This window comes from Poeciliopsis prolifica, unplaced genomic scaffold (genome assembly GCF_027474105.1).
Source record: "Poeciliopsis prolifica strain line A6 unplaced genomic scaffold, Auburn_PproV2 SCAFFOLD043, whole genome shotgun sequence".
Lineage (NCBI taxonomy): Eukaryota > Metazoa > Chordata > Actinopteri > Cyprinodontiformes > Poeciliidae > Poeciliopsis > Poeciliopsis prolifica.
In genome coordinates, this window is record NW_026562418.1 from 4194572 (window position 1) to 4482929 (window position 288358).

The following is a 288358-nucleotide window of genomic DNA, read 5'->3' on the forward strand; positions in this document are numbered from 1 at the left end:
GCCTGTACATGTACTTGCTGTTACACTTAACTATTTTCTTCAAATGAAATTCTCACTTCAAAATGCACCATATGTTGCAGGTTACAGGCGGATCTTTTTTTTCTGTCATTTTTTTTGTGACATGCAGAGAACTAGAGAAATGTTCACGGGGGGGTCGACGCATAGGACTGAAAAGCAAACAGACGGAAACAGCAGCTCAGCAGCTCAGCATTCAGCACTCGCTGTCAATTCCATTAGAGGTAGATCGACCAAATTCACTTTCCCTGCAGTGCAGCAATGAAGGTTGCAGTGACCGACATGCTCTCACAACTTTCTTCCACCCCCAAAAGCTCCCACAGGCGGTGTCCTAATGCTAGCACGCAAACACACCTCCAACAACACCACACACACACACACACACACACACACCACACACCCACACGCACACACACCACTAATACTCTTCCATTTGGGGTCTGTTGAATCCGACCTCCTCCCTCTTCCACCTGCTCTTACTGTGAAATGGAGCCTCTCTCGGTCACACGGTGCTCTTTATTTTTGATTTCAGTCGTCTTTTTGCTCCCACGTCCTCTCTCTGGCTGGGAGCTTATCTGGGAGACTCAGCTGCTGCTGGACCGTCCACAGAGAAGCCCGAGCCACAACAAGCACTCAAAAAAGCTCCTCTCTGCTGTCGGCTTATTTGTGTTGTGAGTATTTAAGGTACTTCAACTGTTTGGCATAACAGAAAAATAAGAAAAAATTCCCCCTGAACCCCAGTTCATCTGGTACAACAAAATTTTAATTTGTCTTCTTAATACAGAGGGGAATCTTTATGGCCATGTAGTTGAGTATTGTTTTAATATTTTTGCTGTAATGGACTTCAGAGAAATGTCGAGTAACATTTTTTATTAGATCTTATTCATAGGTTGAACAGTGTGGTGTTTTGCAGAACTGTTGTGTCTGTGAGTTAATTGGTTAGATTGTCTTCAGGTAAGAGTGTGTGCACACATGACTGCATATTCTGTGTAGAGCTGCATGATATTAGATAATATTGCAGTGACGATATTTTCATTGGTTGATGGGGCTATGAAATGGGGGACTCTAATAGAATGTAAAGTCCACCACGGTTCATTGACGGGACTTTTTTTTATCTGGTCCAGGGCGGACTGCGCCCTCGGCCCAGTGACTGCTGCACACACACACACACACACACACACACACACCCCCACACACACACACCCCACACACCACACACCCCCCCCCCCACACACACACACACACACACACACACCCCAGCTGTTTGTTTCTGGCTTACGGATAAATGGGGTGGATTTTCTGCTGGAAGTTTGGCTTGAAGCCCCGTAAACCAAGTGGGCTGGAGATCAGCAACCCCGACACAGACGGCTCACTTGAAGGAGCAATAAAACACAAACAAGTGGCAAAACGTTGGCTTATTAAAATAAGCCATTTCTGATTGGATCGTCTGCCTTTTTGCCTTTTGGGGGATTAAATGCATCGTTCAGCAGCAGCTATTTTTAAACATGTGAACAATGGGCTGCATCTGAACACCTGGGTGAAGCTGGACATGAGCCACTCTGAGCAGAGCTGTGAAAAATGAATGAAGAATTGATGTGAACCTTTGGCCGACTCTCTTTATGACAGAGATGTGGCTTTTTAAAGTGAAGAGAGAGAAGGAAGTTAGAGACACTGAACAGGAAGTCTGCTTAATTGGCATTCAGGTAGTCCAGTAGCTGGAAGCAAAATGTTAAAGAACATTTAACAATATTATTGTTGCTCACTGATTTTTGCAGACTTATGTAATTGAGGTATATACTGTAAATATTGTGATCTCTAGTTTTAAAGATGTTACCAGGAGATGACAACTTTTTATGATTTTGGCGAGCGTGAAAAAATATCTTTTCACTAGTAGTTATTTTCCCAATTTATGTCACGTGTTAGTGTGACAAAGACTACGATCACACAGCAGGCCTTTATACTCACTTTCGAGTTTTTACTGACATCAGATTTTTTTTTTCTGCATGCTCATTCATGTTACTAAATACAGCTGCAGTCACACTTGTGTGTATGAAGTGTTGGCAACACAGCGACAAACTTTTCATGGAAGCTCTTTTGGACAGCTCTATCTAGGAGTGAATTTGAAAGTTTCTTCAGCAATGGACCTTACCACCGGGGCGGCGTTTCATTGGCTGATGCCCATTCTACGTCGCGGCCCGGGAGGCGTTTGAGGTCGGACCTGAGAGTCTGGTAGACTCGGTTCGTTTGGGGACTAAAGTGGCAACATTTTCTACCTCTCCAGCTGCTGTGGTTCTCTTTCACATTGAACTGTGTCAAACAAACCAATATATTAAAAATGTGTTACAAATTGACTGGTGTAATATTCAGGTTTTTAATGTTGTTCTGTATTGGCTGCAAGTGGAAAATCCTCATAACTAACAGAAGTAAAGACTAGAAAACATCAGTTTGGGTGGAATTAATACATAATGTGGTTCACTTAGTGGATTTATTGCTGAAATAAATGAACTTTTCAGCAACATTCTAATTTCTTGAATATGTATATGGACAAACAAAAGTTGTCACGAGAAAGTTAAAAAGTTGAGCGTTCTCCTCTTGGATCTGCTGACCAGAACGCTTCTCTCTATACGAATCCTGAATCAATGTTATTGATGATCTACTGAATGCCTGGGGAAGGGCTGGGAGTGGAGGGGGGTTTTATCAATACTGCTTTCCCAAGCAATCAGTGTGTCATCTGGACTAAAACTGTCCTGAAGGATCACCCAGGCAGAATGTGTGCAGGGATTTATAATCATAGCATTGCAGAACATTTATGAGTTAAATATAGTTTTGATTAATTTAGAAAAAAATAAAAAAGCAAAGACAAATCTGCAGTTTATTTTAACAAAAGTAAAAACCTCATTAGAGCAAATAAACATAAAATAAATAAATAAATAAATAAATAAATAAATCACAAACAAAGTAAAGGCTGAGTGTTTGTGCAGATATAGATTAAAAATGAGTATAAAGACGTTCGAGTGTGATGTCACAAGACCAAGAGTTTTGCTATTAATTGTCAACACTATGACAACAAGATAACAAGGTCCAAGGGTCATATCAACAGGTCAGTGAAAAGTTTTAATAAAAATAAAAAAAAAATCAAAGTAGCTCAGTTACGCTAGCTTGACTTTGACAACCATAACATGTAGATGTGCTGTGGAATTCTGTCTTTTTCTGTTCGGCTAAATAGAAAAAGGCGACCCTCACACCTGACAGATCATCAGGAGAGCAGCTGTTTAAATGAGCTAATCTAACATCGCTGATGTTCAGACAATCACTTTTTGATAAACATAAAGCCTAAGAACATAATACTGTAGCAGAATGAATCTTCTGTGTGAAATTGGAAATGTTTGTGGGTTTTTCAGTGTTGATGCCTGATACACTAGTGATTAGTCAGTTGTTATGACAATGGATCTACATGTAGCGCAGCCGACACAGATTAAGAAAAAAGAAGAATGCGAGTGACTTTAACAGGTTTTTTGCGTTTTTTAACAGGATTGCTCTACTGCAGTGCCGCAGCAACGGATGGCATGTAAAACAATCGTCCTTATGGCCCTCCAATGTTGTGCGCATGTGCAAAAACAACATGCAACGTGTCTGTATGAATGAAAAAAAGAAACAATCGACAGCTTGGTTAAATTACCTGTGTTTAACTTTAAAATACATCATCTTAAACTATGTAGTGAGATGATGAGGAGCATTACGTCTTTCTATGCTTCTGGAGAAAAATACAAAGTGTCCCTTCCTCAGTTGAAGATTCTTCTTTAAGCCTGTCACAAACAAGAGTTTCTCTTTGACCAAACTTTAAAGTGTTCATACACATCACTTGCCAGTAAGACTGAGAAAGTGGAACTTAATGTGTCCTCTCAGATGGAGGTTGCTGTGGTAATAACAGGCAGGTGGCTGAGCTCGCAGTGTGAACAGGAGAATCTACAAACACTGCTGAATGAATGTGCTCTTAAATTACACTTACTGCTCCATGCTGCTCTAAGTGTCCAAGCAGCAGTTAGGCACAGTACTTTACGCTGAAATGTTGTGACTTCTGTCTGCCATTCATTCCAAAAAACAAACTACTGGAGAAACACAAGTGTAGCTAACATCACCAGAACACACCTAACAGGTCCAGAAGCGGACCCGCCTAATGCCGTTGATCTGTGAAGCCGGTGAGCCCTGGTCACAGGCAGTTTATGTCACATGATGCAAGATAAGCCCTCCAATTTGCTTTCAGCTACTTTTTTTTACTTTGGATGAGTGAGCCAAAAATTTTCATCTGTCATATACCAGGTCCAGATTCTGATTCCAGTCAGTAACTGAGTTAGGCTTAATGTACATGGGACTTTTTACATCCTTCAGAGTGTTTTCCCTCAGATGCTATGTTAATGTGGTTGATATGTATTTTTTTTGTCTTGATTTTGTTTGTGTGGTTGAGTGAAGTTGGTCCCCCCACCTTCTTTAAATCAGACAAAATTGCTGTCAATCAACTCAACTGCATTTGTGCAGCAAGAATTTTTGTTTGTGCTGCAAACAATTTTGATTGAGTAAAGTCCGGGGGCAGCACAAACTATTTTTTTTTTCTGCACAAGCCAGCGCAAACATGGTCGAATTGACTGACACCAATTTTGTCTGATTTGTACAAAGGTGAGGCGGCTGGATGACTTTTTCTGATCTCTCGAAACATTTTTTAATGTTTTTAAACATTAATTTGAAGAATGCGGGTGGGGGCAACGTCACTCAGGTTATTCTGAGTTATTACATGAGATCTTGCTTTGTAATCTTATTGTAATTACAGACTAATGGGGATCCTTATATGAGCTGATCTAAGAAAGATGAAGAAATCTACCCAACAATGGGAACTGCATGGTTTGATTTTTAAAGGTTTTTCCACTTGAACCACTGATCAGACATCTGCAGTCTCCGGCCCCAAAGCAGCGCCACATTGACCCTGAATCTTTCTGATGAGGCGTAACGCCATTGGTTGCTTGCTGCACAATTGGCTCATCCATTATGTCTGGCTGCAGAGTTTGAAACTCAGTGAGTCTCCGGTTAGGCTGACATGAGATGGGAAGAGCTTTGATGGGATCCGGGAACATAAAACATACAGAGCCTTCTGCAGAGCCCCAAGCTACATTCAGTGGAGGTCACACTCTGAACTAACAGCCAGGTTTGGTCATTCATTTTCACCTTCTTCAGAAAAATAAACCTTAATCAGATGGAATATGCAGTGAGAGTGATTTAAAGATTTTTTAAAAAAATCTTATTTTGTCACATTATAACCACAAACATAAATTCATTTCATTGGAAATTAATATGGTGCAAAAGTATTTTACAAAGAAAAAGCTGAAAAGTGTGGTGTGCAAAAGTACTCTGCCTCCTCGAATCAGTACTTTGTCGTTACAGCTGCTAGTCTTTAGGGTCTAGTCTTTACCAGCTTTGCTAAAGAGGTTTTTCAATTAGTTTGGATTGTTTGACACAGTGCAGTGTGAAACCAAACAGCAGCAGCTGGAGATGGAACAAATGTTGCACTTTTGTTCTCCAATCCAACTGAGTCTACAGAAACATCAGGTGTGAAAACAGCCTTAATCTGGTTGCTGGATTGGAAACGGTAGTGCGTCAGGTTATTTGTTACTCAGAGCAGGGAGTTACTAAGTAACTCATTCATGACATCACTGGCAACGGATCGCTCAGAACCCAATACCAGTGCTGATAGAAACAAATCATAAAAGCATAAAAATCAAACCTCTTTTGCTGACCTATGAGTCATACATTACTCTTTGGGCTTTGTGGTGCCGAGAAATTTACTTGCCCTTTCTGTTGGAGTGGCAACAAAGAGGGCGACTCCAACAGAAAATTCAAAACACATTTGTTTGCTCTCTTCATGTCAGGTCAGGTAGAGCGCACAAGTTGCAGTTATATTTCTGCAACTCTGGTCGGTAGTTTGCCTGGGCACCTTTTCATGTCTATCTGCAAAGGAAAAAAGCCCATCGATGTACATAACGGTCCAACAGCGTTTAAGTCCACGTGTGTGAAAAGCTCCTTATGCAGACATAATGGGGTAATTGCTTTGATGAAAGAGGACAAGACAGTAACAGCCTTCTGATTCCTACGGCTCCCCATTGAGGCGTTTTATCCCACAAGCCTCTCACGTGGCGACCGTTAGAAATGTTGAAAAGCAAAAAAAGCAAATCCATTAGAGGGTTATTGAAGAAAACGCAGCAGTTATGCATCGTCTTAATTCTGCATGTTTACATCTGAATGATTAATCTGAATATTAATACATAATCACAGCGAGTTCTACTGCAATACTCATTCACAGTGAGATAAAAAAAATCCCTTTTAACTCAACGATGGGAAGATGAATGCAAATTGAGCAAATTCAACTTCCCATCTATAACATCGTGTCTGGTTCCAGGCCTGGGAAGCTCACCTCCTCATCCCTTTCATTAGCGGGCTTTTAGAGTGAGAGTGGTGCGGCAAACAGCCCCGCCAGCATGCACTCGCTGATTTAAATGCAAAGCCAAACAACTCCGCTTCTTGCCTGAGATAATTACGCCAGCGCAAGATCTCCTTTCTGTGAACGATTTCCTCATTTTCAGTTTTGTAGCCGTTCCTTCCTAGTTGTACGCTCGGCTGAAAAGGCAATGATGCTGCACTTTGGGAGCACATTGCATCACAAACTCTGAGGCTCTTGTCTTCACTTAAGCTGCTCTATTTATTTATTATTTAGTTGTTTTTTTAAAATATTTTTTCCCCATTTTTCAAAGCATGAAAAATATGTCATATCACTTGATAGCTGAAGAACGACCATCAACTTTTAATTAAAGAGACGTTGGAGGCTGTGATGTATATTTTAGACCTAATTAGCATGCCTGACTCAGGGGAGAGAAGTGATTAGTTGAGTAAAGCCTCCCTGTGGATGTTGCAGACAAAACACACTTGGAAATAAGTGTGCGTTCAGACACACACCCTGCACACTGACAGCCTTCGCGCTGAGACTGCGAGCCTCGCAGCAGTTAGAGTGATTATTCACTCTGGTGTGACATTTACAGTTTGCAACACGCACCTTAAAGCCTTGCTGTGTTTTCAAGTTATTTTACTTTTTTAAGAACGCTGACATGCAACATGAACGCAGCACTATTCAGGAGAACGTAAGAAAAGCAGTGAGTGCCTCTGTGGCGCCGTTGGTTCTCGTCACCAAAGTCTTTCTCAGCAAACAGAATAAAGAGGAGGTCATGAATTGTAAATAAGCTGGTGCTCTTAATGCGCTAACAAGTGTGATTCATCTGAACTGTTTAATGCGTTGATATTACATAACGCAGATGAATCGCATGACCTGTTTTGACCCAAAAGCCTTTCTCCCGCGGAGGGTTACCTAGCTGGCAGTAGCGCGTTACGTTCTACATTTCTGATGCTACGGTCAAAAATGTAGCATTGCAAACATGAGTGAAAAGTTAAATGAGTTGAGTCAGACTGGTGAACTCAGTATATATTTCACTTTGAAAACCACTGCGGTTAGATCCTGTCCTCAGTTCCTTTTTCCACATCTTTGCCGCCTTCTCTGTCACTTTTACGTTAATGTCACATGAAGTCCACAATGGACAGTGTGGTGTGTAAGTCTGCTTAGCAACGCTGAACTATCCTTCCACCAAAGTACAAGTTTACAGTTAACATTTCTAAAGAAAATATTCTTTTACACACTCCTGAATAGGAAAACATAGAAAACTGAGTTGTTTGGTTTGAGACAGTAAAACATTTTCAGGAAAAATTGTTACATTTCAAGCTTGCAATGTTAAGCATTGTCATGAATCATTGTTCATCAGTGCACTAGTGTGTGATTAATCTGATTAAAACGTTTCATCGAGTGACAGATAGCTAATATATTTAGACTTTGTGTTGCACTTTTCTAATCATACTGTTCACTCAAAGCACTAACAGGTTAAAGTTTACATAGACTGTGTCCAGCATGTGTGGGTTCTGTGTGGGGTGATAACTGTGATTAACAATGACTTGTTTGATAACCAGGACGTATCATGAGTTTTTGCCTTGAGATGGCATCTGCTATGAATTGGCCCTTTATAAATAAAACTTCTTGCCATTTATTGAAATAATAAATACTTTGTCACTTGTTTGAATATAGTAGAAGTTATTAGGTCTACTACTGACTGTTTAATAGAGTTGCTTGTTCTGATAGTTGTTCCCCAAATATAAGTTGTTTTCTGCCATTCACAATTTGAAAATTAGAATGAAATCCAACTAGAATAAAAAAAGAAAGAAAACAAAACAAGCAAAATTTGAAAGAAGCTTTCAAAACCTGCAGAGGTTTCTTCTGAGTAGCAGAAAGAGCTTTATAAAGTCTGAAGGGGTTTTGTTTAAGACCATTTCAAGTGCTAAGCAAGAGAACAGCTGAAGATTTTGGTTTCCTCAAAGTAAAATCTGACAGAGCCATGATGTAACACAAATGAGTTTTTAGGATCGTCAAGGTTGTGAATTTGCTGAGTTTTATTGGACAGCATGCACAGAGGTGAACACATTCATCAACAACTCTGTTACAGATGTGTAAAAAGCCTTAAGCCTTAATAAATTCATCCTTCATTTCGCTATTATAATCTCAAACTGAAATTGGCCCCCTGCTGTTCAGCTCCAGGCTGTTCAGAATCCGGGGTCCATTATTCTGCTCCCACAAAGGTTTAGAGGTGGGAAGTGAGCTGCCCATTGAGGAAAGCTGATTTAAAGTCTGTAGAATCATTTCTGTAATGGATGTATATGTCTTATGTTTGGGTCAAAACCAATTTTCAGCTTTGGAGGCCTCCAGGTTTTTATTTCAGGTGTTGTCGTATTTTGTAGTTCTCAATGGTGGCCAGTCCAGCAGGGGAACCAACATACACAGCATCGGATACTTTTCCAGGTATTCATATAGACCTTTATTGAAAGCTGAAGTGAAAGCTTCATGTTTGATACAGAAAACATCAATCTTGATGACCCTAAAATACTGCTCTTTGCTACAGTTGACTTTCAGCAATGGAGTGAAAGACTTTTTTTGTTGTTTTTTTCCACTTCCCACTCTGTGCTTTTCCCACTTTGCAAGGATGGAGGAAAAATACGAGTCCTCTTTCAGTCTAGTTGCCAGTGGCTATAAGAAATGGGTCCATGTGTCAGGTAATACTTACACCACTGAGAAAAAAATAGTCAAGTGTGGTTTTGTTTCTCCACTGAACAAACGCATTTAAATGAAAGGTTACATTTTTCTTTTCTTTTTTTTTTTCAATGGGAAGTTATGCTGCTCCAGTTCCATCCAGCTGTCTTGGGTGTGTTTGTGTGGCAAATGCTGAGCAGTATTTTCATGTTTCTGTATTGACACTTTCTACGTCACATCACGCTCTTCAGAAAGCGATCTGCTCCACCATGACGGACGTCAAAACAACCAAAACACAACTCTTGTAATGCTGGTCAAATGCTCGTCAAAACATAGAGTTAGTGGCTAATATCATTTAAGTAATATTAGTAAGATGCAATCAAATATTGCATTAGGGAGAAAGAACATGTCTGACCATCAGTAAGCATAGAGAGAATTATCCACCATGTAGCCTGGCATGTAAAAAAAAAAAAATGTTAGTATCTAGACTTTCGTACAGATTTAAGTCTTCTCTGTTGTCAGGGGGAAACGCTGTTTATGACATAGTGGAATACATTATGTGGCGTGAATTCAGGCAAATCAACAAACATTTCAGGAAGGAGAAGGTTTGGGTCGGTTTCTAAGCTAGCTATTTCAAACTTTTGTAAACACTGCTGCAAAACCTAGGTGTGCTAATTCCACTGGCTAATTAACAAAACAATTTGGGGAAACTGTTACAAGCTGTTTCCATTATAAATGTGCATGAAACGTTTTCAGTAATTTGGTAATGGAACAAAAAAAGCATTTTTCCATTTTCCATGTTTCCATAAAATATGAAGCACATGTGTGTAAACACACATGAATAAGTTTGTTCATGCTACAAGTCATTAAATAACATCATCCTGCTACCACTTCCTGTTGTATTTTCCGTCAGTAGCAACATGTTGATGATGCGACTTGTGATGCAAGAATAGTGTTTCCATCGCAGTTTCGCAAAATAAACAAACTCCAACATGGCAGCTAAAAAAAACACCTCATCCCAGTGCAATACCATTTTAGCGAAAAAGCGTGAGTTTTTCTGAATATTGAGTATTTCCATTCAGCAAATTTAGTTATGTCATTCCAATTTGTACATCCCGTTCCTCATTTCAAACATCCATCGTGGCGCCTCACGTGATCAAGCGGCATAGTTACCAAAAGTCACATGATGTTTTGGAATAGTATAGTTGCATCATAATAGATCAATACTGGACTGCATGGTGGAGCAAGTATGATTTGATCTGATGGATCAGGGTTTATCCCACCTCTCAGGTTTTATTAGGCCGCATGTGGTTCAACATGGTTTACCATGTTTAAAGAAAACAGTTCAAACAATTGCACGGTTCTTTTACAGAAAGAACATTTTTTACATGCATCGTCTGTAATCAAAGCAGTGCAGCGTTGCTCCTATATGTGCTGCTGGCCATGATGTAAACCCATGTGACGATGCATGGAAAACAGTTTCCCAAAATAAATGGGTAAAATTAAGCGATGAGGGATGCTTGTTTTTTTTTTTTTTTATCAGTCTTCCTGTTTAGAAAGGGGAAAAAAAATATTTGTGTGGCTTTAGGACAAAAACGAGGACACAGTCATGCCAACTTCCAGAAACAGTACTGGAGACAGGCCCATGCAAATGGCTGCAATCAGAGACAAAGTGTGATAAATGCGCTGTCAATAGAGATAGTGCTGCACCGCATCACAGCCGCCATCGCAGCCAAGCGAGGCCTTCTCTCTCTCAGCATATCATGTAAAGAGCGCTTTGTGATATTCTACACCATTTAAGTTTTGCCTGATGGCTTTTAATCTATTTCTTTCTTCCAGATTGTACTTTGTGTCTGTGCAGTCGCTCTGACTTGGCATCAACTTGTATAACTGCCCACTGAGCACAAAAGCCCATAGCAGACTCAGTAATTATCCTTGAAATAGTCTGTCACCTGTTCTGAATAGGCTCTGATGGTAGACAATAACATACCTGCCGCTTGAGTGCTGCAATGTGCTATTAATTTTCATGCCAAATCGATCCCACTTAAACCCGCATAATGTCCCATTCTCAGCCTGAGCCGGCGCGGTTCGGAGGGAAGGAGCAAGGCGCCTCGTTTGGAGTTCCTGCTTAATCCCGGCGGCGCTTTCCACCGTTTCCTCATCATGCTGCCTGAAGGATCAGTGAATGTTTCACACCTGCTGAGGCTTTTTTTTCTTTGCAACATGTATGCAAGATTTTTCACCCCACTGATGTGATTATTCATTTTGACCGGCTCAAGAAAATGAGTCAACGATTGCCTGCACTCTTTTGGATTGCGACACAAAAGACCTTAGAGGGGAAAGAAAAGAACCAGGACAAGGAATGCACATGTCCTGTTTAAAAAGGACAGCTTTTTATGTTTTGGTCTTTTTACACCTGACAGTCCAGTAGACTCTTTTCGATTTGTTACCAAATTCACAACACTACTCTTCCACACTGCAGTGTGGTTTTGTCCGGGTCGTGGAACACTGGACCAGCTCTACACCCTCAGCAGGGTCCTGGAGGATGCATGGGAGTTCGCCCAACTGGTCCACATGTGTTTTATAAGAGGACTTGGAGAAGGTGTTCGACCGTGTTCCTCAGGGAGCCCTGTTGGGGGTCCTGTGGGAGCATGAGGTACCGGGCCCTCTGATACGGCTGTCAGGTTCCTGTATGACCGGTGTCGGAGTCTGGTCCGCATTGCCGGCAATAAGTTGGGCTCGTTTCTGGCGAGAGTTGGACTCTGCCAGGACTGCCCTTTGTCACCGATTCTATTCATTACTTTCATGGACAGAATTTCTAGGCGCAGCCACGGTGTTGAGGGGATCCGTTTGGTGGCCTTAGGATTGCGTCTCTGCTTTTTGCAGATGATGTGATCCTATTGGCTTCGTCAGGAAAAGATCTGCAGCTCTCGCTGCAGATCTGAGACTGAACTTTTGGCTCAAACATGCTTCTCCAAACATGGAGAAGCAACATTCAGCTTCTATGCAGCACAAATCAGTGACCAAAACAGATTTGAAAGGTTCCCATGAATTCTTTCTTGATTTCCAGAGGATTTCAGAACAGATGAATCTGCATAAGAGTTGAACCTGACATGATTTCCCCACAGCTTCCTTTTCTGACTGCTGTGGCTCAACATGTTCTGATGTGGGGACAGTATTCTGATGAATGACATGATTGCTGCATTTCAAAGTGAAGTCCTGAGGGTCAGTTGGTGGGGGGGAAGGAGATTTCTTGATAAATTATTTAAATCAACCCGTAGCAAACAGTGAGGAAACATTATCTCAGGATGAGGATTGAAGAAGAGCAGCAATCTGAATCAGAGGAGGCGACTGTTATGACAGAACATGAACCCGCTGCCCTTCATGAGAGATGTTTCATTAGACAAACTGTTCCTTTTAGATTTAGATGTCACATGATGCGAACTCGTCCCCATTGTCTTCCACAAGTGGAGTTTTCACAAGATTGTTATCTAATGGCTTTTATGTCCCATTTGTCCACAGAGCTGTCATGAAGTATTCAGCATCTCCAAATCAGTGCACCTCTATTAAAGGAGGTCAGTGCAGCTAAATGGATGTAGTCACCCTTCCCAGAACAGAATAAAGTTCAGCAAAAAATAAAAAATAAAAACCTAAATGGGCCCCTGCCAACTAATGCAATGTTGTTACAGATGGACTGGCTGGAGCATTGGAGGACGAGAGCATCTGCTGGATTCATGCTGGGGTGTTTCTGTCACACATTCTGGTTTAAATTGACCAAAATGTGAACATTAGCAGGAGTCATGGTGGTTAGAAGAGTCATGAAGGAGAAAATGAAGATTTGACACAGGTAAGACCAGAGAACAGGATCACAAGACGGAGCAAAGGAGGCAGAAATTGTGAAAACTGCTGATCTGTGATTCGTCACATGGAAACCATCCATTCATTTCTCATCATAGCATCACATGTGGGGAACTCCAAGGTTCAATCCTAGGACCCCTCTTAAACAGTATTTATATGCTTCCATTAGCTCAGCTTATTACAGGAAATAAGATTAGCTACCATGACTATGCATGTAGAGCTATGTCATCATAATGACATAGCTCTACATTATGATGTCTATCATCAGGTACTCACTGAACAGATGCTTAGTCAAATCATGTGTGGAAGAGTCAGAAAGATTTTTTTCGTTTTTTTCAGATTTTTTTTTTATCTCTAACCAAAGATAAATTTATTATCAGTAAATTTTGTGCCAGTATCAGTACTGAACCAAAGAAAGCAAGGCTGTTGCAAGCCTTTAAAATTGTGACACTTTTGATACAAGAAATTGTAACAGCAACTGCTGTCGATTTTTAATTTTTTGTCATGGGGCCCAGGTTTACTGGCGTCCCTGCTCACATCCGTAGATCCGTCCAACTGCAGTGAGAAACACCAGCAACCTGCAACGTCTTTCCAAAGTTGCTGCGTCAAATGTTTCACTCATTTTTCAAACTTTTCTCAGTTTAGAAGAAAAACAGAGCTAGTTTTGCAGCACTTAGCTGTGTTGTTTGCACATGTGCGGTGACCAGAACAAGGCCCTTCTCCTTTGTTATGACAGCATTTAGCAAACAACTAAAGGAAACATTACTGCCACCTACTGGCAAAGAGTGTGGACTAGGTAGTCAAATGGTGTCTGACTGGCTGTCCCGTGTTTCAATTATGCGATAGGCTTGTGCCTTTTTTTTTTGTCACGTGTTCTATCCACAGTACCTTCACGATTGATAGGTAAATTAATCAATATATTTGATATGCCTGATTTTGATGATGGCATCTGACAAAATGTAATGTTAATTGCTGATTCATAACTGGTTACTGTTTTATGTCTTCATAGTGTAAACTGCCTACTTGCTGAAATGCCTTTGCCAAGTTTCTTTACATTAATATTAGCAGCCAACTGAATTGAGAAGAATTGACGAAGATGTTTTGTACTCCACTGAATGAATGCACCTGCCCCAAGCAGTGATACATAAAGCTCCATCATTAAGCAAACTCTTTCTGGAAAGGATGAGCTAAACCAGCCTGCTGCCGATTCCTCCATCCGTTTTTTTTTTTAGTATTTCTAAGAGAATATTGTGATCAACTTTTCAGCAGTGCTGTGAAGTGGAAGTTTCACTTCAACTCTTTAACTGGGTCAATGCTGAGTAAATACTCACGTAACTCATTGGCAACATTTTCTGAAAGGACCTTTATGTAAGTGACTGAAGGGCTTTAGTCGGGAGCAGGGTTCTTCTTTTCAGTGTCTCATGCAAATATTTTATAAAATGAAAGTCATTTGCTTCTGATATAAAACTAACTGTAATCGAATTCTGTTGGTGCCATTGTTGTTTCCGAAAAATGAATGCAGAAAGTCTTCAGGTTCAAATGAGTCAGATGGGTGGGCATCAGATGGGGTTATATATCACTGACCGGTCTCTAATTCCAAATGACCTGGAGCCATTTTACAGCAACTCCTCACGCTCGCTCGCACCTTTTTGACTCATTTCTGAGTCAAAAAGGCGAAATGCATCACCAGCCTTCTCCTCATTGCACATGCACCACGAGTGACGGCCAAGTGTGTCCACGGAGACGCCCCTCCATGGCTGCGAACGTAGCCTGACGCGCTCCCAGCAGAATCGGCTTAGCAGATAAGTCTGAATCCGTGCCTTCGGGTGAGCTCACATGCTCTCTGTCTAACTCTCTCCAGATGACTACCAGCTGCTCAGACTGAGAGCTGCTGCTTTGATAAAGCAATTCAGAGCTGAGGGATATCTTCAGATATGAGTTCCTTGATCTGATAAATAATAAAGGCGAGAGTGAAGCTTAGTTCAGTACCTATGGCGCTGGCTGACCATGAAGCAGTTTTGTTGGTGTTACATCTCCGCCCTCCGATTCCTCCAGGCCACAGGTGGAAAGTCTGAGAGATATTTAACATTCTACTAATCTGTATTGTGCACTCCTGCCTTATTATCAGATACAAACAGAAACATGTGCACTGTTCTTCATATTTATGTCTCGCTGGCTGTGTGAAATACGGTTTTCAAAAAGTTTACTATTTCATGCCTCAGTGAGGCAAGCCATGAATGTTTCAGAAAAATCTCAACCAGGTTATCCAAAGCCTTACTTCCACTAAGTGGTTGGGTTGGTCAGGTATTCAGTGGTTGAGCATACTCACCACTGGTTGGACTCTCAGTGGGCAGACGATGTTAAACCCAAACACCTACCACTGCGACACAGCAGAGCATTGACAAACGTGATGCACTAGTCTGTCCATGCTTGTTGCACACAAGTTGAGTTGTTGAGTGACACCAACAGCTCCACCCTAACCACACTATCATTCTATGAACTGACAGCTGAAGCTGACTAGAAATGGTGTGATACATGTCTCGTTATATGGGTCAAAATCACTATGGAAATGTCATATCTCATCCAATTGTAGACTTCAGCTTATGTTGTTCTTATTTCCAATAATTCCCCCAGCCCTACTCCACCCAGGGCCAGTTTATTCCTTAGTTTGTATGTTTGGGGTTTGCTTTGCACTCAGTTCCTTTTGCAATTTGCTCAGCCTTGTTCTGTCTTAGCTGTCCCATTTAGACCCTGTGTTTAGTTATTTGCTTGAGTTTCATTCTCCCTTGCCCCCTTGTGCCACACTCTCTCTCTCTCTCCTCAGTCTCATCTCTCAGCTGCAGCTCATCACTCCATCACCGGTTCTCCATCTAGTACTTAAGTTCCTCATTGTCAGTCAATCCCTCCTGGATTCTACTGTTGCATTCCTCATGGTCTGTCCTCTCTACCCAACAAGCAACCTTTGGTCATCCGCCTCCCACTCCAGCTAGCAGAGCCTGACATGAATGCTAAGGCTAGTTAGCATTAGTTCGCAAGTATAGCCTGATCATGTGACATTAGTCACAAGATAGTCTCTTGGTAACATGGTTTCAACTATGTTTCATACAAATGTTTATTTGTAATTAACATTCCCCAGCTGTCCAGCAACATCTGGGGAATGTTAAAGACACCTTCCTTCAGATCAGACTACCCAGAGCAGCCTTTGCTCCCACATCCTCCAGGCATGAATTTCAAAGCAAATAGCGAATCTTCAGCGTTTGCATCATTCCTCCAAGATTACTGCTAAATGAATACCTACCTTCTTAAAAACGGCCAGAAATACGAAGCTAAATCATTGTTCATTTGCCGCAATGTAAATTCTCAGTTCAATTTAGGCTAGCCTATATTTTAACTTCCACCTAGCCTCTGAAGCCTGTAGGATCTGAGGGCCCTTTCAAAGACACAGCTGCAGGCTGAAATATGCTTCTGACGTTGGGGAGCAGTGGGAGTAATTCCAAAGCCTGCAGCCATAAAAACCGTCTCTGTCTGACAGTCATTAATGGTGGTTTAAAATCCTCCTAACGCACTAAAAGCTAATCCTGGCGGAGGGTGTTTAGAGAAGTGTCTTCCATCACTTGTCACCCCGGAGAAAAGGCTTTTGTGTTCCTCCGGGTTTCTTAACAAGATACATTTTCTATAGGCTTCAGTTTACATCACATAAATCTATTTTTCATGTGGAGATGCCTATAATGTCTCATATGTGCTTCATTCTCAGGAATGACTGAAAAAGTGACGGTGTGAGTTGAATTCGTAGCGCAGGTACAGGGAAAACTTAGATTAGTGGGTCGAAAACAAGGTACATTCAGGTTGCAAACATAAGCCATCCAGCCACCTGTCATCTATACAGTCATTTATTTTACCGTCTACTAGAAAAAACTACACAAGAACAGACTAAAAATAAGAAATGATGTGGAAGGAGAAAATAATTAAGATTGCAATGAAAAGGTCAATTTGAATAGAATGCATTTTGATTTGAAAGTAATGATAGATGCTGCTGCTAACTGGATGGAAAGAGCTCCAGAATTGTGGAGCAGAGAGAGAAAAGACCCTGATCTCCATGGTGTGGAGGGCGACCTCACAAACGAGACACAACAGGAAGTGGAGGAGAGAGCAGGAGCAACAGAAAGGAAAGGAAGGGAGGAGTTATGGATGGCTTCAAAGCATAAATCAAAACTCTTGTGTTCAAGTCAGCCTTCTCGTTTATTATTAACGTTTATTAACATTTAACATTTATTATTATTTTGTGGTTTTTGTGTTTTTATAGCCACGTTTTTGTGGGGTTTTTTACTGTTTAATTTGTGTTTTTAGTGTCGTAAATTGTCCTTCTGTGTTTTGAAAGACATTGACGAATAAAATCCATTATTATTATTATTATTATTATTATTATTATTATTATTATTATTATTATTATTATTGTTGTTATTATTATTATGGGATACATGCTTAGAGCATCCAAACGGATCTCCAGCATACAGAACACAGATTTTATTTGCTCTTTCATCTAAATGGATAATAATAACATATGAAATTTATTCTCTTACTTTCATTGAATATGAATGTTCAACCAATTAATACTGTATCAAGAAAAATCAACAAGCTCCTGTTATACAGAGCTTTCCGATCCTTTTTGCATTTTCCTCAGAGTGGAGAGAACAATGCAGCGCAGTCTGTTGACAGCCTCAGGCTCTTCATGTAACCGGCCCAAACAGACTAATTGGAGAGGCTGGAGGCAGGTCCAAAGTGCTTGGCGTTCTTAATGAACCTGTGCTGCTCATGATTAGGAGCGTCTTAGAACATTACAGTTCTTCAGGGCTAGGAAGTGCTTTCCAAATGCACACATTTTTTCAAATAAAAAAATCAAAAGAAAATGAGTCTTAAGGTAACAGGAGGAGACACGTCTTCTACAGAACGATAACAACCATAGAAGAAAAAAAAATCAGATCAATGCATCAGCAGGAGAGGCAATTCAAATAATGATGGAGGTTGAAAATTTGTATTTTGAAACATGACCAGCAATAGTTTATAGAGTGGTGATGGTTTATGGTATTTCTTCTGCTTTCGTTTTTATTATCACACTGAAATACTTTTTTTTTTCAGATTTTCTAACAAATTTTAATTTCAGATAATGATGGCTTGAGTGAAATAAAAAATGTAGTTATCAGTGATCTCCAGTAGTCATTTTACATGCTAAAATGTAAAATCTATTTTGCACGGGGCAAATTTTAGTTTGCCCCGTGCAAATCTAAGCTGACTTCCTGTAAAAGAAAAAAAAAGGATTAAACTTTTTTGAATCAAGAATTGACTGATTAATCCATTTCGATTTCTCTGTCCTGGTCTTCAGGGACCACTGCACTGCATGTTCCAGGAGTTTCCCTTCTGCCACAGACCTGACTTGTATAAAGGGGTGATTAACAGGCTTCTGATGTCTGCAGAGGAAGTCTTACGATCATTTGAATCAGATGTTCTGGAACAGAGACACGTCTAACTTCCTTCTTTATCATATTGAAATAGACGTGGAGCGGCGTCAGATTTTAGCATTTCATTTTTGTCTTTATTAAAAGACCTTGAGCCATTTCTTTTGCTAGCGGTAGAATCTCACGTTTGTTTTGTTTGTATTTACCCAGAATGCCTTGCGCTGTAGTCTACTTCCTGCTTTTGGAAATCTATTTATTTTTTTAGAACTGCATCAGAGATTCACTTCAACAGAACCCAGATGCAGGTTTGTAGGCGGACCAGAGTTCACTCGTTTAATCCACATCAGAGTTTGGTTACACATTCACACCTCCCCAAACGAACAGGACTTTCTTAGCAAAAGAACCAGAAATGGATTAAAGCAGACCTAACAGGACTGGAAAAAAGCACCTCAAGTCAGCTTGCAGAATCTTTCATTGGACATTTTGGCTACTAAGCATGTTATCAGACTTTAGAAAAAGGCTAAGAACAACTAAACTGGCCTTAACAGCAACTATTGATGCCATGGAATCTTTGGACATCAAGCGGAGCTGGGCAGCACTGTCCATCAATCTATCCGAGGCTTTCTGAGGCTGTCTGAAAATGCAAACACTCTATTCTAAGACTGCATGAACACAGTGAGACTGTTTGGAAATGAACTAGCAGACAGACCTCAGTGAGCAGACACGCGTTACCTTGTGAAGCGAGAACAAAAACCTGTGGAATGCATGACCTTCCCACAGCACAGAGGTTTTCAATATTAGTTCAGCACATTTTATGGTGAATGGCAGTCTGGAGGAAGATGAAATGGGTGGAATGTTTTTAGACTGGAGAGCTGCCTTTCCCAGTGCTGTGAAAAAGTATTTTCCCCTTTTCTACTTTTTTATCCTTTGTGTCACTAAAATGTGACAAAAAGGGAAGTGCAATAGAGAGAGAGAAGATTAGAGACAGAGGAGAGAAAAGTTATTCAAACCAACCTGTCCTCATGTTAATAAAACAATTATCACATGCTTACCGTTTTAGTAATTGATTATTAGTCTGACGATTAATCTGCTTATTATTTTTCTCTCAAGTCTTTTTCATAATGTAATGAAGAAATCTTCAATACTGGAATTATTTTTACTTACGTCACCGGATAGCACTTTAAGAGCACTTCAATAACAAGCGTTTTATTAGCAGTCCACTCTAAGCATAGATTTGTACATCAATACCAATTTGCACCAAAAAGTTTTAAGCATTTTAATTAATAGCATGTAGCCTTTTGTTCTGCACAGTTGCTCCTCATTGAGAAGTGAGGCGGTTTCCTGTGAAGGGAGGATGATTGTAAGGAGCTACTGGTTTGTAAAACATGAGCAAAGGTTTGTGTGTAGTTTGTGTGTGGAGGTATTAAGATGGCACGACTCACCTGTCTTTTCTCCGTCCTCTCCTGGGTGTTTGGACAAATACTTTCCCGTGGGTCCAGTCACCATTCATAGGTTTCATAGAAAAGTGTGTGTGGGTTTGGTGGTGAATTGTTTGTGCGGTTTTTGTGGCGTTTCGCAATGGTGCTTATAATGTAAGAATAAAACATAAAATCTGTATTAAAAGTTAATAGAAATGTGTTTATTTTGGTAAAAGTTGTTGTATTTGCATAGGTGGAAATTGTAAATTGAATTAAAGGTAGCTTGGACTTTCACACCTGTGGTTTTGTTCTTGATGCTGAACTTGAAGAATGAACCGTTGCGGTTTCCACCTCACTCTGCCTCAGCCTTGTTCTCCATTGTACGTCCAACCGCGAAAGGCCGCCTTGTTACATGTACAGTATGAGAAATACAGTGAAAGATACAGATAAATAATCCCTTTCTTAAAAAAGCAAGACAAACTTTTCATAGTATAAAATGCAATAACTGAATTCCTTTAGTGGAACGAGGGAATCCAGAAAAGCTCAGATGGGACAACCAAACGAACCTGGGACAAAAACCACAAACTGGAAAACAACTTCAAGAGAAGCAAAACCTGTCAGGAAACTGCAAAACTGCAAAGTTCTTTGAGTTTTGCTGGTTTGCTGCCATGATTCAAACACACACTTGTGGAGCTCTGCACAGCAGCACAGGTGTAAACCCAGCACTCATGCTGCTTTCAAAGGCGGCTCGGAAAAGCAGGTCACGACGTATTTGCAACGGATTACACAGCTGAAAAAAAGTGACAGAAGGCACAGATATTTGAAGCGTGGAAGCCTGTACTGTATCAAATCGATATAGGAATAACAGGTAAAAACAACAAACAGCTTCCAGTCCAAGTGGGGGCACGGCTGACCCTGTGGGCGGGCAGTGCCGGCCCATGCTGCTGGGCCGGCTCAAAGGGTTTGAGTTGACCACAGAGGGGACCGTTCAGGCAGCCAGCTCTTCTTAAACTGCAGTTGATGGGCCTCAATGGAATGCTGACGGGCCTCACCCGCAGAGGTCTGCATCCGCACTCCCCCGAAGCCATCAAGTGGATACTGAAATGACCCACAAGGTCACAACAAAGCACCTTGCTCACAGGAGCCTTTGTCCACAGCGGAAGCGTTTTGTTGGTAACAATTAAGAAGGTTACAAACTTTGTTCGTCTCACAAATGACCACGGACAGATTGAGCTGTGCTAAACTTTCCAGGTTAATTAAAGATGGCTAAATATAATGAAAGAAAAGTAATAATGCCACATGAAAGGTGGGAACAGCTCATTTCTATTTGATGCACAGAGCAGTTGGAGAATGATAATTAGAGCCACTGCTTTGTTTCTTTATCGCTGCCATCATCTGAGCGCCGTCGGAAGGCCGGGCTCGCGGCTCCATCCTTTCAAACTGCTCGCTAAACAAAAGGAACTATTGATCATACAGTTCACAGAAACAGAGTGTTATTCACGGCCCGAGCCTCAGGTCCTTCACACTGGCAAAACAATTTAAAAGGATTTGTGCATGACTAAACAATGAGAAATTTCTGAAATATAAATTATATGAAAAGCGGCTTCTTAAGAAAATTAAGAAGACATTTTTCTTTTTCTTCTTCATGGAAATAGGAAATAGAGAACTTTCAAGGCTACAGGGTATTGATTTTCTATCAGAGCAGGCGATTAGGATGCGGTTTTCGCCCAATAGAGCCAGTTGCCATTTTATGTCTGCCAACGTTACCCAGGAAGAAGTCCTGAGCTGAAGACCATCGGCTGTCCTGTCATGTTCCCTGGTGACGGCGTTTCACTGCGTGGCGTCCAGCTCAATAACTGACGAACGGCTGTGACATGTAGCCGATTAGAACCGAGACACCCGTCGGATGTTTCTCCACCCTGTTGCTCAGAGTGACGTTATTTTCTAATTACGCCGCCACCTCTGCCAAGTCCATTCACTGGCAACAAACGTATGACCAAAAGTAACAATGCAGTTCCTGTAAAGTATGATGAATAGTAATGTGGTATTTGTATTCATGGAACAGACGGAGCCGGCTTATTTGCATGCCGTCCTCCGTTTCCGTTTGAATAGCAGCGAGAAATGAAACGAGTGATGGAGGCCTTTCATCTGCCACCGAGCAAAACTAACTGAAAGGAAAAGGGCAGAAAGTTATGCGCCGCAGCGCCGCGCTTCGTCTGAATTTTTATCCCTCGTCGCTCGGCTTGTCAGTCAAAGCAGCTCGATGATTTCTCCTCTGTCTTCTGGTGCTGTTTATCTAATGCTCTTTATTTACACAACAGCCGATTCTCTCGAGGCGAAGGATGTCAGTCTTAACTATTTCATGCAAATCATATAAACGCCAGAGTTATCTTTCAATGCGAAACAGGATGTTCTTAGTGAGAAATGTTTTAGAAAAGAAAAAAAAAGACACAACCTTTGAGAGATCAGAAAATGACATCTTTTTCATAACAAATGAGTTTGTCTGTTTCCTGGCTAATTTCCTTATTTTTCTTTCTTTTTTTACAGTCATGGGGGGGGGGGGAGAACATTTTCATAAAACTCCAAACAGCCAGAGGCAATGCAAACTTCTGGATCAACATCTGATGGGCCGACAGCCTGTTCATGGTACCACACCTCTCGCCCCGTGGCTGCCTGAGAATGACTCGATCACCAGCAACTCAGATGCCATTAGGGGGCTTAGACCGGGGGTCTTCAGACCCTGTCCTCTGGAGAACAGGTCTCCTTATTGAGTCAGGTCAGCTGGACCGGGGACCCGTCTAAAAGCAGCAGGACTGGAGTTGAAGACAGACCACGGATGGGAGGATGACCCAAACAACTTGTTGAGCCTCCTTCAGCAGTGGTGCCTTGTAATGGTCATTTGTTTCTGGCTTTTTAGTTCAGTTACATCATCAGTCTGTTGGGGTTCACATGCCGTTATCTACTTATAGATCTGCTACATGAGTCAAATATTTTGAAAACTTCCAGGACACTGTAACATTCTTATTCTTTAACTCGTTTTGCTCAGAGACCTGTCTTGATGAGACAAATGGCCTCATATTTAAATCTAGAATGTCTCTAGCAGAGGTCTGTAACTCCAGTCTTTGAGTGCCTCTGTTCTGCAGTCCTAAGAGTTCTCCCTGCTTCTTTATGGATAAATGAGGGTAGAGTGGCAAAACCTACCCTGTTGACACAGTTCTCATGTGTCAACAGGAGAACTTCCAGAGAAGCCATTCATGTGTCACGTGCAAAATCTCCAAAATTTCCAAAGTTTTGGAAGCTGGTTATCTGATACTGGAATGCAAAGTCTCTTTGGGAAGACAATTTTTCACGCCTTGTAGGTTTGAGAAATAGAAACTGAACGGACTTGTTAGTTTGTATCATTACAGCAAACCCATGTTGTTATTCTGCTGTGAAAATTACTTATAAGTGAAAAAAGGTCTCCTGCAACTTCAAAGGAAGTATCTGTATAATTTGCATTCACAGTGATGAACACTCATATTGCAACGGTTGGAGGGTTTTCACACCTTACTGGATAATTTAACATAATTTAATGTCTAAATGAAATTGAAATATCCGTGCTGTCTAAATGTTACACTTCTTGTAACATTGGTGGAGGACAGATTTGGGTTGCTCTTCTCTAACTAACATTAAGCAAAAAAGACTTCTGTAGCGCATTTATTCAACAGATAAATCAGAGAAGCTGCACAAACTTAATTAATTGCATTGACAGTCACTTATCTAAAAATTGTATTAACAGGTGCACATTAAATGTTTTACCTGCAATGATACCTTTGCGTATATTTTTATATTTTGTGTATTTTTAAAGCTATATGCCAAATCTCATTTGACAGTGATAACTAAAGAACTGTTTACATGCTGCTGCAGGCAAATATCAAGTAGAATCAGTTTGAAAACTTTTCTATGACTACCAGCGATGTTTTATGGTCTGCTGTGCAGCTAAACACTTTTGCCTTGGGTAAATTTAAAAGTTGATTTTTAATCATTCCTGAGACCAGATGAGTTTCTCCTTTCCTGTCAGCGTCTGTGGGGATAAAATGAAAAAAAAAAAAAATCATAAGTATTAATGTGCAAAGATCAGTGAGGATGTGCTATTATGCTAGCAAAACACGGGAGGGCTAGCCTTGTTCTGTCTATCCAATCAGAGAATGGAAAATGTGTGATGTCACTGACCCAGTGTGGCGAATCAGAAAGCTGATTGGTTGAAAGAAATAGATTGCCCCTGGCAGCACAAAGAGAATGAAGTCTGATTGGACAAAACAAGGAGAATCCACAGACATGGAAGGAAGCATCACTACTGGAAAGGAATCACTGCAATTTGATTGAACAAACATAATTCATGTTGTAGATATATAATAAGGATTGTGACAGTGTTCAGGTCAGGTCTGTCCTCTGCTGCTGTTTACTCAGTGTGATGGCAACGTACAAGAATTTCCTTCTAATTTCCTTTCTGCAATCCCAGTTGTAATATAGTAATTAAAGCGTGTTTTAGTTGTCCAATAATTTTAATTAGTTTTTACAATATTGTTTTTTTTTCTCTCTCTCTTTTTTTAAATGAGAACATGAATATGAATGTGCAGAAATCCTTTGAGGGGAATGTTTTGTTTTGTTTTGTTTTTTTCTAGTTTGCTGCTGATTTTAATTAAGTGGGAAAAATTGTTCTTCTGTAATGTGTGAAGAAAAAAAAAACCCAGGCTGCAGACTTAAGCCTCATGAGGGACAGGCAGGTGAAAGAAACTGACTTCATTTCAGCAAAATTAAAGATGATGCAAAGAATAAAAAAGAATAAAAACAAAACAAAAAAAAATAATAAAAAGCCGTGGAGATTTTCCTGTTGGTCGGGGAACATTTTCAATAGTTTTCCCAAAATAATACATTGGCCCCAAGTTGTTGTCATTCCTTCAACATATCCTGATACGATCAATGATGGCTCCAATACTGAATTAGACATTTTCTTACAAAATACAACCGGCTACTCTGGCCTGAAATACGTTTGAAGACCATTTGAAAATGATTAAATATTACCATCTAAAGTGATCAGAGGAGCTTCTTGTCCACATTCCCGCTGACAGCAATCTCATTTAATGTAGAATTGAGTCAGAGATCAAATTAATCCATCAGCAGTGAAGCATCTTTAACTCAACATCTGATTCTGTCCCAATATAAAGAAGATTTTAATTAACTCACAGTTTAATGTAGCAGGACTGGAGCTTAAATGTGAGACCATCAGGTGGGATGTGACTGACTTCCTGTTTGACTCACTGCTTCTCCATGAGCTCGTTGGGGTACTGTCCCTCATTTGTAACCTTAAGAAAGAAAATAAAACATCCTGACTCATCAGAGGTGGAAAAACAAAGTCTGGGAATTTTTCTTAACAGGGAAAGGCTGTTTTTGCTGAGCCGACTGGAGGCTTTCAAGGAGCAGCAGAACCCCAGAGCCAGAGGATCTGATATCCACTGGAGCTCTTCGTCAGAGTCCACACCGTCTGCTCACCAATATGGAGTTACAGCATCATAAAATATTCACAAAACCTTCTCCTTTCCCACCGTGTGTGGTTGAGAATCAAAATTTGCTTCAACGTTTGGATTTTATGATTGATAATTTTCTATGAAAGAAACAATCATTTATAGAATTATTGGAAAAGTTTGCGGTTTGTCTGGAATCACAAGTCTAAATGGTTAGCTCCTAGTGAAGGAAGGAATTCAGAACTGCTGGACAGAACAAGTCGCTTCTCATAACAAGGGCTGATCACAGACACGCTAATTTCCAATTAAGTCTAAGAATTTATTAACAAAACAGTCCAACTTCACAGCTGGATTATCCCGTTAATAATCTTTGTCTCTAACTACCGACATGCAGTGTAGCCACTGATAAAAAAGACCAGAGAGAGAGAGAGAGAGAGATGCTGGATTCAAACTGCAGGATGCAGAAAGTTTGTAACATCAGCACAGCAACAAGAATGCCAGCATCTGACCAGCAAACCATCATCAAACATAGAAAATCAAGACAACTAAATTGACATCCATGTTCAGACTTGTATAACTTTTATGTGGTCAACAACATGTGTCTCACTGTAAATTCTGGGACATGCAGTTTGCATAGTTATCTAGTGAAATGGAAGTTCATGGACACTTCCTGACCTCATTTGAATGCATTTTATTGCTATTTTATGGAAAAGGCCAAAACAATGCAGTACATAACCATAAGATGAAAGGAAAATGACACATTTTCTTTTATTAATTAAAAACTGAAAAGTGTGGCATGGGATTGCATTCAGCCCCATTAATTCATTCTTTTTAGGGTTTCAAATCATAAAATCAACTTTTACAGATATTGTTGGTATATCACCCTAAGCACAACATTTTTTTTATTGTGACAAAAACAACAGGCCTCAGATCTGAACCCTAACTCAGCTGCTAATCAAGTCATCTTTCTGTTTTTATTGATTGTCTGAAAATCATTAGCATACCGAGTGAAAACGTCCCACCATGAACGTTTTCTAAGCAGGCAGCCTCTGATACTCACATGTTCACCTCTTTTGCTCTCCGCTCAGTCGTCCCCTGAAGTCTCAGTTCCAGCACTTGAACACGAGCCTTTCAGAGGGAAACAATAGACTTGGGGTAATTACAGACAGCGCCGTTGGAACAATGAGCTCTGTGTTGTTCTCTGAATCGTTCGGATCGGCTTCAAAAAGAAAAAAAAATGAAGGAAACAGCAGCGGTGGAAAAAAAGTCTCCGAAGACCTTCGTTTTCTCTCCAGTAACATAAAAAACGGGGGAAAAAAAAAACAGGTTTGTGTAATCTGACATAAACAGATGCTGGGAGGAATCTGGCTTCCTACAATCCTTTTGTGCTCAACGCACAATAGCAAATTAGCTTTTCATCCGCTGGTGTTATGGGGCTTTTCATCATGTTGTAGCAGGAGAAAGAGCAGCTCTGTAACATACAGAGTGATGAGCGATAACAACGCAAACATCACAACACAACCCAACAGCACCTTTGACCTCAGCTTATTACATCTTGCTCTGAGTCTTTTGTAAAGTATTGCTGAGTGATATATACCAAAAAAATGGAAATATGGCATAATGTGCTCAGTGTCCTTTAAATAAGAAACCTTAAGAAAGAAAGAAGGAAAAAAGAAAGCAACAAAGAAAGAAAGAAGAAAAGAGAGTAAAAAAGAAAGAATACAACAAAGAAAGAATGAAGAAAAGAGGAAAAAGAAAGAATACAACAAAGAAAGAAAGAAGAAAAAAGAAAGAATACAACAAAGAGAGAAAGAAAGGAAGGCACTGAACCCCAAGTTACCTTGTGATGTATGGATCAGTGTATGACTACAATTAAATGAATGTGTCTCTAATGTGGCATGAATGATTAGGAAAGATTCATATACACCTGTTTGCTATTAATGAAAGAAAAATCCAGACCTGTAAAACCCCTGACATATGCTCCAAACCGAGCAGAAACCTTCAATCATTGGCCGACCTTCTCCACCTGGTTCAAATCGAGCCCAGGCAGCAGAGGGAGGACAGTAAGGTTTCCTGATAAGAGCCAGCGCTATGGGAGCTGGAAGGGGTCAAGCGGAGAATCAGCAGAGCTCATCAGCAGCTCATAAAACACATTAACAAGATGCGACACGCTTTGTAAAGCAGTATGTGCAGATTAACGGAGCTGCGGACTCAATCGATGGATCATCAAGACTCCATCCAATTAAAGGGCCGGCTGAGTACTAGAGCCTCTGTCTAGTGTAGGGGACGAGGGGGTGAGGGGGCTAAAAAACTGGAGTTCATTAAATTGGTAATTAAATGATAAGCATGAAAATTGAAACCCAAGTCAAAAGAGATAAGAAGGCCATCCATATATATATATATATATATATATATATATATATATATATATATATATATATAATATATATATATATATATATATAAATGGTAATGGCGAACCAACCAGACATTGTCGTAGTGGATAAACAACAGAGGAAAGCCGTTGTGGTAGATGTAGCAATACCAAGTGATTGCAACATCAGGAAAAAGGAGCACGAGAAACTGGAGAAATACCAGGGCCTCAGGGAGGAACTGGAGAGGGCCTGGAAGGTGAAGACCACAGTGGTGCCTGTGGTCATCGGGGCCCTCGGGGCAGTAACCCCCAAACTGGAGCAGTGGCTACAACAGATCCCAGGAACAACATCAGACATCTCAGTCCAGAAATGTGCAGTCCTTGGCACAGCCAAGATACTGCGCAGAACCCTCAAGCTCCCAGGCCTCTGGTAGAGGACCCGAGCTCAGAGGATAAGAACCACCCGCGGTGGGTGAGAAGGGAATTTTTTATATATATATATATAAACTTACCAAACTGCTACTCTGTGATTTATAATCTAATAACAGTTAGCTTTTCTTTGAAATACTTTTTGTTCATAAATCATTAATTGATTTAGCGCCATAGCACGTTAAAGATCTGCTGTTGTCATAGCAACCTTCCAAACCTCTCAGTCTTCTGGTTCTGCTCTGCATCAGAACCAAAAGAGAAGCAACATTCAGCTTCTATGCACCTCAAATCTGGAACAAACTTCCAGAAAACTGTAAAGCAGCTGAAACACTGAGTTCCTTTAAATCTAGACTGAAAATCCAGCTGGTTAGAGTTGATTTCCAACCATCAGAATGATGTCATTACACATCATTCTGATGTGTAATGACAAGATGTAATGTTTCCATTGCTGACTGTGTTCTATGATTTAGTATTTTTGTGTTTTTATGACGTAAAGCACTTTGAACTGCCTTGTTGCTGAAATGTGCCATAGAAATATACTTTGATTGATTGATTGGTTGATTGATTGATTGATTGATTGATTGATTGATTGATTGATTGATTGATTGATTGATTGATTGATTGATTGATTGATTGATTGATTGATTGATAACATCTTGGGACCACAGGATCCTCACCACACTGCTGCAGGCCATGCCTTCATGAGTCAGAGCTGTCTGGCAGCAAAAGGAGGGACAAACATGCAAAAGGCAACTTGGTCAAAATGTTTCCCATGTTTGATTCTTTCCATAAAATGAACCTAATCAACATGTTATACGTTTAAGCCGTCTGATTTCTTCCCACTTTTATCTTTCCAGTGGGTGCGAGACAAAAGCGATAATGAATCCATCAACTTGAAATTTCCGACGGTCCTCGGTTATGAAGTGTTTTGTTTTGTGAAGGTTTTTCCTTTTCAGTGCAACAGAAAAAATACTGATAATCTGCTGAAATTGCCTGGCTTTACCTGAGAGCTCTTCATTTAGGAGCAGAATGTAATACCCATGACGGTGTCATGTTTTTCATACCAATTATGCAATCTTTAACATCAGATGCACTCGCAGGATGACACTTAAGCCGATCTTCTGTCACCTTTGTCGTACTATGGATGATATTTAAACACCAGCTGCTATCTTCATACAGATATATGTTGGATAGACATGGATAGCTATTGACTTTTTTCTGTTCTGCTCTATTTACTGCTTCACTGTCTGTTAAAGGTGAGGTTGCTCCCTGTTGGTTAACTCACCAAATCTGTCCACTTAGGCATAAATTTGAGATAAAAGTAGATAAATCTTAATTAGCCATTTTTTAGTAAATACAATAAAGCAGTCATATTTCCATCAAGGTTTTTTTATACGTGCAGATTGAAGTATCACATTAGAAAACGTTGATGGAAGCAAAATTCCATAGAAATCGATAAAAGCTTGCGTTAAATGAATATTTTCAATCTTTGGCTGAATTTTTAAAAAACGGCGACAGGGCAATCTCAAGGCCATCCGTCATGTTAAAAGATTACAATTCACACACTTGACTACTCAGTGCAGACATTTGCAACTTTATGAGCACATCACAGAGGTAGCTCAATCAATCAATCAATGAAACATTCATTTGAAAATTCCCCATTTGAATATCATCTCTACCCTAGTGTCTGACTCATTTAGAGTCCTGTTGACTTCTTATCCACTCAATTTGAGAAATGTTCCCCTATTTAAAAACTCTGCATTAAGTGCTGCTTATAATTTCAGTTTCCAGCTTGGCTGCAGAGTGGATTGAGGTTTGAGGTTAATATATAAACCGTGAGACACTGAACTACGCACAAGTCAGGTCCATGATCATAGTTAGTCATGATATTTTAATTGTTTATATGTGTTTATCGATAGTTCTGGGCCACAGTCACTGTAGAGAAAAAGCTGCATGTATTAATCTGCTTGATGTGTGACTGCGTGATGTGGATTCTCTGTTCAGCTTGTAGAATATCAGTGAAAACAAATGAAAATGAAATATGCTTGAATGTTCAGAGTATAAGAACATCTGAAAAAGAAAAAAAAAAAGAGGCTAATGTTATTTAGCGTAATTTTTTTTTACCATGCTTTTATTGTGCGGGTTTGACTTTCAAGAGACGTCATGAAACAGAAAGTGAAATTAGAAAGAGGCTAAGATGATTGGTCAAAATTCAGACAAGTTGCAGTGATTGGTCAGAGAGAAGGAAATATAGAAAGTGTTAAGGTTATTGGTCAGATTCACCAAAAATTTGCGATAACTGGTGAAAATGGCAGGTCTGTGCAACAGTTGTGAATGATGAGAGAATTTGTTTCAATGGCTGCAGACACAACTTCCTGAGGTTGTAGAGTGTACGCTTAAATTAGGAGAAACTTCTTGAGGTCCATTGCGATTAGGAGCATATTTTATTTCTTCTCCTGCTTTTTTTTTTTACACTATTTAGAAAATCAAACACATTGAATAAATACAAACCTAAAAAGCGACAAATTCTTCTCTTACAGCAGACTTGGGCCACACATTGCAATGAGACAGTTAAAACCGGGCATGCAAATGCTGAACCCTAACCCAGTAACAGACAGAGAGAGAAAGAGAGAGAGAGAATGGCACAGTGATTAAGACATTGGACACATCTAGAAATAGCCGATGGAAGAAAAATAAAACATCGATATACACAAATAAATAAAGAGAAATTAGGCCAGAGACTGATCCACTGAACACAAACGTCCATCAGATTAAAAGTCGGCTTCCCTTTTCTCCGAATGTCTATCTCAGGTCGTCAGCTTCGTCCACATTGAAATTCAAATACAGTACAGAACGACATTGGATGTTCACCAACAGCAGATTGCACCATTTACAGTGTTACAAACACATAATATCACTCGGCGAATGGCGTCAACTGTTGTTCCTTTTTTCAGAGTTTTTCAGAGTAAGGCAGGATACAGAGGCGCTCTTTAGATCCTGTAAGGAGTAGAAGACGGAGTCAGCTCTCTAGTTAAAGTCCTCTGGTTTGGCAGATGTTATATGGCACGGAAGAGGCCGGCTTGGATCGGGGGAGAAAGGGAAAAGTTGTCTTGAGTGGTATGTTACAACTTGTGAGTTTTCTCTTAAGGTCTGTAAGGTTGATAATGTTTTCATCCAGGCAAGGGGAAGGATCCAACCAGATCAGTATGTTAGAGACTAATGACGCAAAGATCCAGGAAGTGGGATCCCAGATCCAGGCCTTTTCCTTGAGAAGGGACATGGTGGAAGCAGCTGGCGCTATCTGACCTCCAGACAGTCCAGGTATTCCTGGACCAGCTCGTAGCAGAAACGGTACTGCTCCTGGAAGCAGAACAAAGCGTCAGGATTTGCTCTGAACGGCCACAATGCAGCTGAAACCAGAAGTTCACATCTTATCTCCTCGGTCTGAAGTTAAATCAGACCAAACGTCTGTGGTTGTAGGTCAGTCAGAGTCATCAGAATGATTTCTGAAGTGGTATTTTGGTTTCAGCTGCATTATATTTGAGATCAGTTGGATTACACAACATAAATTCAAGCTTGTGAGCCCAATTCTTGTTTCTAAAGTTAGTTGAATTGCTAAGTTTTCTCATCAGTACACATTATAAAAGGAATATTTAAGAAGAAAAATTAAAGCCATAATCATTTTTACATTAATGAAGATGAGTGTATGAAAAGTTGGTGCATTATCACAATGTATAGCGTATATATGTATAGGTAGCGGTGGGGCTTTAACCCATTCATTTTAATGAATTAATTACAGTGATTTTTTGTTACATACAAATGTGCCAAGCCGGTTCCTTTGTTACGCGTTTCTGGTATGGCAATATATCTGACGCACAAGCCACATCTGCGAACAGAGATGGACGACAAAGACTCATGCTGGGTTACCATGGTCTCCACCATGTTGGGCTTGGAGTTGCGCAGCGTCTTAGCAGCGAAGAACACGTCCACCATGCTGTGATGTCGTATCATCTCCAGGATCATGGTGCATGCGCAGAAAGTGCCACTGCGACCGCCGCCGTTCCTGCTCCCAAACGATCAGACATAGACACAGCAGCAAAGAGCAATGAGTGACCTAAAAAAAAGGTGTCCTAAAAATCAGAAGGGAGTGTCATAGTTTGATGATGAGCATGGGTCATGGATGCTGTCAGAAAATAGGCCAGATGGCAGACTTTGAAGATGAATGAAAACCTTTCATTTAAATATCTGTGAGACGTCATGACCTGCAGAGTAAAGTACTCTGAGTTACGTTTTGCTGAAGAGATCAGGGACCAGAGTATGTGTTGGTGTGACCGGTCTTCATAACAGCAACATGTCTTGGGAGAAAATAACCGGCGATTCTGAGACCCGGTGGAACTCACAGGCAGTGGACGATGGTGCGTCCCTCGCCACATTCCCGCTGCCAGTTGTGGACCTGAGCCAGAAGGCTGAGGAATGCTTTCTTGGAGTCGGGAACGTCTCGATACGGGGACCAGCGCAGGAACTGGAAGTGGCGCACCACCAGCTGACCCTCCTGAAGCTACACAAGTCAGGGAAAGAAACAGGAATGAAAAAGATTATCGGGACTCTTACAATGTCTTCATGAAAAGCCACTAAGCAAGTACAAAAAAGAACCAGAAAACAGAGGATATCTGCAGTCTTGGTGAGATTTCCATTATCAAGCATAGCTCTATTATTTTAAGTGTGGATCACTTAAAATTTGATTTTGATTTGATTTGGTATCAAATCAAAATCAAATCAAATTGTATTTGTATAGCACATTCAGGAGCAAGGCATTCAAAGTGCTTTACATCATAAACACAAAGTCATGCATCATGGAATAAACAATACATTGTTACATATTACATTTCAAATACAATTCTAAACAGGTGTGTTTTTAGTTGAGATTTAAAGGATGTCAGGGTTTCCGCTGTTTTACAGTTTTCTGGAAGTTTGTTCCAAATTTTTGGTGCATAGATGCTGAAAGCTGCTTCTCCTCTCGGTTCTGGATCTGGGGATGTAGAGCAGACCAGAACCAGAAGACCTGAGAGATCTGGAAGGCTGATACAACAACAGCAGACAATGACATGGGGCCTGCCCACCAACAGTAGTTTTGTTATCAAGGAGGCATGTTTTTGTGTGTCCTCTACCAACTTTGGCCAGATCAACTGTTTTCCAAGGTACTCTCTCCATTATGGCGCCCCCTAGAGGTGGATAGTAGCCAAAGCCAATACACTGCTTCAGAATTTTAAACCTTGCAATAAAGACACCTTATTTCAAGGCTTCTTTAGGTTTCTGAATTATATTCAGTTTAAATTTGTGGCCAGCTCATGAACAATATTTAAATGTGGGTAATACTCAAATTCAGCAAAATTTCTAAAATCAGCTTCGATATGTTCATTCACAATCCTCTGTATGATGTGTTCTAACCTCGAGGCCGGTAGGTTTGAACCCAGTGGGTCAGACAGGGTTCGGCTTCAGAAGTTTTAAAGAACTATACTGAAATGAACCTTTTATTTGTGTAAGCAGGCATGCCTGTTCTGCTCCACTCTAATTACTACTGGTACAATGCATGTGAAAATTTGAACTGAAGTTATAAAGACAAAACGAGCCATACAAGCAAACAAATATCAGTTTGAAATATTCCATTCAGTAAAAATGTCATAACTTTAAGAGCTTGAAACCAAAAATGATATTCATTTCAAGTGAATGCTAAAAGAAAAGCGGTTCACAATTAATTGTAGGATTATTATGCTGGAAATAATTCCAGCAGCCAAGAGAAACAAATGCAAGATGGGACCCGGGTCACACGGCGGTTTATTTCACCATCAACAGGCGTCATTAGCTCTCTCAGAAAATAAATGAAATCCAATTAAATTCCTCCCACAGCAGCAAGGAGCTGGAGCAGTTGATTTCCAAAGGCAAAACCTGAAATTATCTTTTGACCGAAACCGTTATTGAGATTTTAACCAGCAGTTTTAGCGGTTGACATTGTCAGGCTGACATATCAAGTGATGCCTTTCATATATACTTCATATCTGCAATTTATTTCTTCCTGACTACAAAAAAATAAAACTTTCTGAAGTCACACATCATTACTAATTTTTGATACCTCTTAGCTTTGCTATAATGGTATGGGTCTACAGAAGCCAAACACTGGAGAAGTAGGCTAGCCAATAGCAAGTTCTACTGGCAGATCAACACAAATAGCCAGAGTTCTTATCGTGCTGTAGTGAAAATGAAGATATTTCAGAAACTTCACAGCTTGCTTTGAGGAAAGCTAGCTGTGAAGAAAGCTAGTTTTAAAATAAACTTGTTTTGAGGAAAGCTCGCCATGATGATGCCTCCATAGACAGTCCTAAGGATGCTAACACAGCTAATCTTGTTCTTATTGTTGCCAAAGCTGTGTGAATGCCATTTATGCGCTGAAGGCAGATATTTCATGTTCCAAATTGAAAGAATTTACTGGAATCCATCCATCCATCCATCCATCCATCCATCCATCCATCCATCCATCCATCCATCCATCCATCCATCCATCCATCCATCCATCCATCCATTTTCTGAGACCCTTGTCCCTCGTGGGGTCAGGAGGTGCTGGTGCCTATCTCAAGCTACCATTGTGGTGGAGAGGTGGGGTCGGTCGCCAGTCTGTCACAGGGAACTGGACCACAAAGTCCAATATTGTAACTGCTTTGAAAACATTATGATAGTTTCACAATGCATTCACACTTCTGATGGCATCTAGATTATTCAGTTGTAAAAATTGTAGTGCAAAATGTTTTGTTTTTTTTAATAAAAAAATATGTTTTAATCTCAACATTTATGTATATACTGTAAATGTCATATTACCCTTCTTGTCATAAGAACCGGAAGGCTGAGTAGGCCAGTCTTTAACCCCCCACTTTAAAACTACCATCATTTTATTCCCTGATCAGCATTATTAGCATATATCAGGTCACAGAGGAAATTACTGGCTTCTGTTAAAGTTAATTAACCAATGTAAAAAAAAAAAAAAGAAAGAAGGAAAGACACAGAAAGCCGTTCTAAGGAGTTTTCCAGAAACATACCCATGTGGCTCAAACACAGAGATGAAAATAATTTTAAAAAATGATATTTATGTCAGGATTCACCACTCTAAGGGACGGCTGACTGTTGGCACGAGATAAGAGACTAGATGAGAGATACCTGGAAACTGCAAAGACTGCTGAAATGTTTTTGACGAAACACAATGAACAATACTGACATGTCTCTATTTTCATTTCTTCTATTAGTAATCGAGTATGCTCAAAGATAACTGTGAGCATTAGAAAATATTTCCATCCAGTGTTGCATTTTTCATTTTTCATTTTATTTTGGTTTTAGGACACTAACTTTCCCAACACTCTTTGCACATGCGAGCATACCCTACATTTTGCTTTTACTGATATCCCAAATTAAATTAAATTGACAATGCACATTAATTTGACATTATTACAAATGTGCCTGAATTAGCCAATTGGCTGTTTTTTATCTGTTGTCCCGGTACAATAAGTTATTCTTCCAGCTAAAAACAAAGGTTACACAAACAGGGTTAAGATGAATTAACTGCATAAATTGTGTCAATAAATACAATAAATTCAGTCAGTATAAGCAGTCAGTAAGAAACAAAGGAAACCATGACAAAAAGAGTCTAAGAACGAAAACTCAATTGAATATCTGAATCCTAATTCAAGTTACCCGTGTGATATTCTGAATCCGGAAGAGTCGGATGATGACGTCATCATCTGCAGTCCTGGACAGGAGCTCCACGGTCATGGGGCCGAACTGCTGGATCCCAGGCTCCGGCCAGTACTGCAGGCAGGGCTGGCAGGACAAAGGAGGCGAGGCAGGGAGGGAAGGCAGCAGGTCATTAGCCCGCAAAACAAATCATTATGTCAGCGTCAAGTGATGGGGAAGCCACTTACAAGACACCTGAGTATTGACAACAGATACAATTAGCCTAAATGACAATGATTACCTGCAAACAGACGCTGTAAATTACACAAGCAAAAAAAAAAAGAAGCCCTCATGATGGGAACAATTCTTCACATCAGCATCAGCCTCCAGGTTTGAATTATTCATGAGTTCCGATCATTACCATTAGTACATTATAAATTAATGAAGTGGGAGACCTTGACTGTACCCAGGAGAAACGAGGACCCAGCTCAGAATCTGGATCGACTCCAAACGTGACTCCTCCATCGCCCCCCTGCTTCAAAAACACTTCCCACCTCGCAAAGGAACAACAACAACAACAGTGCCGCCGCCGAACCACTGTCATGTTCTGCATTGACTTCTGGGATGAGCTCAGGACCCCTGGAGTAGGAAGTGATAGCGGTGACGCGGTGACAGAAGGGTATTAGCAGGTGACATTGAGCAGAAAGAGAGATAAATATTTATACATTCAGGCAGGAGACAGACAGCCGTGTTTCCTCCACCCGCCAGCCTCCCACCAACTCAGGAGGGCAAACTGAGCCAGAGAGCGAATATTTGAGGGGCAAACTGGTAATCCACGGGCAGGCAGAGGGAAGGAGACGAGAAGGGAGTGACAGTGGAAGGAGGACAGGCTGCAGCTGACAGGCATGGTGGAAATGTTGAGCAACGATGAGACATGACACGCTGACAGGGCGGCGATAGGGAGACGCCTGAACAAACCTTCCCGAGAGCCAACATGGAGGAATGAGAGCGCGTTGATGGTGTGAAGGCAAATTAAACACAGGGGGCCTTAATGCAGAGTGGAGAACAACGAGAGGGCAGCGTTTGACTGAGCTGTGAGTCACCTAGGACTGCAGCTCTTTTGGTTAACCTAAACCAGGAGAATGTTTTCTTGATCCTTCCATGTCCGTCCTGACATACTAGAGCTGGTTTCACTTTGTATTCATGGAGTTTAAGGACAATAACCCACACAACTAGCTAAAATCTGTGAATGCCAGAGAAGCGCACTCTAAAAACTTTAAGAACTGCTCAAACACACCACCTTAAGATGCAGTAAGACGCACTATGGAACTCATCGTAGTTTGAACACAGAAGCTAATAGCTGCAGTTTTCCTTATCAACGTTCTTGACCTATCGGAAGCAAGAAGAAGAGATGCTGATCCTGGTTTGGCTGATTTACAAACAGGAGTCAATAGAGTGAATAGTGGGTAGGTATCTCAGTTTCCCAAACTGAATTTTTGCAAAAAATATTTTAAATAACCAGATTTAACACAAAATTTTAGAATTGATGTACTGTATGCTCAACCTCGGATAGCTGGAGGCAGTGGTGCTGGAGGAGATTCAACATCAGTAACTTCAACAGCTGGGTTTTCATTGAAAAATATAATTAAACAATTTGACATTGAAAAATTACAAAATTTTGAGTTCTACTTAATTTTCGACACTTCCAAAAACTCGTTTTTCAATAAAGCGTTTTGGTGTTAGCATGAGGTGCTTTTTTTGGCCACATAGAAATTGGTTTATTTCGCAGAACGACAATGAAAACACGTTGCACGCATCACATGATCAACAACAGGAAGTTGTCGCTGGCGAAAACCACAATGAAGAAGAAAACAGGAAGTAGTTGGAGGATGATGACGTAGTTGGAGGATTTAGTGACAAAATCATGTCAATAAATGACATGATTTTAGTCACTTATTGTAGGAACAAACTTATTCACATGATTTTAATTTCAATTTTTATTTAATGAAATTACATAAAAATGTAAGTGTCATGTGTAAGTTTTACTAATGCCTCAATTTAAATTTGCTTTTGAATTTTTAAAAGCAAACTTTTAAAGAAAACCTTTGTCATATTTCAAGCTGGAGACTAAACATGATGTCTGAATCAAATCGCAGTTTAAGCAATAAATAAAAATGAAACTGAGTTGTTTTGTTACTAGCATTTTTTTCTTTCATTATTTGTTTAACTAGTTTAAGCAGCCACTGCAGAACCGGGACATTTTTTATCTGATTACTCGACTAGTAATCATAATAATCGATGGATTACTTGGTAACTAAAATACCCGCTACTTTAAAAAGATACACACGCAGGTAAAACACTGAGTTAAGGTCAGTGGTTGGTCTTACCCAGGCAGAGTTGGACTGGTTGAGCTGGTTCAGCATCACCACCGAGGTGCAGCTGTAGTCGTATATGAGCCTCCAGAAGTCGGTGGTGGTGCCGGGCAGCGGGTGCGGCGTCACCACAAAGGCAGCGGGTCGGAGGAAGCTGTCGGCCAGCGCTGCGTTGATGTAGTTGCTGCTCTCGCCCTCGGTGGTGACGAGGAAGGCCAGGGAGCGGTCCGGCGGCAGAACGTCCATACTCCGGTTCTTCTCACGGTTCCTGGGCATCAGGGAGACGCTGCACTCCTCCACGTCCAGGTGAGGAGTCACCGAGTTCAGGGTCTGGAGACAAAAGAGCAGGAGAGGAAGAGGAGGAGGAGAGGTCATTAAAAAGGCCGCGTTTGTTTTCGGTGAACGACTGTATGAAATGATAAAGTTCCAGATTGAGGTTAAAAACGTGAATGACGCACTGTCTCTTTAAGACAGATGAGTCAAACTTTAATCACATAACCAGAAAAGCATTCGTTGTCATGAAATGGTGGTGGTGAGGTGGTGAGGCAGACGCTGGAGACCCAGGTAGGTGTATGGTGAGTAATTTAATGAAAATAAGTCCACAAAAACACAGAGTCAATAAACAATAGTCCGCGGCCAGGCAGCACGGCTGAGCAGAAGCCAGGGCTCACACCGGTAGCAACTGGTCTTAAGGGCGGCACAAAAAAACAACGACAATCTGACAAACAACGACAAGGACCCGACGAGGAACAAAGGACACAGGAGGGACTAAATACACTGAGGGTAATCAAGGGAATAAGACACACCTGGGAACAATCAAAGGGAAGACAGGACAATGAGGAGAACTCAGGACACAGAAACTCGGAATTAAAACACAGAAAAACACAGAACCTGACAGTACCCCCCCCCTTAAAAGGCGGCTACCAGACGCCCAAAAACAAAATCCAAAACCCAAAAACCAGGGTGGGCGGAGGGGCGACGGAGGAGGGCCAGAGTCCAGAAAACAAAAAAACTACCCACAAAAGGTGGGCGGAAACACAAGGAGGGGCCAAGAGTCCAAAACTAAACAGAAAGTGGGCAGAGGCGTCGAGGGGGATCCGGTGGGCGTCCTCGGCGCCCGCGGCAGACCCCACAGGGGAGGTCCGGAGGGCGTCCTCGGCGCCCGCGGCAGACCCCACAGGGGAGGTCCGGAGGGCGTCCATGGTGCCGAGGAACACTAGGGGGCACTGGAGGAACACTAGGGGGCTCGGGAGGAACACTGGGAGGCTCGGGAGGAGCACTGGGAGGCTCGGGAGGAGCACTGGGAGGCTCGGGAGGAGCACTGGGAGGCTCGGGAGGAGCACTAGGGATCTCGGAAGGAGCACTAGGGATCTCGGAAGGAGCACTAGGGATCTCGGAGGGAGCACTAGGGATAGAGGCTGCCGGAGCAGCGGCACGAGGAGCAGAGTCCACGGAGGCCGGAGCGGAATCCGGCGGAGCAGGAGCCGGAGCGGAATCCGGCGGAGCAGGAGCAGGAGCCGGAGCGGGGTCCGGCGGAGCAGGAGCCGAAGCCGGAGCGGGATCCGGCGGAGCAGGAGCCGAAGCCGGAGCGGGATCCGGCGGAGCAGGAGCCGAAGCCGGAGCGGGATCCGGCGGAGCAGGAGCCGAAGCCGGAGCGGGATCCGGCCGAGCAGGAGCCGAAGCCGGAGCGGAGTCCGGCCGAGCAGGAGCCGAAGCCGGAGCGGAGTCCGGCCGAGCAGGAGCCGAAGCCGGAGCGGAGTCCGGCCGAGCAGGAGCCGAAGCCGGAGCGGAGTCCGGCCGAGCAGGAGCCGAAGCCGGAGCGGAGTCCGGCCGAGCAGGAGCCGAAGCCGGAGCGGAGTCCGGCCGAGCAGGAACGGCAGCCGGAGCGGGGTCCGGCGGAGCAGGAGCGGCAGCCGGAGCGGAATCCGGCGGCGCAGGAACGGCAGCCGGAGCGAGGTCCGGCGGAGCAGGAACGGCAGCCGGAGCGGGGTCCGGCGGAGCAGGAACGGCAGCCGGAGCGGGGTCCGGCGGAGCAGGAACGGCAGCCGGAGCGGGGTCCGGCGGAGCAGGAACGACAGCCGGAGCGGGGTCCGGCGGAGCAGGAACGACAGCCGGAGCGGGGTCCGGCGGAGCAGGAACGGCAGCCGGAGCGGGGTCCGGCGGAGCAGGAACGGCAGCCGGAGCGGGGTCCGGCGGAGCAGGAACGGCAGCCGGAGCGGGGTCCGGCGGAGCGGCACGAGGAGCTGAGGATGGAGCTGGGGCTGGGCTGGCGGAGCGGATGTCTGGCCTGGGAGGCAGAGGTTTAGCATCCCAGGCCGCAAAGGCTGTCCGGCGTATCTCCTCTGCCTCCCGCTGCAGCTCCACCAGCGCGGGGTGCGGGAGACGAGGAACCCAATAGTCCAATAGCAGGCCCAGGCGTATCGCGAACCCTGGCCGTCTCAGGGCGAACGTGGACGTGCTCTTTGACTCCTCATACTCCTGGATAGTACGGAGTAGCTCCTCTAAACCCTCTGGGTCCATGCTGAATTCAGCGAGCCTCACCGTATTCTTGGTCGGGTCCTACTGTCATGTAATGGTGGTGGTGAGGTGGTGAGGCAGACGCTGGAGACCCAGGTAGGTGTATGGTGAGTAATTTAATGAAAATAAGTCCACAAAAACACAGAGTCAATAAACAATAGTCCGCGGCCAGGCAGCACGGCTGAGCAGAAGCCAGGGCTCACACCGGTAGCAACTGGTCTTAAGGGCGGCACAAAAAAACAACGACAATCTGACAAACAACGACAAGGACCCGACGAGGAACAAAGGACACAGGAGGGACTAAATACACTGAGGGTAATCAAGGGAATAAGACACACCTGGGAACAATCAAGGGGAAGACGGGACAACGAGGAGACTCAGGACACAGAAACTCGGAATTAAAACACAGAAAAACACAGAACCTGACATTCGTAATCACTGATGAGCAACAGAGAAACAGAGCAAATGTGTTAGAAATAGGATCAAGAATAACTCATGATAAATGTTATAAATATTGTTGATATTAATCTATTAGTAGAATGTAATGTGTATCATCCATGTTGCTGTCTGAAAAACATGACATTTTTTTCTGTTTTTTAAGTGGGAAATTGCTTAGTTGTATTAAAACATGTTTTTCTAGAACTTTTTCAAAGAAATAAAAAAAACTACTACTGTGCTGGACAATAGTAAATAATGAAAATTATGATTTCGATTTTCCATTCCTCTGATTTGGACAAGGTGTAAGTGTTAGTTCTCGCTAAAGCAGTTTCAGAGCAGCATAAAAGAAGAAACTAAGAAGAGAAAAAACCTGGAAAATCTTTGTTTGGTCTGAATATTATACACTTTCTTTCCTTTACAAAAATACAACTTTACCTTTACAACATGGCCTTCATGTTTGGATCGGCAATGGGGTCTCAACAGAATATTAAAATCAGAGGTCACTGTAGAGGTCACTAACATGAAGCTTATAAAGTTAGTGAATGGAAAAGTTCACTAAGAGGTTTTACGGTCATTTTATTCAAAATCTACAGAGATTTTTGGGTAATAAATGAAGCCATCTAAGAAAAATGTTTTTTATTGACAATGTATGCATGCATTTCTTTCAGCATTTATTTAAAAAAGTCATTTAACTCATAGCCTGCTCTACAAACGTTTGCTCGTGTGTATCCACCACCAGGTCAGTAGTTTAATTTACTCTTCAGTCTTTTTCTGTTCATTTTCAGAGTCCAAAATAAACAGAAACCTATTGCAAGTTTTCACAGTACAATTCAATTCAAACATCGGCTGTTCTGTTTTTAAAGATGGATCAATACGGATGGTTGATGCATAGCTGCTTATGGTGCTGTAAGACAGAAGATATATATACTATAAGAGATTTTTTTCTCTTCCACCAAATTCTTTTAATTCAAAACTTGTTTATATCAACATGTGACAATGTGTGTTCATTTTAAACTGAAATGAATGAATTAAATAAATAAATAAGTGAAAAGAAATCACTTATTTTTTCACTTAAGGTTTTATTTAATGAAATTCAAGTAAAAGAAATCAATAAGCTGTTATTTAAGCACATGCGTAAAAAATGAGTGTGATTAAATTTATTCTTAAAATCAGTACAAGAAGAGACTTAATAAAGGCTTTGTGTTAACTGGCAGTGAGACAAAGTGCAAATTCTATGGTTCCGAGACACCACTGCAGCACAGACTTTTGTTGCCAAGAATAATATTTTTAATTATCTTGCTTTCTAAATGCCATTAAAAGCAGCATATCCACATGTTCAGTGTGTAAAATGTAATACTTTAATCAGGAAATCTTGTTAAAAAGGCGGTATTATGTATTTTCCAGGCACACAGTGCCATTTTAAAACACAATCAATTATGTTAGTTTCTGTTGTTATTAAAATGCTGTATATATCAAATATAATTTAATAGAGATTTAACTTTGTAATATAATACCTTGAAATTGGGCCCATGTCTCTTTAAAAACACATGCTCTTCCTGAAACTCCACCTTCAGGAAATCATGACATGGCTCTTTTTTACCAGCGTTTCACTGAGCAGTAGTTTCTATAATGAGCTCTGAAAATACACAGTTCTGCCAGGTGTTGCTGATTGCTGCTGGCTAGTCTGAAGGAGCTGAGTGGAGGAGAACTGCTCTGTGAGAGGAGAACCTGCGTCTCAAAGGCGGAGCTATGTCCACCCACAGCGGAATGTTTGCCAGGGAGATTAAAACATTTCTCAAATATGCATGAAAGAATCAAAACAACCCTCCAGGTTTGTTTTTGATGAGAGAATAATATTGCAACATGACGGAAAGCTCAAAAAAGTCGATTTTACATAACACTGACCCTTTAATGTTATTTTACTTCCACTTAGAAAATGTTGCCATGATGAAGGATTATATAAGAGTTGCAACAAGTGAAATCTGGTAAAAACGTCCAGAAAACAGAAAATAAATCCACAGAGACAGGGAATGTCTGTGTCACCTGAAACTCCTCTCTGAGCTGCGAGGTGTTGCTCTGAGAATCCACTTTCAGCATTTCCTTGTAGGCAGGAGCAAACTCAGACACTGGGATGCCAGTTTCTCCACACAGGCAGGCCTCCAGGATGGCATCGTGGATGAAGACGTACTGCTCCTGACAGACAGACAGACAGACAGACAGAAGTTCAGCCTCTCCCTGGTCGCTGCAGCGAAGCCCACTCGCCGTGAACAATGGCCAATTTAATTACCGCCACCGAATGTTGACGAATAGTTGTCAACTGTCAGAAAACTCCTCACATTCCCCGTGCCTACGCTTTATTTCCAAGCACAGGACTCGCAATAAAAGAACTCCAGAAAACAAAAATATGCAGGACTCGTATCAGAAAAGCCACATGCTGCCTACAGGCGCCGTTTCAATAACATCAAGAGCCGGGCAATTAACCAGGAGGCTGGGACAAACAAAGGCAGGAAAACATTCACAGCACCGGACCTCGTTCACCGGATTTATCAGCTTTCCTGTGTCTGCACAAACATGGACAAAGCTGCAGCTGAAATACATGTTTAATAGAAAAATAACTGTAATGTTTTGGGTTTTATCATGCTGTTTTTTAGGCCCGTTAAAGCAGCAGTGTGTAACTTTTATAAACAATGTTTTAACATATTTGTTCAAACTGTCACCATGTATAATATGACACAAATAATCTGCGAAAAGATCAATTACCTTATGAAGAAATGCACCAAAAACAACCAATCAGAACCAGGAGGAGGAGCTCAGTGCTGTCAATGAACCTAATAGTGGAGAATCAAACATAGGCTAAAGATTTTCTATATACACACACACATGCACACACTGTGTTCCAAATTATTATGCAAATGATATTTTTTCAGATTTTCTTAAATGGTCAATGCGAATGATGGTCAGTATAATTTTCAAATCAACTATGACAGGTTAGATCAGAAACTCCAAAGGTTCTCAATAGAAATTTTGTTGAATCCTGTTCAATGACAATAAATGCTATTCTATTCTATTCTACTCTATTCTATTCTAAGGTTGAAGTCAGAGGAGGAGGTGTGTGCGCATGGGTGTGTGTGTGTGTGTAAAAACCATGAGTTTCTCCCCTTTTATGGCCATAGCAGCCAATGACACCGTGGTATTCCTTGCAGAATGAGTTGGTTCATTGTCATGCATGAAGATGATTTTGCTACAGAAGGTACAGCTCTTCTTTTTGAACCATGAAATAAAGTGATCAGTCAGGAAGTCCATATACTTTAATGAGGTCATTTTTACACCTTCGGGGCTCTGAAGGGGCCGACCAGATCTCTCTCTCCCTATGATTTCAGCCCCAAAAATGATTCCACCACCTCCTTGCTGACGTCACAGCCAAGTTTGGGACATGGTGATCATCCACCACCAATCCACTACTGCGTCCATCTGGACCATCCAGGGTTGCACAGCAGTCATAAGTGAACAAGTCTGTTTAAAAATTAATCTTCATGTACAGTTGGGTCCACTGCCATCTTCGCTGTTTGTGAGCTCTGGTTAGGGGTCCAATAGTCGGTTCATGCACTGCAAGCCTCTGGAGGCACCAGCAACTTCAAATAACTGTTTGCTGCTTTGTAAGGGCATTTTAACAGCTGCTCTCTTAATTCGATGAATTTGTCTAACAGAGAGCTTCCTCTTTATACCTTTATCTGTACAAACCATCTTTGTTCTAAATCAGCCACAAATCTCTTCACAGTACAATGACAAAGCTTCAGTTTTCATTAAAAATCTAATGTTTTCATATCTTGTCATACGGCTCTACACTATCTGATGAGTTTCCTTTCTCTTTCCCATATTGCTTGAAACCTGTGACCTGCTTAATAATGTGGAACATCCTTCTTAAGTAGATTTCCATTAATTGAGCCCTCCAGACAAACTAACCAACCAGCTCTCTGAAATTAATTACAATGATTCAAAGAGCCCTGACACACAATACCATCTATAAATGTAATAGCACAACAAAAAAATGTAATCTTTATGAAACTTAAATCCAATTTGCATAATTGGATTTAATTTAATTCAAATTATTATTTGCGTAATAATTTGGAACACATTGTTATATGTATGTATGTATGTATGTATGTATGTATGTATGTATGTATGTATGTATGTATGTATGTATGTATGTATGTATGTATGTATGTATGTATGAGTGTGTAAGTGTGTGTGCGCGTGGGTGTGTGTGTAAAATGAAGAGCCCACTGAACTCCATTCAAAGCTTAACGGTTATTTCACCAAATATTGATTTCTGAATCTTTCTGAATTAAACTGTAGAAAGCAAGTTATGCTCTGGTGACATGATTAAATGTGTTTCATTACAAACCCAAACCATCATTGCCAGAAAATCCAAACACATGAATGGCTAACTTTGAGCAAACATTGTAAAAAATCTTTTCTTTATAATCTTTACTCAGTTTATAAAATATTTTATGCCTCTGCTCTATTTCTATCAAGCTACTTCTTCCTGTTTTGCTTTCCATAGTTGGAATAAATTGTTGGAGTAACATGAGGGTACCTTTCACTTCTCATATCATTAAAGAAATATCTTAGAAACTGGCTCTGGGAAAGCCAAGCATGTAAAGATCGATTATATGCAAATATGTATTGATGTTAAAGTTGTTTTATCTATTTTCGCGTTGTTGTTATTGTGTTTTTATATGGTTTTTATTCCCGTATTTATTATTGTCCTTAACATCAACCTACCAAATGGCTCTATGGACAAAAATTATTGAAATTTTGGCTATTTTCTAAAAAGATCAACTTCAGCCTTTCCATACACAGCTGAACGCAGTTTCCAAAGCGTTTCATGAGCATCAAGATCATTGAAGTGGAAGCATGAGAAATTCCCCAGCGTGTTTCTGCAGTTGCTTCATATTTTCAGGATCAAACCTGTCAGCGGGGCTCGTCCTAAAGCGTCCCCTCTGTCCCACTCACTTCAGTCTGGATCATGTTGATCCGACGGGAGCACAGCGTCTTCACGCAGTTGTAGATGTCCACCACTCCTTCGCATTCGGCCATATCCAGCATGACGTCCAGCACGATGTAGCAGCCAGTCCGGCCGGCGCCCATGCTGCCACCGGGCAGAACAGAGCAGAGCAGAGGAGAGGAGAGGACGGACATGAGCCGCTGCACACTGTTCAAACTGAGAAAATCTTTAATCCATCTTACAAAACTAAATAGTTATAAAAAAAATAAAATAAAAATCTAAGACATCATCTAACATTATAATTTTTTTTAAAATATGAAAATAAAAAAAAATCCATCAATATTTGTATCAACTTTAACAGAAATAAACCTTAAGTTATATTTTTAATACTTTCATAAGTTGCACAATAGATAAAGAAATGAATCATCAAAGATTTTTCCTTTTTTTTTCAAAAAATAGGAGATGTTTTTGTCTTTATGGTTCAAATTTGTTTTTTTTAATTCTACATACAGTTGAAACCAAATATTTACATGCACTGAAGAAAAATTTTAATCACTGTATGAAGATGAATTAGACCAAACTGTTCTCGTCTCAGTTTATGTAGAATTACATTCTACATATTCTACATATGACCATTATTTGGTCATATGTAGAATGACCAAATAATTTATTTTACTAAATTCCAGAAAACTTGCTGAGAATATTTTTTAGAGATTTTTTTTGTCACTTTCCTCCAGTTTAAAAGTTTACATACATTTTCAGCACCACAAATAATTATCTTTTAAACTGAATGATTGTGTCAAAGCTTTTGTGTTTCCTTCCTCAGATTTTGTACATATTAACAGAGACGTGAGTTAACAGGAGGCCAACCAATATAGAATGTATGAAAATGTTTAATTTCAAGGAAAGTTACAAAAAAAATCTAAAAAAAAAAATGCAAAGAAAATGTTCAAAGTTTTCTGGCATTTTGAAAATAAAAATAAATTTTGGTAATTCCAACCAGGTTAAAACTAGAAGTTTTATCAGATTTAACTTCATACAGAGAGAGAAAATGTGTGTCGTTTTAGTCAGTGTATGTAAATATCTGGTTCCAGCAACGGATATTTTCATTTTTAACTTATTAGTTTCTTCGGGAGCGCACTTTGTGGTTTTTAAATATTCACATAAACAACAAATAAATACATTAATCAAAATCAAAGAAATAAAATTCGGATGTTGGTGTTTTTAAATCAAGACAAAAATGCACTAATAATTTAAATAAGTACAATGCACATTTCATGTTTTCTGCAAGCTAATTTTTTCGCCTTTTACTGCAGGTGATGTGTAACATGGGCAGGTGGACCATCAATTTTAGGTCATAAACACAGAGAAACGCGGTTTAGTTTCAGTTGGACTCAAAAGGGAAACACCAGGCTGCTGCTGTTCCTTTGAGCCGGACAAGCTGAAGGGAACAGAACCCGGCAGCCTGCCAGCCTCCAGCAGCTCTCAGCTGACGTGATGAAGATTACGTCTCCACCTAAAGCCACTTACTGATGATGATGATGATGAGAGGCTGCTGCCTCCGACCGTTTCCAGGTTCTCGTGCGTCAGATCATCCACCCGATGCTGAACTCTTCATCACACTCTCTGCTTGCTATGCAGACCGTCAAATCCATGTCTGACTGTCATGTCTGACTGTCATGTCTGACTGTCATGCTGCATCATTAGTGGTGCATGGATGTAAAATTCAGACAGCAGGTCATGGCCCTGTGTTTGTGTAAGAGGTGGAGAAAACGGGCCTGTTGTTCTGCAGAGGAGTACAACTGCAGAACCGCTAAGTCCTACTCTTTTTGTTGTTGTTGCAGACTTAATGAACTGTCGGCTTCTGTGTGAGAAAATGATTTGCATGAACGTTGAGTATATTACTCATGCAGATGGCTTATTACGAGATGGCTCCCCTGAACAACTCACAATTGGCAGGGGGAGTTTATAGCAGCTTAGCTTTCACTTTTTCTCAGTTTTTTTTTTTATTATTATTTGCAGGCATCATGTTACAACTAGCAGCTTAAGTGTATTATTTGTACTGTGATAGACTAAGACAAAAGAAGGTATAAAAGACAAGTGGAAAGTCTGAAAAAAGTATTTGAAAATATAGGAAGAGTTTAAGCTCCACGCAGTTAAATATAGTACTTTATTTATCCCAAGGGGGAAATTTAATGTAACTTCATATAGTCAGTATGTATGGAGATGCTTTGGGCAGGAAGGATCTCCAGTAGCAGTCAGTCTCACAATGTATCTAAAAAGGTCTCTGACTGACGACTGTTACTGTATGACAGACTCATCAACATGCTAATGGCTTAAAATCAGAGGTGTGGGCACAAGTCATTGCTATTATAAGTCACTACTATTATTATTCATTAATATTAAGTGTCATTACTGTTACTATTAATTATGATTTTGGACTTGACTTGAAAAGATCTTCAGTTATGACTTGACTTGGACTTAAACTTGATGAATTGAAAAGACTTGATATTTGATGTAAAATCTAAAGTCTAGAACAATGATTTAAAACGTGCACACCGTTAATTAATTTTCCTCATCCTATATTAAACTCAAACAGTCTCTTTTCTTCCGCACTCTAAGATTTTTATTTGTCATTATGTTTGCAGAACATAATGAAATCACAGTAGTACCCTCAGTGAAAAACAATAAATGAATGAAGTCTTAATCAGTTTCGACTGTTCGTTTTAATGCATATTAAGGTGTGTTTGCTGTTTTCAAGGGTCCACTGTGAAACCCACATCAATGACACCAGCAGGTGAAAACTGCATCGTTTATTGACTGAAGTTATTTCGACTATATTTTTTCAGATGAACCGGAATTGATCCATGAAGGTAAATATACCTGCAGTGGACGACCACAGGTCCAGCGTCGGGGGGTGTGGAGGCCTTAACCCGGCGCAGGAAGGCCAGCAGGCCCGTGGCGTGGTACGGCACGCCGTGCTCAGGCCAGGAGGTCAAGTGGAACTGGCACACCTCGTGTTTAGCAGGGTAGCCTCTCTGGAAACCAGTCATGCAACGTAGCAGGTAAAGAAATGTCCGCCAGTGGTGTTCTAACATAGAAACCAGTTAGTCTGGCATTATATTAGAATGGCAATCGGACTCATCAGACATGACGAGAGTTTCTATTAAGAATAATGACTCACCCGCTCCATGGCGAAGGTACGGACTGTGTACTCTGCCAGGGTTTCCGTCTTCAGTAACGTTATCTTAATGTCGCCGTACAACTCAGTGTCTTCAGGCCAATACTTAAAACACCTCATCTAGACAATTCAAAATTATTTCAATACATTTGGGAAACAATAGTAGAATCTTGTAGACTCGTTACAATATCTAATGACAGAGTATATGGAGATTTGACTAGGACTTTTTAATATCCTTTGAATGTCACTTTGGCAGAAAAAAATAATAATAAAAGTAGGTAATGTTTGGAGGATCCTGCTGTTTTATGGCGCTCCCATCATGCCAAGACCAAATTTCACTGCTTTCACTGAATTTGAAAAAGTTTTAAGGTCCTAATTTTAGATAAATGAACGTAAGACATTTTAAGGCTGTGCAGACACCCTGATCAAGGTCAGAGGTCAAGGACACGTACCCGGCCCACTTCCACCAGCTTGGTGAGCATGACGATACTGAAGCAATTCTCCTGCCAAACCATCCGCCAGAAATCATAGATCATCTCCTGCTTGGGGCCTGCAGAGGTGAGGCGGCGGGGAGGTGGAAATGCAGGTGGCAGAGGCGTAGCGGGAGGGAGAAAAACACGACAAAGAGAGGAAGTGATGGAGCAGGATGAGGGAGGTGGAGAGATGAGACATAAGTCAGAGGAAATAGCAGCAATAACCATCAGCGCAGAGGCAGAGAGTGTAATCCACGCCAGCCAGCGGAGCAACAATGTATCATTCATGAACTATCGGTGGCTCTCTGCTCGTCTTCCGCTGTGGGGAGGGATGCCATTTTAATGCAGCCACAAATCCACAGGCGGCGTACAAACAGCCTCGCGTGTCGGCATCTCCGGCTGCCTGCCGCTCGCCACAAATCACACCCACCCAGGGAAGACCACACTTCCATTGATTTCATTACACCACGGCTTCTGTAATATTTCAGGCTACTTCGTCATGTTGACGTTTCTGCCAAACATAACACACACACACATAGCCCACACTGTATCCATTCATTTCTACAAACAGGTTGTGTTTTCCAGAGACTTGTCCTCTCAGGACCACCAGAACAAAACTCCACCGTTCTGTTCTGGAAGCCCCGCTGTGGGAGTCGCTTTGTTCAGGCTGAAATTCTTCTGGTGTTGTGATCGACAACTATTGTGTATCTGGTCAGAAACTTGACGTAGGCAATGAGACACGTTGCAGTGGCTGGAGAATAAGACGACTTCAGATCTTCACCGGAGTTCCTCACTATCTATGAAACAGATTCGTCAGAAAGCACCGCCTTCTTCTTCTAACCAAGCCAAAGAAAACAAGAAGCTTCTCCTTTCCCTGAACTGCATATACAAACCTCAACAACGGTATTCACACCCCCATATGGTAATGCCATAAATATTACTGGATCTTCTCATGAGAAATGAACAGTAGTGTACAGCTCTGAAGAGTTCAGCATGATGATATAAGTAAATATAAACCAGACTGACTCTCCTTAGAACTTATTTTGGGACATTGTTTTTATACACCACAAATTTAATAAAGAAAAACTCTTAACTATGCAACCAAAACTACTTCTTAGTGATAAACTGGTCATATTAAGCTATTATTTAAGCTATTAAATGCAACCACACATTGATTCACATCCTCTAATCTGAATTAATCAGATGACATCGCAGAAGAGTTGTATGAAACGGTGGTAAAAACGATGAGAGATCAGGCTAATAAAGATGGTTCATATTTTTAAAAATGATTATTGTATGCTCATGAAAGCTATTAATCAGCGTATCAGATGTTAAAAAACTAATTAAGAAATTGTTAGACATTTTAGTATTATCGTTAGTCCATGCGGAAGCACAAACTGCTTCACATGGGGAATTCCCAAAACCATCTGAATCAGTGGGATTTACAAAAAAATCACAAAGCCAATGGAAAACATGCAGAAAAACAGATTAATGAACCAAGTGGAAATATTTTCTCTGATGTTTTATGGCCATAATTAGTGTCACTGAATTCATGTTTTTGCCTTGATGAAATGAGCTTCATCCTCGGCTGCTGGGTCAGTGAATTTTAGAACAGAGAAGCTGATATTGTTGGACAGAGCTGAGTTTGAACCTTAAATTAAAGATCTGCTTGTGTGGCTAAGCCAGTGTTGTATGACGCTCTGTGTTGTTCTGGTTATGCAAGTTAATGTCTACTTTTTTTTTAAACTTTTATTATTTAGCTGCCTTCTGTTAAAACTGGTTATTGGATATATTTTTGGCATTGCGACTTATGTTTCCTAAATCTGCTTTAGTTTTCGGTTAAGATCAACCTAATGTCACGTCTAATGAACTATGATGACACCGATGTTCCCATTTGGTCCAGCTGTTTCAAACTTCATCCCTAACCTGCCTGCTGTGCTCTTTGTTTTTTTACGATGCTGATGTTCTCCTACAAACAGAATACCTGAATTTAATCAGAATTTATACTACTGTTAGATTTGTTAATCAGTTTTAAAGGAATATATTATTTTGCTCAAACTCAGAAAATCTCAATAAAATGCCCTTGATTGGTTCTGATCTAATGAGAATAAATAGTTCTGCATGGCCCTGTATGAGGACAACAAGAGGGCGTGAAATGGCATTCACAAAGCAAAGGACATTAATCTGTCTTTATGAACCAATCAGGGCTCAGGCTGCATTGGCTGAAAGCGACCAGGGACAGGCCAGCGCAGTGATCTGGCTGCTGTTTCTCCAGCCGCCGTTCTGAATGCAGCAGAGTCCATGTGTATTAGCGTATGGTTTGTTAATTTTTTAACAGGGGGAGGAAAGCACAAATGCACTTGCCAGAGGGACGGCGAAGCGAGCTGGAAGACGGATGGCAAAGTGCGACCCTGGCATGCAGCTGGGTGAATCAGTATGCAGGGCACAGGCCGGCTTCTCTCCTCCCTCGGAGACTGAGCCGCTCTCATTCACACCTCTTCTGCCTCATCTCTGGACATAATAGTGGGTCAGCCCAGAGCACCTGCTGCCCAAAGCTGGCCGAGGGCTCATCCATGATGCAACAAATCAAGCTGAACCCGCCACCAATGCCGACCACCTGGAGCTCAGCGTACCCGTATGCAAAGAATTCTGAATCATATCGAGGATGAAAAGAGAGAGAGCGAAAAAGAGAGAGAGAGAGCGGGGCTGGCGACAGCTTTATGATGCTGTGCAGGTAGTGTGTGCTTTCGTGGTACATGGGAGAAAAAGAGAGGGAAGAAAGTGTGAAGACGTTTGGCAAACACAGCGGCGTGAAAAGGTGCTTCCAGATTTCTTGTTTTCGACTTTTTATGTCATGTGAGCTAAAAACAAAACAGGGTGAGAAACATAACCTGGCCAAATACAAACAACATTCACAAGCTGTGAGTTTATTTACGAAGGAAAAATAAATTATCTAAACTTAGACTTTATTGTCCTTGCACAAAGGAAGTGCTGTTGCTGGCCTACTGGAGTACACAGATAAAATACTGAAATACTATAAGTGAGATTATAAGTACACACACACACACACACACACACGCATACATACATATTCATGTGTTTCTAGTCAAGACATCAATATGAAACCTTTGTATCGACTAATGGAACTTTTCATTATTGCCTACTGAGCACAGTTCGACTCATCTCTATGTGGTTCTATAGGTTTTAAACTAGTAGCTATCAAATGTTCAACATTTATCACCTATTCACATTTGTCTTTTAAGTCCACAGAATATTTGGTAAATATTCTCTGACAAATGTGAAATCTTTCAGAAGGTGTGGCTGCGGTTGCACATGGTGTAATTAGCAGCGTATTCACAGCTGTTTTCACACCTGGTACTGTAGTAGACTCTTTTCCACTGGAGACCAAAGTTGCAACATTTGTTCCATTTTCAGCTACTGCAATTCTCTGTCAAGTGAACTGAAACCTTTTTAGCAATCTGTTCCCCTCCTCACCTGTGGGGGCGCTGCACAACAAACCACCAAATCAAATGACAGAGAAACCTTCGAGGTTTGTGGTTTCTTTTGATCCAAATCAGAGTTTGACGACACATTCACACCTCTCCGAACGAATCAGACTTCATAGAAAAGCGAACTAGAGTTGGATTAAACAGGGCTGAGGTGAATTTGCTTTAAGAAAAAAGAACATTGTACTGATAGTCAGTCATAAACGTTTTTTTTTTTTAGCAAAAGCAGTTTTCAGATTTTAAAAATGGGGACAGTTCCCCCCTAATAAATAAAATCAAAGCTTGGAAACTACAGAGTATATTCACTCAGGTTGTATATGTATTGAAGGAAACTTGGTTTGAGCATCTCAAACATTGAAGTGGAGTCACACACAGCCTCACATCTCTTTTTTTAACTGGCAGGACTGGATGACTCCTCTTATAAATGTTGAGGAAACCAGCTGCTTGCTTAGCAGAGCTTCCAGCCTCTCAGTGATCCGTCTTTGCATTTTGCATGAAACCTTTCTCATATTGCTAAGTGTTGCAAAGCCACTCTGACATCAAATGAGTTCACCAGCAGCCATTTTCTTGCTTTGTTTAGGTAAATCCTGTCAACGCGGCCTCAGCTTAGGACCCGGCGTTATTAAAGTTCTCGGCTCACAACCGGTCCAATAAACCTGCGGGCATGTCTGCATGGAGAGGGAGAGAGGTGCAGGCAGGGCTGAATTAAACGATGAAAAACTCCCAGAAAATCAAGACATGTGAAAGGCATGGGGATGCATGCCCTGTGTGAATGAGAGCAGGAGGGAAAAAAAAAAAAAAAAAAATTCTGTAACCTTATCTCTGCTGGACAGACACTTTTAATAATATCCCTGAGCACAACGCATCTCCTTTCTCTGTTCCCTCTCTGACAGAAATCAGTTCTGTTTCTCTGTTCTGGTTTTACAACTTGTCAGGATTAGAAAAGTCTTGGCTAAGCTCCCCCTTAATAACACTCTTGTGTTTAGCTGCGTGTTGCAGCGCCACACAAACACCAAAGGCTCCGAGGCCAAAGACGTACGGCTTTGTTCAGAGACGCTTGTTACATTACGATGCAGATCTGATCACTGCTGGTTCCTGTCAGACACCAGAATGCTGGCGCCGTTCCGGAATCCTTCAGGATAAAATGATCAGGGTTCTGGATGACTCTGTTTAAACTGTTAGAAATTGAGCTAATATTTAAACACACCTCTAATTGTGGACTGCGGCTCAATTTAACAATGTTAAACAAAGTTTGCAGAGAGAACGGTGGCTGAGAAGAACCAAACTTTTGCCCACAATCTAGATGAGAAAAGAATCCATCTAGATTCGACAGACTGCCATCTCATTTGGGTCTAGCTGTTTACCATTCTAGTTATTAGCATTAAGTTTTTTATTTTTTAATTGGAAATATATTGAAAAGGTCAAGAAATGGATCAGCAGATTCCATTCATTTCACTTAAGTAGAGATTTTTCAGTGGCAGAAAAAAAGTGGAACTGTAATTTGTTGTCTCTGTAATTCTTTATCTATGTTGTTTAAAGTGGCTAGAGGTTAGAGGTGAGAGGTGCATTAGAAGTTAATACTGTACCCACTAAAAGAAATACATGCACATCTGGATCATGTCAAAGCGATGGTTGACGTGTTTTAAACGGTCTTGCCTGAGACACTTCCAAGCTTAGGGGGAGTCAGGCTGGTTCACACAAACTATTTCAGTTTTTCTTGTTAAACGTAATAAAACTAAATTTATCAAGATTTCAGAGGTGAAACTCATGTACTCAGGCTGAGTACATGAGTCCATCGGTTGGAGCTGCTTCAAGCTTTACACATGATGAAAGCAGAGAATCTTCATGAACGCAGACAGAGAGTATTCTCAGTGAAACATGAGAAGAAGAAACGTTTCAACATTTTAACATGATGTCTCAGATTTATAAGGCTTAAAATTTACATGAATCAAAAGCCTTTTTAGAGACCAAGCTGTGTTTCTGACACTGTGAAATCCACAGACAGATGACAGAGCACCATTTACTAAATGCTGAGCACATGCCAAGGAAAACAGCAGATGCACAATCTGTAATCTGGGTTTGACGACACCGACCATTTTATGAAGCGTTCAAGTGTTTTCTCGGATTGTGAAATCCCTATGGTGATTTTAGTGACAGGAACGTTTAAAATTCTCCTCCTGGTTTCAGACGGTCAATTTCAGAGCTGCTGGATTCTGGTTGTTACATCAGCATCCTGTCTTTATTTTTAAACACTGCATCTTTATTAAAAAAAAAACAACCATGAAGACCGAGAGTTTCATGGTTGGAATTTATCATGACGGCAAATATGTATTCCTAACATTTGCTGTTTTTTTCTACTCAGTATGACTGCAAGGTGTGTTGCTGCTGATATGATATGAGGTCTGTAGGATTGACTTGTGCTTCCGCTGCGTTTTAAACGTTCTCCTGATTGCCCCAAAAGGATTATCGGACATTGCACCACTGATCACTCCACCGGGCTTGTCCTGTCCCACATTAGAATCTTTCTGCTGTCCAGTAATTGCGTTGGTTTCCTCTGTGAGAAAGCTAACGGGTTCTGCACCTCGTTCCAATGCGCCGTTAGAGTAAAGATGCGGAACGAGGCGCGTCGTTTTGCTGAGGTTACTTTTGGGAAGTGACAGAACTGAGACCAAAGTGAAAGACGGGAAGAAATCAGAGGGAAGATTACAGAGCAGGAGGAAGAAAAAAATCCCATGCTCCCCGAGTAAACACGATCAGAGCTAGCAGAGAATATAGAGCGCGTCTTGCTGTCTTTCCTGTCTCTGCGCAGCTCGGGGGAATTGGACCGGTGCGTCGTATCAGCCTGACATCAGAAAGTCTTCATGCAGATGGAAGGGAGGAGAGAGGTGAAAGCGGAGCTTCACAGACGGCGACAGCTGACGCCCGTACAGTCTCTGACAGATTCTTGGGGGAGTTCTCGTAGTCGTGGGAAATTGATTGTTTACAGTTGAAACCCGGATGTTTTGTGTGATGCAACAAAAGTCAGTGTGTCGCTCATGACTTAATTATTCCACAAACTCATTTTCCCAAATCAGAAAACAACAGCTCTTGAGCCGAGTACTCACCTTGAGTGGCTATGAAGTGGTTGGATCGCTGGTAACCCTGTGTGGGGAAAAAAAAGGTAATAATTACTACAGACACAGTACACAATGAGGCTTTGGTCACTGGTTGATAATCTCATGGAAGAACTTGATTTTGCTGATCTGTTCAATTTCATGTTCTGCCTCTCAGCGGCAGGCTGTCTGTTGGAACTAATCTACTCTATCAACTGCACCAGGACGTCTGACCCACCAGAATTACTCTGGACGACCTTTAAAGCTGCGGCTCTGGATGAGCAATCGCACTTGAATTGTAATGCACAGAGAAATGTCATTAATTCAAGTAGACACCCGATCAAAATCTCAAGACTGGGGACAAAAAAAAGTAGAAAGATTTTCAATGTCAAGCTGGTGGTTTGAAACCGGATGATAAGAAGAGCTTAAAAATGCCAAATGAAGAAACAGGAGCAACAGGAGTTCATGAATACAGATGATGATATTTCCTGACTATTCACTGATCAATAAAGACCACTAGAGCCTCACCCTAACATTAACCCTTTACCTGGGTTTTCTCTGGTCAGTTTTTAACAGGCCAATCAGTGAACAGAAGGAGAAGTTATGAATTTCTGCAATGTTTTAAAATTATAGTCTCCCTGCAGTTAAACAATGGCAGCAGAGGAAGTGAATGAAGCCGTTCAGTCAGTGTTGGTTCCAAACATTGACTTAACATTAACAGTCGTGTTGTTTGGACCAGGACTTCTCTCTTCAGAGGAGGGTGCAGTGCAGGCCATTTCTGGTAAGCTTCACCGTGTGGATCTCACACATTACGTACACTGTGTACAAAATGTTAGCGATTAGGTAAAATGTAAAACTTTCACAGAGGCCACGCCTCCAGGAAGTAATCGTTTCTCCCCAGCCAGTGGCCCAGATCCTCTGGACAAAATGAACTGTAGGATAAAGTGGTTTTCACCAGTCTTGACTTTTTAAGGATATTGTCCCAACTTTCTGTTGAGATAATGGACAGTCCAGAGTTTAAAAGCGGCTCTGAATCATTTGACTGCTGTGTCTGTTTTGTCTCTCCCTTTCGTTTCTTCTTTACCCATTTTGAAAATCAAATCCACAGCCTGGTTATAAACCACCAGCATGAAATGCAAGTACTTGTAATTCCATCTTCGCTTTTCAGATTTCAACAAACAGTGCATCGTTCTCTGCCTCGGATCATAACGTATGCAGAGGGCGAGATGCATCTCTAAAGTGTGCCAAGTCTCGCCGGAGCCGCTGATTAGAGCGCCGCTGACAAGTGAGGGATCTTCAGCCTGGGGACCAGCTCCACCTGAATGGCACTGACTGATTGGGCTGTCTCCTCCCTGCTCCACTTCACATTACTGAAATCATGATACAGTATGCAAGAAAAACAGCAGGTAAGGTCCGTGTGGCGAATGCAGAGCTGGATCCCCCATGTCCAGATAGCGGCACCGTCTCGTTATTAATAATTAAAAGGCACTCGCAGAAACCCGTGTGCACATCTTCACCACGCCGCATCACAAATGACATTCCATCAGCGCCATGCCGGGGAACGAAGAGCGGACTGATCGGCATCTTTGTGAAGGAGGGCAGCTATCTCTATTCCCACAGGGCATCTCTCACCTCGGTGTTTCTCAGAGGTGATCGGTTTCCCGCCTGTCACCGTGGCAACCATATTTTCCAAAAGCATGCAAGTTAATGAAGCAAAAATGAAGAATTTGTAACAGATTGATGAGGATAAGAGGTAAAGCATGGTGTATGTGACGCAAACAAGAAAAAAAAAGAAAGAGAAACTAAATAAAAATGAAAATCTTTCTTTGCTTGCTGATCAGGTGGTATGGCTGCAGCAGCTTGATAGGCTCTCATTACCGCAGAACAACTCGGGTACCTGGAGAAATTTGAGTCGTTTTCAGTGAGAGCACAGGAGGCCTTCAGGCCGAGTTCTAACGTCTCGTATTCTGAGCAGAAATAAATGGGAGAAAACCGGCAGGGTCCAACGCAGCGCTCCGAGTTTAAACAGATTCACAAAAAAGCGACAGCGGACATGAGGGACCGCCGGAGCTGAAGGACATGCTACAAGAAAATCTCCCCAAAAATACATACACCTATAATATCCAAGCTTATTGATACTTGTTTTCAGTTTCCAACACATCTAAGTTATTCATTGTTGTTATTAAACGAAAAGGGCCTCCATCCACCAACTATTTGTGTGGATGGAGAGGATTACAAACTCATCAAGAATTCTGTTAGAAAATTCACCGAAAAAAAAATCTGTTGTCGTTTTAATGTGTACACAGCTTTAAATATCATACAGAATCTGTTCACAAAGACAGAATATGACAATACTTCAGGTTTCCTTAGAGATTTCATGCCGCAAGTAACAAGAAATGTCTTTCATCAAGTGAAACTAGCTTTTAACAGTTTGTAGCAGAGATCGTGCTCAACCTTTATGTGGTCCATCATTTGGACTAACGGTGTCAAACAAAATTCTATCATCTATTCTTACACATTTGTTTTTAAAATTCCATTTAATTGTATTTCATTTTCATCCTGTTTGCTTAAACATCAAGAAGCTGAACAGATAATCCACACTGTGTCATCATCAAGCTCAGTATGCTTAACATTTTTTTCTGCAGTGACAAAATTTTCCAACATTTCAAGCAAGAGTTGGAAAGACTGTTTGATCGTAACCTGATTGTGTGAACTCTGCCCTCAGCGGGAGGATCGTCCACCATGTTCTGTATACGTTCAGTTAAAACTGTCTGAACCGATTCTTCAGGTGTGTGTAATCTGTCAAACTGACGGATGGCGGTTAAATTTTTCTGTCACTATTTACAAACCCCATCAAAGACGGAAAATATTTGGTTAATGTAACTCCTGGTTTGGATACACTGTGGTACACTAACTATACCTAACAAGACAGAAACTAACGTCCTGTCTTGTGATACGTTTCTGCACTCAAACCTATCATGTTTTAATCATATTATTGATACAACTAGCTTTTGTAGCAATGCCTCCTAATTTAAAAGTGCCAAAAAGTTTAATTGCAGACTGGTATTACTAGAATCCTTCAGTGGCAAAAACAGAAGGTAGAAACAGGGAGAGTAGCTGCATCAAGCATAAAAGTGCGCAAATTGAAATTCTGAAAATAAATTTGTTTAAATAAAACATGTCCAATTCAAAAATCTCAAGTTTTCAATCAAATAGTTTTTGTGCTTGGTGAGGCAGCTTGTTTTTTTTTTCAGTCGTCTTGAAATAATGTATTTTTGCAAAACTGTAATGGAAGCACTTTTTCCACATCGCACGAGTCACATGATCAACAGCCGGATGTCACTACTGATAGAAACCATGAAGAAGACAATGGGAAGTAGTAGGAGGAAGATGGGTTTTTTTTTTTGGGAAAATGTACACCTGGCTCCTTCAGAGCTCTCACAGCATCACAGTTCAGAAAAAGTTGTGTCATTCCAACATATTGAATCCATAACTCTTCTGGAAATTTTTCCCAAAACGCTGCATACGTAGCCACTCCCAAGTAGACGGGGCTTGTTCCTCCAACGCCTGAATGAAATGGCAACGTCTCCTCTGATCGGCTGAAAGATGATGAAATAACCCGCACTAAGCATGCACTATCTTGCTAAACTAACGAAGCATGATTTTTCCTTCAGACAAACTGTAAAAACAGAGGGCTCAGATTGGAGGCCCCATTTACATGTAGAACATTTAGTGCAGCCCATAATCAAACTGAAAAAGAGCGATATTAGAAGCGATATTAGAAGCAATAATATTAGCAATATTAGAAGATATGTATAGATTTCAGAATATTCCCATCTTACATAAAAAGAGGTCGGATTTTGGTTGACAATCAAATTCTTTGTTCCTATTTTGTCGTCACATGAAATCTACATTCAGATATCGAGGAAATAGTCCTAATCACTATGTGGCCCAAAACATGCATATTTTGTAAAAGTCTGAGCAATGTTTCTATGTTTAAAGAAAATGAAACGGCTTTCAAGAAAGAACCACAACAATAATATGATTATGATCCAACAGATTATTTTCTGTGTCATTAATGAGGTGCTTTTTACAAATTATTTATCATCATTTTTTCAATCAATGAAAAATGATAAAGTGGTGGCGTCTCATTTTAAATCTCATCTAAACCAACCAGAGATGAGATGGAACCAATGAGCCGAGTTCGTATCCCAGCAGCTTTATAGTTTGGAAAGAGCCCAAAGTAGAACGATATTAACACTGCTTAGATAAGTATTTGTTTTCAGAAATCATGTTATTACAATATGGAGGATCTGTGGATCCTAAGGGTTGCAGTTTGTCTGAGACATGCATGCAAACTGATGAAAACTGTTTTTCAGTTAACTGATATTATATTTTCACATTTTTATTAGCTAAAATGCTCAGACTGGTGAGTCATTGTTGCTGATTTTGAAAATGTCAATTAAACCCCGGTTACCTAAATAGGCGGGGGTGATGATCCCGTGAATGACTGACTTTTATTAAATGGTCTCCATTTACACAGATAACAGATGGGTAGTCAGAACTCCAGTTCTAATTTCTCATGATGACATTTGACAGTTCTGGACCCTAAACCTGACTAAATTCTTCATTTTCTGTTTTTCCATCATCCAGCATCACTGAAGATATTTATGGTGCCTTGTGACTCAGTGCATGTCTGAACACAAGCTTTGACTTGACCTAAGATTTTCTCCTCTTTTGCAGCACTTTCTGCAATCTTAAAAGACCTCTGGGTGAGCACGTCTCCATCAGCAGAAGATGATAGAGACAGAGACAGCTGCAGTCACAGACGTGCTAAAAAGTGAGTGTCATAGGTGAAAAGGTTAGGAGCACAAGCCAAACAAGGACAAGAAAATCTGCTGCTGCCAGGAAGAAGCAGTGGAGAGGGATGGAGGGATGAGGAAAGAGAAGAGAAGAGAAGCAAGGTACTTACTTCCCTGTTTATCCGAATCTAAGATGGCAAGAAGATTGAGAGTCAGAGGAGCAGGAAACACAGAAAGAGAGAGAAGAGAGTTAGGGAAAAGACCAGAGCTCGTTATTATGATTACAGATCAGGAAACGTGATGAGACGGCCACAGAGGAACTGTGAATAGGATGTTGTTCAACTTTGGTGTTTGAAGAAAACCTTTTCTTAAAATGTCTTAGAGTTACTGCTAAAAAAGCAACAGACAGAAAGAAGAAGGTGGTTTAATATTTTACGGGAAGAGTCAATGTTTACAGCATCGAACGTTCCACCGTTTGTGTTAGCATGTCCCAAGCCAGCCATTTTTTAAAATCCACAAATCAAATTGTTGGAAGAAGTTGTCTTTCATAAATGTTTTGATCTTGTTGCTTATCCATATTGGTGTTCTTAGTAAACCCACTCCACTCAGAAACAATCCAACAACAGAATTCAGTCGGAAGGGTTCTTTGTCGAAACAGAAAGAAGTCTAGTCAAAGGAAATTCCACAGTATTTAAACAATTAAAAGGTAGATTTATCAGCAGTCTTTCAGTCAATACTTTGTGTAGAATTGGCTCTGTATTAGTAGCATCGTGATTCTGCATATGACTATACTGGGACGGGTGACCCTGGAGCTTATTGAACTATTTTGGATAGCAAACATTTTTTGTTGCCTCTAAATGTCAGTAAATGTAAAGCTGTGAATTACCCAGAAAGCTATTCTTTGAGGTGTGAGTTTACAGGCAAAATCAAATTTCTACGTAGTGATAGAAGATGCAAAGCTGTAATGATGGCATGCTTTTGTTTGCTGGGGACTGAATGAGTCAGTAGCTGCATTTCCACTACAAACAAATGTAAATCTTTATCTGTATTCTGCAAGTGTAAAAAGAAAAACACATATACATGGTGTTTCCATGAATTAAGAAGCTTTAGGTTGTTTGGTGTTATGTGTCCATTTAAAGAATTTAGAGAACAGATAAAACACAGACATTGGAATCGATCAGTCTGGAAAAGGCTCCAAAACCATTTCAAAGTCTTTGAGACTCGAGTGAATAACAGTGAGAGCCATTAGGCCCAAATGAAGAAAACATGGAGGTGAAGTTCTCAAAAACACTCCCTTGGCCAAAACATCCAAAAGCACTGTAGGCCTCACATGTGTCACCTATAGGTCAAGGGTCATCAATTATCAGTATATCTCCATCAATATTAGAGCTTCATGTCCAAAACTACTGGTGACCAAAGAAACCACACTGGGTCATTTCACATTTACAAAAAAAAAAAAAAAAAAAGCATAGCAATGTAAAAACCCATCCTGTCACAACCACCAAACTGGATCCACATGGTGTTAGGTTTAGGGCCAATCATCTGTCTATGTTTTAGCTTACACTGTCACCAATACATTACTGTTCTGTGAAATTCTTCAGCAGCAGCATCTGTTTCATATCTGCTATCCATAGCTTGTTTAGAGTTACAGCTGGCATTGTTTTGGAAAGATTAACAGTCTCAAAAACGTTGCCGAGGAAGATGAGGGAGATGAGAATACACTGAAGATGAGTATGTTAAGGATTTCCAACTGACAGAGCTGAAGAGCCAAAGGAAGTGTGTGTGCTCCAAACACCCCGTTTCAGTGTGCTGTTAGCTTGAGTCAGGTTATAATTCATGCAAATTCATGCTAAATACATTTCTCTCACCACTGGAGCATTTGGCCATGACTGTACATAAATTCCAGTTAGAGTAAATTTTAAATCATGTTTATCATTTACAGGAGCCTCAGCTGGCTGTTGTCTAAACGTGGTGCTGCAGATGACCGGGCGCCACGTCGATGGTACAGTTTGTAGTTTGGGAAAACTGGCATTAACCAAACTTGTTACACTGAATTCTCTTCATATTGGTATAAATACCATAAGTACAGAACGGTAGGCTGTTCCAGACGTTTTTTTAAGTCTCAACTAGTCTGCGACTGATGAAACTTGGCAGTGGCTGTGGTTCATAAGTCAAAAAAATGTCTCACTAAAATGTCCGTTTTCTGATGAGCGAGAGGGGAAAGCAGCAGACCGGCGCATTTCAGCCTCGGTGTTTTCTCTACATAATTTAGAACTATTGATGTTGATGGCCAATTAATTACACAAAGGTCCTTAGAGCCTTCACTCTAATGGAGCACTTACAGACCACTCAAGGGGAATAGGAGGCCAAGTGCAACACCATTTTCTCTCCCTTGGCTCTGCCACCTACTTTCCCTGTATTTTTTTCCCTTGTTTGACAATAAGAGAAAAGGCATTCAAAGATAACAAGAAGCTGCTAATACTTCAGCCCCCTGAAGCTTTAGGTTATCGTTATGGATAACCAGAGAACAAAACTGAATTGTTTTCATGTTCCTGTTGTGAAGGAACCTGAAAACTGATGCTTTTAACTGTCATAACGTCAAGGTTTCAGACTGGATCACATGAGGGGGCAAACAAGGGTTAGAATAGTTTTGGTTTTTCATTATTGCTTAGTTTTATTTTGTTGTGACTTTTTATTTGTCTAATTCAGCTAAGGTACGATCACACCCAATGCATTGGGCACCTCAAAGATGCCTCCGTCGCTTCAAGTTTGAAGTGTTTGCGCTTTGAATGCAGATGCTTGACATTTAGCTCTACGCATACTGCTTCACGCATCAGGCACATCTGGTTTTAGCTCTAGCTGTTGTTTGCCATTGCGGGCCTATTTGTTATTTTGAGTTTGCAAGTTTTTATTATTTATTATGAGTTAAATATTGTTTAGTTTTAGCTTGGTTTAGTTTTTACAATAGCAGTAGTTCTAGTTTTTCTAACTTTGGTTCATTTTCAGGAACAGAAAATCAAAGTATTGCATTATGTATACATCAGTTGGGTAATGATTACTCAACAGAATGAATCATTTTTAAAAAATGTACTTGTTGAACAACAACAACCTGGAGTTTTCATTTAACTTTTGCTGTCACCATTTCGTGGACCAAACATCACCATCAGCAGAATGGAGAGCCGACAGCTGACATAAACTGCTTGTGTGGGGGAAAAAAAGCATTTCACAGTAATTTGAAATCTAATGAATAGATTCACAAACACAAAAATGAAGGAGCTTCAGTATGTTTTAGTTTTTCAAACCAATCACTGATAGTTTTTCTCCCATTAATTACTGTTTTTTTATTGATTTTATTTAAAGACAATGTTTTCTCAATTTCAGTTTTGTTTTTTTTTAGTTAACTTTAATAGCAGTCTAGAAGCAGAGCACGCTCTGGCCACTGTTGCTTCACTACAGCCTCGGCGGCAAGTCACGAGGCAGCGCTGCTCTGAACTTTCGGGCTCCCGTAGGATGTTTGGACTCTGCGTGATAACATCTGAGCAAAGAGCCCACATACGCTGGAGCAAAAATACACCGTCGTGCCGTGGGTGCAGCCATTACAAGACGGCTGAGACCAGCAGCGTGCGGAGGAGTGGGGTGACTGGTAAAGCAGTGGGGTCAACCCTCACAAAAAGAGAAGAAATTAGGAATTCAACTTACGTCTATGTAGTTGGCATTGACATAATCTGAGCTGGGGTCTGCCAGCAGAGAGTGGAGCTTGACTCGATGCCGATCAGCTGGAATGAAGGAAATCGAGGGTTAGTTTGTGTTTCTGTCTGCTTTTCCATGGATGCCTTGTTATTCACTCTGGTTTCCTGTTAGCATCCAGTTATATTGAAACATGTGGAAACACCGTTAGCAGTCTGAGATATTGAACGTTCCAGTCGTTATGGATAAATGGGCAATATATAGTTAGTCACCAAACATTTAAAGAACCGCGTAAAATTAAACTAAGGAAAAATATTCAGGAGGAGATTTGAAATTTTGGACAAAAAGGGTTAAAAATCAAAGGATGGAAACAGTAACAGGAGATATATTCAGAATTCAACCCTGGCTCTAGTGCTCATTATCTATCAGCCAATCAGAAGAGACGTAAGCGTCTCATTCAGGCATTGGAGCAACAAGTCCCGCCTACTTGGAAGTGGCTACATATGCAGCGTTTTAAGAATAGTCCAGTCGGCCTTTTTATAGGATTCGACACATTGATTTGATATTAACTAATTGCCAATTTTATTTTAAATTGACAATACAAAGCATTGTCAATTATGGCAGAGTAGCTCTACTTTAAAAGCTGAATAACATCACAGCCGCCGGGGCCAGGCCTCTTCCTGCCGAGCTTTACTCACGGCTGAGCAGGCTGTCGTGTCGTCCTTTGGTCTTGTCTTTCTTCTTGGTGGCATCCCAGCCATCAAAGAAACTCTGCAAAGTCAGAAATCACAATTAAGATTACAGTGTTACGGCTGATAAACCGCTACTCACACAAAAAACAAACAGTCTACTTATATCTTCTAATAATGACTTTGGTTTTAAAGGAAAAAAAAAGATAAAAGTAACAACAACCAACCCAACATGATGTGTCTTTGAAACACCTTGAAAGTCGCAATTAGACAGAGTTTGGTAATGCATTCTGGAGCGCTACCCCAAGGTCTGATTAGCTCCTGAATTAAAGCCTCTTGCCAAGCCATCAGCAGACATCTGCCACAACACATCACAGAGAGGCTGAGGCTGCGCTCGCCCTCATTCCGCATGCAGAGACAGGCATGCTGCTTAAACAAGCCGCTGTTCTGGAATACCTTGGAGGTCCACTGCTGTTTACAGTATACGGCTTTCATCAACAGAATGTGCCGCCGCCGCAAAATGAGCCACGGGATCTGCGCCAATGGTAAAAAGCCGAGGATGAACGGCACCAGATGAAAACCGCGGGTATTAAAGCTTTGCACCTGGATGAGAGTGATTTAAGACCCGCGTCGTTTTCTTTTGCATTTAAGCTTGTTGCTTAATCTCTCTGCTTTATGGATAACAGTAAACTGGACCAAGAGATCAGAGAAAGCTGGATAACACAAGCTGATGTGAGAACTACACCAGCCACTAACAGATGCAGGTCACACCTCCAAAGATTAACTGATTTGCAACTTTCTTTTTGTAGAGAATATCTAAAATATTCAATAGGAAATGCAAATAAATGGAAAAGATGTGAAACTCGCTTGTAAAACAAGATGGTGGCCTGGATGTGTAGCCTCTATCGATGTTAGGAAAATTATTATCTTAGTTCATTTACTTTTATATTGGATGGTTATGTTTTCATATTATGCCTTGTGTTGTTTTCTTTCCCTTTCTTTTATTGTATATTCTCAACTGTCTTTTACAGTGTTCTCTTGAAGGTTGGAAATGCCTCACACATTCCTGTGTTAAGGAGCCACAATGATCTTTGTCTGTATCCTGAGAGTGGTCATCATTGTGTCCCAATGATGGGACATCAACGGAAGACTTCCAGTATATCCTGTAGGATAGTGTATTGATCAATTGTTTGCATGTCTGAGTGAGAAAGCCAACCTCTTTATGTATTCACATGATAATAAAAGACAGTTGGGGACTGAGAACCGAAGGAGTTGATCTCAGACAGCGTTTGGCAGCGGTTCTCTCCGCGTTGAGCTCTTCTCCCCTTTTCTGCGGAAAAGTAATTTGTGTCTTTGGTTGATTCTTGCAGGTTGGGGAACAAAATAAACCCAACAGTCGAAGACTTATATTTTACCCAATCACTAATGTCAGCCTGTGATGTGCTGTAAACAACAGTCCTTAACTGCACAGAGAGAAGTGCTAACCCAAACAAGGCAGCTGTTAACATTAATTCAATATTTAGAAGCGTGACCAACACAAACTGAACAGCTTCGCTCACTTCCTCTGCTGCCATCGCTAAATTCTGCTTCGTTGTAGGCTGTAATTCTACAACGAAGCAGAAAATCAGGACCATCACTCACAACTTGTTCATCTGTTCGCTGATTGACTGAGTGGAAACTCTACCAAAGAAATCCAAGTGACTGGGAGGAAACCCTCCCCCCTTACTGCCCCCAGAAAACTGAAGGGAGATGAGAATCAAGTGGAAATGTGTGGGAAGACGATGGCCATTCTGCTCTGAACTTAGACAGCCAAGTGGCACATTCGTGAAAAAAAATTCAATTTGTTACTGGTCATTATCTTATGCCTCATTGGTGTATACTGTCTTCAGTGTTGCTCAATGAAAAGTAAAACCTAAGGTTTTCTACAGGTGACAACTTTTAAGTGTCAGTTAAAAGATGCATTGTGAAACAATTATAAAAATATGTTTTTTTACATATTGGTTAAGATTATCCTGTTGTGACAGTACAATCTGTAAAAAGAAAAATCAAGCTAATCTGTCTTTTCCCAGCACTCCCAGTACTGGGAGTACTACAGCACTGAGTCAGAAATGACCAATCGGAGCCAGGGGGAGGGTCTTACCGTGGTTGATCCCTCTCATGCTCATTGTTGGTTACGCTTCTAGCTTTAGCATTTGTGGCTTATCACTGTAACCTTAAGCTGTTTCTCCACTATTAGCACATTGAGCAATAGTAGCTCAGGGAGGAGGAGATGGATCTTTTCATCTCATGTTATACTACACACAATATCTGTTACAAAGATATTTTTGTAAAAGTTACACATTGCAGCTTTAACCATTTCCAACCTTTTGGTTGGAAATGGTTAATGGTTGTAATTTCTGGCTTCGTTGTGGTACATACTTGATATTATATTTTATCTAAATACTTCCTGTTTAGAAGGAATCCAGGGATTGTTATAAATACTGTAACACTCCCCCTCCTGCCACTGCCCCACACAGGCCCCTGAGGGCCCTCGCCAGACGTCTGCTGATCAATGGTCAATGGCAGAGCCAGCCGGCCCAGTGGGGAATAAGGGTTATGAAGTCTGACAGCAGAGTGCTCGCTGATCTCCTTCATCTTGTTTATTTCTCCAGGCGATGGGAAGCTAGAGTGCCGAGTTGAAAAAGCGACCCATATATTGATTTTGTTAGCGGGAAATTTGCCGGGCCTGCGAGGGACGACTTAATGAATCGAAAAAGTGCATCTCGCTCTCCGGCAGGTGGAGGTGTGAAAAAGACTCATCACAACTGTTTGATCTGGAGGACTGCAGATAATAGCAGGGAGAGAGAGAAGCAGCAGGTTTGACTTTGTAAGGCGCAATTAGTCCGCACAGGGTCAGACCACGCAGGAAACCCAACACTAATGAGGGAAACTTCATTTTCCTGATTGCTCATGAATGAATAAAGAGACGCCGTGTGATTGTTTCTGCTTGTTTTTCTCGCTGCAGTTGCCGGAGAGCAGTGAAGGATCGTCCTGCACGCGTGCTTGAGCTGCTTGGCCATGGAAATCCGAGTGCTCTTGAGCAATCGGAGCTTACACAATGGCCTGCAGGGCTCAGTGCAAGGTCTTCGCCGGCAAACTGGCGACCTCAGCTGTTCAAGGACCCAGCTTTGTGGAGTTTGTCTAAAAAATGCTCACAAACAAAAGAAACAAACTGTGGTGGCGCTCGAGGCCGTGCGTATTTCTCTCGTCCCGAAAGAGAGTCAGTCAAGACTGGAGGTGCCGTTCAGAGCAGATACGATCCACAGGAAAATTATTCCCTTGAAAATGTTCAACATTTTGTGAGCTTACAGCCACGGAAAGTTGGTAGAGATTTACATGTTTGGCCATCTCAGATAGAAGTTCATGCGTCTGGTAAATTTGGTGTGTGGTGTCCCAATTCGAAAAGATTCTCTGGGAAAAAAAACAAATCCTCCCACCTCCACGCTAAGCTTCTATTACTGTCTGAAGAAATGCACCAGAGAAAAGAGGTGTACTCGTTGCTCAATGTGCTAATGTCGAAGAAACAACTTATTGTTACAGGAAAACTGTTTATCCACTGCCATCAGTGGCTAAGCTGACTAGCTACTTTGCACAGCCAAATCCCAGGATGACTGAAGATTTTCTTGGTGTGATTTGGGGCAAAATGTGAGTGAAATTCACCTTTTGTTTTACTGTAATTTGTACTTGAGGTTGAGAAATAATTTGCTTACTAAAATACCAGGTATATTTTAATTTTAACTGATGAGAACAAAATGTGTTATTTAACTATTTTGTGTTTGATTTTGCACGGTTTATTTTGAAGGCCTTGATGCCTTAAAAGGGGAACACTTTTTGTTCAAAGAATATTTATGTCTGTCTTGTGAGCCTATATGGATGGGGCACCTGTAAAAGGGTGAATGACACATATGAAAATAAAGTCCATCTGTCCGTCCATCGAACACTCCAGTGGGATGAACCAGCTGTAGCGCATACACGAGAGTGGTTATCAGCGCTAAGACCCTCCTCCTGCCTTCAATTGGCTGTTTCTGACTGAGCGGTGTGTTTCTGCAGTTAGAACTGACAGCTCTGGGAAAAAACAGAGAAGCTTGATTTTTTGTTTTCCAGATCATCTGCCTTTCCTTGCCTTCCGCCTCACCTCGTACTCCTGCTTGAAGCCGTATCCCTCGGCCGTCTTCATCTGGTTGATGTGCTGAAGCAGGTCAGCGACCCTCACTGCTGGGTGGAGCTGACCCGTGTGGTACGGCGAACTCTTCCTCCGACAGTGGCGCTGCGGCGAGCCTCCCAGCAAGCTGCTGGACTCATTGACCGAACTACGCTGCTCATCTGGCAACACAGAAATCACACTGCAATGCAATCTTTTATTTTATTTACATCCATGCAAATAAGCGAAGGTGGCAGCAGAGGGAGAGGGAAGTCAACGTTTCTGAAAGGAGGGCTGAGTGGAATATTCAAACAGACAAGAGACTTCTCTGCTGAGAGCACCATGTGTCTTGGCAGAGCAGATTGCATGCATGCTTGGAAGTAAACAAAGCTGAAGGTCAGGAAGGAGGGAGCTGCTTTGTCTCCAGACAGTTTTTTTCTCGAGAGCGCCCCATATGCTCCTCGCTGACGCCTTACTTCGAGCGTTGCAGCCGTGGGCGTCCATGAAGGAGTGAGCCATCCTCTCGTCCTGCTGGAGGGTGCTTTGCTCCGTCAGGCTGCAGTCCAGCGGGCTCAGCTTCCGGCTCTTCTCCTGCCTGTAGGACATGGCCGCCTTGTTTATGGCCACCTTCTTCCTACTGCAGAGACCCACGCAGAGCGGTGGGAGGACAGAAAGACGTAACAAAGGAGGCCAGCAAAGAAGGGAAAGAAGATTGAGTGTAAGACAGGGGAAACGAGATAAGGGAGGACAGGAGGGGTGGGCTGGTGGGGAGATGACAAATTATAGAGAGAGGGGTGGATAAGGGGAGAAAAGATTGAAATTGCATGAAAGGGGAGGAAAGGGGTGAGATCAGATAGCAAGAAATGGTCTGTGGGTCTGGACGAAGGTAGAGGTGGTGTGTACAATAGCATAGGGCGAAGGTGGAGGGAATGGGGGGGGGGCAGCAATGCTTATTTCCTCTCTAGTACTCCGGGGGCTACGAGGTACAGGGGAGGGTGGAAAGCAAAGGGACAAAGGGGTAACTTACGGGTAGTAAGGGTAAGAATAGAAGTCCCTTCTGATTAGCGTGAAGGAGAGACAGAGAGTGAGGAGAGAACAACAGGAAGAGAGGTGATTATGGTTCATCCAGATGGGCATCAACAAAAGAAATGAAGAGTTTGTCTGAATGCTGCTGAACGCTGTGTTCCCAGTGAGTCTAGGTATTAAAGGGAAGCCTCTGATATGTGGAGCAGCTCTGAACCTCCCACAGAGGAGTCCAGACAATCGGCTACTCAAAAAGTCATCAATTTCAGGTATCAAAAACACAAATAGAAACTGTGACCGCCCCCCAAATGTAGACAGTCATGTTCGGCGGAAAAGGATGCAAAAGGTACGACTGCGTACTGGTCTGGTACAGCGAACTACTTGGCTGGAAACGATGTTCGCTGTTTTGTATGCGATAGTAATCAGTCACAAGGACTGACAGCAGCCAGACTGACACTTTGTGACAATCTGACAGGTTACTGGCTTAATGGAGAAAAACGGGGCTACATGTCCAACTAGCTCATCAAACAAACTAGCATCCATTCGGAATGTGGGAATTATTTGTGAGAACTGTAGGCAATCGGTTCGTTCAGCAATAAAACCTCAACTTACAGCACATGGGAGTATGTTGGAACCTCTGACTGTAAGTTTTGGACTTGAGAATACGGGACCGTTGCTGTCGAAAACTAGTATAAGAGGTTAGAGTGGCTGTGGGGGAGATGTATGGGGAGCGTACTGACTGCAGAGTCTGACACAAGCATTGGAAGTTGGTGGTAAACCAAATTAAAACCAGCCAGTCAGACCAGATTCTTTTCAAAAACACATGAATGTGTTTTAGTCGTGGCTTAAAGTGTTCTGTGAAACAGGCTTTGTTTAAACCTGAGAGCGTCGTTTCAACTCAGTCTTTAAAATAATGGGAGTTTTAAAAACTAATCAGATATGGTGTCGATTCGTGTCATTTATTAAATCGTAAGATGGAGAACTCGCTGTATGACTTTTGAATTTTTTGGCGTCTGATTTTATATGTCTGAAAGATCACAGATCACAGAAATAAAAAAAAAATGTTTTTTTGTACTTATTTTCTTTTAAGGGAAGCCTCACGAGCCTCATGTTTCCAATTTTATGGAATATAAAATGAAGCTTTCAAATATTTTACAAGAGTCTAGGGCGACCTTAAACTCTGTGCATTGCCCTAAATAAATGCATCAGTATCAAAAATATGCTTGGCGTAAAGTCTGTTCCCCTGTGTTTGTGAATGTGTGTATATTGGGCAGTGATGGAGGTGGAGAGGGGAAAGGGCTTTTCTGGTTTTTCACCCAATTATAGCAAATGCAGTGACTGTACATGCAGAAAGGCATAATCTTTTGGCTAAATATAAACATGGCTGCTGAATCTTATCAGTCGCTGCCTCCTTATAAACACTCCCTATTCATTCTCTGCTGTTCAGAGAGAGAGAGAGAAAGAGAGAGAGCTCTGAATCTCCCAGCCCCTTCCTGGAAAATAGAAAACAACCTTCCTAACCAATTACCAGGCCGTCCACTGGCACCTCACAGCTGCCCGCCTCATGTAATTGAGTGGGCAATGGAATAACATGCCCCTTGATGACATTTTTCACACTCAAGACGAGCGTTCCACTGTCGCCCGGCAAGCGAAGGAAGAAGCACAGTGCAGGTGCGAGCGACTGCAGAGGTGATTTGCAAGTGGAGCACAGCCGGAGCCGCCCAGCAAGAGTGAAGGCGACGGTCCGGCACCAAGACTTCGCAGTGAACACAACCCCCCCGGCGAGGCAGAGGGTTAGCGCTCCACCAACTCTGGCTGGGATTTACTCTCGTTGGCTGCCAAGTGGGACGGTGATGGATCACCTACTGCACAGGTGGACAGAGAGCCGGCAGCAGAACCGTCTACGGGGTTCTGAACCGGTCCCGGTCTGGCAGCCGAAAGCCACTCACCCCTTCTTCACGATGATGACGATGGCACCCAGGAAGAGAACCAGAACCGCCAGGCCACCGGCGCAGGCGCCCAGGATCAGACCCATGTCCTCGGCATGCTGGGATACCTCTAAAGCTCGCTTGGAGTCTTTGCAGGCAGCTGCAGGTTAAGCGGAGCAGAATATTACTAAAATGTTTCATTACTGAAGGAAGTGAAACAAACTCTGCACTGTAAAAACAACAAATCTTACCAGGTATTTTTGGTCCAGTTTCTATTGCAAATATCTTACTACACTTAATGTAAGAGAAAACTAACTTACAACTTCACAGCAAGAAATAGGAGCTTGTTTTAAATGAATAACTCCTTAATATTGGTGGATTATTTCACTAGAAATATGGAAAAAATATCTTGGTATATGTAAAATATTCTGCCAATTGAACAAGTACTTTTTCATCAATATTGAGAAATTATTGACTTAAAACAAGTTTTTATCCCTTGCTGAAAAGTCACATGCAAGTTAGTTTTGTCATTTCTTTCTGAACTAAGATATTTGCACTAAAAACTAAAACCAAAAACCAAATATACTCTGAGTTTGTGTTTTTGCAGCGTAAAAATTCATTTCTCACAGGCTGATATTTTAAAGCCCTTTTTTCTGTTATTTATTGCGGCGAATAAAAACATGTCGTTATATTAATAGAATAACCATATTTGAGTTATTGTGTGTAAATTTGGGGCAACACATCCAAATCAAACTTACAGCTGCTGAAAAAAAATATAATAATCTATCTGAATTCTGCATAAAGTAGGAAATTGGGAGCAAACAAAACCTGTATTTTTGAATTATAATGTACTGCAATTCTGGGACCCTGTAAAATTGAAAAACTACACCGTTTATGTGCAAAGAAACCATCAACCTCCACAAAACATTTTAAAAAACAACTAAAAATAGTGTATTAGTTGGATTCAATTATCAATTGAATCCAACTAATCCAACTAATTAAATGATCAATCAATTTAGGAAGAATTGATTGATAATCAATCAATTCTTCCTAAATTGATTGATTGATTTGTACAGTGTACTCATTTTTATGTATACTGTACAAAAAAAATGAGTGTGGTGTAAAATATCTTGTACAGGATAAATGCTACTGTTGACAAGGATAATGTGTAAAGAATTGTACATTCAATGTTGAGAATGTTGAGGTTTCAGTGTCATTAATCAATACTTTATGAGTTCATCTGGTGAAGGATGATCAAGATGATCATGTGTTGATGAGACAGGAAATGATAAGATCTTTTATCTTCTTCTTTCAGAACAAACTGTGCAAAATTGCATGTCAGCATAATTACTCGCCTTATTTTTTCCCCCTGTTTTTATTTTTTATTCTGTGTTCAAAATGAATAAATAATTATGCGCAAAAACCCAATGTGATGTTGGACATCATGTTGAAATCAGAAAGATGGTGCAGGCTTCCACTTTGCAAACACAACTGATATAACTCATTCATCCCCCAGTTTATCAACATTATTAATGATTGAAGGCGGTGAGATGAGCTGGAAGACAGGAAGCCTCTGAGAATTGGATTTTATCTCCTGAAGAATTCATTTTATTGAAATCAGTATTGATGTTTGAGATTTGATGAACAGACGGGTTGTGACTCAGTAGAATGTGTGGGAAGACTGATAAATGCTTTACAATATTCTTTTTTATTCATTTATTTTTATAATTTCCTATTTTGTAGGCTGAGTGATGTAATTGTGGAAGCAGCGTCCCTCTGTTCAGAAAGAATTTCTCCCAGTAAAGATTCTTGGCTTTCCAGACAAATAAGAAACATATTTTAAACACAAAAATGTGGGCCTAATAAAAGTGTATGTTTAATAGCTTCTTTTTAAACAGTCTCTTCTGGATGATGCAATGTTTTTTTGTGTTTTTTTTGTGATCGTTGCAGTCTAAAATTACAGATTTTGCAGCACCTTTTTCAAAACGTTCGGGTCAAAGATGCAGTTTTTCTCACAAAAAAATGTAATTGCTTCAGATAACCTTCCCAAAAATATTTTAGTAGTCAATATTTAAATTTCAAATAATATTTTCAAGCACCTCATTGAAATAGCATCTTAATACAAATCAAATCATGTCCTGAGGAGAGGTCAAAGTGCAACAGAAGAATTCCATGTTGGTCATTCAAGTTAACATGAACCGTTTACAACATAGAAGCAAATCACACAGTATTGTTTTTTGAAAGAAGTTAAATTAGGAGTGAGCTAAGAATGTTGGTCAATATTCAGCGGAGTTGCAGAGGTTGGTCAGAAAGAGAAGGAAATACAGAAAACATGAAGCTGATTGATCAGATTTGCATAAAAGTTGTAATAACTGATCAGAAGCATGCAGAACATTTGATCCTGCATGGTTCAGGATCAAATGTCGGAAGCATGCAGTTTGTACAGCACATGCGTTTTGAGATGAAGGGTGTAAAATTATGGCAAGGACGTCATCAGGAACATGGAGTACATTATTATTGCCACTTATTATTCCTTTTTTAATGCTTAATGGTCTGATAATAAATGTCCAGTGTCAATTAGTTGTCAATAAGTAGCTCAGAATATCAGAAAGTAGGTCAGTCTGCTTTAGTTGGGGCCATTCCAAGCATTCAGCATGCTGAGGTGAGTAACTATTCACCAGTGCAGAAAGATACAGACACATGGTTTATAAAGTAACATTATAATCCAATTAGTTCTGGAATAATTAAATCCTATTTATGAAAATTTGATGGCAGTGGTGTATTCATGTTGTGTACTCCAAGTCTTACAGTCGCAGCGCTCATCAGCAGTCTTTTTTCAACATGGCTAAAACACTTGGCAGTCTGGCTTTACTGGTGATCAAATTAGATATGCCGTGGTATTAAATGCAAATAAAGCCACTGATGTAGCATCATTTACCTAAAGCTTCTCCACATGATGCTTCTTGTCTATACTTAACCTCTTGTGGCTGCGCTACAACAGAAAACCTCTGATATCAGCAGCAGCAGCAGCAGCTTCTGGAAAGTCACGCCAAGCGTTTCTGGCTTGGGAGAGACGAAACTCCGGGAATCAGATTAAACCGATGCCCCAGTTCTATTAAAGGCTGTGTTCTGTCTTCTCGTCTGTCACCTTACAGTCTGAAGAGTTGCTTACAAGGCTGACGTTAGAAAACCTCCCAAATAAAAATTCGGAAAAATTGGCTTTTGTCGTTAATCGTTAGGTTTGATAAAACAATATTTTGCATCTGGTTGTTGACATAGGACACATTCACACAGGCAATATTTAAGATAAAAACACAAAAAAAGGATGCAAGGAAAGCGTTGTCATTGCTCATCTGCCCACATAGTTAGTTTGAAATTCATTTATAGCATACAGTTATTGTAGACTAAGCTGTTTGGTTCTGACGACAATGTGTTACTTTTACACTGCAGGTCTCGAAGCTCTGTTATAAATAGGATTTATTTATTTATTTATTTGCATGGTAATTCAGACTACTTATTAAATACGACCGCAATGAGAGTCCTGTGTGAACAGTTTGAAACTCCAAAGCGGACTAATATGCACAGAAGAAGAGTGCAGAGCTCACACTGCAGCGCAGTAATAATAATAAATTAATCAGAGTGAACACGGTGGGGTTGATGCGTTCAGGTCGATGTACAGTGAGAAGAGTTCGCCTATAAGAGACCAAATGTGTTCCTATGGCGATAGCCCGCTTGTTCTGACCCCTACATGACTTTTTGAAAGCAGGGATTCTTATCCTCAACAGTAGATCACTTTCTGCCATTCCTCTATTAGGATTGTCATGTTGACTGATTGTCCCAATGAGCTGTGGAGCTCTTGGCTGTTTCGATGATTAACACTCTCCTTGCCTGCTCTGCCGTTTTGAGTGGACAGTTGTGTTTTGGGAGGTTTTCAGTCATGCTTTTTCTATTTTCAGATGATGGATTAAACCGGAAAAAAAATATGAAAAAAGATCCATCCTCCACCTTTCACACTATGTGCTGGCCTTTCAGGTCATGAATGACATCACTGTTTGTTGCTATGTGACAGAAAGTGTCTGAATAAGCATTATGAGCAGCAAAATGCTGCATCTGGCTTATGAAGCTGTGGAGACTTTTAGCTCAGAGCAAAAGATCTAGGCTGGCAGTCTTTGAGCAATCCCACTAATCCTGCAGGGTGAGTCATTCTGCCTTTGGGTCACATTATGAAACTGGCTATTGCAGAAAATTTAATTGGAGCACCAACAACAAAAAGACCCAGCTGTAGTCGTCCTCAGCATGTCCACTGGGTTTAATAGACGCAAACTAAAACAGACAACAGTGGCGTATTTCACAGTGATGTTTAATATCAGCTCACTGGCTTGAAATTGATCAGAAAGGACACATTTCATTATTCTGGTAGGATAGGAAAGGAGCGAATAAACCTCCTGGTGGAGGAGAGTCGTCCATTAGTCACGTCGTCGTCCATTAGTCAGTGCTGCTTCACTACATAACCCAAACACAAGTCATTAGCTCTGAGATATACATAAATAATTCCACTGCACTAAAAGTGACTAAAATCCTACTTTGTACAGCAAAAAAACAAAAAACAAAAATTGAATCAATAAGCTCCAAACACCTGTGTGTTAATAATGTGCAGCCACTAAGAAACGATCTGAATGTCATCATTTCCTGTAACTTTGCTGTGAATCAGTCAGGCAATAAGACATAAAAAGTGATATATTCATATTTCCTGAATATGACAGCATGTTGGATGTTCTCAAGTTATTTTATGTGTGAACCACGATTCATTTAAAGATAAATCATGTTTCTCCTCTTATTTTATTTGCCTCCTGGCTATCATTCTGTTCTGATGAGGAATTTCAGAGTCTGGAGTTCATTATTGCCAAATTATGTCAATAAAAATAAACAACCTCAATTTCATTTTCCCATTAAGAACAAATTTCTGTCTTCTGCAGCTAAATAATTTAGTCAATGTGAAAAACAAACTTTGACTGTTTCACTGCAAAAAACTGACAATTATTTGTTGTCACTATGTAATATATTGAAATTTTCCCTCTTCTTGTTTTTATATGTTTAAATTGTTGTTTTAATATGTATCTAATGTCAAATGAATACTGTAGCCATTATGTTTCTCCAGCAACACATTCAGATCTCTGTGGCTGAAGATTCACTGGGTTTTAAGGCTAAAACACACAACATGAAACATGAACAATGTGCTTTTTACAAAGCTTTTTGTTTCAAAGGTAGTGTTTATGCAATTTTTTTGAACTTTGGGTCACATTATGACCAATGTGACCCAAAGTATGTAGCTAAATCTACATAATGCAGCTTTAGCAAATGTCATTCTGATAATATTTTAAGAGAAGTCGCCATTTTTTTTGTTTTGTTGCTTTCTTTTAAAGAAGAGGAGTATTTTCTCTCTTTTTGCATAAAAGATACAAACTATTAAACTTTGTATCTTACATATTTCAATGTATATTGCTCTTCTGATTTAATGCTTCACAGTAGCACTTATGAATGTAATATTGCCTTGAAACTCATACCACTGTTCAGGAAAAATTGTATATTCTCACATCCATAATATAGATAAAGGGATTTTTGGTCTTTTCAGTACCATATGCATTTTATCCTACAGTGCAGTGAGCTTGTAATCCTCATATATTTGAATTATATGTATTTTTTTCAGTTATGGACAACTTCCTGTCTTTCTGCACTATTTGCTGCTAAGTACAAATAATGAACCCAAATCATGCTAGCTTTAAAATGGCAGCTGCAGAAGGTTGAGTTCAGTTTTTAATGGAAAAATAAGATTATACACAAAATTAGTTCATTTATTCCTGGTGGCGTAATCTGGCAATAATGAACAACACAAACCAATACAGACTCTCTAGAGATTATGACGAATTCTGCAAATGAACAACTGAATTGCTTATGGATTCATTTATCTGTCTCAAATTATCAAACTATCAGGACATGAAGATCATTTTAAGACAAATGTAAAAAAGAAAAACAAATTGTTTATAAAATCTACATACTGCAGCTTTAGCTAATGGCATGCTTCTGCTACATTAACATTTGTATATTGTTAAGGTCTGGCCTATTATATCTATGGGAAAGCATGAATAAACAGAGACATCTTGTGAATTTATGCTATGCTGCGATTGCATTGAGTTGTCAAGTGAATTTGAAGCAAAAACATCAAATGTTCTGAATGAACTAGAATGTAATTTTGACGCTTTTTAAGTGGTTAAGCCGACATGAATAGACAGCCTGTCTTGTGGGGGGGATGGAAAAGCTTTCAGCAAAATTTAATATCTAATAGACATATTGTCAGCAAATGCCGGCTGGATTCTGCATTAAGAAAAAGGCAAAGAAAAGACGAGCTGCGGTGAGGGAATGAGGAAAAAGCCGGGATGAGATTCAGAGGCACCTTTGAGACAAATGTGATTTCAGCGTGTCCTCTGCTCCCTCCCACTGCTGTCTTCTGTATGCAGATGCAGGTTAAACGGCTGCAGAACTCCAGGTGGAATTGTTTTTTTTGGAAATCTTTCTCTAGAGTTCTTCAAACCTTTTTCAGTTGTAATCATAGATGAAAAAAATCCCTCTGCTGTCTTTCCTCCTCCTTTCTATCTGAACTGCCGTCCTAAAGGACCCCGTCTCTCAGGCAAACAGTTGTGGTTCTTCCTGTCTCTCAGGACAGACAAGAAGGGAAACATACTGGGTCTGTGAATCTCAAGGCCCTCTGAGACCTCATGGCGTCAGTTAGAAAAATGAGACCTGAGCTTCAGTGTTAGATTTCCAGAGTCCTGCTCTCCATGTCTCTGACCTCTGCAGGGTCCAAAGATATCCAACATCTGTCTCGTTTCCCCTAAAACAGTCGTGATGGAAGTAGTTTCAGGAGAGATTAACAGGAATGTGATGTGATAGACCAACCCAAAGGAGCTGGGCAGGTTGTTCTATTTGCAGTTAGTCACATGTCATGTTAGAGACACAGTCCATAAAGAAGAAGGTGCTAGAGATCAAAACTTCACTTTTGGGGCCGTTATTCAGACCACGTTGTGTGGATGGAATGTAATACCACTTATCACATGGGACCATGATGTCTTTGAATGTAACATGACAATAAATTAAAAGTAAATTCATAAATAATGACGATATTAAATAAGTTCATGTTTCCTGAAGTCATTGCTTTAAAAATAAAGCGTTTGTCAGTAAAGGCCCCCCATATGCTGAGGCAGACCTAACTTAGCTGAGGTTTGTGCGTACTTCAAGTGGAATCAATGCAGACCAAATAATCGATTAAGACCTTGTAAGTAAATTTGGAAACTGCTTGGTGAAAAGCAGCTTTCATATCAAGTTGTTTTGTATGATGCTGCGAGTCAGTGCAAACAGTCCACAAACGCGCTGCAGCAAGACAGGTGTGTGATAGCTGCTGTAGTGGAGAAAATTTGGGGCTGGATGCTAAACTAGCTCATCAAGCTAGCTAGCATCCATTTGGATTGTGGAAAATGAAGGAATCTGTCAAGAAATGTAGGCTATCGCTTGACAACAAAATCACCACCGCCCGATAACAGAATGCATAGAGCAGGGGTCCTCGAGGGCCGGCATCCTGCACGTTTTAGTTCTCTCCCCGGTAGTACCAACAACCTTTCATTTGATCCAGATGCGTTAAACCAGGGAGAGAACTGAAACATGCAAGATGCCGGCCCTCCAAGACCAACTTTAGGCACCCCTGGCGTAGATCTGCATGGTTCGCAAAATATTACGTCTGAGTATGTTTGAGCCTGAAGTTGATACATTTTTTTTCCTATGGCAGCCACCAAAAAGAAATTGTATTCTTTAACCTTGAGGAAGTTGAATTCATAATGGCTGTTACCAACAACTATGACAAAAAAGCATTTTCAATAAGCTGCTGAGCAAGCAAGTATGTATGCGTGCACACACACACACACACACACACACACACACACCCACACACACACAAACACAAACCTTCTTTATTACCCTGAGTAGACCACTACTCTTTCATGTGCCTTACACAAGCTCATTTCATACACTCAGTCCTCTGTTTGTAATGTCCATAGAAATGAAAGCAGGTGATAATTACATTTTGCTGTTAACAGAAAAACCTCAGAACTGATAGATGAGACTTACCTTTGCGAGCAATTCGAATACAATTTATCCTGGTCTCCTTTTGGGGAAAATAAGAAAAGAGTCAGTTTGTTCATTTCTGGCTGATTCCATGAAGAAAACAAAAGAAAGGAAAAAGGCATTACACAGGCAAAAAAGGTCACAATTTACTATTATTTTTTAAACATTTGGTGAATGAGCTCAGATTTTGTCCAAATCTACAGAAAATAAGCTGTAAGGTCAGCGCTTTACACCTACCAGTTGGAGTAAAGCTTTAGTGTTTAACCGTTTAACAAGACTCACTAGTATACTTACTATTTTTAGGTTTATTTACATTAGAATCCAAATGGCATCAGCTTGGACAGCTTGACATTGAATATTTAGAAATCCAGATTATTTTACTGTCACGGCCTCAAACAGTGCTGGATGGAAATAACAGAAAAATCCAAACGGCGTTTGGCTTCGTTTGACGGAGCTTGGAAAAAAAGCTCTGGTATAAAGAAAGGATATTTATATCTGAAATAAAGGTTAATTAGCCAGAGCTAAAGCGAGCTGCTATTTTAATGATGTTTGTAAGATCAAAGGGCCAATGAGACATTTTAGCTCCTGTTGCTTTGTGAAGACCCCGTAAAGAAGCAAATAACGACAATTCGCCAATCTAGAGCAGGATAAAAAAAAAATTAAGTGTTTATGTGACATACAAAGACCATAACATACAAATGTAATTATTTATTTTATAAGGTGCAGCGTGGGGCGGCTGTTATCCTTGAACTAATGGATATTTCGGTTCAATCGGAAATACTCCAGCAGGAATGAGACAAAGAGGGAGGTTACAGTTTCTGTGTTTTGTACAAGAACTTGATTCACCAATCACCCATCTTTCAGGCCCCACTGATGGAATATTAGCTGGAAGCAATTACTGTTTTCAGGAGGAGGCTCGCCGTCCACGCTAAGTCTGAAACATCTCATTTAGCCAAGGTAATTGTTAGAATAATTAGTTTTCTCTCCACACTCTTACTCAAAATCTAATCTCCCCCAAAATACAAATATATTTTAGGAAATATACGGGAGATGGAAATATGTGCAGGTAAAACAAATGATGCTTCGCTATGGGAGAATTGATGATCACATTCAAAGAGGAAAGATTTTAATCAGACACTATGAGACCCGACAGTGTGTGAGGAAAATACAAAGTGGCGCCTAATTATGAAGTATGTCTGTGTGTGCGTGCTGGCGTGTGCGTGCATGTATGTATGTATGTATGTATGTATGTATGTATGTATGTATGTATGTATGTATGTATGTATGTATGTATGTATGTATGTATGTATGTATGTATGTATGTATGTATGTATGTATGTATGTATGTATGTATGTATGTGTATGTGTATGTATGTATGTATGTGTGGATTATGTATAATGTTAAATATTTAAAGCCTTTAATAATGAAGTTGTTTCAGGGGCCAGATAAATCTGTTTCCTTTAAGATCGTCATCTACCAGAAAATGTGGTCTTCCTGCCCATTCATAACCAACTGGCCCAGTAAAGTCAGGCTTGCTGAAACAAACCATTGGAGTGGACCAAAAGGCTTGTGGGTAATGGTTCCTACCCCTTTGAAGTTGCTGGTAGCCTGGAAGTAGATGAGGTAGTTCTTGGTAGGGTCTAAAGGACTGTTCCAGTAGCCGTTGTAGGTGTGGTTGTCCCCCACAGTGAAAGGCGTGGCCTCGGGCAGACTGCTGGGGGCCAGTTCAGCTGTGTAGTAATGCGATGCCCCTTTGGCCTGCGCCTCGCTGTGGGAGTTGGCCGTAGGGAAGCAGTCGACGGTGCCTAGCTCTCTCCTCCTCACCCGGCGGGAGCCGTCCTCCTCCACCACCACCACCTGGTAGGCACTGAGAGAGACAGATCAGATCTCTACAGTTATTATCTTGACTTACAGGGGCCAGAGCTGAGGGCCCCAAAGTTTTATTTACTTTTTGAACTTTTAAGACTGTCTTTGACAAGCTTCCAACATGATATCATAGCCACATGTGTGAGCAAACCAGAGACAGCTTTCAGCAGGTGCCTCTGTTGAAAGAGACACCTTGTTACAGTTTTATAATGTAACATATAATTGCAACGGCAAATTTAAAATCTTTGATATTTATAGAAACTGATTGTGCTGAAAGATGAACAACAACAACATAAAAAGAACAGAATACCTTTACTATTTACTGTATCACAATATCTGGATTTATTTTATACTAACTACATGATACTGGCCCAGTAAGCAGAGGCTTTAACGCTTGGTCACCCTGACAGAACCATGCTGTCCTATGTGACAGAACCTCAGCACACTTTAGATTGAATCAGCTCCCATTCTTCCTTATTTCCTGGAGAAATGCTGTTTCATTAAGATGCGGTGGATCAGATTTGTCTAAATCCGACATTTAGGCTAAAATTGGATTCGGATGCCAGTTACAGGGAAACAGCAACCAGCAGCTGTCAGCATATGATTAGTAGTTTGCTGTCAGTTCAGAGCAGTGTGAGGCAGGGACTGAAGGAGCCAAGTTACAAGATTTATTCACTTTTTTCAGTATTGGAATGATAAACCCTGGAACCATTTACTTTTCACCAACACCATTTCCAGCCCGTTGCAAAAGTACTTTTTCACATTTGCATGACTTTATGTCAAAAGATTTCAGTGTATTTTGTTGGGAGTTTGATTTGTGAAGTTTCACCACAAATAAAAATGCTAAAAAATGTGATGTGCACCTATATACATTCCTCTTTTCTTTTTAGTTATTTGCCTTTACGAATCAACTACATAGTTGCTAGTTTCCTGCCATTCCAGTTACTGTGTGAACAAACAGGTTTGTTTATAAAACAACATCCCATCATCTGAGCTGCCAAGATCCAAAGTTAAGGTGAGGAAATAGACCCTCTGTTCCCATGTCTGCTCTTTATGGAATTTCATGTACCTTCGAAAAACATGTGGGTCAGATGTGAATTAAAATAACCAAAAAGATGTAAAACTAACATAGATCCAAACACGGATCCAAACACTTTGTCTCTCATGTCACCTCGCTTCCTGGTTGCCTACTTGTTTCATTCAACACACAACACACAGCAGGAATATCACTTAAGATTCTTTTTCCAGCCATGACAACAACCAGAGCATCTTTAAGACACAGAGAAGGAGCGTTCAGCTTCTTTTAACCACAGATCTGGAACAAACTGCCAGAAAACTGCTAAACAGCTGAAACACTGAGTTTCTTTAAATCAAGACTAAAAAGTCATAATAAATGAAACGATCACCATATTTCTCAGTTGTTGACTATATGGTGTGTTTTATGACTGTATTTGGTGTTTTTATGATATAAGGCATTTTCAACTGCTTCGTTGCTGAAATGGCCCCATGTTTTGGTTTTCTTAGTCTCTTCAGTTTTCTTCAGGTTTTTAGCTGCAGTCCATGTTTTATTCTAGTTGTCTTGTATTTACATTTAATCATAGTTAAGTCTGTCTTTCAGTATTCTCCAGCTCAGCCTTTTTGTTCCTGTAAATCCAGCTCATGTTTTTCCACCTGTGTTCCCTCATTAGTTGTCCTGCTCACCTGTCTCCTATGTGATTTAAGTTCCTGTTTGGCTTTTGTTCCTTGCAGGGTTCTTGTTTGTTATTTGTTGTGTTTGGTTAGTTCCTGTTCATGCTAGTTGCTCATGACCAGATTGTTATTTTGTGTGGAAATAAACGCTGACCACTTTGCCACGGCTGCCTGCGCTTTGTCCCTTCCATGTCTCTGCCTTCATCGTCCATGTCAGCCATAAATCATCATCTGGGCTTTCCCTCGCTGGTTTAAGAAACCACAATCATTTTGTATGTAAACTTCTGATTTAGAAGACATGAATAAATAAATCTGGCATTCTTTCTCTTACTATTGCAGAATTTATCAAATAGAAATAATTGTAACTGTCCAAAAACAAGAAAAGTTTAGTATGATTTAACTTCATTAAGAATGTATGTAGACTTCTGAGTTCAACTGTATTTAACGACTGTTCTAATTAAATTCATATTTATAAAAGGGGTATAAAAGATATGTCTGTCCTCCTTAAACCTTTTAACCAAAGAAATGGAAGCTGGGTTGGCTAGACGAGAAAGGTTACCATAACATGGCACCATTTGCTTTTGAAGTGCGTCTGCTGCATTCAGAGCCTAACGAACCATTTCCCGATGCCCCACAGAGCTCTTTGTGACTGCAGCTATAAATACCCTTGCAGCGCAGCAGTGATTGAGCGCTGGCGTAGCTGAGGAGCATTTATTAGCCGTACCTGACAGGCGCCCCCCTCCCCAGGGCAGGGCGTAGCAGCACGGTGATGGTACTCTCTGACTCGCTCAGCGGAGACGGGATGTCTTCATAGTCGAACACAGGGGCTGCAGAAAAACACACACACTCACACACTTTAGAAAGACACACCAAAGACATGCACACTACAGAAATACATTCCACATGAAGCCCCAAAACCTTGTCGATTTTAATGTTTTTAAGATTTTTGCCGAGATATTTTAGTCTTTTTTTTTCCAGCTGCATATGAAAGGAGCTGGAGCACGATCTCTTTTCATTACTCAAACGGATCCCTTGTGTACCAGTAGACCTCCCACAAGCTGCCATTGTCTGCTGACGGGAAGCAGCAGCCGGCTACACAGAAAACAAGAGGCTTTTAAACATAATTAGGATTTATGTCAAAGTTGCACAACCTCAGCAAAACTCTGGGAGCTCTGAGGTGGAATTTTCCTCGCTTTATTACAGATTGTAAATTAATTGGAAGTGTGTAGTGAAGTAAGGAGCTGTAGCCATGAGAACAATGTACAAGCTCAGGGTGAAATGGAAGAGGTGAATGTTTTTGTTATTTTGCCACCAATAGACACATAAACAGTTGAGATCCACAGGACCAGTGTGTGTGTGTGTGTTCTGTTCACTATTATAATTATAATATTCCAGCTATGTATTTCTCGTCCTTGCTGCCAAAGTGGAGCGGATCTGATTTCCTTTTAGTTACTTTTAGTTCTTTATGGACCTGCTAGGTAAGCTTAAATTAAAACTGAAAAACTGAACTAATTCTTAAAATTCTAACAGTTCATACACAATGTTACTAATTTGCAAAACATGGAAGATCCACTTGAGGTTCACGTCATTTTTACGTGAATGATGTGAGTCACATGTAAGACAAAAACATGTTTCATGGTAAAAACCCCACGTGAGTCTCATCAGAGCTGTGATTTTAAAAAGTGGTAATTAACAACTGCCGAGCTGAAACCACAGAGCGGCTCTAAAAAAGTGGGAACGATTCTCATTGCTCAGACTAACACAAGCAATTCTCTGCAGCCTCCACATGATTTAGTGCAAATACATCCCAGTAAAGTCTCAGCCTAAGCACATTTAATGGACAGAAATCACCAACTCACATTAAGAGGTGGAATGTTTTCACAGCCATTCCATAGCTGCAGTCTTAGCCTCTAATTTCTGTTCTGTTGTGTGGGGCCTTTCAATGGGAGAACAGAAAACAAAGCAGTTTTTCCCTCAAACTACCCATTCTGAACATTTGTAGTTAGCTATAATTTGTTTTCTGTTCAATAAAGCAAGTGTGCATCTGAAAGCCGTTTCGTCTGTGCATGAATGAGGACAATTTGTATCATTTAAAAGTATATGAGGAAATCAATTTTGTTCTTTTTGAAGAAGAAGAAAAAAAACAAGTTCTCACTCAGTCATCTTTGCTGGTGAGAAATGTTGAATACGGTAGGTTTTGGGGGGGGGAGGGTTCTTGGATGCTGTTTACTACAGGGTCTTGTTTCATTATTGATGAGAATCATCTTTTGGGGTTACACACAGGACATCTATCAGCCTCACTGCAGGCTCACCAGATATGTTGGTAGTGATCTCTGTGAGAGCGGTCTGGCCGAAGCCTTTAGCCGTGCGAGCGCGAACAAAGACCAGGTAGGTGGTTCCGGGGTGCAGGCCCGAGAACATGTGGTAGGTTTCATTCCTCAGCTTGGAGACAGTGCGGCGAGGACCGGGAACGTTGATGCCCGGGTCAGAGGATTCAATGCTCTGGTAGCTGATCTGCAAACAATAAACAGACGGGAAAAGAGAACAGGAACAAACAAAACTGATTAAAGAATAATCACGCTATAAATAACATGATGCCTCATTTATTTTTCCAAGCTGATTCTGAAAGAAAATTTCAATGTTCATAAAATATTCATCAGACTATTTTTCAAATAAAAAAAAGCATGTGCTTGGTTAGCCATTAAATGTACTGGAGAGATCATTTCAGCTTAGCCATGTGAAAAAACGTGACAAAATATTTCAATACTTGCGTGAGTCCAAATATGTGACCAACTTCTTTTACAATCATGGAAAAATTTGAAAATTCTTTTTAGAACTTCCTAAGTTCTTGATGATGACCCTATTGAGATGTTGTTTTTTCAGCCACAGAAACTAGAGACATGCACATTTTTGGTTGATGCAAAGTAAATACAGGGCGTGTATCGCTGATATTGATATTGATACAGATACAAATATCAATATCAACATTAATACTTACTTTTCATTTAAGTTTGACATACCAACATTTTTTTTTTGTAGTTTTTTCTTAGAATTAATTTTGTTCAAACATAAGATGAAATTTGGACAAAATTTGTAGCCGTCTACAAAACACTTTATTAATAAAATGATTTGTGTAAATTTTTCCTAAATAAAGCGCCAAATGAGAATAAATCAAAGGAGAATCTTTTTTTAGGTGCAGCTGAGAGCCTACAACACAAAAATAAAATACAATTTCAGGAAGAGAATCTGAGACTAAAATATCAATCTCACCACAGTAGTATTGATCCCATATTGACACTGACTCTGCATCAATATTATTGAGCTGCCCACCTATATAACAGATACTGCAAACCTTTTTGTCACTCCCTGCCAGCTGCATCACAACTGGCGAGCCTTTCAGACCTGCTTCTTCAGTTAGATGGCTTCCATCCGTCATTAAAACAGGCACCAATTACCTTCTAGACACATTTTCGGGACAGTATGGTCTAATAGTCTCCTCTATCTTATGCTTAAAGTAGCCGTAACAAATGACTGCAAAGAGCTCCAGAGGGAATAAGGGAATATTGGTTCCAGTCGAAGCAGTGATCTCCATGGCAGACGGGATGAAATTTTAAAACCTGTGAAACATGTAGGAAATTAACATGGCCAGCAGTTTCCTATTAGTAATTTTGTATCTGACTTTTGTGGGGTATGAAGAGAAATAATTTTCCACAGAACATTTTGTACACTCATAGTACATAGTCATATTGACTATACACGTTCTGTACCCACTATCACCCAAAATCTACTCTGTCTTCTGTAAGGAAATGTGGCTGTGTGATGCAGATAACCAAATTAATTTATATTTGTGAATTTTTCTTCTAATTATTTTTCAAAATTTATAATAAAAATGTACAGTTGGACTCCCAAACTGTGGTATGCCTACAAATCCAGGTCTGGGTCAGACTGAAATGAACTCTCTGGTGTGAACGCCAAATGCACTGGAGACTGCTCCAGAAACAGGAAGCAGACTACAGTGAAGGGCATTCACTTTATATATTATTTTTTCATTCTTTTTTTTTCTTTTAGTTTTTTTAAATTTTAATGAGAGACACATCCAATTTGAAAAAATAAGGACTAGGACCTGGTTGAATTTTATGGTTCTGGCCACCTCTCAGCATTTGAGAAGTGGCTAGCTCACTAGCTCCAAAAAACAATATATTTGTATATTTATATACAAATATACAAAAAACCTGACAACAATTCTTTTTCCTCTATTTCTAATAGCTGGTAACTCACAGTAGTTAGATATTTCACAGCTTTAAAGACTGGGTTGTCATCAACAACTTCCAAGCTTTAGGGATTTCTGTATGTTTAAAATATTTATTCAATGTAGGGAGAATGAGCTGAACTATGAGTGTGTGACAGTCCATAGCAGTTTTTCTAAAAACTGTTTTGGTTGGGTCCAATTAGCTGCACCCAAGAGGGGAACACCAGAGCTTCTTCATGACCAGGCACTAACAAGCAGCCTTTCAAACACTATTAAATGAATTATCAGTATTTATTGAGTTCATTCTGGCATGCAGTGAGGATTCACTGCTGGATCGAAACATGACAATGTACAGGACTTTTCTATTTAGACTGTCAGTAATTTCTTTTTGTGCACAGAAAAAAATATTTTTACACACTACATTGACATCAAGAATATTTATAAAACACTGCTGATGGATCCCACTGAGAAGATTTTTTTGTACTCTGAGTCAAGCCTAGTCAGCTTGTCAAGTCTTTCAATCACAACTTTCAATCACGTTCCACTGCCGTCTTTTATTCTGTCAACTCTTTGTGTTATTTGTTCAGTCTGAACCTTCCAAGCAAGTGCAGCTCATCTGTTTGTGAACCAGTCACACCATCACTCAGTGTGTGTTTCTGGAACTAATTTCTCTCTCGAATGCCTCTGAGACTGTCATCAATAGTGAGGCTTCATAGCTGGAAGCCCAAACTACATTGGTCTCTGGTAGGTCAGAGACCACCAGATTAAAAAAAAAAAAAAATCTGACTTATCTGCCAAGACGATGGCACAGACAATTAGACTTTTTTTTTTCAGGCGCTCACAGCAGCAAGACATTAATTGTTAATCAGGAATGGATTTTGTATCCTCTTGTTTTTGGTAGGCCCAGAAATCTGACGCACAAGCGACATCTGCAAACAACATAAAGACGCTTCTCTCGGCCCACTGGGGGGTACAGCTTGTTTCAAGAACCGATCTGATTGGATGCAGGAAAAGGCTATCGTTGTGTTAAAGTTGTGCTAAAAGGAGTTAGCCTGTCAGTGAAGCCTAAAATAGGATTTCAATGCTAAACAAGTAGCAGCAGCACAGACGCTAATGCTAATCTTCACATTTCTACAGAAGGGCTGTGAATGATCAGAAATTCCTGAAACACTGAAAAGCTGAATGGATAGAAGAACATTTTGCACCAATGTGACGGCTGAAGAACCTGAATAATCATAAATTAGAAACAAATGTACTTTTTCTTGAGTTCCCATGCCTATTTATTGAAAAACAAACAGTAAAAGGGATTTTTGAATTAAAATGTAGCTTATTTTGTCTATACACAGTTTTATTAAAATGCAATTAATCATAATTAATTCATTACAGATTAACGAGTCTCGCCACTAGTATAAATATAACACAATATATATTTATACTACAATATAAATCGATAAACTATAAGGGAAGTAAAATAAGGATGAAGGAACAATATGTAAATATATTTGTAGCCTTTCTTATTATAAAGAAAGGAAAAAGAATTATGACAAAATCAAAAACTCCTATTTTTGATTTTTTTTTATTAAAACAAAAAAATCAAAAATCACCAAACAGCCTGGCTACTCAGGCGGTTAGGTGTTTGTTCATCAGATGCAGCCTCAGGACAGGAACAGTCTCTGTTATACAGACTTCAGGACACAGTTTCTGTCCAGCAAGATGTTAGCTTCCTATCCTGAAGGCTGAATGGTCAGCCCTGATTGTCGGTAATGACATTTAACATTGGCCTCTTGTGGAAGCATCCATCTCAATCAATAAATCAATCAGTTAACTTTATTTCTATACACATCTCAGCAACAAGGCAGTTCAAAGTGCTTTACATCATAAAAACTCAAAAAGACCATGTCATAGAACATCAAATTTTGCCAGATGTCATCATAACACATCAAAATGTTTGTCGGTGTTTCGTTCCTTATCGTTCCAAAGGAAAACAGGTGGGTTTTTAGTTTAGATTTGAAGAAACTCAGTCTTTTTGGCTGTTTTTCAATTTTCTGGAAGTTTGTTTTCCTACATATTTACAGCCTCTGCTTTATTAGTAAATGGAAATGTACTGTAAATTTAATGATGTGTAAAAGTGGGTTCTGCAACAGGTCAAAGCGAAAACAAACCTCATATCTTACCTCATACTGTGTGATGAGACCATTGGGCTCTACAGGCTCCTCCCACTTGAGGAAGATCATGTCGTCGAGTGGAGTGGAGGTTAAAGACTCTGGAGCGATTCCCCCAGGAACTAAAGCGAGACAAAATAAACAGCCTTGGCTGAAACAAACAGTCTCGAGTAAATGGAGTGTTGCGTGGGCATGCTAGTGGGTGCAAACGCTTTTGACAGAGAAAAATAAAGGAGAAAGAGAAAGAAGATACAAGGGCGAGAAAGGATAGAGGAGAGGGAGGGGGCAGAGGAAAACTGGCCCGGCTGAGCCCCATTCATCAGGATGTATTGAGATCCTGACTCCTGATGTTGCGTGACGCCTATATCATGGCAGCATAATCATCTTTTGTGAAATAATACTGAATGAATACAGTGAATTAATTTACCATGGAGCCTGACAAATAAGATCATTTACTCTTCAAATACATTAATAACTATACTACTCCAGGACTTGGTAATTTTCTAGCTGGCTTACCTTTTCCTATTTGGTTACATTAGAAAAACAACCTTCCATCTATGTTATTTATTTCTGTGACTGACTTTACAGAGTGGCTCCTAAATGTGGCATAGTATTGAAACACCTTTCCCTGCAGACTCAGCAACATGTTTTCTGTTTTGGGCAAAATCTTCACCAGCTTCAAACATCTAGATATGCAAAATTTTGCCTTTTCGTTCATGCGGAATAGTTCAACCTCAATGAGACTGGACTGTGAGTGTTGGTTAAAATCAACATTTTCAAATACAACTTTGCTTCTTGCTTCAGCTCTTTCTTTACAAGGCAAGGCTCTGGCAGCATCCCCATTACTGCAGCCAAGTTCCAAATCAGTCCATCCATCTCATCCCTCCCAGACAAGACAGTAATGTACTTAAACTCCTTCCCATAGAGAGACCTCTGGCCAGAGGCAGCAGTATTCCTTTTCCTGGTTGTTAACTGAGTCTCATTCCAGTCTCTTAACGAATGACTGGAAACACCCATGTTAGTGTCCAGTGCAAGTCTAGGAAAGAGCTGGACTTTGTGCCAAAAATGCAAAGGAACAAGATCCTGGATGCAAACAGCCAAACTGTGTTTCCTCTGTTATGTGGGTGGACTCAGCTTTAGACATAGGGTGACGAGCTCTGTAATTCAGGGGAGCCTAAGATAAAGACACTGCTTCTCGGCATTGAAAGTTTGGTTGGTTCAAAGAATTGATCAAGATGGATCCTGGGTGTCTCCTTTTGGATGTTTTCAAGGAGACACTGGGGAAGACCCAGAACTCACTGGATGGATAGTGTCTCCTGTTTGGCCTAGCTATACTTTGGGTCCCCCAGAACGCAGGATCTCGTTGGAGAGATCAATGTCTCGGTGTTATTCCTGAACCTGTTGCCCTGTGACCTAAACTCAGACAAGTGGAAGACCATTTTTAACAAGGGTTCTTGTTAGACTTTTTTTTTTTTTTTTGCTGTGTTTTGCACAAGGTGAAAAAAAACTTTAGGGGCATTTGATAGTTGAGCCCAATAGGCAATATATTGAAGAAATGATCTGTAAAGTGTTCAGTTTCAAGAAATCAATTTCTCTTAGTTATTAAGACATACAGTGTATAGGAAAGAACAATTAGAGTGAGATTGGACAGTGACTGTCTTCCTTTTATGCTTTGATGTTCAAATGCATGTAAATAAGAAGGGATGATGAAATGCTACAAGTCCTGAGGATCAATTTCTCCAACTTTCTTGACAATACTACAAATATTCCAAAGTCATATTCAGTTACATGGGAATGTCTCACCAATTTTACATAACAACAAGACTTTGACCTTCTGGGTCCTCATCCATGGAAAATTTGCATTAGACTGCACATAATCTGCTGAAGTCCACAGGAAAATATTAGAAAGGTAAGCAAAATCATTATAGCATTTTGCTCTTGGCAATACACTGAGCTTATGAATGCTTCACTAGTCTCCATTTAAAGGGCTGATCTTCAGTTTAGTTATGCTGATCCAGCTTTTCTTTTTAGTCAATATTTGTGTTTGTTTGTTTTGTTTTTTTGCTTGCGCTACACAACTAAAGGCCCGGATTTTTGTAAGCACTGCATAATAATCATCCGAGCATAAAGGAACAACTACAACTGTAAGAAGTTGTGAAGCTAAGTCTCCCTGACACCAAGCCTCACTGCACACACAAAACATGTGCCTTCTATACAATTGGGTAGCATTTGTTAGCATACAGTGAGAACAATTAAACTCCCACTCACTGTCCTCCTCTGTCTGAAATGTGACCTCCCGGCTCTCTTTCTTGCCCTCTGGGTTGGCCAGCGCCAGCCTCACATGAACCGCCCGGAAGGGTGGCAGGTCCCTGAGGGTGAAGTGGGAGGTGTTGCGGTCCACCGACAGGCACTCCCTTACAGTGGCGTTGTTGCCCCCACTGCTCCCCGTCGGCATGGAGTAGCGGTAGCAGAGGTACAGCGTGTACGTGTGGCAGCGTGTCAGGTTGTAGCCCAGCGGCTCCCACTGAAGGGCCAAAAGACGCGGCTGGATCTCTGTTGCTGTGAGGCCCCGCAAGGCACGCATGGGCTCTGGCAGTGACAGGAAGCAGAGACATTATTAATCATGTATTACATGAAAATGCATTGAGCTCAGGCGATACGGTTGTACATGGCCTTGTAAAAGTGGTTACAGGAAATCAAAAGTTTCAGATTTCATCATGTAGGAAGTGCAAACTGCAGCACATTTCAATGGGATTTTATAGGATAGAGTCCACTGACACGTGAGGTGGGAGAAATATTCTTAATGGTTTTACAAAACATTCTTTATAAATACAATGAAGCACCTTTGACTTGATCTTTAAATATATTATATATGTCAACCCATTGTCAACTTAAATCTCCTACTTGATAAAGAGTCTTTGTCACTTAGTCGCAGTAAAAGAGCTGTTCTATAGAGCTATTCTATAAAGTCCTGTGAGGTTTATGGGGGAAATCAGTGAACAAACAGCTTAATGAAAATCACTCAACCCAGCAGAAATGAACATATGGAGAAGTTATAGACAGGATTAGGTTATAAATAGGGCCAGAAATTTTTATACTTTTTATTTATTTTTTTACATTCAAGGATCCAAAACATGTTTCTGGTAGGGTTAGAGTTAGGGTTAACTACAACAACAGTCAACAAAATTAATTCTCTTGCCACTGTTTGCTTCAAAAACCAATCTGACTGGACGCTAGAAAGGACTTTTATTGTGTTTAAGTTGTGCTAAAAGGAGCTAGGTTTGTATAGCTTTGCTGATAGGCTAAAACAGCATCTCAATGCTAAACACGTTGCAGCGGCACAGACGTCCCCAACGCTAATGTCAGCATCAACACATTTCCAAAGCTTTTATCATCTCATTTTACAAATGTTTCCTGTTTAATTCAAAGTCTTTACCAAATAATGAGCAATTAAATAAATTTATGCATCAGACTTCAGCATTTTTAATGACCATTTTTTGACACAATTCACTGAGTCTGGGAAAGGAAAATGCTAATTTTCATCCCAGAGGGAAGTTTTACAAGCACAGTAAAATCTAAAAGTATGTTTCTACCTTCTCTTGTGTTTGATCACATTGGAAAAAATAACAAGCAAAAGGAGGCAGAAACCTACAGCAGACGTTATGAACTCAGATTTTGTGCCTACAGATGGGTAAAAATGTGTCACAGAGTAACAGAACGGCAGATTCCCATCTTGTTAAATGAATATAGTTTGACAGGAGAAGGTTGTTTGGCACGTCTAAACGGACAAAGCCTAATTACAGCTGTCAAGTGTGAACATTACAATTACACATGTGCATGTCGAGCTAAATGTCCACTTTCAAACATTAATGAGGGGATTTCTGTCCAGCAGCCTGGCCTGAATGTCCATGAGTACTTCAGCGGTACCAATAGAGAAATTTGAACGAAATGCCCTTGGAATGGCAGGGCAGCACAGGGATGTGGATGACTCTTGGGCAGCACTGGAGAGGCAATAGCTGCAGCCCTGCTGCGTCGCCAGACATGGATCACAAGCTAATAACACACATGAAAGAGGCAATGTCAAAAAGGAGAAATCACTTTTGAGAGGACAGACACATCCCTCAAGTGTTTGCTGACTTTAAGGAGTTCTGCTCTTTCCAAGAGCACAAAACATGCCAAAGAGTTTGACGCCCTGACAGCCGATACGGCCAGAAGCATCGCCCTTCAAAATAAAAAACACATTAAAATTAAAGGCAAAAATGTAGGTGCAGAAAAAAAAACTAACAATTGTTACAATCCAGTTAAAATCAGATCTGTCACAAGCAGAGAGTTCACTTTCTGCTTCAGACGCCATTACTCATCATTAGAGCCGCGCCCCGGCAGGCTCTGTCCTGTCCCCGGCCGATCCGGCCCCGCGCCGACATTCTGCATGATTAGTCTAATCAGAAGGATTACCCAGAGGCAGAGGGAGCCAGGCAACCAGAAAAGAGACGAGGAATGGAAGAACGGTGGACTGGGTGGGACGATCCCTGTGAATCTGCTCTTTTTATCTCCAAGGTTTGTCCTCATTGCCTGGAGTGTTTCTTTCTTTTTTTTTTTTTTTAGAAAATGTGAAAGACTGTCAGTGCACAAACTCATACTTAACAAGAGCAGATCATGTGGGTTTTGAACTGGAGACACTTGTTTGGACGACTTTCTTCATGCTGCGATTTAATCATCAAAAACTGACTCAAAGTCTGTTGATATTTTGGTTGCATGTCGCACCCTGGCCTGATTAAAATATTAGAACAAGCCTATTGAGGAAAAGAATGTAATTGGCGAAGAATCCAAGTAAATGGGAGAAAAGCCAGGCTGAGCTGTGACGCGAGATTTTAACTGAGCAGAATGGTACAGGATAGCTATATTACTGTTTTTGCCTAACTCATGTTTGCCAATAAGTAAGAAAATTCTTATTTTCACATAGATTTTAACATTGGAAACTGGACTTTGAATAATTACAGAAGTGTTTGTCAAGGTTATTACAGCTTTGGCGACAAATTCTGAAGTACTGGCTGAATGTTTCATAGTGATCAGATTGAACATTTTTAGTCACACTAAAGAATACATTTGACTTTTAGCTCTGAGAATGGCCATCAGTTATTGACAAAAACTGGATGGGACTGAGGACCATCTGAAACGTCAAGCTCATCGAGAGTCCGAGAAGAAAACCAATCCATGCCGCGGTGGTGTCAGAGCCTCCGCTGTCTTCTGCTTTCACTCGGGGCAGAAAGCATCAGACGTGAGGGATGGGAGCTGACAGGATGTGGCTGAGTGGAGGCGCCGACGTGACCGGATCAAACACGGTGGCAGGTGACAAGTCTGATTGAAAGAGCGTCTGGCCGGCCTTTTTACCAAAAATGAGCAGCAATGTGGTTGAAAGACAGATGAGCTATCGTTAGGCGGCTCTGCTGGCGTGACATGAAGCAAAAAGGTAGAAAACATTTTGACCTTGGTGGTCTGCTTTTTGAAAGACCGGGAGAAAGATGGAAGACTTTGACTGTTCCATGTCCTTTGTCTAAATGATTAATTGTTAGGACGACTTAGACACCTTAGCAACACAACGGCAGCAAACACAAACTAGCTGTCCGTTGTTAAAGGTACAGTAAGATTTTTTGAACTTTAAATCACATTATAATGTTGTTCCCACATTAAAAAAACCCTATAAAAGTAGATGATGGATGAATAGTTGGATGGTTTTATTTTAAGTCATATTTGATATATAGCATTTTTATAACAACTAAAGGTAAGGAAAATACATAATTCTTCCCCTTTATAGTTTTAATACCTTTGAAACTTTTTCACATTTGGTCATCAACTTCACTGTTTCCTGCTGATAAAAGTTTCAATACAGCATGATGCAACCACCACTGTGCCTTATTACTGTCAGACATGATTAACCGGTGCCAACAGATTCTCTCATTGCAGTCCTTCAGAGAACAGAACTCTTTTGTTAGGCAACAACTAGAAGGTGAGCTCCAGATTTTTAAATAGGTGCAACAGAGAAAAGGGGGTTGAAGACAACCACCGTCACACTGTTCATATTTTTATTTGTGAAAAACATCCACTGTGATTGCACGTACCTGCACACTTGGTCCGGCTGACCAGCGGTGGTCCCGGCGCTCCGGTGCCTCCCTCCCCGGGTCGGGTCAGCAGAACGCTGATGTAGTATTCTGTGTCTGGCTCCAGGTGCCAGACCTTGTAGGTGAGCGAGCCCACCACGTGGGTCTCCTTCCAAGTGGACTGGCTGGCCCGGTACTGGATCTCCCGCCGGATGACAGGTCCGTCTCCAACAATGGAGTTGGTGTTGAGCTGGATGATCAGGTAGGTGGGGCCCGCTCGCAGGAGCTGAGGCGGGGCAATAGGCGTGGGCGGGACTGCAACAGAGAAGGTCATCTGGCGTGAGCTCTTTAAATCTACTTCCTGTTACCTGGGAAGAGTGGAGGAAGAGTGGCCCTCCATTATTGTAGACTTTGTGGTGTAAAGCACTTTGAACTGCTTTGTTCCTGAAATGTTCTGTACAAATAAAATTGATTGACTGACATTACTAAAACATGACCAAATTTTTGAATATTGTGTAAATATACAATATTTCTTGGCAGTCATCTTAAAAAGAGATTCATCACTTTATATATATTTGCAATTTGAATGATTACTGCATATAAGTAAAGAAAAACCAAAATTCTTTGTCTAAGACAGATTATCACAAGCTCAATCAAATACAGACGTCTTAAACACAAATCGAGGACTTCTAAGAAAGATTTATTAATCTCCAGTAAATTAATGACATCAATGCTATCAATCTCGATATAATGTAAAGATAAAATTCTCTCATTTAAACGAGAGGAATTTATTTCCAAGCTCTGTCAGGTTAATGTTTCCATAGCGATGTTTAAAGCAAACAATCGTTATCATCAAGGGTTCAATTTCTCTGCCCTTAGATGTACTTACTCCAACACACAGTGAGCTTTAACGGTGCTTCAGATAATCATCACTGTGGCCTTTTAAACAGCAATTGTGCTGCTTAAATCCAAAGTGTCTTTCCCAGGCGACCCCTGTGCGACCCTTAACCCAGAACAATTCAGATCAGATCACAATGCTGATTATTTCAAAGACTCTTGTTGGAAGTGTAGGGATGAAGGCAGGTTCAGCAGAAAAGTGAGTCAACCAAGTAATAAAGAAACACGAGAAAAGCAGAAAATAAACACGAGGGAGCTAAACCCCGAGAAAAAAAAAACTGAAAATATTTTTGCGAAATCCCTTTCAGCATTATTGAAGAAGGCGATGCGCTTTGTTGTGAAATGCCTCCAACAACAGAAGCAGCAATGAAAAGACTGGTTTTGTTCCTGAAAGAAGAAATGACGTCAGATGAAATGGAGAGAAACAAAACAACACAAAGCAACATGGAGTGAATGTGTAGAATGATTCTGTAGACTTGGTCCTGGCCCATTTATGACCCCAGTACTGAAGAGATAATACTAAATCAATTTTTTATGATGGTATGCGCTGGCACAGGAAGTATAACTAATTGGTCCCTTGGATCAATTTCATTCTCAGACCTTCACAGTTTTACTTTAATATTAAAATAAAATGAAGGTTTTGCATGTTGAACTTCAGCCACATTCAGACAGAACCACAGCCTTCATCTTCTACACCAGAGGTCTGAGACTTGCAGCTGCCACAAGTGTCTCTGTGGCTCACTTAATATAGAAAGTGATTAAATAATTAAATATTACCACTTCCCTTTGCTCTGTGTCCCATCCTCATGAATGGGAAATATGCAGTGTTAAAAAAGTACAAAAAAACTCCAAAAACAAAAAAAAAACAACACAAAAACACTTTATTTCCAAGTTGACTGGCTATCCTGTAAATACAATAAATTAATAGTTTAAAAAGTAGATGGAAAAAAAAGGATAAACATTTTCATTAAAATCAGTGACTCACAGTGATTTCCTATGATGGCTCCAATTGTTCTGTTTATCATAGAGAACACAATGTAATGACAGCAGACTGTGATAAAGCTGCCGTGATCGTTCTATGACGTACATCTACTCAACTTGACAAGCTGTGTGTTTTCAGTTTTCTATGTATAAAACCAATAGAGTTAATTAAAAACTAAGACATTTTGTCCCCTGTCGGTTACAATAGCTGTGCTTTAATTAGAATCAGCCGCTGATGCATCTCTAACTCAATCAGACAAGAACCTACTGTGTCGCTATGAAAGATCCAAGAGGTTTATTTATTTGAAGTTAAAGTTTGACACTACAATACTTTGCAAAACTACTTCATCAGTCAATCGAGCTCATTTGTGCAGCACATTTCAGCAACACAGCAGATCAAAGCGCTTTATATCATGAAAACATTAAAAAAGCTTATGTTTTTACAAACATGTCATACACGGAATTGTGAAAACCAGGAAAATTGAAAAAAGTTCAAATGTTTCCTCCCTTCACAGAGAATCAAGTTCAGATCTAAGGATGGCATACATAGTCATCTTCTTGAATAAAGACATGGATTTAAAACCCAGTAAAAAAAAGTCAATCAATTTAAAAATTAGAATATAAATAAATTCACTGTGTCTCTTTTATGCCAAAAAGTCTGTTGCTGTCTTTGGATAAGACAAAGTGTTATATATTGGATTATACAAATGATATCAGCTTTCCCTCTCAATAGAATAAGATCCATACAGAAAGGGAAGCCAGAGAAATCTGAGCCGGCTTGGACTTCATTTATGTATTTGTTAAAGATGCAAAACTCACAGGTGAAGAAAATTAAACCCTGATCAGTATGATCCGAGGCAACAGATGGAAATGTTATTAGGCTTTTTTTCTTTTCTTTTTACGTTGTTGTAGTTTGTTGGTGTAACTATTCAGTCATTTGATTCTGACCCAAATGTTTGGATCATATATTCATCTGAGACGAATACGTATGTGTGATCTAGGTAACTAGAATCCTCTCAAACTAAGTGTTTTTTTTTTGTTTTGTTTTTTTGTTGCACCCCACTGATATTTCCCCTGGCCGTGTCTCCCATCCCTGTGTAAGTTTTGTCGTCTCCTTCCTTTTGTTTCCATCTTTCTCAGGTTCTTTTTTTTCTGTTTGTGCGTCCACATCTCTTTTTTGTTCTTCTTCCCGCCGTGCATCTCCCCCGTTGAAATCCTCCACTTTGTCCCGCAGATATTCTGCACCATTGCAGGATTTGCTCACCTCTGACGATGAGTTCTCCAAAGTTGGAAACGGCGGCGCCCCTGGGGGACAGGGTGATGCAGCGGTAGAGGTCCTGCTCGCCGCGCTGCGCCTCCACCTGAAACGTCGCCATCAGCCGCTTGTGGCTCAGCCGCGACAGCCAGGAAGTGTTGAGCACGGCGCTGTTTCTCCGCTGACAGCCCGACAAAGAGCACACAGAGGGAAATGGACATGTTTACTTAAGGCCCATCACTATGATTAAAACTGGGAACACAGCAGATTGAAGAGACACACAAAAACAAAAGGTGGTTAGAGTCTGCTATGTGGCAGGGCGAGATAATGAATATGTGATAAATGTCAGCGGTGACCACGCTGGCTTCTCCTCCAGCCTCGTGGCTCGTCGTCGTTTCCAGCTGACATCTCCTCAGCTGCCTCCATGCTGATGTGTCAGCGCCGCAGGCGGACCAGCGACCGGCTCAACCCGTCAGGACCAAATCAGAGCCGGCTGCTGCTCAGAAAGCCTCCTGCCAGGACATGCAATATATGCGGCTCGATCAAACAATAAGCAGATTAGAACTTAAAATGTCCGCTCTGATTTTCACTAGGAAATCGACTTGACAACCAGAGGTTTGAGCTGGGAATGACTCAGGAGAAAATCAGATGCAGTTTGGAGAATGTTTATGTTGTGTGCATGATGTAACAGTTGCTCACAAATATTCATTTCTTGTAAAGTGACTGACCTAATTCAACAAAGGTCCAGCCAACTGGTGCCAGTAATTTACAAATCAGTCATGATCAGCAAAATTATGATTTTTTTTTTTTTTTTTTTTGCCAAAAACAAATTACTAAACAACCTTTGATTTCAACTGATTTCTACAGTATAATGACAATTAAAAATATTTAACATAAAATAAGTGGTTGCACAACAGCAAAAGTATCAGTCAGGAGATGGATGCATAAAAAATAAATCATTAAGAATTAATATGTCCTTTGAGTTCAGTTAAATCATCATCAAGACATGAAGTAATATGATCCATGTGTCGGTCTGCTTGGATCCGGTCTCTTCCACAAGCTGACAGAAGAAGAAGACTGGAGAGAGGACACTAGGTTGCCATGACTACGCTGACAAAGGAGAGTAGACAGAGATATCTGGAATAGTTTTGAAGAAAGAATGGAGGAAAACTGAACAACATGATTGAGAGTGAGCTAGAGAAGCTGTTTCCACTGACCATATGATTTTCTTATTTGATATGAAAATTAATTTGCTTATTTGAAACGTGGCAATCAAAAAAACTCCCTTGGATATGGTTTGCTGCATTAACATGAGTGTGTTTCGCGCAACAGCAATGGAAACAATTTTGTCACATGGCACAAGTCACATGATCAACAGCAGGATGTCACTACTGGCAGAAAAGACGAAGAAGACGACAGGAAGTGGTTGGAGGATGAAGGCTCAGTTTGTTTTTTAAATATCTAGTGAAAGAAACTGATTTGCGTGTGATTTTAACTGCGTTGATTATTTAATGGAAACACTGCAATTGCAAAATAGTGTTTTTTCAACATTAGCAGAATATCAATAAGATTTAGTGCTCAATTGGAAACAAAATTTCTTATTTTATGATAGATATTTTTATTTCATAGAGGTTTATTTTTGTAAAAATCTTTGACATCAAAAATTTTTGGTCAAAGAAGCAAAATTTAGCTGATCATGATTAAGTTGTTACACAACAAAAATCTAAAACATCCAAGGGAAATAATAGTTTTCATTGGCATAACACACGGTCTGCTGTTTCACTTTCATTTTTTTCGCTTATACACACGCATGTACGCACGCACGCAAACACACACACACACAGACACGCCCACATACAATTTACCATCAAGGTGAAAAGCTCTCAGTTGTTTGCAATTCCCACATGTTATTCGTTGCTCCAGCCACAATATTTTATATAATATTTTTAGATGATTTGTTTTTCATGTATCAATGACACTCGAACACAGTGAGAAAAGAGTTTGTAGAAAAAAAAAATCTCAAGAAAGAAACACAAAGGCTGGAACTGGGAGGATAGTGCGATGAAATTTGCGAGGCCTCTTCTCCCTGCAGCCGTCATTTCAAAAGCACTCAGATGTTGAGGCTTCAAAGGCCAGAGGAGGATTGAGGCATTCAGAGAAGGGTTTTTGAAGACTAATATTAGCTCATATTCAGACGAGGGAAATTGAAACTATTTTCAGTTGGTGAACGAGAGAAATGGCTTTCGGCTTTAGTAAGCCAAAAACCCGTCCCAGTCAGAGAACTAAAGCAAAAGACGCTAATTTAATAACCTCTCATATCTGCAACTGGATCTTTTCCCAGCAGCACTGAAATGATCAAAACACAGTATCATGTTCTCAAACTTAGCATTTATCTGAACCATACCGCAGGATTATTAGTGATGCTATACTCAATTACAGGAGAATGGATCCAGAGTTTTAAGCAGCTCCACTGATTAATAAACCTAGAAATAATTCAGCTCTAAAGGATTTATGTTCTTCAATATCCAGAGATTATGCCTATCTTTACAGACTTGCATTATTGTCTCACTTCATCTTCCCTTTGTGTCTGGAGATTTCCCCTTTCTGTTCCAACATGGCTGAATGAGTTTGGTGTGGAAGAACATAAACATGAACCCTGACCTAAACCTGATGGAACACATTTGGGATAAGTTAGAGTGGCGACTGAGAGCCTGGCCTTCTCATCCCACGTTAGTGTCTGACCTCACAGATACAGATGGCATATCAGGCTGTTTTCACACCTGATAGATTTGGGACCAAAATTGTGACATTTGTTACGTTTTCAGCTGGTGCAGCCTGTAGGGGCGCTGCACCAAGAACAACTGAAGAAAGGGACATAAAAACCTCTGAAGAAGACATGAGCACAACTTCCTGCTTCACAAAATGCAAACCAAAATGGAGAGCCATCAGATTTGATCAGTTACTAGATTTCTTCTTTGTCTCCAGTAAAAGGCAATGTGCCATATATTTGACTTGTGCATTTGTTTAGGTTGTATTAACCCAGAATGCCCTGCAATGTAATCCACTTTCTGCTTTTGGAGCAGTCTCCAGAATTTTAGGGCAAACAAACTAGATTTGGATTAAAGCGGACTAAACAAGGCTCCTGTGAATTAACGCTCAAAGATTTTAAAGTTCCAGCTGCAGCATGCTCCACTCTCATGTCTTCTGAATTTGGAGAAAGTCAGAAAAGTGAAATAACTGTAAATAACTTTGGTTATTTGCCGCTCAGAATAATCAAAGATGCTTCTGAGGTAGTTTATCCTCTTGTCAAACAAAAAAGCAATTCCAGCCTCATCACTGGTTCTATTCCATCTTATTTCCAGCATGCAGCCATCCAAGCCCTCCTAAAAAAGGCCAAACTTGATAGTAGGGTACATAGGAAAACTCTAAATTGCTTTTTCTGTCCAAAATCCCAAAAGTTATTATGCTAAAAATGCTTCCATTTTCACTCTTCTGCATGGTATTGTAATCTCTTCAGGGAGGTTAGAATTCCTTCTAACTCTGAAAAGGTTACATAACCATGGAGACTCAGGAATAATAAGTTATATATATATATATATATATATATATATATCAGAAGTTGAAACCAGAAGTTTATATACAGTGAATAAAAGAACGACACAGATACACATGTTAAATCAGATCTAACTTCTCTGGTTTTAGTTCAGATTGAAACACTTAAATTATTTCCATTTGCTAAATGATTAGAGACTGGACGTGTCAGAGATTTATTCATTACAGAATCAGAAGCTTACGTACATGCCCTCAGTATTTGGTGTTGTTGTATCTGAACTGCTTGATTTTTCCATTAGCTTCTCCTTGTTGCTGGAGTTCTGGCCCGTTTCTGCCTGGAACAGTCTTTTGGGTTTAGTGTTGCAGTCGTTCACCAGGTTGCCTCTGCTACAAAACCCGACATTTACCATATCCATAAAACCTGCCGTCATTATTTTTCTACTGCATATGCTGCCACTCTGAGACATCACCAGAAAGTATGACTTTGCTTCACATTGATGACATGCAGTTCTAACTCCATCCAGATTTCCTTCAGCATCTCCAACAAAACAACATCATGGATGCAAAATAACCGTTTGGTCACAGTCATCCCATGAAGAGCATCACTAACAGACCTGCTGACCTTGCGTTTGTTCTGCAAGGTCAGCAGAACAAATGCTGACCTTGCAGAACAAGGTCAGGATTCAAATCCTTATTTTTGGTTCTAACACAGAAAGAATTTGTCTTCTAAAAATAATCAGAGCAGAAGTAGTCTGGTGAAGATCAGCTTTTTGAGCTACGTCTTGCTTCGTCCATGGAGTCTGAACCCTCCACTATTGAGAAACGACTGCTTCCTGGAGGCGTGGCCTCTGTTGAAGATTTAAAGTTCACCCAATCTCTAATGTTTGGCCGTGACGTATGCAACGCGTCAGTTCCATGTTACAATGCTTACTGCTTACCTTCTGCGCTGTCAACAACCATCTGCGAAGAGAGAACACCGATCCGAATGACACAGCTGTTAATGATAATTTAATATGTGGAAGCGTAACCAACATGGACTGAACAGCTTTATTCACCATTGATAAAACTACGGGAAATTTAGGAAAATGGCATCATTAACAGTTTCTTCTGTTCTGAAATTATATTCGAGGAATCCAAGTGAACAGGAGAAAACCCAGACTGACTGTCTGTAAAGCAATATTTTAATTGAGGGGAATTGCACAGGAAGACATGCTGGAGCAGAATAGTTTGGGATTCAACATTTGAAGGGATGTTGTTGAATGTTGTGTTTTTAAACTAAATGGAAACCTAGAAATTTTCATCTGCACCATTTATTTTCTCCTAGGATTGTTCAAGATCAAAATTTTAACCAAAAATAAAGATAAGAAATCTCTCAGTCATCCATGTCTTCTTACCTCGAGCACAAACGGCTCCGTCTCAGAGACTTTGCCCGTGGCGACACACTGAAACGAGGCGTTCTGCCCGGCGTTCACCTCCACGTCTCCCAGCCGAGAGAAATGGGCCACCTTGTCTGTTGGAGTGCAGACAGAGAGGAAAGATACGGATCAACGCGGCACTTCTGGAGTTCAGTGACGCTGTCTAAGCAGAAATCAAAGATGGAGGAAAGCTTACTCAGAAGCTCTGCTACAACGACGAACAAGTTCTTCTGCATCCATTTTTATTTATAGGTAAATACTGGAATTGTTTTTGATTATTTTTTTCTCTCACTGGCAAAACAAAAAAGAAAAAAAGAAGAAAATCACAAGGTGGCACCAACCTTGTTGTGATTTTTGAAGCACTGTCCCTCAGCTCAGGAAACTGAGTCACTGTGCAACAGCATCTCGCTCCAAAGAGGGAAAGAGTGCAGGAGAGGCTGAGTTTAGATTGAAAACTAAAAATAAATCGGTAAGTGTGTCGATTTTGAAAGTTTCAGGTCCCTCCATTTTTTTTTTTTTTATCTAGCAAAGATTCAGTGATTTATACTTCACCGTCAGTCTTGCTTTTCATGAGCGCCAGAAAACGGATATTTGAATTTCATGAGGTCATAAATATGCCACATTATCATTCATTAACATTTTTCTACATTTCTGCTGCAAAAACTAAAAAAGCGCCAGTTCTCACTAAAAGTCAGAATGGATCTTGGCAGCCGTCACAACCAGCCACAGTTCAAAACCCTGGTATTTTTAGCAGAAGAGCTTTGGTTATGCCACATTTCTAAAAATGCAACAAGACAAAGGGGAAAAAAATCTGTGATCATCATTATATTGTATTTAATTAAGATTAAAGGTCTATCTATTCATCTATCTACGAGGAATTTTGAACATTATCAGTCCTTCAAAGGTCAGGCCAAATTGCTCAATTGGATTTAAGTCTTGCCTGACTGGGCTTCTCAAAAAGTTCCATTTCTTTTATTGTTTGACTTGCTGGTGAGCTTTGGATCATTGTCCTGTCTCATAACCCAAATCTGTTTAAGCTTAAGGTCACAAATTGACATCCAGACATCCTGCAATTGACAAAAAACATTCAATGTGGGCAGTGGTGAATCTAGAAAAAATATCTACAGGTTGAGAAGAGGGAGACAAGGATTTATCAGGTTGGCAGGATATAAAAGAAATGTATATGTAGATGTATATTCAGGAGCCCCTAAAGAGACACTGAATGAAAAAATAAAAAAGAAACATTCTGTTGTGCGAGAGATCTGGTACGCACGAGAAAGTAACTAGTGCGCACCAGAAATTGGTTTTTGTGGGATAAGTTTTACAACCTTTAGCTTTTAGAACACTATTATGATGCATAGCATGCAGATCTGGGCCACCCTGTAATGACTGATGTATGGTGACAGGTGAGCATTGCTGTCCACCGCGCTGACTAACTGCGTCTTGTTTATGTGACTCTTTCCAATGTCATCTGCAGTAACATGGGAACTGTAGTCATGCGGTAACATAGACATGCAGAGTTGAGTATCATCCATATAAGCACCGTGGTTTATTACTGTACAATCTGGAATCAGGGGATGATGGGGGAAAAGTGGACCAAGAAAGGAGCTTTGTGAGATTTGGACCACTTTGGAACCTAAGCATGAAATTCCTACCAACCTTCCCAGAGATCCATTCTGCATGTCTGGATCAGCGGCACAAACATAACTGATTATGATAAGGACAGTGAAAAGATAATTTCCCTAACAATGAAGGAGACACAGCAAAAGACTGAGTGTAATGTTCAACCAAATTCCAGCTATGCAGCTCCTAGCTGTCCTTCGCCTGCAGCATCGCAGTAGTTTTACAAGTTCCCATCTGGGAGCTTGAAGACCGGATGAAAAGGTCAGGCATTCAGCAGGACAAAAGAGACGGCACCCTGCTGCGAAGCTGCACCTCCATTAGCCTGACAGCGACAGGCTGTATGCGCTTATGTATTCTCCTCCATCGGCAGAATGCATTGTGATCTGTAGTCACTTCTGGGACGATGTGGAGTTTTCTGGACAGATCAGCTGGATGCCTTCAGAGGGGTCAGTGAGGGTCAGCAGGTAGGCTGTGAACACGGTGGAATCTGCTACTTACAACAGGGATAGTTGAGCAGCACGGTGTCATCCAAGGCGATGTAACCCTGCCGCTCTTCGGAAACAGTCGCTTCAAAGATGACCTGCGGAGACGATGGAGAAATGAAATGATTGCACTTTGACAAGCACATTTGAAAGAGAAGGAGTAACTACTGTACTGCTGCTAAATACAGTTGTAGATGCTTTATAAAAGCCTGGCTGAATTCAAACAATCTTTAATACAAGAATCCAGTCTAGAGGCAGTTAGATGATGGGTAACTGTTTCATCAATAATCCTCTGATCATATAAGATGATCACACGACTGCACTGACACAATTCTGTAGTTTTGGGAAACCAGAGGTGAGAAATTAGTAACACTTAAAATCTGTCTTGATTTTTGAATCAAACATAAACACATTATTTATTGTTTAATAAGTTTTGCTGTGTGAAAACTATTAGGTAATAGGGCTGTGTAATTTTATTGATTCTACAATATTTATAGATTTTTTTCCTCAGAAAGTATTGATTCTTTTATTCGCAAGTATCAATACATTAAATCTTACTTTGGGTCTTATGTCAAATCCACATAAATTAAATGACAGCTAAATGACACATGACATTTTTTACCCAGTTGCCCATCTTCATTAAAAATGACAGGAAATGAAACAACCAGTTACGATTCAATAATGAAATGAAATAGATAAATTACATTATCTAATATAAGTGAATAGGACAAAAAAGGTTCCTTTTCTGCATAACCAAATACATAACGACATTTAAACATAGCAAATATATAACAAAAACAACATTCATTACACCAGTATTACACTCTCAGTTCAATTAATTCAATCTATGAAACTGTGACAGAATGTCACCAAAATCACTCTCTCCCTCTAAAATCTTTCAGAAAATCTTAAAAAAGTATTGAATCAAAACAAATTGTAGTTTGTTGAAAATCATAATATATATCATATTGTGAGCAGAATATCGTGTATTATATTGAATGGAGACATTAGTGTATCGCTGCAGCTATATTAGGTAGACAATTATGTTCAACATAATGATGTTCATCTATTTGGAGGGTTTTATGTATTAGCATTTTTGTTTTCAATTTGAATTGATATATTCATCAAAACCTGGTTATCAAACGTAATTGTTAGTAATTCTTTCTTTTGACACCAGGAAAAGACTAAGATGGTGCGTCAACATTTTCATTCATTTTTCAAAACTTATCTGAATTTGCTGGATCTCTTAACTATCATTCTTATTTGTCGCGTAAAAGCTCCAGAGGACACTCTGGTTGCTGGTTACATCGTGTTCTTTAAATGAATACAATGTGGGAACCATTTCTTATATTCAGATTTAGAAATAAATACTACAGGTTTCATTAGACGAGCTTTTCCAGCTGGTACTTTCATTAGACCCAGAGGAACACAGCAGGAATCCTTTAACACAGCCTAAATATGAACTTACTCATCTAAGTGGGCGCACACAGACACTCACAGTGACTTCACAGTGACTTCCCAGCATGCACCACAGTCATTCTACGATCCCCAAGATTAATTGCAAACCATCCCCTGTGAAAGCCTTCACGTTTTACTGAGCCGCTCTGTCTGAGCTAGCAGGTGCTAATATGACAGCGGTATATGCCTCTGACATGAGGTGTGCACATTACCGCTGCCGGTCATCTGTCCGCAGCCCATCGCCTGTGAGCGTGCGCTCAGATGGCCAGGAGATTTGCAGTGCTGGCCATGCTTCAGGCTCTGAGTGCCAGGGGGCAATCAATACCGCCGAAGGCTTTGGTGGATGGATACAGACTAAGCTTTTCTTTCCACTAATTTATTTTTATTTTTCATTCATATGTTGGGTCATTAGGGACGTCTAACCGATTAACTCCTCAATTCATCACGCGTCAATGCACCCACCAGCATCGATTTGCTCAGCTTTGTATTGAGACACTAAGCTCCTCTGCATTTGCACTCTCTCACAGAGAAAGTGGGTGTGTGTGTGTGTGTGCGCACGTGTGTGTGTTTGTAACATGCACAGCCAAAAAACAAGCATCAGTGTCCAATACCTGTGCATATGCAAACACTAAGCTATTATGCAAATTGCTAAAACTCAATCCCAGCATGGCTTGCACAACTGCAGATTGGACAGTTTGCTTGACGAAGAGAAACAATGGCCGCCCGTAAAATCTCTGCCCAATAAAACACAAGATAAATACAGAACTATGAATAAACAAGGCAATGTTATGGCACAAAATTTCCCAGTATATTACAGGGGACAGATGTAGAATCCACTTTTTAAGCCCTTAAATACATTTTGTTATTTACATTGATTTTCTAGGATTGCAGAGAAGTTTAATTTAGAGTGGCTTGGTGATATTTTTATATTCTGGTTGGGTCATTTTTCAATTTCAATTATGTTTTTTGAACCTGCTAAGCAAGGTCACAGATTACAGGTTAATACATTTTGTCATTTTTATTTCTCACTGAAATTTTACAGTCAGATTTCCAGGATACTGAAGCTACCTGGGTAGGACAAACGGTTCGGTTCTATGTGCTCATATTCAAAAGATGTGTGTTTTTTTGCAAACATATAGAAGATGCTAGCCTGATTAAAAAACAAAAAAAAAAAAAAAACAGTCCTTTGTTCTACAGTTTACTTCATCCAGAGAGTCTGGACCCTCAGCTCCAGAGAAACAATTTCTTCCTGGAGGCGTGGCCTCTGCTGAGGTTTTAAATTCTAAACAGTCGCTAATGTTTGGCTGTGACATTTGTAAGACACTTACTGGAAATTTCCGGCGTTGTAAGCTACTGTCCTCCACTTCGAAGAAAGAAGAACTGATCTGAACGAAGTGGCTGATGTTAATTCGGTATTTAGAAGTGTGGCCAACACGGGACTGAATGGCTTCCTCTGCCGTCATTGATAAAACTAAAGACAGACTACAATTCTAAAACAGTGCAAAAAATCTGTGCCATTGTCTACAACTTGTAAAGCACCTTGCGATGATATCTGCTACCAATTGATGCTAAATAAACTGAATTCAACTGAATTGTCCTTTTATTCGCTGATTGGCGTGAAATTCTAGCGGTGGAATTCATTTCACTGGGAGAAATCCCAGAAGGAGAGATGAGAATTGCATCATAAGGCAATAACCAGAATGAAAAGATCCAGAAGGAGAAAAAATAAAGCAAGGGAAGAAAGATGGGAGGAAAAAGTCACACTATTAATATTTCCCACCACATGGGTGATGGCATCTTAAATATTTTACAGCAAAGTTTCGCCCACCTCTGCACAACAGTGTCCTTAAAGAAACTTTTTTCTGCAAACAGAAAAGATGGATTTGTCCAAGCGAACATATCCAGCTGAAGGTGATTTCATTCTACAGTTATCTCTCTCAGCTTCTTCTTTTGTTGTTAACAAAAATGGGCACAAGGAAAAATAAGGGGGGGAAGGGAGGTGAGCATGTGACACGGCAAAGAAACAATCTGTGAGGGGAGAAGTGAGTTTTCATTCGAGGGGAGCAGCAGGGGGGCCTGCTCGCAAGAAGAGGGCTCTGTGCCATCAGCGGTAACCAAAGGAAATGACACGAGAAACAAATCCACCTCAGAGAAGCAGCTCTGCTCTCAGCGTAGATGGTTAGGAGGATTGATGGAGTCGCACATGAAAAAGAGAAAGGAAAAAAAAAACATGTAAGGATTGTAATGTCCACCTCCTGCTGCTTCCTGCTTGACTCATGAAATGCAGCGCTGCAGAAGCAACTGGCCTGTAGGGGAAAACATTTACTCAACCTAACCAACACACCGGAAATCCAAAAGTATTCACACCTCCTCAACTCCTTCACATGTCCTCACATTGGAGCAACAGATGATGGTGTGCGTCTATGTCCAAAGAATGCATAGCGAAAACTATGTTTAAACTTTGTCTCGTGCCAATCAAGAGACACACAAACGCGACAAAGATGGTTGTTAACTGAGACCAAACTGGAACTCTGACCAACATCCAAAAACCTGTTTGTGGTGGGAAATGAACAGTACTTTAAGTCAGCACTTATTAAAAACCAGGAGCAAGAAGCAGCCAAACTTTATTATTGTATTTATTCTTGCTTGTCTGATAAACAGTCCTCCGGTCATTAGGTGGGAGCAGTGTTCAAATTAGATGACAGGCTGTTTGTTAAAGCTAGGAGAACCAGAACAGAGCTGAGGAGGAAAGGATGTTTCTGAAACATGCCAGTATGCACCTCCATAGAGGACAAATGGAGACGTTTCTGACCGTGTCAGCAGAGATTAGAAGAGATTGTTTTCTAAAAAATACAAGAATAAAGTCATAAAACAGTAGCTATTCGCAGAATTAAGATGCTGTTGCTCGAATAAAGTTTTTTGTAAAAGGTCATAACGACAAAAAGCTTTTATGGTTACCAAGATCTAATATGAATGGCTCAATAAGTCTGTGGTTCTTCCTCTGATGGACATTCGCTTAAACAATCGTTTTAAAGTTTCGCAGCTGATAATAACTTCATGTTCATGTGTTAAAAGATGAACAGTTTTTCTTCAGTCGTAAAACTAATACCAGGTATAATTTCACAAGATGCTCAGATTTCCTCATTTTACCACAGTTTGATGTGGAGTTATCATAAAATTATAAAAAAATTAAACAAAACCTGTTAGTCTAGCCTCAATAATCCACTGTAAGTGTCTGTGGTTCTCATAAAAACGTCAGGACACAGACAGCCTAAATGACTCTTTGGTTTGCTGTGAATGCGAAATGTTAGGAACGTTTCATGTCTTCTGAAAAGCTAAAATAAACAATATTGGTGCAAATTATGCACAAAAATATTAAAACGCGACATACCTTTTGAAAAAGAATAAGTCTGTGAAGCTGACAAGTAAGCATTATTTACAGGTTTAAAAAGTTTTATTGTTACATTCCAATGAATCATTTGCACTTTTTCTCTTTGAGTATCACACAGCCTGAGCAGTCTGTAGTTTAGTTCATGGCATGTGTTAGAATGGCCTAGTAAAAGTCTACATGAAACAAGGACACTTATGAGATAAAAAGAGAAAGTTGAGCAGATGATAATTAAACATAAGAAGTAAAACTGTAGACTAAAAACAGAAGCTGCCACTTAGCAGAAACAAGGCTATAAACCGATTACTCTGGATATAAATGACTAAATGTTGGTTTTTATTTGTCATTTAGCCATTTTTTTCAACTGCCTCTCTCCCAATTCGATTGGACATTAAGTGAGGGCAATCACCAATCCCAGAAGTCAGAGACTGATGGGACATTTGCTTTGCTTTGCTGCAGTGGCACTTTGCTTTTACTGCCACTCAACAGATCAATATATGTGAGAGGTATTTCATCCCCTCTACGGTTAAACGCTTGGATAGACTTGGAAATATTCTAATTAATATCTAAAACGGCTCCTGTAGTTTTAACAACAGTGATGAAGAAGCTTGAAGTATTGACTAGAAGTTTGACAATCTCAGAAGAAATGCTCCAGGCCAAGAACACCTCTGATCACAGTCCATCATATCTGTGCAGCCTGTGCCCCTCCTGAGGCGCTCCATGATTACTGGCAGACTTTTTTTTTTCTTTTTTATCTCATCCACTTTAAGCACATTCTCCCTCTCTCTCACACACACACACACACTCACACACACACACATTTTCTCCTCCTGCCCCTTTGAAGCGTCCTTTGCCTGGGAGGGGCTGCAGATCTTGGGCCGATGTGTCGGCTGGCAGCACCTGACACAGATCTTTATCGGCTGCGCGGCTTGGAGAGAGGAGTGGAGCTGGCCCTGCGGGGCGTTTGCCGAGCTCTGAGCTCGGTGTCGGTGGGGACAAGAGAGGAGAATGCTGGGACTGAATTTATACGCCACTATTTTCCCCAGTTATACTGACCACTCAAAGTGCTTCACACTACAGGCACAATTTTACACCAATACTCTGATTGGTATGCAAGTTGGGATTAGGCGCCTTTCCCAGGACACATCGACGTGACAGGAAGTAGCTGGAATTAAACCTACAACCTTCTGATCGCAGCGCTACTACCACCGAGCCATAGAAAGGAAGATGATGTTAAACAGGCTGTTTATTGGATTGGTGTAACTTTATTAGAATCTGGTCACAGATTCCAGAGCATTTTAATGGAACATTGAGAGCAAAAGTTTGGTCCGGAAAGGTACACCAGCAATATTGATAACTGCAACCTTGGGAGGATGGCAACGTAAATCAATCAATCAATCAAGTTTTTTTTGTATGGCTCTTTTCAGTAATGAGACAGTTCAAAATGCTTCACATCATAAAACACAATAATAATAAAAATAAAATAAAATCATAGAAACAGCATAAAGTCACCAATTGAGGAACCAGTAATAAACATACATTCCATCAAGTGCCATCATCAATACACATCAAATATGTTGGTCAGTATAGGTTTGGTCATTTGTTACGGTTCAACAGCAGCTCTAACCAGATGGGTTTTAGTCTAGATTTAAAGTTGTTTTACAGATTCCTGGAAGTTTGCAAAAACTGAATGTTGCTTTCTGGACACAAATTGAACCAGAAAGATGGGAAAGATTCACAGGCTGTTGAATGTAGTTGGAGTCCTTTTTCTTAACCCACTCCTAAACCAGACACAACCTTAAGTTATAGTCTCACTTTTGAAAGCTTGTGTTGAGGTAGTCACCTCCTCTGAGTCTCCTTGGAGATCTTAAGGTTATCGTCAACAGAGAGACGCCGAGACAGTTTGGCTGAAGGCTTTTGAAGCAACATCTCATCAAATCCACATTGTTATCCCCTCATGTTAGGTGTACATGTACGTAATGTTTGGAATGTTGTGGGAGACTGAAATGTCTTGAAAATAACCTTTCATTGGCCTGATATGATTATGCAATTTTCTTTGTTGTAGGTATGTTGATTATTCCTTCATTTAAAAAATCATTTAATCTAGTTCCAGTCTGTGTTTTATTCACCGTTATGAAGGTGTTCCTGAATTGACCTTTTTGTTGTAAGGTGCCTTTAGATGACATGCCATGAATAGGTGCGGTATAAACTCCTTCAAGCTCAGCCAAAATTTGCAGCTTCTCCAACAAGTCAACAAGTCCCATTAGGGGGGAAAATAAAGTTTTAGGTTCAGATTACATAAAGATTGAACTCTTTTGCTACAATGTCAAGAAGTGTGTTTGGAAATTTCAAACTTGAGAATATTGCACTGAGTGTCCAACATGGTGGTAGTAGCTGCATCTTCAGAGTCCGTGTCATTTTACTGGTTTTTACAAGTTGCTCTAAGTTGGTGCAATGATGAGAAAATCCTCCGATGTCTTAATCTACAACTTCTGGGTGAAACTTTGGTGGAATTGGCTGTTCCAACAGGAGAAAGATCCCAAACTAGGTCTGGATCTGAAACATGTTTCAGGTGACGTCACAATCACAACAAAACTTCATCAACCATCCAGAAAAGCAGTGCCTGCAATAAGAAACTCATTCCTGTCTCTTTTGATGAAGCAGACAAACTTTATTCCTGGTCAGTGTGTGTTCCTGCTTCAATGTCTGATGCAGATGATTCAGCTTCAGTCTGTCTCTTTGCCTGCTGGAGAGAACTTCCATTGACACAACACAGTAGACCCGACTCTAAACCAGACTGTATGCATCAACTCCCTCCACTGAGATCGCCTGTCCTCCAGCTTCCCCAAACTTTCCAACATCCACACTAAAGGGAGGATAAATCATTACTTTAATTATCAGCTTGGCTGTTGGTGCCAGCGAAGAGAAGAGCTGAGGATGGTGTGGGCAGGCTGTCCTCATTGATCTCTTCAGGCCTCTAATCCATTAACTAGCTCTTGATTTATTGAGGTGGGCCTCAGAGTGCACCAAGGTTATGGAAGCAAACACCCACCACCACTCAATCCCCACCTTGAACACACTGGGTCAAATGGAATTGAGGTCAATTGACTCTTGGGCGAAACTCACGCTCCTACAGCCACTGCCTCCTCATTACCAACAGTTTCAGGGAGAGGCCAGGGGGCTGGAACAAGAGGGGGGTGGGGGGAATCACTAAGAAGACGGACCGCATTAAAAAATAAACTATCAACTGTAATGAGGTGAGGAAAGGCTGCATGCAGCCGTGAGAATCTTACAAGCTCCACAATACCACTAATTATGCATCAGCACCGATGGAGGCATCAAACTGAGCTATTGATCACAGTGCAGCTCTCAGGTAAATGGAGCAGTAAATAACGGCACAAGCTAAACATACAATCCAGAAATTACACTGCGATTGAAATGGCTTGTTGTACAACTCAGCAGCAAATCTGCCCTATTAAAACATGCATGTTGAGTGGGAGAATAGAAACCAAACCACACCGTAAACCACCATGAAGAATTGGACTGAGTCTCCAGTAGCTTGGTAAACATGTGGCAGTGCTACTGAAAACACATGGAAATCATCAGACCAACGCTTCTCCTCTTGCCCTGGAGATGTATTGAAAACCATAAAATGGGGATGATTTGCAAAGGCATTTTTTTCAATGAAATATAAACGGTTTTCACTGATTTGGCTGGATGCCGTTACACATTCTTGCAAGCATTTTGATTGGTCAAGGCATGCTACCTGGTTACTTAAAACGCAAAGTAAATGACTGTCTGCATTTGGGAATCACTTCAGACGTTTTCTTATGTTTCTTACATTTTCAGTGTTTCATAATGATTCCTAATAATTGTAAAGCAATCATTTTATGCCCGATTCTGTTGATAGATTTGATTTTTATCCTAAAGACATAAAGAAGAAAACTGAAGGATTTAAAGGAACTCAATAAAAGAAAGAAGGGAAGAAGGGAAAAGAAAAAAGAAGAAATGCAGGAAGAAAGAAACAGTAAATGACAAAAAAGAAAAGACAGATGGAAAGACTTTTTTCCTTCCATTTTTTGTAATTATCAAATAAATATTTTTACTTCTCGGCCATGTGTAGAGGACCACCTTACAAATCAACCTGACTGACAAGAAATCAGAAAAGAACCAACAACACCAAATGTACTGCAGGCTTTAGAGAAGGAGGAAAATGTTTCTGCTGATCAAAAACGGTACAAACAGGCATAATTGTTAAAAAGCACGTTGGTAAGAGTGTAAGAAAATCATTTTATGAGCTGTTGAGAGAGGAGTGGAACTTTTTAAAACATGTTCATCCATAAATTCATGATGAAGAATTATTCAATGGACAGGAGCAAGTCGACCTCTGAGTGGCTCCAGGATAAAAAACAAAGAGGTAATTATAATTTCCTATGGGGCGGGGGTGATTCGGATAGCTTTTCCCTAATTTGATTTGTATGTACTAATATTATTTTTGTTGAATGTTAAAATTAGTTTTATGATCTGAAATACTTAAATGTGACAAGGCAGGCAAATACTTTTTCACGGTTTTTCTAAATGTAATAATATAATTAGAGGCTTTTGCTACTTTTTTGAGCATCACACTGAAGCTTTTTTTTGTTTTGTTTTTTTATCTGTGGACAAAATATGGTCCATATCTGCTGGCAAGCGGGCTGTTTGCTAGGATTTGAGAGAAAAATCTATAATTACCAGCAGGTTTTGCTGGCAGAGTTGCATAAATGCATTGGCAGAAAAGAGGCAAATACTGGGAGCTGTGTGAAAGAAAATGGCACGATGGCCTCAGTACCCACACAATTTGAAGACCTGAATCCATACACTACATAAGGACTAGTAAGGATGAAAACATGCCAAAACGACAGGTGTGTTTTACTGAAATTTCTCGGCAGACGGGTGTTTATGGTTTAGTTGTGGTTGAGCTTAGAGAGTGACTGAGCAGAGCTGGTATTCCATCCATCAGCCTATTCAATTTTTCCAAAGTCTGGCTGCAGGTGTGGCAGGTCCAGCAGGGATAAGCAGACATTATTTCCAAGAGAACATTGTACAACTCGTCTGGGGTGGAGAGATGTGAGTGAGAGGGGGAGGAGGAGAGAGACTAAGATGTATCCAGTCCAGGTACATGGTCTGTCACTGCCACTGGTTATCTGCCAGGTAAACCTGAAAAACCTCCAAACAGAATCATCCAGAGAACATTTTGATCTGATGCTCAAACCACCTCAATCTGCTACAGGCAAAACCCAGACAGCCTACAGAGGGAGTTCATTTCCAACTGAGGGTTCACAGTCATAACCCAGACTGAACCTTTGACTACAGACACATTACAACATGTCTACTCATTGATTTTAGCTGTCAAGTTGTCAACATAACGCGCTAAATCTTAAATGGATACGTGAAAAATTAGAGAAAATAGAGATCCAGTATTTTGCTACTAAACTGTCAACATTATGACAATTAAAAAAAAACTTTTTCCTAAAACATATTAGCTGCTGACATGTTAGTGGCGCTGTTGTCAGTCAGTTGGTGGGTCTGTGCGTAGCCAACACAGAGCAAGAAATTAAGAATATGAGTGGTTCTGAGTTATTCTTCAACTGGTTTTTCCTTTGCTGTGGCACACCTCACTAATTTAATGATACCCGCATCTTCAGGTTTCATTTTGTTAATGGAATATCACGACTTCTACTGCAGCAGCACAGCTACGGATGGCAAGTAAAAGAGGAGTCTATATGCTGTCCAGCAAAATGACTCTTCTGCACAAAATTTCAGAATGGAAACAATAATTTGCAACCCATCTGTCTGTTAGGACTGTTGTCCTGTTAGAAGGTTAAGTCTAAGTCTTTTTAAGCCTCAATGTGTTTTCTTCTAACATTGACCCATATTTAGCTCCATCCATCTTCACTTTAGCTCTGCCCCCTTTCCCTGTTCCTGTTGAAAACAAGCATCTTCCCAACATGATGCTGCTACCGTCGAGTTTTATGGAAGGTGATTTGCAAGTTTAGCTTTCCCCACTCAGTGTTTTTGCTTGTTGGTTTGCAGCAAACTGGAAGCAGAACATCTTCTTGCTCTATTTCCGGAATGACTTTCTTCTTGCGACTTTTGATTTACAGCATATTTTGTGTGGAGCATGTCTAATAGTTGTGCTTATCAACAGATTCACCCACCTGAGCTTTGGATCTCTGTCGCTATTTCATATGAACAACGAGCCTCTTGGCTGTTTCTGTGGTGAATGCTCTCTTAGCCTGGCATGTTAGTCTAGGACGACAACTGTGTCTTGGTAGGTTTGAAGTTGTGCCAAGCTCTTTTATTTGTCTGGATTACATATTGAACAGACTTCAACAACTTTGATGAGAAACACTGTGTCATTTGAATATCCATGCAGAACATTGACATACCAAAATATAACCTTGTAGAAAACAACGTAATCTAGCGTCTAAAGACATTTTAGACGCTAGATTACTTTTACTTCCAGGCAACCTTTCAACACAGTATAAAAGAATCCTGACTCAATCTTCAGACATTAACAAAGCCCAATCCAGTTTACCTGTGGGTTGGGTTTTCCATGTATTTGTCTAACCTGGTAATCGCTGGGCCAGAAGGTGCTGACGGCCAGCTCCACCTGGTGCCACTGTTGCCCCTGGGAGCCGGAGATATTCCACACAGCGCTGCCCTTGGGGCCGCCATTGACCCGGATGTAGACCTGCAGGGCCCCTGGGCTGTGGCCGTCGCGGCTGTAAAGGAAGTAGCTGAACTGTATGCAGTGGGTGTCGTTTTCACTCAGGGGGAGTAGGTACAGCTGCGCTCGCTGGCCCCCTAAATGCTGAGAGGAATTGACCATCATGAAGGAGCCTGGAAGGAAAAACAGGAGATTACCACTGACATCTTCAACTCACTGCAGGGTGAGCCTTTAAAAGGAGATTTGAAAGTTTACAACACTAATAAAAAAATAAAAAAGAGAGATGACCTTGGCAAGCAGCTTTAGCTATGCATATTTCACATATAGCAGATATCAGAGCATTTTCACCTGTGAGACGGAGCTAAACAAGCCAAAATACAGAAAGTAACAGGATCTAACTGGTTGGGCTTCAACTGGAACACTCCTAGGATAGAAATGTCATGTTAGTTTTCAGCCGCCGAAGATTGCCTGCCATCTTCCTATTTTTAAACCCCCGGAACAGAGCCCAAGTGCCAGAGCTGACAGGTTCAAGGATGCTTCTCAGAATATCTGTTAGTTCCTGTCAGGCTATTTGTTTGAATTTGGTGTGTCTGCACTGCTACCTGCTCTGCCTTTGCCTCTATCACCTTCTGTCCTCAGAACTGCACTGGGTGTCAGATTGGACTTTCATCTCAGAATGAGGTTTGCAGATGTATCAGCGGCTTTCCTATTTCTGCAGCACAGCAGACTCGCCTTGGACAAGAAGGGCACCTGGCCTTAGAAACAGGAGAAATAAGTTGGTGCTTTCAAACTAATACTAAGCTGAAGCTGAGTTGGGAAATGTTTATCTGATAAAGTGTTGCTTATGTAAAAACTCAAACCTCCAAAGAGTTGCCTTTTTACATGAGAAAGTGCCAGATGTGGGAGTTCAAATGATCTCCAATACTGAAGGAAAGAAATTATATTTTACAGAATCTGTCTGTATTCAACAACTAGCATCAGGAGAGTCTAAAGACAACGTGTTGGTCTAACACAACTCAAATTTTAGTCTTGTTAATAATAATAACTTCAAAAGTCTATTAAACACTTACCAATAAATATTCCCTTTCTCTGTTTATAATAAATCCAGTGTATGTGTGCAAAATGAAGCACCGCAGGTGGGTGTGCCAGTTTCTCATGTAAAATATTTTTGATGATATATTTTGTTTATGAAATGAATCTAGAATAAATTTGGTGTTTGCCTGCAATCAGTTTAATTTCCTGGGATTATTAAGTTATGTTGACGCATATAAACACAGTTAATATGTGACAGAATATTCTTTGGAGTACGACTGACTGTGGCTCTTATCAGAAGAGCCACAGTCAGTTAAAGTGAACTTTAACTGATAGTTCACTTTAACTTCTTAAAGTGAACTCAATAGTTCACTTTAAGAGCTCCTCAAATGTTGCACCACTGGATGTGCTTAGATTACAGATGTGCACAAATCTTTGTCTATAATTCGCTAATGTTGAAAAAGCCCAATTTAGCAATTCTGGTGTTTCCATTAAATAAGAAATGAGGTTAAAATCACAGATGAATGAGCTTGTTCATGAGGTAAGTCATTAAAGTCATGGCACTGACAGATGTCAGTGCTAGTTCATCATGCTGCTAGCGCTCATCACCTGTCAGCCAATCAAAGGAGACGTTGGCATTTTACTCAGGCGTTGACACAACAAGCCCCGCCTACTTGGACAGCCTGCTGAGTATGCAGTGTTTTGGGGAAATTGTAGTTGGTGATTTTACAGAAGAATTATAAATTCAACACAACTATTTATGAACTGTGATGCTGTGTAGCTCTGGTGGAGCCAGGTGGACGCTGTTCAACCCCCTGCATCCCCAAAAAAACACACATCAGCAACCATCATCCACTGCCTGCCTTCATCATGTTTTTTACAAGTAGGATTCATTTTCATAATTTCATTTTGAGTGATTTTATGGTCAATAGAAATGCAGCTCGTGAGCCATGCTACTCCATGCTGACACTCCATCCACACTGATTAAGAGATCAAGATTCTCTCATTGACACGTTAAAGCGACTCCAACTGAGGAGCGACCCACCTGCTCCCAGAACTTCCAGCTAATCTGACCTCTTCAAGGAACTCTTAGATTGTGTTCAGATCATCCAATTTTCACGCTAACCGCAAATAAAGCCTTACACCAGCCGGTGTTGGCCCGCTGAGAGACACAGCCGGGCCAGACAGCAGGTATCGTGGGTAGTGTAGTTGCCTGAGGACCCCAGTTGAGGGAGAGTGCAATCACAGTCTGGTCTCCTACCATTAATCATCCTGACACAGTTATTAGGGCCTAATGGCAGCCGAGGGAATGCTTAAACCAGAGAGATGGCGATAATGCTTACATTCTGACATGCAGGACGAATATCGGCACACACCCCCCCCGCCTCATAAACACACAAACACTGAGGTCCCAGACTAGCAGCCTTCCCTGCACCACTGTAAGAGGTCTGTGAGCTCGCCTCCTTCCCCTTATCCTTTCTCACCTTCCTCTGTTTTTTTGACTTTCATCACTTCTTTCTGATAAGTTGGCTTGTTTTAACACATAATATGTGTTTGCTGTTTTCTAGTCAAAGCAAGAGTTAAAAAATATCTCCAAAAAACAGCAATCTATTAGAAGGTGATGTGTCGAATCATTTCTCTCAAGGAAATGACTCAACACTCCTGAGTGTTTGGATCTCTGTTTGTATGATTTTCATTTTCTCTTGTGGTTTATAAAGGTTCGAAAAAAGTATGAAAATATTCTGTTCATTTCTCTGTGTTTATTGTTTTTTGGGTGTTGCCAGATCAGTTTATTCCTTTGAGTTCAGTGCCTTAGATTCACTCTTGTGTTCTTCTTTTTGTTTATTTGAATTTTATTTCTTGGACCACTGACTCTTTTGGTTTATTTCTCCAATGCCAATTCAGTTCCTTCTCTGTTAAATGGTCTGCGTCCCTGTCATCCAGCCCCCCTGAGGGGTCATCACATTCACGCCACTCACTTGATTCTCCTGCTTTTGTAAGTTTCTGGTTCTTCTCCAGAAAGTAGCAGATTCTACTGTTCTATGACTGTTTCCTCGTACTTTGTCAATCTCCACTCCTTTGTTGGTTTTTGTCAATGTTCAACAGTTTGTTCAAATTCTGTAAATGTCTCCTCTTCATGACCGTTTTTATGACACAAAGCAGAGGTGGCTGTCGGTGCTGTGGATTCACTAAACCTGTCGTGTCGTTTCCTGGACTAAAAGTAATGATTTTATGTTGTTGATCAGAGGATGGGGTGTTAAAAGCAAACCATAATCTTTTCACATTTTAAGGTTTGAGAGCAGCTGTTAATGACTAAGTTGGAAAGAAACTCAATCATGCCATTGCAAGTGTATCTTTGTCAATGGGTTTTTATAAGAAAGGGCAGACATGCTGGTGAGTTGATGGAAAGATGGATGGTGCAAAATAACAGACTAAAACTTCAGTCTGCTTTACACCAGCTCCAGTTCATTTGTCTGGAAAGACCGAGTGTTGGAGGATGTTTAAATGGAACTCTGATGTGGACCAAGAAAGTGAACTCCAGTCCACCTAAAGAACTCGGGCTGGGTTTGAGGGACGTGAACTCTGATGTGGTTCAAATTAATATTAGAATGCCAAAAGCCAAAAACAGTACCCACATGCGCTGGCAAGGCATTCTGGGGAAATACAACCAAAGCAAATATACTCGCACTCGTGGAAGAAATGCCTTGTGATCTTTTGCCAAAGTCAAAATAGAAATCCTCCAACCGCTAAAATCTGACACTACTCCATCTTTGTTTATATTTGCAAAGAAGGAAGTTGCGCTCAGTGTCTTCTTGTGAAGATACTGAGAAAACCTTCACCAAGTAAACCTTCACAGGTTTGAAGGGGGTCATGGGTAGAGCTGACAGGTTTTTCAAATGGTTTGTTTTGGTTTGTGTAAAAGAGAACCGCGGCAGCTGAGAATGAAAATCTTGCAATTTTGGTCTCCAGCCGAACCAAGTCTAAAACTTGGTTCAACCAAGTTCGGCGTGTTTCGAACAGATGATTAGATTATGAGATGTGTAAACACCAGAAAAATTAAGAGAGAAGCTGAGGTTCACCTTTCAGAAAATCCAGTAAATCTTCAACCTGTAGTATGGTGGCATAGTTTAGAAGCACAACTATGTTTGAAATCTGAGTATTTGTGGCATGACTTGAAAATTTGACTTCACAGTTTTGCAGTACATTGTTGCTAACACATTAAAAATCACTTCATGTGAATCCTTATGGAAGGGTCTGTAATACAACAAAAGTGATAGTGGATATTAGGACTTGAGTGTCCTAATACCTTTAGGGAAATAGAAAAAAAATCAAGTTGGTCAAAAGTAAAGTGATAAAGTGAAGTTCATGGACATTTTGGATATGAAGAGAAATAAAATGCATTTCACCCAGCCTCTGACCACAGTGTGCTACCTCCCTCAGCTGAGCCATCCCTGCATCCCAAAGCGCAGATGTGATGTCAACCTGCCTGAAATATCCTGTGATAACAAGCAGCTACTGTCCTTTGAGATTTTTCTGTACTCTTGGACAACACTGACATTTTTTTCTCTGCCTCACAAGCTTTGCAGGAGTAAAAGCGGAGCAGTCTATTGGCTTACAGGCCTCTGCAGCTGCTTTGATGTGCCAGGGCTCCTGGGGGGGCGGTGTGCTTAAATTACTTTTTCTTCAGCTGCGAGAGCAGAAGCGACTTAGTCTTGGAGGGCAAGTCTCCAACTGTCCCTGTGAAAAACACTGCATGGAGATGAGTAGGAGGCATTCACAATACATTCACAATGCACCACTACTCTTATCCTATGCAAACATCTTTAATGTACTGCCTGTTAAACTGATGAAAATGACGAACTGTGTGTGGGGCCACCCAGTGGTCGAGCAAGTGAACAACATCTCCCACCTTCCTGACTTAATCGTCACAATCCGATGAGCCAGATAAACACCTCCTGACTTCCTCACCAGTGGCTGGGGCCATTTTCGCAAACAGCATTGACATTGCGGCTAGACAAATTATTCATCCAATCATATTGGGATTTGGAGCCAGAAGACAGACCATATCCTATCCTGTCATCTTAAAGGGGCAGTATTACATGTTTTCCTGCCACGTAGTGCCATTTTATAGCACAATCAAGAGTGCTATAAAATTGATACCATTGCAATAAAAATGCTATATATGTATATCAAATACAACTTAAGAGAAATTTGCCTTCATGACTTACATCTTAAAATGCACCTCTGTCTTTTTCTGACATTTCAGGAAGTCATTATAACATGGCTCCTTTATTAACCCTTTAGTAAAATTTTTAACAGTGTGGCACTGAGAAGCAGCTCCTACAATGAGTTCAGCTGTTAAGTTCTACCAGGTGTTTGCTAATTGCTGCTGGCTAGTCTGAAGGAGCCGAGTGACAGACTCATAAAGGAGACCTGCTCTCTGAGGCAGAAGATGCAAGAAGGTCTAAGAAGGAGCTGCATTTCAAGGTTGGTGCTGCGCCCACCCAGGCGTTTTGCATAGCTGAATGGTTGCCATACAGATTTAAGGACTCAAGAAATAAGGCAACACTCCAGGTATGTTTTTGATGAGCAAATAATATTATACTGTGATGTAAAGCTCAAAGAAGTGGATTTCACATACCTCCACTTTAAAAAAGACATCTTGGATGTAAACGATGGGACTTATATGTGTAAAAGGGTTAGAAAAGCAAAACTGGATTCATATTAAAAATGTATGATTATGACTGATGCTGGTATATAAAAAAAGCAGAAAATTAAAATATGTAAAGGTCATCTATTTTACAAGGACATTTTTGTGTGCTCCATGTAAATTCATGGCTAATAGTTCTAGGTCATCCTAAAGTCAATTGACAATACACCAAAGCAGCAAAGTTTGGATATTCTGTGTAAAAAAAAAAGTCACAACATCTGTCCTCAGTGCATGGAAAAATGTCTGCCCATTTTTCCAAGAAAAATTTAACTTTCAATATTTGGTATTGGTTCTTCATGTTGAGATGGCTTAAAAGGTTAAAGAGAAAATAAACAATCTGCTCCTATCTGGCTGACATGTTGGTAACATCTTGTTAAAACTGACCATAACTACAGATGTCTCACTAATAACTCTTTTTCAGACGTAATTTATTTTGTGATAACAACTATTAATTAACATCTATGAATTAAACATCTCTTGTTTTGGGGGGATTTTCAAGCCCTAGCTGGAGAAATAGCTTGTGGCCTTTTCCAAAGACGAAACAGAAGTCCACAAAATAGATGCCACTTCATTTTCTTGAACATATTTCGTGAAGAAGGACGTTGCAGTCAATGTCTTTTTCAGAGAAGGAATCTGTGTGTCAATAGATCATCTGTATGAAGTTAAGTGTACAACAAGGGGTTGGTTGTTCCTCCTACAGCCTACAGAATTGGGCTTATCTCTTTTGTCTTCATGATGGAAAAGATAGCAACATGTTCCTTTCTGGTGTTTATAAAACCTGATACAACACGAATGAAAAAACAAACTCTCACATCGAGATTTACAGCAGCTGAAGCGGAGAAGGACGGATAAGATAATTCCTCAAGGTTAAAGAAAACAAAACTAAAAAAAATATATGTTCCCAGCTTGAGATCAAAAAGATTGATATAGCAATTAGAGAATGACTTGAACCCATAAAGATATCGCCATCTCTGATAACCTTACTCAACACCCTTGAGGATAAACACATGAACAAAAGTGAATATTGTATTAGTAGATACACACTGGTATGAAAACCAAAAAGAAAAAAGAAAGCGTGCATTCCCAGAGACATTCTCCATAAATCTATAACAGCAGATAAGGCTCCATCTATTTCTCCCACGACCCTGCCAAGGTTGAGGGAACATGCATTAAGAGATTAGGGGATGGCCTGGGCACCCTGAATTCATATTAGAGCGTAGGGTTGAAGCCTGAGTTACAGGTCTGGCTGCTTTTATCGCACTTACACTGGAGATGGTGGTGGTGGGGGTAATGAAGAGCAGCTCAAAGAGCGAAAAGAAGTGTGGGAAAGCAGAGAGAGGAAGAAAAAAAATTGGAGAGATAGCGGGTGGCTTTTATGTTTGTGGTAGAGGCTGTCAGTTTTCCTTAGAACCCGCCGCTGCCATCGGTAACGCTTTGTAGGACTTTGGCTCCATATTCCACACAGTGACAACACCATCGCTCCTTTGAAAAGGCCAGGCAAAAAAACCTGCTGCATTTTAATCACATTTTTTTTATCTGATATTTTCCATGTCCCGTTGCCTTTGACGCCGTGAAAAGTCTGCTGTCGGTTGGCTCTGATGGGGACGCCATGAGAGTGACCTCCGCTCCCTTCCCTCTGCTCCCCTCGCCTGCCCCCCCTCCATTCCCCTCCACTCTGGGGCATCTCTAGAATTTGTTCCACATTTTCAATTTGGGCTCTGAATCCCACAGTCACCAACAGTAATTTCTTCTTTTTTTTTCTCCATCTGATACTGTAACTCTGAGCAGGAACCGCCTTGCCTTGATATCGCACAGATACAAAGTGGTGGCAGTGATTGGGGAGTAGAGGGCTTTAGTGTAATCCTCCTGTTTGTTCCTTTTGTTATCTGGCTGTGAGGAGAGATTGGTTCGCCTGGAGCTCGGCCTCGTTTAGCTTGTCGGAGACGTAACTCCGATCTTTGCCATTAACAAAGCGACAGATTTCCCACAAAATCTAAACGGGAAGTCTGGAAAGCAGCCGCAGCAGCTGGTCGTCAATGAGACGCTGATGGACACTAAACGTCCCGCGGAGAACACGAGCCAACAGTGAGAGCTAATGAACTCCCCTGATGACGTTCTGGAATCTGGAGACTAACGGGAACAACGCTATCATTTGCTGTTTCTACACCATCGCCTCCAAGATGCGGCAACATACTGGGTAAAATATGCTAGCCATATGGGCCGCACAAATATTCCATGCTTCTGTTCTGATCACTTAAGTCCTTAAACTACTCACCAGCAAATGCTATTTTCTGTCTTTTATTCTCTTCAGCAGAGACTTTTCTGCCTTCAGAAACTATTTAACTATTTTGAAGTTATTATTCATTTGGTTGGTTTACTCATTTGTCTATTAGAAAATATTTATATCATACATCATTCAAAAATATATTCTTACCTTTAATTGTGCTTATACTGGGCTTAAAAATGTCGATAATTGTCAAAATCAATAATTATTAATCAGTTTTTTTAACTATGTGAAATACTGCCAAACTGGCGACATGACCTTTCCTGTTTTATCCACAGTTTTCTTTTTTTCAGCAGTTATGAGCCACAGTGCAGTAACCTAAAACTGCTGCTGTGCAACTTAACAGCAGGTATGGAGGAATTGTTCTGCCATAATTCAAGAGCATCCTGTAAAAACAGGATTTTATGTCTTTTTATTCTCAAAACTTTTAATACTTTTTCTGTGTCAGTCGCTCCATCATTCTCTCGTCATCTGACTGGCTCAGCACTAATCAGCTCACACAAGTCGCCCCATCATAGTGTCATCTGATGCTGTCTCAGGGGTTCTGCCATGTCTCATTAGTTGGTTAAGAAAAACACGTTCTGCAAAAAAGACCTTTAATATTCTGTAGTTAAAGGTCTCTTATTAAGACCTTTAATTTGGCTCAGACACCTGCACCACAAAACGATGGCAACGCATTTACTCTAAAGTTCCAGTATGTGACTTTAATACACAACATGTTTTTGTTTACATATTTATTGAAATGCATCTGATTAGCTTTCTAACTTCAATCAAGGTGAAAATGATACAATAGCTTTTTAATAGGAGAAATATTACCAATAACTTTAAGAAATACTTACAAAAATGTGAACCCCTTTAATGTTCTATTATTTTTCTTTTTGACTGCAGTAATATTCATATGACATTTTCATGGGCTTACTAGCAAATCTTTGCATAATTTGTCAATTTGTTTTACTTTTTGAGAAATAAAAACTGTTCTCCACATATTTACCTTTTTTGTATTAACTGCTTGGTCTGTCAAACCGGGCCCTCCACACAACCTAACTTCTGTTTTCCCCGTTTATGTCTGAGCGGAATATCGGGTTGCCAGGTGTTTACCAGCTAATCACAGGTTGTCTGACTGCTGGCTATTAGGAGCTCAACAGGTAGTGAGTGGTGAGATTTCAAAGGTTTTCCAGTGAGAACAGCTCCCTGCTGAGGCTGGAAACAATGATATGATCAGAGCAAACCAAAGCAGTCGCAATATGAGTCAGATGACTGATCAGCAAGGAGTGAAGAGGTGAGATGATGGTTTACACAGCATGATGAAGACGATGTTTAAATTCAAGAAACAGTATGCCTTTATTCATGGAAATATCCAGGATCCTTTTCAATGTGCACCACTTTAACATTTTTAATTTTATGCAGTAAAATATTTAGTAGATGTTTGCATTCACCTTAAAAGTTGGTTGTTTGGTAAGCAGAGTTGAGAAAAAATGTTTTTAGTGAGAAAAATACCACCTTGTCAAAAATGGGACACCTGTTTTAGACATTAAATAAAATACATTGATTGAAGTGGATTTTCTTAGTGAGAAGAATAGCCACTGTTACACCCTGAGTTTAAAATAAATGTGGTGAGATACATTCTGTAGTGCTCTACCAATGTTTTCACACCTGTTAGACTTGATATTTTCAGGGGACCAAAGTGGAACATTTGTTCCATTTCCTGCGGTTCTCTTTCACACCGCACTGAGGCAGTTTCTGCCCTCGCCTGTGGGGGCCCTGCACCAAGACCCTCTGAAGAAAATACTGAGCACAACTTCCTTCTTCTCAAAATGTAAACAAGTATGTAGCGGTTGGAGGATTTCTTTTTGTTTTTGGTAAAAAGTCCCTCTAGTACTAGATTCATGTGTTTGTTTGGGTTGTATTTACCGAGAATGCCCTGTGCTATTGTCCACCTCCTACTTTTGGAGCTGCCTCTGGTATGCTTAGCATTCACATTCGCATTCAAACTGCACCAGAGTTCACTTCACGTGAACCCAAGCAAGGTTTGTAGGCGTACCAGAGTTTGCATTATAATTCTGTTACCCGTTCACACCTCCCAAAACCAATCGGACCTACTCGGCAAACGGACTGGAGTTCAACTAAAGCAGACCAAACAGGGCTGGTGTGAATGAATAAATTTAAAAGTCTTTTTTAACCTCACAAAACTACCTGCAAGCCAGCAAAGATCTAATCACACACAGACAGCAAGTAAGAGCTCACCATGATAAAAGGTAAAAAAAACAACAACATATCATATCATTAGAGAAAATCTGGATCAGCCAAATTATTCACAAGGTATATGATAGAGTGGAAAGCTGTGAACAAACAAAATAAACTGTGAACTTGAAAAAAATAAAATAAAACTGCTCACGCAAATGGTGGCTGTATTCTGCCTTGATTAGTGTACCTGATCTAAAAAATATAATCCTGCTCTGATATTTTATTTTTTTCGCTGCCCTCTCCTGATTCCAGGTCCAGACAAAACTTAGAATCTGGGTTGGGTTCAGCCTAAAGATCAGAGTGTCTCTACAGGTCCGTTTGAATACAGAAATATGTATCCACTATACCAATCCTGTTGACAACAGCTACATGTACATTTTGAATATCCAGTGAATTCTCAAGGATTTGCACAAAAGCGAAACAACTAAAGAAATTCAATTTTTTCTTAAACATTCAGTTTCTACTGCCTACAAATGGCCCACTGAGCCTCTAAATAGATAAGAAGAGAGATTTGTAAAGTCCTCAATCAGCATTCAACTTTCTTTCCCGCTGAGACTCTTTCATGACTCAATCCTCAATACTGGTCCCGCTCCTACGTTGGACCACCATTGTTCCCGCTGCTCTGAAAAAAAGAATGATAGAAATATGGAATGAATATGGAGCTAAGGAATCAACAAAAGGAGAGGCTCAATGAGCTTTGACAAGGTAAATGTTGCCAGGTACTCCCAACTATCACAGTCATTTTGTCATTTAGCCAGAACAAATGATCTTTCTCTGGGAGATGTCTTGTGAAGCTGCTACTCCTGCAGCCTGAACAGAAAAAAAAATCAGTACTAAAGGAGGAAAAACTAAAAGGAAATTGGGGTTATTTCGTGTTCTCAAACCTCAAACAACAGTCTTCATGAACGAAAGAAAGGAAATAGGTTTCTGATGCAGGAAACAGGACTTTTCTACCAATGGCCAAAAAAATACAGAAAGTTTAGTTCATCAGGCACAAAAAAAACTGCAGTTTGAGATCAAAGTCATAATAGTTTGGGGTTTTCTGTTGTAGTTTATTTGTGTTTTGATGTGACTTTTAATTGGTCTAATTCAGTTAGTTTTAGTCAGTCTTTGGTAGTTTTTAGTCTAGCGGTAATTTGCTGGCCGCTTATGTAACCTACTTGTGTGTGGGGAACCCATTTTACATCAGTTTGAAAGGCTAATAAATTGCTTCATAAACACAAAAACAAAGAATATTATATCCATAACTTCAGCATAATTTAGTTAGTTTCATAAAGATGTAATATAATGCCAAATAATTATACATTTCATCCCTTTAATTACTGTTATTTTATTTCAGCTAACAAAAATGTTCTCTCCTTTTCGGTTTGTGTTATTTCGTTAGTTTTAGCTAACTATATATAGATCATGACCTCACTTGCGATACCCCGTTCCCACTACGCTCTTTAGCCCGACCATGGTTGGTTGGGGGTCTCAGTCCCCAGAAACTCTCTGAATTTGACTCTCCAGCCTTGCAGCTCAGCTGGAGCTCCAGCCAGCTGACATAAGAGGATGAAAGCAGACTCAGTATGAAAGCTAATCTTCTCAGTGTCAGAAATCAATAGTGAATTAGCTGCCACCAAAGGACAATGTGTGGGCTGGGTATGCTTGCTTTGTGTGGCGCTGCCCCTGTGGGGCGTGGTGGTGCATCCCTCCTGACCCCCGCCCGGCGCTCCGGCCGCTCCGGCCGCTCCGGCTAGCTCCTGTCATCTGCTGCTTGTTCTGCTCTGTGGAAGAATTCCTCTCTCTCCCCTTTTTCCACAATGATTCTCTGGTCTTCTCATGAACTGCGTGCCATTTTCCCGAGCCCCAGTCCTTTGTTTTCTTCTTTAATGCTCCTGCAGTAAATCAGAGCTCACAGCGGGGGCCCGATGGACCCCCAGATAAAGCCAGCGGATGCTCTGAGATGGGGACAAACCGCTAATAGAGGTGATGTTCATACAATGCATAAGCATTTGAAATTTAATGATTTAAAAAATAGTCAGCACTGAATTTGTTGGAAATTCAAATGTATCAAATTATGGAGGACCAAAACTGACATAATAAATATATATTTAGTTTTTCCTTCTCCTAACACATGAGTTTCCATCAAGATATGTGTATATTTTCTTTTTCATTATCCCTAAACATGTGTTTTTGTCAAGAAAAGTAGATATATTGTTTTGTCTTTTTCTTATACAAGCCCTTCTTTTGTCATTGCCTCCTACCCTTTTCCTACTTGTCCTTCTTCGACTTGTCCTTTTTCTAGTCGTCCTTGTACTGACTGGTAGAACAGTTTCACACAGATTTTGACTCAATAGGTCACATGACCTCAAAGCTATTGAAGAGAAATACAAAATTTAAACTAAGAAAATAGGTAACATAAATAAAAAATGAGTTAAAGTGGAATAAAAATGTGTGTGCCTCATTTATACGCTTTAATACAACAATTACACGCTAATTTCTAGTCAGTGTGACACACGATATGGAAGCCATTGAAGAAAACATATTATTTAATATTAAAGCTATTTAAAATATTGGATATGACTTGACATTTTAGTAGAAAAAGCACAAATTACCACATTTTTGTATCATATGGTCACTAGGCAAGGCATTTATTGACATTTGTTTGACAGGAGTGTTTGGTTTGGAAATTTGTTGACAGTCCCTAAGTGAACCTCAGAGTGCTTGAAAGATGATGTTATGGCAAAAATATAGCTTTAAAAAGGTGCAGCTTTGATAGTAACTTTTGGAAAACGATGCTGCAACATTAGTCATTTTAGACTGCGACAATCATAAAAATCCATTGCAACATCATGTAAAGCTGGAAGATATAGTGGAAAATCATCACGATCAACCACATAATCTCTGAGATGTGGTTGAAAAAAATAATAAAAAATTGTAGAGATCAGTGATTTTTGTCAAGGTTTAGTGAAATCAAAGGCAAGAAAAAAACAACAACAGTGGAACCAAAGGCTAAGGTTAACAGACAAGGGAAGAGCTCAACAGCTGTGTAGCCATAAGAAAACCATTCATCCGCGAGGCTATCTGGACAAAACGCCTCCACTTTGAAGGCCACCTGAATGTTGGACTCAGCAGTGAAGAAAGTCAGGTGGTCTGATGAGCCTCTTCTAGAATGATGGGCGCTTCAGGGTAAGAAGAGAGGCAGATGGAGTTTTACCCTCCATCATCACTTTCGTCACAAAATAACCCAGAACATTTAAGCCACAGCTGGCTCAACACGCCTCAATCAATGTTCATGACTCAGCAAAAAGACAGTGGGTATAAACAGCAGCCCTGAGGAGGATTAAAGTCAAGGTTAAGACCAGCTGAGAACAATAAATGAAATGAATGGCCCATCTCATATTTCCCAAAAACATATCAACAATACCCAAAACATTCTGTGGAATAAAGGGAAAAAAGTGAATCCTTCCATTTTTAACACCTGTTGTTCAGCTCAGCACTGCAGAATACAAACTTCTCCAGTTCAATAAGTTTGGACTGTATTAATAAATAATAGTGGTGAAAATATTGCAGGAGAATGTCCGGCTACCAGCTCATGACCTTATTCTTGAGGTTACTTGAATTAGGCAGCAGGACACTGAACCTGAAGCCCAGCAGCAGTATCTACATTACATCATGCCACATAAGAACATGGATCCACACTGCATGACTTGATGAGCCCTGATTATATAAAAACAGGTCAGGGTCTGAGTCATCAGTTTCTGTGTTGCCTGGCAAAAAAAAAAAAAAAAATCAAGCTCTCCAGTTCCTGAAGCGATCCCCACCAAAGACAAGGCCAAGTCTGATCTTCATTGGCTGGTGCTGTGCAGTGATACAACATCTGTGTGGAAGAGGAGGAAGCAGTAGGAGGATGCTGATCTGCCAGGCTGGATCAAAGCCCACTGCAGGTGCTCTAACCACAGAGCGCCAGTGATGAGGTCCTATCAGCCCCGGTCCTGCAGTGTGCCAGCAGCACGGAGGGAAAGGTGAAGTGCATCTGGAGGACAGAGGATGCCATCTGGTCCAGACCACCTCAAACTGCAGAAAACAACGCCTGTCCTTTCCCTGACCCGGCCTCGGAGTTAGTCTGAACTCAGCACAAACGAAGGACTCTGCTAAAGTTGAGAAGAAAAAACTTGTCTGTCTAACAGTGTAGCTACAAAAGTTTTCACATCCATCAAAGCTTCCTATAATTTGTCATGTAACAGCCACAAAAATGGGATTTTTTTGTCATAGATCAACACAAACCGCTGTAAATAAATGAACTGAAATGAAAGAATAAATACATTTTTACAGAAGTCACCTAATTAGGTAACATAGTCCATCTGTGTGATTAAGAGCTTTTCCACGCTGAGAATCCGTTCGACTGGGGACAAAAATTCAAACAAACCAAATTCTTTGAAAGTCCCGTTCCCTTCCTCACCTGTGGTGGTGCTGTACCAAGAACTACAGAAGTAAACAAGATAAAAACCTCTGAAGAAGACACTGAGCGCAACTTCACAAAATGTAAAAAAAAAAGAAAAAAGAAAAGAAAGTCTGATTTTAGCAGAAAGAACATTTCTCCTTTGTCATTGGTGAAAGACATTTCTCCTGCTGACGCTAGACTAGCAGGTTTTTTTTATTGCATTTACCCAGAATGCCCTGCGCCACAATGAGTAGGTTATGAAACAATTTCCCAAAGTTTTAACAGCCTGATTCTTCATCTTGAATAAAAAGACTTTGGTACAACAAGCCTACCGAGACAAGGCCGTTCACCATATTGTGACAAGCTAAATATGGATAACATTTTCATTACTTTATAAAGCATAATAAATCTCATTATGCTTTATAACCAACCAATTGTGTCCATCAGCCACAATATCTTGTGGCTTATGGACCAGTACCAGTCATTGATGCCTATAGGTGCCAAGTTCATATTTTATACAAGTCCAGACAACATGAGTATGTCCAGTTATTGTTCAGGGAGGAGACGTATTTATAAAAATGTTCATGTTATAAATACATGCAGAGACCAAGAAACTTCATTTTGGTCTTTTTGTTCTGATACAATAGAATTCAATTGGATGATTTTGTCATTCATCCGAAGTTCATCTTTTGAATGAATAAGGAAGAAGCTTGTAAGTTTAAGAAAACACAATGTGGGAATTGTGATGTAGAAAGTAACTGGTGCACTTTACCACATAGATGGAAGATCATCATGTGGAAATACTAAAGCTGCATTTCAAGACATGCGGCAGGACATCAACTCTGGATCACAACTCAGTCGTCCACATGGACGAACTCCTGATGGCCTTTCTACCAAATAGTAGGAAGGTGAATGTAAAGGTCAGAGTTTGAAGAAGATTTGAAAGAAAAATCTCCATAAATTCTCTCACTCATTAATTTTGGCATTAAGTGAATAGAAATCATTTTAGCAACCCTCATTAAGTGAGAAAATATTTTTTTAAAAAGTGCTTTAAAGTCAGACATTAAGAATATAATATTTTAATATTTTCCTGTAAAAATGTGGTTTTAACTGTAGTCTTTTTCCAGTTTTGAGCTTTGCAAGGGTGGGGAGGAGGTGTTAATGACGAACTATGACTAAATATTTGTCTTTAATCTTAAGCCAAAGCACAGCAGGCTGTTGGACTGAAAACACAATGGTAGCTTTAAATTTAGAATGTGCCAATGAAATGCCGTTAGCTGAAAGGAAGCCCTTTGACACCCGTTGGGGGTCCAACCAACGGACAGACGGCTTAACGCTCCACACATTATGCTGTGACTGGGAGTTATTCAACATCAGTCAGGCTTTGAGCCAATTGGTTGCAGGCAAACTCAGTATCAACCAATGGGCCTCTCTGCTGGATTCAAATGGGCCAAAGGGAAAGCGCTCAGCACTCATCGGCTTTCACAGAGGCGCTCCCTCTAAATCCACCGCGCTGCCAGACACAAATGAAAGGCGTTAGTAATCCCAGGATCTTAATTCACGTCCTGCATGGCTGCAGTTTTAATGGTGCCGCTTGCAGCAAATAAACCCTAGAAAATTGAAATCAACGATAATAAATCAGCATAATAAGAATCTCAGCTGACGTCTGAGGAGGGAAAATATGCACACTATTTAACATTTATGAGGGATAACTTTTAATCCTCAGATCTGCAACAGAGGCGCAGTCCAACTGACTGCAACCTACAGCTCAAAAAGTGGGGTCTCCACCTGCAGGGGCCTGTTGCCAATAGTTACACAGTCGTGGATGTTGAAAGGGTTAAATCCATGCAAAAGGTAAATCATGTTCATTGTTCTTCTGTACAAGTAAAACCAGAATGGAACATCTTGATTTCAAATTTACAATATCTAGAGCTGATTTTTTTGAAAAAGGATCTTTTTACAACAGAGCAAAAAAAAAAAAAAACACCCCAAAAAACTATGGAGGCGTTCTGACTCAACTGTGTCATTAGTGTTATTACAGTGAGCAGCAGAAGCCATAAATAAAAGTTGGGATACATGCAGTTAGGTTAATAGCTCCTCTCCTCTCCTTCACTGGTCCACATCACATGAACCTAACCCAACGCCCCCCACTGGGTCCAAACTGCTAAGACAACAATAGCAGTTCCAGCTGCAGCAGTTGTGACAAGCAGCAAGTGATTGGAACTGAGAATGAAGGCAACAAAGGACAAGTGTGTGCGTGTGTGTGTGCGTGTAAGTTGGGAGAGGCTGGGAGTTCAGCTTAGTTCAGTGTCTGCTGGCCTGTCACGGAGAGACGGACACGATGGGGGTGGCAGGAGGACAAAAGGTTCCCAACAGACTAGAAATGAGGTAACACATTAAATCCTACACACACACACACATTGGATCGCACCCCCAACCACATGCACACCCTCACCATTATAAACACAGACTCCATTTGTCATTGCTCAAGGGGAAAACAAAGACAAGGAGGGGAACAAACTGGAACTGGGTCAAAAATCTAATTAATCTTAGACAAGAAACACTCAGAGAGACGGAGAAAGATCCGTTACTGACCTTTGACCCGTGTCTGTGGGGGTAAATGGATTCATTTTACATTAATGCCAGGTTGGGTTTGTTACGCCAGGCCAAACTGAACGGTAAAATGGGAGTTCATGTATGCTATAGGCTACTTAAACGTTTTTATAGGACCAATGTGCTCTTAACTTCTGTAAAGTTTGTCAAAAAATGGACAGTTGGTGGCCTAATATATAATAATATATATTAGGCCAAACTTGTAACTTTATAGTCAAAATTTTATTGAGGAAAGAAAACAGCGGTGAAGGACTAACAGTCCTCGGTGGAATCACTGATTTGTAGGAAACACTTTTTACAAGGTCAGAAGATCAACATTCATTTACTTTATAAGTCATAAGATTGGTAAGATGCAATCAAATATTTCAATATTGAGAAGGTATGTTTCTACCTTCTCAATATTGAAGGTAGAAACATACCTTCAATGTTTTCAGTCCAACAGCCTGCTGTGCTTTGGCTTAAGATCAAAGACACGGAGAAATGACCACAACGTCATGTATCCTTGCATGTACGACAAAAACTGGTTACCACCTAAACATTTTTATGTTTTTAAGTCTCTCTGTTGTCAGGGGAAACACTGTTTATGACATAGTGCACAGGTGTCAAACTACAGTCCTCAAGAGCTGGTGTCCTGCAGTTCTCAGATGTGCCACAGGAACAAAACACTGGAATGAAATGGCTTAATTACCTCCTCCTGGGGTAGATCAGTTCTCCAGAGCCTTAATGACCTAATTATTCTTTCAGGTGTGGTGCAGCAGAGGCACATCTAAACGATGGAGGACACCGGCCCCTGGGGACTGGAGTTCGAGACCCCTGACATAGTGGAATAAATCATTTGTCGTGAATTCAAGCAATGTTCATAAGTTGAACAATTCTATAAACACTTCAGGAGGGAAAAGATGCGGGTCGGTTTCTAAGCCAGCTATTTCCAACTTTTCTCTTATGAGCCCCAGCTAGGTGCTACTTAGCTCAATTTGAATAAGGAGAAATCATGGCTATGCTAGAAAAAACAACTTGGTGAAATCAATTTTAGCTGCTCTGTTCAATATTCCCATCCTTCACTTCCAAAATCCATCATGGTGACTCTCGTGAATAAGTGGCAGCGTTGTAAAGGGTCAAAACTGAATTAAAATCTTCAGCCTAATTTGTAAATAGTCATGTGTATAAAACATTCTCAGGATAAATTCAGCAATATTCAAGCATGAAGCATGATGGTGGTAGCATGATGCTTTTCTGGTCCCATACTTGAGATTGGGGACTAATCCTAATGTTCACCTATGTCCAGATACAAGTTATAGGTGAACATTACCCTAAGCATTGCAGAAAGAACCACAATAAAATGGTTCTAGTCAAAACAAATTCATGACCAGCCCAGTCAAAGAAAAACAAATCACTATTAGTCTTTATCCTAACACTTTATCCAGGACTTAATGTAATGGAACAACAGATGGTTCTATAAAGGGGGTTTAATTTGTGAAATTTAGAAAATCATTTAGCATTTTAATCCCACATCACAATCATACATTAGTTGTGCCCATTCCAGAAGGCAACTATCCTACAACTTTTAGATGCATCTTTTTTCCAACACACCTGAATTACATGAGCTGAAGGACCTGCTGGTGATGGAGCTCAGGTGTGTTGGAGAAGGGATTCATGACAGTTGCAGGAGAGTAACTCTCTTGGATGTGTTGGTCTGCCACGTAAAATCCTAATAAAACACACTAGTTGTCCTTTTGTATGCCTCTGTATATGCCTGGAGTTCTGGCTGTTGAGCAGCTCTTCCTTTTGATTCTTCTCTACGGATAAATGGATAAGTGGGAACTAACGGTTCAGGGGAGTCATTATTCCCACCCTGGTCACACTTTCTAACTGTCGTTTCTAATCCATTCAGAGACTTGCGCCGGCCCCTCCTCCTTTTAGGCGGGAGGCGGAGAGGCTGGTGGCAGGGAAATTTGAAAGCAATGACTGAAAGTAGTGAAAGTATCTCTTTTCCTCTTTGGGCCCCTGGGATCCTCACGTGATAATGTGGGGTGAAAGAGCTCGAGCATAGCGCTGACAGCAGATACGTCAACAGAGCTGCAGAGCCGTCACTATGGGCGATGGGCGTCAGCTGGGGACATAAATAATGTAACACCTATAGAATGTATCAGCAGCTGCATGATTGGAGTTTGTGGCACTCCGAGGGAAAGCTGCATTGTAATTCAAGACAAATTCTCAGTCGTCAACTGCTGCATCCAGAGTCACTGGGAAGAACAAGAGAAAGGAGGGTAGAGACTCAAAGAGACTCCAACATTTAGCGGATTATTGGGTAAAGACAGTTGAGTCTTGAGAAAGTAAACTGTCACCAGTTTGAAAGGGAAATGTTGTTGGAAAATGTTTCGGCATGTCGGATGGCTGGTCAGTCCGCAATCAATGCTGCCACAGCAGGTGTCGTCCATCAGCTGTGGGAGTCGAAAGGACCCGCAGTCATCCGGGATTCAGTATGGATTGACTCTAAAACCCATGACCTCCCCAGTTTGAAACACGATGACATCAGCAACCCTTCACTGGCGTTATTTTGACAGCTGTCACACTGGAATTTGCTCCTATTACCCAACAGCAGCTGACAGAGGCAGCCAGCATGCAGGAATGTTTCTATTTTAGAACCAGCTTTTTTTTTTGTATTTTTGATAAGATACCTTCTTATTAAGGAAGCACTGATGTGAAAATGTGGGTCAATATCAATATCCGATACCGATGTAACATCAATACTGATGTTAGTGCTGATATAATGTGCATCCCAACTTCTGAAATGTATTACCAATTTATAAAAACAACAACAACAAAAATATATATTGTTTCTAAATATATATACCTAAGACAGGATTGCGTTCTTACGTGTTTAATGTGACGTTTATTGAAACTTTCTATTTATTCTACACATTTTTATAGCATTGGAAACTGATAAGAATGTTTGTATCCTACAAAAACAATATAAAAGCAAACAAATATATTTCACACCTCCATCTTTTTTCATTTTCAAACATTTTAGAAAAAGCTCCTGGGAGCCACTGGGGCAGCGCTAAAAAGAGCCGTGGGTTGCTGATCTCTGAACTAGAGTCACATGTTAAAAAGTGTCTGTTGAGGTTCTGATCATAAAAGCTTCAACTTCCAGATCCATCTGAAGCTGTTTCTTATTCTGTTGGATCCACCCTCTCATTGATGATACAAGACTTCTTCAAACACACTGAAGGAAAGTAACTCCTCACATCAAACCTCTTTGGTCTTTATGTCTTCGTTTAAACAGAGCAGCTTTATGTGCAGCACCATGCCACATATTTTGCCAGTCATTCCAGGGAAGTTGCCTTTTACCAGGCCTTTGCTCCAGTGTTTACTGTTGTCAGGCTCTTCAGTGTTTTTTTTTTGTTTGTTTGTTTTAATGGAACATTGAAAGAAACAAACGTGAAATGTTGGATATTACGAGACCCACATAAACTATGGATATATAACAGGCAGTAAAGCAGATTTTTATGGCGAGCATATGCTTTAAGTTTTGTCTTGAGAGACTTGCTCACAATGCAAAAACACAGTTGATGACATAAAAGGCTTTGCCTGAGTGCATTCATACTCAGGCATACATGCATACTCCAGCCCGAGTTCTCCAACTACCAAATCAAAGTTTAATGCTTCTTTTACATGTGTAGTTAGTTCTCTGTCTCACACATACTAAGGCTTCCTGGCACAGTGTTCAATGCTTATGAGTATTAAAAAACATCAGAACTAAAGATAACTGATGGAAATGTGAATTCTGTTCACACCTGAAGACTAACAGAAGAGATAATTGAATGTGTTTTTTTTTTAACAAAAGCAACATAATAACTGCTAAGGTGCTGTTTAATCTATCAGCCTCACAGAGCTGTCCTTCCCCCACCACTCAGCTCCTCCAGACTAGCGGCAGCAGCAATGTCCATACTCCTGATGGAACTGAGCATCTGCTGGGATTATCATGGAAAACACTTAAAAATGCTTTTAATGGCTTAATGGAGGAGCGATGTTACGAAGACGTATTGAAGGCGGAGTGTTGGAAAGAGCGAGAGCTTCTTAAAGAGACGTACAAATTCAAGGCATCAAATTGTGAAGTCAAATATTATATTTAATATATGCAGCATTTTTATAACAATTGAATGTAGTGTAGTGACTTTATTATACGATAAAATGTTACTAAGTACTTAGAAAGTGTATAATACTGCCCCATAACACGTTACAAAAGACACAGTTTGTCCTTGAACAGTTGCATCTTTATTAAACCACTCACTGATAATTAAGCTAACTACCTTGACTTGTTTCTAGTTTTGTCACAGTCAGTCACAATTACAGTGAAAATGTATCTTTTATGATAAGCTAACCTCATATTGCTAGCGAACAGCATCTGCATCCGATCAACCTCTATGCGTCAGGCGGCAGTAATCTGCAGTCAGTAGGTGGTTTGAGTAGCAAGCATAATGTTGGCCTTCATTGTGCCTGTTTCTGTTGAGCTGGGAGAAATTTACAAGGACAATCACTCTGCAGAACATCTTTATAATGAAATCTGTCTGTTTATTGATGGACTCGACAAATAAAAGTTAAATCTCACTCGAGAAAGCAGAAGTAAAACAATTCCTATCTATGTGAATTCTTCATTGCCTATAGCTGCAGTGCTTTTTTTCAGTATCACAATCAGCCATGATTCTGACACATCTGTAGGGCGTCAGATGTTGATTTTCCACATGGGTCATTAATGTGATGTTGAAGGGAAAGTTTGGCTTTCATGTTTTCTCCAGTTATGAATGATAACTCACTGTGGCTCACTGAAGTCTCAAAACTGACTTTGTGACCCTTTTTAGGATGATGGATGCAAATGACATGGCTACACATCCAACACTAGCTCTCTCTGCACTCCACTATATGAAACGTTTTGGAGTTTTTTTTTAAACTTCGCTGTTCTTTATATCACTGTGGAATCACAACAGCTTGAGAAAATAACAAGATCATGTCATGGTAGCATCCTTCTCAAGTCTGTTGACTCTGAAGGAGATGTGCAGCTCGACAGCAGAACCAGCTGTGGGAGGGGGGGAGTTAAAGGGCAAAATGAGAGCAAATCTGAGACGTATTTAAGAAAACAGTAGTTTCTGCAGAGGTTGTCCCAAAAGTGGAACAGAGTCTGCAGTGAGAAAAACACTTGTTATCTGAAGCAGCATTGGCTGACTGGTACATGAAGAACAGTGTTAGATATATTCAGTTAGATATTTTTGTACTGACAACATATTCTATGAAGGTAGTGCTTGTCTGGTACTGGGAACAATTCGAAGTTACCAAAGCTCTGAGGCTGACTGTGTGATAACACAGGTGCAGGTAAGCTCAGTAAGTCTGAGGTTGTTGTGCTTCTTCTTGTGTGAAGCTGTCACAGGGTGAGTCCACAATCCCAACAGATTATCGGAAATCACCTGCAAACAGTCGTCCTCCACAGCGAAGGGAGAAGAGCCGAGCTGAATGAGGCGACTGTTACAGTTACTTCAATATTTAGAAGAGTTTGCGTCCTCTGCTGCCATCGCTAAAACTAGGCAGACTATAATTTTCAAACACCATCATCGTTCACAACTTCTCCTGTTCGCTGATTGACCCGGTTGAAATTCCTCTGTAGCAATCCAGCTCAGTGGGTAGGAAAGCAGTGACCAGACTAAAAGAGAACTGTTTGGAGTGCAATAATTCAGGCTAACATATTCAGAGCGCAATGAACTTTCTTTTAACATGCTAATGTCATATTAAGCCAGTTAGACGGTGTCCCACAGCAGCAGATGCTCATACCAGACACATATGGTGTTCCCTAACATGCTAAAGGTCACAGACGGTACGAAGCAGGGAAGAGAAAGAGATGAAAGGTGAATACCGCCAATGATACTGCCAGCGCAGGTTTCACAAATATTAGCATTATCACCAGATTCTGCAACATTGTGCAGCACCCATCAACACATTATCAAATAGGCCGACTAAATACAGAGCAAACTGAGGATATCGACTAGGACAACAAAAAATAACTAAAGTCGGCAACCAGGACGCAACAAAACCCACAGGTGAGACACGATAATTTAAAATAACATTAAGCATAAACATTTAAAACTATGCTACAGTGACTCAATAAGGGTTCCCTAAAACTAAATAGATATCTTCCTAAACCGACTTTAGAGTCCTAACTTTTTGCAAACACCATTACGGTGCATGATTTACTTCTTCCAGCCTATCAGTAGGCACAAGAAAAAAAACACCAGAAGAAATAATGACATTCCATGCGGTTTTTAAAACGCTCGTTGTGTTCTTGTTCTTCACATTATGACCCGGTTAGAGTTTTAACCATCAAAACAGCAGCAGCTCTGAGTTGTCTCCTTGCAGACATAATGGTGCTTTGAACTAAACATTGTCAAAGTAAAGCCTCTTCAAACTTTCCAGCTTTAATTCCTTTTTTTTTCACATCCCTGTACTGAACCAAGCCAAGGTATGGGGGAGACTGATATGGACTTCCAGCTCCTTGTTCCCCCTGAGAATCTGTCAGGAGGAACTCAGTTCTTATGCCAAACAGTGGCATAGTATTCTGACTGCTGCATGATCCGGATTTCTTAACCCTGTATCAGTTTTTCTTGATGCTTATAGGCACCATACTGTTTGATATTACAAAATTCGATAAAGATTTAGCCCACAAAAACACCTGAAGGTCAGAAGTTTGATGATACGTCAAACCTTAATAATAAAACGTATCTGTAAAGCGTATTTACTTGGTATCATATTGATGCCAAAATATCTAGTATTGTGCACCTCTATATACCAGGATACATTTATATTTTAAGCACATTGTAGTCTGGTAAACATAATCAAATTAAATCTCAAACCTTGTCACCGTGGTTAAAAAAAAAGAAAAGAGTGTGGAATAGTATCACTCACTCAGGGATATCATATGATGATATCTAATGTGTTAAAATGTCTTTAAATAAACAACAATAATAATAAAACTCATTATGCTGTGCGAAGCCGAAATTTTTCTGAGACCAAATCACCTAATTGCACACATTTTCTTCATCACTACAGTAAAAAGAGGAGAAAAGAAGCAAAAGGCAGGCGGAGGGGGAGAGAAGGGTGAAGTGGAGGGATTGCTGTCTCTCTGTCACTGTCAGGTCTTTAAGGAGGGACTTAGAAGTGCCCATTTTCCAGAACAAGGGTGGTTAAGAACCATGGAAAACAAGATTAGTCAACCCGCTTTCATCCAATTAATTACTGGATTGCTGGAGGGAAATAAACTCTCCTTATCTCCTAACGCCATCACTGCGCAACTCTTCACCTCTTCACCAGAGAATATCGGGGGATCTGAATGAAAATCAGCAGCTAAGACGTGGTCTCTATAAGGAACGATCGCTACACACCCAATTAAAACTGTCCAAAATAAATTGGCCTTCTAAGATTAATCTAAGCCCGCATTAGAAATAAAGACATAGAGAGTTAATTAGTTTTATGAAAATTTCTCGAGAGGATTTCTTGGTTTATCTTTTCAACATAGTGAAGTGCTGCAAGTCTGTGGAAAATTAAGGCTTTCTTCTCTTTTGCCTCAACATTTCTTTGGCGACGCGAAAGGGCCGTAAAATAAAACCCTCCAGATTTAAGCTGAAAACAGTCTTGAAGGTTGTAACCTATTTGCTTTTCACTCGGGCACGAAGTTAAAAACAGTCAACAACTCTGATACAATAAAAGCCTGAAGCTCTGCCCAAAAACAAATCTGTAGGAGTGCAGGCTGCCCAATCGCAGGCCTGCATCCGACTCTGTGGGAGTTAAAGGCCGGAGATCTCGATAGCTGCCTGGAACAACAAATCCTGCAATGCGGATGGAGTCTGCCAAGTGAGGATTTGCGTATCATCTCTCTTTTCTTTTACTTCTTTCTGATAAACGCCGCAGGAGAACGCGTTAGTTCGTCTCTACATAAGGATTTGCGAGCAGAATTCCTCCTGTGATCCCCCCGCCCAATCCAATCATCTGCAGCGAGTCGGAGTTCCCCATCAGCACACCTTCCGGCACAACGCTTTCAGCTGCTGCAGCTTAACACAGCGAGGAAAATAAATGTGGAGAAGAAACATTATACATGTTTACAATGGCACAGTAAATACATTCGACAAAACCTAAATGTTTGAGTTCAAAATGAACAATAAAAAAAAATAAAAAATTTGGAAGGGGTGCTATGGTGGCGCAGGGACAAAGCACGACCTACATACGGAGGCCTTAGTCCTCATGGTGGTAGTCACAGGTTCGATTCCCGGACATTTGCCGCATGTCTTCCCCCTCTCTCATAACCCTCTTTCCTGTCACACTACTTTCAAATAAAGACATCAAGAGCCAACAAAACCTTTTTAAAAAATTGGGAAAAGAGACCAAAGTAGACGAATGGAAACAGGTCAGGGAGGGACACTGTGGCACAGGAGAATATTTCTACTTTGTATTTTAAATGTGATTGGTTTCTTTATGTCTGGACTAACAAACAGGATTGCAAGTCAGAAGCCTTTTCTGGTGAAAATGAGTGATATCTCTAAAAGTTAATGGGAGAAAGTGTGACAGTCTGAAGAAACCAGAGCAGAAGCTTTGGCTACAAGTCAAAATAGTCAGTTTGACATTAAGGATGTTTTCACAGCTCATAGTTCACTAGACTGAGTTTGATTGGGGATCAGAGTCGCAACATTTGTTCCATTTTCACCTGCTGTAGTTTTATTTCTCACTGCACTGAGTCAAATGAACCAAACCGTTTGAGCAACCTGTTCCCTCCTGGCCTGTGGAGGCGCTACATCAAAAACCTCTGAAGAATACATGAGCAAAACTTCCTTCTTTATGAAGAAAACGAGTGCTGCCTCGTTTTCTTTTGCCAAAGACAAAAGAAAATGAGACATTTGTCCCGCTAATGTGAGACTCGTGTTTCTTTCGGTTGTATTTACCCAGAATGCTCTGGCCTGTAGTTCACTTCCGCTTTTATTTTTTATTTTTTTATGCTGGTTGTATTACAGATTCTGTTTCGAGTCGCACTAAATTAAATTTCAGGTGATGTTCAACACATTGACAATAAATGATTGACTCGACTTAATATAGTTGACTTAATGTCAAGAAGTGAAGCCATGTCCTTCAGCCATCATAATCTTGGGCAGGCTTTAACTGAAATTTCTCCAACAGCCTGCGTAGCTGCGGGTTATGTTCAGTCCCACCGTTTTCAAATTTCAGACTCGCAAACTTAAAATTTCCACAGGGCAAAGAGTGACTCGTGAAAGAAAATTATAATGCACTCATCAGTGGAGAACGAAGAGAAGAAGGAGCAGAAGCGGAAGCCAATTACCCACATGGGAGGTCGACTGTGGTGAAAAGTGGCCGGCTGTTTTCTGTTCGATAACTACAGCGTGTCATCCCTTTGTGTCAACCAGAATTTTATCAGCCGCCCAGGGCTCGGCAGGAGAAGGCAGCCCCTTGCATGAGCAACAACAACAACCTGCAGCCAGACAGAGCCGCAGGCCCCAGATGGAAATGGGAATTAAGGGAGTCGGGCCACCACAGGGGCAAATGATATGCAGCAGATGAGCTGAAAAGAAACCTTGGACTGGGAGATACTTTCACACACGGAGGGATTCATTGCACTCGGCATGCTACCAGCAGGGAGGAGTATGGAAAAGGAAAATGTTACAGACATTAAAGAGGTAGGATTAGTCTTTTTTTCTTTTTTTTTTTTACCTCCCCTTCACAGTATTCCTTTCAAGCCTGTAAAGTAACAAAGCTCCAACTACACAGCAAAAGGAGTTGTGTTTCTTTAAGAAAGCGCCACTGTAGACTGTTATGAATACCTTACCCACATGTGAAGGAGGAATCCTGATAACGCAGACAAGAATAGTGTTTCTGTTAGATCACTCCATTTCTGTCAATTTAAATAATCTGTCACCAATTAGCTGGCTGTTCAGTCACATTTCTTGTAGAATTCACAGCAAAGACTGAAAATGATCAATTGTTTCAAATGCAAACACAGCTTTCAATCATTTTCTGTGTGTGTTTTCAAAGAGCATGAAGCTCTTAAAGAATATCTGTTCAGCGCAAAACTTAACAGTAAAAATTTTTTTATCAGCCAAAGTATTTCAGTTTTAATCTTGAGCCCACCAAATCTTATTCTACATGTTATCCTACATGAAGAACATGCTACAGTGTTGCTAGCAGCTGAAATAGTTAGCTGGGCTAACAGTGAGCCAGCTTACATTAAGTCCCCAGAGGAAGTGACACGTACCCAGCAACTGGACAGATTCCTTTGTAAGAGAAATATTGGGATTTTTACAGATTACCTGGCGAAAAAATATTTTTTGTTGACCTGTTTTCTCCAAAGTACTCATTTAGCAATTGAGTACTCAGTAATAAGTCTGGTATATTCAGGAAATGGCTGGTCTGTTATGTGCCAAGATAACAAAAAAAAAAAAAAAAAAACTTTACAAGTTTTAATTATAAAAACCTCTTTAGGAAAAAACCAAAGTCAATATTATAAATCTTTGCCAGTTTGAGATTCTTTAAGCACTACTTTGGTTTAGTTTTTTAGCCAACAAATATTATATTTTCTCTTTTTCATTTTGTTTATGCACTCAATCTGTGTAATGGAATACACAATGTGGAAACGCTGCCAGTACTGTGACATTTAAAAATATCAGCCAATGTCACTCATTAGCATATCTAACATTATCAGCGACTGAAACAACACGGCACACAACATCAGTTCCTAGTGTATTATTGGACAAGATAGTTAGTTTTGTATTTACTTACTAAAGGGCAACAGTAGAATGGAAAACAATCCAACAATTCAAGAAAACAATATTGGGTCCCCAAATAATTCAAACAATGACAAACCAGGTGTTAACATGAAATTATTCATTTTCACAATTTTGTGTCATAGTAAATAAAAGCTTTGGAAGTGAAACAAAGTAGCAATGCGCAGAAGCCTTTACAATCGCAACTACGACTAAAAGTCTGCACCCCTGGTCCCTTAATAAAACACATTCTTTGATATTCTGCAAAATGTAATGGTGACAATGAATGTGGCAGTTCAGCAACTCTAGAATGCACACTGTTTAGTTTTTCTTCTGGAAAGCTAACGTTTGAAGGGTTCTCTCCCTTCTTACCCTTTTTTTCCCCACAAAGCTTTTAAAGAAATGTCTTGTCAGTCTCTATATTCCCCCTGGACATCAATGCTTATAACACTTACGAGAGACGTTAACTTGGACCACACACGCACTACAAAGTCGGCTCGTGCTTTCTGTGGATGTTGGTTTAGAGGAGTTTGGGGTAACAAAGTGGGACAACAAAGTGGGTCACTTAGTGAGATTATAGGGCTTCAACCACTGGAGGAAATACCCCAGGTTAGTGTTGGAAGAAATTTGGTGCTTAGCTGACGTGTAATAGCAAAAAGGCTCTGAGGCGGCTGATTCAGAGAGCAGCTGAGTCAACTGAGTAACGGTTAAGGAGAGAAACTGTTTAGCTGAGCCGACTTGTCTCTCTAATTACCAGACGGAGTGTCAGCACCAACATCACACTAACTCACAGACTTCCGAGAAAGAGTAGCGGCATCAGCCTCTTCAGTGCATCAGGACAGACATCATTCAAAAAGGGCAAAAACATTGTTGCTAATTGTCAGAGTGCCTCGCCCCGTTCTCTTTGTTCTGGTTTGCTTTGAGAATAGACTGGTGAGTCCAAAAAAAAAAAGAAAAAACAGGTTTTTAGAGACAAGACAATAGCAAACCCTGCAGATAAGACTTTAAACATTATCATTTGGCTAAGCTTATGAGCTAGAGTCAATATGTTTATTGTGTGTTGCAACATTTGATGGAAAAGAGCAAACCGAAGGTGGCCGGGAATTCTTTTCTGCCAGAGGACGATGGTCCCAGATTTACAGATGCTAATCATCATATCACATGAGCACACATGACTGATGTCTCCTGGAGGTTCATGCTTGATGAGGCAAATGAGCTCGCATCACTACTTAAAACCAGAGATGAATCATGGAGCCACCAAAACTCCAGACACTTTGCCTCGGAGCTGAGAAATTGTGTCCCGGCAAAGTAAGACACTCACCAGGAATTAGTCGGATTAATTACCTGAGTGAATCTTCTCTCTAAATCTGGTTTGAACTTGGCCTGGCTTCTTATGAAACGACACATTAGTGTGTCGTTCCAATGCGTGTTCATCATGCAGATGAACACGCACCTGCATTTCTTTTGCACTTCCTTTTTTTTTTTTTTTTTTTTATTAATGAGACTGCTTTCTTCAAGTGTAGATTCATGAAATAGTTAGGTAATTTCCATTAGTGCCGGAATTCTTCCTGGGTCCATTTCATATTAAAATTAGCTGACAGTTGGGTGGTTTCAGAATGTTTTAAGGCCTTCAGTGGCTCAGATAAGGGACATTGTGGTCCCTGTGGGTGCTGCTTAAGAGAGGTAATTCATCAACGCAGTTCAAAAGATTACTATGATGGCAACACATTTGCATTAAGTGAATGTGTCCTTGAGATGGCCTACCAAATCCTGAATTATGAGGAGAGAGGATGGAGGAAGTAAAATGAGATTAAGAAAGAAAATAGAAAGAGAATAAGGGGGTAAGAAAAGAGCTGTTAGAAAACAACGACAAAATAAACAAAAAAGAAAGGTTAAGAGGCAAATTAGATAACTTTAAAAACAAAACAGCTATGTGTTTAGGAACAATGAATTGACAGAAATGAAACCTTTCAGGATGGCACATGGTGTTGCTGCTAAATGAAACTGGGCTAGTCTTAAGAACCGATATTTAAGAAAGTCAGTGTGGTTGTCTATTTAATGTTGAAATGGTAATGAAATACACATCTAATATATCAATATCAATACCAGTTATTAGCCATTACAGCAATGTTATTATTGGATATCGAGACCAGCTCAGATTTTCATATCAGTGCATCCCTTCATTGGACAGAGTGCTGCTTGCAGTTAGCCATGCTAACAGCTAATTTTAGATGCTGAAGAGAGCTCAAAATCTCAACTCTATAATCATATGGTCTTTATTTAGATGCTTTAGTGAAACGTGACGTCATTCTGTGTATCTTCATTTCCGGGCCCATCCAAGCTCCAGTAAGCAATCAGTTTCTTCAGCCTGCTTATTGCTCGGCTGCCTCTCATTCTGCTCCGTCTAAAACCCCTCCAGCTACAAACACCTCGCCAGATAATTGATTGCACTCGAGTGTGCATATTGCTAATAAAAAATAAATAAATAAATACTTGCCCACCTTGGATACTTTACCCTTTCTATTGCTTTTACAAACCAATCATGATCAACAAAAATTTGGTGATGTTGTATTGCCAGCCGAAGCGCTGTATTTCAGCTCACGTTTCAAAGTTTAGATTTATACATCCACTGGTGAATAGGGTATAAAAAGTGTGTGCAAGAAAGCAGCTTTAATCACGGTACTAGCCACAGGCCTCAGCACTGGGCAGTAAACTTAATCCTATCCACACCAAAGTTACAAAATAATGCAGCAGGAATACACTCGCCATAAATTTTTCTTACCTTAACAGAGCTGTTCAAGTTACCAATTTTTACCAACAAGCAAAGATTATACAACTTTCCTAAATTTTCATCCCCTGTAAACAAAAAATCAGAGTTCTCCTGAATGTCTTTTCTACCGACTTGCTGAAAAAGTATCAAGACCGCTGGCATCTGAGGCAACATGCATCTAATGGGAACATCTAATGGGAACATCTAGTGGGAACGTGATGGGAACATGTGCGACCAAGTGTGAATCGCTGTTTACCAGAGCAATGCAACGGGAAGCAGAACCAGCCTTTAATTATCAGAGGGGGTATCAGAGAGCGGCGGCTGAGTTGTAGTGTTTGGACCTGAAAGTTGCTGACAGTGCAACACTTTGTTAATGCCAGGTATTAAAAGAGGTCAGGAAAGCACTAAGGAACAGAGGCAAAACTAATAAATAATGCAAATCCACTTTCAGCAGAGAGCTCACAGGGGCTCAAAGAGACTCTCATGTTAAGACTCATAAGCTGAGAGCGATACACTGAGTTTTCAAGAAAAATCAGAGTTTTCCAAACTGATCTGGATCACATTTTCAAACTCCACTGAGCGACATCTTATTCATCTTTAGTTCCAGGGAATGTTCTTTTCTGAAAAAAATTTAAAAATAAATAAAATAATGGCATGTTTGTTTCTAGAATGAGCATAGAGTTGATCCACATATTAGGGACTACAACAGCCCCGAATAAAAACACTTAAATAAATGCCTATTTAAGAATAAAAATAAAAAAAAAAATACCAAAATATCACTATATGCATTGTGCTGTAACGTTGCACACAGTGGAAGCTGTGTTAGCATTACCACACAAGCTAACATCCTTGATTTGTGCATATCCAAACACCAGCTGATACTGGGTCAAGCAGCTTTGCATGAGTTACATGCCACAAAAGAAACAAACAGCAGAAGGTAAAAATGGTAAATGGCTTGTGCTTGTATAGCACTTAATTAAATCCATAGACAAGGCTGTAGCAATTCGCAAACACCGAATTGAACAGCTGAGCTCCTTATAGGAGCTATTTCTCAGAGCAACGCTGGTAAAAACCTTGTTAAAGGGTTAATAGAGGAGCCATGTTGGAGCCATGTTGGGATGACTTCCTCAAAGTTGAATTTCAGAAAGAGCAGAAGTTTTTAAAGAGACAGAGGTCTAATTTTGAGGTATTAAATTACATAGTAAAATTTTACACATCATATTTGATATGTATATAGTGTTTTTCTAACAACTGGAGTTAACATTTACTGGATTGTGCTGTAAAATGTTCCTGGAAATGACATAATACTGCCCCTTTGATACAAAGGTAGTGTACATTTTTTTTTTACCTTTACTATGAGTCAGCTGCACTCTTGCTGCTGACTGTTAAAAGTGTACAATTCTCCCTCCTGCAGTACACAATGTGAGGTGCTCACAGCCAGGCGTGGGAGGTGACGCGTTTGGATGATGGCTTTTTTATCTTCAGATTTTTCGGTACCAAGTTTTGCTATTTCACTTCTTTTCTTGAGCTGTTATCATTCGGTGGAGAGGATAAGTCAGCACTGCTGATGGAAAAGTTCCACATGGATAATTTTTATTTTTTTGATCAAATAAAAAAAAAAGAAAAAGAAAGAAAAGAAAAACCTTGATCTCTCTACCTTAAGCCACCAATCATTTCCAGAACACATCACCTTTGACACACCAGCCACCATTTCCCAGTTGTGATGTTCATCATGTTTGGTTTCTTGAAGTTTAGATTATCTGCTTAATCATCCAGGCTGGTCCTTTTTAAGAAGTTCATAAACAGCAACAGGCCTATTTAACATTGATTTATGATTATGGTCATACTGTGTCAGTTAGAAAGATGCCTTCCCGAACAGAAAGCCGTGATAAACGTACCTGGCATTAGAAATCGACAGGTCTTTCATTTGCTAGATTAAACAGTGGTAAAATGGTGCATTATGAAAACAAATTAGAAATTTTACACAGAAAATGTATAAAACTAAGCAAATGAGATAAATAACCTTTCAGTGGCAGAACAGACTATTTTGTGAAAAGAGAACGACATATATATTTTAAAAAGGACGAGGGCTGCATTAATGAGCACTTGTATCTGGGCAGAAGGAAGTATGACTGCATCACCATTACTCACTTACTTAGTGCAAAAATGATTTTTGTGTAATTGACATTAAACTTGATCGAACGTTGACCGTCTCTATCAAATTTTAGTGCATTTCCCCCCAATCTTTCGGTTGCTGGAGGAAACCAAAACAATTCGATCAAGCAACCTAAATGAGCTTCCTAATGGACAGTGTGACATGATTCTCCCAGTGAGATCATCGTCTTCAGAGTGGACTGTAGAGACGGCCAGGATGTCCACACTTCTTCTGATACAAAAGCCGCTCACACATAAGCTAACTTGTTTCAGCTTTGCTTCTCTTTTTAAAAGTATTCTTAACATACACTCACCAGATATGTAGGCACCACATCCACTCGACTGCATGTCAACACAAACAGCAATTGGCCAATGAAATGAAAATCATTCAGTATCAAGAGAGTTTTGGTTTTGGTTCAAGTCAAAGAATCAGAATGAGAATAAAGGGGGAATTCCCTTCGTCCAGAGAGATACTTTATGTAAATCTGATTTCCACTAGAATTGTGCAATATTGGAAAGACTGAAGGATAGCTGTAGCTAACCTTCCATCAGGATATCACCGTTATCAATATTTATTGTTTAGGTTTGATATATAATCAAACTTCTGACCAAGTGTTTTGTTGTGTTTTTTTTTTCTTTTGAATTATTTGGTTTAAACCTAGGACAGAATTTGAATAAAGTTTTTGGTGTCTATAAAATACTCTAATATTTTAACATCATTAAAAAGGAATGACAATAGAAAAAAATTGAAACAAATTTGCTTGTATTTCTGCTTTTAAAAAATGCAAAAAATTATTTGAGAACAAATAAAAACAAAATCATCTTTAGGCAGATTTGAGAAACATACAGCAATACAAAAATAAGATAAAATTTCAAAAGGAAAATGGAACTAAAGTATCGATCTTGGTATCGGTTTGATGCCAACTTGGTATCAGTATTATCGGTATTTTGGATAAGGACATTTTTGTTGAAATTATTCTCAATGTTGTGAGGAGATAGCTTAAAGCTGTAGTATGTAACTTTTATAGATAATTTATAATATTTGTTCAATGTCAAAAAATTTCAAATTTCATACTGTCACAACATAGTGATAGTTTTAAGAAATATGCAAATATATATATATATTTTTTTTTTCTTTAAGTTGTATACTGCAGCTTTAACCAGCACATAAAAGAGAAATCTCCTTGACCTTGTTCTAAAGTCAAATAAAATCGAGGTCATCTGTTTCACAGTCTGTCGCTCTCTGGTGATTCTAGACAAATCCAGCAAAACTAAAACCATCGATCTAAAAAAGGTCAGCTGAAAAAAAGCTTTCAATTACGGCAAAGTAATGAGAAAAAGTATTATTGTCTGCATTTCCCAGACCTACAGTGAAGTGCCTTAATGCATTAAACCTATTGTAAATGTAAAAGTCAAACCTTCGTGTTTCCAGCTGCGCACTTCTTTCAGCTTCAGTGTTTCTGCACTCACTATTCCGTTTTGATCACTTTCAGGGATCGTGCTCAAAGCATCATGGGTATCCCAAGAGTTTATTGTGATAAAAGGATTTCTCACAGCTGCACTGAGCTTTCTTTTTTTTTTTTTTTTTTATCTGGCAGCATCTGAGAGAAACAAACCAGCCATCCAAGCATGTGTTCAATCCCATTTGAAAAAAAGAAAAGAAAAAAAAGAAATCTTTCTGGGGACTGTGGGCCCCTGAAGAACACCAGGAAGTGTAATCAGCGATGACCCATGTAAAGCCCAACTGGTCTCAGGGTGTTTGTTAACATACCCAGAAATCCTCAAGGGATCTGTGCTTGGAGGAGTGGAACAAGCAGTGGATATTATGGAATGAGTGATGGAGACGTCTGCCAGCCGTGATTTAGCACAGCCAGTGGCCGGCTACCATCAGCGCTCACACCTGAACGTCAGTGTGTGTGTAAAGTATTGGTCCACGCCTACATTAACATAGAAAATGTCAGAGCAGATTGCATGGGGGCAACGTTTGTTTGTATATATGACAAAGTTACACAGTGAAGCAGCCAGGCGCCTGCAGTGAGGAAACAACCTTTCAGTACGAGGACTATTGGAAAGGGGGCCGTGGTGACCTCAGGGGAAATCTGGTAAAGTAAGCAGATCATGGCGGTAACGCCACGGCAACATTTCCTTCGAATTTCAGCCAGGACTAAAGTAAAGCTCACTACTCCCAGGACACATGAGAGAGGGATAGTGGGATTTCAAGAATATTAACCAGCCTGATTTCTTTCATGTGTTTTTTATGTTTTGTTTTTTTTTCTTTTCTGATCAGCATGTTAGAAAGAACTTAGTAGAGATCAGCCACTACCCACAGGATGGTAGTTCAGCGTCTTCTTTCTTTTGTGGCTTCTTTTTTGTGTGCTAACTAGCTGCTGCCTGCTAAAGAGCACTTTTATAAATCCTAACATGGTGTGGGACAGAAACCTGACGCTGGTGCATTCATAAAATGTATACACACTCACAACTCATATAGAGAGATGCAGTTGTCTAAATTACCAGAATTCGTTTGAAATGAAACATTTAGGTGGACTGAACATGAGAACTGCATAGACATAAAGAATTAATCAGTGAAATATTATTATTATAATTGAAGAGACTGAAAAGGAATATAAATTTAAAATGTTAACCAACGAGAACTTGAAAAGTCTCCATGCACTCCTGGAGTCAGGATATGGAATAATTCAAGTGAGGATCTAAAATAGAGTCCAAATATCAGACAGTTTAAGAAAATGTATAAATATGTGTTGTTAGGAGCACATAATGGCTCAGCCTGCTCATCACAATTTGAGATGGCGATGATGAGAAAAGTGCATATTTGTAGAGATATAAATATATGTCAGTTTATTGTGGCTCCTTTAATTTTTATTTGCTATTACGAGATGTATTAAAGGTGGGAAGCTAAGTATTGTTTGCATATTCAAAACAAATAAAAAAAAATAAACAACTGAATACATGAAATAAGTAAAAGTCTTGAAGTCACAGCTCCTTCATAAGACTCTTCCAGGCAGCAGCAGTTTTCAGTTGCTGTTTTTTTGCTTACTGGACTTTCTGTGTCAACTTTAATCTCCACCAAAAAATGCTCAACTGGATTCAGATCAGAATGTTCCACTGTAACAATCTCCCCAAGTCGCTTTGGCTGAGTGCTTTGGGTCTATCTGAAATAACATAAATACACCAGTAGCCCAAAAATAACATTATTCTTTTAATGCTCTGTTAGGTTGTGTAAAGAAGATCACTTACCTTGACAAAAAAGCAACAGATCACGCTTGACCTCAATACACACACCAATGACACATTTCCAGTATTTCATTGACTTGACACACTTTCCTCATGCAGCATTCAGTGTCCCAATATTCACAATAGCGATGTATCGGGAACATTTAACATGTAAATAAAAAAGACATAAAAAAACATTTTGTATATGGAAAAATATAAAAATGGTACAATGACGTTAAGCTTTGTGTCTTAAGTCCACATGGCGACATGGAACAGCGGTTTGTTAAATCACAGGTTGATGGCTGCCAGTTGGAAATACCGACTTGCTCTTCTATGGAATTTTGTTGCCACACACGGGTTTTGTTTGGCTGTTCTGGTGTCATGCTGTAGGTCCAAAGCCCCTGCATGCTGGAACTAATGGCCGCTTCAGTTTAAGTGTGCGTGTGTGAGCAGCCTGGCTCCCTGCCCAGGGTGTACTCCAGCCCTCGCCTGTTGACTGCTGGGACCGACTCCAGCCACCCGCAACCCTCAACTAGATTAAGCAAGTGTAGAAAATGAATGAGTGGTGTTTCATTTGCAGTGTAAGGCTTGCGGTCGGCTCACACACACATCTGAGCATATTTACATCTCACCACCAAAACCTTTGACTTCCACAATAGAAGGCAAGTCAGTGTAGGGAAAACCACCATCTTAATTTGAAATGCCGTCTGAAGGGAATCAGCAGCTAAATGCACTCCTGTCTGTAAAAGTGACAACAAAGCTAACATTGTGTTGTCCATAGAGACAGCTAATCCCATAAGGCACAGTTTATTTCCCTGAACAACTCATAAAAGGTGAGGAAGATCAAAGTCTCCCTTGAATCACCTCCAGCAGACACAACTCTTTCCTTGCTGCTCGATCCAGCACAATATTTTATTTCCGTTTCTTTTTTTCTCTTTTCAGCTCACATTTGTAAATTTACCAAGATGAGCTGGGAAGCAGAGTACAACCAGGATAAAAATAAGATGCATTATGATGCTTTCAGAAGGAGCAACAGAGAGTTAGGACATTATTCACAAAAGATTCTGTTTCTAAGTTCCATAAACAATCAGAAGCATCTTTTAAGACTAAAACACCACTCTGGTAATATTCTTCAGCTGCTGTCTTGTAAATTCAGATTTTCCTGATTAATACAGTCAATATGTTTAAATTCACTTGACACTTAAAGTAACCTTTGCTAGTTGCTTTATGTGGTTACAGGTGCCTCATATATCAGCCTGACCCTGACTTAAGATTCAAAACAAGTTGGACATTTTCAAGAAAAACCATAACAAGTTGGATCCCAACCAGAGGTTACACTAGACTTATTTTATTTTCCGACATTTTTGACAGATGTGGTCAAAAGAAATCTTGGCTTAGTTATGATCTGTCAAAGTGATGGATGGGCTTCAGATTTTTTCATCACCGTTAAGAAAAATGAGCCAGCTTAAACAATTTGCTTTCTTATATTAAGCAGGTAGAAGGTGTCCCAATAAAAATAAATATATTTGCACATGTTGAAAATGTTTTTGGATTTTATTAGCTACCTATACAACCACTATCAGAGGACAGGAACTGGGGGAGTAGAAATGGGTTCATAGTGTAACAGACTAGACTTCACAATAAAAAAAAGTTCATATTAGTTGATATTGCTGTATATGACAGTATAGAACAAATCACAATTTATGTCAAATTGGTACTACAAAGATTTGAAAGCATCAGAATGTCAGTTTTGCAGGAAGCAAACTATCGTGCAGGGCATTCTGGGTAAATATAATCAAAGAGATGTCACGATCTGGTGCTTTGTCTGTTGTTTTATCAAAACAAAAGACAAATCCTACAATTGCTAAAATCTAATGCCACTCCGTTTTTTGCTTACATTTTGTGAAAAAGGACGTTGTGTTTTTTATGTTTCCTTCAGTGGTCACAGTGGGGTCGCACTCCACTGTGCGAGGAGAGGGAAGGTTTTTCAAAATGGTTGGTTTGATTCAGTGCAGTGTGAAAGAGAACCACAGCAACTGAAACAAATGTAACTTTGGTCTCCCGTCTACCAGACTATCAGATGTGAAAACAATCTTAATGTGACAATCATACATTGGACCTCATCAAACTTGACTCAACGCTTAAGTAACATTGTTCATGCAAATTTGTGATTGTGACTTGCTAAATGTAAAAATGCTAAAAGGAATAACTTGCTTACATTAGTGTGCATTTTTGCAAGTATGGCTACGCCTAAATTGTATTGACAATAGACACATAAAACACACAAGACGTAGGGATAGGGCCCCAAACAAAGGAGGTGAAGTTTGACCATGATGTCCACAAAGGACTCTCTTGAAATGTGAATTAACCCTTGACCTGTGAGCCTTGTTAAAATCTACCTGGCAGGAGGTCTGCTGTCGGGTTTGGCCAGTTGAAGGTCTTGATCAACTGCCAGTCGAAGTCGTCCTCTTGACCCTGGCGGTATTCACATAACCCGGAGTCTGAGTCCTCGTTGAAGGTGCAGCCAGCTGCAGAGGGAAGAAAACATATTTAATTCAGTTCAAAATGAAAAAGCAGAAAAAGGGCTATAATAATAATTTCTCTGTGGCGCTGGGTGGCTTCATGCACTTAGGCTATGGTCCTGGCTTTGGGTCTCGGGCCATTTGCTTCATGGCCTTCTCTCTCCTCCCTACAATCCTTCAAGGTACTGTTCAATAAAGACCATTAAGGCCTGACATAACTTATAAAAGAAGAAGAAATGTCTTATTTGCTTGTCACTGTCAAGAGAAAACTGAAGAATTTTTACATCACCACAATTACACCTTAACACATCAGTTCCCAGAGAACCTTCCCCATCCTAAGCTACATTAAAGTTAAAAGTTAGTGCCAGGTGGTCAGGACGCACTGCCTCTACTCATCTCTTTCTTTAAAAATCTACTGCCATTTAGTACAGCACACCCTGTGGTGGGAAAAATGACACAGCAGCCACGGAACATGACTCTAATAACCAGAAATAATGGGCTGCAGCGAAAGAGAGTTTCCAGCTGATGGAGGACAACAGCCGGCTGCCTCTCAATCCATTATCGCACAAACCACAAGGTTTTAAAGCCAATCGCCATCAGGTGGAGGAGTAAAACTCTATTTTCTTCTTTAATTAGTCAAAGTACAGTTGTACTCTTGAGAAAATATCACGAGAGCCAGTCTGTGACTGTTTGCAGGTAAGACTGGTGTGGCTTCATTTTGTTCCACTGAATGCTCCTCTGAGCCTGGGTTTGAAAAGGTTTTCTTCTTCTGTAGTTTTTGGCTTACTTGAATCTTTCATTGTTCAAATCTTAAGAAACAATTCAATCATGACTTCAGGATTTTGCTCAACTAATGCACATAACTGCACAAGAACTAGAAATTTGCTGAAAAGGCTGCAAACGAATCACTCAATTTCTAGGCTATCAAGATAGAGTCCAAATTTTAAGAAAAAGTTTGACTTCTGATTATAGTTAATGGCAACCCAAATTGGAGAAATTTCACATATTTCAGATACTGTTAGTAAAAGCTAATGCTACATAACTAATAGCAAATGCAAGATGAGATTAAATAGTCATCCCATGTCAAAATTTCAGACCTGACATTAACATATTTATAGGACCAAATATTTTTTTTATGATTTTAAGACATTTTAAGGAGTTAATTTTAGAAACATGAATTTCGAACTTTTTCAAAACACTCAGTGTTCTAACGCCTGGACTCTGGATTCTGTACTGAGCTGCATTGTCAAAGTTATGCATACACAGAATCTCTGGTTTCCATGGTAGTTTGAGACAGTCTCAAGAATACATACAATAGCTGGTGGAGTTTTTTTAGTCAATAAATGACACAGCAATGTGCAGCATTATTTAGCAACAATCGTAAATGTTGTTGCTTTTACATTTTTAGATTTATTTATTCTTTTTTTTTTTTTTACATTAATTCACCTGTGGTATTTTCACTCAAGGTCATCATATCTTCAGAAACTCTAACCAGACAACAGCAACGTCCAGTGGTGAGATAGAGCAGTTATCACCACTAGATGTGAGTGAATTCAAAACTTTTAATGAGCAGCTTTACATTATACTACAGCGTCTATATTCTGCAGCAGAATATAGAAGCTGTAATTTAAAATCCATTAGCTTTGAAAGCCTTCTAAAATTAGAAACCAACAACAACATTCCTGACTCCAGGTAGACGGTGTGTTTGGCCAGTTCTGTGAGCAGGACTGATAAATGAGGGATTTAGATTGAAGGGAATTGCTCATTTATAAAACATCCCCAGTTCAGCCTGTCACTGAGGCGGTCGGCAGACCGCTGCTCAATCTGAACCTGGCTTGCAGCGCGGCCCTAGTGGTCAGTCTGCCTGCAGTCCCAGGACCCTCTTCAGCAGTGTGTTCTAATAGAACCTGACAGCAGTTACAGAGCAAGCAGATTTCAGGCCAGTTTCTGCTTAATATTCTAACATGTGGTCTGGCTCCCCCTGTGCGGCGCTTTGGTTTCTGTCTGTGTTAGACTTCTTCTTCTTCTGTTTCCTCGACTAATAATCCATGCAGTCAGAACGCCGCAATATGATACTCGGACTTCTCACGACCACTTTTGACACAGACACCGACCCCGGCCCCTCTCCCGTTTGCCTGCAGCCAAAGCAAGTGTTTCCGACTGTAAGCAGATCAGAGTTCTAATTGCCCCCCTGCGTGACAGTGGCTTGTTGGGATGTGTAGCAGCATGTCTGAGGAGGAAAGGGTCGAGTGGCAGAGCGCGGCCCGCGGTGAAGGCCTGCTTTTCATCACCAGCCCTCCAGCAGCTCCGTGATGAAATGTCTCCATCAGACACGTTCCACTGATTCCCTCATTAAGGTTCATCCTTCCAAGCCTTCTTTGCTCTTAGCACAACAGTTCCTCTCGGCGCACAAATGAGCTTCCCTGGCAGCAAAAGGCGCAAACCCATGTAATTAGAAAAGCCGCGTAGATCCGGCTGAATTTGAATTGGTGTATGCGTGTGTGTAGTAATGGAGTGGGATGTTTAAATTTGCCTGTGTGCTGTTGTGATGTTTACTTAAAGCTGACTGAACCTGGTATGAACCTGTCCATGTCTCACAGGCTTAAGCTCAAGGTTTTCAAACAGCACTTTTGCATTCAGTGGTTTGTTTGTCAAGAAAGTCTGGTTTGTTTGGGAACGTGTCAACGTGTAAACTATCTGATGGTAAAAGGTGATCTCTGGTCCGCCTGCAAACCAACATCTGGGTTCAGGTGAAGTGAACTCTGGTGAAGTTCGAATGCAGTGTGAATGTCACGCAGATCAGAAACCACTTCAAAAGTAAGAATTGGACTATACCACAGGGCATTCTGGGTAAAAGCAACCAAAAACAAGCGTGTGAGTTTAGAGCTTGTGCTAGAGAAATTAAACAACCGCTAAAATTTGACGTTGCTCCACTGTTGTTTACATTTAGTGAAGAAGGAAGTTGTGCTTAATGTCCTCTTCAGGTGCTTTGAAGCAATGCAGTGTGTAACCAAGCGGCAGCTGAAAATAGAACATGCTGCAAACTTTTGCCCCTGATGGAACCACTGCCGAACTACCAGGTGAGAAAAGCCGACTCCAAATCATTTTTTCCTCTCTGCTCAGCTCTCACACTCAGTGGCTCCGGCCTGCTCATGTCAGACCTTTGCTCTGATTGGCAGCATGGCCTTCTGTCTTCTTTAAAACAAGACAAATTCTAACTAAAAGGAGGAATCGCATCAGCCCATCTGAACTGAGACATTGTTCAGTTACTGGCTTTGGTTCTCTGTTAATGGTTCTGTTTTTTACAGTGTTTTATTAATTTGCTTTTGTGTCAAATAAAAATTAAAAGTTTGATCAAAATAATAAAAGTAGCAATGCCTGCTTTGATAACAGAAAAAAACCATAAACTTAGGCAAGTGTAGAGTTTCTCATAAGAACACTAAAAGCAAAAATTATTTATTAATGTACAAGACGTGCCAGTTAAGCAAAAATATGAAGCTACAGATAATAATGAATGAAGAGTCTTTTAGAGGCTGAGAGGGCCAGCTGTTCCTTGGGAGCTGGTGGGCAATTATTCAGTTAGAAAAGGTAGATTCACTGAGCCATGGATTAATACACATTGATTTGTCTATTGTCGTGTTTTTAAGAATGAGTCGAGGAATAACGTCTGTTTTTATGGGTAGGAAGTAATTCCACATTGAGGTGTTTCTGAAGAAATCTCTGGCCCTCATCTACTTTCATTCTACATTCTTAAATGATTCCTCCTTCTTATTTTATGGAAATCAGAATTCTGCATCCTGCTTCACAATAATCCATCCTTCAAAGTATTCAAGTACAGGCTGAGTTTGCCAGGAGAGGCCCTGGAAGGAGAACGATGATAAACGTACTAACTGGCATCAAGCTCTTTGGAGGTGATCCGAGTTGGAGTCCAACTCGGATCACCTCCACGCCGCACATGCCAGTAACCCACACAGGCAGTCGCATCGTAAATACGCAGTGATGAAGTGGGCAGAGAACACAAGCCTCTTATATGGCATTTATCTTGGAGAGGGTGAAATAAATTAGAGGGGCGGACTAGGAGCTGTGGGCTGGCTGAAGAGCCCTTAAACACAAGAAGCAGAGGCGAGAGCCGAGCCAAAGAGGGCGTGGATAATGAGGACAAATCACACGTAGTGCAGAGCTTGTAAGACAAAAGGGATTTCTCACAGAACAAGATTTTTTTTCTTCTTCCCTCTGGAGCTTCACTGTATGAAAACACTGAGGGCTGATCAAAGGAGACCAGACTGTAGATGGGCTGTGATTGATCAGACCGCTGTAGTATCATTCTCAGAGGTCTTAAATCCTCCACGCATAAAAAAGGGACTCTCACTGACGATTATTCTTTTGAGGATGACGGCGATTACACGGCTTCTCGCAAAGGCAGACAGTCGGCTGGCGCGGGGCGGATGCCAGTCTCAAGGACAAACTTCCTCTGCTTATTTGGAGAGAACCAAGTGGGAAAGCTCCTGCTTCCTCTCATGACCCACTGTCTCATTGCTCATCCAGGAAAACCATCCATTTACTCCTTTAGCTCTCCTCCAAAGTGCAGAGATGAGGCAGAGTGTAGATGTTAGCTCCCGTGGTGGTGACAAAATAGCGTTCACTGTGCGAATGAATGCATGGTGAATTTGGTGTTTGAGTTCTTTAAAATAGCCAGTTTCAGGTGATTTTAGAGGGGAGTCTCCACTATTCCCAGACTTAAGCTGAGAATGACTCCTACAAATACCAGAACTTTCTCGTAAACAAAACATACATCATATTTTCAACAGGTCTCTCATCTCCACCAGAAGCTATAAAACATTGGCTAAACACACTTTATGAGAGTAGGATTTACAAATGGCAGCTGTAGATATTCAAAGGCTAACAACAGGAAAGAGAATGACGCTTCTAAGCAACATGGAAAAGTGATATTCTGGATCATCAGCGGCTTTTCAGGCCACAGTTTGTCTTGGTTGGAACACAAAGAACTGGTACTACATGTAGTTAATGTGTTGAAGTGGGAAAGGCTCCTAAAGAGTTGGCAGAGACACTCCAAACACACGAAGTTGTGCCTGCAGTGACAGATGATTCTACAAAGTATAGCTCGTTCCCCCATGACGTCACACTTCTTACATCCAGTGACTCTGCCGCCATCTTGGTAGTACAGAAGCATGTTTCCACCTCATGGATCACAGGTAAGAGAACCACAGCGGTTGGATTCAATCAGGATGTAAAAACAAAAGTGCTAAGACAGGAAAGAGAAGTTTTCATAACATCGGGTAAACAAACTGTGCTTTAACCATTTTAAAGTGGTTAATAGCACCACTTAAAATGGTGCCAACGCACATGGCTGGTTAATATCCAGAGGAAACGCAAGTCATCTGATATGGCATGGATGTGATCACTTGATTAGAGGTATAGATGTTTTTGGATGTTTCTAAAAATTCGCCTTGTAGGCAAATCTGTCGACTCATAGCAGATCCATTTTCGCAAACTACAAAATGTACAAATGCGAAGATTAATTTCTTCTTGCTGGCACTTGAACAAAGAATAAAACAGGCTGCTGTACCTCAGCATATACTATCACTGCTTATCAAAACAAAACAGCATTTGTTTAAATTTACATTCCAGTTTACTATTATGCGTCACATAGCAGAAAGCAGAAAAAGAGGAAGTATATTTTCTCATTGATACTCAGGATTTCATCTTGTTATTAATAATGTTTTTAGTCATTTCTAGCATTTTATTTCAAATGTGCACAATAGAAAGAGCCTTTTGGGACATGAATCGACTTGATGGACTTAAAATGTAGCCACACAATGTTGTCACTTATCAACACAACAATCCCAACATCGTCCTCAATGTGTGGCTGTTAGCAAACACGAATGATTTGATTATTTTCATAGGATGTGCCATTGAACTGGTTCTCCAAAATAATGCTGATCACTGCTCCCATGCAACAATGTTTGTCGCTAGCCTATCAAGATGCCGCTTTTCCCACTTAACATACTTCCGGTCCAGGGCTGGAGGAACGATCTGCAGGATCGGTGGGATTTCAAGTGCATCATTTTCCTTCCACTTTAAAACCATGTGATACACTTATCCAAAAATTGAAGTAACACATTGAACTTTATGGAAGGAACTTAACAAAATGTGAACGTGTTCAAGAGATTTTAAGCAGTATGCATTTGAAAACTCAAACGTGAACAAAATGGATTCTCTTGTCGTATTGATAAAGCAGCCATTTCTGTTAAGCCGCCTTCCCCGTCGCAGTGAAGCAGAGTTCCTCAGGCGAAGCAGCCCGCATTGAGTAACGAGCGGCGCTCCTTTAATCTCCTCCCGGCCCTCAGATAAAGCTGCTCTGTTGGGACAGAGGAGCCTGGATGTTCTGCCGCTTCTCTTGTTTGGCCTGAGATAAAGCTCTGACGCTGTGTGATTTGCATGAAAGTACAAGGAAGCAATGCATCAGACCTGACAGGTTTACCTACAGAGGTGGGGAACGGAGGGGGGAGAGTGGGGAGCGCACGGAGAGGGAGGGCCGGAGGTGGGAAAAGAGCGACACAGTCCAGCAGCTCATCAATACCGAGCCAGCAGGGGAGTCTTCTCCAACACCACTTCTTCATGGACCATTAAAAACAGCCGCTGCACTTTCAGAGGGCTTAGGACTGAGGAAAGCAGCAAATGGAATTTGATACTTTAGTAAGCAAAAGCAAGAATCTGTTTTTCTTTTCTTTTTTTGTTTTCACCAACCCAACACAAACAATGCACACGCTAATGTCTCCAGACACAATCTTTTACTTTCTGATTCTTTTCTAAGAATGTCATACAGCTCAGGCACAATGTTTCTAAAGGTTGTGAATAATTTATGAGCAAAAAGAAAAAAAAAACAACGTTCGGTACATTAAGGGTTTGCTGTTGACTTTAATTATGAACAAATAAAACTATGTAGACTGCATTTCCAATTCCCACAGACCCCCAGCGAGCACAATATCTTCATCTTTAAAGCAGTCCTGGCCTTTCTTAATCATAAATTATTTATCTAATTTCTCTTTATGTCGGGTTTTTTCTCCCTTTGCACCAAACCACCAGCAAGTTTTCATCAGCTTCACAAAGGCAACAAGCAAAACAAAGAACGCTCTCATTAACCCCATGTCCACAATGTTACATTTAGCCAAAAAACACCAGGTTTCCTTCTTAATAAATATATGATTGCTGTATGGATGATATCACATGAAAAGTCCTAAAATGATTTTCTTCTTTCACTGCAGCAGCATAATGTCACAGAGAGAAAGCAGAAAAATCCAACCGTTCAATTAAATACCCCGAACTAAAACTTTTAAGTGAATAAATTATTGTTTTAAACAAAATAACCAGTACCACAATTATCTGCACTGTAACAATTTATATAACATAACAATGCAATTTTAATGTAAAAAAAATCTACACTTGAGAAAAACAAAAATAATAATAAAAAGAAAGTCTCCCAGATAACTGAAATCAGGGAGCCTGTTACATCATCATAACATTTGAATTTTGGTGAATTTTTTTGTTTTGATGGAGTAAGCTTTCTGGCACCCCAGACGGGTTTATTAATATTAATTTTCTAAAAGTTCCTCCTGCCCACGCCGTCTGGCTGCAGCCTCCTGGCTGCAGACCCACAGTGTTACCCAGAAGTCACTGAGGACTCAGAGAAGCAAATGGGATTGAAAAGAAATAAATAAATAAATTCCGTCTAACTGCATGCTGCACTTTTCCCGCCTGCCTTTGGGAGCAGGCAGAGAGATTGGCACTGCAGGGCATACACTGCAGTGTGAAATTGTTTCATGACCGGTTCCCAATAGTTTCTGCGGCCCTGTGGTTCAGGCCTACCAAGGCCCCTAATTTCCAATACAGTAACACTGGGCGGTCTCTCCCTATCAGCCAGATGCTAATTGATGACTTGCTGGCCTTTGGGAAGGAAACACCAGATATTCAGTTGTGTTGCTCCTGGTATTGCAGGAGAACTGATGGGAAACACAACTCTAAGTCTAACTAAGAACTCTGAAATTAGATTTTTTTGTTTAACTGAAGAAGAAACTGTTACACTTCCACAAAAAACAGCTCTTGTTTTTGCTAAGTAAACACTTCACAAAAAATACATTTATTTCTCTCTTTATTTTTCTCATTTAAACTCCTAAAATAGACAGTTATAAGTACAGACACACAATCTATTTTTTTCACTTCCGTTACCAGACCTGAGATCTAATATCATCTAATATCAATCTGATACAGAAAAACAGCTAAACTGACTTAAAATATTTCCTTTTTAAACACAAGAGAGAAATGTACTGAATTACTAACTGATTTGATAACTTTGCACCAGTTCAGAACATTTAAATTCACCAATAGCTTTGCAAGCTTGTTCAAAGATGTAAAAACAATAACTTTAATTTGTTCAGTTAGTGAATTTAGGGATGAAACAGTCGATGTAAAATGATAATAAAGAAACTGAAATTGACTAAAACAATAGGTTGACCACTTTGGTCAAACATGTGAAAATAAACTAACAAACCTTCTGTCAAATGATTCAGAAAGTGCAATTAGGAATTCTAAATATAGTGCAAAATAAATAATAAAGCATGATGGTCCATAGAATTAGGCTGAATCGATTGACACAATGTTGCCGATAACCGGACCGATACAGACATTAATATCGGATAAGTGTATCTCTTGTTTTAAGTGTTTTTAGGGTTTCCAGTATTAATGGATTTCAGCTATTTGTGGGTGGTTGTGGTTCCTAACCCTAACACTAGGGGTCCTCTCACTGGATAGTTGAAAACTCGCACATGCATTCTCGTTCACATTTTTACTATTTTTGACTTTAGAAAGAACTACAGACGTTTATCTCCGCCCTTCAAACAGAAGCCGTGTAGAAATTCTCCGACCTGAATTTATTTATGAGTCACAAAGCAGACGCCTCTGACCGCTTTGGTTTACTGCCGATTCTCATTCCTCATTTGATCTCTCCGTTTCCTCGGATGCTCCAGGGACTCCTGTGTTACAGACCTCAATCTCCAGATATATGAGGCTTCGCCCTCGAACCTATCAGAACCACTTAGTCTGCTTACGCCATTGTTCAACATGTCACAAGGAGAGAGGCTCAGTTCGACGAGTCTCAAATTGCACTAATTAAGAAGACAATAGGCTTTCAAGTACACCTACAGTACATTATAGTCCACAGGCTCCTCATTCACATTCACACAGAAACACATTTTCACATGCAGCTACGGTTACCTATGAAAGTTTCATTTGAGATGCTGGAGGGAACATTTTCCCCTTCATGTAAAAAGTTTCTTTCAGTGATTCTGTCAGGCCTTTCTATTCACCAGATAACAGGAGTGACCTAAATGCTTCATTTCAAAGCTGCATGTTCCTTTGTGTCGGTTATGCTACACATTAATGTCGAAATGACTGCCATCTATATGCCCAGACCTGTCCATTAGGGGCAACATTTGTGTGAACGGGTTATAAAAAACTGTGGTAATTTCCGTGGCAGCGCCTCCACCAGCAGTCGAGCAAACTTAATGACAGACACTCCAAAAATAGCTTCCAAACAGCCACTGCATGCTGCTGATGTGCTTATGCTAATGGCACACGCAGATTTATGCATGATTGCATGATGTTGCAAAAATAAAAAAATAAAGAATACTCGACTGCTTTGATGTTGATTTCCATACAATCATATTGTGGCAATAAATGCCTCGGTCCCCACCGCCCACAGCCACGTGGAATGACAGATGCAGAATACATGAGAGATATTATTCAGTGGACTGTTTCTTTTGTGATTTGTTTCTACGTACTGTACGCAAAAACGAACGAACCAGAGAGGGAAAGCTTGTTCAGAGCGATGGAATGCAGAGAATCAAAGGGACGGTTTGGAGTTCCCTCTGCTCTCCTCAGAGACGCGGCGTCCTCCCCACATGAGGCAGCCGCATCGCAGAGGCAGGGCTGACACTGAACGCTTCTTCTGCCGTTACACTGCAGAGAGGCTCACAGTCAGACAGTAGAGTTCAGATCCTCCACACAACAAGCTACCTGCCACATCAGATACCAACATAGAAGGAAACTGAACATGTTGCTACTTTTTGCTTTGGCCAAGACTTTTACCATTTGTTTTCTGACTTTTGAAGTTCCTCTTCCTCTGGGATAAGTTCAGCAAAATAAAAACTCCTATGTAATTCAGGCTATGTTCAGACATCAGGTCTTCATGCTTAACTCCTTTCTTTTGCTGAAATCTGATCCTTTTTTTGTTTTTTGTTTTTTGTGTGCGGTCGGTCATATTACTAATTAAATGCGTCTGCAAACACAATTCTGTGTGAACGGTTTCTGACCCCAGAGAAGAAGAATGAAGGCGTCGCGCTGCAGCGCAGAGTCACAAAACCACAGCAAGTTTTGGAAAATGTCTTGATAAAAGTTCTCAGAGCAGATGGGGATGAAATGACGAACTGCAAAAGCACAAAGTAGCAAAGGAGTCAAATGTAAAGTCTTGGATATTATATTGTCATTTATTTAAAAAAAATACTTTTCTCTACAATTTGTGTGACTCAGAGACCTTTGTTTGGGGCAGAACGGAGATGCCTGGGGAAAAAAGATTTAGATTTTGGTTCAAACAGGTTCGAACTTAGAACATTGGAAGATGAGGAAGTCTCAGGAGAACATGGAGCTGTACTCTTACTGTCCACTTTCATTACCAATCAATGCATGATGACCTTTCAAAGTGGGGACAGGTTAAGCCACAGCTGCAACTAATTTGCACTGATTCCATTATTTCATGCATTACCATGGAATAATAATACAAATACTTTGCTCCGCACAGTTCATTAGCAGAAAAACTTCTTATTTAAGAAACTCTTTGCATTAATAATTCTGGCCAGGCGCAACTAGTGTTTATAACAGTAACAAGTTTTACAACCGCTGGCAGCTACCACTGAACCAGCTGCACTTTCAGAGCTGCTTGATGAATTTGCCACTTTTAGCCCTGATGGTCAATGAAACCTTCCACTCAATGAATACAGGAATGAGGGCCAGGCTCACCTATTTCCACTTTATTAAGAGCTACAAAGCATTCGGTCTCAACGCACATCACCATAACCCATACAAAACGTGTCAATGAGCAGACATAATATTTCTGATGTCTAACGTATCAAACTGATTATTCAACCAGTGGCAAAAAGCATCTGTTGTCACTTCCTGGACCTCTCCAGGAGAATCGGCCATTTTGTGTCTTAGAGGTTTAACAACGGCTGGTCGACTTCAACGCCTCGTGCTGCTTTGCTCCTTTTCAAAAGACATACTGAGAGAGAAAGAGGAAGGATTTTTTTTTGTTAGTTCTCAGTTTGAAGAGGCTAATGACAGTGCTGGTCAAAGGCACCTCCACGCTTTGACAAGTGAACTGGGAAAGTCAGGGATCAAAGTATATTTTTCTGATAAATCAAGTCAGAGCTGAAGTGGACAACATTAAAAAAGTTCTTCACATGCTGGCCAAACAATTCGTTTTTACAAGCAAATAGATGATAAAACTTTATTTAGCTATTAGGAGTCATTTTAAAGGTTATTAGGGGTTTCCGTAGAAACCCCCACTGGTTTATAAATCACAGCCGACTTATTGTTAAACATGGGGTTATATTTTTTTTGTTAGTTTTAATTTGTCATGCAATTAATTGGTTAATTGCAACAGGCTTCCGCAGCGGCTTTATCCCGCTACATTTAATGTATGGAGCACCTATAGAGTCAAAAAGTTAAGAAGAAAACAAAAACATGTTACTACGGTAATGTGAAGAAAAAAATAAATGAATAAAACCAGCAAGCACTCCTTTGCACTCCAACAAAATACTAAAGTCGCATAAGCGGGGCCATGGCAATGAGAGGCCCTTTCTGAGACAGATAAGTCCTCTTTAGAGACGTTCCCCAGTCTTCGGCTGTGACTTAATTAGAACACACAGCTCCACTCTCACTCCAACACGGAGAGAAGAGACGGCTTTGATTTGGAAACCCTGTGGAACGCTCCATCCTCTCCTTCCGGTGGAATCATTTACGCCCGACTCTAAGCAGTTTTGTCATCTTCCGCTCTAGCTTTTGACTCCTTTTTGTTCTCCTGCTTCCTTACCAGAACTCCCGCCCCCCCCCAAAAAAACCCAAAGTGTTTGGCTGAGGATCCGCTGAGTGTCTGTCTGAATAGAGAAAGGTTATAATATTGAGCTGCACATTTCAGAACCAAAGAAACGTAAAGAAGAAAACGGTCTTCAGTAACAGGATTAAACACAACATTATGAGGGGCTCTCCTTCTACAAGCTTGTACATTTCAATGAGCTCTTGAATTAAGAAGCTTAGTCATGAACGTGCCCTCTATTATTATTATGATTACAAAGTAACAACTGAAGCATCAGTAAAATATCCAGATGTCCAAAATGTACTTAGTTGCTTTCCAGAGTTTTCGGTAAGCATTTTTGACTTACTTAACTGGGCCAAATTTACATATTGTGTTTAGTTATAAGACTAAAAAGTAAAAAAAAAAAAAAAAAAAAAAAAGAACACATTACTACCACCCTATTATCTTTACTGATAATTTTCATATTTCTGCTTTTTATCAATACTCGGTGCATAATCATAAAAGCTGTTGAGCTGAGATGGAACAAATGTTTATTCAAGATAATATTGGAGAAGATGGAGGGTTTGCTCAAAGATATATATATATATATAATCAGATTCATGGAATGGTTTAAGAAGGAAGACCTATTTACTTTTTGTTAGCTAAAATTAGCAGATAAAAACTAGAAGTCACATCAAACAAAAAAAGTCATATCAAAGAAAAGAGCATCACAAATTCTTCATATGACTGTAAATTTTTTTAAAAAGTGGCCATGTAGGAGCAAATTCTACCAACAGAACTGAATTTATATATCAATTTCACATATTTTCAAGAATAAACTCTTCTTGATGTTGACAAGTCATAAATTTTAAAGAAAATAAATGTAAAACAAAAATATACAGCGTTAAAACTGAGAAACAAAAAAGATGATAATGTCCTTATATTATGAAGTCAGACATTTGTTACAAAAAAAATGCCAGAAGTCCTCTAATACTGAAGTGGTGAATTTATTAGATGCACATCTGGATGTGATTCAAAGCGTAAAGACGTACCTTGCAGCTGTTGTTTCAGAACAACAGCTACCGCTAATGGTCCGCTTACAACATGTTGGAAAACAAAACAAAAAAAAGTCGGTTTTAAATAATACTGGCCCTTTAAAGTTTTTTCAGACTTTCATAGTTTTTATCAGAAAAAGCAACACAGCATGTTATGTGGTTGTGTTTGCTATGTTTGTTTATTTTTTCTGAATAATCAACCACTATCCAGGCTGCCGGGTGGAGAATGTCTCCCGGAGGCTCTGCTTTACCGCTCAGGTCAGTTTTACAACCTGAGGCCAGCAGGACTTGCCTCCTCCGTGGATTATAACCTCCTTCATAAGGCAGTATAAGCTGATTATTAGGTGCTTAGACGTGATTACACCGATGTACAGATCTGATATCCAGACCTTTCAGGTCACCGGGGAAGACTTTCAAGACTTCTGAGCAAAGGTGAAGAATTACAAGCGCTGGGAATTGACATTAATCGCAGTGAATGTGCTGACCGCCAACATGGCCATCTGGGCTGAGTTAGAAGGCAACTGGGACTCTGGAAAAGGTTAACAACAGCCTCAGTGAGAGTTTGCACATATCTCTGTGTGTGAACAAAAACACTGGCTTGTACAGAAGCTTATGTGTTCATCTACTGACCACTGAGCAAGGAATGAAGGTTCATGATGTAATAATATCAATTTAAAGGGACAGTATTGTTTTTTTTTAGCTTTACATTATGTTACATTGTTATTTCCTCAACAAAAACAGATGTGGAGTCTTCCTTTCATTTTTTTATGTATGTTTGAGAAATCCTTTAATCTCCATGGCAACCATTCAGCTGAGCAAAACACCTAGGTAGAATTAGCTCTGCCTTCGAGACACAGCTCCTTCTCTGAGCTTTCACCTCAGCCCTCCTCCACTCAGCTCCTTCAGACTAGCCAGCAGCAATTAGCAAACACCTGGTGGGACTGTACACCTGTTGAGCTCATTATACTTCTCAAAGCAATGCTGGTAAAAACTCTTGTTAAGAGTTGATAGAGAAGCCATGTTGTGCGGAGTTTCAGAAAGAGCAGGAGTTTTTAAAGAGACAGAGGACCAATTTCAAGACATACATTAAATTGTGATGTATAATTCCGTCATATAATAAGTCATATTTGATATATAAAGCATTTTTACGACAACTAAAGGTAACACAGTTACTTGGTCGTGCTATAAACTGTGTTTGGAAAACACATAATACCAGGCCATTTACGCCCCATTGGGATAATATTCCAAAGCTCCTAATCCATCACTCAGACCAGAACCCTAAACTGACCTGACAGCACAACATCATTTAATATTCACACTCTCAAAAAGCTGACGTTATTTTACAGGAGGCAGCATCCTGGCCTGGTCGCAGCACAAGTGCATCAATTTGTTCGTCAGTTAGAACCGCTTGGCATTTGAAACAGAGAAGAGATCCATATAGCAAGACCCCAGAGGAGAGCAAATCACAGAGAAAGTGAGTGGAAGCCAGAGGTACTCTTCAATCCGGACACGTTCACAGTCAAAGTGTGGCCGGTACTATTTGGGAAACAATGGAGCGGCTTGGGTGTAAGACGGACAACACGCAAAGTTCAAAGTTTCAGTAAAAAAGTTCTGACGGTGGTAAGACCCAAAAGAGCTATTTATTTTTCCTGATGCTGCTGTGCTGCTGTGTCCACTGCAAGGTGCTGTGTCCTCTCAAGGTGAGGAATCAGGCATGTGGCCAGCAGCCGACCCACTGCAGGCGTTTCAAGAAAATATATCCACCGCCTTACCCGAGTGTATAAGGGGGGGGGCAGAGTCTGACCTGCCATTACACATCCTCCACCTTAAGGTCAAGGTGGGTTTGGAGTTGTTTGTGTGACCCAGAGGAGAAAATCACACAAAGCACATACAGAGCTGTTGATGTATAAGAACTCTGCATTGTATAAAGACAGGAAATGTGCAGAGGACAGACCGTCCAAGCAGAACTGAGGGTTTCAGCTTGACCGACTGTATTTATGGACTATGTCTTCATTTTTCTAAGTAAGCACAGAAAAAAGATTATTGGAAAAAAATTCCTTTTTAAGGTTTTACTGACTCTGGTGGCATCTATTTGATAGAGGGAGGAAGGCCGGGACTCAAACCTGTGATGTCTGTGTTGAGGACTAAGGCCTCCATACATGGGTTGTGCTTAATCCCTGCTCTTCCACAGCAACCTAAAATTACCGTATTTTGATATTATTTTTAAAATAACTCAATGTCACATCTGTCTTATAGTCTGTTGCCAACACCTTACAGCTGTTGATGTTAAGGACATACCAACACTTATGTTATACTAATTCTTCATGTTTCATCTGTATATATATACTCACCAAACTATTCATTGTAAAAAAAAAAAAAAAAAAAAAAAAAAAAAAATCCTTTTCTGTGAGTTTTCAAGAGAAAAGTTTGCATGGCTAGATCACCTAACAGCTGTATTTATTATTGCAGTTTTTATTTAATGAATTACATCACTGTTTTTACAAATACTCAAACAAGTTAGTGATTAAATCTACATATTATATTATATTGCTAAGTTTGAATCTCAAATTGAGTTTGCTGACTCCACCTGTTGAAGTTCATGTTGATATTAGCAAAATTGAATATGTTATTCTTTGCACTAGTTGCAGTTCGATAAAGAGCTCCACGGAATTTATACAAAAATAAAACTAATTGGATCAGATTACTGTTCACATTTCTGTGAGTGAGATCAAATAGGGTTTAATAGAATTTTAAAGTAAATTAAGCTTTGATACAGATACTGTTGATTAATTATTCATTGTTATTAGCTGGGCTTCACACCCAGCCACCATCATTAAAACACACATCATTCACGAGGAATCATTCAAATATGACAGATGGCAGATCTAACACAGTATAAAATTGAATTACTGTTCAAAACCAATATTGACAAATTCATAAAATATTCAAAAATGTACCATAAACATGTTAGACCTCAAAAGCTTTTCAGCTTCTTTTTTACAAACATTTAATCTTTATTAGACTTGATGGTAGAGTTTTATTCTTTTATTGCTCTGTAAGAAAGTAAAAAGTGAAGAATTTGAAAATGTGACGTATCAACATGAATTTAAAAAGATTTTTTAGTAACCCTTTTAATGCAAAGTTGACACTTTTAGGGTGCTTTTAATACAGGTTTCAATGAAACTTTGCGTTAAAAGTGTAATTATTTACCAAATGACAACAGTCATAAACATTCATCCTTCACTGACATGACACTGACAGTGTTATGTCAGTGTTATTCAAACCCTGTCAAAGTGTTACCATTTTTTTAACTACCGGTAAACAAACAAACAAACAAACAAAAGAAACATGAACTATGGAATTTTAAAATGTTCCATGTTGAGAATAGAAGTGAAGCTCATCACCTGTCATGGACTTTTAGCCACTCAAGATATACAGCTATGCTAGTCATTTAGTGCTAACTGGTCAGAGAGCTTTCTGCTGCATCAACTGAATTGTATCCAAGTCTTTCCTGCTTTTTGCATTTGCCCACATTATGTGACAATCCTCCAACAGAGAGCAGTTGTCATTTACAGTTTGCTCTAAACGCAGCATCAGTCTTTCAAGTATCTGTTAAGTATTTTCCCTGGAGCGCACGCCGCCCCTAGTGGAGGAGATGAATCCCCTCAATCCGTTTCTCTACCACATTCTTCCATCACACAAGTAATAAACGGTCATTTGTGAAGTGGAAGACAGAAAAACAACAGCAGCTGCAGGAGGATGGAGGTGTTTACCTCTCAGATGTTTGGACTGCTGTCGTTTAGGTTTTGGATATCCACGGCAGACGTGGCATTACGTCATCCCGGTGAAGAACCGGAGGAACGAGGGAACGCAGGAGAATCAGACCTGACCCTCACCAAATCAAACAAAGTCTAGACCGACCCTAAAGTTTCATCACCCTACAGCTCATCAGAACAGAAGCAGAAAGTGGAGGAGAAAAAAAGCCAGAGCAAAGAAGAAGGATGAGTGATGAAACTGTAGATGTTTGTCATGCAATGCGCTGCCACATCTTTGTGTGCTAAAGATAATTTACTCTAAAATGGAGCAGCAGGTGTTGAGATTTAGAGGCTACACAATTTGAGCATGTCGGGCCATGAAGGGAGGCAACAGGGATTTTTTTGATGTCCTTCACTCTGATGTTTGTGGGGAGCCTGCATTTAGAAAAAAACACAGTGTGACAGATGGTATACCACACACACACACACACACACACACACACACACACACACACACACACACACACACTCCCTCCCACATACGTGCCAATAAAGGGAGAAGTAACACCGCTCAGTGACAGAAGGTACACACTTCCGACTAAGAGACGGGTTTGTTGCGGCGAATCCTAAAATAGAAATACTGGCAAATAAATAGTCAATAATTACAGTATTTTTCAAGAGAACATCTGTTTACTTGCAAAGAAAAAAAAATGAGACTAGCGTGGCAAAAAAAGGAGAGAATTTTCAAGTTATGCATCAACTGGAGTGAGGTTCTAACGCTATCAAACACATGTTCAGTTCTATCAGTGAAACACACACACGCATTCACGCACACACAAGTATATATATAGATATATGTATATATGGAAACCCGTTAGATCGGATTTAAGTGAAGATTACTGGTGAGAGAAACTGAAAGTATAAATCAGTCAACATCCCATGTTCTCAACCAAAAAAAACATTTTGCATGAGAGGAAAAACCTTTTCAAGAATCATTAGCAGAACTTCACTTCCCTTCTGCTGAAGCACTGAGGATTAAAACTACTAATTCTTCTCGACCTTGAACTGGAAGTTGTGTTATTTTTTTAAATCAGCAGTTTATCTCGTATCTGACAGGTGGCCCCACATCCTCGAGTTATTGTAAAGTCAAGGATAGAGACAGCCACTGTAACCCTGGCAACAAATCATAGCCTTGATGAATCTGCTGGCACTTGTACTTGACCTAATGTGAGAGTGTTTAATGGGGCCGAGTGGATTCTACACTCAATTTATGGATATACTATAGAGGCTTAGTCTGAAGGCGGGGCGGGGTGCCCATTCTGCCTCCTAAATACAGACATTACATCGGCCGTTCACAGCGACGGTTTAAAAGACCAACATCCTGCTGCTGCCGCCGCCGTTTGACAGGTGAAATAAAGATTGAGGTCATTTTCTAAGCCCGAGCTTCTTTTTGGCTTCAGATCCCTGCGTCTCAAATCGAGCAGAAAAGCATCTGAGACATTAGCGTGAGCTGCTGTGTTGCGTCCTCTGTCATTGGTAAGACTAGTAAACAAGAAGACTGAAAACAAAGAGGTCAAATTTGCCCATTCGTCAAATTTTGTGCACACACTTTGTTGTATTCCTTTCTTCTTTCACTTCATACCAATAAAACTATTTGTGTCCATAACTTACCATTTTGCTTTCCTTTGTGGTTGCGTATTTTAATACATTTAAGAGATAAATAGTTATAGTAAGGCTTAAATGTTGTATTTTTTGAAGACCCACTGTGGGCCTGTTGATTTCTCATCAGTGAACACACTCCTGCCATAAAGACAATGTTAAATCCTGATTCAAGCCATTCAAGTCAAACCAGAACAAAGGTTTAGGTTGGGATCATTGAAGATTTTCAAAGTGACAAAGGTTCTGTTTCGAGATTAAGAGCTGTTACTGTCTATTCTAGATCAAGTACTTCCTTTAATAAATCCTCTTTAGTTCATCACTGAAGCTAAAAACTAAACATTAGCAGAAGAGGAACCGACCCTAAAGCACACACAAAATGTCGTTTTCCAGGCTGATAGACTTTCTAATAGATGGGTAAGGAAGTAAAAATATACTAAATAGCATTCAGTTGAATCACTGTGTAGTTTTCACACGGCTTCACTGTTAGCCTCACCAGCGTGACTGACTTGACGCATACTAAATCAGCATCCTTTGCAATTTTTATTAATGTAATAATGGTTTAAAATGTGAATTCAAATTAAAAAACACTTTATTGATCCTAAAGGGAAATTAAATGTTGTTGTAACTCATTCATTCAAATTCTTCAGACTTATTAAGGATGGTGATGGTTGTTGGCTGGAAAGATCTCCAGTAGCAGTATGTATTACAGTGAATCAGAAGAAGTCTCTGACTGAAGATACTCTGTTTTTGTAAGACAGTCTAATGAAGAGGATGGTCAGGTCTGTCTATAATTTTCTTGATTTTATGAAGAATCCTTCTTTGCATTGTCATCAGAAATAGAACCAGAACCAGAACCGATCCAGAACCAGATTCTGAACCAGCCTTCTTTATCAGGTTGTTTTCAGATCCCTGGTTCTGATGCTGCTGGCCCAACAGGTAACAATGTCAGAGATAGAAGAGAAGAAACATTTTAACGGTTAGTTAAGATTCTTGAAGAATCTTAGCTATGTCCCTTTGCTTTGTCCCATTCTGCTGGTCCCTTTTATCATGAAAACAATAAATCTGAATTATTTTCATAGTAAGAAATCTATCACCATAAACGACAAACAATCCAATAAATGCCCACTCTAAAGGTAGAATATATTTTTAACAAAGCCACAATGGCTTAGACAGCTCTTTAAATGCAATCATAACTTGATTTTTGTTTTTTTGTTTTTGGTCATTTCTGATTTTAGAATGGTCAGATAACTTGCTTGTGGAGTTAACTGTCAGGTTTGAATGTGACTCTCTCTCTACAGTCCATCCACAGCAGTGATTAAGATGGTAAAACCAGCTGGGCGTCTTGGAGCCGCCGTCCAGGAGGAGCGGACGGATCTGATCTCCGGTAATCCCGGATCATCCGGGCCCCGATTTAGGAAAAGCGTCGGCTGCGTCTTTCTGCGCTGTCCGCCCTGCTTTGTTTCCGGGACGCATTAATGCCAGCCATGCATAGGAACAATGGAGGCCCACAGACATAAACCGCACAGAAGCTCTGCAAACAAAAACCCACAGCCACGGAGCAGGAGCTCTGATGCCAAGGTCACATGAACATGAGGACAGACACACACACACTTCGGATCGGTGTGATGATGATTCCAAGCTTGTTGGGAATCTCTCAGCAGGAAAAGCCTTCTGAAATGATCCATTTCTAATCCAAAAAGCTCTGAAGGCTGTATTTATGCAATGTTAGGAAGCTGCATGTACTTTTTCCCCACTCTGTCAGCACTCTGGCTTGACAGAGAGCTGGAAGTGAAAGGACAGGGCAATATTACTGACTGTTTGTTTGGCACATTTGGCCCTGTCTATCCGTCAGCCGGGCTCAGCATCAGGACGGCTAAATGAGATGCTCTGATGGCTCCTCTGTCACATCAGCAGCGCAGCAGGAAGACTGACTGATGGGCTGGACAGCACAGATTTATGGGCTGGTAAACAGTGAGCTGTAAGCCACAGGAACAGGAGGACCTGCCTGTTCTGTGTGTGTGCATGCATGTGTGCGTGAGTTAGTGTGTGTGTGCGCATGCATTAAGGCAACAGGAGGAAGAGAGACGCGAGTCTGTGTGGAGGGCTGGATATCGTGGAAGGCAGGAAGAAAGAGCTGCCTTCAGCCGTTCCTGTTTATCTGACGATGCAGATTGTAGCTCAGAGATTGTAGCTCAGAGATTCATCGCCGTTTGGAGTGTGCAGGAGCTCCGCCACGTTGTCTCCTAGAAACAAACGCAGATGCAACACTTCTCTGTTGAACTGGTTTGAGGTGGTGGCTGGTCATCTGGCAGGCAGCTGAGAGGCCATGAAGACCGTCACATTTGATTGTCATTGACCCAACATACAATTGATAAGGTCTGGAACTGTCCTACCAGAAAACAAAACATGGAAAATAAAAATGAAAACTGATGCACATACTTTATTCTTTGTCTAAACAATTGCAACAAAAAAACAGCTCACCAGGGATGCACCAATATGAAGGTTTGGGCCAATATCTGATATTGATACTGTAGTTATGAAAAATAACCACTATTTATCAATATTGGAGATCACTAAATATCCAATCTTATAAGTAACATATTATAAATAGTTTAATTTAATGTCTGATTGGAGGCTGGTCAAATTGTATGAACAGCTTGACAAACTTTTATTTGGTAACAGTTGTTTAAACAAAGAATAAAGAAAGTATATAAATTTTCATTTTTATTTTCAATATTTTGACTTCTTATAAACTATCTGGCATGACATTTCCAATTATATATGTGTGTGTGTGTGTGTGTGGGTGTGTGTGTGTGTGTGTGTGTGTGTGTGTGTGTGTGCGTGTGTGTGTGTGTGTGTGTGTGTGTGTGTGTGTGTGTGTGTGTGTGTGTGTGTGTGTGTGTGTGTGTGAGGGATTTGCCCCCTCCCTAACAAATGCTGTTTTTTGTACTTCCTATATTCTAATTTATCTGGTAAATGTATTGCTTTTGTTTGGAGGAAGTAACTTGCGTTATTTAATATTTTGTTTTAATCATTTTCTCTTTTCTTTGAGGTCAGCTGGTCATGTGTTGCCATGGAAGCGCCCATGAGCAGTGCTGACAAGAACCTGGTGTTTTCAATCAGCCTCACTGGGGAAAATCCATTGTTTGAGAGGGACGGGAGATGGCTCTGGATTTTGTTTGGGCCCAGATTGTTTTTGTTTTGAAGTTGTTAGTTGTAATTATGTAAATACTTTTTCTAGGAATATAGTTTAGACCAAAGAGCTTCCCACTCCAGTCAGTCATTCACTCATTCACACGTTTACCAGGATATGTCACCAAAAGATGAGAGCAAGTATAACTGGTGAGGTCTTACAAGACATCCAGCTCAGCAGCTGGCTCATCTGTCGGTGAGCTGGAAAAGGCCAGAACCTCAGGGAGCAGAGCAGGAACTGAGCCGGACAGTTCCTCCGCAAGTTAATTCTGCAGACCACAAATCTCTGCGCCTGACTGAGTCATGTTTGACTCAGTGAATTAAAAATCCTTTCATCCCCATCCAGTTCTCTCAGCATGAGCCCGAGAACTGACCTTATGACCTCCCAAAAATGTCATTTCCTCCAACTGAAAACGAACAAGTGAAACACAACATTAGGGTTCTAGTTAAAAAGTCAAGATTTCACCATGGCAACGCCCATAAACTCAGTTAGCAATATAAACTTATTGCAAACTTTATTTTGAAGTTTACTTTCCGTCAACAAACAAAACTTTTTATTTAGTTTAGTTACTGGTGCTGCATGTAATATTAATTTTAAACACACTTTCACATGTGTGTTTTGTAGAATTATATTGACGCAACAAGCGGCCATCTTGAAACACGGAGTCAGCCTTACAAAGCTGTAACTAGCCCTGTAATAATAATCAATAAATCAATGAATCACATATTAACAGTAAAACAAGCTCAATAATTTCCACTTGCAAAGTTTAGTGTTTTTCTCTTTCTTGTTGTTTTTATTTATTTATTACCAAAAATTGGTAGACAGACAGACAGACAGACAGACAGACAGACAGACAGACAGACAGACAGACAGACAGACAGACAGACAGACAGACAGACAGACAGACAGACAGACAGACAGACAGACAGACAGACAGACAGACAGACAGACAGACAGACAGATAGATAGATAGATAGATAGATAGATAGATAGATAGATAGATAGATAGATAGATAGATAGATAGATAGATAGATAGATAGATAGATAGATAGATAGATAGATAGATAGATAGATAGATAGATAGATAGATAGATAGACACAGAATATGCTCATTATTTTAACATGAGGTCTCGCTTTACAGTTTTCAAAGTCTTGAACAGTGAGGGAAAAAGAATAAGTGGAACAGTTTCTCTCTTTTCTGTTAAAATAAAAACCCAGAGTTGATTTATTCTAAAAGGCCAATTAGAGTGTATGGTTCCAGTTCTGAACGATGTAAACTGATCTGCCTTTGGAGCAAGCGCAGCTCGAGAAAGCTACAAGTGAACATGATTCGAGTATCTGGACAAACAAGCACTATTTACCAGAGTGTAATGGCCTCTAAACTAGGCCATGTGACGTTGTGTACATTAATGAGATGCTTCCTTCATTTTCTCTCTCTCTCTCTCTCTCTCTCTCTCTCTCTCTCTCTCTCTATAGTGTGTATGTGCTTGTTTGGATGCATAAAATCTCAGAAACTGAGCAACGCCACAGGGGCCCCTGCAGCTGTAGACAGTGGCTCTTCTGTGTTCAAAGGGTGGACAGAAAATTCTCTATCTACCCCACCGTAACTAAATAGCCCCATCTTTCCTTTTACCTCACTTATTTATTCTCTTCCAAGTTAGCATAATTGACCATTTCTTACCTATTTTTTAGCTGTTTCACTCTGACCACCTCTGTGTCTTCGTCCTCTTTAGTTGAAAAGCTGCAGTTTTGCTTTTGTAATTATTTTTGCTTCAGTAGCGTACTACCAAGCAGCTGCAAAAGAGAATTAAATCCTCCAGAAGAGCCTGCCAGCACCGCTGTATTGACCCACTGAGGCAGAATAAATCCAGCAGCCTCCAGTCTTGCCTTTCAACAGGCCCCCATCCCTGAAACCAAGGCCAGAACAACGCCAGAGCAATGAACCTGAACGGCCTTCCTCTGGGATGTTTAGCTTCTCTCCCTCTCTTGATCATCTACCCTGTCTTCATAAAGAATGACTTGAGCTGCTTAATTAACGAGAAAAAAAAACCCTGCACCCCGCTCACAGTTTCTGCTGCGACCCCACTTCCCTCCTCTTCCTCTTCATCCTCCTCTTCCTTTTCCACCATGCTCATTTCACATAGGAGCCATTTTTTGTTTTCCATGATAATAAGAGAGCTTCTCATTGCTACAAACAAGCATATCTGAAACGCTAACATTATTAAAACCATTTGTCAAAGTTAGTTACAGTGAGAGGGACCCGTCACTCAGAAATGATTCATGGCAGAGTCAAGTTTTATTCATTTATATCTATTTGTATTGATTTAAAAACTCATATTTTTATGACTTCACATCAATTATTATCTACATAACTTAACCAATTCTAAAATGTATAGTATGTAATTACTTAATACTATGTACTAACACAGTTAGAACAATTGAAGTTGTAAAACAAACAAGATTCTTTCATTTTGAATTCATGTGATCCAGGTCCATGTGATTTTAAGCAATCTGGTACAACTAATGTTGTATTACTTCTGAATGCCATAATTGTGCAATTTATGTCACTCTAATATCATTTATATCGTTTATTTAATAGATTTGTGTGAAAATTATCTAAAAAAAAAAACAGTAAATGGGAATTTGTCAGGTAATAAAGTTACATAAATCTTAAGTTAAGGTTAAATATCCCTGTCAGTGTACCTGCCTAATCATTAAAACTCCAATGCCAGGTCTTAACAACCACACACACAAAAAAAAACTGAGCTGCAGACATCCGCATGCATCCACAAGTGTCCATCGGAACTACCTCAGTGACAGACTCTGCCAATGACTGGACATTGATATTCAAGCCCGTGGCGAGGTCAACACTCACACCCTCACTTTGTGCCCACACACTGGCTGAATCCATTTAGCCATCTCCAGCAGAGACACTCGGCACTGCAAAACACCCAGGCTGCCCTCTGGCAATTTCTGTCGCCAACAACGCTTTGACAACACAGATCTCCTGTTGCACCAGCAAAAGTTAGAGGTCAGCCATGAGTCAAGACACCAGAGGTGCTGTCAGCTCCACAGAACCAGAACTTTTAACTGGGTGTTGGATTTAGCGCTGGAGAAGCATGCCGGAGCTTTTTTTTATTTATTTATTTACCCAGAAGGGATAAAACAATGAATGAAAAATAGTGCAGTAAATATGCCAGGAGGAAACAGGAGGCTGTTTTACATCTGTAGTGCAGATCAGGTCATAGCAGGTCAACAATCAATTCACCACAGCATTGAGCGAGAAAGAAAAGGAAAATACTAACATAAATTTGCACCGACTTCACGGTCAAACAACTGATTCCCCATCCAGGTTGAAATGAAGTGCTATGTTCTCTCACTGCAGCTACAGTCGCTACCCTTCACTGATAACACATGCTAACTGAATGTTGTATGTCTAAAAAGTAGAGTGAACCTTGACTATTCACATACAGCTGAAATCCACCAAAACTTGATACTCCCTCTAAAAACTTTTATATCTGCCTAAATATATGCAAACAGAGTGGGTCTGTAGGCAGTTAGTAGACCAACCTCATACCAGGATGAGGTAGGCAAAGAAGAACGGACCACAAAGAAGGAATTGCACCTTCAAAAACAAAACAAAATCAGCGTTTTCAGCTCAGGCTCAAACATCTGTCAAAAAAAAAAAAACACTAAAAATATTACAGTAAACTTGTATAGCAGTGAAGTGTATAAAAGAAACAGGGCAAAGGTAAAAAGTTTATGTACATGAACAAAGAGTATGTGCACCAAGTGTTGGCTGAAATTCGAGTGTTTGACAGACGTCACCAGGTCAAACAAGATTTGTGTGCAGTGTCACCATAGAGAAGGAAGTTGGAAGTCAAAATCAAGTAAGCCAATTGTCAAAAAGGGAATACAAAGGGAGATTTTCCACTGGACCACCTCTAACCGATCCGCCTTGACCAGATGAAGATCCATCAGCTGGAGGTAGGCACCAGCACCCCTCACAACCGCACGAGGGATAAGTGGGCATGATTGACAGACAGACGGACGGACGGATTTCTGAAATATAACTTTAGTAAGTAGGTTTCAAACACCAACAAAAAAGTAGTCACTGTACCCAGTGTTTGTAGTTTGGTTTACCTCAGTTTTCTTAATGTTTAGTAAGAACATTGGTTATGTAAGGTAAGGTAATTTTATTTATATATCACATTTTACATGAATGTGCTATATATTCATATACAGCAAACTAAAGGAAAGCACAAAGGAAGGAAAAAGAAAACAAAAAAAGTTTAACCCCATGTTTAAGGATAAGTAGTCCATGATTTATAAACTAGTAGGGGTGTGTCTGGATTCTTGTTCTGATAATGTTGATCTCAGGTAATGAGTAGTTTCTCCAGATAAACTAATAAGAGTTTCTCTGGATTCTAAGTCTGTTCTAATTCCTGTTCTGGGTTGAGTGAAGGATGTAAACTAAATGTTCCTGTTCTGGGTTGCTAAGCAGAATAAGAATAGATCCTCTGGATGTTTTGTTCTAACTAATAGGTTTGATTCCTGTTCTGGGTTGAGTGAATACATAAACTCGATGGTCTTATTGTCAGTATAAGTGCTCCATAATTTATAAGCTAGACGCTAGTTTATTCATTAGAACAGTCACATCCTCAACAAAGGTCAGAGCTGCTGTCTGGTGTGTGTGTGTGCTCTGCCAACTGAGCCACCAACCACTCCAAGGTTTTCTTTTTTTATTGTTAGCTGACCAATTTAAGTCTCAAGAGCTAATTTCTTGTTTAACATTCAGCACCAATGAAAAATGCACTGATTAATTGTACAAGTGAGCAACATTTACCTGACCTTGTCCTGTGATCCCTGTTTACTGGTTTTAACTTTAACACAGTGGAGACAATAACCCCGTAACTGTCAGTCCCAGAATGCTTGAATGTTCCAGAATGGGTCCTCATGACAGTTAAGGGCGTTTAAAAACCATCCAACTAAATATTAACCACAGACAGGAAAGGTACTGCACTCCTCTTTCCTTAAACCCAATCCCCATTTCTCAGAATTATTCAATACCACTCTCTGACATCTGACACGATTCTTAATCTGTGACTCCTGTTAGCTGCAGCTACCTCCTTTCACACACATTTACACACAAAACTGTTGCTGTCCGCTGAAATGAAGATGTGACTGACTAAATTACCATAGAGCACACAGCAGAGTGTCTCCTAGAAACCTCTTTATCCTCTTTCCCCTCCCCCATCCCCTCTGTGACTGATGGGTTTAATTAACAACTGGTCCTCTGTCCCGGCCAAAAAACTGGGTAACTGAGTTGACAAGTGGTTTAGGGGGTGTGAGGGTGGAGGGAGATGAAGTGGAGACATGAAAATAATCCATAGCCCCACTTTTGTGTGCATGTAATTAGAGATATGTGGGATTTGTGCCAGAAAGGTCGCCGGTGTGACGGCACTGTTTTCAACAAGTAATTTATGCCGGAATAACAATGACAAACATGTCACACTTTGTTCAGAATGCATACTGGTGCCAAGTGTATCGAGAGCCACTGTGGCCCCAACCTGCATCTACAGTTAATCACAAAATGACTCACACCTCTCCCAGAATGAGCAATATTTCAATTTGAACCACAGATTTCCTCTGTTTGGACGTAATGTAAAAAGTTTTTAAACAGCTCAACCAGAGTCCGGATCTTTGGAGAGACGATGGCACAGAGGCCTTTTGAGAAATAGTTAAAATAGTTAAAGACATGGAAGACACTGGTCAGGATTTGATTACTGCAAAGCAAATGTTATGTTTTTCCACTCATTAGAGACAACGGTGATAATTTTAACATGTTGTTTTCTTAAAAAAAGATGCTAACATTATTATGCTAAAGAAAATTAGCTAAAACTGCAGCAGATGTTTCAGGAGTCAGTCCACCAAAAGGTTTAATCATTTGTTTGAGCGTCACCTAATGTACATTTCAGTGTGTTTTTTTTTTTTTTTTACCTTAAAAAATCACAATGCTGTGAGAATAATCAAACTATTCTTGTATTTTCAGTTGATTTTCTTTATAAAACAGGTTGATCTTTCACTCCCCCTGAACTAAAATCAGGACATGCTTCTCAAATTGTCAGGATTTCAGAGGTTGAAATGTTTTTGATGAGGATGTTAGTAACTATGTCAGAAGGAGTGTGAACACTTCAGTAATCGAAACTCAATTTAAGGAAGACAAATTCTGTTCTTGCCTCCTATTGAGAGATTGCATTATTTCGTCAAGGTGACCAAACACAGGCATGGTGGTGGAACTGGCAGCAGGATGCTCTCACACAGAAAACCCTCCAAGGATAAGCAGGTATAGACTGGTACAGAATACTAACCTGACCACCAGAAGCAACATTTCTCACACACTGTGAATACCAGCCTGAGTTCAGTTATCTGCCAGAAGCAAAATATTTTCTTTAGTTTCATCATATATTAACTCCATTTCCGTGCTTCCTCAGGAAGCACGGAAATGGAAAAAAAAAAAAAGAATTAATGGTATGCTTTCTGTTTTATCATCACTTTTCATGTGTTTAGGTAATTTCACCAACAAAAGAAGCATGTAAAATGCTTCCCTTATTTATAATAAAAACAAAAGAGTAGATCTGGTTCTAATCTCTCGGGTCATCTTCTCTCCGGTGGCGTCTGGGCCGGCGTCATCATCCATGTTATTATTATGTGTGTGTCTGCTGACCCGGGCCATTGTGACATCTGCTCACACTCTATTGACGCCGAGATTAGGGGTGTAGGCCACGACAGCAAAGGGAAACACATGTTCAGACCAGAGAATTACTGTCACCCAAAGGTGGCTGCTTAGATTAGACCAACAGACTGCGATAGATGCAACGTCAACAGTCAGGACTATGTCTGCCACCTGATTTCCAAACTGTGTCCACCAAATGAATAGCAGTGCTGGCAATAACCTCCCACCCACTCATCCTGCTCTCCACATATTCATCTGTTTATCTCTCCAGAGTCAACATCTTAGTTCTCACTGTCAGAGCTTTGAATGTTCCACACCACAGAACTGTTACTGGACGCCCATAAGGTCATGTGACCATGAGCTTCTAGTTGGGCGGCTGAAAGCAAAATAAGATAGACTTCAGCAGAAAGCCTAAATGTCCTGATTGTTGTTATTGGTCAGAGAGATAGAATACATTTGTTAAACTACTATAAATCAATTAATACTGTGAAACAACATGTTATGTTACCTCAATAGAATAAAAAACATGCTACAGCGCCTTCTGTCCCATTTAGGACCAGGTCACTTCCTTCATGTGACGGAATTACCAAACGGTGCAAACACCAAACATGCTGAAACCCGCCACGCTCACTTCACAGCCCTCGGAAGGCAAACGGAGCAGATGTCAGCCTTGGTGCTCCTGCCTGTTTCTACAGTTAAATTAACACCGTTGCAGAAAGAAGATGGAACGTGTTTAAAAAGTGCACACTGAGTTGTTAAAAGAGAAAGAAGTAGGACAGATGGGTTGGGAGGCAAAAGGGTGAAGATAAGGATGCTATAAGCTATTTGAGGTTCAATTCTCAGAAGGTACACCTACACTGGAAGAGTTTACTGCATTCATTTCAGTTTGAAGTTTGTTTATTCGGGAAAAGATGGTTTATTTTAACACTTTTTTCCCCTAAAACTGCCTCAACTTCCTGCAGTCACACCACACTCCTCGGTAGAAAGGTGTCAGGATGTTTGGTAATGGTGAAAGAGCCAGTTTGGCCTGAAAGACTAATTATTTTTGAACTGTTAGACGAGCCTGCTGCAGCTAACCAGGGTGCAAAGAAATTACACAATTTTGCTAAAGTCATTTTAAACTGTGCTGGTAGTCACACAATGGAACTGTTATTCTTGTTTCGGTTTTAGTGTGTGAACAAACTGAACCTCAGTATTTACACTCTGCCAGGTACTGGATCAACTGAGACCAGCCTTTTTCTTCGGCTCCTCTGCCAGGTCGTCGTAGAAGACAAAGAGATTTCTTCACTAAACTATTGTCAGTTCAGGGAGAACGACTGAAAGATAGAATATGTTATCAAGGTCAGAGTTCAACACTGACAGGTCTGGATCTTCACTTGGTTACTGCTTGGAAATGGAACATAAGTATTTGCAGAAGTACTGATATCTTTGAAACATTGTGAAATTGTGTCCTGTTACAACCACAAATATCAGGCTCGTTTGATATACTAGACACCAAGCAGAGCTTTATCATAAGGTGGAATGAAAATGGTGCACGCTTTTAAACGTTTCTTCTCTGAACTGTGCGAATTTTAGTCTTTTCACCAAAATTTTAAATTAAAAAAATTGTAGCACTTTAACAGCACCTGAGTATTGTCTGAGCTACATTTTAACGTTTATTTCCATTTAAACAAAACAAGAATTTTTTCCCAAAAATGTTCACAACTTTTTCGGTCCGTCTTTGTTTTTGCATTTGAGACTGAATGTGGAAAAACTCGAGGAGTATGACAACTTTAGCAGGACGCGATTATCTCTTGTGATGTCCTACACAAAATACATCCAAAAACCATGAGAGCTTCTCTTCTTCAACTGTATAGAAAATCTGACCTCAGGATGCACACACTGGCACCTCACCAAACTAGACCTTCAGACGCCTCAGCAAAGCCTTTTCTGAGGTGAATTATTTCTTGACTGAACTGCTGTCAATCAGAATCATCAGCTGAAAGCGAGCAGACGCACATTTCCATTCTGCTGATTAAACTATGAAGATCTCAGACACCAATCAATCCATATGATGAGGCAGAGAGTCGGGTGATAAACAAAGACACACCTGACCTGCCTCCACCCTGCCTTGGGTGGGGTTTTCCATGCCATCCATTTTTAGAGGTAAATCACTCTGGTGTGTGTCATCCATCCTAATGCTGCTGCTCCGTTTAGGAGAAAGGTAAAACACGGCTCTCGCCTTGTGATATAAGTCAATTTGTTGACTATGGGGATTTCTTTGTTTCAACTGGAAGCTTCTCATCAAAGAGGTCAAAGGTCACATGTGGGGTAAGGTTCAAATCTAGGACCCCTCTTAGTCATTATTTATATGCTCCCACTAACTCAGGGTATAACAGGAAATAATATTAACTACCATAACTATGCGGATGATACTCAGCTCTACATTATGATGTCACCAGGTGACTCTGAATCCATCCAATCACTGAAGAGATGCTTAGAACAGATACATGTGTGGCTGTCCCAAAACTTTCTCCAGCTGAACAGAAACAAAACTGAAGTTATTACTTTTGGACCTAAAGAAGAACAATCGAGAGTCAATGCACAGCTTCAGTTATTACAACTAAAAACTAGAGATCAGGCCCGAAACCTGGGAGTAGTGATGGACACTGACCTGAACATTCAGAGCCACATAAAGACAGTTACAAAGTCGGCCTTCTATAGCCTGAGGAACATCTCCAGGATTAGAGGATTAATGTCTTGGCCAAATCTAGAGAAACTCATCCATGCGTTTATCTTTAGTCACATTGATTATTGTAACAGCGTCTTCACAGGACTGTCCAACAAATCAATCCTCCAGCTGCAGGAGGATCTACACTGCTAAATGTAGAGACCCCCATTACTCCCTCCACTCTAGCAGACCACCTGTTTGTGGCACCACCTGTTCTGTGTATTCTAAGATTTATCCGACTTTCACTCAGTGTGTGGGACTGCATGTTGAAGCTCACTCACGTGACTTCATTCCAAAATTAGAGTGTTTCCACACCTGACAGTCTGGTAGACTCGGTTGGATTTGAAACATTTATTCCATTTCCAGCTGCTGTTGTTTTCTTTCAGTCTGTTCTGTGTCAAACCAACGAAACCCTTTGAAAAACCTGTTCCCTCTCCTCACCTGTGGTGGCGCTGCACCAAGAACCGCGACAGAAAACCACACAAAAACCTCTGAAGACACCGACTTCCTTCATGCAACACCGAAAACAGTGGATTGTCATCAGAATTTTGCGGTTTTAGGATTTTGCACCAAACTCTCCATCTTATCTAGCTAAATCTGCTTTGCTAAACAGAATGGATAGAATTGTTAGCGTTAAACTTTTTATATCAAAGCAAGACCTAAAGAAACTCCTCTTAGTTTACAATTCTAGAACAAACTTAGAAAGTACCATCTAGTTTTATCAGAAAAAGAATCCAGAGAAAGCCCTACAGACTACTAATTCTTAAACATGGGGAATTAATTTGAGGTTTTATTCTCTTTTTTGTTTTCTTTTGCTCTTTCCTTTGTTTTGTTTTTCTTGTTTTTTTTTTTTGTTTTGTTTTTCTTGAATTGCCTTGAATTGATTTGTTGCTGAAAATGTGCTATATAAATAAAATTACCTTACCCTATCTTAGCATCTCGAAACACCAACCTGACAGAGGCATGCATGTGACTGGGGCTAAAGGTGGGCCTTCTCAATTCCACCACATTTTGTGTTGGTAAACCGGAAACCTACCAATAAAACAGCCTGAAGTGTGACATTACTTTAACAAGGTGTGGGGAAAACTTTGTATCCAGGCTTGACTATTGTCAGAAATCAGCCTGAGGTTTGGCAGAGAAACAAAGCTCTTTCCATACCTATTCTGTTCATGCTCATTATCTTCATCAAGTGTCTGCGTGTGATGACAGAGCTGACCTCCACGAAGGGAGGTAAATCCACGCCAAGCTGTGTCAAAGTCCTTTTTCCCGCAGCCCTAATCATTTGAAAGGTTGCTTGTTACATTAACTCTTCCCAGTAGAGCTCGGTCGGTCATGTGCAACAGGGAGTGCTTTAGATTGGTCTGTTCAGCAGCTGCTTCTGCTTATCATGGAACTGACATCCGTGTGGCAGAATATTTATAGCCCACGTCACAAAGGAAGAAGGAAAGAAAGAAAGAAAAAAGACAACAACAACAAAAAAACAAAAAAAAACAGCTGACACTTTCACTTGTCAGCCATGTCACTGGGGGCACTTCCCTTCAAAACCACAGAAGATAACGTTTGGAGGAATTCAGGAATTGTCACAATGTGTCGCAGCGATTTAATGTCAAAGCAGCCACAGGCGAACAAGGAGAGGACTAGAAGTGGTGTCTGAAGAAGGCTCTGTGGATGCCAGGTACTGTCATAGCCCCAAATCCCCCGTTCTGAACATTGAGCGTCTGTCAGAGTACGACTGACACACACACACACACACACACACGCAGGCGTCTGGATCAGCTGACAATGCGGCACCGAGGCAACAAAAGCTCTTGAATAGTCACACATTCTGGACACATTTGGACATCTTTAGTGGTTACAAAGTGAGCAGGAACATGTTGGAGACTGAAATAGTGCCACCTATCTCTTTTATTGGGCAATGCTGGTTTTTGACTACAGACAGCAAGTGAACAAATTGTCTATGGCTGAAGCGAAAAGGTACTATACCCAGAGGAATAAGCACTATTTAAATCAGTTGTTTACTTTCTTTGTCGACCATAAATATCAATTCTTCATAATGGCAAAAAAGAAAATCTTGATTTTTTTTTTTCTGCAGCAGCAGAAATCATTTTCAGCACATTTTTCTATTAGATAAAGTCATAATTTTTTTAAGTTTCTTGTTTCCTTCAAATATTTTAGTAGCGTTTTACTAAAGGTTATTAGTTCAGCTCATCTGATTTTTGTTTGTAACTGGAAACATGGACTAAGCAAAAAAAAAAAAAACAAGTAATCACTGATTGAGCTTCTTCAGTATCCTCACCTCCATCCTGCTTCAAGAAGAGCAAAACAAAGAATCCAAATCATTCAGAGGAAGAAATGTCAGGACATCTTTTCCAGAAAATATGCAATAATAATAATAATAATAATAATAATAATAATAATAATAATAATAATAATAAAATCACTGACAGAGGGAAAACTCTACCAATGCTTCCTGACAGGCAACATTCCACTTTTATGTTACAGATTCCTCTCAGATCTAAAAGTGAGGAAGTTTCTCATGTCTCACGAGGATGATGATGTTTATTGATGGCACCAATGACAGATCTAAGGCAGTCCAGTGATCTGCAAACAGCTCATGTGCAATCAGCGGACTGAAGTTCAAGATCCCCAAAACGCCTTTTGAGGAGGACGCATCGCCGCGACGCCTAACGCGCGACCAGGTAAAAAAAAAAGTGACTTTCTAGCCTCGGTGCAAACTTTCAGACTCCCAGCGGAATCTCTCCGCCATGTCTGCTTTACCTGTTGGTCGCTCCAGGTTGTCTGCGCAGATCCGGGCGGCCAGCATCAGTAGCAGCGCTGCTGAATACATGTCGGCGGGTCGCGAAAGTAGTAAAGGTCCAGTCCGGCTCGCAACAACAGGCAAAATCCTAGAGAGAGAAGCGATGCCGCAGCTCGAGCGGCGGAGCGGCGGCTGGAGAGAAGTTGAGGGGTGAGCTCCATTCAGGGGGCGGCCGCCTGCTGCCTCCACAGCCCGCTCTGGGTGCTCTTCATCCGCAGCTGAGGGATTCAAAAAAAAAAAAAAAAAAAAAGTCCCCCCAACCCTCCTACTACTTTTTTTTTTTTTTTGACTGTCAGGCGAGGAGTTGAGACGCAGAAATGTGAGCCAGCAGCGCCTCCATGTGGCGAGACTGCGCACCTGCTGGAACCACAAGTTTACATACACCGAACAAAAAAAGACATCATTTATATTAAAAAAAACATCATTATTTTATCACCGTCTGAAGTGAAATTAGACCAAAATGCTCACGTTTTTAGAATGACCTGAATCATGTCTATTAGCTGACAGCCACAATGATGAGAGAAATAATGTGGCGGAGACGTTTATTAACGTCTTCAAGATCATAAGTTTACATACAGAATGAGTACTGTCTCTTTAAACAATGGGAGCGAGAGCAAATTATGACGTGATGACTTGTAAACCTTTGACAATTTAACTCAGGCGTTTTTAATTTTATTAAGCAGGCGCTAAAACATTGAATTTACATACTTTTACATGTGTAAATAAACATGTTACCTCCACAGGTAACACTTAACTTTGTGTTAAGTTGACTTTAACTAGACGGATTCGCTCAGAGTTTCCCGTCTGACTTCAGAGGGTGTTCCAGTTTATTTTTCACACTGGAAAGTCGGATATTCCAAGTTCCAAGTACAACTGGAACAACTGAGGCAATAGAGATGTAACACAGAACTGGTTCTGAGGCCTTGCTGGTCACAAGGTCTTCTGCTTCACTGGAGGTTCCACTGATGGATTGCACATTCGGATTCTTCCTCCTGTAGAAGCGCAGAATATTATATAAATGCAAAACCTTTTCCTTCAATGATATTACAAGGTGTCTGTGTTGGAAAAGGTTCTCAGATGTGTAAATCAGAAAATACTGCTTCAGTGTGGATGAATACCAGCTGAGAGAGAAATAGCAGATAGTGTTCCACAAAAAAAAAAATGAACTAATTCGCATTTTTAAAAAAATGCCAATTATTGACTACTATTCAGAATCTATTTTAAAGCCTGCTGTCGGCCTCCATTTTGTACCGATGTGGGGCATCCTGACACCACCAAGCAGCCGGTACTGGAATGTAGGCCTGCACAGAACGCAACAAAACAAGGAGGAAGCTACAAAAATGAAAGAGGGAGAGATTCAACTGGCTCCCTCTGGTAGTTTTTTTTTGTTTTCAGTCATCAAAATCATGGAAATCGAATCTAAGAGAAGACAGTAGTTGTTCAAAATCATTTAAAATCATTTATTGATCTACAGCATTTCATAATTTCATCTTGTAACATCGTGGAAAATCTCGATCAAAGGAAATGTCTATATGAATCACATAACTCTAAATTCATATCAGTACATCTGACTAACTAGAAGGGATTACTTTAATTGCTGATTTTAACAAGCAGATGCTTCATCATCTCTATCTGCCAAGCAGAATCCAGTGGAAAAGATTCCAACATGGAATAATCAGAAATTACTCTGATCAATCACAATTTTCTCCAGAAACTACAAGAAAGTAACTGTTGTTTTTTGTTGTTGTTTTTTTCACATTAAAATAATTAAGAAAAGAAAAAAAGGAAATATATGTCTTACCATACAGTAGTCAGATAGTGGTAAGATTATATACTTTTTCTGTTAACAATTCAGCTACATTCTTCTGCAATCACAATCATAGTATTATAAGTGTTTGCATAATTAATAAAATATATATCTATGATTACTTCATAAATGCATGACAACCATTGCAGATAGAAAAAAAAGTACATTACCATGAAAAAAATCAGGAAATTTTACATTAATCTCATAAATTGTCTAGAAAAAAGTAAACTTCTAAGTTTCAAGTCAAAAATTTATTTTTTTAATAAAGTGTTTTTTCTATAGATTTACTGAAATAAATATCAAAACTTCAGTTTTTTCAAGTGATTTTTTTTTCTTTTAGAGCTGAGACATTTCCTAGTCTTTTCTAGAAAATTTTAGATTTTGGCTGAAATGTATTCCTCCTTTTTTCTATCTACAATGGCCTTAATACGCCACTGTGTAAATGACTTTATTGTATTTCATTTTTGAAGAAGAATCCTCATCAGAGAGCGGCACAGTGTGGCACATGACTCTCTCCAAGAGCCTTTTTGCAGTACGTCAAACTGCAAAACATTCCCGTTCTGCAGGAAAAGAGGAAGAATTCAACACTCAATGTTGACTCAACAAAATATTCAGGAACTCTACCTGGCTCTGCAGTACTGCAGGGATCATCAGCCACGCTGAGTTTTCTGCATAAACACAGATCTAAACAGAAGAGACAGATCCAATAACGACGCTAGCGATGAATGTGTAAAAAGCTAATGCTAGGAGTCAGTGGGTATCTGACTATTTGCAGATGATGGGATTATTTGGATCAGGGGGAGAAATAGAAATTCCTAAAGGAATTACACAAGGTAGAATCTTATGTACTGCACTGGGGATTTGGATTTTCAACATCCAAAGAAAAAGTTGTGTGTTAAAACTTGAAATCAAATCTCAATATGTATCTCAAATTGAATGAGAGTTTCATTTTAGCCTGTAGTTATAGACTAAAACTGTCAAATCTGATCTCAAAAGATCACAATGAACATCTGCCTCTACAGATTGTTCTTTGCATCACACTGTGCAGCATGTGGTGAACACATGGTACACTCTGGTGGCGAAACACACAAACAACACTTTCAGTTTGTTTCTTTTAATCTGATATTAAAACACATTACAAATTCAGTATTTAAATGCTCTCATTTGTTAAATTAAATTATTGAACAGGTTTTTGTTGGTGCAAGCTGTAGCAAAGAACTTAAATTAATTCATCCACATCAAACAGGCCAAACCTCTACAGCTTGAAAACTAATAAATATATCAGTAATTTACAGGCAAATCAGACATCAGGCATGTTCGCTCCTTTCAGTTCAGATCCTAACTATCGGCCCTCGAGCTCCGACAGTTCACAAGGAGCTCTGAGAGGAACGGAAGATCGGGAGCAGGTGAGGAAACCACCGCAGGCCCGGTGAGGAGATCGACCTGTGGAGACAAAAACACTTGGGACGCCCCAACAAACGGGGCCACATTCTGAAGAAATGTCTACATCGTTCAAAAGTCCTTAAAGACATCACACAGTGCAAAAAAAAGAGAAAACAACTGAACCTAGCTGAAAACCCCACATGAAACAAGGCAGTTCACCAACACTGTTCTTGGTAAAAAGTCCTATGGAGAGCAGAGGGAGGCACCCAGCTGGGCTAACATGTAGAGCAGTGGTGCACAAAGCTGGCAATGGAGGGCCGGCATCCTGCATGTTTTAGTTCTCTCCGTGGTGGTAGTAACAACCTTCTGAGCAACAGTTTTCTTCTTAATTGATTCATCATTTAATGCTCATTAGATGGCATCTAAACCAGGGAGAGAACTAAGACATCAGGATGCTGGCCCTCCAGGACCCACCTTGGACACCTAGAGTCACCTCCAATCTTTTGCTTGTTCACAAGTCTGATTCAGTACAACTTGGTTCTCATCTTAATGTTTGACATTTTTAATCAGAAAGAAAGAATTGCTTGGTTCCATCAGAAGTAGCACAGTAGTTATTGGATGGTTGCTGAAGCTAATAAATCAGACAGTCATCCAACAGTCAGTGAGTGAAGATCAGGGGTCTCCGAGTACTGTTACAACTCGATGGAGTTTGAAAAGCGTCACATTTTGAGCTCTAATTTGGATCCTTGTGCGGCTGCCCAGATTCTATTCAGTAGCCTGATGTTGAAGCCCATATGTGGTTTATCTAAATAAGATAGAGCTCTTTATTTGCAATAAACCAATAAGGATTTCTTTTTTTACTTTGCTGTTCTAAACAGTAAAACTGATCACAAACATTTACCAACAAAGTCAAATCAGAACAACAGATTTCCATAGGATTCTGTTGTATCACTGTTGTTGAAGGCAAAGACCCAAGTTGCATTGAACCAGACTCATATTTTAGATGAACAAACCCAAACACTGAGCTCCTTTTAGCTGTGAAATTAAAGTCAGTTGCAGAGTGTTTTAAACACACAGCAGTGAGGGTGACCAGAGAGTCTGTCCTGGCCTTATTTGGCCTTGTTTTCATCCTGAGTATTTTCCTCTATCACCACGATCTGCACCCCTGATAGCTGTCCACTGGCATCCAGCTGCAACCCCTGAACATCCTCAGTCTGTGTCTCCTGCAACTGGCACTGCGTGTCCTCTGCGTCTGCCGCCATTGTTACCTCGATCCCACTCTGGACCACCATGGCGGTGGTGTCCCTGCCCGGCTCCTCTGCCAGCTGCAGCTCCATCATCCCCACCGTTTGCTCTACAGGGGTGGGGTTGATCTCAATAACTGTATGCTCCTGGCCGGTTTCCATGTCCCCTTGCATCACCTCCTGGTGGACCAGCATGGTGCCGTCCACCACTTGACCTTCGATGGGGACCATCTCTGCACTGCCGGCGTGCTGGCTCAGATGCACCAGCTCCACAGGGCTCATCACTGTACCAAGCTGGCTGGAGTCTTGAACCGCAGTGGTGCCTACCAGTGTGAGGCCCGATGAAGGGTGCAAAGTGATGGCATCTCCCTTTCCATCTCCGGCCACCATGTAGCGAGTGAAGAGCTGGGAGCCAGCAGGGAGCAGGGTGACCGTGTTGGAGGTCTGGGCTATGGAGGCGATGGGCAGCCCTGCCACGGTGAACGGCTGCCCTACAGAGGACAGGGAGATGGGGGAGAGTACAGTGAACTGCTGGGGCTGCAAGGTGGCCTGCTGGCTGATGGGGGACGTCAGGAGGGTGGTGGTGGAGGCCGGCCTGTGGAGGCGGGGACGCTTGGTTGGACGCTTAGCGGTGGCTTTGCTTTTGGCTGCCTGAGGGGAGGAGAGCAGCGCTCGCACCTGCTGCTGCTTTTTTTGTTCTTCCAACTGAACTTCCAGGTCTGCAGAAACACAAGATCAGCTTTGTAAGCTTACCGTCTTTTATTAGGACACGTCCGACATTGGACAAATGTCAATAACATATTCGGGAATATGCTAAAAGCCATCCATACATAACATTCATTTGGTGTCAATGTGAAGCACTAAACACCATTTGTCATAATCTCCCAAATACATTTTATCTGTTGAATGAAGGCGACTGACATCTAAAACAAATATCTGAAGTAGCACTGAGACAGCTCGGGGGGAATTATGTCTTCACTACTTCCTTGATGTAATGAACATTAGTCTTTGTCAGTTTTCTGGCTGTACTCACTGGTGAGGGTGCTGAGGATCTGCTCCTGGCTGGGGTCCGTCTGCTGTTTTCTCCTTTCCAGAATCTTCTTGACCAAGTCCAGCAGGCCGAAGACTTGGGCAAGGTTACTGAGTACAGCCACCTCTACCAGACAGGAATCTGGGATCAGTGTGGCAACCAATCAAAGGGTCACTTGGTCAGTCAGAAAGGAGGAACAACTTAAGCTGCTGTAACCAGTAAATCAATTATTTGCTCATTACTGCCATAAAAACCACATTTGGAACCATTATAAAATGTTTTCCAACAGCAGCAGAGTTTGTTCTTTCTTTCAGATAATTTCAAACACTTCAGAGCAGAGCAGCCCCTGCAGGCTGTCCGGCTTTAGTAAATCAGAGCCCGGCTTCCTCACGCTGACGGCCTGCTTTCCTACCTGTGTCCTGTAAGGCATTTTGCTCTCTGCGCTGCAGCACACCGTCCAGCATCTGGATCAGCTCTGTGTTGATGTTGGTCACCACTTCCCCCAGCAGACCCACGTCAGCAATGCCCTTCCAGAAATTCAGCGTGTCCTCTGTGGACAAGCAGGAAAGCCTCAGTCAGAAAAGTGCCTATTGATTCAGATTGAAACATTGCTGACACTGAACTGAACTCCGTTCCAGCAGAGATCAGTTCATGGCGGATCACTGTGACCTGAGATCTCACTGGATCCCTTCTTATCTCCAGATTCCACAGAGTTGGAGCACCAATCCAACTTCCTGCCCATTATCTCGGCTCGATCGTCAGTCACCGTCCCGCCGTTGCCCAGGATCGTCTGAACTGCGGGTCACACAGAACAGCACACACTGGACGCATCACAGGCAGGCCGGCAGCAATTATTAATGGAAGAAAACATCTAGCCGTTCTTGTTTTGTTGGAACATCAGAGGGTAATTATGTCATTTGGACTGGGGTGAAGGTTCCTCTTCCAGTAGGACAACCACACTACCAAACAGCCACAGTGGTTTACATTAAAGCTGCAACTTTAATGTAACTTTTATAAAAAAAAAAATATATATATATATATATATATGTATTTTTCCTCATTTGTTGAAACTGTCACCATGTCGTCACAGTATGGTACGAGACAGATAATCTGTGAAAATCTCTCAGTGCTCCATATCGCTTCCTCTCTACTAGCACAGTCATGTTGTGAGTGCTATGGCTAGTTAGCATGGCCAGCAATGACGGTAAATAAATGGTTTACCTGTAACTCTAAGTTGTTTCTCTGCCGTTAGCACGAGTAAATGAAGTTGATTGACAGTGATTAGACCCTCCTCTGATTGGTTGTTTTTGGTTGGGAGCAGTGACATGAAGCAATAAACACCACATCACTTCTAGAGCAACAATTAACTTTTAAACTGAAGCAAACTTTATGGATAACTGTCAAATATGCGAATAAACTACAGCAGTCTGTTAAATCTGAGCCGTCTCACCCTGAGACGATGTGGGCGTAGTAAGGCCGGTGCTGTCCGGAGGGAAGCGAGTGTTGTTGATTAATAGGTCAAACTTGGTACTGCGGCATGTGTTGGTACACAGGGTGCTGTGTTGATAGAAGTCCAGCTGACCTGAATCCATCATTTTCCTGCAAGGTACAAACAGGGAACACTTAAAGAACAAGGAAACAGTCTCTCCTCTGAGCTTGTCATCTTCAACGCACAAGTCGTATGTGAGCTTGCTCTAAATGCGACAACAGAAAGAGGCAAACAATAAGGTACCCATGCAGCATTGTATTATCCGTTTACTGACCCCATGCCCTCACCTTAGCATGACTCCCCCCATCCTGATGGCTCTCTTCCAGTCCTTCAGAGTGGCCTTTCCAGACAAGTGCACAAACTGCTTTGGACTGATCAACTGGTCTTCATACTGCAGAAAACAGCATTACAACAGTTAGCACGCTATAGACTATGAGCTAATTTAAGTTATAAATCTGCAAAACAGGTTCTGTTATGCAATCAGTTAATGTTAGTCAACAGACTTGTGATAGCCACATGCTTAAGTTACCATTTTAGCATTTTAGCTAATGCTAGCATTTTAATTTATTTTTGTTTATATGTTGTTTGCATACTAGATAGAGCAAGTTAATATAAGTTAAAAGGATAGTAAGCAGCATTTAAGCTAACAGAATTTTAGCTAGTTTAGCTTAAAAAGTGAAGTATGCATACTGAACAGAATACGTTGATGAGATCCAACAGGACAGTATTTGCTAAAGCATGCATAGCCCACATGCTAACTTTAAAATTTTATCTCATTTTGGTGTCTGTAGAATTTTACAGCACTAGGCTTCAATATACCTTTACACATTTCACGTTGATTCCAGGGCACACAAATTTTTTCACCAGCAACACAGCTTTACAGTCCCCACAGGTTATAGGACAGCCAATTTCAACATCATCCCCCTCTGTCTGCTCTGTAGGAAAGAAACAAACTTTTAGAGACAAAAACATCAGTGCCATTTTTCCTGGATATTAATTATTTTGACAACCTCTCACCTGATTGAGCTTCTACAGCCATAACAGCTGCATCGGTTTCAGCTGACTCATCGCTACAAAAGAAAACAATTCACATATCTTCACTTAGGAACACAGTATCATAACCCACTTGTGCAGGTTGACAGCTTTAAGGCAGTCTATAGTTCAAAATGGGAAGGTAGATTTCGTAAGAATCCTGGTTATAGTACATACCCAGTGCTGATAGGCTGGAGCTGCAGGATGACCTGAGTCTTATTGGGGTCATCTGAATCACCTTCATCCTCGTTCTTCACCATCACCATGTCCCCCACAGACACCGTCACCTCATTTGTGTTTGCCATTGCTCTCACAACAGAACACTAAAGTGGGTGGCAGCATTTGTGCAACATCTGTAATGGAGGTACAGCATACAGTATTCATCCATGTTGAAATCCAGACTTTGGTCTTCAAGATGCTGGTTGTTCTCTGCTGTTGTCCACTCAGATTACATTACAAAGACAAGAACTCTGTGATACTGAGGTGGTTTCTGCAGGTAATAAAATGCAAAGCTACCAATTTAACCAAGCTTGAAGTTTTTTGCAAAAAAATTGAATCCGGTTTACTCAAATGTGCAAATTTATGAAACATTCTAACTCAAAGGTCTGCTGCTGCTTCCTCGACAAAGAGCTTTTTTAAAAAACAAAACAACATTACTTTGGGTTGGTCCTAAAAATGCTAATAAATACTGTGAAGTTTATGGTTGTAAGATGATAAAACTTTGAAAGGTTCAAGAAATATGAATATTACCGTATGCATGTATCTAAAATCTTCAAGTTCGATCAATAATTATCAAGAATGGTTAGCTTTTGAATGTTTATATTTGTTAAATATGGTGAAATTAACAGTAGTTCAAATTCGTATAAATGGATTGCTCCTAGGAATAATTCAACAACCTTGAATATCAAGTTGAGCCAATCAACATCCTAGTTAGCAAGGTCAAGTCTACTAGCTTTGTCAGCATCTTAAGTGTTCATGGTTTTCTGGGCTTTTTAAAGTTTTATTTGAAACCCTCTTTTTCCAGAAATAAAGGACAAAAATTCCAACAATTATTAGAACGTTTCATGTTCTAACTCATTTGTGTGTTTCCCCCTAATCTACACAGGCTAGTTTTAGGAATTTGGAGGCTGTTGGATCATTGTTCAATCCAACAGCCTCGCAGCATGATACTGCCACTCCCATGCAAGACAGCTGGTAGTGTTCTGAGGTTTGAAAGCTTCACGTTGACTCCTCCTATTTACTTTCACAAAGTCTGTGCCGCCTTTCCCTAAAACCGTCCTTTAGAAGATATTAGTTGTGTCGTTTGAGTAAATGGGTGAAGACTGTTTAATACTAAAAGCGTATTATTTCCTGAGTATAGCTTCATATTGTCCATGTAGTAGCTAAATAGCATCGTGTCCTTTGTCCTGCATTTGCCTTGAAAACTTTGATATGTCAGTTTGAACGCGGGTGGGTAGTGGGTTCTCCACGCGCAGCGGGGGGTGGGGGTTATAAAACCGCAGTTTAGCTCTAAATGAGGGGAAATGTAACAATTGTCGTTCAATCGCTCAGGCCACACGACACCTAAAGCTATCCGTTCTAGTTAAATATTAAGACTTGTATCTCCAGAAGTTGTCGGGCTGTCATCACCTCAAAAGAAAACCCAAATATGAGTCGTTTAGAACCACCGAGCAACACAGTCTCGGTTTGGTGGTAGCCATTACAGCTAATGCAGCAGCGTCGTTTCATATGTAGGAAGCTGGACAATACTACAGAACTCCACCGTCCGAGACGGGTAAACCTTTGCATTTAAAGTGTGACGGCTACGTGCCGCTTGTCTATGAACCGTACGTCCCCTCGTAACTCTGCATTTTAACTCTCCGCTCCCCCTCAAAATGACGTCTCCCTGTGCGGCGGCACGTACAGCAAACAACGGCACGGCGACGGCGGCGTTGCCCCTCCATTCTGCGCGAGGCTGGCTGACTGAACCCCTTCCGCGAGTTAAGCTAACCTCTGCGGCTAAAATCACCGTTTGTGTCGCTAGAACAATGTTACTCTGCAGTGATATATATTAAAATTCACATTGTGGAAAAAGGCCCGTCCTTACCGTTTTATGAAGACAAACACATCCCTAGATTGTGGGGAGCTTCGGCGCATGCGTACTTAACTGTTGTAGCCTTACTTCCTGCTAAACAGCGCTCGCCCTGTTTTAAGCTTACTTACGAGGCAAAAATGTCAGAAATTCACTTGATTAGACGGGACTAAACGACTCCCACAATATAACAAATTCATGCAATTGGACAGATTGTTAGATGTGGTGATCTGTTACGTTTTATACCCTTATTTACGGGGTTGTGTCACAGTCACACTACAGGTTCCGATCAAATCACTGGTTTCATACGCAACAGAAATAAACCTAAGTGTGTTATTACTGACGTCGTATGAAGTGAACCGTAGACCAGCATGAGCTGTTTCTTCACATATAATGCGGAGGCGCCGGAACGAACGGTTACCAGCAGCCTCAAATTTTAAAAATTTTGCTTCCGAAATCTCTTGATAGCGATTCCGCAAAGAGGATGAGACTCCCTCACCCTCCCTGTGTCAATCACGACAGAAGCCCTTTTTAAAAACTGAAATAGCGTTGACCACGTCTATATGATTACTGGGACTATCTGTTTCACTTAGAGTTTCAGAGTTACTGCTGACGTGAAACTATCTAGTCATGGAAATTAGTGGTGCCTCACAACGCTAATGAAATTACTAGTTGTCTGGTTTAATATTATGAAAAATGTTGATAGTATATCTATATTTTTTTATTTCTATAGCAAAGTAAACCACCCGAAAAGCATGATGGGTGAAGAAAGGGCGTGACACTTTTCACTCTTGATATGCTATTGGTTGTGTTCGGTCGACGCAACGTATAGATGAATTTATTTAAAAAATCTGTTAAAAAGTGACTATAGTCATGAAAGGGAATTTTCACAATTGTAGAAGCTGTTATGCTTTCACTCGTGTTAGTGGTTAAGAAATACAATAACTAAACAGGATCAAAAATGCTAACGTCTTAAAAGCCTTCAAATTTAACTTATTTTATTAGTTTACTTCGATTATGATAGGTGTGACCAGGTTTAAATATGAAAATAAATGTTCACTAAAATGCACTACACTGAGACTATTCCTCACTCACCCTCCACAGGAATAAACACAAAAATGTTTTCATAATAGTAGGAAGGAATACCATATTTGTGATCTGTGATTTAAGAAGTGATTCATAATCACTAATAAGCACAAATGGCCTCTATTTTTTTAATCCAATTCAGCACCAATTCTCAGACATTATACCATTCTAGTTTATAAAACAGCATGTTGTGAATGATTTGGGTTGAAAAAGTATGTTGAAACTGCGTATTTATTTTAACTGAGGTTACAGTGACTGTAAAATCTATTCACTTTCTTGAATGTTTTACCCATTGTGTTGCTTTCACAAATCAATTGTGAAAAATAAATCCTTTCATGTCAAAGTTAAAACAGATTTCTACATAACAAGGACCAACAAAAATATCAAATGAAATGTAATATAAAATAAGTGATTGCATCTATAAACATTTTTATTCACCCCTTTTATAGTGACTGCTCAAATTAATCGCAAGTTTTACTGAAAAAGAATAAAACCCAATATAATAATAGTAAGCAGGGCATGAAATCTGTCATTCACATAAAAAAAAAAAAGAAAAACAGCACAATGAATTGCTCTGGCCTCAGGCCAGAGATAAACAAGGAGTTTGTGGAGCTACAAAAATGAGAAATTCAGACCAAAACATCACTGTTCTACTTTATGTAAACCATAAGTGAATGATTTACATATGAAAAGGAAGGAGTTTAAAGCATGTTAGGTTAATTTGTGAAGAGAAATTTGAAAAATTTGTGGGCATTCAAAGCTGGTTGGGACACATCCCTAAAAGACTTGCAGCAGTAATTGTTTAGTATTGATGGTGTTGGATAATGCAAAAATTCCAATAGAATACATTACAGGTTGTGGTCATAATGTCACAAAAGTCTAGTTTTCACATCGAATGACTTATGCAATTTGTCCACTGGACAGGCTAAGTGGAAATTAAAAGGCAGTGCTGTAGCTACAACACATCACCCGTATATCTTGACTTGTAGACTGAGATGGATACCAGTATTGGGCAAGGTTAGGGTTTGGATTAGGCCACTCATGTTAACAAGTTCCAATAAAGACTGAAATGCAAACTCGTGTGTGTGAGTGTTGGTGATGGTGGGTGTAGGAGAACTACAAGTAACCAGTCCAAGTATGATATATTGAACATCTATTTATTTATTTATTCTTTCATCAGTCACTGAGATTACATCACCCCAAAAAAATCTTTAAGTGACAAATAAAAAAAAGTAAAGTCATGAATTCTAACCTCTGAGGAGTTTATGTGATTTATTTCCACTGGTGCATTTTCTTTATGAACAGTGATTTAGACCAAACAATTTGTACACCATAAAAGAACCTTAACATTTTCTCTTCTTCAAAGCCTTGTGCAAACTGGGAATAAAGTTTGGTGACAAATTAAAAAACATGTGATTATCACCAGAAATCATGTTTTCTGTGATACTCCTCACTAACAGCTGTACTAAACTAGCCTTAGCAAAATCTGACTGAGCCACTTTCTTGTTCTGACTTTCTAAACTTATTACTCAGCAAGTAGTTATACAGTTAATACTATTGCTGAATCTAAGATGATCTTAAAATAATTATGAATATGTATATGTAGCCTAATCAGATTAAAAATGAAGTGTGGTTCAAAACTTAACTGGCATGGCTGAGCAGATGCTGTTCCAACGTTTCTCCAGTACTCATCCTTGGGCTGAGCATAAAAACTGCTATCTGAGGCACACACCTATGAATGGCAACAATATTCTCCTATCACACTTCAAAGCCTAACATGCAGATTTCTGCAAAAACATAACTTATTTTTACACATTACCTGATAAGAGAAGCTGGGTTTGCAGTGGAAAGTGACAATGATTTGCATCGCCTGCATCGCACCTACTGCAGTAAATACGACTTGAGATGTTATTTTCAATTTTATTCTTAGTTGATTCCCATTGGTGGCTAATAAGGCATTTGATTAAAAAAATTGAGTCTTTCCGAAATAACATTTGATCGTTCTTCAAAGTGAAAAAGGCAGCCATCTTTATCTGCTTTGGGTAACAAATTGAACAGTTGGGTAAAGAAAGCAGTAGATTGAAATGATGGATTCAGTAAAGAATGGCAACATGTTTTTCATCATGTGCAGTTTATCCCTGCATAAAGGAGGAGACAAGGGAAAAGGTAACAACTGAGAAAAGTCAGAAATATTAATTTAAACGGAATCTATCAATGCAAAGAACCTGTGAAATAAAGTCTTCCTGTGCACTCAGAACATATCATACTGCATATAACATACATGAACAAAAATATATAGAACAGTGAATTTGAGTGTAAGAGTAAAAAATAAAGGGATGCTGCAGATGTATACTCGTCCTTATCTTACACTGTGCTATAACATATATTGTTTGGTGAATGAACTAAATATTCTATATTATAGAACAGAATAAAAGTCTGGCAATCTTGTGTTTGGTGGAGAAAGTTTAGTAGGTTGTGAAGACGAGTGAATTTCCAAGTTAAGAGTTCTGGGTCATCAGGCTGTTTGTTCAAAGCCTCTTTAGTCCAGAAGGAATTCTCAAACCTTGGAAGGCTGCATGTCATGTTTGCAGCTGCAGCTTTGTTGTAATTACATTTCACTCTTCACTGAATATGGCATTGTAGAAGGAAGAGTGCTGTTTAAATTAGTTATTAGTTTTGGGTCACTTTTAGGGGTGCACCAATTGCAGTTTTCTGGCTGATTACAGCTTGACAATCATTAAGAAACCTGACCTGGCCATTTAAATTTTGGCCAAAAAAGATTTTTCGTCTGAAATGTATAGAAGAAAATCGCTGATTTGGCAACGGTAGAGTTACTATTCTTAACTGCAGATATGCAGACATGAGCTAACAGGTTCACAATCCTGTTAACTTGCGAACCTGAATATATTTATGTTAATATGTCCTTTATTTAGAATAATTGGCTTATATTCACACCTTTTAGTACATGATCTGAGTTTGTGTCAAAGCTCAGAACGGTGTAAACCCACCCACAGACGATACCTAATCTCTACGATGTAAGATTTGACATTTTGTCAGCTTGAATGTTGTAAAATATGTGCTAATTTTATGATGATTGAAAGAAAAACTTAAAAAATAAGTAGAACAAGAAAAAGTTTTGTAGCCATGTAACAAGTGAGAGAAAACAAGTTTCATAGAGAGTGAGGAGTGGAGAAGCCTACTGAGAAATTCACCTACCAAGTAACACTGCCAGTGCCTCCATTTGGTAGGTTGAAGTTACTACAACTATAAAGCCATTCGCTTTCAACTGTGTGTTTCGGAAAGGGCTTAAAAGAGAATCTGGAGGAGGTTTTGTTTGAGTTACTTACTCTTGTATTTTTGTAAAATAAAAATGATTGAGAAATATTGCCAAAAAGTGTAACCTTCAGTTTTTCCCACTTGACACTGTGTGGGAACAAGGACACCAAACAAGTCTCACAGCGTCTCTCACAATTTCCTCATGATTCCAGTTTCCTTTCAAAGTCATCTGTGCAAATAAAACTGTTGGAGTTTTATCAATATTACCCTAAGTTAGTTAATGCTTACAGAAGAAACAAACAAAAAAATCAAAAATTATTTTCCTTTACCAATTTAAACAATTCTTAGTGAGACATGTATACTTCTAGTGTCCATCTTATTACTAGTGTTATTTACAGATGCCTCAAATGGAACCACTAAACTTCAGTACCATGGTCTGTCTGTATGTAAACATCTTAACCACAGATATTCTCAGATTCTGATGGTGTGCATCTATTTACAAGATGATTAAAGGTTCGAAATCAGTTTGGTGTTAGTGCACACAGTTTACAATAACAGGAGGAGCAGCACACCGATTTACACTTATTGCAGAATGCTGTGTCTCTTTACACTATTCACTCCAACAGCTTCCTGCGTTCTCTTTGCACACCATCTCTATAGTTTTTATAATCTACGAGAGTTACAACAGCATGTAGGCAAAACATTGCACAAACTTTGACAGGCAGACCTTACAATCATAAGTGCGTTTGCTCCTGTACTGAGAAGGGCATATGGCTAGGTTCTGTTTTTCACATTGGGTAAGGCTCTATGCTCCTGGTGTTATGCCTCACTATATAGATTCCAACTGCCAAAAAGACTGGAATGCCCATTTCCTTGCAATAATCCCAGCTCTTAGAGTGACCCAAACAAAGACAAGGGTACAAGTCACAAAGTAAGGAAGGAACAGTGGCTACATCACAGGGTTCTGATCCAGAGTGGTCTGGTTTCTATGGATGGCCGCAAGACAAAGTGAGATTTCAGTGCGATGGGACAGTTTATGAACACAAAGTATCAGCATTTAGCAGTGGCAGCCCTTCTCTGGGGAAGCAGTCGCAATTTCCTCTTCATCATCACCCGGGTAGAGGACCTTTGCAGTGAGGCCACTTTTAACGCCATCCCAGCCATCACGGGTAACAATCTCCCCCATCTTCATCAGCTCGAAGATATCTCTGGTCAGCAGCTCGAACGCCCGGTCCACATTGCTGTTGCACTTAGCCGATGTCTCGATGTAGCGAATTCCCAGATCGGCGGCAAGCTGCTCGGCCTCATCCCGGCTCACCTTGCGGTCCTTGTTGAGGTCGCTCTTGTGGCCGATGAGAATGTAGACCATGTGGTGGGGCAGGATGTGCTCGCTCACCTCCTTGTGCCATTCTCTCACATGGTCAAAGGTCTTGCGGTTGGTGAGGTCAAAGACTAGCAGCCCTCCAACAGAGTTGCGGTAGTATGATGTTGTGATGGACCTAGAGAAAAAGAAATGATTGATAAATCCATAACTCAGAACAAAGATATTCTTCGTCAAAGCAGAGCTTATGTATTGGTGTGCAGTAGAAAATTATTTACGGTGTTTCATTCCTAAAATGAGGGAAAGTAAGTCTGAGAAACTTATTTGAGGTAGAGGGTTTAGGGAAGTAAATTAAAAAAGTCTCATTGACTAGTAATAGACAAATCAAAGTTGTGCAGAATCCACTTCAATAGTTTCCGAAGCTCCATTTCTTCAGACACATATATTTCCTGCACTGGCAATCCTGCTTTTAGTGTAGGTCTGAGATTGATGTCTCTTTTGAGGTTCTCCAAACCAGTCAAGGACAATCCGATTCAAGGCTTAAATTCTTGTCAGATCAATAGTTGAGTCAGGTCTAGAGCTGGTTGAGATCAGTCCCTGTCTCGATATTTTACATAATCAGAGACAACCTGTATGTCAACTCATTTGATTTTGGAAGCCATTTTATAAGGTCTGAAAGAAAGTAATTTAACCAGCCTGTGTTGTGTGGGTTTCAAAGAACATTGATAATCAGCTTTGATAGAGACGGCATGATCTTACTGACAAACTATGACAAATTCAACCTCTACTTAGGTAATGTTCATTCAGTGGGGATAATAATCTATATTAATAAATACAATCTTACCCATACTGTCGGTTAATGGAGTTTTTTTTCTGCATGAAGGTTCTGTCAATGCTTTTTCTGAGAGGATTTTGTCTCTTTTTCCTTTCCACTTGTCTGAAACCAGCTCATTTATGTTTACTCCCAGTCGGTCGGAACAGATGCCCTCTCACACTGAGCCTGGTTCTGGTGCTGCTGGAGGTCTCTTCCTGTTAAAGGGAAGTTTTTCCTTTCCACTGTCACTACATATACATGGTCTGTATGTAGGATTGCTGCAGTCAATGACACAGTGCTACATGCTTGTTCAGGAGGAGTGAACGCTACAAGTCGATGATGCGACATAATCTGCTGAGTTTCCTTCAACAAAATTAATTTTACAAGTTTGAATAATAAACTGAACTTGATGACACTGATAACTAAGATCAGTTGAAATACAGTACTTGGCTTTTATTTTGACTGTATGATTGGATTGAATTGCCTTTACTTTATAAAGTACCTACTTCTACAATACTTCTTTTGAAATAAACAAAATCGAATAAAATCAACATTGAATGAGTCTTTTCTTTTTGATGTAAAATGAACATCCTCACGAATACTTTATGACCTTTAACCTTTCCTGATAATCAAGCCACAAAGCAAAAGTAATGTTGTGGTCGGAAAACAGAAAATGGAGAAAGAAACAGATTTCAACTGAGACCTCTCGATAATTCAGCAAGAAGAAAACTTGAAGGACTCAGAGACTCCAAGCACCACTACAGAGCGGACACACAATCAAATTGGGAGTGGATGTAGGATCTAAAGTTTCTACAGGTTGTTATGGAGACATGTTGATTTTAAGACACGGTCACTATGAGCAGCTATTAATACTAGGTAATTTGCTGCAAGCTTTTCCAGTTGGTTAAATTTTTAAAATAAAAACAACAAAAGCACATTCATGAGGTAAGAAGTTCTTAGCAGTGTGTAGATCAACTGGGGGAATGCCATCTGCTGTACCATCTGTACTGGCTGTCATGGTAACACTACATGTGGTATATGTGTGACGTCCCCAGAGTTTCATTATGGCATGTTCCAGCTCTCAACAGCTTCCTTGTCTGTATTCCTGATATAGCGATTACTTAGTCAGCATTTACAGAATTTAAGATGGCAGCAGATGTGCTACGCTAAATGCAACACTACTACAGTTCATAGTTTAAGAATGACATCAATAAATGGGCCTGATGGGAATAATGGGAAGAAGTGCAGCACAAACACTATGTTGGGACGCCGTCTGGATGAGACGCAACGTTAGCATCAGCCTGGTTACTGATTGGGAGACCAGAGAGTCAGAACCAAGCAGTGGTCTTCAACCTAATGATGAGCTCGGCAGATCTGGAGTTCCACTAGGTGTTGCTAATTGCTGCTGGCTAGTCTGAAGGAGCTGAGTGGGGGACTCGCTAGGAGGACTGCTCTGTGAGACAGAAACTCTGCAGCTCAGGGAAGGAATGAGCTGTAAAGGCGGAGCTAGGTCCACTCAGGCCTTTTGCACAGCTGAATGGTTGCCGTGGAGATTAAAGGATTTCTCAAACATGCATGAAAGGATCAAGGTAACATTCCCGGTATGTTTTTGATGATGGAATAAAATTATAGCATGATGTCAAAAACATCAGTTTTAAGTGATAATGTCCTTTTTAAATACAAATAAGATAGAAATACATCACTTTGGTGCAAAATGTCAAGCACAAAACTTAATATTTGGAAGCATTTCTTTCTGCTAACTCCTGCTTGTCCATAACTAAAACATCTATGTACCGTCAGCTTTTTAAGAGGACTGCACCCAGCTCTTCTGTTGCATAACCACACACTATCTACTGTGAAGAAGGAGAGCAGGGCTGGTGTATGAAAGCATTAGTCCTATAGCAGGACGACTATATTCACACCTTTTGATGTACAGGATGTGTGATGACCGGCTGAGGTCACAAGGCGAGCATGTTTACATGTTCACCAACCAATCAAAACGGCATCTGCTTTTAAAATTCACATCCAGACATTCTGGAAATATATTTTGATGAATTTGGGGACATAATTTAGAAAAAAAATAAAGATTTGTCTCTATAATTAGCGGGAGGGGAAAAAAATTGATGACATTTTTGTTTCTGGGCTGAACTTTGACAACAATTTATCACATTATAGCCAGAGATTTTTGTTTGTTTTATTTTGTTTTTTATGACACAGTGGAAGGAAAATAAGATGTAGTCTCAACATTCCTCTCAAATAAAAAACTTCTGAATTGTGTTTTGCCTTTGTACTCAGCCTTCCCAAGAGGAATCATCCTTTGAACTAACGCTCTGAGTTGTCTGTTTCCTGACTCTACCAGGAAGCAGACAAACCAAATTTCCGTTCAGTTTGATGACTGTGGGAGGCCAAGTTCACTCAGGTTTTGTTTTTGTCTGCAGAATGACCTTTGAACTGTCCCGTCTGAGAACTCTGGCTCAGCCAGATTGGAGAATAAAAATCTTTTTATTGGTGTTGCAACTAATGATTATGTTAGTAACTGATTACGCTAATAATTCATCAATTAACCAGATGAAAAATTTTTACATGTTGCAGTTTTTTTTTTTCATTTAGCCACTTCAGCCTTTTTTTTTTAAATAAAGGAATGCATGCAAAGATGCAAAGAAACAAATTCAATTTCTCTTTTTAAATAAGAAAAACTTTTTTGGGGGCTAAAAATGAATATAAGCATTCCTTTTGTAGCAAAAGATGCTACAAAACAATCAACATGTGAAAATCTCAGGCCTAACTGCTGGATAAGCCATACAGTATAGGGCTGACCTGAGGATTATATTTCTATTAACTGATGAATAATTGCACAGCAAAAGGTGCTTAATATGGGATTTTGTATGTTTGTTTTACAGAATTGGAGGTGAAGCTTAAACTGTCAGATGAAGAATTCCGGGAAACTGACAGCATTAATTCTGTTTTTTTTTTTTTTTTTTTTTTTGGGTAAACTACATTACAAGAAAAAAACAAACAAAAACAAAACAAGAAAAAAAAAAGGAAAAAAAAAAACAGAGTGGAATCCTTGAGCGCAGTGAAGCCTGATGGGAAACACCTTCAAAAGGAAAAGCAGATCTAAGAGCCGAGCTGCTTAAAGTCATTTCTGTCCGACAGCCCAGCAAGCATCACAAGCAGCAACAGCTGCTGACTGCTACACTAGTTACACAAATCTAGATTAGCTCGGACTCTGGCGTTGCCCTGGAGACCGTGGGACGGGATGATGGGGATTCAACCCGCGGCCTTAATAAGCGTAGACTCCCCATCATCCGCTGCCGTTCCCCCGGCCGGGCCGTCTGTCCTCACAGCCTCGTTACGATTCTCCACACCGAGGCAGAGGGACGGATCTGGGCGAAACCATGAGCGCACAGGGCGAGCTGCCACGCACAGGCCCGCATTAACCTAAACCTGGCTCATGATGGCTGCTGCTGCGTCGCGGCTCAGCATTCACGTCAGATCTGATCCCCGTCGTACCTGAACCGCTCCTGTCCGGCCGTGTCCCAGAGCTGCAGCTTGATTTTCACCCCGGGCTCGATGTCCAGCGAGCGGGCGTAGAAATCCACCCCGACCGTGGGATCCGCCACGTCGCTGTAAATCCCGTCCGTGAAGCGCTTCAGCAGCGACGACTTGCCCACGGTGGAGTCCCCCAGCAGGATGATTCGGAACTGGTATTGCCACAAAGTATCCATGGCATGACTAGAGGCAGAGATGCGGCGGTGGAGGAGGTGTTGTGTGTGTGTGTGTAAGTGAGTGAGTGTGTGTGTGTAGGGTGGGGGGATGCTGGGTGGGAAACAAAGCCGTGTGTTTTCCACGGAGCCCCGCTTGCTGCTGTTGCTGCTGCTGCTGCTGAGCGGTCGCAGCAATCATGTGACGGCTTCACCTCTGCTCCACTCCACACACACAGACCGGAAACTGGAGCAGGGACGGAACGGGCCAGGCGGCTTGTTAACAAAGCGTTTTAGTGGAGTATTAACCAGCTGCAGCCGTTATGTGGAGCCTGTAGCATGATGCTAACACAGCTTTATCTTTATTCCCCTCCGCTGGGAAACCAAAGGTCTGAGCGCAGAGCCGGAGCTGTCCGCGGTCCTGATCACTGATGTCACCCCCAGATCAAAACTGCTGCGGTGGTCACGTGGTGATCGAAACATTATTGGCGATAAAAGTTGCCGATACCTTATACTGCTTTGTTTAATTCTTTGGAAAGTCCAGTTTCTGTTGGTCAGTTGGAGGAAGTCTGGAACCAGCAGGACTTTTCCTGGAGCCGCTGCCTTCTGAACTGAGCCATCAGTTTAGAAGACGCTGATGGCTCAGTGGAATGCTGATATTCATTTTTAGTTAAATTTGATTTAATTTTTCATTTGATTAAAACAAAAACGTTTTTTTTTTCTGTGAGCCCTTCAGCTCAGAGCAGAAGGGAGGAGACCAAGAGCCTGATGGTCACTCTGTCAGAGCTGCAGAGTTCCACTGTGGAGAGAGGAGAAGCGTCCAGAAGGACAACATGTTCTGTGGACGGAGAGGCAGTCCTTCATAACAGCATCAACGCAACCAGTCTGGAGTTCATCAAGCGGCACCTGAAGGATCTCAGACCAGGACAAACAAGATTCTCTGGTCTGATGAGACAAAGGTTGAATTGTCTGGTGTGAAACACCCTGAATGAAAACCCGCTGCGGAGCGCATTGACCTCAGACCCCAAAGCACATGATCTCCACTTCTGAAAAGCTTCAGAACCAAACTGTGAATGTCCTAGAGGGACCAAACCAGAGTCCAGACATTGATCTGATTAGACATCTCAGGAGAGAGGTGAACATGGCTGACAGACGTCTCCATCCAACCTGATGGAGAAGAATGGAGTAAACTGCCTGAAGAGAGGACGGCTGAGCTGGAGGCTGAATATTGATTTGAACTTAGTAGTAGATCAAGTCTACAAGAATTGCCAGATTCTAATAGAACTTGACTATCTGACAGCTTTAGCTTTGTTTATTCCCCTAATACTGTCAACAACTAACATTATAAGTTAATTCAACTGCTGCAAGTATTCTTCTTCAGCAGGTACCTTCAGGAAGACAACTATTCGATGCATTCAAAGAAAAACACGTATCCCATAATGCCTCTGGGTCATGTGACCTACGAAGGCCAATCGGTTAGAGACTACAGCTTGTATAAAAGCAGAGGAGGTGGCGCATTTCCTTCTCTTTCTTTGAGATCCTCCCGAAAGTAGAAGTGAAGAAATGATAACAGAAGAAATAGCGGTTCTGTAGATCTGGTAAGACCTCGAGTTTAGCTAACATTATGCTGAACCTTAAAAAGCAACTAGTTGTGTTTAATTGTTGAGCTTAGGCTATTAGCTAATGAGCAAGCCAGGTAGAGCTAGCAGAAGAGGCTACCTCACTGGTTGCAGAGTGTGTTATTTTTAAGATTTATTTTCATCTGTATTTATAAATATCGCTGTCGAGGTCTGAACATAGTTTGAAACGTGTTTAGCGTAGCTAATTTAAAGTTAGCTATAGCATGACTGCTAACTTTGACCCACGTGCTCCGGCCTGCTCATTCCTCACGCGAGGACTTGTCGCGCAACAACCAAATCAGTTTACAGGTTCCGGTACCCGACTAAAACCCCTCATTCATTACCAATCCTCAGTACACCTTGAGTTTAAGTCGTTAAATGTAAGGTTTATCTGTAGTGTTGCTGTAATCGTCTGGATTAGCATGTGGAACCGGCCTCATGTAACTGTTGTTGTGCTCTACCTGCAGCTTGCAGTCTTTGGCGTCTCTGCAGTTATGGATCTGGACCCTAGACGCAGGTACGTTCTGCACGGCAGCCGCTCATCCCAATCCAACAGTCAGGCTCCTATCGAAGCCGGTCATGCTCTGCTGTAGCAGTGGCCGGTCAACAGGAAGCCCAGATGAAATCTTTCACCGACGGTCGCTGATCAGTTGAATAGTAACTGCTCCAGCAACATTTAGGGAAAGGACATCTGGTCTCTGTAGAGGTCAGATTATGACGTCATGTTTCCGTTCTGATCAGGTCAGGGTCAGCGCTGGAGGAACCACGTGCAGGTCCAGGTGAGCCCCAGAACCAGCTGCTCTGGCTGACGGTCCAGGCTGTGATGATAAACTTGCCCTCACTGATTATTGATCTGACTGAGTTTTTGTTTACTGAGCCTTAAGTCTCGTCAAACGCATGGAAGTGTGATTTATTCAAAAGCTGACCTAAGTGTTTGTGTTTAGGTGACGAACCTGGCTGATGCAAACATGAGCTGGATGGAGACTGTACAGATCCAGGTAATGCTCCTCACCTCTGCAGCCATTGGCTAACAGCAGCATGCTATCCTAAGGATCTGAGCTGCCTGTGGCTCATGGTTCTCCAAATGCATGCAAGAGTATGGGGCGGTCTTTGACTGCTGAGGCCCCTCTGCCTCCAGCAGCCACTCAACCATCCTACAGGTCAGCAGACAGGTCAGAACCACTGACTCTTCATTGTTCTTTTTCAGAAGGGATAAATGTTGGCGTCCAGGTTGACTGGGAAGTGAGTGCTGGCTCTGCCCTCTAAAGGTATGAACCAAACACTGCTGTAATGTCTGGTCTATGATGACTCTAAAGTGAGCAGACTGCTGGATGAAGCTTGCGGATATGGGACTGAGATCAGACTTAATATTTAGTGTATTTAGATGATTATCAAAATTAAAAATGTCTCTTGTTTCAGATGTTGGTGTGAGAAGATCACCATGGAGACCAGCTGCAGGCCAGGAGTACAGAAAGCTGCTGCTGCTTTATTTGTGCAAAGAATCTGTGACAAACAGTGAAATTGATGCTATGAAACTGTCAGCTGTTGGGTTGGAATAAAAACCACTGAAAATACTTGATGTTTCTGTTTATTTGATTTTCTACATGCTTTAAAAATGTACAGAAACATGAGGCAATATTTACAGTAAGGCCACAGGAGAACAGGTGAACCACTCCATTACTGGATGAGTACTGGAGTGGTTCATGACTGGCTCATACAGAGTTCACACTAAAAGCAGCTGGCACGGCACAGCCAGTATTGAAGTTGATGCAGAATCAGTAAATGGTGGGAATCTCAGATATTTCAGAGTCTGGGGTGCTGCTGCCACTCCGGTCACTGTACACATCCCTGGAAATGACACACTTTCAGATTGCAAGCTTTTTTTTTTTTTTTTTTTCACACAATGAGCAGAAAAGCTGTGGGGTTACCGTGGAGACAGCCGGCAGCCTTTCTGTAGATAACCCTGGAGCTTCCCTGCAGCTGCCAGCAGCAGGCCCAGGTAAGGAGGAGACGGCTTGATGGGCCGAGACGTAAACTCTGGGTGGTACTGCACTCCAACGAAGTACGGGTGATCTGGAAGACTGAATCCTTTAGAATCTGGAACCAGACAGCTAGAACCGAGCCAACAGGTTTTTGGTCTTACCGTCGAGTTCTATGATCTCCATCCGCTCTCCTTCCACATCTTGTCCAACGAAGCGGAAGCCTTTGTCTTCAAAGTGACTCTTAAGTTCAGGGTTTACCTTAAAAGAAGACAGTGTAATGTCAAATGAAACTAATGTGCAATTTAAGTGCTTATTTGAATATCACTTCACTATTCCGTTTATAGACAATGTTGCCAGATTGGGCAAGTTTCCACCTGACTATTGAGATTGCTCTGAGTGTGCAATCTCAACGTTCAATGACAAGTCGCATTTCATCAGACTAAGCCAGACATGGTAAATGATGGCTGAAAATTACGCAAGTACGAAAGCAATCAGTCAGTGAAGCATTTCACAATCCATCCACTCCTGGCTCCAACTCCACATCTCTACAGAAGTTTGAGGCAGTGCTCTATAAAAGTCCATTGCCTGTATTTTCTTTATGTTGTGAGAATACAGTTATCTGAATAATTAAAACTGATCCATAAAAGGCACCTTCCAACATCACTTCCATATTAAGTGTGTCGTCTACAATCTTCTACACACGTAGGTTGCTTTGAGGTCACGAACTGTTCAAGCATAAATCTGACTGCGGTTGAATTGAGGCAGCTGCATGAACAGCTATGAAAAAAATTATATAAAAAATCTGAAATGAGCATCAAGATCTTTTTACACATGAAAGCAGGATTTCCCCCAGAAAACTAGATAAGCCTGGTGGTCGGGGCGCCAATGTGGTCCACCGTGTTTTTATACTAAAAGATGTTAAGTAAACAGGAAAAGTAAAAATATTACTGTGTAATAATATGTAACTGGAAGACATCGCCAGTGTAACAATATTTAAACCCACATTTGATAGTCTTAAAAACAACAAATCCAGTAACATTTAGCACATACTGTAGGGTTGCTATAATATCCAAGTTAATGTATTGTAAATTGTTCTATTATTGTTTATTTGGTAAAACAGAGTTTGTTTGCATGAGAAAGTGCACAGTGTTCATTGTTGAAAATGTCTGGCCTGTGGACTTTGTAGTGTTAAAATAGTGTGTGAAATTTACAATAAATCTGGCTGAGCAAAAGTATGAGAGTATGAGGAAGGGACATGTGTGCCCATGCATATGATGTGGCTCTTTGCGGTAACTTGGTAAAAAATGTGGCTCTTGGTCTTTGTCTGGTTGGCCACCCCTGGTCTCGTTTATGTGACGAGTTTCTCAGATCTCCGCGCACATTAACTCTGTCTGACTAAGCGGACAAAACATTTGATATGGTTCGACGTTTCATACCGGAAAAAAAATTACACTAAAAATAATAACAAAATAATATAAAACCAGCATGATTTTATATTATGCTAAAGAAGAAACAAAAAAAAGACTTGGTATGGTAAAACTGCTATGTTTTTACCTCAAAGCGATGTCTGTGCCTCTCCTCCACATATTCTGCATCTCCATAAAGTTTCCCTAGAAGACAGAGCAGTCATTAGCAACAGCAGCAATAATCAACAACCTGACAGTGAGCAATTAGAGGCTCCCTACGCATAATGCTGTTGCTGGTTTTGAAAACGGTCCGCCTCTTCCCCAGCCTCATGGTTCCGCCCATCTGCCCTGGGTTATGCTCTGGCATGTCGATTACCTGGCAACATGACAGCCAACAATTAGTCTAATCCACAGGAGGCGAAGCAGCCAGAGATTACTGCTGAACGGGAGGAAGACCCACCACATTATGCTTTGTCTCTGGGTCGAACTCAGTGGAGTTAGCATCTACAAGTCACACAGAATGAGAGCTTATGGATGGTTGGTTAAAAGTTTGACTTTGTAAAACGTGACACCACCAGTCATACCTGGCCAGCCCAGCACGTTCCTGGCATATTCACACACAGCCAGCTGCATTCCAAGACAGACCCCTGCAGAGGAACAACCAGTCAGTCAGAGATCAACATGTTTTATTCTAATGAATCGGTGAAATAGTGTACAGTGAACAGTCACTGCGTTGGACTGTCAGTCAGTGACTCTCACCTAGGAAGGGTTTCCTCTGCTTCCTTGCCCAGTTGATGGCGTGAATCTTCCCCTCAGTTCCTCTAACACCGAAACCCCCCGGAACAAGGACGCCACTAAACACAGGAGGACGTTAAATGTGTGTCCTTTAAACTTGGAAGCTGCATGCACTGCACGTAATACAGGAAACTCACTCAGCGCTGCAGAGTTTCTGCCATGCATCATGGTACTTCACTGGTTCCTCCTGCAGGGTGGCCGGCTCCAGAGACGCCGAATCGATGTACTGAAAACACGAGGCACCATTTAGACAACAGTCAAGTCTGGGCTTGCCATATCAGGGGCAACGATGAGGGGCAGTGTGAGATGTTTGACAGCAGGCTCTAGGAAAATCCAGTTCAATCAAATACACTTTATTTGATTTGACTTTTTATCCTATATCAATTCCAACAAACTTGGAGCCGAAATGGGGCCCCATGTTTACCTCAACATCAACCTGATGCTGCATTCCAGATGTAGTCAGAACTGGGATGATCAACCTGATTTTCCAGTCGGAACGTGGGAGAAACTCTTACTGTAACCAGATAGGAGTTGTAAGGCTGACCGCTCCTAGCATCAACAGTAGCTAGCTGAGTGGAAAAATGTTTATTTTATAAGACACACAAGTAAAAGTGTGTCTATATTCAGTGTGATTGATATGAAGCACATGCAACTCTAAACTGAACAGATTAAAAAAATAGTGTTTGCTGATGGAAAGTAAAGCTTAAAATGATATTTCTAAGAGGTATTGCGGACAATTTATGTTGATAAGCTTCGGCCATGTTAAAATTCAGACTGTGCTGTGACCTCAAGTCTGACATCAAACCCAACGAAGCTAGAACTCTGCGCTTTGTTCCAACTTCGAAGCTCAGAGTCAGACTTGAAGAATCTCTTTTTCAGGGATAAATGTGCTTGGTCCGCTTCCTAGGGGTCTTGGGATCCAAATGCCTAAATCCTTTTTGGCGTTCACAGTGGGTGCATATCTTAAACAAGTCTGTCACTGCGATTGAATTATTCTCCACGGTTTCTGACAGTCCGATGGCGTGCCTCATTTTGTTTCCTCCATTTTCCCTCTACTTCTTTCCACGGAGCATGAGAATTTAAAAAATAAACAGTGACAGTGATGAACAGTCACTGCGTTGGAACGCAGCACAGGAATGAGAGGAAACTTTTCTGACTAAAGATTAAACTATCCCCACTAATATGGCGATAGTTTATTTGAATACAATACGCTTCACGATATCCATGTATTTGAGCTACTCAGTGCAAACATCCAACTTTAAGTGAACACATCAGCCTAATGTGACGACTGAAACTCCTGACCGGTTCACAGTGGGAGTGAACACACCTTAACCTCCAGTTTGTGGCTGATGGCCAGAGCAGAATGTTCCAGAGCCTTTATAACTGAAGCGTAGGAATCTGAGAACTTGATGTACTTCCCCACCAGAGCTATGGAGCAATGCTCCAGCAGTCTGTCAGACCTGCAACCACAACCACACCATCAGTATCAGCTCAACACCTGACTCTCTGAAGAACGGTGACCAATATTCCTCCAGAAGCTCTCACTGCCCACCTGTCTGACATCTCCTTCCACTTGGTGAGCATGGTCCTGGTCTTGGTCTCGATGGGCATATTGAGTCGGCTGCTCAGGTAGCCCACCACGCCCTGATCCTCCAGCAGAAGGGGGACTCTGTAAATGGACGAGACGTCATGGACGCAGATGACCTGCAGAGAAGGGGGAGGTTTAGAACCACAGCAGAACATAGAGACTCAGACTGCAGCACTCCACCAACCTGCTGAGGCTCTACGTGGCAGAACATGGAGATCTTCTCTTTCACTGAATTCTCCAGAGCCGTGGTGCAACGGCACATGATCTGGAAGAGGTGGGACAACAGAGATGAGATGGGATGTCCTCAGAAAGGCTAAAACTACAAATGGATGCTCGAAAAGCTCATCCAGAGCTGGTACAGTCACACTGGTTGACCTTTTATCTCTAAAACATCTCATTTACAGCTGTGTCAGTGTTGGACCTGCTGGTTTTGCTCTGATAAAATAACTTTGAAGAATCTGCTGCCATCCTGAATCAGCACCGCTGGTCTACAACGCTTCAACTGGTCTACAACGCTTCAACTGCTCATGTGACAGTTGGAGGTTTCAGCCATGGAACATTATGAACATTTGCAGCTGTGTCTCAATGGGCATGTTGCTCTTTGACATAGACACAAGGCAATAAACCCATTTTAGAGATTAATTGCTATTTGTAGGAATTAGATTTTTAGTGAAAATAGATTTTTGCATTACAATCCATCAAGCTGGAGTGCTGGGAGTCAATCCACCAATCAACCCAACATTCTGACTTATCCTTGTAGCTCATAGCTTTGACATCATTGAACTTAAACGACAAAATTGGTGCCAGAAATAAAAATGGCAGATTTGTGACCTTGACCTTGTTTAGCAGTTGCACAGCAAATAGTGTACTAAACACCTCTCACTATTTTCTCTTCAGCGTATTTCATTAATTTTTCATTTTATTTATTTATCTTTTTACTTTATGTATACATGTTTTGTCTCACTTGGTGATATTAATAAAATACCAATAGCCTGTTCAGGTGCATTCAGTGCACCTGAACAGGCATTCAGGTGCACTGAATGCCTGTTCATCAGTACAAACTACTTGTTTTGTACTAGTTTTCCTTCATCTGTATCTGTGTCACACAGATGTGACTTATGTGGTATAAGTAGAAATGTAATGCCCCATTTTTCTGAATATATATAAAAATATATAATATACTATAATAGTCTGAAAAACATACCAAGGATTAGATAAAATGGAATAAATTAAAAAGAATGACTCAAACAGAATATAAAGGTAGCTACGGAGCACTAGAAGGGTAGAAGAAAAAAGTGGATTTTGGATGACATGTCCCCTTTAAGAAAAGAAAGGGAGAAAACAAGAAAGCCGACAGAGAGACGATGGACTCTCTAACTTTAAAATCTTGAGAGTTTGGGCCATTATTAAAACCTACAACCAATGAAGAAGAAATCCAGTTCAACTTCAATGATTCATCAATTGAATAGAGTACCTTGATTATTGAGATTCCTTGAGGCAAATTACGTGCCTCCAAGCGCCATTAAATTAGGTTTAGCGTCATGTGTTGATTATTTATGTTGCACTACTCTCTTACTTCCACCAATGTGATAAATGCTAAGTGCTGTTAGCACAACGGAGGGAGACTGACCTAACAACCATTTTCCCTCAGACATATCTGCCTTTAACAGTTTTTGTTTTATTTTATCAAATTTATATTTGATTACTTGTCAGAATAATTGATAGATTATTAAAATAATCGCTTACACCAGCCCTATTTCAAATTACTGTTGCTAACATGCAGCTAGCCACAAAAACTGTTGTACTGTTACCTGGACTCTAATGGAGGACATGCTTCTGTTAACTCACCAGGTCAGGAGAAAGGCCCAGGCCCCTCAGCTCTCTCACGCTGTTCTGCGTTGGTTTCGTCTTCTGCTCTCCTGTAGCACTGGGCTATCCCCAACAAACACACACACGAGGAAGAAGCAGTGAGCAGCAGGGTTCCCAATTAAATGGCGTGAGGTGGTTAGCGGTTTGCGTCCTACCTGTGGTATCAGACTGACGTGGATGTTACAGAAGTTCTCCCTCTTCACTTTAAACTGGAATTGCCTGAACGCCTCGATGAAGGGCATGCTCTCAATGTCTCCGACAGTTCCTCCAAGCTACAAACGCAATCAGAGATCAGGGTTGACCCTCCCAACAGGCTTTTTAACAGCCATCAAAACCCCTGCAATAAAACCCAACAGCTGCAAACCGCAGAGCTTACCTCTATGACGCAGACTTGAGGCTCTGTTTCATCACCGTCGACGGGAATTTTGGCCTGTTTCACCACCCACTCCTGGATGGCATCTGTAATGTGTGGCACCACTGGAAAACAAAGTGCAACAGGAACGTTAGTGCGACCCAGATCCGATCACTGAGTTCCTGCTCAGGATCAAAACATGGTGATCATGAGCAACATGTTAATATTTTAGAACTACAGACTGGTAGGAGGTAACGTGTTTAGTTTTTCACATGCAGGAATTCAGCCGGTTGAGGACAAGAGACTGTCCACTCAATGCACAAATGATGGAAAGGGACATTTCTAAATGAACATTTAAGGCAAAATGGCTTCCTTTAAATCTTCTTGAATATAGAAACAGTGACAACTCAGAATCTTCATACATAACTGAGACAATAAAACATTTTTTTAAAATATGTTTTATGAAAACATGCAGACAGTTTTTGACATGGGAGTTATGGGCAGCTGCCCAGGGCGGCATCAGCCTTTTTGATGCCTCCTCTAGATATTTTGGTGTTCCAAAGTATCTAGAAAATAAAATATCTCATCTGTCAGTTGAAAAAGCAGCTGAACAAGTTTTCTCCTACTTGTATGCATGTGTAGTGGAGTAAGTTTTTCTTAGTTTCCCCATTCCTGCAAGAACCATAACTAGTACATATTTATATTCAGAGATAGGTACAGTGATTAATCAGAGTGCTAGAGTCTGATTAGATTTTTTAATAGATTGACAGCAACAGTTTTAACCCTGGACTCATTTACCTTGGACTGTCTTGCCCAGGTAGTCGCCCCTCCTTTCTTTGTTGATAACCGACTGGTAGATCTTCCCGGTGGTCAGGTTGTTGTCTTTTGTGAGCCGGATGTCGAGGAAGCGTTCATAGTTGCCCAGGTCCAGATCCACCTCGCCGCCGTCGTCCAGCACAAATACTTCACCTGGACACCAGGACAAAGTGAGACAATCGTACGCCACGGCGGTAAACTACCGGGCCTGCGGACGTACCGTGCTCATACGGCGAGAAGGTTCCGGCGTCGATGTTGATGTACGGGTCAATCTTGATGGCGGTCACATGCAGGCCGCAGGACTTGAGGATGGTGCCCACGCTACTCGCGATGATCCCTTTCCCGATGCCAGAGATGACGCCGCCCGTTACCAGGATGTATTTCATCATGGTGCTTTACTGCCCGGAGACAGAATCAGGCACGGTTCTCATTCCAACATTGTACTTTACAAGTAGCAGATAACACTAACTTAACACCAACACAAAGTATGTTTATTGAATATTAGACTGGGCAGACATTAGGTCAAGAGTGTGCTAATGGTGTTGAGGACGCCGTCTCAACCTCTGACACACTAACTGGCTTTCAAAATGATGTACTTTAACTTTATCAAAAATATTTACAACTTTTATCCCTTTACTATTTTATACCAATCTATTAAAAAATACCAGGAAAGCATCTTTCAGTTTTCTGCCATTTGCTTTGACAAAATTATAAAGTAAGCCCCCAAATAACTAAATAAATAAATATCTAAATGCTCCTGGGGTAGGTAATGCAAATTGTATTCCCCACAAATTGAGGCCAAAGGAATTTGATTTACTGAAGCAAAGGTAGAGTAATGCTTAACAATAGAGTGCAAACTGGTGTTTATCTGATTAAATAGCTGTGCTCAGTAAGAATTCAATAGTTGAACTTTGAGTTGTGGGGGTTTTTCTTGCTGCTGTTGTGCTGGGCTGCATTTTACAATGCATTATGATGATGAATATTACGAAAATCAGCCGTTTTGAACAGCTGAGAACAGCGCATCTTCGAAAACCACTTCCACAGATTTCAATGCAACCTGAAGGGCCAAAGCGGACCCCAGAACGTCTTTAGCCTTAATGTGCAGCCTTAATACATTAGCTTTGTTTCTCGCTGCTCGTTCAAATGTAATCGTTTGTTTTGAGATAAATAACTTTTTTACTTATTCCCAGTCTCGCTTGCCGGTTAAAGTTTAATTCATTAATTAAAACCAAATGAAGCAAGGAATACGTTCTAAAACAAAAATGATGCTGCTTAAGTATAAAGATAAAGAAAAAAAAACATCTGGTTATTAACCGGATTCCTGGTCAATAACACAGGAACTAAATTGATGCGGTATTTTCCCGGCAGAAAAAGCTGGGCATTCTTGGTGTGCTCGATTACTTTTGCGTTGCAGTCCTGAGGGGCGGAGAGTCAAGCACTATGAGGAAAACGAGGCAAACCGCTCGTCCCAGTTAACCCTGTGGAGAAATATATGTGTAGGACCAACCTAATGCCGCGACTACAGTTAGCTTTTTGCTAACGGAACACATTAGCAATGCTTCGCAGTAGCTCTATATTGTCACATAGTGAAAAATATTGATGAAACACTTGCGTAAAAAAAATCATAGAACACACTCCGTCTGTAATCTCGCTAACGAATTAGTGAGTACACTGCTTTCAAATTAAGAGCCAAGTTAAAACACAGATTATTCCGACCCGCGTTACAAACTCTGTTGTGTTTAGAGACGTGACGTACATTTGAACCTAAACTACAATTGCCTACGCAATTTACGTATTTGGAAATAGTTGTATTTAAGCGGATGCTTAACCCAAGTACAGCTTGTAACCTAACTTGGTACAAGCTAACCAACAACCCCGTCTAGAGTGCATCACATTTCAACTTACCGAAAATAATCCTCAACGATGGCGTCCTACTTTAAAAAAAACAAACAGCTACAAAGAGGTCCAATAGACCTTTACTCGGCGAATCAGTTTCACGTCCCAAATATTGACGTTTTTCGTAAAAATGCCTCCTCATATAGCTATCGACCCCCTCAGATTGTCTCAACACGTGTTGGAAGCACGATACGGCTGCTACATCACTGATGACAGTCCTGTGCTGCCTTCACGGCCACCTCGAAACGAACAGTGCACGAGGACGTTTTCTGAACACTTATTCTGGGAGGGTTACTGTGGAAATGATTATATGTATTAACTTCCGGTACAAATAGGAGTCGGATATGCCGCCTGCTGTCAGAAAGCTGTTCAGAACAGAGAAACCTAACCATGATTAACCAGTTTATATATTCAGATGCTAAAATGAACATGTGCCCAAGGAAATGTACAATTGAGTTACCCAGTGCTAACTACAGGACTGGTTAAAATGTCCAAGTTAGATCTATAAAAGTACAAAAAGCAGATCTGTGATGCCATTCTACTTAAAAGCTCTACTCAGTCATTCAGCCTATATTTGTTACACTACAAACAGAATGTTGTACAATGCTTTCTGTACCATAGGATGGAAACTGTCTGATGTACCTTACAAACTTTATTACTGCATCTATCACCATGAGCCACACTGGATTTTCAGTGGTGAAAAACCTTTGACTTTCTTACTTTGATTTCTAACTTATTTATATTTTGTGGAAATCGCGACTTGTAGCCTCAAACAAAATACACCAATCATTCTTTGGCTTTAAAGAGTATGAAATAAAAGCAAGTCTATTCAAGATCTGGATTTATTCTGTGTTAAACAGTAGATGGTGACAATATAGTCATAGTGAGCCATGCCTATTTCGAAATTTTTCCATTAATTGTATCTCCAAACATTTTGTAGAAACTTTGCCAATTTGCGTATTTTTTTAAAATATTTGAAAGAAAATGCAGCCTGGGAAACTGAAATACCTTGACACAATGCCACATGGCGCACGATTGGCTGGCAGCCGGTCCTTGGAAGTCTGCATTAATACATATTATTAAGTTACACTTAGTGCTCAAACTACAGCAGTGGGAGACTCAAATATTTATGGATTTCAGTAAGTATACCGACTATATAAAATGTGACAGCTTCATGTAAGTTTCATATTGATTTAGAGGTACCTCTGCCACTTGTGGAGAGGGAACATGTTGCTTTAGAATTTGAGTACATAAAATGCAGCTAGTGTCTCCAAATTGCACTAGGAGACACACCTAGTGTAATTTGATCAGACAAATCCACTGGTTTAGTAGGAAACCATTCCCAGATATGAATTGAGAATTCCAAGGTACATTGAATACACCATAAAAATGAAGGAGATGTTTACAAGAGAGGGAGACACACCAAGTGCTTACATCAAAGTTTGATGGGCAGTTGTCACAACTTGAAATATTTGATTTAATCACTCCCATTGATTAAAGTTCTTTATTTGAAAAGAACAGTGATTTACTTTTTGTTATGCCATGCTAACCTTGGCATGTATCCCACCAAACTTGATAATATGAAAACATTACTGTTGAAATTGCTTTGTAGGTTTGAGAGAATGTTACTGAGCATGTACAGAATGACATTCCTCACTCAGCTGGCTTGAAACAAGGAGAGGAACCCAGCCTGTTCCAACTGTGCTTAACCCTTCTGACCCCCCTTCTGTCTGTCTGTCTTCATCTTCCCTGAATTTATTTTTAGCTTCCAGACACGTGGTTTATGAGTCTGTATTACCATAATGTGGTTCCCATTTTTCCGTTTGGAGGGAGTTTAGCCTTTAAGTAACACCAGATATCCTTACAAATAGATTCAAATGGTGTGAATACTTTTACAAACCAGTGTATGTTTACCCTAAAAATGTTTATGGGGTATACATTATTTTAAATCCCAAAATGTTTTTAAGTTTTTGGTATGCATATATAATTTGATACATATGCACATTTTGATTTAGTAAGAGCTTCATACCGAAGTTTTCAAAGTTGTAAAGGTTGCTCTATCCCACATTAGATGTTTATTTTTATTTGGAGATCTTGCAGTTGGTCACCAGATGTCGGTATTACTCTTTGTCAATTCTGCCATCCAGCCCCTCCCACGCCTTATATTGCGTCACTCAACGTCTGTTTTTAACCTGTAGGAGGAGCGCTTGTCTTGGAATTCTGATGAGTACCTTTTGAGGAGATGGGTGTGTGTGTGTGTGTGTGTTTTTAGAATATTTGTTCCCTTTTGTTTACTGATAATAAAAATGCAGTGTTTTGCTTTAAGCTGCAAAGGTTCCTCCAGCCTCTTACCTGCTCTCAGTCCAGTGCTTGATACACTTGAAGTAGAATTATTTTCTTTACTAGAAGAAAATCAAAAATATCCAGTAGGATTTATGAGAGTGAAAGTTGAAGTGGTCTTAATTCAATCACACCAAACAGAGTGGCTTTCAGCCTGGGCAGTCATAATGGGAGCCGTTGTTCAGAAGCGACAAAGCAAAGCTGAATCGGTCCTGTTTCAGAGAGATATGGGGTTAAAACACAGTGTTCCCTCCCTTTACTCCAGCACTTCTCACTGCTTTGCTCCTTGTAATGAATGGCCACGGTTCAAAGTGGTTAGTTACAGTGTTGTGTGGAAAGGTCAGCGGTCCTGTGATGCCGATTGCTTTCCGCTCTCCTCATTGTTCTCTGTGAAATATGAAGTCCGGCCAGCGCCTGGGCTCGGCCGTAATGCGGTGAGTTCAGGTCGTGCATAAAGAGCGCCCCGCTGTTTGTTTGGCTCATCTTCAGCCGGGTTCACTGTGTCCACTGTGTGGGTGGGCACGAGCAAATTAAAATAACAAAATGATGGAACTGGTGGTGACTGATTGCTGACTCACAGAGCTCCAAAGCCGAGCATGTAACACCCAAACCTCCACTTGCCAGGCTGGGTTACAGGAGGGAGGGGGCTTAATGAGAGTTTTAATTCATTTTTGACCCGAGCTGTGATTGAATTAAACTCCAACAGAAGGGCTGGATCCTCTACTGCACTAAAAGCCATTTCCTCCTATTAGAGATGGAGCAGGAGCCGCAGTCAGGGAGACCAGATGCTCAGAAATGCCAGATTTTTTTTTTTCCAACTTTGTTTAAAGAAAACAACACACTTCATGTTTTACTAATTAATATATGGAAAGTTGTAAAACATAAGTAAGACTAATTTTTTAACCTCTCAGGCTATAAACATAAGTACATTTTTGAGAAACATTTGAGACTTACTGGCAGGTTTGGACTTTTTAAAGGTATCTATAGGTTAAATATTGTCTTTGCTTTTGTAATCCAATAAATAAACAATAATAATAATAACAAAATTATCTAAAGGAACTCCAACACATTTTATTGAGTGACTGACTTTGATAACAACCAAGAATTCCTCACTGTCTGATCTTCAGTAGTTTCATATAAAAGCCAACAACAACAAAATTAATGTTATACATCCTAAAATGTGTAACAATAGATCTGCAGTAACATATGGAACCATTAAAGAAACCATTTTAAAAAGGCAAGTGCAAAGAGAAAGAACAGTAGGCGGTTAGGTGGAGCCATGGTTCCCAAGAGAAATGCCTCCACACCCCAAAGCCCCGCCCACTTTACACCTACCCTTAAACTCAGCTCTGTGACTGAGTACAGAGGTATTGGTATTTTTTATTATGTCATAATAATGATATAAAACACAACACTTTGTGTAGAACACGCAGGGCTTAAATGTCAAAGGTCTACAGACTGACAAAAACAGAAATAAACAGTTAGCCTTCCTTTGTTTTGGGTTTTAAATCACAGAGAGCAGCATCTCCAAAAGGTCACTTGCCCTAAAGCAATTAGTGGATGAAATGAGTGTTGCAGCTGTGGGAGCTTACAGCAGAGAGATGGAGGTGGGATGGGGGAGGGGCTGATTACTTTGTCTAACACTGTGGGGATAATGTCTCTCTCTGCAGACTGTATCCTCTCCTTTCTGGAGTGAAAGGAACCAAGGTGCTTTTTTTGTCTGTAACAGGTTGATTCAAACTATGAATATTGTGGGCCTGCTGATTGTTTGGAGGATCTGACTTTAGGTTCTCTGTCCTGGTTCAAAAGTGTTAGTTTTTTTTCCAGTCACTCGATCTGAGTCTGACATTTACATTCCATTAATTATAAAATCTATCGATATTCTGTTTTTTACCTAAAACTTGAATGTTCAATAATGTCAACGTCAATCACATTTAAAACAACAAAAGTCCCACTGAAACATCTTACAAGTACAATGGAGAAAAAGGAAACCAGAAAAACTAAAGTAGTTAGTTAGTAATAAATTAAACGAATCTGATTTACAACAAGAATTAACACAGTTGCAAAAGGCTACTCTAGATGTTACTGCTTTTTAGGTCGCTGTTGAAAAAGTTACGGCCAGTTATTACTTAATTTTGAAAAAAAAATCATGAGCTTTTTTTTTTTGTTTTTTTAGGTTTAATGGTTTGAAAAGTGTAAAAGCCTCTGGTTGTGTATCTGTAGCGCAGCCTGTTGTTGGTTCTGTCTTTCTGCTTGAGTCTCACTATGCACTTCATCAGCGTTCGCTCTAACCCATCCACATAGACCAGGCAGCTGCTCCAGGAGGGTGAAAAATGAAAGAAAAGATTGCTAAAATGCAGTCAATTTAAGAATGTCTATTGTCTAAAATGGAGGCTAACACAGTTTGAAGCTAAGCTATCTGGGTAATCACAAACTTACCTCTTTTTGAGAAAAAACTTGGTTACAAACTGACACCCTTGTCTTCTGTCTTGGTTTTTTTTTCGCTCACCTTGTTTGAAAACCTGCTTTTGTTATTTATCTCGGCAGCATGGCATCACTAGCTGTGTTTACATTACAAATGGATATCAGCAAATCTTTGTCAATATTCTGGAAATGACGAAAAAACACAATTTTCCCACTGAGGTGTTTCCGATAAAGTGGAGGGTTTTTTTTTTTTGGTGAGATGATGATTTAACTCATGTTGTGTGGAACTGCTGGCACACAGCTGTAGGCCCACACTTCCTCCTCATGAAGCCTGATCCCTCTATCCTGCTTTCATTTACTGATTAATGGCATTACCTATTCCTCTTGGTGGAACATTTAGGTTTACTTGTGTTGAGCAGGTTATAGGAGCCATAAATCATCTGTCCTCCTGCAGTCACTAACTGAGAATGCAGGAGAAATGAAGAATGAAGGGAGCTCTGCAGGACCTCGCCCATGTAAATTTCCTTGTCTGCATGTGGAAGTCAGAATATCACACACTCCATCCTTGGTCAGGTTGTTCCTGTGTGAGGTCAGCCTTTGCAAAAACCTGCACTTTGATGGTGTCCTTTTCTTGTTTAGGAAACCTTGACCGGGACTGTTGAAAATGTCCTCAGAACCTTGGCTTTGAGGCTGGTACTCTTCACAGTCAGAGATGAACAGGATGAAATACGGAACAGTATTAGTACTTTTGCATGACACTGTCTTCCTCAGGTGGAGTTTCACATTTCTCCTGATGTGAGATTCAGACGTCTTCAGAACATATTCAGGACCGCAGCACCTAACTGTTGAGAGTGTCATATAACTGGCTGGGTGGTAAATTGCCTATCAGATTTTCTGTTTTCCTGACATCATCCTTTCTGTGTTGCTGATGTGGGACACAGTCGCTCCCAGCTTAGCCTCTGATTTGCTCCTTGTGCCTATCTTTAACCAGTCATTGTTCCTCATGAGTCATCTAATTACCCAAACCAAATTTACCCAGAAGCAGGAGTGAAATTCTAGCTCAGGTTGCAGTCACAGACACCCAAAGCTAGTTTGGAAGGTTTAGCAGTAAATGTGTACAGTGAGAAGGTTTATTTTAATTTTAATTTTATTTTTCATTTATTTAACCAGGTAAATCCCGTTGAGATCTGGATCTCATTTTCAAGACGGACCTGGGTAGAAGTTTGCAATACACAAGGTTAATGGTTGTGTCCCTGGTGATTGAGGTCGATTTAAAAAGAAGTGGAAAAAGTTTGTTACTGGCAGAGGAGAAGATGGTGAAGAGGGGAATCACAGTAGCTGAAGATGGGGCCGGTTAGTTTTGTTGGTGTCCTTTTTCCTGCTTGTAGTTGCAGAGCAGTGAATGTTGGACTGGAACATTCAGCACTCCAACATTCAGAGCGGCGAATGTGGGAGGGTCGACACACATTCACTGCTGTTAGGGAGAAATCCAGGTAGATGGTTCCACGGGACTGACGGGATTCATGGAACCTGACAATTCTCCAAACAGATGCTGGGAGTGAAGAAGCAGCAGAACAATTACAAAGGAAAGGGACATTCTGTAGAAGAGAGAGAGCGATTTGCAATTGCAGAATTTCTATCAAATAAGAAATGGAATTAAAATCACATTTGAGGAAGTTTGTTGATGCAATAAGTCATCAAAAATCATGGAGGCAACAGATATATACATCAGATATGGTTCAGCCATGTCAGTTGTGCTCATGAGTCATCAGAGGAAACGTCAGCGTCTCATTGAGGTGTTGGAATGGAAAACCTCTTACTTGTGAGCGGCTACGTTTGCAGTATTTTGAGGAAATTACAGTCGGTGTTTTTACAGAGAGTTTTGTCAAATGACAACCTTAAGTTCCTACGAACTTTGCAGTGCAATGAGAGTTCTAGTGGAGCCAGCTGCATATTGTCTGAGGATAATAGTGCCTAGAAATAAACTCGTTGCTGTTGGATACAAATTGTGTGATGCAAAAATAAATGTTTGCATTGCAGTTTTTCATCCTAGCGTAAAATCTTTTTAATTGAAAGACAATTAAAAAATTTAAACAAACATTGAGCAAATTTATTTTCCTAATTTCTTAATTAATTAAAAACTTGAATAGAATCAAAGTTAAACTGAATTTAATTGATTTATTTAGAAATAACTCAAAAGGTAAAATTGATCGGCTATGTCTTTATCTTAAATTAACACAGGTATGTAACAGAATTGAATTCTTTAGTGACATGATGGTCCACACTGCATTCTAGACAGTGGCGGTAATGCACCAGTTTCAATATTTGCCTACCGCTAAAAAACATTAAAGAAGAAGAAGCCCAAGAATGCACCAATCTTCACACATGCTTCAGTGAATCAACCTGTGAAGGAATAAAGAAAAAGACTAACTTTAAGACCACTTTGACACATTTACCCAAACTGAAAGAACTCGCCATTTACCTCAAACTAGTAGATCTTCAGCTCAACCACAGAGTGATGTAAGAAGCAGTTATTTGTGTTTGCCTTGTGGAGGTCTGATATTATTAAACGCCCTTCTGCCACCAAAGGAAGAAAGGCCTAATTTTCTCCTCTCCGCTCCTGTAATCCATTCCTCATCATTCATCCATGATGGGTTTCAACAGTATTACGTCTCTTTATGAGAATTGCTCACGCATTTCCTCCTTTAACCCATCAGCAGCAGTCTGCTGACCGATCCTGGAGGAGCCCATGTGAGGCTGCTCTTACAGGAGACCAGGATGGGTTGTGTAATTGTCTGTTATATAACTAAGTGAATGAGGCAGAGATATGTTTAAAATGGATGGGTGGCACAGAGGAACATTGTGAGGGTGTTAGGGGGGTTCCGCCTAACAGACCAAAGGAAGATGAAGATTAGGTAGGTTTTAGTTTGTGTTTTATGGTGTGAGAGGTGGAGACACAATCACTGTAAACAATATGAAAAAGTGATGCACAGCAGAGGAATAAGCTGTGGAGGCAAGGTGGGATAGCATGACTCATCACAGCTGATGGAGGTGTGGCCTGTGTGTGAAGAGCCTGCTTATGAAAAGCTAAACTAGAAGGAATAATGGACTTATTGTCTTCTGGCAAGTAATTATTTTTAAATTGAATAATAAAAAAAAAATCCACCTGTAGCTATTTGGAGACATTTCAACCAAATCATCATAGGATCCTCACCAAGTAAAGTAAACAGTCTAAATCACGAAGACAGAACTAACCCTAACACATTGGGACGTACACTCAATGAGCTCCCATCGTTCTGTTGATGACACATGTAGATTTCTCATGATATCAGTGTTTCCATTACAAACGTGCTCCAAACTTTGTTGATATTCCACTCATGTTGAAAAAAACATAATTTTGCAATTACAGTGCTTCAGAACTGCAATTCAAAAAAATCATGTGAATAAGTTTATTCATGCATTCATAAGTCATTTACAAAACATGCTGCACCATCATCATCTTCCTACCACTTCCTGTCATCTTCTTTGTCTTTTCCACCAGCAGTTCCCTCCGGCTGTTGATCATGTGACTTGCGTGATGCGAGAAAAGTGTTTTCAAAGACCATTTCATCCCAACACAAAAAAACTTTTTTTACAAAAAATAAGAGTTTACTGACAAATTACGAATTTATTTTTGTAATTCCATTTTGCGCAATTTTATGATGAATGGAAACACAACAAATGACTTCTGTAGTGACCATGTGATTGGTCAGGTTATTGTGATGAACACTGGTACCTGGCAGACATCCCACCAGACTCCCAACAGCTGCTGTTAAGGTCAACTGACAGTAAAATAAGTTAAACTGGTGGGAGTTATTTTTTTGTTCCTTCTCCATTTTGGTTTGATCTTTTCCTAGCGGGCACCATCGCTTACATCCGGTGTTGCGTGAACTAGGTCCCGAGTCACACTCGCCTATAATTGATGATTCATTGTAATTTTTTTCTATACTCTGCTGCAAGAAAACATGTTTTGTGACTGCAATAAACATTGAGCAGCAGGTCTTTGAAGACAACTGGTTTGCTTAGCAGGGGTGTCAAACTCCAGTCCTCAGGGGTTGGTGTCCTGTAACTTTTAGATGTGCCTCTGCTGTACCATCTGAATAGAATAATTAGGTCATTAGCAAGGCTCAGGAGAGCTGATCTACACAAGGAGGAGGTAATTAAGCTATTTCATTCCAGTGTTTTGTACCTGTGGCACATCTAAAAACTGCAGGACATCGGCCCTTGAGGACTGGAGTTTGACACCTGTGGCTGGAAGTGTACTGGGTCAAACTGGGAGATTCATGGAGAGATTTTTGTAACTGAGTTTTAGTATTTCTATTGTAATTTATGGAACTCCAACGTCATTATCTCTCCGACGAACACTCAACAGCTCACTGACTAAGTTTCAGCTGATTGTGAATGTTTTAGTCCGAGCTGTGAGCCTATAAACCATGCAGCACACACCAGCTGAGGTACAGTCTGGAAAATCATTCTACAAATTAGTACAATGAAATAATAAGAATTCTGAGGATTCTGACTTAAAAGCAAAATAAAGTATTTCCCTAATTAGTTTCACATTAGGCGGTAATTCATTCACAAGCAATATCATAAAAGTTATTACATTCATAACTGAAGTCATAAAGTTCTTTATTGTTATGAGCATATGAAAATAGTCTGTATTTGTCAGTCTCACATCTACTGTTTGTAAGTAATCAGGTAGAAATGTGAACACAGAAGCTGCGTCATCACACAGTCACATAAAGCCACTGTTACTGTTTGGTTCTTCCTGCTGAGACGTTCTGTTCAACCCTCCACCCAGGAGCAGAGGCCATTAACGTCAGCTAAACCTTTCCTTTCTCTGCTGTCGCTGTTCCTCTGTAGTCAAACCTTTTCCTCTCTGCTCCGGTTATCTTAAATGGCAAAACATTAACCACTGACCCTTTCGAGTCGCAGAGGAACTGCTCAGCCTTATTTATGTTTCTGCAGAACAGCAGTCACCCAGCTGATAGAGACCACAAAGAAAGAGAAATGTCACGCTGCAGAAATGCATCCAGACAAGTCAGCACTTGTAATTGGTAAGGAGCACAATTCCAACTGAAGTTATCAACTTGACCAACATGCACAGCTAATTATGTTTAAAGAACCAGAAACATGCAAAATTGACTTTTTTGAGCAGTAAGTCATGTTATGATGTTATTCCTTCATGAAAAACCCAGGTCAGCGTACCAGGACGCTCAAGTCACTTGATACCATACAGTCACCTTATTGTGATTCAACATGACAACGTAGCATCAGGCCATAAGGCCAGGCAGACTTTTAAGACGATTTCTTCCTCCCCTCGGGGCGTTCTGTGCTGTCTCCTTCCATCCCTGCTTGTTTCTGTGGTCAGACATAATTGGTTCTCATCCACAGTAAATAAATCTGCTCTGCTGAGAGAGGCTGGATTGTTGCAGTGCTTGTTGTAATTAGACCCAGGACACAACTTTGCAAAGAGAAACGCTCAATGCAAACCCATATGGCAATCCTTGTTGCTGACTTCTACAGTTCTGGTAGAGATCAAAAAGTCTCAACAACAGTTTCCTAAAGCCGCCGTCACACTGTTTCCAATGTTTGCTATTACGAAGCAGATTATGTACCCCATAATCTGCTTTGTGTTCTGGGATGAAAGGCTGACACTGAAGAGGATGTGTTGCTTTCATCTAAGTGTTGTTTTCATGAGTCTGATGATCAACTGAGCATCACTTTGCCCCAGGTGGTCAGATTAGATTTGAAAGAGTTAAATCAGGAAACTGGACTGCTCTCTCAAAGATTCAGCATAGTGAGGTGAGTCAGTTTCATTAGTGCAGAGTACAGCATGATATTAAAAGATGTTGTAATTGTGCATAGCAGATTATTATTTTTAAAAAAAAGTCTTTTCTTCAGACAATTGTCTAAAGAAGTGTTAAAGTTATAACTGGTTATGGTACTGGGCTCCTTTTCTATGTCGAACAGTGAACCGGACTTTTTAGCTTAGGTGGAGCGTCTGCTCTCAGATCCAGATGGTTTTATAGGTGTGGCTACGAGGATTTTCAGAAAACTTCTGGAGGTAAAGTTCCCCTACAGAGCACGTCTTGCTGACACACAGCTCTGTTTGAGCTTGGCTTTGTTAAGCGTAGTGTGAGCTCCCCTGTTGTGTCAAATAAACCCTCAGGGAACTTCTCACAGAGTTGCTGAAACAAACTCTGTGGACGGCTGCTCCTCACTGATGATATGCTGAGAGAAGGAAAGTTAACTTAACATACACCCAAAAAACAACAACAAAGAACAAGCTTTATGAACTTACTGGACATGTAAAATAAAGACGTTTGTATCTGCCACAAGCTGCCATACACAAGGAGAAGACAAAAAGATAAAAAGGAAACAGAAGAACCACTTTACAGCTTGTGATTAAGAGCTTAACAGCTAAAAGAGAAGCTTGGTAATCACCTGGAATAGAATAGAAGTGACATATTTTGTCAAACTAAAACATATGCCTTTGGGCGATAAATGTGCCGGAATGCACCAGCATGCTGCTCTTTGACCTCTCAACGTACTGGGACTTTTCAACATGTTTTTTGAGTGTGACATTAGTCTGCATTTCACCATCATATATAGTCACTATGTGTTCTCCCTACGGAGGTGGCATAAAAATGCACATGCTCAATGCAGCTCCATATGGTGTGTATCCTTGAGTTATTGTTTAAATTTACACAAACACACAAATATAGACACACACTCCAGTTCCTCCAGTAATATATAGGATATACTGGAGGAACACATCTCATCGCCTTGATCCTGGTTTTATTCAGAATTCTGCAGAAGGAGCCTTCAAATTGTAGATTCTCCAGGGTTGCCCACTGACAAACTGACACTCGTTGCCGTTCCTCTAAGGTAGGAGACAGACAGTCTTCAGACAAACAACACAACTTTACCAGCACTGGCCAGTGGCTGCCTGCACACACACCCACAGCTGCTGCTAACAACTGGCTTAATTTCCAGGACTGGAGAACAGCAGACCTGAGGAGAAGATGGTGGGTTAAACCTTTCTCCCCATCAGCCTCTAATAGGGGGAAACCCTCTTCCTAATAAGCAGCAAAGCTTACCTCGTTTATTAGGATTCTTCTGATGAAGAATGACTCCAGTAAGAGGTTGTGTCTGGGCAGAAATAAATGAGCTTTGGATTGACAATTTAACTATTGTTTTTATTTGTGTTTTAAGGTGTATTAAGTGAGCAGACTACACTTGAAGCAAGTAAAGATTCAGGCTGTTCAAACGTCCTCCCTGTCAGTGGTTTAATCACTGATAGTCTGTTTAATGGGAGCCTGTCTGCTTTTATGCATGTTTTTCTTAAGTTTGTCACCCCTAAACTATATTAAATAGTCCTAAAAACAAATCCTACAATGTCCTATTTTCTTAAAAGCTAATCATCATCGCATGGATCCCCCAAACATAGTTTTTCCTGCTGGTGCACTTAAACAATCCAAAATGTTATTCACAGTGTTTCGGACTTAAAAGACACAGCAACACTCATTTCCTTATGTTTGTATAGAATAGAATAGAATAGAATAGAATAGAATAGAATAGAATAGAATAGAATAGAATAGAATTTCCCCTTGGGGAAATTGCTTATATGTTGACAGCTGCTCCATCCAAACTGTTTAATATTGGTAAATACAATTATAATCATAAACAATAGAAAATTTACATATAAAAAACCATGTTTCAGTTGCCATCTCTAAAAGCTACTTATCTCCATGATTTAATTTTAATAAAATATCACTGAGTGATTTATGCTTACAGCACAGTCCATAAATTAGTGTGAAAGTAGATCTCAAGAAGGAATATCTTTATTTTCTCTGTTGCACAAGGGCATCAGCCCAAGGCCCAGATTGTGCTCCTTCACCACCAATGACCATGTTACATAAGGAGATAAAGCCCAGCATGTAGCACTGTGTTACAATGGACTGTTTTCTTTGGAAAACGGGAGAACTGTTTGCATGTGTGTGTGAGTAGGAGGAGGTCTGGGGTGTGTGGGGGGGTTAATACTCACTGCTTTAAATAGGTCTAATCCCAGTCTCATCCTTGTGCATGCATCCGGCCACTTTCCTGCCGCTCGGTCTGAAACATAGCTCTGCTTGGCAGCTGAAGTGTGGAGTGTGTGTGTATGTTGGTGGACGGCTGTTTCTGAATGTGTGTCCGTATTCTGGACATGCTCGACCGTACTAAAGCAGAAGGTGTGAGTGTGAGCCGAATGCTGAGGCGATCTGAGGACAGAAGCTGCGAGTTTAAAGGCAAAGGTAGTGAAACACATGATGTGTGTGTATGTGTGTGAGGGTAAAGAGCGAGGATAATTTAATGACCTTGGGTTGTGATAAATTTGAAAAATAAAGAAACTGCAGTCAGGATCATGTCCTTGGGCTCAGTGAATGCTGCTCTTGGAAAAAAAAAACGTTGATGAAAAGTCAAGGTTATTACACAGCCATCTGCTGTTTGTGTGCAAGTGACTTCATATTGCATTGTTTAATCTTCTGCTGTGCAGTAATATTCTCTGCACCACCACCTGTCCAACACACTGATCAGAAGCCAATGGTTACATGCCAAGCAAACCAAAACCTCCACCTCCATTCATCTCAATGCCTGTCGTTCTTAGTGTCCCTCGGAGGTTCCCATATTATCTTCTCATCATCTGACCATCTTCTGTGTCCTTCCACCTTGAACTCATGATGTATGCTTTTTTTGGTTCTGTGCTTCCATATGTTTTTCAAATATTTTTGCAGATGAAAATCTGTGCCAAACCCAGCTTACCATTACATACCCATGGTATTTAATGGCTTTTACCCCAAAATAATACGAAATGCCAACATGGTTGCAGAACAAGCAGCCAGATCAACGCAAGCCATCGACACGTTGTGTTGTTGTGGAAGGCTGCAGACAGTATTCAGTCATTTTTGGCTGTTTCAAAAAGCAATGAAACATCTGTGTGTGTTCTTGCTTGGATGGGAGTACTCATCCTCACTTTCTGGCACACATTATTACATTGTTGTGTTGGCAACATCAGTAAAATTTGTAAAAAAGTGAACACAACTGCATTGAACCTCCTTTACTTTGTTACATCTAAATAGTGAAACCACTTTACTAAACAGAATCTGTGTTTAATTGAATCTGCTGTTCTGTTTGTTTTCACACCTGATCATCTGGTACGCTCCCTTGGATTGGGAATCAGATTTGTAACATTTGTTTCCTTTTCAGCTGCTGTGGTTCTCTTTCATCTCGCAGTGTATCAAATGAGCCAAACTCTTTGGGCGACCTGGTCAACTCTCCCACATGGGGCGCTGCACCAAGAACCACCTAAGGAAATGACATGAAAACCTCTGAAGAAGACAGAAGCTGAGCTTTCCATTGACCATACAATTGCACAGTTTGACATTTAGAAAATAAATTAACTTAATGGAAACATGGCAATTTGAAAAAAAAATATATTTAGGCTCTCAGAGGAAAGTTTTTATTGTTTATTTTTTGGAAATATCGTAATTGGTTTATTTCACAAAACCGTAATGAAAACACTTTTTTTGCAACATGCACATGATCAGAAACCGGAGATTACTACTCATGAAAATGATGAAGAAGAAGACGACAGGAAGTAGTTAGAGGATGGTGGAGCATCTTGTTTATTAATGACTATTTCGGTGAACATACTTATTTACATATGATTTTAATTGCATGTCTTCTATAATGGAAACATCTCCATTGCTAAGTTGTGTTTTTCCAACATTAGTGGAATATAAATAAAGTTTTGTGCTCATTTGTAATGCTTCATCAAGTTTCATCTTCATGGAATGACAAAAATGGAGTGGAGAATGATTTTAGCAGTTGGAGGATTTCTCTCTTGTTTTTAGCTGTTTCTCCCTATACATATACATGTTTGTTTTGGTAGTATTTACCCAGAATACTCTGTGCTATATAGTACACTTTCTGCGTTTGGAGCGGTTTTATGTGTCATGGTTCTAGGGTGTTGAGCATATGTGTTTCCTCCCCCCCATAAACAGCAGCTCAACCTGCAGAGCATAGCAGGCTACACCTGGCAGTAGAGTTCAACAAGTCTGTACAATATAAAAAGATGCCTGACAATCAGTCAGTACCTGGAGATATTCAGGCGAAAAGCATTAGGTGAAGTAAGGGAACACAAGACAACACAATATGCTTCACAGGACATCACACAATAAGCAGAAAGAAAACAAGACACAGACATGAAATTATTGCATTAAAGAAAAAATATGTTAAATTACTGGTAAATGTTTCAAACAGCTCATTGGTCAAATTCTTTGGTCATCCCTGAAATAAAGGCTATGGTCAAAGAAAAGAGAGTCTTTAGATCAGGAAACAGGGAGCAGAAAGAAGAACGGAGGACAATTATTGGAAAAAAAAAAAACATCTACAGGAAGAAGATGGAGTACCAGCAGCAGAGGAGCAACATCAGTGGAGTCCACAAGCCAAACAGTCAGGCTGCTGAAAACTCAGGGGGATGACCTGAACCCACCCTTCCCCCAGCTCCACACTTTCATAGCTGAATAATTACCCTGACAAAGTTTTTAAGTCAATACATTGTGTCACAACTTAAAACAGAAAAACAAATCTATTGAGGTAATTTTATTTCTATAACACATTTTCAGCAACAAAGCAATACAAAATGCTGATTAGTAACAATATCAGTAATATCTGATTTCTATCTCATGCCACCCTTCTTATCCCAATCTTCCAATCATGCTGCAGGCAACTGAAAAAATCTTTTGTTCTGTGCTCTGTTTTTCTCTCTACCACCCCCTGCACCCTCCCAGCCCCCCTTCACCTGACAGGCAGATGGTGAATGATTCAGGGACCAGTTGGACGTTTCATGCTGGATGAGACATGCTGGATGTTTAGGTGTTCAGACAACGTGCTTATTAGACCTTTTGTATGTGACCTTGGGAGACATTTGGTAATCACTTTGATATTCAAGTCCTTTGTGAGGCAATATAAGAGAGGTTGGTGCCAGGGTAATAATAGTTTTGAGATTTCACTAATATAGTTTTGTTTTATTTCGTTGAGATATTTTGTCTGATTCAGTAGTTCAGTTGTTTGCTAGTTTTTATTAGTTAATATTTGTTAAATATAGTTTTAGTTAGTTTTAGTACTTTAAGACTTTGAAACAGTTCTAGTTTTAGTTTTTTCATACTTTGGTTAATTTGTAGGTGCAGAATTACAAATTCTCAGAGTATTGAACTGTGATTATATGTACATCAATTGTTGAACAGCAGCTGACTGGTGTTATATCCCGATTGTTATATTGCCATTTTGCAGACTCGCTCCGGCGCCACCAAGAGGAGAATGGAGTAACTTGATTTGCTTTCATAAAACTGCTGGAGTATAAAAAAAAAAAAAAAAAAAAATTCACATCAGTTAAGTAATAAATAGATTCATGAACACGAAAGAAGCAAAAGTTACTTTATCTATCATTTCGGTATGTTTTAGTTAATTTTATAAACACACAATATAGTTCTGTTTTCTCCATTTCAGTTTTCATTATTTAATTGCTTTTATTTCATTATGTTAACCTTTCTTCAGGGGGAATGGACTGACTGTTTTGTGGAGGACACGCATGGCCAAGCATGACTTGACAATTTAGCCCCGAAACTCTTTACTTGAAATCGATTATCAATTTTTTTTTTTTTTTTTTTCCTGGTTTGGTCTTCTCATAAAAACATTATCTGTTCGTTTTTTTACATTTTCAATTCACTTAAAAAAAAACCCAACAAACAAACAATAAAAAACAACCAATTCCTTTCAGGCTTTTGGATCAAAATATGCTCAACCAGCCTTTAGTTTGATGGTTCGTACCAAGGAAACACAGCATCTCACTTCTGCTAAAACACAGCGTTGGGGGAAGCAGTTTCACTGGTGGCAGTCCGTGTTCACATCCGATCCGGTTAATCTAATGGCAGCATAAAGTAAAGCTGAGGGATTTTCAGAGATGCTGTGTTCAACATGGAGCAGCAATAAAGCTGAGAAATCAGGTCACAGTCGGAGGCTCTTCTCTTGCTGTTCAGCAACCCAATGCGATGCACTTCAACAGAAATATGACTTTATCCTTCGTGCATCTTTAAGACATTTAACTGAAAATACATTCTTACAGAGTTCTGAAAATACAAATCTCATTTCATCTTCCTCTTGGCAACAACAAACAGAAGCGCTATGGGGTTAAAGGTCAGGGGAGTCTCCTGGCCAATCAAGAACAGGAACTTCATGGTCACTGAACCAAATGTTGGTACCTTTGTCAGTCTGAGCCGGTACCAAGTTCTGGTGGGGAATCAAACCAGCATCGGCATCCAGCTTGTTAACAGAGGAAAGCAGGAAGAACTTCCTGGTAGTCTGGACTTCAGAAAACCCAGGAGACCAGAACCAACAGATGACAGGTGGAAAAAGCATAAAAATGTATTCAAGTAAAAGCACATTTACTTTGATAAAATCTTATTTTATCAAAGTAAAATAACTTTGACAAAATAATTTGGGAAATTCCTAAGTTGAAGTAAAATGTACTTCACTAACATTTTACTTTGAGTAAAAGTTAGTTACTTTTTTAAGAGCAGAAAAAAGTTCTGCTCATGGATTCCACAAAGGAAAAAGAGGAGCTACATGTCTCAAACTGTTTTCAGTTAAACGAACACTTTCGTCAATAAAATGCAACACAAAGTGAAACATGTTAGCATATGACATAATTAATATATGGAAGGAATATGTGGAGTTTTAATGAGACATAAATGTCTAATATCTTTTGTCAGTTGCTGTCCTTATGGTTCTCTCATCTGGTTTTCCCAGCATCCTTCACTCCATCTAGTAGCTTCTCTGTGGGATTTCCTCTGATTGTGGCACTTCGGCGGAAGAGGAAGTGACCTGTCCAACATGGCCTCTTTTCCTTCCAACTTGTAGTTTTAAGTGACTGACTCCAAACTTGTATAATTTATACAATTAAAAATTTTAGAATTTGCATTCAATTATACAAACTGTATATAATTTATAATACAACTTACAAGTAACAGATAAACTGATATTTATATTTGTTGTTAAAATGTCTTTGGTAAGACTTTACTTGAAGGTGCCGGGGGAATAAAACTGTCATAAACATAACATACGACCTAGTATAAACATGAAGGAGTCTTTCGGTAAATAATGAAACTTCTGATGCAAAGTTGACACTTTTAGTGCAACTGTCTGACTGTTATAAGTCACAGTGAGAACAAATGTATATTCAAAATCAAAGTCTTGGTGAAAACATATGCATGCAAGAACTCTTTGGTGCAAAAAAAAGTGGTGTGATATGGAACTAATGCATATTCCTGTTTGTCTGTGGAGATGGGACTGCACATGAAAACGAGACGACATTATTACCCTGCAAAAAAAACCTCAGAAATAGTCACAACAGTTTGGATGTATTTTTCTTTGTTTCCTTCCTTCTTACAGAAAGTTTCTATTATATTTTTGTATGGAGTAGGGAAGGAAAGCCCAGGTTTGACCTGTCTTGCCTCTGGCATTTTGGACATACGTTTGCAATGTGTTTTAATCCAAAAGAAAAATAGATGAAACTTCATATGTCTCACAAATGAGACATCCCTACAAAAATCATAGATTGTAAAGTAAAATCTATTGCGAAGTAACAAAAAAGAAAGAAAATCCCTCACATCCCTTATAGGGCTCTGTACAATTTTTTTCATTATGCTATGCCATTTGTCATCATTATTTTTTGCCTGAACATAAAATGTCCAGTGAAGTGATATCTCCGAGCATCAGCCACTAAACAGGCCCTGGGAATTTCATTTTGGTCCCACTAACATGACAGAGACATATATGTGCGCTGCTGTTTCCTTCTGATTTCTACCTTTATTTCTTGTCTCATTTGTCTTCCTTCTCCAGTTCAGCTTCCCATGGCAGCATGTAGCCAGGCTCATTGTTTCATTGCATCAACTATTTCCTTCTTTGCAGCCTGTGGACACATGAGCCTGGCTCCATCTGGCACACACACACAGAAACAGAAGCTGACAGCCAATGGAGAGAGAAACCGAGAGGAGAGAGATGGCTTCAGGCTGTGTTTCCAATCTAATCGTCTGTTTGTCTGACAGGATCTCTGTTCTCAAAGGCCTTGACTTCAGATTCAATAAGCAGATCTCTGGCTGGTTTTCTCTGTCTCTTCCAGATCTTCCTCTCAGTCTGGTTCATTCCTCAACTTGCTGGTCAAGGTTCTGTGGGTTCTGTGGTCCTGGGTCACAGTTACACATGATGAACAGCTAATTGTAACGAATGTTCTTCATGGTGATTGAAACGTACCAGTTCAATCGTGACCACCTTGGTAAAGTGTTCACACCCTTCCAGTTTGTCACATTGCCTCTACAAAACTCAATGCATTTTACTGGAGGTAAATTAATGCCTAACTATGAAGAGAACAAATATTGATGGATGATTTTTAATATAAAAAGATTAATTTAAATTTCTTTATTCTGACACTCGATAAATTAGTTAAGTCTCACATCAAGTAATCTCTCGATTATTCTGATGATTAATCAAGTAATCAAATAAAAAATTGCCCCATTCCACTGCAGCTACTTAAGATAATAAAAAATAATGAAAGAGAAACTGCTAATAAAAAACAATCCAGTTCCTTTTGTTAATAAGAAAACATTTCATCACTTAAATGCAATAGAACATTTGAAGTGTGACAAACCTTTTTTGTGAAATCAATATTTTTAATATCTTTTCTTCACATCATTGCTTTTCTTCATCACCAGGTCCATCTAATGTTAGCTGGAATGTATTTAATTGTACATGCATAACACGGCAAACTCTAAAATCAGATCGGCTTCATATCTAAGTAAGGGCACGAACACAAACTCCCAAAATTAAGGAAATCAGGGCCGATTTATGGGCTGGCCAATTCATTGGTCCACCCCTAGTTTTCCTCTGTATTAAACTTGGATTTGCCTTTGCCAGTTATTGTAAGAATGTATGAAATATATTAAAAACACATTTTCTGGGTGCTATTGAAAACATTTACTAAACATAAGAACATGAGCTTGTTTTCTTTCCAGGCTCTTAAATATGTCACAGAAGGAAAAAAAACAAAAAACAGTGATGCAGCAGCAGATGCTGGTGAATGAAAGCTCTGTGTAAATCAGCAGTCTGGGACAATTCCTCCTTTCTCTTTTGGAAGAGTGGGTGCAGGGGGGGGGGGCTTTCTGTGCTTTCCTAAAGGCCTGCAGCTTTCGCAGTGTCTTCCTCATCATCTGGTGGTGGCAGACATCAGGTCGTCTCACAGAGGAGCAGGTGGTCTGTAGAGAGAGTTAACCTCTTTTGACTGGCTGAACTCTGGGTTGGCTCCACATGAAAGGTTCTCGGTGCAACCCGACTCGACGAAGTCGGGCCGTGTGCTGCGGAGCGCGTGTGCTTACAGTCGACAGTGGGAGTCAACATCTGCTGATCTAATCTGACAGAAAGTCCCATGAACATGAATGATGCACAGTTCTGGTTTGCTACAGCTGAGAAGTTTGAACCAGTACTGTGGTTTCATCGAGTTTCATTCAGAACTCATTTTGTTTTGTCTTTGTACTCCTGGTCCGGTGAAGCATGAAGACTATCCAGTCACGCTCTCGATAGATTGTATTTTTAGTCATTTTCTGGCAAAGAGCAGACAGCTGTTGGTCAAAATGATTGGCTATAACTGATGATTGGAATAAAGCAGTTTATCCCGCATCTTGTTTTCCTGACTTTCTACTTCTAAATCTCCCAAAAACCAGCAGTAGGTTTGGAAGGTGATTTGATTCTTGCTTATTATTTGTCTTTGGACCAGTAGATTCCTTCACTCTCTATCCTTCTTTCTGTCAAACTACTAATGAATATACTGCCACAAAAACCTTTATTAAGGAAACAGATAAACAAACCAGCCACAAGTCCCTGGTACAATTCCGGGTGCAGATTAGCGTTTCCTTCCCTTTGTCCTTCTACCAGAACTGGATAAAGTATCAGCAGTCTCTAGGCAACTCAGAAGATGGAAATCTGATAAATGACTGATCAGAGTCAGAGACTCTGGGTTAAGATACAGTGTTAGCACAGTACTGGTTCATGCTGCAGTAAGACAGCACACCATGTTTCTCTCAGACTTCAAGCTTATGAAATATCACATTAAGCTATATGTAATATAATGTACAATGTTAGTACAATTCAAAGAAAAAGTCTACAAATGTTATTCAAGACACTTTCCATGACAAAAAGATCCAGTTTGTATCCAGAACAGTCAATGCAATGCAGACAGATTCAAAGTTAGCTACAATTTGATCCTAATTATAAAACAATAAACTCAAATTCTGTTCATTAGTCAAATTGGCAAAAAGTGTTCCACTTAAGAAAACTCAGTGGATTGCTTTGAGTCACTGACTTTGAAGAAATCTCTCAAACTAAGCATGTGTAGCCGGGGCATTATGTCCATTATGCACTCTTCCGGTTGCCCATATAAGGAAGACGCTGTGTTTTAGCGCAGCTGATTCATTACGGAGGCAAGCAATCGGCATTTACATTTAAAAGCGGGTAGATCGCTGAGAGGGTGAGAGTCCAGGCTGATTCCTCTGCAGGAAACCTCCTCTTGGAGAGGATATACAGAGCTCTGCTAGCTTTTAGCGAAGGTTGGCCTGCTACTGTTTCAGTTTTAGTTTGTTTTGGTTATTTATGGATTAAACTTTTTATTCTTTTGGGAGTTTTTATTGTTCAGCCCTCCAGGCTCACTTGTGCTGTCCCTGGTTCCAAGCTGTTTTATCTAGATTGAGGAGACTAGTGGAAGGGGAGTTTCTTGTTTTGTGTTATTCACCGGGAGTTTTTCTTTTGTTGTGCGAGTGTGTTTTTGTTTGGGAACACCTAGGTGTATTCAGTTTTTTTAATTATTATTTCTCCCCCAAGCAGTCTGATTTTATTTAATCAAAGTAACTGGTCATCAGCGATAAGGTTTCCAGGGCCAGCATAGATTTAGGATTTTAAAGTGATTGATATTGTACAATAAAATGAATTGACTATTTATGCCTAGTATTATTGTGATTAAATAAACTTGCATCAGTGCCTCTGATCATTTTCTTTACAAACTTATGTGTGATCTGGTAAAAAAGACAACACCAGAGGATTTAAGGTTCTTCACACATAACTAAGGTCGTAACCGAGGTCACACATGCATGTGGTGACTCAAAAAATTTCTCTCATTGAACAGGAAGAAACCTGAACAGAACCAGAACCTGCCTCAGTGCTAGTGACCATCTACCATGATGAACAAGAGGTTTGAAAAGGATTTGGAGTTATGTTCTACAGAAAAACCCCATCAAATATAATGTTACCAAAATGGTAATATATTGAAAGCACAATGTCATTTGCTTCACCTGTAAAGTGTGAAACAAATTAACTGCAGTTACTGTTTGCAGTACTGTCGTGTGTATGAAACATGTAATGTACAAAGTAGCAAAGCAGAATAATAAAATACATTAAGTAACTAAAAAGTGTACTTCATTAGCAATAAGCCAAAAGTGTAATTGTAGCATAATGTAATCACACTAATATATAAAATATATAATGCAAATTAAAAAAAATATTTAGCAGCGTTTAAAGAGACACTCGTCTGAATATCAAGGTCCAATGAGTTGAAAAGACAAACCAAACCACTCTGAAGGGCAAATCCATCCGGCTGGATGCTAACTGACATAACATTAGCTACAGGCAGAGAGAGGTCAAAAGTGAAGGTAGATGCCTTAACTCAACTCATGTTTGTTCTTTCTGTGTGTTGTTTGGATAAATGGATGAACCACATTAGCGGGTTTGTGTGGTTTCTCATCTCTGGTGTGCAGGGGCACAGTTGGTAGTACTGGCATTTTTTAAAGTAAAAGCATGTAATGGTAGTCAGAGGTTTTGCACTCAGTTTCAGTAAAAGAATGGAAGGAACAGCGGAGGTCTTGAACAGTGCAGGAGAGCAAGACAACACGGTCAGAATGAGAAAAGACAAACACCTGGAAAAGAAGATTTGGAGCTTGACATGGAAAACTACAATCAGTGTTTAAAATTCACATTTTTAAAATCTTTGATGAGATTAAGAGCTTATTTATTGTTGTCAAAACAATATTACTCACACAGAAGAGAAAAGTAAAACTACTTCTACTTTACTTGAGTAACTACAGTTAAGTGAATGTAACTTATTTCATCTCTGTCTGTGGTAGTTTCAATACTTCACAGCTTTTTTCTGTTTTTTGAATTTGCTTTTATTAACATCCAATTTTGTGGTCTTACAATAAATATCAAGGATAAAACAAACTAAAATAAAAAAGTATTTGATTTCCGGGGAATATTACTGTGATTGTTTAGATCAAACGGTTCATAAAGTTTATAAATCACAGAGCAGTTTAGGACCACAATGCATTAAAGATCTGCTGCTGTTGGATCAATCTTCCAGAGGCCTTCTGGTTCTAGTTCTGCTCTGCATCAGAATCAGAACCAAACATGGAGAAGCAGCATTCACCTTCTGTGCATCACAAATCTGGAACAAACTTCAATAAGACTGCAAAACATCTGAAACACCGAATTCCTTTAAATCTAGACTAAAAATCCAGAATTACCACAATAAATGAAACATTGACCAACATTTTTACTTTTAGTGATAGCACTCATCAAACTGTAAAGTTTCTTAATTTGTTGACTGCTGTGTTTTCTGTGAAACTTTGTAATTTTATGTTATGATGGAAAGCACCCTGACCTGCTGAAATGTGCTGTACAAATAAATTTCATTGATTGATTAAAGTGAAGTTATAAAATCTTAATATAATGCAAACTAAAGAATAAATCATGATAAACACAAAGCACAGAATTAGACTGAATAGATCTGCTCTTGTGATTCAATGTTGTCACCAATACCCGATGCAGAATTATTTTCAACATCACTACTGATACAGATATTAATCTTGCATTGGTGCATCTCGATTGGAAATAAGTTGCCCAGCGTGTTTGCTTTTAGAAATCTCCGTCTTGCTGCTCTATGTTCCTCAATTCCACTCGTGGGAGCGAGTGGCTGTTTGAAAAGCCATCTAAAAGACTGTTTTACCAACTCTGAACCTCACATAGATGATTGCATTTTCAGCTCCTGTCACCTCACTTCCAAATAAATATGCGGCGCATCACCTGAAAAACACCCAGATCCACACAAACAATGGGAGCGGTGGCAGGGCGCCACTCAGCCTCACATCCCGTTGTGTCTCCGCACGCCTCTAAATTATTCAGTGTCACTCAAATATTGATATGGAAATCACAGCTGACTGAACTGACGGAGAACAGGCGGCGCGGTAAAGATCCTCTGTCCTTTTCCTCTAAAGCCTCTCGGCTCCATTTGACTGATACCTTTCGCCAGCAGCTGCTCATCCTTATTTCATGCCCATCTCATACACAATTCAGTGAATGCCTTAAATGATTGCCTGGTCATTCAGGCACCCCCTTCGACCCACTTTTTTTCCATGAAGAAATGAAATCACCTCCAGTGATTTGTTCAGTTGTTCATAAAGTATGGTAATGTTGACCGGAGCTGAGCCAGTTGAGGCTCGTTCTGCGGCCCTGTGTGCAAATGCACATCGATCCGGCACCATCAGACTCTGATTACAGAATCAGCTTTTTCTTTTCACACCTCCTGCCTAAATAAATACTGACACAACACAATCACTGCACAGCCAGAAGCTTCTGCACTAGGAAAATCAATTCTGCTATGTGGGAGTTTAGCCTGTTTTCCACCGTCAGTGGTATCTTGTCACAATGCCAGACTAATTAGTAGCATAAAGCCAGGAAACCAAGCGGGAATTGTGAAATTAAGGCATAAATAAACTCACAGGCTGCATCACTTGTTTGATAGAGCACCAACTGTCCAGCAAACACACAGGAGCCTGCAAAATTATCACTATAGCTTGACATTGTTTGCAGTACTTTGCACAAGCATCAAAGTGGTTTTTAGGGGTTTTGCATGACAGACGAACACAAAGTGGTGCATAATTATAAAGAACAAAAATAAGACAAGGTATTTAAAATTGACATTAAGATTTGGCAGCCGTTATTATTAACACAACACAGAACCTTCTGTCACTCTAATTTAAAGCTGCAGGTTTTCACCTGCTTTGAACTTCTACACTTAGTTTCCCAAATGATTCTTTACAAGTTTTCTAAAGCTCCATCACAGATAAAGAGCCTGTTGCCTCTCATTTTAGATTTGGGTTTGGAACTTGACCATTCGAACATCTGAACCAAAGTTTGATCAGAACTATGGTGTTTGTAGCTCTGGTTTTATGTTCGGGGTGGTGGTCCTGCTGGAAGGTGAACCTCCACCCCAGTCTCAAATCTTCTGTGGAATTGTCCTGAATTTAGCTCTATGCATCTTCCCATCAACTGATCAGGTTCAGGAACTCATGCATAAAGACTGAGAATGCTGTCAAGTTCTATTAACAACTTCAGTCAATTATTTCTTTTTACATTGTAGCCAATATAGAGAGTAAAATAATCAAGTCTTGTCAGATTTGATCATTTTTATGGAAAACAGTCGATAACAGTAAATTTATTTGAAAAAGTCCAAGATTGCTATACACAACTTTATTGACATTTGATATTAAAAAATGAAAATATATTAACTTTTGATCATTCCTAGGACTTAACTTGACTGCACAATGGAGAAATATAACTGCCAGAGAACAGCGTATCCATGGAGATGTCCACCAGGTTGTGGACGATGCATCGGCAGGACAGTCACCTGCTCCTATCTTCATTTTTACTGTGAACTTTGGCTTAACAGTTCATAAAATGGCGTTTGTTACATATCTGTTTCAGACTGAAGTTGTTTTGAGAGGCAGAACCTTGCTTTGGTTTCAGCTCCTCTGTTGGCCTTCACTCAGCATTTTTCTGGAGAATATTTGGTAACACTGACATGACAGTATCATAAACATGACATAACACCTGTCATGAACATGAATGAGTCTTTATGAATATCTATGACTGCTGTCATGAAGTCTAATTCAGTAAATAATGATTTTTTCAATGGAAAGTTGCTCTAAAAGTTGCGTTGAAAGTCCATTAAAGTGCCAACTTTGCACTAACGCATCATTTTCAAAATAATATAATGTTGGCTCTTTAAATTGACTTTTAATGCAACTTTTTGAGCAACTTTGCATTAAAAGTGTCATCATTTATGGATTGACACTTCATGACAGCAGTCGGAGACATTCATAGAGTCTTTCATGTTCATGACAAGTGTTTATGACAGTGTCATATCAGTCTTATGCACACCCGCCAAACAAAGTGATACCAAATATTTGTCAAGCATTTTTATGTGAAAGCTGAGTGTCCTCTCTCCAACTATAACCATTCCTGTTTCAACAAGATGCTTGTTATTATAAGAAGCAGTCAGAGGATCTCATGAACTTGGACTAAACCGCAGCAGCGTTACTGTATAAGTATTTACAGTCACAGAGTGTCTGTTTACTGTGGGGTTTTTAGTTCTTTTAAGCCCTTTCGAATTTCCAGATGTCTTTGTTCTGCTCCCATCTTTACATCATGCAGACACTCAGGTCCACAGAGCAAAGCACTGTGTGATCCAGACCTTTTTCCGATTGGATAACAGCTTACATAAGCTGCAGGCCACAGCAGAGCGCAGAAGGCAGGGACAACCAGTACCATCCCAATGAGCTGCTTTGGAAACCACTAATTCAGGGAGATCCAGCAGGATGACAGACTCTGTTCAAGGTCACTCTTATGGTGATGTGATTTTTTATTTATTTTATTTTTTACATTGGAAAGTACCTGCTTCCCTGCGCACTGTCTTCTAGTTACACATTCACCTTTTCAACTATTATATTCGAAGTGTTGGTTGTGCACCATGTCTGAGTCTGGCTGCTGAGAGTCACAACCACCAGGCCCCAACAGCGGTGGTGAGCTAGCTATGATCAAGGTAAGACTTAATGAAACAGGCTGTGCTTAAAGCTTTAGCAAACTTACAAATTTTGCAGTACTGCTCATTCATACAGCGAATTGCATTATATTTCTGGAATTCTCTGTTTCTCTGTTGTTTAATTTTAAACATTCTGGTCACCAGAGGTCATATATTTTACAAGTCATGGGATAATAATAATTTTTTTAAGTGCAACTGTATTTTGTATCTTAGCCTCCGATCACAGACAGAGTCTGAAGTGAACGCAGGTCACCTGTAGATCAGTACCTCACACACCTGGTAGCCATGACACATCCACATGCTTCAGCTGCATTCACAGCTATCACACTCAGAGGGACCGAGTGTGATAACATTCAAATGCTCCAACCTACCTGTTATAAAAGTCTGAAATACCCCAGTAAGCAGAGTGTTAGGCTCAGCACTAGCATGTGGAAGACCTGCCAACAGCAACCCGCAGCATTGAAGCAGGAAAACACTGAGGAACATGCAGGACGGCCCACACACAGCAAAATGAAAACACTTTCTGTATTACATAAAATACATATTAATATAACCCAAATACCAGCAATACCTAATGATGATTATGAGTCATTGTTTACATATTGCATAAATGTTTCATTAACATGAAATATTTCATTAGCATGTTCGTGTAATATCTCTGCATAAGCCTTTTGATTTGTCTCAATGTCCCTCTTTTCTGTCATTAGGCATACAGAAGAACTCCTCAAGAGTGTGTGTGAAATGTGTGTGATGTGTGTGGTTGAGGAACAGTGTGAGCCTGAGACGTTAGGTGGGGCTGTGTGGAGGAGGACTGAAGGGGAAGTGTTGAAGAAAAGACAAAGATAACAACGTCTGACAGCAGGTTGCTGTTTGTGCCGTTAGAGTCGCTCTGGGCTTTGACTCAGATATTTTAAAGGGATCCATTCATCCATTACAGTTTGTACAGTTTATATTACAAGTAATATTCCATTCTCACCACTTTGGATTCCCAACTCAGTCATAAAGCGTGTCACATTGTCAGCCTTGATTGTTAAGATAATCAGAATCCAAGTCTCTGTTTTCACTTGATTCTGAACATCAAGCTGTCAGTTCAGGTTCATGCTGGTCTGATTATATGTCATTTGCTTCCATAAAGTATTCTGGAATATTTTATGTACAAAATAAAAGAAAGTCTCATTGTTCAGTTTACAGAATTAAGAATTACTGAAATTACTATAGGTGTTCCAGATTTAGTGCAGAATCTATGGATTATTCTACAGGGTTGGCCATAAGTTTTCATAAATAGAAAAAATAAACATTTTAGATTGGACAACTGTTTTTATTTTTTTGTGGGACTCTGTAATCACTGCACGTCTTGGACCACTTTGTGGTTGAGCTGTAACATTTCCAGTTTTCTGAAACTTGAAAATAAGTTTTGCCACAATGTCGTGTGTGATGCTCGCTCCATGTTTTCTGGTAAAGGTTCATACAATTGTTTCCCGATCCAGAAACTATAATTTCAATTCTTTGCTCTTTTGTCAAACGCATCTTCTTGGATACCTGAAATATACATTTTACATTCTCCTATGTATGGAAATGTATGGCCCACCCTGTATTTTGCCTACTGAAACTTCCAGATTTCAATATTAATGTGACAAATTTCTTTTGTGTGTTATCAGATTCCACTCTGGTTGTTTGTGTGCATGTGGTCGGACGTCTAATTTCACTCCAGACACTTTTAAGTCTTTGATTATGAAACAGAACATCAAGTAAATATTCACTACGCAGCATGAATCATTCAGAGAAATCACACAGCCTCAGTTACTTAGAGCCACCAGTTTGAATCAGTTTATTATATCTGGGTGAAAAGCACCCTTTGTTGTCTTTATTCATATATCATATGGAAACCCTGTTTGTTTCTGTAATGCACAGAAACAAACAGCACTGAGCGACAGCGTCTGCTTAATGAAACCTGCTGGCACACGTCCCGGCGCGCCTAATCAGTCCTCGAATATTCACACAGTTCCAGATGTTTACACGCAAACCTGGCTGTTTCCTTCTCCTGCCCGCCCCCATGAACACTTACAGTGAAAGATCTGCTGGAAATGGAAATGTGGCTCCTCTCATGTGTCTGTGATAATGAGATGAGCCGGGATTTGCTACAGTCTGCAGTTTCTGCTGCCTCTGCCGTGAGCATTTGTGTCACCGGCGTCGCCTGCCTTTGATTAAGGCCGTGAAGGAACTTGGCAAAGATGCGTCACTCGGTCCGGCCGTCATGCATCCTTTTTTGCATGACAATGCATGAGACCGCTTCATTTGAGCTGCTGGCATGTTTTGTCTGAAACAGGAACTGACAGAATGAGACACTTTTTGCCACTTTTAAGTGGTGAATAATAAGATACACACAAGATTCTCAGATTGCTGTGCTCGTACTTGTATTTATTGTAGTTTAGCTTCAACTGTTTACAATGTTGCTGTTATCTGAGGCTACTGAGCAAAAACAGCAGATAAGACAACTTGTTGAGAGGGGCAGTATTTTGTATTTTTCAGCCACATAGTGTCATTTTATAGCACAATCAAGTTACTGTTACCTTCAGTTATAATATGACTTGAAAGAAATTTGTCTTCGTGATTTAGCACCTTGAAATTGGTCGTCTGTCTCTTTAAAAACTCTTGCTCTTTCTGAAACTGCCTTCAGGAAGTCATGACAACATGACTCCTCTATTAACTTTCTAACATTTTTTGCAGCCTTGCACCTAGAAGAAGCTCCTATGATGAGCTCGGCAGATGTGCAGTTCCAAGTGTTCACTAATTGCTGCTGGCTAGTCTGAAAGAGCTGAATGGAGGCATGATGGGGAGGGCTTCTCTGTGAGTTAGAGCCTCTGACAGTTGAATGGTTGAAAAGGTTTCTCAAACATGCATAAAAAAACACACACACACACAATATGGTCAAGAATTGTGAAAAACATTACAATTTACTGAGTGTCATCATCATAATCATCAGTACATATCAAATGTTGACCAATGTTCCATTCAAAACAAGCCACGCTAAACAACTGGGATTATAGCCTAGATTTAAAACATGGTCATTGATCCGTGGTGAGGAGGCTGAACGCCGACTCCTCCCCTGTGGTAAAACCTGAAAATTCATGACTGAGCTGAAGTTACTTATTAATGTAGATAAAACAACTTTAAATGACAGATGCCACGTCCCTGCTGTCTCAGTAAGACAGCTCAGGTTGGTAAATCCTCCAAACTCCAAGTCCTTCACTAAACAGCAGACATTGTCATTTGCTCCTCAGAGGAGGTAAGCCAGCAGTGTGGCCCACAGACGCCAGTCTGGAACTGATGGATGTTGTGTATGATACACCAGGTCAAGTAAAATAATGTTCAAGTTTCATAGCAACGTTTATTTTCGAGCAGGGAACCGTCTTCTTCTTCACAGGTTCAGCTCACCTCTACTTGTGCACAGCAAAAGCGCCACAAACGGTGTATTGTGATATTTCCTTTACCTTGAGATTTTAAAATCAAACACCCTCCAACACACTGGAGCATAATTAGACCAAAAGTGTCTGACAATCTTAAATCTCAAGGTTCAATTATTTATTTGTCTGGAACACCACAATGGACAAACATTGTTCCAGCTGCACCAACTGAGACAAGCTGGCTAGCGATGGGGTTAGCCGGCCAGCTTCTCTCTTCTTCTGAATTGCCTGCCGTGAAAATATATTTTTAATCATTCTTGAGACCAAATCAATTCCTCCTTCTCTGTCGGCCACTGTGGGCACAAAATAAAAGACATTCATGAATATTAGGATGCACAGATTGCTGAGGATGTGCTTTGGCAGTGATATGTTTACACAGCAGGCCCTCCTCCACCCTCCACAGCCTGGCAGTGACTACTGCATTTTAAAGCAAAATATAATAACACAATAACATAAAAGATAAATCTGATTGATGGCACAGCTGTGTCAGGTCAGTGGAATTAACTCGCCACAAAGAGCTTCACTCAGAATGTGACAAAGAGCATCAAGTTAGCTTTTAACTTTAATGTACAGAGTGTTAAACACAGACAGTCCAAAGACTGGCGTCAGGAACTTATTACACTGTACACGAGTTAATAGAAATGTTTTATGTAATCATTTTCTACACTCTGTACTGCACACAGACTGCCAGTGATTGCAGTTATCAGCACCATATACCCAGCCACACAGGCAGGGGGCGCTATGCCTTCACTACACTGACACAAAAGGTACATGGAATTACTGAATGCATAAACAATGTTACACTAAGTTGTCATAATTAGTTTGTTTCCTCTCGACTTGGACCCTCAGCTCCTTCTCCATTCTGATGGGATGTATTTAATTCACTGTCACTCCCTAACTTACGCCACAAGAACATCGTAACTCAATTCAGTTCAAGAATTCCATAGCTTTCAAAGGTTCATTAAAAGTATACGAACCTGTAAGTGCTGCTAGTATATTTATTGTAAAACTGAAAGACACAACAGCGACAGGTACATTTAATAAGTAAATTTCAAAAAGTAAAACGTGTGGCCATTGTCCCAGAGAAGAAGGAGGTTCCCAACCAGGGGCCAGTGGGCCATCTGGAGGTCTGTTAGGTTTTCTGAACGGTCTGTTAGGAAAACTGAAGCGGTGAATGGTTGGAAAGTGTTTTCTGTTGTTGTTGTTGTTGTTGTTGTTTTTTACATGTCAGGACAGCCGCCTGCTTTGCATGTTGCATGTTTTTGGTTCCTCATTGGCTGTGAAACCCCAGGCTGGGTCCATCTGATAGTTTGCACAGTAAGGAAAGATACGAGTGGCTTGAAAAAGAAAAGGAGGGAGAAGGATGACAGAACCCAAAAAAGAAAGGAGAAAGAGATAGACGGGGTTGAAAAACGTAGAGGGGAAAAAGAAAAAGTTAGTGCAGAATGAAGCCAAATGCACTAAAGTAGCACGTACAGCAGGTTCTGTCATCGTCTACATGCTCTAGACCCCCCTTACAGTGTGTTTGTATTGTTAGACTTATTCAGGGCACTCTGGACATTAATGTGTGTCCATGGTGCAACGTCAGCAATGTTACACTGTATCTGCATAAATATTTGATCAGTTAAACTCAATCCATTCACCAAAAATACATCACAATGAATGAGCTTGCTGAAAAATGAACGCTGGAGTGCACCGTGTGTTTCAGACAATTCCGGATTAAAATGTTCAAACTTGTGGGATATAAGACCATGTCTGCAAATAGCAACAGTCCACAATCTCATGCATGACTTGAGAAGGAGATTTTTTACTTAACACATTTAAGTAAATGTGTTTTACTTAAATGTGTAAACATTTAAGTAAAAATGTTTTACTTAAACATTTTTAAGTATGTTTAAGTAAAACATACTTAAACATGTATGTTTAAGTATTTGTTTATGTTTAAGTAAACAAACAAAAGTATGTTTACTTAAACATACTTTTGGTATGTTTAAGTAAAACACACCAAAAGTAAAACAACATTTGGTGCTGTATTAGTCTGCTAATACAGCACCAAAAGTATTAGCAGACTTTTGGTGCTGCTTTGCTCAGCTCAACATCCATGTTTCTATGTGAAGATGTCTCCTGTGTCAACTATGACACCAAAAGAGCTCAGAGGAGAGACTGAGCTGAGAGGTGAGGTGAGGCTGCAACTCAAGGCAATAAGGATGTGGAGAAACAAAAACAAATCATTTTAGTGCCTCTGGTCCTTTGCCCTTAATTAAATGAGGGAAGTCTGTCTGAAGGTCTGCATTGCTGTTTTGCCTTTTTAAGTTGGAGTGAAAAAAAAAGTTTTGACATTCATTTTTTGTAAAGATTTGTTTTATTGTGTGTTGAATTTCTACACATTCAGCTGAAGGATTTCCATTTCATTTGAATGTTTTTGACGGTAAAGTGCAAATACCTTTGTGTGAATCTTACTGTGCTTTTAGTTTATGTGAGAATGCTTGGGAATATGTGAAGAAATGCTAAATAGATGTTTTTAATATGTAGTTTGCAGCTCTGTCCTGCTATTACAAATATTTATTAGTCATTAGTTATAGTGGAATGTTTTATACGTCACAAAAATATCTCCTCTTGACATGTTTGTTTATTAAGCAGTGATAAAGTGAAATATTAGTTGTAGAGAAATGTTAAAAGTGTTCATACTTGTCATTATCTCAAATACACATAATCTACAAATCATGACCAGGATAAAATGACAATATCAGGTTTTAGGCACAATAAAAGGCCGGTGCATTCACTGTCAAAGGTACAAATGTATAAGTCATGTAATGCCTGGTTGGCTGTACCAAGTACTCAATTTTATAATTAATATCTGGATCACGTTGCTTTCTCTGGTTCATCTGGGAACTCTTGAAGGATCCACAGACATCTGTTCAACTACACATGAGCAGAGACATGATCACTAAGGAAGGAGACGAGTTCTGTGTTCCAGAGCTGAACGGGTTCTGGTCTGGAACTGTCTCAATTCTTGGGCATTTTTGATTTCCATCTGTTTTCGCCATTGGATTTTTTCATTGCTTAGATCCGAAATCTTGGCATTTCAGTTTATTCCTCTGCGTTTGTTTTCTTTGCTTGTTCTTAGATTTTGTTCATTGTGGATTTGAGTTGTGGTTGTTGTTTATGTTCTTCTCAGCTTGCCTCGTTTATCTGCCTCTGTCCCTCAGCATGCCTGCTCTTCTTTCACACCTGCAACCATCAGCCACCTGCTCCTCATCCAGTAACCAAGCTTCCATTAAGATCTTCACTTTCTTACCATTGCTTCCCCTGTGACTCTGCCCGTTTGTAAGTTTCCTTAACTTTGATTTTCATTTCTTCATTAACATACTCATCTTACTACAAGATCTCTTAGAAACATAAAACCTGCCAGGTATATGCACATCAAACTCAGAACAAAAGCCAAAAACCTGATGGTGATGCTGCTGAATTTGGTCCACAGTGAAACGTGTCCCTTACAGGGAGAAAGGCTTTCAGTCCCCAAACAAACAGCTTTCTTCTTCCTTATTGAAATGAACAAGATGAATTTTACCAAATGCATTTTATTTCTATTTTTACTCAGTGTTATTTTTTATATTAGTTTAGTTTTTAAGTTCTACTCACCTCTTCTGTGCCCTGCTTTGATTTAAATTTGATGAGTGGAACCGATAGTGTGTGTGTGTGTGCGTGTGTGTGTGCATGGACATGTATGCTACGTACCACTGCAAATAAATTGAAATAAAGTAACCTAACCAAGCCCACGTCATAGTGGACAGAGGACAACAATAGAAAATCAAACATTAAAACTATAAAGTGAGAGCAATTTGACATATAAAGTACTTAGATTTGTGTGACTCAAAGAATAACACCATATTAGTTGAAGAGTGGTTTAAGGTCAAGTCAAAGACTGGAGCGACCTTCACAAAAGATAAGATATTATGAAAAAACCTTGTTCTGATAAGTTGCAGAGAAACTGTATTTCGTCTGCATGCAGGTTCTATGGTTTATGAAACAGAAACCAGCCTTCATTGTCCGTAAGACATTAACGTTCTGAATGAGATTGCCATTTGCTGCTATGTATTGTATATGTCTCACTTCAGCACTTTCAGTTGCTCCACTCAGCAACACATGCCGGCCCGGTCACATGGTGTGAACAGGTAAGGTACTTTCCTATGTGACACTGAAGGCGAGCTGGGATTGGCTCCCTGAAATCCAACCTGCTGTTTCATTAGCTTCAGAGGGAGAGAAAGCTCTGTTTGTGTATTTCACAGCGCAAACTAAATCCCAGATGAGAGTGTCAACAGTTTAATCTGATGCAGCAACAAGTTTGTCCAGAACACCGGTGTTGACGAACGCAGGCTGGAATCACAGGCAAATCCAAAAATTCAGTGCTTTCACACCCTGACCGGTTCTGGGTGTGAGTCTATTACTCCTTCTGGTTCTGGTTTTTTGAACGTTTGTCAGCAGGTTGTGCTGTTTAACCAACGCTCTCAGAGCTATAGTCTCTAGTAATGTTAATGCTCTTTACATCTGTTGGGATGATTGTATTTTCTAGTCAAAGCAAATGACCCGCCACCTCATCACGCTGGAAATGCATAAACTGACACGGTAGATGCTGGTGTGCTTATGATAAACAGCCATGCCAATAAAAGTCAGTGGATTGAGCTGTGAGTCAGAGAGCGTCTCAGGTCGCTTGGCATGTAGCACCATGCTGGGGTTGGGGGGATTACTGGGGATGGGGGAGGGGAGGCACTGCTCCTATTATTTCTACTCTGCCAAAGCACTAACTAAAAAAAAAAAAAAAAAGGAGGAAGCCAACGGAACGCAAACAAAGACGCAGCCCAACGTATCTCTCACCACACTGCCAGGAAACTGGGTTGGGTTTAGAGAGAGGGGCAAGAGGCAAGGGGAAAAGGAGGAGGGGGAGGAAGAATGGAACAGAGAGAATGAGACCAAACCTCAGCAGGTGTGCTCGAGCAGCATGTTATGTGTCAGCATAGACTGGTGCCAAAACACTCTGCAGTCTCTGCAACACATACATATGTACACGTGCGCACGCGAGCTTACACCACACGCATACGCAGGGAATTAATCTTTCACCTCTCTGAGCACTACTCTTGATTTACATGACTCACGCCTTGGCAGCAGTCTAACATGTCCTCCATCCAAAATGACTTCTCCCTCTCAAAAAACTGTCTAGATTTGTCACTGAATCGAGTTCACTCAATTGTTGAGTCCAAGGGGCATCAAACATGCAATCAGGAGCCTGCCGTGAAAAACCTTTTATGCAGAACTGAAGTGTCTTTTGTCAATGACTGTGCGTCGTGTGAAAGAAAAAGATTCGGCAATGGGGTAGAAGTTAGCCCACCTCTATTACTCCTCTGACTCGCCAAGCCAGGTAGTCACAACTCTGCATCGGCTGTGAGCTCTGGGCAGCAGGTTTGTGCTTCTCACACTGCATTTGGTTCTCTATAGTCTCAACCCCTGTATAGCTAAGACTTGTGGGACAGAATGAACCATCCATCATATGGGCTAGCAACAGAAGTGAGCCAGTGACAAAGATGAATGTCGTCCAGGCAGCCGCTGGTAAATTGGCACCATGATAGACACAAAGATGCTACTTTGCTGGTGAGGGTAAATTAGCTGTAGCCTCAACCACCTCAAGTCACATAATGTAGTAAAGATATCTACACCACTCAAACCTTTGCCTAACAGAAAAGTTCCACAAGAAAAACAAAAAGAAGTACAGAGAATATACAAGACTAAATATATTCAGCCAGAACTAAATTTAAACCCGTGATTAACATATTTAGGACCGACTTACATTGTTTTAAATGAATTTAAGACATTCGAAGGCCTTAATTTTAGACACATGGGTTTGAGACTTTTTAAGGATGCAGGGACGAATACACTGTGATCTGCAACTGTTTCCGTAGTGACTGAGGTTAGACACTCACTCTAGTCTGGGCTCTTTAAGATGGGATGCCTACAATGAAGTCTACCCTGAGGGTAGACTGACACTCAGGGTAGAGTAGACACTCCCTAAAATATCAATATTTTTTAAATATCAATATTTTAAATAAACATTGATATTTAAAACATCATGTGTATACATAATGTTTTAAATATCAATATGTCTGGATTAGAAAACATTCTTTTTAGTTTCTTAGTGAGGTTTATTTATTGAAGAGTGGAACATCAGACTATATTTTATGATAAAACATTGCAACTGTTGTTTTATAAAAGGTTTTTCCACCTAAATGCTCATTTGTAATTAGCCTGAGGATTCTAATATTCAAAAAGAAAAAAAAAAGATTTATTGTCCTTAAGCCAGAGTAATCTAAATGAACAATCTAAATGAACAAATACATTTTTGATCTGTGTTTCTGTGTAATTATGAGTTTATGAGTTTCAGCTTTTGAACTGAATTCCTCCACCGATTCTTAAGAAGCAGCTGAAGACATTATGACACTGGCAGGATTTTAACGAGACTGTTGCATTTTATGGCACTTTGTTTTTATGTTCATGTCTTCATGAAGCACTTTGTAATTTCAATACGAATGTAATAAATACATTCTACAAGCTTAAATAAATGACCTGCACTTGAAATTTGATTTAGAAGGTCTTTCTGTAGGTCGCAATCCTTCTCGAAAACAGCTTTTATTTTATTTGATAATCACAGTTAAGGTCAAAATAGTTCATGTTCACTTCTAAGCTCTCTCTCACTGCCCTTCAGCAGCTTCAACTCTCATCTCAAACGTAAGAGAATATTCTGACCACAAATTTCACGTATTTCACTGACGAGAAACAAATTCCACTTTAAAAACCAGCATAGTTTTTACAGTGAAATCAGCAGATGACTGTTGAGATTGCCCTGAAGTGGAAGCCTGTGCAACTGAACACGGCATTACAAAGTCCAGCTCTCTGCTCAGGTGTCGTAACACATGACATACCTTATCATTCTCTCGAAAAGTGAAGCCATTTGCTAACTAAAGCAGAGCTGTCACATGGATCCAGGAGTGCTGCTTCCTCCTGTTGCAGAGGTGCCCGTTTCCCCCCTCAACCTCCCAACCAACCGTCCACCTTTCCTCCCTACGCCCCTCCCACCCCCATCCACGTGCTTTCACTTGTCTCTGAGGGTAGAAGCTGGTCTACATCGAACACGTGCTCCGAGCCACCCCAGAAAGCCACCCCGCCCCCACTGCTATCAGCCTGCTTTCCTTTGCCCGGCCCATCTCAGTCTATGTCTCTGTGTTGTGTGATCCACTGAAGCCTGGGAGACATGTGATTGCTCGGCTGGATACCGAGAACTCTGGTCAGTAGTGTTTTGAGAGAAGGAGGAAGAGAGGGAACAAGGAAAACATTCTGACACAAGCACATTCTGTACAACTTGAGAACATGACGATTCTGCCAGAGGACAGGCTGATTATTCTGAACAGGAATGTGTGTCAGATCAACTTTTCGCTTGCATAATAGCTTTTGAACAGAGTTGTTCAGCTGAATTGATCACCTTTTGCTCAAGTTACTCTATTATGAATAAAGTGTAGTGTGGGTGCCTTTCAAAAGAAATCTGCTTAGTCCGATTTGAATTCCATTTGTATTACACCTCAAACCCTTTATGACAAGTACAACCCACAGGAATCATGTTTATTTATTCATTTTTTATTTTTTGCATTTCAGTTTCAATCAGAAATTTACATTTCCGAATTTTAAGTTGAAAAAAAATTAACCTTAAATGTTCACCTGAAGACGTAGCTAAGTTAGATTTGTCAACCTTCCTGACCTTACAGTCACTGCTGTTGTCTTGCATATTATTCTTAGTTTTAATCACTGTCAAATTTTTCTTTACACTCTTGAAGGTTTTTATCTCATAACATTTTTCGCACTGTACTCAGTTTAACCCTGACCCTAACTTCAAAGAAAAACCTCAACTGCTTTTCCAGTCTGTAACTATAAATGCTTGAAGTTCTTAGTAGTTAAGATTTGTTAACTTATTGGTGATGAACTCGGTACCCTTACTGTAATGTATGCAAATCTATAAATCAAGAAACTTCTGAAAATATAGAAAGAACATAAGCTTTCTATATTCACTATTGGACTGGTTGGTAACTTGGCGTAGTAAAATAACACTAAAGTTTAAAATGTTTTACTGAAGGAAACAGCTCCAAAGTTAACAACACAGTACTACTAATATAATGTAGTAGTAGTTCACTAATATGAACATTTTAATTTGTAGTTGTTTTAGTTGTGACTAAAGAAAATGAACCAGAAAAACGTCATGGTTTAAAAAATGGGCTAGTTATATTGTCACAAAGGGCTGGATGAGTTTAGATGGTTATATTTTCTAAATAAATAAAATCAATAAAAACAAGTTATTTTATTTACCCTGGGTAAATGATCTGGGTTTGATGATCTGAAACATTTTATTGTGACAAAAAAAAAAAAAAAAGCAAAGATTGAAGTTAAGTTGACATACTTTCTCTGTTTGTGACCTAATGGAGACATTTGTTTCATTCAAACAGCTTTAGTCGGGGTCAAGCTCTCTGCTTCTGTTATTTTCTAAGCCACAAACTGAACTTTTGGGAACCACAGCTCAAAGTAAACACACCTGCCTTCTGGCCAGCACCACACTGCTGGAATTTGTGTGAAAATTTCCTGTCCTCTCTACTCGGCATGTGTGTGTGTATGTGTGTAGGTGTACTTTTATACCACAAGAATGTGTTTGTGTGTTTGTGTGGCCTTGCATTAGATACATTTTAAGGGCCATTTCCCCATCAAATACTATGTTGTGGGGACTGACTGCTCCCTTTAGGCTCAAAATTCGGGGCCCCAGAAGAAGTGTTGTTTCTGGGTTAGGGATGAGGTTTAAGTGTGAATGGAGTTTATTTTAGGTTTAGGGTAAGGAATGTAGTGGTAATGGGTTCAGGTTTAGGGTAGAAGTCAGTGGTAGGCTGCAGAAATGAACAAAAAAATGAATGGAAGTCAATATAAAGTCTCTATGAAGGAACAAAGATGTTCGTTTTAAGCATCTTTCTATCTGAACTCATTTACTGATTCACATATTTCCATGTAAATACTTTTAATCGATTTAATTTATTTTATATTTAGGGCATATTTAAATTACTTAAAACATCTCATTTATGTTATACATTTTATATCATATACTTTTATTTGCTAATATTTAATGCTTTGAGTATGAGTAGCACAACAGTAAACACAGCAATCACAGCAGAGAGGAACGACTGTTATGGGTTTACAAGTTCAGAGGACATAACGATTGACATGTTAAAAAATGGTACAGGTGGGACATTCATCAGCAGAATGGGGCCAGAACTGGACAGGGAGAGGTCAGTGATTTGGTCCAACAGTGCATAATTCCTCACAGCCTCGGACAATTGCTCCTCAGAACTACCCATAATGCTCTCTGATGAAAAGCCGGCTTGTGGAATTCTGACACACTGAGAAGCGGGGTGAAAAGGACGACATGAGGCTGAGAACCAAATAACCCAACTTCCATCATGCAACTGTGACGATGAGAAGCGATTTGGTCAGTTAGGCTCAGCCTTGCAGAGATCTTCACTGTCAAAGTTCAGATGGCCGGTCAGTGAACTCTGCTGTTCTCTTCCTCTACAAATAAGTCGCTCCTTCATACTCATGCTTTCTGACCACTGGATGGAGCCTACTGGTTCCTTCCATAGATGGATTATCTTATACCAATTGGGATTTTAGACTAGGTTAGACTGTAACATGCCAAGGATTGTGTTGTGTGGGACTGATCAGGCAGGCCATGAGGCAGACATCCTGTCTACTTTAAAGGCTAAGCTTAAACCTTTGTGTGTTGATAAAGCCTATAGTTAGAACAGTTTGGTCATGCTGATTTTCTAAATGCTGAGGACAGGCTGATCACTTCTCCTCTCTCTGCTACATTCTACACCTTCTCGCTAATTTGGTGTTATTTGCTGTTATTTCAACTTTCTACATTATGTTCTCTCTGTTTTTTTCTCTCTTCATACGAGCAATGGCAAAGATATCCCCAACATCCACTGGTCTTTCTGGTCCGGTGTGGGAGTTGTGTTTTGTCTTCTGTCCCCCTCCATGTTTCTGTCACCTTGCTTTGTGATTGGCTATCTGGCTCATTCAAACAGGTTGCATCCTCGTTTGTTCTCGGAAAACAACATAAGGCAATCAAACATATTGAATAGCCCCAATTGTTGATCAGAGTGGTTTCAACACACCAAACACTTAGGGAACATCACGAAAGACCATCTTTAGAGCAAACGTGATAATCAGGATGCTGGAAGATAAAAATCAACATAATCTTGCCATGTGAACAAGTCTTCAGATAATTGATCCTGTCTCTCTCCTGGACATAACTGGTTGTCACTGACTGTGTGTGCTCTCTTCCTTCCTACAGGAATTAAAACCAGTTCAGAGTTTCTTTGTTTAACTCGCTTTCTTCAGTGAAGTCAACAAAGAATATATTATGCACTGGCATGAACTTCTACAAAGGAAGTAGTCCCAGACCAGTTTGTGTTTATTCTCCGACACCCCGAGTTGGGAGCATTAACACTGAACCAGGTTCTGGTTCTGGTTCTGTTGGATCTTTCTTCCTTTTAAAGTAGAGCGTTTCTTCTCCACTGTCGCTGAATGCTCAGAAAGAGTCAGTGTCAAGCCAGTGGCTGCATTGCATAGTTTGACAGGTAGGCTCAGCTGGAATGAACGTGTGATTGGAATGAATTAACTTGTTTTTAAGTGACGTGTTGTGAATTTGTGCTGCATAAATGAACTGAAAGGAAGTTTTACTGTTGTCCAGTTGGACAGATTTTGTAGATATAGATTTATTCCTTCCTCTGCTAAACTACCCCTCCATTAAATGTTTACCCTTTTCCAAATCATTCTGAACAATCTTGTGTTTGGCTCATCTAAATTCACATCAACTTTGATTATTTTCAAGGTCATATTTCAGAGCCTTTAAAGGACTTGTTTAGGTTCAAGATGACAAATGTTCTCCTTTTTTCTTTGAAAAAAAGAAAAACAGGAAGCCTTTTATTCATCTTATGGTGACTGTTCCGTCTCACCAACAGTTCAGCAGCACGTCACTGGCCTCAGGGGCCGCTTGTTATCCCGGCGCTGAGCAGCCGGGCCAAACAAGTTTCTAACATGAGCTGCGCGAAGAGAACACAAACAAAATAACAGGGCGGAGGAAAAGCATTCCAGGAGCACTAAGAATAGCAAAGTGGACCTTGAGCTCCTGTCACTAAGTTCACCAACCGGTCTGAAGCGGCAGAGAGAGAAAGAGAGAGAGGGAATCTGAGTGGAAAGCAGAATGGAGCTGAGGGAAGCAAACTGTTCCTAAACACCAAGTTCATTTGGAGAACTGCTGAGCTCCGATGGATCACTCTTAGTTAGAGTTAGGATTAATTTGGAATGAATGGCTTCAACAAACACAAAGCTGCTTCGTGGAGCCGCTTGTGAAAAGTTACTTCGTCCTTTGCTTTAAAACAAAATAATGAACATTCACCACAGAAAAGTCACATGAATCATATGAAGGTTAAAATATCCAAACAATGCCAATGCTGCTCCACAATCTGACTGTTTGACCTCATGATAAGTCACTTCTACTGACAGCACAGCGGGATTGAAGAGAAATGCTTGCACTGGATTCTGTTGATAGATATTGCTGTAAAGGGACATATTCTTTCTCTGATTTGTGTTTATGAATGTTTTTACTACATTGCTTCCTTCAATTTCACTTATATTCACAACTTTTTGTTTTTAATATATTTGGTAGGGACAGTGCACATTAATTGACATTTATGTTTTTCATTTAGTTTGGTTTATTTGACACAGCGCCATTTGAAAGTGTAGCACACCAACTGGAAATTTAATAAATGTTGCAGTTTTGGTCGTCATTCAAACCGGGTCTTCCAGACTATCAGGTGTGAAAACACCCTTAATGCCTAAATTGTCATCAGGTGTGCGTGTGCATGGTTCTTTGTCCTGTGTGTCTCTGTGTTGCCCTGTCTGAGATCGCTGACCTGTCCAGAATGTAACCTACCCCTCAACCAATGACTGCAGGAGATAAACACCATGGTAAGCAGGTAAGGCCCGTGGATGGAGGCTTACTTGGTTTGGTTAATGCTAATATTTGTACTAATTATTTTATCTGCGCCTGATCCACCTTCTGTAAACCACTATGGGTTACAGTCACCTATAAATGCTGTACAAACAAAGCTAGGCTGATGTATTAATGCTAATACTGTGGAATGACTCTATAATATGAACACTGACAGCAGGCAGTTAACAAGTATTAGTAGAATAACATTGAAGGGAAACCACCCAGCTGAAGTGACATTTTGGATCAATTGTAGAGCACCAAGTGCCTCTGAGGTGATGACAACATCAGCTCTTTGTGTGGTTGTACTTATTTCACATTATTAGCAACAGTCTTGCTAGGAAAAAAAGAACCTGTCAACAGAAGCCGCCATGCAGATGTGACTCATAGGGCGGCATAAATTAGCATGAGCAGGCATCTCATTTCAAACAGGCACACTGTGCTCCTATGTCCTTACACTGTAAAAACTGTTTGTCCTTGATGTTTCAGTTTATTCTGTTGGATTTAGAGATTAATCACTATTTCATTGTAAACAATAAAAAACAACTTTTTGCTGTTAAGTCCAGGCAATTGTTGTGACCTGTAGCAGAGCCAGCGATGCTTTTAACCCAGGTAGACTGGAATTGTGCTCCAGAGTTGAGGTTTAAATTTGAATCATTTCTCTTCTTATCATTTTTAAAACTGGTTCCTGAGAACCAGTCAGCTGCTGGTATGGATGTTTGCTGGTAACATTTCAAAAGGGAGGGTCAACAGTTGTGTTTCAAATGTGTGCAAAACTTTAGAAATATTTCATTATTGTCCAAAGAACAAAAAATTGCATTTGTCTTGTTTTCAGTTGTATAAGAAAGACAATCAAAATTACGTGGATATCGTTGTTCATGAGTAATTCATTAAGACATCATGCTGCTCCAACCACTTCCTGTCATCCTCTTCTTCTTGGTTTGCGTCAACTTAACAATCTGTTGTTACTCGTGTGAAGCAGAAAAACTATTTTGCGAAATAAACCAATTTTGATGTGGCAAAACTTTTTATTGAAAAACGAGAGTTTCTTCTACATTGCTGTGTTTCTGTTAAGCAAATTTATTTTCCAAATATCAAATTGCACAATTATAAAGTAAATGCAATGCAACTAATGTGGCTGGATAATAGGGCAACAAGACACAGAGCTCAAAAGCTTGATGAACTCAGAAGAGGATATTTGTTACACTGACCTTTAAAAAATGTCAAACTGTCGATTCCATCAGAGTATTAATGTGAGGATTTCAAATTTAGAGGAAAAATGCAATTGCAACAAAAAAGAAAAAGTCTCTTTCTCCACCTTGGGGTGAAACGTTCAACAACTTACCAAAGGATTCACACACCCTGAGCATTTCCACATTTTGTCACATTTCAGCCACAAACGTCACTGTGTTTCATTGTAGGAAAATGACTCATGGCTGCATTTCAGCCCAGCTTACTCTAATGACGCAAAGTCCACATATGCGTGTTGTAATGTGTGAAGGTTTCAGAGTTTTGTTGGAGAATATTAGTGAAAAAACAGAAACATGAAGATCAAACAGCAAGTTTGAATTGTCAGATATTTAAAACGTTTTATGAGAAACATTACAAGTTAACAGAAGAAGTTTAAGGAATCATTCACACCTTCCCTGTTTAGTCCACTTTAACCCAACACCAGTTTGTTTGCCTGGATGTTCTGGTTCACAACTGTGGTATATCTTTCTGTTGGAAAATCAATGAAATTCAAGTCATTAAAAAAAAAATCATTTTAATTTGATAGTAGTTTGCTATTATGGACTAGATCAGAGGAAATCCATGGGCTTGTACTCTCCATTATTTGCTGTCCTTCATCCTGATTCGTCAACATAACAGGATCTTCTGCTGCCACTCACTGCGGCTTGTTTGCAATAGGACATGCTACACAGGTCAGAGATCAAAATCCCAGTGAGTCATTCGGAGTTTCATCACAAGTCTTCAGGGAAAAGACAAAACAAAACAATGTCTTTTACCTGACATTGTTTGCAAAAAGCATGTGACGAGCAACATGCTAGTAGGAAGAGAGATAAATAGGGCAAGTCGCAGCTGTTCTGTCTTCCATCAGACAGAAAGCAAACGTGAGACATCAAATGACAACTTCAGAAAAGAAATCCTATGAGATTAAACTGATCGTATGAATCTGTAATGTAGTTTAAATTCTGAGATAAACAAGCAGCTCAAGATTGAGAGTTTCATTTTTTTTTTTTTTTTGTGTCCTGCTCTGATTAGCGGACGTCATCCGAAAGCGTGTGTGCTGTTCCACCAGCTTCCTGTTGCAGCTCTGTGTGTTTACACAGTGTTAGTCAGTTGTGTGAATCACCTATAGCTTCTTTGTGTTTGTCTGCTGCTACAGAGACAGGATCTAATAAAAGAACAGAGATCAGGCCTGATCCTAGATGAGGCAGGTCTTAAAGAAGGTCGAGAGACCACAGAGTGTCAGACAAATGGAGCTACTGAAGCAAAACACAGCACACACCCAGACACCCAGGAATCTCTGCGAATCGTCCCCTTCCCCCTGTACAAACACAGACGCCAGCGGAGATGCAGCACTTTAAGAACACGAGCATGAACAGATGTGGTTGCACCAATCCAGGCGCAGCCTCATAAAACAACATATGCTCTTGTTTCTCCTACCTGGAGCAGCAGGTGGTTCGGTGGTTCGCCCCTCCCCGCTCACTGAGCCACGGAAAGCAGAGACCCATTCTGTTGTTAGACACACAGGAAAATGAACAGTGTGGTCAGAAAAATATTTAGCGCTAATGCATCCAAGCCAGATGTGATATAAAGCGAATGATATTATCTAAAAAGAAGCGCTACTTTTTATTTCCAGTTGTCACTTTAGAGAGAGAGCAGAAACAGATGCAGGAGTCAAATATGTCCTTTAATGGGGTCTCATACTGACTGACTGAAGGGTGTCCAACATTGTTTGAATTGAGGTTCAGTACTAAAGCCTTGTTCACACACAGTTGGGCCTTTATAATGGCACATATCTCCACCAAATCTTTCAAAAGAAATATTTTACATGGATTTTGTTTCAAAAAATGTTCATCCACATGAACCCTCATAAATATGCCACTGAGCATTGTTTAACACTTGCCAATCCCATTGGGGGCGATGTAGCACAGAGCTAAAACCTATATCAGATGGCTTCAAAAAATAACTTATTGTTGGGAATTGAACGTTTAAACCTGGTGGTTTATTTAAACTTGGCAATAAATCTTTTCACTTTTCTGCGCCATCTTCTTGGAACCAGTTGCAGGAATACGTGAAGCTGAAGCTGCTGCTATTACTAGATGTTTCTAAGGCTGTTCTGGGAAAGAAATCATCTGTCTGACATTTTTGGAATGGTATTTAAATAAATGCTGAATTAAGATCACATTACATTTTTTGGTTTATTTGTTTTTGTTCCTTTTTTGAAGTGACCACAGTGGATTGACTCATCACCCACTATGAGAATGTCCAGAACAGATTCACCAAGTTTGAATTCATGAAAAGGCTTTCACCATGACCAACATTGACCACAACCAGTGCAAGAACAGCGATAATTTCTGAGCATTTCCGGACACCTTTAAAGATCTGCTTCCAGGAAATGAAGATAGGAAGAAGATCTCCCTGATATCAGAGCATTAAAGGAAGGCTCTAAGTAAAGTAAGAATTAATATTATTGACACTGTAATAACACTTAATGTCATCTTCATAACTGGTGCTACTTGTTCCATTTGATGTAAGAGGAATTATTAATGACTCTGTTATTAAATCATTTGACAGTGTAATAAAGTTTAATGAAAAACAAAATATTGTTGGTCCTACTTGTTCTGCTTTATTTCCGGTAGGAGGAAATATTACTTACTTAATTAGAAATTTAAGACTAAACGAAATGGCAGAGCAATATAATATTACCAAATAAAGATACATAATTTTTAAACTTTAATCAGTAATACTTTTATAACAAACTTATAGCAGATTATGATTTCTTGGTTAATATCAAGTTGTCATAACAAAGACATTTTGAATAATGTCAACTTTGTATTAAAAGTGTCATGATTTGCCAAATTACACTTTATGACAACAGTCATAAATATCAATGAAGACTTATTCATGTTCATGGCAGGTGCTATGTCATGTTCATGACAGGTGTTATGTCATGCTTATAACAGTGTCATGACAGTCTAATTCACAGCCTGTGAATTAAAATGTTACCAAATTGGAAGGCCATCTGTCATTTTTCAAAGATGATAATTCACACCCCTGACCTCTTTCCAATTTTATGAGCAGAGCACAGAAAATGCTGATAGGAAATATTTATTCTGCCTAGTTTCAGCGTTCCACTTTTAATGCCCCTGCCTGTGATCTCGGAAAACAAAAGTGCGTGTGCGGATCTGATCTGCGACAGCAATGAATTGAGTCCCTGCTGAGCCTCACCAGACGGTCCTTACACCTCCATTTGTACCGAGATGTAACAAGGGTGGACACTTCCACTGGAATCTGGAAACACCAAACAGGCTGTTGTACAAATACAGTGTTGTAAGGATATAAAGATTCCAGATTCAGTGTTTCTTCCAGATTCAGGAAGAAACACTTAATCTGGAAAAGATGTTGAAGTGAAGAAATAGGCCACATTCCTGTGCAGTAGTGCAGGTGTGTGCATGTCAACAGGAGTACATGCCAGGCCTCCTGCTGGGAGCTGGGGGTGGTTGGCGTTTTCAGAAAGGGGAGGTGGGCTTTAAAAAAAAAAACAGAAAAAAAAACAACAACAAATTGGTCTGAAAAAGAGAGGAGATAAAGAGAATTATAACCCCAGCTGGTAGTTTTGGTAGGAAGAACAGAATCAGGAAGCCATTCAATGGAGTTTGAGGTTTCTGAAAATTGTATCTTCTGTTAAGTGTTTATTACCCAATCTATGTATATATAATCACAATATAATTCTTTCACCTTTTTTAAATCTGGTCCTAAAAATTAACCACAGTATACAAAAACTAAAACTATCACTTTAAGTAATGAAAACTTAATATTTAACTAGGGTTTTTTTTCCTAATCTCTTTTGTATTTTCATTCTCTCCTCAGCCTGGCTTCTATTTTCTGCCCTCTGTCATCAGCTAGCTGATCATCCATTGGCTAACACATTGTTTCACATTCTCTCTCCTTGATGTAGCGTAATGTTTTAGTCCAATGTGGAATGGCAATGGAGCCGTTCAGAATGTGCTCTGACATCGTCACCTTACAGTTTGTCGCCACAAGAAAAATGTCAGCTGTGGAGCAGGAATCATAATAACTAAGCAGAACTGCACAGAAAGGCTGCAGCGCTGACACAATGTCAGCAAGGCTGACGAGGGACAGAGTTTAGATTGGATAAAAAAATAATAAATCTGATCCAACAATAGCAAAAACTATCCAGGATTTATTTACATGTAACAAGCACAATGAAAATGATCCTGTCGGTTGGGAAATATACTGCCAGGTAAGTAAGATAAGTTACTGTCACACAATTTCTTTGTTATGCGTCTGGATCTCAAAACCAGATCTAGTAAAACCCATTCCAGATATAAAATTAACAAAACATTGACTTTTGAAGTAAATACCAAATTTGGCAAATACACTGTGGATGAAAATAAATGGTTTCAACTGTACCTAGGAAAGATGAATTAGTCATAACCTCTTGACAGAATTTTACTTGAAACAGTCTTCAGGTGTAAATCTCTCTGTGTAAGAACGTTTTAAATCAGACAGATGAGAAAACGTTTGTCTCATTTTCAGAGGGAAGCGCTGCGATCTTTTGGTGAGTTGGTTCCTGTGGTGAAATAAGGCCACACTTTTATGTTTTTATGCTGGTTTGAGCCACCGAAAGATGCTTTGAGACGCGTATGGATTTATTTTTTTCTTCACAGCCATAACTTCACATGTGCTCAAAAGCTGTAGGGGCCTATAGTCTACACAAACTTGAAAAACACAACTTATGTATTTGCTCCAGTTTTGGCTTCGTAAATGGTGCAAACAAAAAAAAAAAGAAAAGAAAAGAAACCCTCAAAAAAACAAAAACTCCAAGGCACCATGTATGATGAGTATATGAGAAAATGTGCAGCTGAATGCGTGTTAAATGTGTTGTCACTTACTATTTCTGAGATAGACACCAGGTCTGTAATGACTCTTCTCAGTGCAGCTCCACTCAGATCCACTCAGCTTAGTTTGGCTCATTTTCCATTACAGTTGAGTACCAGATCTGTGAGTACGGCCTCGTTGTAACAGTGCAACCATGGAGACCGAAAAGTAATAGTATTAATGTTGGTATGTGTGTTTAATTAATTATGGAGATTCCATTCAATTCAATTAAAAAATACTTGTTTGATTCTAAAGGAAAATTAAATCTTGTAACTCATCTTAATTCCAAATTCTTCTGCTTCAAAAAAGAAAGTTAAGAATAAAGTTTTTGAAATTTCAGTTTCCTGTGGAAACATCTTCATTGCCATCACAGCAACCCTTTTCTTTTCCTTGGCAGCTTCTCCATGTGTCCTCTGGTATTCTGATTCATCTCTGAGCTCAAAGCCGTTGAGACTGGAGGCCTCTTTACCATCACCCTAATATTTAGCTCCCTCCATAGTTTCTCCTCAGAGTCAAACATTAATATCACTTCCAGTCAGAATGTTGGTAAATTCAAACTGTTAGTGGAAACTAAAACTTGTCAAATATATAGAAAAAATCATAACTGAGCATGTATGTGTGCTAGCTGTGACATAATTTTTAATCAGTTAGATTTTAAAACTGTACAATCAGTCAATAGCTATGAACATATATCATTGATATGCTTTAAACCTGCATTCAGCCTGGAAATCAGGCTGGTGATGTCCAGAAAACCATAAACTACTTTTCCTTCTACCATGCATGACAATCTAATCTGATGTGAAATGATATGATCAGATAAGTGCTGCATTCTAACAACCAGAACATCCCTGCTTTGATAAATCTTCTGCTTGCAGCTCAATGATAAACCGTCATTCTGCCTCCAGAAGCTCTGTGCTCCACCAGCAGTGTGTGGTTATCACTCTGCTCTGTACGTCCAGAGAGGAGGACAGGAAGAAACAGAGAGTTCCAAACACACTGGAGGTGATATGATAAAAGCATTTCTCCGTCATGTAAACGCTGCTCCTGCTCATTGCGTGGCCTTCAGCCTGTGGGCTTTATCTCGAGGGAATTGTAATCTAATTATTTGTATTTGTAATTTGTAAATTAGCCAATTTCAAGAATTTGTTTATTGTCTCTTTAAAGCTGAATTATGGAACTTTTATAAAAAATTAAAAAATTGTTTTTTACATACTTGTTTAATATATAAGACCATTAGTCATGATGGTATAATAAAGTCTGCCATATGCAAAAATGTACCAGTCCTGGTAAGAAATAACCAATCAGAGCCAGGAGGAGTGACTAAGCATTGTCAATCAAGCTAGTGTATAGAGAGGAGGCAAAAAAAAAAAAACGCTCTTTTTTTTTTTTTTACAGATTATCTGTTTCAGCCATTTGTTACAATCTGCACTGTAACAAATGGCTGTAAAACCTACAGCATGAAAATACAGTAAGATGGCTGGGTTTTGAAAATTAAGCTCTTAATTATGATCTGAAAGTTTATGGGACGTGACTGGACCGCTGGATCACGTGCGGAATTTTACAGCTGTACTGTAAATTTTTAATATAGAGTTGCATTGTGGGTTTTTTACCGGCTGGAGGCGAATGTTCACGGGCTAGAGGGCGGGGCACACAATGACTTTCATTGGGTAAGTACTTTTTTACAACACAAGTACTTTTTAGTTCAGTTCACCAAGAAGGATCTGTTGCAGTAAGCAGAAAAGTGTTGGCGTGTGGCAAGAGGGGTTTGCAGAGCTGTGTGCATATTTATACTTCAAGCTTACAAAATTTGGCATTGTGATTTATTGTGCCAGTGCCAGATTCTGCTATGGGCGACCGCCCAGGGCGACATCTTGTGGGGGGTGACAAGACCGACCCCTCACCACTCCCACTGCCCCAGACACTCCAGTTGTCTGTGTCTCACTGTAACTTCCATCCTTCTGTCTATTAGTCTTCCATCCGTAATGGATGGAAGACCTAATGAGATACTGCCATCTCACTGTATCAAGAGTTTGGTAAATTAAGTTGCAAATTCATATTTGCAACTTCAGGAAGTCTCAGAGACGGGGCTATGTCCACCTGGCTGAATGGCTGCCATGGAGATTTCTCAAACATGCATGAAAGAATCAAGGCAGCACTATGTCTGTTTTTGCTGACGGAATAACATTACCACACAACTGAAAACAGTCGACTAATAATACTGCCCCTTTAAGAAATATGTAGAAACATGTCTATAATAAGAGTTACAAACTGCAGCTTCAAACTTCAGAGTTCTGTCATTGTGTTCAACTAGTCCTCGTGCAGAAGCAGAAAGCCTTGAGTCAGCAGTGAGGATCATTGCTTCAGCCTGCGGCAGGCTGGACGCTGCGGACGTGCAGCTCTGAGCTGCTCCTGGATCAGCGGAGGTGAAGGTTTCTTTGCACAGTGATTAAGGGGGAGGACCAATGGCAACAAAGGAGACGGAGAGGACGGTGGCTCCTCCTTCTGCCCCCCCACACCGTTCCCTCTCTCTCTCTATCTCTCTCTCTCGCTCTCTGAGCTTTCTGCATGTATATAATCCCTGAGTTGACCCAGAAAACAAACTCTTCTTTAGATCGAGAAGCCGCACAGTTTGAATCCGCCGCAGGGCTGCATGTATCCGGAGCATCAGCTGAAGAGACGAGCCGGGACTTAACGAACTTCTCCGAACGGATTTCACTTTACGCCATCGGGTAGGTGATCGCTCCTGTTCGTCCTTATCAAAAAAAAAAAAAAAAAAAGAGAGAGAGAAAGAGAGAGAGAGAGAGAGAGAGCCAGGCAGCGTTTTCTCTTTGTCTTGACACATATTGAGGCTCTGCGGTGCAGAAAGCAGCCGGTCAGTGGCAGGTAGATCCGCTGTGGCATGATGGTGACAGAGAGCTGATCAGGATCCTGATCTGATGCTGCTGCTGTTAAAGTGGCTTCATGGATGCCGAGCAGAGCAGTGTGTGTGTGTGGGTGTGTGTGTGTGTGTATGTGTGGGTGTGTAGGGGTGTGTGTGTGTCTCCAGAATTCACAGTCGCTAAACGACAACAAACACACACTGGGGATCATTCATAACACATCGGTCATGTGAGGAAATGTGGGGCTGTGTGTGTGTGTGTGTGTGTGTGTGTGTGTGTGTGTGTGTGTGTGTGTGTGTGTGTGTGTGTGTGTGTGTGTGTGTGTGTGTGTGTGTGTGTGTGTGTGAACAGGATGTGTTGTTGTTGCTGTGGTAATCGAACTTAAAGCAAGAACATCAGAGATGACTGTGAAGGCAGAGGCAGTGTGTTGTGTTTTGAAATCAAGAGAGAGAGAAGTTGGTGTGTATGCGTGCATGTGTGTGTGTGTGTGTATTTCAGTCCTTCAAGCTGCAGTGTTTCTTCCCCCCACCCCTCATGTTTGACAGTGTAGTGGTGATTCTTGAATGGTGTAATGTTTGAGGTTTTGTAACGCTCCCTGTGTTTCAGGTGCAGTTATCTCATCCACAAACTTCACTGTATTCACTATAACAGAGCAGGATGTAGAAGTTTGTACTTGTGAAGTGGAACAAAAATGATGCATATTTTCTTTTTTTATTTTTGTTTTATGTACAAAAAGACCAAAAACAACTTCTGTATGCTGTCCTACTTCTGTATTCTGCCCCTCCTGAGTCCGCACTGTGCAGCGCCACCTTTTGGCCGCAGATAACACTGCAACTCTTTTGTGCTTCTCAGTTGGTTTTCCGTTTTGCATACGAAAAAACGTGCGCATAAACACTACAGCGGAATGAAAAAGCAAATAACACTCTGAGGAATGTAGTTTACATGCCAGGCCTGCAGGAGGCAGTGAACATTTTGAACTTTCTAATTTAGCAGAGTATTTTCTTAATCGTTTGCTTTTCGCTATTGCTGTAAATGTTCAAAATAAGCAGATTTTGCTTTAACACACTAAATGAAGTGAAGAGGTGCAGCAGCACAGAGAAAACACAGCTGTCCTCCATTATTGTTGTTGTGCCAAATGAAAACTGGATGCGCATTAAGCTGACGTGGCTTGCACCATCCAAATGTTTTCGGTTTTTGTTTAGATGGATATGAATAACATTAAGGCCCCACACACAAAGAAACTAGCATGGCATATTTATTGTAAATGACTGAGGAAAAAAAATCACATAAAATATATTTCTGCTGGACCAGTTGCTGTAACAGTGCAAGAGAACAACACTAAAAACACCAGTCAGAGGCATGTTTGCTATTTGTGAGTCTAAGGAAGACACGGCTGCCATGGAAACATTTGTCCAATCTGGAAACCAGCTTCAAAAATGATCATTTCTGGGATCCCAGGGAGCTACGTCCGTGTTGCTGCACAGTCTAATTGACACAAAACGTTAGCAGATACACCTAAAATTTGCTGAGTTCAAAAAGTTGTTAAACCTTTATGTTTTCGTCTTGTCAAAACGTTCTTTAGCGTGTAAGCGAGAGGCCAAAACGTTGTTGCATTTTGGCCTCTCGCTTACATGGTTCCAAAAACGCAAGAAAACATTGGCATTTTACTGTCGTTCAGTAAACAGACCTGAAGCCTCAATTAGATTGGATTCTAACATTCTAATGTCAACAATCGACTCTTAACTTAGATCCCTTGATAAGATTAGATCTGTGCTTTGACTGCGCCACTGTAACCCACAGGTATGAATGACGGTTATAACTGTGGCAGGAGATTATACCACAATTGGTTCAATCCTCGCTCCCTCCGTCTCTGTTGTTGTGTCCTTTAGCAAGACACTTGAGGGTTAGTGGGTGTGAATGGGTGAATCACTGAATGTAGTTTGAAGTGCGTTGGAGTCCTCTGGACTTGATCAACTCTGATAAGCTTCACTGTCTTCACCATCACATTGTACTGTGTGGATGGTGGTTCAGAGTACCATCTACTCTGAACCACTCTGCCTCTACTTAGCTTTCACCACCCAACATTAGGCATACCAAAGAATACCAGTATCTCCTCAAGTAGGCAGGTCACCTCCTTCTGGTAATCTCTTTCATGGGTTGTGGCAAATTACAAACAAAATTTCTTCCATAAAAACCAGGAGACACAAATTCTTTATCAATAAGTTGTATAAGTTGTTTATCTACCAATAATAAATCTGTAGAAGCACTGAATTCCAACACAGGTTGTTTTCTTACTCAAAAATGATCATTTTTGTTTTTTGCCACACTTTGTATAATCTTGTTGACATCATTGGAGGAATAATTATTATAATGTGTTTCCACACCTTTTCTTTCAGGGAAGACTTAAAAACCATGGCTGAACACATGACGATGCCCATGTCTCATGGTTTCCGGATGGGCATGAACGGACCAGTGCAGCACAACGGCCAGCCGGGCCTGCGGGGGCTGCCCAACGCCCAGGTGTTGCACTATGGCAGGAATCCTCAGAATACCACAGAGGGGGTCATGAGACAGAGATCGAACCTTATGGGACAAGGAGGCATGGGCGGCCCTGTGAATGGAGCTCCAATGACCAATCATCCCCATCAGATGATGCATGGGAACATGATGTATAATGGCCAGGGCCAGCAGCATCACCACCACCACCACATGCACCCCCAGCAGCAGCAGGGCGGACACCCGCCGCAGTATCTCCCTGGCAACCTCACGTCACAGCAGCTCATGGCGAGCATGCACCTACAGAAACTCAACACTCAGTATCACGGACACCCGCTGGGGTCGGCCAATGGTCACCACCTGCCCAACGGGGCGCAGTACCGGATGGGGCCCACCCAGCTGTCAGGCATGCAGCACATCGGTGCACCTTTCGGGGTGAACGGAACGGACATGGACCTAATTGATGAGGAAGTTCTGACCTCGCTGGTGTTGGAGTTGGGCTTGGATCGTGTTCAGGAGCTGCCTGAGCTCTTCCTGGGACAGAACGAGTTTGACTTCCTATCAGACTTTGTGTGCAAACAGCAGTCGAGCACGGTGAGATGTTGAGGAGAGGAGTGTGATTTGTTCCACCTGGACACCCAAAGAGCGACTGAGTGGCCATAGTAGCACAGCAAAAGCAGACAATCTCTGTTCTTTTTGGGTGTTTCTATGTTTATGTACATGACAGCGATGAGTACGCCTTCAAACTGACCTGCCTGCTAAGCGAATGGAGAATTGTAATGAGTGAAAACTAGGGAAAGTGCCAGGTTTCTGTTTCCTTTAGGCAGAAGCCAGGAAGATTTATCGCTTTTGGGTAAATTGAGGCATCCAGATGTTGCAGGTTCTGCCTGTAACATGTCCAGCACATGTGCCTACAATACCAAAGCTTTGGTTTAGATTTTACAAACGCAGTAGGTATGGATGACCTGATTATTCTGATTCTGTGGCATTTGTAAATGTGTCTTAGCTCTGATTACACCGTTGACTGGTAGCAAACAACTTACAGTTTAGCACAAGCTAAAAGTCTTCTGGGATCATTTATGCAGGAATGAAGGGAGTTTGAAATGTTTTTTATCTGGAGTTTGAAGGCTGGTTCTTCAAAAAGTAAAAAAAAAAAAATCTACGCATTTAAAGTAAAGTGAGTAAGGTGAGGTTTGCTAAATTTATAAGTGGTTATTATGGAATTATGTTGAATTGATTGAGTAATCATCTGGACTCTGTTTGGAGTAATGTAGGGGTCGAATGATTCTTCAGCCCTGACCTTTCACCCCAGCCAGTCAGAAACTCCCAAAAATCCCATTTTTATTCTGATCGGTTAATGCAATATGTTTTTGCTGCCAGGCTTATCTCTGAACACTGTTTCACATTGGAGTTGTTAATGACAACATGTTGAAAATATCTGAGTTTCTTTCAGGCTGTAAAACCTCCAACACATAACAGGAAGGCTGAATTGAGTAACTTGAGGTTACTGTCTTTTATTCTTATAACTTTCAATATGGAACGCACTGGATTTGAAAATGTTTGTAGCCTTTAGCTTTCTCTGATACTGCGGTTATAGTAACGCTAGCCGCTCTGATATAGTCATTCTTTTTAAGCGCTAAAGGTCATTTCAAATGTTGACTTGTAATCATTTTGTAAATTAAAATAGTAAAACACTGTTTTACACTGACTGAACGCTCTCTCATACACACACACACACACCACACACACACACACAGTGTGACATCGTCTCTGCCACTCCAACAAATAATTTTTATGGCACTGGAAAGTTTAGAAGGAAATATTTAGGATGATACTTATTTGATATTTCATATCATTGTTCTTGAAGAGAAAAGGGAATTGATTAAAATGAATATTAGCAGAATAAAACTGAGATGGGAAATTGGCTACAAAAATGTGATCTGTGCATCTTCAGATTAAAGGTGTTTTCACACCTGATGGATCTGGTAAACTCGGTTTGATTGGGGAACGGCAGAAATTGTTCCATGCTGAACATTCACGCTGTGCTGTGTCAAACGAACCAAACACTTTGAAAAAACCTATTGCCCTCCTCACATGTGGTGGCGCTGCATGAAGAACCACTGAAGGAAACAACACAAAAACCTCTGAAGAAGACATGGCAGCAACTTCCTTCTTCATGAAGTGTAAACAATAATGGAGAAGAGTCAAATTTTAGTGTGGAGTTTTTATTTTGGCTACAGAGACCATGAGTCATTTATCCTGCTGGCATTAGACTAGCATGTATATTTAGGTTGAATTTACCCAGAATACTCTGTACTGTGGTCCACTTCCTGCTTTTGTAGGGATCTCTTACACATTCAAACTGTATCAGAGTTCACTTCTACTGAACCTGAACCTAGGTTTATAAACGGACTATGGATTTATTTTTTGGTCCTAATCAGAGTTCGATTAGCATTCAAATTTACTTCAATTATGGTCTTGAAATATCACTGCTACAAGTCAAATGCATTTGGCCCAATACATATGTCAAAATAAATGTATAAAAACCAACAAAAACACAAATTCATATCGTATTTCTATACAAATTTGCAAAACAAAAAAAAAAAAACACCTGATCATAGACTGTGCGTCTGTATGTTTTTAGAGCTTAGTTGTTGTTTTCTTCCTGTGTGTGTGTGTGTGTGTGTGTGTCCATCAGCTCATTTAAATCCTATCGAAGGACGTCCACATCCACACACCCATCGCCTGTTCCATCAGGCAGACCTGAGCGTGTGGACGCAGCGCTCGCTCGCAGCACTTAGCTTAATCTTTTTTAAAAGCTGCCTCTACCTGTAGAGCCAATGTGCTGGAGCTCTAGTCATGTCTTATACCTTCGCTTTCTCGGCTGCTGTTCCTGCTGATCGGAGTTAAACTACACGTTTGTCACGCTTGTCTTAATTGAGCTGGTTGTGGAGGCTCTCTGATGACCCAGTCATTGGAAAACCAACACACTCTGTGGTGCTTTTTTTCTTTTTCTTTCTCGACATGCAAAAGCTTCCCGCTCTTGCAGGATAAGTGTTAGAGGTCAGCGTGGCGCTGGTCTGCTGCTGTACGGCTGCACTGGTGCCCCCTGTCTATAGAAAACAAGCCTGCTGGTCAAAAACGGTGATGACCACCTCACTGTCACAACGATTCTGGCCTAAACCCAATGGTAGCCTGTTTACTGTATTGTATCTTTGTACTGTAGGCTGGAGGCAAAGCTGATCTGAACACATTTAAGGTACTTTGGCAGAAAACTCTAAATCAGAGGCTGATATTTGATGTGCTGACAAGAGATTATACCCTTTGTCTTCTTACAGTGTGTAGATACAGTAGACTGGAGGATTAGGGGGCGTGGTCTAAAGCTTTCACATGGACTGCATGTCTTACGTGAGGGATGCTATCAACTTTCAACCGAGCTACTGAGAATGTACAGACCGCCGCTTTGTGGGAACCTGTCTAAAGATGGTAGATTAACGTGAGATTGTACTTCCTGTTCCTACCCAGCACCCCTCTCTCCCCCGTTTCTCACCCCTCCCAACCTCGCTGACCTTTTCTAATGTTATTGATTCTATTTTAAGAAAATGTATTTATTTTCAAATAAAATATTTATTTAAAAACCATTTCTTTTGTTGTTCCTTCGTCATGTACGTTGCCGCTGTCGGCCCGAAAGATCGAGGAAGGAAGAACTAAACGCATCAAGATAAGACGCACGTTTGAGGAAATGCATGTAGAGGTTTCACCTCTGTCTGAGTTGTTTGGCTTTAAATAAGCCCGGCCCTAAAAGCCACAAGTAAACACAGGAGTAAAGTTCAAACCTCACATCGTGAGCCAGCGCTGGAAACAAAGGAGTGCTTTCTTTTAGTTTCAGATCAGCTGATGACCCAAACACTGGACCTGAGAGAAAGTTATGAAGTGTTTTGGAAGAAGATTTCTCAAGTGCAAACTGATCATATCACCTGATTGGGTCATTTAAAATAATGACACCAGACAAACAAAAGTATTATGTGCACATTTACTCTATATATTCATTTCATACAGTAAAACGAATGAAATAATCAAACAAATAAATAACTGTTAGAAAATACCAAAATTCAGGCAGTAGTAACAATTCCCAGAGATTTTAAATTTTTTTTTTCATATAAAACGTATGAAAACTAACATTTACATTATTACTGTACAGTTCCTGTATAAAATATTCACATCTGGATGTTTTACTCCTTTACAGGCTTTATGCAAATCAATCATGATCAATAAAAAAAAATAAAAAAAACAAAACAAATCTGTAATGTCAAAGTGAAGCTGGCAGGTTTCGTGGGTGGAGGACATCAGCTGAGAACAGGTCTGGGCTTTGACTGGGCCACTTCAGAATTTCCCCCTTGTTGTCTTCTTACCGTCTCTGTTTATGTTTGGTTCCAGCAAAATACCGAGCTACTGAGGTTGTGGCTCAGTTGATGATAAAGCCTTGCAGCATCAAGCAGTCGTCCTGCTGGATGATGAAGCCGAAGCTCTCAAGAAGGTGGAAAATAAATGTCCTCCAGTATTTCCTGTCTTTCTCATCTCCACTCAGCCGTGAAGCTTTGACTGGTGAACAGATCTAAAGATACATCACTGGTACTTAATATGTCATTCTTTGTGGAAATTCAGGGCAAATATTGCAGAAAAAATTTATTAAAAATCAGAATTTGTTGTTTTTGTACTGTATTTAAAAGCATAAATTAGTTTGTTTTAACTTTTATCCTGATATGAAGGTACTTCGTGGAATGTACAAAGAGCCATTGGTGTCTCTGGAGTCCGAGGTTGCACACCTCAGATCCAGCCGTTCACATGAGAGGAAGCTGAAGAATTTGATAGGAATCCTTCTTTGTGGTCAAACCTTCCCCTCAGCATGACACCGCTACCTCCATGCTAAGCTGTTGTCAGTGTCTATTTCTCAAAATCTCACCTTGCTCAGTACAACCAAGCAGGTCAAAGCTGACTTTTCTGATCACAAAGGTTTTTGTCACTTTTATTTCTTGCCCACTACGAGTGAAACAAACCTTCAGCATGATGCTGCCATAATCACATGGCCCTGAAAAAGGATCTTTCAAAGGAATCTCTAAAACTGTAAATTAATATGACATTTATGCTCATGCTGAATGTAAGTAAGTTTTACCCATGCAGTCTTAAGTTAAAACGCTAATGATTGATCTTCTGCCATGGTGAATATCTTTAGTGCGCCTGGTGGTCTGTTCATGTAATAACTGTTGTTGGCTGAGAGCGTCCATGTAATAAAATGTAAAGTAAGGAAATATTAAACCAGATTATCACGTCTAACAATCAAACCCAGTTCATTTTCATGACATGATCATTTAACACAGAGACTGTCAGAAAAGTGATAACTTCATGCATAAATCAGAATACACAACCTTGCTGTCCAAATAATGATAAAAATAATGAGAATAATAAAACAAGAGATAATCCAAAGAATGGTGATCAAAGATGGACAGATCATGATTCATTCTCTTTCCTAAACCCTGGTATCTCAGGAGTAGGAGCCGTTCTCCCTCCTCTCGCCCTGCAGCAGAGGGACGCACGCCAATGTTCACTCTGCTAATGTCTGATTTTTACTCCAATTCTTCAACTATGTCTCGCCATGCGCCAAAGCAAGTCACATCACTTTCAGCTCTTATTCACTGCATGACTCACCTCAGTAATGCGCTTCACATTTGAAGGCATAATAAAACCAAAGATGTGCAGGGATCTGAGGTATGTGGACACAGGTACTGACTGCAGATGTGAAGTCATGTGGAAGCGTCCCAGTTATGAATCAAATGAAGTATTTGTTGTGACTTCTTGATGGAAGTGAACAACGTCTGAGCAGAGGCAGACTGGTATTGTTTAGAAAGTGTGTGTTCAGGTGAGTCAGATGAAGTCATAATTATAGGTTTGGATGTGTGTGAAACCTGCCTTCTTCTAAAAGGGCCTGAAGCAAACAGAAAAACAGCTGAAAGTGGAACTTTCACAGCTGCTGCAAACCGACAAAAAGGGTAACCTGAAGAAATTATCTGGATGGAAGAGAGCAGGGAAATGGACACCACAGCATTTTAAAGGGTTATGTTCTTACCTGAGCTTGAAAAATGTTTCAGATATTTCCAAATATAAAAAAGATCTTCCACACGTTAAACCACAGTTTCTAATCTGAAATTTTGAAGCTGTGTGTTTTCTTTGAAACATTTAGAGTAAATAATGTTTTTGTAATGGCAAAAAATGGAATGTTTCAAGTGAAATACTTTGAAAATGAAAACAGGAACACCCCAAGGCTCAGTTGCTGACCCGCTTATTTCTTAGTTTACAGAAATAATTAAAGATATATTTGTTCTATTGGATGTTTTCTGGTTTATGTTAAATGATGGAATTTTGCATAGAGAGTGCTGTTCAATAGTAGTTGCAACCTCACAGATGTCCAAAGTTTTCCTGCTGCTAAATTTAAATGTTTCAACTCATGAACAAATTTTAATATCACATGATGATTCTATTCATTTAGAGAAAACAGCCACATTAACAACCTTAACAATAATGTCTGAGGAGTGTGTTAAATTGCAGTGGCGGTATTATGATCTGACCAACTTTTTTTGCAGAATTATTTAAATTTAGGATGGAGGAACGTGTGATTTTGAACATGACGTCTGTTTAAGGTCACATCATCAGCATCTCAACCAGATTTATATTTAAAACCAAACATCTTCCACTGCAACCACTGAATCTCAAAGCTAAAGATGTCTGATTTAAAATCACAAAGAATGTTGATTTTTCCAAAGTCCACTTAGAAGCAAATCATTACTGAGTTAGAGATGTCTCTATCCTGTGGCACTTGAAACCAGACTGATGTTTTCAATTTATTCCATTTTAGTCCATCTGGTTTCCATCTTGGTGCTCTGTGTCTGAGGTAACACTTGTACAGAATAAAGGCAGATGCTACTGTTGGGTTATTGATTTCAACATAGATTCTCATTCTTTAGTGGACGATTCAGTGCATTCATGTTTAATATCAGCTGATAATTGCTGGCCTCGTTCTCCTGCAGAGCAGAAGCTCAGTTTGTTCAGTCAATCTTGAACTTCGGAGCCACTTTCACACACACTCAAAGTTTAACAAGTCAATATTTGACATGGCGTGTCTTCTGCGGGCCGACCTTTGAGACGAGAGCTGTGTGGAGATGGAACGGTTCTTATTACAGATGATCATGTTCGGGGTAGATTCTTTTTAATTACACTTGGATAACCTACTCTGATAAATATAGAAACCTGAAGCCCCATCTTGGTGTTTGTTTCTTGAAATAACGCTGCCCACTTATTCCAGAGCCTTCTGTCAGTTTGCGTAGGAGGTGATGTGATGTCATCATTCAATTTCAACATTTTCACAATCAAAACATGCTTAAGGAAAACAGTTCCTAGCAATGACAAATTGTTAAAGAGCTATTAGACAAAGATTGACCTTCATCTCTCAAAGTCTTTTAAATGTATTAGAATTATATGTAATCTTTAAGCAGGTATTAAACACCCTATTCATTAAGCTCATGTTTCTGTTTTTAAAAATATATTTTTTATTAGTCTGATGTAATGTCCTATTTTTAATCATCCTGTTTCATAACTGTAATGTAAAATCATCATAATTAACAGAAATGAAGGCTTTTATTCCATCTGTGCAATTAATCTATACAATGTCTTTCACTTCATGATAAAGTTCCTAAATTTAAATTGACTTTCAATAATATTCTAATTTATTGAATGAGTTCACATGTGCAAATAGCAGCATCCTGTAGAGGAAAATACACTGTTTTTTTTTTGTTTGTTTTTTTGGGGGGAAAAAAATTGTTCTCGTTAATAATTTCAGCAGATTTTCTAGAGATATTTAGTAAAAAAAATAATAAGTGGGTGTCATTTTTTTTCAAAAGGCTCTAAATCTGCTTTTATTTTCCTGGATGAAGGACAAAAGCTTCTCTTTGGATTGTAAAAGCTGAAGGTCTCTGGTCCAGATCACATATTGTCAACATGCTGTCATAACAATGTGTAAGTTGCACATTTTAACAGCAGAACCACATTTCTAACTTCACAAATCAAACAACCACATTTCTCTAGTCATGAACCTGAACCTCAGTTCAGTGGGCAGCTGTCTTCTGACCAGAGGAGAGAGCTGCTAAACAAGTGACGAGAAGAGAAGCTCCATGCTGACCGTCCTGTGTGCTTCATTTTATCTGTTCACCTCACTGAGCAGACTTTGGACCAGGCCATCCTCTTGATTTTGTCGTTTCATTGCTGTCCAGACGTCAGCAGCTTCCCCTCTCTCTCCTCACCCCTCCACCCATTCCTAAGTGCGTCAGCGCTCCTTCCTCTCACCCCCACCCAACCCGTCTCTTCTCTTTATCCCTGCCTTCTCCCTGTAACACCTCAGCCCGGCTCCCGCAGCTCGCCGTGTCCTTGAGGACTCTACAGGCTCCCCTCCCCCACAAGCTCTCTCTCTCTCTCTTCATTCTGCTCTCTGTTTTTACATCTTAGCTACTAACAGCTGCTGGTTACCTTCTTCTGTAAAACACCTAAACAGCAGAGTTTCCAGTGGAATATTTTAATCAAATTTCTCATGTTGTCGCTCATTATCTTTTCTTACAACAGAGATGAGTAACTTCATTTGCAAATTTATCAAACTTGATACTTGTAATTAAATTGTTTTCTTATTTATTTTCTTTTTGTTAGGTTTTTAAGGTACACTAACCAGACTAAAGAGTTCCAGCAAAGTGGAACTGATGTGCCTGCAAATAGTCTGTGTTTTCTAAACTGTAACACGTCACACTGTGGATCGAAATACCGATCCAGGTACTCCAATCAGTCCCTTTCTGTCTTTTTAGCGTAATGAGATTTTAAAGATCATCTGAAGGTCAGTGGAAAACAGATCGACCCTTTCAGTTCCTTATTGACTGCTTTGTTCAGGACTGTGTCAATTCCATCCTGTTTTTACTGACATGGACACATTAGGGACAAATGAAAGAGAACACATTTTATAGAACAGACAAGAAACTATGTTACCTTTAGTTGCCATAAAACTGCTGAACATAAGGAGCTTGACTTAAAAGTAACTTTGCAATTTGATGTCCAGGACTTCATCATTTGGGTTCTGTCAGGTTGTAATGTGTGAAGCAAAGCAAGGCGGGCTCAGACCCTCCTCCTGGCTCTGATTGGTTGTTTCTGACTGAGTTTTGTATTACTGCAGTTGGTACTGGGAGCACTGCAGAGGCAGAGGAACTCAATTTTAGAATCTGATAAAAAAAAAAAAAAAAAAAAAAAAACATTTTCTAAAAATAAAAGTTACATAGTGCAGTTTTAAGGTCAGACTGTGGAAATAAAGAGGTTATGTTACCTGAATGTCAACATAAAAATAAATAAGTTCTGGATTTGAAGAATCACTTATGTTTTTGTGTCTTAATAAGTTGTTCCAGGTCATTTACTCCACTGTGGAGCGTCATTAAAACCCTAAATTATTAGAGCTAAAAACCTGTCAAAGTACTGAAACATTTTTGCTTTTTGAAGCTTTGGATAGCTTTTTTAGCATTTTTTTTCTCTGTAGAAAAGAATAGCAATCAGCGGGAGAGGGGAAAAAAAATTCTTCATTCAACCTGGAGAGCAAAAGTTCCTCAAACACCTCAGTCTTGATTTCACTGAATAATTCAGGTTCTCTTCCCAGAGTCCTGTGTGCAAAGAAAGGCTCTTCTATTGACACGTTCAAAAAGACAAAAACAAAACAAAAAAACAAGACACTTCCTGTTCCCTCAGACAAGCTGGTCTGATTGTCTCCTAAGCTCTGCTTTGTAAACAGACAATGTGCTGCAGAGCAGAGAGAAAATCAGAATTAAAGTGGGGGGGGGGGGGGGGGTGAGTTGGGGGAAAAAAGAGCTTCCCTGGGAGAATGACAGGCTAAAAATACATCCTGTGTGCCTCTCCGAGGTCACTCTGTCATTTTGATTTGATTGGAACACGGCCGTCACAGCCATCTTCCTCCTGAGCCTCGCTAACAAGCCTGGCCTCGCTCCGGCAGAGACCGTTCCAGCATCGTCCACATCTCAAGCACTTATTATCCTCTTAGCTCCATCCTGCTTCCATCCCTCACTTAGACA

General features: G+C 40.3%; 5 protein-coding genes, 1 long non-coding RNA gene and 4 other non-coding genes across 14 annotated transcripts; 5 read left to right on the plus strand and 5 right to left on the minus strand.

Annotated features, from left to right (window-relative positions):
- Nucleotides 1-30642: 30642 nt before the first annotated feature.
- Nucleotides 30643-191889, minus strand: ptprua (protein tyrosine phosphatase receptor type Ua). Of its 4 annotated transcripts, XM_055055837.1 has the most exons (31): nucleotides 191654-191889; nucleotides 157499-157627; nucleotides 118728-118999; nucleotides 107288-107369; nucleotides 105146-105261; nucleotides 100209-100380; nucleotides 97088-97381; nucleotides 93237-93557; nucleotides 90981-91090; nucleotides 86870-87071; nucleotides 85282-85384; nucleotides 82590-82869; nucleotides 81005-81041; nucleotides 72851-72989; nucleotides 70906-70935; nucleotides 70355-70515; nucleotides 69873-70060; nucleotides 65708-65780; nucleotides 65022-65098; nucleotides 61493-61510; nucleotides 56533-56569; nucleotides 49902-49999; nucleotides 49453-49569; nucleotides 49152-49306; nucleotides 46277-46412; nucleotides 43304-43453; nucleotides 38321-38635; nucleotides 35955-36080; nucleotides 32618-32775; nucleotides 32145-32280; nucleotides 30643-31577 (listed from the first exon to the last, which is right to left on the minus strand). In XM_055055837.1, the coding sequence occupies exons 1-31, from the start codon at nucleotides 191721-191723 to the stop codon at nucleotides 31515-31517; spliced, it is 4365 nt and encodes a 1454-aa protein (XP_054911812.1). In that variant the 5' UTR covers nucleotides 191724-191889; the 3' UTR covers nucleotides 30643-31514. The 4 variants fall into 4 exon arrangements, with proteins under 4 accessions (XP_054911812.1, XP_054911814.1, XP_054911813.1 ...); XM_055055839.1 differs by lacking the exon at nucleotides 70906-70935; XM_055055838.1 differs by lacking the exon at nucleotides 61493-61510.
- Nucleotides 191890-194598: 2709 nt separating this feature from the next.
- gmeb1 (glucocorticoid modulatory element binding protein 1) lies at nucleotides 194599-201825 on the minus strand. Of its 2 annotated transcripts, none has more exons than XM_055056019.1 (10): nucleotides 201765-201825; nucleotides 199856-200031; nucleotides 199664-199716; nucleotides 199466-199581; nucleotides 198934-199037; nucleotides 198608-198756; nucleotides 197827-197952; nucleotides 197570-197707; nucleotides 197161-197283; nucleotides 194599-196846 (listed from the first exon to the last, which is right to left on the minus strand). In XM_055056019.1, exons 2-10 carry the CDS (start codon nucleotides 199981-199983, stop codon nucleotides 195993-195995), a joined length of 1791 nt encoding a protein of 596 aa, XP_054911994.1. In that variant the 5' UTR covers nucleotides 199984-200031; nucleotides 201765-201825; the 3' UTR covers nucleotides 194599-195992. The 2 variants fall into 2 exon arrangements, with proteins under 2 accessions (XP_054911994.1, XP_054911993.1); XM_055056018.1 differs by having other exon boundaries at nucleotides 197161-197298.
- A 321-nt stretch (nucleotides 201826-202146) lies between these two features.
- Nucleotides 202147-202282, minus strand: LOC129376415 (U11 spliceosomal RNA). Its single transcript, XR_008607767.1, has one exon. It is a non-coding gene; the product is annotated as a U11 spliceosomal RNA (small nuclear RNA).
- Nucleotides 202283-203973: 1691 nt separating this feature from the next.
- Nucleotides 203974-212290, minus strand: rab42a (RAB42, member RAS oncogene family a). Its single transcript, XM_055055865.1, has 2 exons — nucleotides 211760-212290; nucleotides 203974-207610 (listed from the first exon to the last, which is right to left on the minus strand). Exons 1-2 carry the CDS (start codon nucleotides 211972-211974, stop codon nucleotides 207169-207171), a joined length of 657 nt encoding a protein of 218 aa, XP_054911840.1. The 5' UTR covers nucleotides 211975-212290; the 3' UTR covers nucleotides 203974-207168.
- Nucleotides 212291-213414: 1124 nt separating this feature from the next.
- On the plus strand, nucleotides 213415-215143 carry LOC129376285 (uncharacterized). The gene is made up of 6 exons (XR_008607731.1): nucleotides 213415-213548; nucleotides 214037-214086; nucleotides 214311-214348; nucleotides 214514-214567; nucleotides 214777-214837; nucleotides 214989-215143. It is a non-coding gene; the product is annotated as an uncharacterized LOC129376285 (long non-coding RNA).
- LOC129376413 (small nucleolar RNA SNORA16B/SNORA16A family) lies at nucleotides 214126-214262 on the plus strand. The gene has a single exon (XR_008607765.1). It is a non-coding gene; the product is annotated as a small nucleolar RNA SNORA16B/SNORA16A family (small nucleolar RNA).
- Nucleotides 214604-214731, plus strand: LOC129376414 (small nucleolar RNA SNORA44). Its single transcript, XR_008607766.1, has one exon. It is a non-coding gene; the product is annotated as a small nucleolar RNA SNORA44 (small nucleolar RNA).
- Nucleotides 214863-214933, plus strand: LOC129376416 (small nucleolar RNA SNORD99). Its single transcript, XR_008607768.1, has one exon. It is a non-coding gene; the product is annotated as a small nucleolar RNA SNORD99 (small nucleolar RNA).
- Nucleotides 215142-224514, minus strand: ctps1a (CTP synthase 1a). The gene is made up of 18 exons (XM_055055864.1): nucleotides 224283-224514; nucleotides 222598-222775; nucleotides 222360-222530; nucleotides 221586-221686; nucleotides 221365-221481; nucleotides 221189-221272; nucleotides 219525-219605; nucleotides 219305-219456; nucleotides 219080-219212; nucleotides 217890-217978; nucleotides 217717-217811; nucleotides 217542-217604; nucleotides 217418-217461; nucleotides 217237-217333; nucleotides 217106-217161; nucleotides 215713-215809; nucleotides 215498-215642; nucleotides 215142-215417 (listed from the first exon to the last, which is right to left on the minus strand). The coding sequence occupies exons 2-18, from the start codon at nucleotides 222764-222766 to the stop codon at nucleotides 215345-215347; spliced, it is 1767 nt and encodes a 588-aa protein (XP_054911839.1). The 5' UTR covers nucleotides 222767-222775; nucleotides 224283-224514; the 3' UTR covers nucleotides 215142-215344.
- Nucleotides 224515-275329: 50815 nt separating this feature from the next.
- cited4a (Cbp/p300-interacting transactivator, with Glu/Asp-rich carboxy-terminal domain, 4a) lies at nucleotides 275330-281836 on the plus strand. Its single transcript, XM_055055977.1, has 2 exons — nucleotides 275330-275549; nucleotides 278096-281836. The coding sequence occupies exons 1-2, from the start codon at nucleotides 275386-275388 to the stop codon at nucleotides 278799-278801; spliced, it is 870 nt and encodes a 289-aa protein (XP_054911952.1). The 5' UTR covers nucleotides 275330-275385; the 3' UTR covers nucleotides 278802-281836.
- The last annotated feature ends 6522 nt before the right edge of the window (nucleotides 281837-288358 follow it).

What these genes read in the sequence shown, in the direction of transcription:
- ptprua (XM_055055837.1), bottom strand. Translation starts at nt 191,723, where the DNA reads ATGTATTCAGCAGCGCTGCTACTGATGCTGGCCGCCCGGATCTGCGCA. An exon ending in GTCATCATCGTGAAGAAGGG is followed by an intron (nt 70,936 to 72,850) that starts GTGAGTGGCTTT and finishes CACGCTAATCAG; the next exon opens with AAGGGACTTCTATTCTTACC. An exon ending in CCACTTCATAGCCACTCAAG is followed by an intron (nt 50,000 to 56,532) that starts GTGAGTACTCGG and finishes TCACCTCTGCAG; the next exon opens with GCCCCAAGCAGGAGATGATC.
- gmeb1 (XM_055056018.1), bottom strand. Translation starts at nt 199,983, where the DNA reads ATGGCAAACACAAATGAGGTGACGGTGTCTGTGGGGGACATGGTGATG. An exon ending in GGGATCCAGTGAGATCTCAG is followed by an intron (nt 197,708 to 197,826) that starts GTCACAGTGATC and finishes GCTTGTCCACAG; the next exon opens with AGGACACGCTGAATTTCTGG. An exon ending in AAATGCCTTACAGGACACAG is followed by an intron (nt 197,299 to 197,569) that starts GTAGGAAAGCAG and finishes CACTGATCCCAG; the next exon opens with ATTCCTGTCTGGTAGAGGTG.
- rab42a (XM_055055865.1), bottom strand. Translation starts at nt 211,974, where the DNA reads ATGGATACTTTGTGGCAATACCAGTTCCGAATCATCCTGCTGGGGGAC. An exon ending in GCCGGACAGGAGCGGTTCAG is followed by an intron (nt 207,611 to 211,759) that starts GTACGACGGGGA and finishes CTTTTTCTCTAG; the next exon opens with GTCCATCACAACATCATACT.
- ctps1a (XM_055055864.1), bottom strand. Translation starts at nt 222,766, where the DNA reads ATGATGAAATACATCCTGGTAACGGGCGGCGTCATCTCTGGCATCGGG. An exon ending in CCTGGGCAAGACAGTCCAAG is followed by an intron (nt 221,687 to 222,359) that starts GTAAATGAGTCC and finishes TTTGTTTTCCAG; the next exon opens with TGGTGCCACACATTACAGAT. An exon ending in GGAGATCATAGAACTCGACG is followed by an intron (nt 215,643 to 215,712) that starts GTAAGACCAAAA and finishes TCAGTCTTCCAG; the next exon opens with ATCACCCGTACTTCGTTGGA.
- cited4a (XM_055055977.1), top strand. Translation starts at nt 275,386, where the DNA reads ATGTATATAATCCCTGAGTTGACCCAGAAAACAAACTCTTCTTTAGAT. An exon ending in ATTTCACTTTACGCCATCGG is followed by an intron (nt 275,550 to 278,095) that starts GTAGGTGATCGC and finishes CTTTTCTTTCAG; the next exon opens with GGAAGACTTAAAAACCATGG.